Source organism: Pezoporus wallicus, unplaced genomic scaffold (assembly GCF_028554395.1).
Source record: "Pezoporus wallicus isolate ANWC-B61680 ecotype Strahan unplaced genomic scaffold, APGP_CSIRO_Pwel_v1 contig_2384, whole genome shotgun sequence".
Taxonomy (NCBI): Eukaryota; Metazoa; Chordata; class Aves; order Psittaciformes; family Psittacidae; genus Pezoporus; species Pezoporus wallicus.
In genome coordinates this window covers 3,778,808-4,067,165 of record NW_026640488.1, presented here as the reverse complement: position 1 = coordinate 4,067,165, position 288,358 = coordinate 3,778,808, and the positions used below count along the sequence as shown (strand labels likewise).

The 288,358-nt window shown below is 38.8% G+C and overlaps 1 protein-coding gene across 8 annotated transcripts; it reads right to left on the bottom strand.

Moving 5' to 3' along the window:
* Positions 1-64,916: 64,916 nt before the first annotated feature.
* On the bottom strand, positions 64,917-262,834 carry RAPGEF2 (Rap guanine nucleotide exchange factor 2). Of its 8 annotated transcripts, none has more exons than XM_057419200.1 (30): positions 262,413-262,834; positions 203,815-203,885; positions 196,832-196,888; positions 178,091-178,174; positions 159,472-159,547; positions 154,904-155,071; positions 152,185-152,202; positions 112,455-112,586; positions 104,145-104,322; positions 102,937-103,073; positions 102,252-102,410; positions 101,061-101,213; positions 100,529-100,693; positions 97,717-97,824; positions 97,423-97,626; positions 97,232-97,340; positions 94,292-94,538; positions 90,847-91,004; positions 86,120-86,360; positions 85,499-85,882; positions 83,712-83,923; positions 83,503-83,626; positions 82,868-82,891; positions 81,605-81,828; positions 80,617-80,802; positions 78,710-78,862; positions 73,064-73,289; positions 70,951-71,444; positions 68,151-68,456; positions 64,917-66,907 (listed from the first exon to the last, which is right to left on the bottom strand). In XM_057419200.1, the coding sequence occupies exons 1-30, from the start codon at positions 262,479-262,481 to the stop codon at positions 66,882-66,884; spliced, it is 4,893 nt and encodes a 1,630-aa protein (XP_057275183.1). In that variant the 5' UTR covers positions 262,482-262,834; the 3' UTR covers positions 64,917-66,881. The 8 variants fall into 8 exon arrangements, with proteins under 8 accessions (XP_057275183.1, XP_057275180.1, XP_057275182.1 ...); XM_057419197.1 differs by having other exon boundaries at positions 70,951-71,510; positions 262,413-262,833; XM_057419199.1 differs by lacking the exon at positions 82,868-82,891 and having other exon boundaries at positions 70,951-71,510; positions 262,413-262,833.
* Positions 262,835-288,358: the final 25,524 nt, after the last annotated feature.

The window sequence follows — 288,358 nt, the reverse complement described above, 5'->3', positions numbered from 1 at the left end:
GCTCAGCCCAAATATGAATAAATCCAACCTAGAACAAAAGCAGCACTTCAATAAATAATAAAAAAATAACAATGGCCCATGACCACTTCTCTGCTCAAATATAAGTGAAAATGTTTTAAAATGATTTACATCTTTCTGTCCTATGTTTCTTTTTAGTCTCTGTTCTATTTAAGTTCTTTTACAAAGTCACTAGAAGGATAGGTCTTTACAAGGATTCTGCACCATTTTTACAGACAAAGATGCGGAGACATTAGGATAGATTGAGTGGAATAAAAGTCCCAAGTTGTTAAGTGTTTATATTCTATGTGACTGATTCTGCTCAATATTTAATGAAAATGAAAAAGGGAATGATTAATAACTCTATCGACTGCTCACAGTGTATTAAGTATATACCTCGGTAACTGCTCTTTTAACTGTTCTGTTTCTGCCTCCTTTATTCAACTATGAGTATGACTATCTGACGGTGCATATCTTCCACAAAATAGACTCAATGCAGGCAAAGGAGCAAGACACCGAACATGCAGAAATCTTAGAATGAAAACTCTCCACTCCTACTTATCTGCTTGCATGCTCCAGAAATAGTTTCCCATCATTACAAGAGTAATTGATACTGTTATACTGCAAATCATTACTCATATTACTACCATTTTTATCACAATTCTCTGTTAACCTCTATGTATTTGCTATAGGGTTTTTTGTATGCATATATAGATATACATATGTATATATGGGGGTTTTTTTCAGAAAATCCATCTGGCAAATACCCTGTGACATATTTGAGATTTCCAACTGTTGTCTTTCACTGTAGTTACATGCATTGCAATTCATTAGAACCATACCATTAGTTACAGCATTTAAGGTTAGAAAACATTTTTTCATTTTACAAGCCACGTAACACTCAAACTAAGAATACCTGAAGTATGCCTGTCACATCCAGAATAAGCAAATTGAAACCAAAGTTCCTATCAGCTGCTTTATGGCTTTGGAATGTCTATATTTCATCTGTGAGTATAAAGCCATGAGGTACCACATCTTTTAAAGATTTTATATTAAGAAAACACCTCAATAATTTAAATTGCAAATGCCTTCCCTTATAATTCTTTCCCCATTTTTTAATCAAAGCAAAAAAGAAGGCAGCAAAAGACTCACTACAATTTACTTGGTTGACATAAATTATGTTGAAAAACTAGGAAGCATGAGAGTAAAGAAACCCCAGCAACCAAGGTGCATCCTTTTTACTTCAAAGATTTTAGTACCTGGGTCAAACAAGATATCTTCCTCAGGCCTTCTGGAAAAGATTTAAAAAAGGAAAAATTATCCCTGAATTTCAGGTAGTGATCTAAAATCACAGAGTGTATGGGTACAATGATTAGTCTAAAAGTACACAGCAGGTTAGTGAAGTCAGCTTTGTTAAAGGGTAGGTATTACAGACAACAGGTGTGTACAGAGTTGTGTTTGCAGTTCTGTCTTCCTTGCAGTTTCATTCCTTGCAGTTTCATCTTCCTTCCTTTGCAGGCCATCTGCCTTCACAGAAATAAGAACTAGGCAGCAAAACCATGGTAGTTACAGCTAATCATTTAAAAAAAATTAATAAATACAGTCCACAACTATTAATGAGTTGTTGAAGCAGAAAAATATTGTTTCCCAGCTCTCTCTCCTTGCTTTTTTGCTATGTGCTGTGTTAGAGGAATGCTGAGTACAAAAGGTTGATAATTCTGTAGTCAGCAATGACTGAGGTGAGAAGCTAGAGTGAAGAAGGGAAATTTATTTAGGCATCCTTTGTTAACCATCATAAAGTGTTAGTCTTGCTCCCTTTTTCATAGTCAGGCTGATATGTTTGCAAGAAAGAGGCCAACTTTCATGCACACAGTGGTTAGACAAGGGATTTTTTCACATTTTTAATGTCTGAGTATCAGTACTTTGCCACGTGGGAAACTGAAAAATGGCAGAGATCTGGTTCAGAAATGGGCATTTTGCAAAGGTAAAGCGCTGCAGCGGGGAAATAAAATTCACAGGAAGAAAAGAAAAGACCTGATGTCACTGAGGGGAACAAGTTTAAACAAACCGATGATTTAACGACATTAATAAAAGCTTGCTTTAATATTGTTGTGCCCTTGGCCTCAAGTATCAGTATGTTCAAATTGCAGGAACTCATCATGACTCCAGGTTTGAGACTTTAAATTGTTTAAATAAAATTTGGGTAAGACTGTAATCTGCTGTAGATACAATGTGTGATACAAATGCAATGCCAAAATCCATCTTTCCAGCTTCAACTTCTTAACATGATAGTCACCCTCCATCCAACTCCAAAGGAGCAGAGCTATATCAGATGATCACTGTTAACAAAGTAGCATGTTCTGTGTATTTTTCTTGAATTAAAAGGGAAAAGGACGCTGCACCATCAATGCGTGCTGGCAGCCCTGCCTGCCTTCTGGCCCAAGGTATCAAGCATTTCTTCTCCTCCATTGTGCTTAGGAGAGTTGCTTTTTCCCCATATTATGGTGTCTGTCTCTCTCGGTCCTCCTACATCGTCGTTTGACCCCAGACAAGACCCAAACCTGAATCTGCTTAACTCTTGAAATCAGTAGTGGGCAAAACACACTCTGTATGCGTGTTAGCATGGTGATTCCCATCACCATCAGCAAACAAGTCTCAACAGCATTAAAAGGCCATTCAAAAAATTCAAAACTCTCAAATGTAAATGGTCTGGGGGGACGACTAGGAGGGTAAAAGGATGTCTCCTTCACAGGTTGAGCACCTGAGAAGGAGAAAAAGATGTGTAATTGCTAAGCACCTCCATCATATACCTCCCAAAGTATAAAGGTGGTGACCACACTGGGAACATAAGCCAGATCAGTTTCATAATCAATGATTCTATTGTATTACAAGTCATTACCATAAAGTACAATGGGATAAAAACCTTAGGCCAAGCCCCACACTTGAAAAACACTAATACAGCCAATACCGGATGGACGTAAGATATGATATACTGAAACTGTGAGATCAAGAGGAAAAACCTTGAGAGCCAATAAATCAGCATTGTGACGAGTGACTATCAATCCAGTCAGATCTGTTCTTATCTCAACCCCTCGTGCCCCACGTTGGGCGCCAAAAAGAACTGTCTTGGTTTAAACCCAGTCAGGTAACTTGCTCACTCACTCCCAGTGAGTGGTGCCGAGCTGACAACAATCAAGGTCCGTGTCCGTCTCCCCCCACCCCTGCACCGGGGCTCTCCCCTTCCGCGCTCCCGGAGGAACGGGGAGGGTGAATCGAGTCAATTTGCCGAGGTGAAAGCCATCCAGCTGGCCCTGGACATTGCTGAACGAGAAAAGTGGCCAGTACTTTATCTCTATACTGACTCATGGATGGTGGCAAATGCCCTGTGGGGGTGGTTGAAGCAATGGAAGCAGAGCAACTGGCAACACAGAGGTAAACCCATCTGGGCTGCTGCACTGTGGAAAGATATTGCTGCCAGGGTGCAGAACCTGGTGGTGAAGGTACGTCATGTAGATGCCCATGTACCCAAGAGTCGGGCCACTGAGGAACACCAGAACAACCAACAAGTGGATAAAGCGGCTAAGATTGAAGTGCCTCAGATGGACTTAGATTGGCAACATAAAGGTGAATTATTTTTGGCCCGGTGGGCCCATGACACTTCAGGCCATCAGGGCAGAGATGCAACATATAGATGGGCCCGTGACCGAGGGGTGGACTTAACAATGGACACTATTGCCCAGGTTATTCATGAGTGTGAAACATGTGCTGCAATTAAACAAGCCAAGCGGTTAAAGCCTCTTTGGTATGGAGGACGATGGTTGAAGTATAAATATGGGGAGGCCTGGCAGATTGACTATATCACACTGCCACCAACCCGCCAAGGCAAGCGCCATGTGCTTACCATGGTGGAAGCAACCACCGGGTGGCTGGAAACATACGCTGTGCCCCATGCCACTGCCCGGAACACCATCCTGGGCCTTGAGAAACAGATTTTGTGGCGACACGGCACCCCAGAGAGAATTGAGTCAGACAATGGGACTCATTTCCGGAATAACCTTATAGATATTTGGGCCAAAGAGCATGGCATTGAGTGGGTATATCACATCCCCTACCATGCACCAGCCTCTGGGAAAATCGAACGGTACAATGGGCTGTTAAAAACTACACTGAGAGCGATGGGTGGGGGAACTTTCAAGCATTGGGATACACATTTACCAAAGGCCACCTGGTTGGTCAACACCAGAGGATCTGCCAACAGGGCTGGCCCAGCCCAGTCAGAACTTTTACATATTGTAGAGGGGGACAAAGTTCCCGTGGTGCATATGAAGAATTTGCTGGGGAAGACAGTCTGGGTTATTCCTGCTTCAGGTAAAGGCAAACCCACTCGTGGGATTGCTTTTGCTCAGGGACCTGGATATACTTGGTGGGTAATGCGGGAAGATGGGGAAGTCCGATGTATACCTCAAGGGGATTTGATTTTAGGGGAAAAAAGCCAGTGAACTCAATTGTATGCCATTGCCTGCTGTGTAATGCTTTTATAGCCCATCAACTAGATGTCTCCAGGTCACCAGCGACTGGCCCTGACTTCCCTCCAGCCATCATCCCAACAGAGAATGAACTTGGAACATCATGGACCGAATGGACTCAGCAGCATTATAGGGATTGGTCCATGCACTAAGAAAATGATTTTTTCCTCTTGGTCTGTATGTATATGGATGTATATATGTGGGAGAGCGATGGTGTATTGAAAATGTGGGATCTGAGCACGACGTGAATGGTATGGAATAAGGGGTGGATAATGTCCTGGGTTCAGCAGTAGCAGTCATGTTTTTTCCTTTGTGTTAACTGGTGCAGTGCTGTGTTTTGACTTCTAGTTTGAGAACAGTGTTGGTGAAGCCGATGTTTTCGGTTGTTGCTAAGTGATGTTTACCCTGACCAAGGACTCTGTGAGGCTCATGCTCTGCCAGGGAGGAGGGGAGGCTGTGAGGAAGCGGAGACGGGGCGCCTGACCCGGGCTAGCCGGGGAGGTATTCCATACCACAGCACGTCATGCCCAGGGTGGGGGGTAACTGGGAGTTACCCGGAAGGACAGGGGCTTCCGGGTGGAACTCGCTTTCTTGGCCAGTGGTATCGTATTCTCTTCTCTTGTTATTTTCCCTTATCATTGTTTTAGCTGATAGTAGCAGTGGTGATTTGTTGCTGGACTGTTCTTGTCTCAACCCGTAGGAGTTGCACTCTCTCGATCCTCCTCCCCGTTCCTCCGGGAGCGGGGGAGAGCCCCGGTGCAGGGGGGGGGGGAGATGGACATGGACCTTGATTGTTGTCAGCTCGGCACCACTCACTGGGAGTGAGTGAACAAGTTACCTGACTGGGTTTAAACCACGACACTGTCTTTGTTTTAAGTTCACTCAGTACCTATTTTACTATGTGCTGATCTCCCTCCTGCATCAGTCTTTAGTCACCAATGTTAAAATATATGTCCTGCAGCTGTAGTTCTTCTGTATCTGCAATCAGATGATATTAACAGCACTCAGCATTTTGAACCTCATTTGTCCGTTACCATCACCACATCTAAGGCCACAGTCACAACCAAGTTACCGAAGATCTACTATTCCAAACCCAGCTAATTTTAGTTGAAACAGGTACATGAGTACTCATACTAACTGTTCAACCAGCAGCACAGTTTAACCTCTGACAGACAGGCACATTCAAAGTAATTCCTTCTCCTACACAGCTGACGTGTTTACTCATTTGTCCTTGACCAGTCACATCGCAAACTCAGTAATTCAGCACTTCTAGAGCAGCCCTGAGAAAGAAATCCCACTATTTAGCCTCCACTCCGCCATTCTGACCCACTGCTATCATTTTTTCATTTTTGTGAGGGTCTGTTTACAGAGAGGGAAGCTATAAATGCTCACTGAGAGGCAGAAACCAGTGTTCAGCTAGTTTTACAGAATACTGTATTCAGTGTCAGATCAGCTGCAAAATGTTATTGAATAACCATCTGTTGATAATGTGTTTAAATACTATCCAGACAGACTTTATTGTCTGCATATGAAAAGAGAGGAGGCAGAAGAGCAGATGAACTAGAGATGGATTTGAGATAGAAAAACATTAAATCTGTTCCTTGTAAGTCTGTCTATACTGAAAAAGCCACCTGGAATTTCAGCAGAAGAACAAAAGTAGGTCTTCTGTTTGGAACTACTACATATCAGCATTGATTGGTTTCAGATTAAATCTCCAATAAAATCTCCAATTCCTAAGGGTGCCTTGAGACTCCAGTCACTGTTTCAGCATTTCCTGTGCAGAGCGGGAGGGAAGAGGTGTCATGATCGTGTGGCTGAGGTAAAGTTCTTCTACTGGCTGAGGACAGGACTATGGAGTAGCCAAGCCCAGGGCAGCTCCCTTATGCAACTGGAATGATGTCAGTTGTATGTGAAACCACAACCACAGCCTGACACAACTGAGCCTCCTAGAAGTCTTGGCATAGGTTCTCAGACCAACTGTTAAGAGTTGTGAAGTAATGTTTACTGCTGCTATCAACTCATGCAAATGAATATGATGCTTCCATGTATAGTTGCACTGATCAAAGGGTTTAAACATTCATATGCTGAACTTAACTGGCAATCAGTCCTCCTTAGTTTTCACGAACCAAGCATTCCATGCTGGTTCAAGCAGGAGTCTCCAGTTCTCTGACCACTGATTGCTCCATAAAAATTTTAACATACGAAATTTTGCACAAGATCCATTCAAAATCCTAAACACTGATAAAACTGCCTCTTCCTTACCTATCTAAGGCACTTAGAAGGTGTTATCACCAGCACAATTTCTGTGTAGCAGAGTTTCATGATATTTGTGTATTTGTTGAAATAGTTCTCCATCCTGCATGGTTCTTGCAGACTATGCTCTTTAAGATGTTAACATTAGCAAAAGACATTTTATATCAAAGCCTCATTTCCCTCAGGACAAGTTACAGATTGTTAACTCCTCTAACTTGTTTTTCACTATACTGATGCTGAAAGGACCCTGTCAGATTAATTTCTTTCTTCTTTCCCCTTTTTTTTTTTTTCTTTTTGGAGGGGGTAGGAATGTCTTTTATAAGTACAGTAAAATAATTTGCAGGGCTGAATGAGTGTCTCAACTAGATGCATTTCACTATTTATACTTCAGCTTTCTTATGGTCTGTTTTAAAGAACAACTATTTTAGTGTTGAGCTGAAGAGGAGACTGAGACAGTATGGTTTATACAGCATTTTTTTCAACGTAAATTCAGATCACTATTTTCTTCTGGAATTGAAAAAAATCAACATGCCATGCAGAACTCAGCTGGGTATCAGTTATTTCAATTCAGTTTCATTAAGCAAAAATTAAGTATCAATTCATTCTTCGATTGAATTTCTTATCCAAATTTTAAGGAAGCAAATAAATGAACATGAATTAACATTTTTTATTTTTTAAAACATAGTCTGCTAGCTTACCTCTTTCTAACAGCACACTCATTCACAACAAACTCACTCAAATGTTTAGAATGTTTTTTCTTTCATGCTTTTCCCAGAACATTTTTGTAGAAAACAAGCTATGTAAAATTCAAGTCCAGAGAGCATCCCAGAGGTCAATGGGACTTTTGTCATTAATACTTAATCTGATCCTTAAATTTAATTCTTATCTGTAGCAAATATATAAAAGCTATGACTAAGAACAACTCCAAGACATTGGTATTGTCTGAAAATTTAGGTTTCTTCATAGATTTCCTAATATAGTTCTTGGAGGACTAATTCTTTTGCCCTCCTGTACTTCAGCTAACCTGAACACTAGAATCATTCTTACTCTAAAATTGCTTTTTAAGCCATTCCCTCTGCTTTCACCATCAGGCTGCAAATAAGCAGTAGGAAGTGAAAGGATCTGGCCTTTGCTTAGCTTCACTATTTCCATCACTTTGATGAACATACATGTATACAAACTCTCTCTGCCTCCTTGATAACCATATATGCATACAAACTTTCTCTGCCTTCTTGATAACCATATATGCAATGAGATACTATGTTTGGAAAGCTAATTTAGGATAACACTTGAATTTCCTTAGATGTTAAGCTTGTTTCTCCCATAAAAAATAATATAAAATCCTCAATTATTTCTACAACATTAAATCTGGCAGTAACTTTGCTAAATCCTTGATGGAAACTTGCTGAACACCCAAATAAAAGCTAGCTACTACATAAAGCTCTGTCAGAGAGCCATAACAGAGTGAGATGCAAAGGGACACCAAAAGGAACAAATAATTTCCATTTCTGGTGAAAGCTATGGCTGCTGTCACCACAAAAAGGGATCATAATTCCACAATAAGAACCGAAATACATATCTAGCTAATAGAAAACGCCTGATGGGGTGTGTAAAGAAGAGAAAATATTCTGTGGTTGAAAGGAGAAAACAGTATGAGGGAAGATGTACAGTGGACAGAAAAAGGTATTGCTATTCTTCTATCACGCAATCATTTAAAGAATTCTTCCAATCCCCTACCTGTTCCCTTGAGTTAGCAGAGGTCCATTCCCAGTTCGAGCTCCAAGAAAACTCAAATTTTTTAAAGGAGCTTTCAGACTCACTTTTACATCCAAGATTTTTCTTCTTGCATGCATCTTCCACAGTAGAAATAACTGGTGTTTGTAAAATTGGAATGCTTATCAGAAGAGCACTCAAACAGACTTCACATCATTTTGGAATGGATTTATTTACTTGTATACCTCATAAATGCGTATTGGCTTGAAAATGCTCACTCAGGTTACACAGAAATGAAGCTTTATACTAGTCTTCCAATTTCTGGAATCAGATTTTACTTTTTTTTGCTCCCACTGGAAAGATTCCAAAGTAAATATCCATTCTTTCTGCAATGCTTATTCAAAATGTGATGATTGTTTCTTTGCAAACTATCCCACTGGAATCCTGTAGGACATCTGGCATTCAGGTGACTCTGCATGGATACTCATTATTGCAATCTAAATTTAAAATCATCCGACATTACCACTTTGCTACGAATTTCCCACTTCAGCTTTATCATATAATTATAGAATAATTTAAGATCTTTGAAGGTCATATAATCCAACCTACAAACACACACCATCAATGTAGGGCCAACTCCAAAGTCAAATCAGGTTGCTCAGGATCCTGTCCTGGTGAATTCAGAATATCTCCAAGGGCAGAGATTCCACCACCTCTCAGGACAACCTGTTTCATATATTTATTTCAGACCTGACTCAACCACTTTCTCAGGAAAAACCTTCCTTCTGAAGAAAATATAAGCTTTACAAAAGGGTTCAAATTCACAAAAAGCTGGGGAGAGGGTGTTGCAAAAAGCAGTATTATGTACTTTGAGATAGCTAATATATGCTTGGGAAGTCTTGTAATAAGCCCTTCTTATTTTAGTTTGGTTTTTTTAATTACCTGTGGAAATGGTTGTTTTTTTCATGTCAGACCCTACCTGTAATTCAACAGTAAAGAAAAAAAACCTATATAAGTAGTGCTGGTAAACTGATATCCTTAAAACAGAATACATGGAAATTCCACTCATACACATACATAGCTTGAATTAATCTTTTTAAAAGAGCTACTAAAAAGTAAATTGGGAGCTTAGGATAAATAGAATTAAATGTACAAGGGCTGAAGAAATATACATTTGGGGAAAAAGAAAATACAATATCCAATAAGAAAAGGCATTTTGCTTGTGTCCCTTTAAACAAGTGCTGTGCCTTAGTTTTCTTGTGGTTGTCACTTCTCTCTACGCAAGAAATGCAAGCCTAGTGAAATACTCTGTTACTTGGGTACGAAAAAATGTTTCTTTTCAATACATCACAGAAAAAACTACTGAAGGAGAAAAAAAACTGAAAGAAGGAAGAAAAGATAGCAGTTTGCTTACACGCTTTTCATCTGCCAGTAGTGTTTTCAGTAAAGTCACTTTGAATTTAATTAAAGTTAATTTGGTTCTTTTTATCAGCCTGAGTGGAAGTGCTTAATAATGATGTTTTGCTACACTGTGCTATAGAAAAGGTGTTTTATCATTCCCAGAGAAACATGATGACAACCGAGACTTATGGATGTGAACGTCTAATTCTGGCTCTGTATGCATCTTGCAAGCTTGTTTGCAAGACACGGTAGGAACCCAAACACTACATAAATAAGATTCTCCCTCTCAGCAAACTTCTACCTCTTCTACCATCAAACAGAGGACAAGTATTACCATCCAGGTTACAGCCTTTTGAAGACATACACAAAGAAAGTATAATAATTAAAAAAATACTATTTTACTGCTTTTAATAACAAAGTGATGCAAAAATGTCAATATGTATTTAACACACCTTTGACTAAGGGCTTCATAAAAGTTTCTCCTGACCCTGGGGTCTATCTACTATACATCTTTCTGCCTTCAAGATAAGACAGTGTTCTTGTTGGTTACACTAAGTGTTGGATGAAGTATTAGAGCTCTATGTTCTAAAAACTTTAATTAGGGAGTCTGAGCTCTCTACCATTTCCATAAATGGGCTTGAAATACAAATTCAGAAGCACTTGTATCAGCATAAGAGAAAATACAGTGTGAGAGCAGAATAATAGCAAGTGAGGTGCACATACTGTATTTTCTGTCAGGCTACGCAGTTCAGTTACATTTTAGGTTTATGCAAACCTTTGATCAGAAGGCTCATCGCATCAAAGGACAAAGGGATTTCTCTTGGGAATCACTATTTTCTAAACTACATAGGCACTACATAGTTCTGTTGCCAACCATGCTCAAACTGAGCATAGTTACATGTTACTAGAATCCTTTGGGCTACAATTCTTCCACAATTTTGACATTTAGTTTGATAGAGACTTAAAAAGAAAATAATAATTATAAATTAATAAAAGCTAACTTGCAAGCCCCAGAAACAAGAAAAGTATTGACTTTTAAGACTGTAGCGCCAGTTAGGCACAACATAATGGATCCATATGTGAAAATGAAAAATATAGGGAAACAGAAGTTCAGGTAATAGACTATAATGGACAAAGCTTGAAATTAGATGCTCTAGTTTAACTCCATAATTCAATAATCATCTCTTTCACTAGGGAAATAAAACTCTTGCAAACAGAAAGGAAACAATCCACCTTCAATAGTAAAGACTTTGCAACACAAATTTGTGCTACAGCATATAATTACTATTAGATGAAATGGAAAAAAGAATAGAGCAATCTAGAAAGAGAAAGTGTAGTTTTAAAGACTGAAAATAAAATCTCTTTGTGCATTGGCCAGCGAAACTGCTAAATTTTTTATGCTTTTCACCGAATAACAAAGAAAACTAGAAAACAAACTTTTTTGCTTTAATTTGGGGGGCAATTAAATAAGGGAAATGTAACCTGTGTGACTGCAGGCTGCTCATTAACATCTGGCATGTGGAAGAGAGCATATTTTAATATTTATATCAGATTACTTATAAGTTTAATTTTGGATTTTAGTGTACCAGTGGGAAATGCAAGTCAATGAATGGAAGAAACACCTTCTGTGTCCAGTCAGTTTCCATTTTTTAATATGCAAATAACAGCATTTTTTGGCTTTCATTGAGAAATAAAATTATTTAGCCATTAGAACTTAGACTATATCCCAAAACTTCTGATCAAAGAAATACATAATTTCATATCCCATGCCCTCAAACGTCATTAATGGTAGAGGCTTTGTGTAACAGTTCTTGTAGGTTTCACTGGAAGCCCCATCACTCAGTCTTTTACAAACCAGCCTGAACAAAGCTCCAGAGAGCACAAGAAAAGAGGAAATGGAGTTCCATTCAAAAAGGAATAGACAAGAGGATTAGCAAAAAATGAGAATCTCCTTCTGTCTAGTCCTGATCCAATAAACCAACTCAACCCGAACTGATCAAGACCTTTAAATAGATGTCAGAATTAAATTATGTTCATCAGGTTCACACGAAAGGTATATAAGTACTGCAAATCAACATCACTATGCACAGGTTCCAAAGACTTTGTAGAACTGCAGTACAATTTTCTCTTTGAAAATTACCTATATAAAATACAGGCTACTCTGAGAAACCTTGAATGTTACTGGGTTTTTTATGCCCCTAGGCAGAAATTATATCATTTTAGATATTACCAGGTGAGTTTGGGATGGGTTGTATGGGGAAGCTGGGAGAAGGCAGATGAAAAAGAGTACACAGAATAATAACAGTATTTTTAAACTTCAGTGAAAATAAAATTTACATTAAAGTTACAGCAATATGTTCTCCAGCTTACCTGGTTACTGGAGCCTTCTAATGATTTTGTATCAAATGAAAAGATCTTTGCAATCACTCAACCTAACACAGGAACACAACTGTTAAAATCTTCTGAGAAATGTCTTAGTTCTCAGGGTAATTCTAAACAGTTCACAAGTTACTGTGCACTTCATTCATTGTGACTAGACAGAAATGAACATCACCATTAGACCTGTTTCCTGAGTAGATGAATGTGCAAACACTGCTGGTAGGATTACTTATGCACATAAATTTAAAATCCATTTTCTTTTCATCATCATGCACATGACTTTGAAACTCACTTTTTGCAAACTGCCATGCCAATAAAACTCAATGACATAAATGTACACAGAAAGTGAACAAAAAGGAAACATGCACAAAAAAATATGTAATTAAAAAATATGAATGGTCATCCACCTCTGCGGCTTACCAAACAGAAAAAGAAAAACAAACAAAGGGATCCATGTTCTCTCCAAAATTATCCCCTTGCAGGAAAAACTGAGACATTTTCAATGGACTATTTCTTGTTCCTAGAAATGGTGCTGTATTATATATATTGTAAAACGTGTACATTAATGTAACTTGTTTAAACCTCCATCAGGTTTAATACTCTCAACACTGTTCTTCTAATGAATACAGATGCAGTTTACTTTTTCTTGCTTTGAGTTTTCATTGGTAGTTTATATTCGTCAAGTACCTTTTAAACTTGCTATCACAACACTCCTCAAAAGTCTGTAACATCCTTTAGCATGTCATTGAAATTGATTTGCACACATACTGTATATAGCCAGCAGTAAATTTTTGCATTTAAGGATTTTCTCAGGGAATCTGTATATTTGTCAACAAACACATTTAGGATTCAATTTTTTCATATCCAAGGCTATAAGCCCCAGAGCATAGTATATGCAATGTTATACCTGTTTTGTATGTAGAAGCATGAAATGCAGATTTAAGGATGTAAGCAGAGTGTTTCACTGTAGCTGTTCATGAATATAATGCACACACATCCAGAAATCAGTATCAAAATTCTGTCTCCCTTGATGCTGATGGAAGAATTCATATCAACTCACACAAGGCCTAGTCTACTGTTCAGTAATCACAGGTAAAAACTGTTTCTCTTAATTCAAATTATGAGAACACTGAGAAGACACCTAATTCTAAAAGAAATTACTATTTTTGAGAAGCCTGTGCCTTCTTTCTGACTGCAAATTTGAAAAGTTCTCTTTTTATATCCCCGTTAAAAGTCTCTGAAGACTAAGGGTACTTACAGCTCAGCATTCTTTTGGCTCCCAGTAAACTACCCATTTAGCTGCTTGTGGATTGGCTAAGGAACCGTGGACATTTCGTGACCAACCCAGACATCTTAGCCTTAGGCGATGGTGGCTATGAAGACTACAGTTGAACAATGGACATGTGAGCCATCCCAGCTGTTTGGTCTTAGCCAAACTCTGAGTTAAGCTGTAAGGCCTGAACTCAAGTTACCCATGCTGCAAGGCCTAACCTTAGGTTACTAAAGGACAGCTATGTGCAATAGAACAAAGAACTTGGCGTTTACTCGAGGTTAACAAGATGTAGAAGCGGGATGGGAAAACTGTAAGATGTGTGCAATAAGTAACAAATGAACAAATTTCCAACTAGCCTGTTATCTGCTTTGAAAATGTGGGGACAGCACTTTTGAGCCAACCAGAATCTGTATTGGTTACATCAGCTAGTCCTATAAACTATAAAAACTGTTGCTGTGTGTGAATAAATTTGGCAATCGCTTGATCACATTGATCATCTCTGCATTGTCCATGACTCCCGCGTCAACAGCTGCTCACCAATGCTCATGAAAACTTGGAAAGATAGCTAACTCCTATGATGTCCCAAAGAGCAATAGTTACTTGGACTGTCTTTTCTGAGTACTAATGTTACGTGCATTATTCCACTGGTAGCAGAGTAACTAATGATCAATGCATGCATAAACCACATTAGATTTGCACCAAGTTATTCCTGTAGAGATGTACTTGACTTCTTTGATCACCAAGTAAGCACCCACACCCATAAAACAAATTCTGATAACATTCACAGAAAAGTTTGAAGCCAGACTCAAATATGCGTTATAGTTCTCACTTTTTGTTCATTCGTTTCTGTACGGGAATTAGTGACACAGCTTAAGCCACTGATTTCAGCTCTATATTACATCCTTTCTACATTTTGGGGACATTCAAGAGGTATAGATGTCTTTCTAATACCGAATAACATTGTCTTTAGGGCAATATATGTTTTCCTGTATTTGACATATTAGTTCTTGTGTAGCCCCTTAGATGTAATACCTCTGGTTCTGTACTCTTTATAGTCCCAGACCTTGCTCCAAAGCGACAGTCAACTGAAGTCAAATTTAAATGTAACATACCTCATTCACAGTTAAAGCTTTTTTGGTGGATGTTCCCTTTGTGTTACACTGTTTCTTCAGTTCTTCAAATTCAATTTTTCTAGCTCTTCACTGATGCTTGATCCACAGTACTCTTACACAGACAAGTATTTGCTTCCACTTCAGCAAATATTCCTGAGAGAGGGTAAACATTTGAAGAGCATTACTGAACATTCACCTAATCTAATTGCTTTACCAGACCTGTGGGCATTAATCTGACTCAATTCTATATAGGGTTGGGGAGGGTGGGGAGTTTTTTGGTTTGGTTTGGGGGGCTGGAGGGGGTATTTTGTGGTTTTTGTTGTTGTTGTTGTTGTTGTTAAGAATTTGAAATTCATTCCAGAACAAATGCTGTACTACAAATATAAGCTAGATACAAGCTTGTATCAGAAAGAGTTACATCTTTTCTCAGTATTATTTACACCTGCAAATAATGTCCTGGATTTTAAAAATATCCAGGTAAATGTTATGCCTCCCTTTATGTCTCTCTAATATTAGAGTTAACACCAAATCAAATGATGACATTATGTATATTCATTCATGATTTTATGGGATGAGAAGTTGCTGCTTTGAAAAACATGAATGCAGAAAGAAAGAAGAAACATAAAGCTGAAAGATGGGTAAGAAAATAAAACTAAAAGATAATGCAGAAACTGTCCCAACAGTCTATTTTTCATTTTCATGTCACTGAATATGTCAATCAAATAACAACACTGTTCAGTCATCATGTAAAATTCACTTTCCTTATCTTCATCACCTCCACCCCTCCACCTCCCCACATCCCACTGGTATTAATGCAAAACCCAATGTCAAATCAAACTAAGCTTTGACTCTAATGGCTCACCAATCTTAAAAATATTAGCTTCAGCTAAAGTACCATTCCACATAGTTTGCCAATTTATTTCCTCCTTTGTTGTCCTAGATCTCCTTCCTTCTTCACCACCAGCCTTCATCAAGAGGTCAGCCTCTTCCCCAACACCCCTTTGGAATTCTTCTCTTCCCCTGTGTTAGCAAATCCAACAGATTCCCAAAGCCACAGGATCCTCTGTTCTTCTCTAGTACATAACCTATCATTCCTTCTTTATTTTCTTAGTCCCCCTGTATGAAAAGTCAGCAATTTTTGCATAACATTTCCTCAAAAGGCAATGTTTTTGAGTATTGTTCATTATATTTAATCATTGAAAAAAAAACTTTTTTTTAATCATCTTCATGCAGTTGTTCTAAATATTCAGAAAATCCTCTTCTAGAGCATGCATCAGGAAAAGACACCACTACTCCATCTTACCTTCACCTCCATCTACTTCTGCTAAATAAATTTTCAAATGCACTTTGAAATATTTCCGTTTTTCTTGCATCGTTAAAAAACAATTGCTCATATGATGACAGGCACAATCGCTTTAATTTAGACAGGAATGAGCTTTGATAGGAATTTCAAATTTGTCTATTGGTTGGATGCATACAAGTCCAAATTTTATTCAATTAGGCAGTATAGGACACTCATCTCACAAATGCAGGAGTGATCTGTCTTTGAAATCTGCTTTTGTTGAACCTACAGTAGTAGCATTTCATATCACTACTGCTAAAGACTAGAACAGAGGTTTTTCTGCTATTTCCTTTGTGCATTTAATATTAGCATTAAGAAACTGCAAAGCAGACAGGTATATTTGAGGTAAAGACAGCAGTCAACTTTATTCTTTTATCTTTTTTTTTCTTTATTTTACTTCTGTAATATATTTTTCCCAAGCAATCATAGAAGATGACTTAACCAGGAAAATAATGTAGTTGACAAAACTGATTTTCAGCATGTCTAAATTTAAGAAACTTCAAACAGAGGATTAGAATTCACATACCTAAAATGATAGTGGCCGTTTTCAAATGTTCAGTTCATTTTTCTGTGGGGTAAATGTCCAGTCCTATATGCACTCAGGAAAACTTTCCAAGTTCTGAGAAGTCTGGCCTCATCCACTTCAGTGAAGATGTACTGTCCCAAAAGGACACAGAGAACTTCATTACATTTTCAAATTCAGAGCTCAATCTAGTTATGAAACAACTCAAAAGTTTGAGAGTCTTGAATTACAAATTTTATTATTGGTCTGTGTTTAGCTCCTATTATGACTTTTCATCTTCTGAAGTTAACATTTATTAATAACCAAATAACAAATGTTCATTTCAGCAGAACTTAGAATGTTGTAATGGTGAACACGTAAGATTTTTACTTCACAACTGCTTGGGTTTTTTTTTTTATTTTGGTGAATAACTCTAAAATCTGATGCCTGAATTAAATACTCTGAGATCACCTCTGAACTCTAGTTTTTGCCAACATACTACTGCAGGCTCCAGGGAAGTTTTATTTTGTTTGCCTGGGCTGGACTGTTTGCAATTTTTTCCTTTTGAAAAGTAGCTTCTGTTTCTTAGATCTGACATGACCTACAGATGTCAACTGTTTTTTTCTTTTTCTCCATCTTCCCCTTCTTCTTCAGACTATTTCCTACGGTCTAAACACTCTTCCTCCCAGCTACACTCTCTGTTACTGCTCTACTACTTCTGGTAAACTGTAAACTGCAAGATCAATGTATTTTTAACTCAGCCTTCCGTTCTTGGGATCCCACACATCTGGATAGATAAGAGACAAACAAAGTAAAAGCATGCTAAAGTGAAAAGCAAATTTAAAATGTTTTAAGACTGCTAACATAAATGTAATTTCAGTAAATATCAATACCATGCTCAACATGGTCAGTATAAACATGGCAGATTCACAGTGCTGCTTACTTCAGACAATCCTTGATACATCTCCTGGGAAGAGACACAAGTAAATTCAATTATTTTGAAGTATCGATTGACTTAGTTTGAAAATCATCACACGCAGCAACTAAGCATTTGATATTTACCTATATGAGACTTAAGTGTGAGTCTTTTATTGAGACTTCATGGAAATCAGTTCTCCACTAATTTAGCTATTTTGGAAAAAAAAAAAAACAAAACAAAACCAAAATGCAACACAAAAAAACCTGTATAAACACAGGATTATTTTAAACTCCTTCATTCAGAAGGTTAAAATAAATACAGACTAAAAACTATTAGACCAATTTAGAAACATATTTATTCATCATTCTTCTGTCAATATCAGTTCCTCATTTAATCAGGTTGCATTTATTGCTGTATTCAGTATTTTCATAAACTAATTTCACTTCCTGAATGAGCAGTTTCTGCTAGCAATAAAAAAAAAGAATTATATCAATGAGAATACTGAAGGCTGTTAACAAGTTTTGGTCACAGTAAGGGGTTCTGGTCATATTCTGATGGGAATAGTCACTACTAAACAAACACATTTGATTTATGATTTTATTTAGACCTTGACAGTAGATGATTCACTTAGGAATATGCCTATTGTTTTGTAAATCTGACTGAACATACTATATTTATCAGTAAAATTCTTGGTCAGAAAGTCAGTTAAATTATCTTATTTCCTGTGTAACATACTTCACTGGGTCTAGGTATTTCCCTAGTGATCTGAATTTTTCAAGCATATTGTTTTGTATTTTAAACACATTCCCACTTCACCAGTAAGGAATATTATCACTAGCAGCAAGGAAAGAGCCATGTTCCAACAAAGAAGAACTAGAAGACAGAGCATGCTCTGAGACATCCATTATTTTAATCACCCCAAGTTATATTCTTACTTTTTTTTACCACAAAATGTTACCAACAGTGTTGGGGTGGGGGGCATCATTCCATCCCAACACACCCAGTCAGTTGACAGCACCTATAATAAATGCTTGGAGCAATGTAGAGATATTCCAGCTGCTCTAGCCAATGAGCTGGCTTCATTTGGAGCTCGGCTCAAATGCCTCTATGCAAACAGCCATAGCATGGGGAACAAACGAGGAGTTAGAGATGTGTGCACGTCTATGGGGGTATGATATAACAGGCATCACAGAAACATGGTGGGATGGCTCCTATGACTGGAGTGTTGGAATGGAAGGTTACAGGCTCTTTAGGAAGGACAGGCCTGGCAGACAGGGAGGAGGAGTTGCTATTTATGTTGGGGATAGGCTGGAGAGTATGGAACTCTGTCCGGGGACAGGGGATCAGTTAACAGAGAGTTTGTGGGTCAGGGTTAAAGGGAGAACAGCGATGGGAGACATTACTGAGGGGATCCGTTACAGACCGCCTGATCAAGAGGAATCTGTCCATGAAGCACTCTACAGATAGATAGGTACAGCCTCACGCTCGCAGGACCTTGTCCTCATGGGGGACTTCAACCACCCTGATATCTGTTGGAGGGATGGCATGGCAATCCAGGAGGTTCCTCAATTGTGTGGAAAACAACTTCCTTCTGCAAGTAATAGAGGAGCCGACAAGGAGAGGTGCCATTCTTGACCTCGTGCTCACCAGCAGGGAAGGGCTGGTTGGAAATGTGACCCTCCAGGGCAGCCTTGGTTGATATTCAAGGATCACCTGCTACAAGCTCAGGAGTGTTACATCCCAACTAGAAAGAAGTGCAGCAGGAGGGCCAGGAGACCTCCTTGGATGGATAAGGAGCTGCTGAGAAAACTTTGAGGGAAAAAAAGAGGCTTATAAAAAGTGGAAGCAAGGGCTTATAAAAGGTGGACGGAAGGACAGGCAGCCTGGGAAGAATACAGGGATGTTGTCTGGGAAGCTAGGGACCAGGTTAGGAAAGCTAAGGCCCAGTTAGAATTAAACTTGGCTAAGGGTGTGAAAGGTAACAGGAAGGGAATCTTTAGTTACATTGCAAATAAAAGACAGAATAGGGGCAATGCGAGCCCTCTCCGGAAGCTATCAGTAGAACTGGCTACCCTGGATTTGGAGAAGGCTGAAATTCTGAATGACTTCTTTGTCTCAGTCTTCACTGGCAAATGCTCTGACCACACTACCCAAGTCTTAGAAGGCAGACGCAGGGACTGTGAGAATGAAGACACTAGGCCCACTGTAGGAGAGGAACTGGTTCGAGACCATCTTAAGAACCTGAACGTGAACAAGTCCATGGGACTTGGTGTGATCCATCCATGGGTCCTGAAGGAGCTAGCAAACGAAGTTGCTAAGCCACTGTCCGTCATATTTCAAAAATCATGGCAGTCAGGTGAAGTTCCTGATGACTGGAAAAAGGGAAATATAACCCCCACTTTCAAGAAGGGGAAAATGGATGACCCAGGGAATTACAGAGCAGTCAGTCTCACCTCTGTGCCTGGCAAAATCTTGGAGCAGATTCTCCTGGAAGGCATGCTAAGGCACATGAGAATCAGCAAGGTGCTTGGTGACAGCCAGCATGGCTTCACTAAGGGGAAATCCTGCCTGACCAATTTGGTGGCCTTCTGTGATTCGGCTACAGAACTGATGGACAGGGGTAGAGCAGTTGATGTCATCTACCTGGACTTGTGCAAAGCGCTCGACACTGTCCCACACGACATCCTTGTCTCTAAATTGGAGAGATATCAATTTGATGGATGGACCACTCAGTGGATAAAGAACTGGCTGGATGGCCGCACACAGAGAGTTGTGGTCAATGGCTCAATGTCTAGCTGAAAACTAGTAATGAGTGGTGTCCCTCAGGGATCGCTGTTGGGACCAGTCTTGCTCAAGATCTTTGTTGATAACATAGACAGTGGGATGAGCGCGCCCTCAGCAAGTTTGCCAATGACACCTAGCTGTGTGGTTCAGTTGATACGCTGGAGGGAAGGAATGCCATCCAGAGGGACCTGGTGACACACTTGTGAGGTGGGCTGGTGCCAACCTCATGAAGTTTAACCATGCCAAGTGCAAGGTCCTACACCTGGGTCAGAGCAATCCCAGGCACAGCTACAGGTTGGGCAGAGAAGAGATTCAGAGCAGCCCTGTGGAGAAATACTTGGGGGTGTTGGTTGATGAGAAAATGAACATGAGCAGGCAGTGTGCGCTTGCAGCCCAGAAAGCCAACCATATCCTGGGCTGCATCAAGAGAAGCGTGACCAGCAGGTCGAAGGAGGTGATCCTGTGCCTCTACTGTGCTCTCCTGAGGCCTCACTTGTAGTATTGTGTGCAGTTCTGGTGTCCTCAACATAAAAAGGACATGGAACTGTTGGAACAAGTCCAGAGAAGGGCCATGAGGATAATCAGGGGACTGGGGCACCTCCCGTATGCCTGAGAGAATTGGGGCTGTTCAGGCTGGAGAAGAGAAGGCTACGTGGAGACCTCATAGCAGCCTTCCAGTATCTGAAGGGGGCCTATAGGGATGCTGGAGAGGGACTCTTCATTACAGACTGTAGTGATAGGACAAGGGGTAACGGGTTAAAACTTAAACAGGGGAAGTTTAGATAGGATATAAGGAGGAAATTCTTTCCTGTTAGGGTGGTGAGGCACTGGAATGGGTTGCCCAGGGAGGTTGCGAATGCTCCATCCCTTGCGGTGTTAATAAGGATGCTGGAGAGAGACCAATCATTACGGTCTGTAGTGATAGGACAAGGGGTAACGGGTTAAAACTTAAACAGGGGAAGTTTAGACTGGATATAAGGAAAAAGGTCTTTATTTTTAGGGTGGTGAGGCACTGGAATAGGTTGCCCAGGGAAGTTGTGAATGCTCCGTCCCTTTCAGTGTTCAAGGCTGGGCTGGACAGAGCCTTGGGTGACATGGTTTAGTGGGAGGTGTCCCTGCCCATGGCAGGGGAGTTGGAACTAGATGATCTTAAGGTCCTTTCCAACCCTACCTATTCTATGATTCTAGCTAAAAATTACAGTATTTAAAGATCCAGGAAACTCTTTTTTTATAGGAATTCAATTTAAGTATTCTATATCTCAAAAATAATTTTAATTCAATATTTGTGCTGCAGCTGTTCTCAGAACACAGTCTAAGATAAGTAATATCAGAAACACAGCCAAAGCCTTGTTATACATGAATGGACAATAATATTATGATATTATCAGTTTCTCATATCTGTATTAAATTTCTACATACTTTCATAGTGGAAATTCTGCTTTATTACTTCTCATCTACTTCAATAATAAGCTTATTTAAATGCATATTTATCTCTCAAATAATTTTGCTGTAGTATGCACTCACCCAGATCAAAATATATACACACCACCCACCACAGCTTTTACATAAATGTCTCCAATAACCATTGGATGTGGGGAGGGAAAGATTTGTCTGAGTCCAAAGATCAGTTTTCATATTGCTATGTGCATTGCAATAACGCCCTTTAAATGAGCCTAACATAAGGCAGAATAATGTTAAATAGAATAATTTAAAGTCTCTGAGAAAAGGGACATTAAAGTGCAACTGAAACAGCTTTTAAATATCTTTTGATTTTTTCTTTAAATTTTTGACTACCAAGCAATATTAGACCTGTGATAGGCTTTTATAAAGAATTTTAAAAGCAAATTAATCTAAAAATCTAGCAAGAAGTAAATATTTCTGAACAACTAGATCACATTTCTTTAAGACCATAATCAAGCTCAGTTTTTTTCTGTATATCCAAACTATTAGCAGGTGTTAGATGCCTCGGGGAAGTACTACCTGTTTCCTAGTGACTTCCTCCTTACCCTTACGATCTGTAGAGAAACATATTTGCTTACAGAGTAACAAAATTTGCACCTAGGGCAACAGAATTCATAGAGAAAATACTGACATCACCTTTGACTATAGAAAGAAAAGGACAATCTGCAACTTTTAACATCATTCATGTTCACAAACCCCAGGAAGGAGATAAATTTGAAGACACATAGCAAAGTATAATGGAAGAATTCCTCAGTTCAGATTTCTGTTTGTTTCATAAATACAGCCATTGCCAAAACCTTGATTGATTTGATTTTAATACTAAGTTTAAATAGTTTAAATCAAAACTACCTCAAGCAGTTGAGTCAAATCATGGCTGCAGTGCAACAAATTCAGGAAAGGTCCATGTAAATGTGACATTTCATATCTTTAAGTTCTCATTGCAGTGGTGACCATATCTGATTTGTTACAAAATTCTTACTGTTCTTCTCTCAGGCCCAGAGTAAAACACAAGTAAGCAAACTAACCTCCTTGATTGACTCAACTTTTTCAGCAGTGAAATACACAATAGGAATATGTCTACTTACTGAGGATGCATGCATGCTGGCATACATTCTATTCTTCATCCACACGAACCACAGTGCACAGGAAACACCATTTCTTCAAATGACAACTCTGCACACATTTTCATTTCCTGTTTTCTGCTGACAAGAAAACAGCTTTAAAAAGCCACTGTCAGGGATGGACCAAATGGCTGCATAGCACCATCTGCACCCTACAAAAGATAAAAACGTACGGATGAGTTTTCCCAAATGCCAAAAGCCATACTGTCAGCATCTCTGGATTCCTTTTTTGCCCGAGTACTTCTAATTCAGAAATTTAAGGCCAGATATTATTTGCTGTAACTATGTCCCCAGTACAGCAATACAAAAATTCCATTAGTAGGATACAGAGCAATCTGAATAGGCAACTTGCCTATGCTGCAAGGCTGCATACCATAATTCTTGACCAAGTAGAAGAGGACATAAGGCAGCTGCCAGCCAAGCTAGGCCAATATCGCACAGTGCATCAACCTCTGCATAACTGCAGCTATCCCAGAAATTAACCAGGTCAATCTCAATAGAAGGAACAGTTACTGTTTATCTTTCAGAACAGTTTACACATTACAATGTGCCATGTCCCTAACATTTCTCCTGGAGCACAAAACTACCCACAAATGCATAATAAGCTCTCTATTCCTTTAGTCCCTATACAAAAATCAAAGAGACTTCAAATTCAGCATATGACAATATTTTAGCCCACTTAAGAATTATGTAGAGAACTCCATGCAGTGTAATTCAAAACTGCTACCACCAAGCCTCATCCCCAAAATTCCTTAGCTTGTAGAATATTCTGATGTGTTGTTTGGCATACTGCACAGGCAGAAGCATATGCATGAAGGAAAAATATAGTAGCATATTGCATCATCAAAAACAGAGCATAATAAACTTTGTCAGCAGCAATCATCGATGATCTTAGCAGCTACAAAGTTTTATGGCTCCATTTACTTAAAATTATAACAGCTGAAGTTTTCTCTGGGAAAGCAGATTTGGAATCCACAAGAATCCATGTTATTTCTGCTATTTTCTTATTGTAAGTAGTTACAATAAGCAACAGTAGTAATACAACAACAACATGGGCTTTGACAAATCAGCAATTTTCCCAGACAAAAACTTACAAAGATACACAAAATGGCAAATTAGCAAAATTTGGATAAAAAGAATTGTAAGTGACACACTTGCTCAGACCCTTCAATGATGGCATCTGGTGACATGCATCTAATTTTATAGAATCATAGAATCATAGAATAATTAGGGTTGGAAAGGACCTTAAGATCATCTAGTTCCAACCCCCCTGCCATGGGCAGGGACACCTTACGCTAAATTGTATCACCCAAGGCCTCGTCCAACCTGGTCTTGAACACCGCAAGGGATGGAGCATTCACAACCTCCCTGGGCAATCAATTCCAGTGCCTCACCACCCTTACAGGAAAGAATTTCCTCCTTATATCCTATCTAAACTTCCCCTGTTTAAGTTTTAACCCGTTACACCTTGTCCTGTCACTACACTCTCTAATGAAGAGTCCCTCCCCAACATCTCTATAGGCCCCCTTCAGATACTGGAAGGCTGCTAGGAGGTCTCCATGCAGCCTTCTCTTCTCCAGGCTGAACAGCTCCAACTTTCTCAGCCTGTCTTCATACGGGAGGTGCTCCAGTCCCCTGATCATCCTCGTGGCCCTTCTCTGGACTTGTTCCAACAGTTCCATGTCCTTTTTATGTTGAGGACACCAGAACTGCACACAATACGACAGGTGAGGTCTCACAAGAGCAGAGTAGAGGCACAGGATCACCTCCTTCGACCTGCTGGTCACGCTTCTCTTGATGCAGCCCAGGATATGGTTGGCTTTCTGGGCTGCAAGCGCACACTGCCTGCTCATGTTCATTTTCTCATCAACCAACACCCCCAAGTCCTTCTCCACAGGGCTGCTCTGAATCTCTTCTCTGCCCAACCTGTAGCTGTGCCTGGGATTGCTCCGACCCAGGTATAGGACCTTGCACTTGGCATGGTTAAACCTCATGAGGTTGGCATCAGCCCACCTCACAAGTGTGTCAAGGTCCCTCTGGATGGCATTCCTTCCCTCCAGTGTATCAACCGAACCACACAGCTTGGTGTCATCGGCAAACTTGCTGAGGGCGCACTCAATCCCACTGTCCATGTCAGCGACAAAGATGTTAAACAAGACCGGTCCCAACACCGATCCCTGAGGGACATCACTCGTTACTGGTCTCCAGCCGGACATTGAGCCATTGACCACAACTCTGTGTGCGGCCATCCAGCCAGTTCTTTATCCACCGAGTGGTCCATCCATCAAATTGATGTCTCTTCAATTTAGAGACAAGGATGTTGTGTGGGACAGTGTCGAACACTTTACACAAGTCCAGGTAGATGACATCAACTGCCGTACCCTTGTGCTAAAACAAAAGTTCCACTCATAGATGAAGCCAGCATGTAGCCTTATGGGAGCCTTTACAGAGGAAGGCTTGGGCCCAAGTAATCTGCCGGTATGACCACTCCATGCTCAGTCTCCCCTTCACCTATCCTTCATACTCTACGTACACCACCGCATAACCTGTGTAGTAATCTGTTCAACCGGCAGCAGAACTGAAGATACCCAGTTCTGCACTGAGCTCCATGTGGCCCACCCTCTAACTGCTTCTCCTCCTCCACCAAATCCCCTTCATTCCCTCAGGCTCCTGCCTCTCTCAGAGGTGCCGGGTGACAGGGCCAGCTCAGAGCGAGGCCTGCCTTGGTTGCCCAGCATCACCACCATGTCATCGACGCCAATTTGGATCTCCCTTTTCTATCCAGCCAACAATTTACACAAGCTTGTGGAGACATGTCTCAAAGTTATGAAAGGTCTCTGCCAATAACCCTCTGTCAATATGGCTGAAGCCAGGCGACTTCAAAAACTGTTAGTGATAAACTTGACAGCTGCACAGCACAAACCTCATTTCTTAAGAAAGAAGGCTGACACCTATGCATTCAGTTTTTCATCAGTGAAACTGTAGGGAACAATGCAAAACTCTGAAGTGTAATACAACAAAGAAAACAAGACAAGTTGCAGAAGTTCCTGAATTTCTGAAGTAAAGCTAAGCATTGATCTTAAATTATCAGAAACACTGAATCTATATACAAGAAGTGCTGTGAAACTGGGCAAGATATGCTGCTTTAGCTGCACAAAACTAATAGAATTAAAGTGAAAAATGGAACTTAATGTTAACTAGTGGAGTAGCAACAGTAACTCCATAATAAAATGAAAGTACATAAAATGAAGATATTACCTCCTGTGTAATTGTGTCTGTGCTGTATGATCACGGATCCTAACAAATGTGATTATCAGCTGCCTGAATGATAGGCATTTCGTCAATTCTGCACCAGTCCAGTAAGCACAAGTGCTAGGAACAGCAAAATTAGGAAAGTGCAATAAAATGAAATGGACTTAGCAGAATAAATGGTTACCAGAATTACTGAACCCATTATTCAACATACACAGAGTACTCTGCATTGTGTTATCTTTCTGTAGCTACAATTCTCTCTCTGTACCGAAAGATATTCTGAACTAGGGACATAATATCTGACTTCATGTTAGAAATTCTTTCTCTAACCACTGTGACCTCCTGTAATTAAGATGGCCAAATGCAAATATTTACTGGACAAAACAAAATGTAATCTTTCCACCTTGAAACACGTAGCATGATGTGCAAAATAGAAAACAAACAAACAAACCAGAAGTGTGAATGCCCTCAGAATTATAAAGAATGCTGAGTATTGTTACACTCTTTTAGTCAGGATAATTTCAATGGGGATGCCTCCGCCAGTATTTCAGAATGTAAATGGGTCAGGAAGTAACAGCTCATTATTTAAGTCTCCCTTTTGTGTCTCTACACCAATGGTTTAGAGACTAAGAGCTTCATGAAGGCAGAAGATATTGTCCACATCACTATGGTTGCAAACGTCAATTTTTTTTTTCATTTTAACTCAAGGAAATAAACAAGGAAACATATTCATCAGTATCACCATCAAAACTTAAGACTCTTCCAGAAGCAGCATTCTAGTCCAGGCTCACCATCTTCTCATCAGATATCTCAATTTTAAATATATTTCAGATAAAGCTTTTGAGAATAACACAGCTTCCTCACTGCTGACACAATTACTGTTCAGAATTGCCACTAATAAATTCACAGAAAGGAATCATGTTAAGTTTGAAAAAAACCCTCATTTGCAGGTCTGCATTAAGCTTTAAATTGCTATTACAGCCCTGTGAAATCCCCTCTGTGCTAAAAAAAAAAAAAAAGCAGTCCTGTAGTTAAACTCTTTTTTTTTTTTCTTGGTTTTTTTTTTTAAAGTGTTCCACCTGCGAGCATGATTTGTTTTATTTAGAAGTTTCTGTATTCCCCACTGTTTAACAAGTACCCATACCTGAATAGCACTCTCACCTTCTCCTTTATTCCTGCTGTGCAAACTAAGCAAAATACTGCTGATTGTTTTATCTAAAGTATGACCTGGATTTGTTAACTCAGGTAGAACAAGAATCAGCTGATCCTAAGCATATACTAAAATTTTTGTTTATTTCTTCCCCCAAAAATAGTGAAACTAGTAGTGGGGCCTGTGAGAAAAATGAGCAAGAGCCAAGAAAGGTATTTGCTGCACTATATTAATGCTACTGTAACTAGGAATTTAAAACCCACTTTAACACCCAAAAGTCAGGAAATGTAAGGTCATGGTACCTATAGGCATCATAACTCATGCTCTTGCACAGGTGTTATTTTGTATCACACCCTGTTTAATTTGTAGGAACCATGTGGAGATGTTACAGCTGTTTCTTAAAATATTAATTTGAAATTCTTGACTAGAGAACAAGAGATCATGCAAAAAAACGTACAGCAGTGGGTTACATGGCCACTTGAGTCTGTCTGGTCTCTGCAAACAAACTAGTTATACGTGAAACCTGGTAGTCTTTGCTAAAGCTTGAGTATTCTACCAGACTTAAATAACATAACATTCAGCAAGGATCATCACTCCACACAGACAAAAAAAAAAAAACCCTGTGGTGTGAAGTGCCTATAAGCTGGACAGGAGTTACTCAGGAATCAAGATAGGGAAAGACAAATTCTTAAATTTCTACATGTTGATCTGTCATGAAACCTAAAGAATTGCACATCTCCACTGCAGGGAAAGGGAGTAGTGAAAAGCCATTCAACCTTCTTTGACACTAAGGACTGAAGAAGATACAGAAGGAAATAATCTGAAAAACTATAGCCATCATTACATTCATTCTTCCACATAGTTGCAACTTGCCTCAAAAGAGAGCAACTTTCAAGCCTACTAAGCTTACGAAGCTTCATGTAACTTCTTATGCAGAAAATGGTTTACTCAGTTTTACAACATTCAGTAAATGCTCACTTACTTGAAAATTAAAGGTGACTTTTCAGTAACCTCAGGATACAGCTTAGACTTCTAGTCATGGACAAATAGCATCTAATAAAGTTAAGTTTCACCAATTTTTATTTTCTCCATCTTCATCTACTTGTTGGTTTCCAGATGTCATTAACTTATGTTAACATCCTTCAAACACCATTGACTTGAGTAGTTTATAAATGTATTTGTTACCTCTCAAATGCCAGAACTTTCTATGCTTAAAGTAATTCACATGAAAGATAAATATTTACATGAATGACTTATATTGGTTTTAACATGCTTTTTAAGCACATCTTGTTAGAACAAGTAACAAGAGCATAACACTAATCTCATGTTAAAGCACGAATAGTCACAAGCATTTAAAATCACTGTTGTCACACTATCTCATAAAAAGAGGTATTGCAAATTACAGGACTTTGTCCTAGATAGAACATATTTCTGAAACTGTTCCTCTTAGATCTGCTATCATTCAAGGAATGTCTTAAGAGACAGGAGGCATTTTTTCCTATCAATTGTTCTGCAATAGCATTTAGAAATTGCCCAATGTTTAAGCTGAGGACTTAACATGGGAAGAGTGTCTTCAAACTTCAAGATACTGGCACAGTAATAAAAAAATATTTCCTTCAAACAGCTCTCTCCTGCAGCAAGATAAGGTATCTTCAGAGTAGCCAGGACATACTATATTTGGCATTTTTAATCACTCTGACTCCAGCTGAAGGGGATCAGTGATTTTCCTTTGGGATTTTCAGCAGTGGGTTTCTAGCCATTCTTGTCAAAACACAAAGAGGCCTAAGAACTCTCCTGTATAGGGCTTTGATCAAAGGATTTGTTCAAAATACCACCAGTTGTCAGCTCCAAAAAGAGACAAGCCAGCATTCAAAACCAAGACAGAGAATCTGAAAAGCCTCTAACAGACTATATGGATGTCACCTGCTATCAGCAAGCAGCTTACTCTCTAGCTCAGCCCTCAGAAATAACTTCAGTACCAAAACAGCCTTCCTCTTCCAGATCACAACCAACCTCTAGAATCAAAAGCAGGTGTTTGTCCTCAAAGGTGCTCATTTGCAATGACTGGAATACTTTGAGCAACTTTAGCTTTAGTGCTGTGTTTTCCAGCTTCCATTACCAGACAACACCTGGTAATACACCTAGGCCCTGGGCTTTAATGACCTGCAGATGACTTGACTTACCCCCAGACTCTTGAATTCGGCCTGGCAGCAAAGAGTACTTTCCCCTGATAATCACAGGAGGAGGAGAGGAGTACTTCAGCCTAACTCATCTAAAATGTCTTTTTTTCCTCTCCTTGTCAATATAGGATGCACCATTAATAATAATCTCAGCAGCCTGAAGCAAAATCATGAGCTCTGGGAAAAAGAAATGCAGGCAGAAAATGAAGCAGAGTGAGACAGTTTCTGTGCTGGATGACCTATGAAGTCAAATATATGCACAACATGAGGAGTCTATATCCATAGCTTGCCATAAGAAGAAACAGCCTGATTTTCTGGAGGTAGTGGATGCCTGCAATTATTTAAACTGTGAGGAAACTGTGCATTCAGCAACTGGCATATCAGCACTGGCATGTTATCCATACATTAGTAAAGAGAGTAATTTTTAGAGCCCAGGCTGCAAAACTTCAGTGAAGTATAACAGTGTATCAAAGAGGTCTCAGAACAAGCAAGCAACAGAGCTGGCAGGCTAGCATAAGTCTCCCTGTGAGCACTAGCCGTCATTTCTTCTTTTGCAATACCATAGGAGAACAAGACAGTTTAAACTGAAAGACAAATAAGAAACTCCAGGGTAATAGATGTCTTTTACAATTTATACCCATGCATGTAATGTAATCTAACTGGGTGAAAAAAAAATTAAAAAAAAAAAAGAGTAAAATATATTTTACAGGCTAAGAACTAGCAAATAAAGGGAGAGAAAAAAAAAGATAGCCACTGCTAAAAACATTTCTATTCAATGTGGAAAACTCACACAGTAATATACTGGTTATAAAATCAGCAAAGAACACTAGGAATGATGCAAAAAATATTTTCCAAGCTAAACTAATAGGAAAAAAAAGGGAAGAGGGGGAGCACAGTGCTCCCTAGCAAATCATTACTTTGAAAGATTTAACTAGAACCTTGAATGCCCAAAAGCCAGCTTGAATTTACAAAAAAAAAAATAAAAAAGGAAAAAAGGTTTTGATTACAGATGGATAATGCTTTGAAAAGTCAGAAAAAGTATAAAACTGGTAAAGTAGTAAAGAGCTGTGCTGAAGATTTTCCTGTTTCGTAGGAGACACTACACTTGGATTTATAACAACACAGAATGCAAGGAAAGATGATTCTTTTGATGTAAAGTGTGATGCAGGAGATGAGAACTGATTTTGCAAATCAGGCATCCATTTTCTGCCACTCCTTACCTTGAGTACAAGCCTTAGCCAGTCATTCCCATTCATTTTTATGAGAGGAAATTTCACCTATCATTAGTCTCCCTCCATAAAGTTAGAATAATACTGGTTTGACTGGGCCAGTCACAGAGCAAAGTACCCCACCATTGTTAAAAAGGCTGTGACATTCTTTTGCACCACGTTTTCACTGAATCACAGATTTTCCTTTGCCTCCATTATTAAACCATGTGCTTAATAACTTACCCATTTCCATAGCCACCTTAGCAAAATAGGACAGAGGGACCCTTATGAATGGTCCTCAAACACTGTTTAAATTTTAAATCAGTCATCTCAATTACCAGTCTTTTGTCAGCCTTGTCTATGAACTCGCAAGCATTCTCCATTTCTCTGTCCTCATAATGGTGCATGCCCTGCATTACAGTACTGCAGCTCCCTTGAGAGCAAAGCCTCTAAGCTTTGCTACAATGCATTCAGCAACAAACCCAGCAGGATATTAATAGGCTGTCTTCATTAACCTTTGCTGATTGAACTGTGCTCTATATATATGCACTCTGCACATTTGTGATGTCTCATAAAGATTCATAAGGGGGATTTTAATGGCAAAAGAGCCTATATAGAGTGCCTATCCACCAAAAAGGAGAAGTGTTTGGGGGTAACAGTAGACTTTTTTACTTTTCCTTCATCAAAGCTCTGGCAGCACTTGGAAGGGCAAACAGAACACAAGAATGGATCAATAGAAGAACTGCGCAGACTATAATTAATGTAGGGAAATAGCTATTTAAGCACAGCAACAGAAGCTGCATTCGCTAGGAAATCAAAATAAAAGAAGACAGGTTGTGAGAGAAAGACCCATCAGATGTCATTGGTGCTAGCTGGTGAGGCACAGGAAGCAATGTGACATATGCCTTTTTGCCTTTTCCAAAACACTGCTGTCATCCTTCACAACGCACCATGCAAACCAGTCAGAAAGTTTCATTGTTGAACGTCTCCAGCAGAGTTACCTTTTGAGAGTAAAAACCTTGCCTTTAAATTACTTGTGTAATTTAAACTCCATAACAGGTTTTGCAGCTTACCGCATTCATGAGGATTGAACAGCTGAAACTCAGAGTAATTTTTACGCCATGCAGAAGGATGATAAGGGCAACTTATATATTATATATATAAAATCATTAAAGAAAGGAGGACAACAGAACAAATCTTCATGTTGCTGCTTTATATTAGGCGATGGGTAGCTTTCTATAGCTGCCATTTCGAGGAAACGCAATAGCTACTCTTAGCTGGAAGAAGCGCTGTTCCCTCAGACCATAAGGAAAATTAAACCATAATTCTGTGTTTTTCAGTTTAATAAAACTTACAGAATCTGTATTGTAGAAGTGAGGAAGAAAAGGTGAAACCACATGAAGTCTTCAAAGTCTAGGAATGGAGACAGTATTCAAGCTTCAGTATTTCCAATTTGTTGAAGCAAAGCAATTCAAAACATCAGCCGTTCATGTTATGTTCCTGCAGGGACTGCCACACCTTGTGAAATTGTGACATATCTTCCTAATTACTCCTCAAAGCAAGGGGAAAAGCTTCATAGCTCATCAATAAACATGAGAGTGGTCTTACAGAAATTTAGACATGACATGTTCAATTATTTCAGTGGAATCAAGCAAGTTTTCACATTACCCTTTAAGAATGAACTGAAATGAGAGAAAAACCTCTGGGAAGGGTCAAATGTTCTAAAAGCTTTGCTCTACACCATGGTATGGAATACAAAATGATTCAAAAAAGGTACAGTCTTTGGGTGGCTCCTTCTATAATTTTTGTACATTATGTGAATAGTTAGAATTATTTTCATTAAAACTGTACTGGTGAGGAAGAAGGACCATACTTTCCATTAATTACAGTTCTTCATAGATGAAAGATATTACAGTCATTTGTAACCAGTCACCTGGAATGTCTTTCTTTTCAAAACTCACACGGGAATATTTAAGATCTGAATTACCACTTGGATGATACTTTGTGCTTATTACTCCCTTCCCTCCCCCCCCCCCCCATGCTGTTAAAATTGATTCATTAATTTTTAATCTAAAAACAATTAATGTAAGATGTGAAAGGTTAGGTTTGAAATAAGGTGTGATACAAAGGGGATGGCAGGCACCCTGATGAGCAGAAGATTGGCTCTGATCTTTTGAAAGCCAAGTGAGATGTTGTTGTTCTGCTATGGATGAAGGGGCTCATTATCCCTAAGGTAATTGCCCAGATGCCACACCAGTGAGGTCACTCGAAGCATGGCTGTGGTTGCTGAACCAGTATTAGAGCTAATTAACAGCTAAGGCTGCAAGCAGCCATTTTATACAGACCTCTACATAGACACATAGCTTTCCCATCCCATTAACGTTAACCATTTGTTCACCCTCTTTTTGCTGCTGAATAAAAATATTATCTCACTTGTCAGAAGAGCAAACACTTTGGTATGATTTTTATAACATTAAAATTCATCCTTTCAATCATCCTACTCATATAATCAATCATTGTCATACCAATATCAACTAAAGAATTGGCATCTTGTTTAATGCAGAAAGAGGTTGCATCAGAAATTAAGAGTAAACCTGAAGTTCTAAACAGAGCTAACTCATACTAATAGAAATGACACAACATTTCAGCTTTCCATCATCACTTTACTTTTTTCTGTTCACTCATTCTGGATTACATTCCTCAGTAAAGTGAAAGCACAAATTGAGACCTTTTGCATTTGCTCTCAAAGCCCGATCTATTTCTTAGCCATACCTGCCTTAGAGGGGTAGTTTAGTCAATAATACAGCAGTAAATTCCACACTCCTGAGCCTCTGCAGATTCCCTCATGATTTTAATGGGTATTTCAACATGAGTGCACACAGGCATCCAAGTGGAGCTCACTGAAGAAACAGAGGATTTGCCATGACAGCAGTAGGTAGGCCAAACAGGTACATTTTTAAATAGTCTTTTTCAGATGCTGTAATTTCTTCCAGCTTCTCTAACTAACACTTGGGTATCTTAATATTGCCTTGAAAAGCAGCAACTGAAATTTGGTGATTCTGCATTTCTACAACAAAATTGAAAGGAGTCTCAAATGTTTGCACTTGTGAATTCCAGTGAAGTTTAGTATATCTTTATAGCCAAGAAGTATTTAACGTAATTTAAAAAATCCGTCTTAACAGTGCAAAGAAAAAAAAAAAGTCAGTTTCCCCTTTCAAAGTTGGTTACATTTAATCAAAACAGTCAGAATAATTTTCTATGCCAAACTGAATCATTCTGGGGTTGGTGACTTTTTTCACCAAGGGGAAAAATGTTTGTCTTTAAGCTGTTGTGAAACAGTACCTGCTGTTGTGAACCAGTACCTTTTTTGGTCAAGTTAATCGCTGAACCAAAAAAATCAGCTGTCTCAATCCCAAACTGCTAGCTTTATTCTCTGGATCATTTAACAAGGGCTCTTTCCCAAGACTTATGCAGAAAGTGACACCATTCCTACACAAGGAACATGCAAAAGCCTGAATGACCTCCAGTGTTGAGAGTTCTGCTTTCACCAAACACCCAGCTGTGCCCTGCTTTACTCTTGCCCACCACTTGGAACATTTTGCCACCACCTGCAGCATCTGAAACCCCTGCATGTTTTCAGAGTGATGCTCCACACAAGCTCATGCAATACTTCTTTTCTCAGCCAACAATGTTAAATAAGGTCAGATTTTGTTGTGGAGACTTCCTTTCTGTTTGTTTCTGTTGTTCTCCTGTGTTTTTCCCGAGTACCTTCTTTCCAGAATTTTTGTCAGGTTTGATCATCAAAAATATTTATCACTGGGGCTAGAACTGCCTAGCTTTAAAATTTTGACATGTACTTAAATATGTATCCAATACATACATGCACACACACATCACACACACACACACACACACACATTTGAGGGAGTGTCATTTTGGATGCTCTTCACAGTGATCTGCCAGGTTCTTCTGACTATATGAAGATATCAACACTTTTCACTGCTTGGAAAAAAATCAAAGGCAGGCAGTATAAATGGTTAGTGATAGCAAAGCAAAAATGAAAAGAAATTTGAGAATGAATCCCTAGAAACCTATAAGAGCTGTCACAGAATGGCTGTAAATAGGTAAATCCTACACTGGAAAGAAGATAGAGTGATTTTTTTTTTTTTTTTTTTCATGGTGTTCAAGATGACTGCATACAATGTAAATTTAAGAATGCAAGATTCATTCAGACTCTTGTTTTAGTCCCAGTCTTGAGATCCCTATCTCTCTCAAATTATACTATGTGCCTGGGCTTTAGTGGTTCTGGAGGTTTTATCCTGGAATTGAGAAAAGATAGAAGAAGAAAACAAACACAAGGTCTGACACAGGAAAACCTATACTGACATTTAAGACTTCTAAAATGCTGTCTGATCAGAGCTTGCTGGTACAATTTATCAAATCACTTCTAGCAAGAGCCTAATCTCTTCATATACTGCTCCAGAGTACACAATGTCTGATTCATAAGAGTCTTTTGAAAAGTCTGCTTTTAAAATAGTGATTTGAATTTTCCTATGGAAGCATTCAAAATGTTTTAATCATTGAAGAGGCCATCTGAAGAAAAATCAAGGTTGGGTGTAAAGATATGAAGCTAAAATGAGCTAAATCAAACTCAGGTTTTGCATGTTTTTATGTGTGACATTACACCACTATAATCTAGTATTCTGTTATGGTGTCACAACAGTAAAAAACTCAGAGCAACCTGATTACAGATTAGCAGGAACACAGGAGCTAAAAAAGGCTTTAAAGCATATATATAACTAATATATGTTGGAAACTAAAAAATGTTGTGAGCCCTGAACTTGCTTGAAAATGGGAGAAAACATTACATAGATGTCTCAGTTCAACAGACAAATAAAAGAACTTTCCAAGCAGGCAAGCATACCAATAGGAAGGAAAATGAGAGGTTTTCAGTTTTAATGTTAATGCATTTTTAGTAGCAGCTAGTTAAACCAGACTTGCAGAGCCACAAGATGGAACTAAAGATAAAAAATTTTTATGGGAAATCTGGAACAATTCATTCTTTTAGCAATAACAGAAATGAAAGTCACTGTCCTTTGATGCCTGAAAACTAAACACTGGTATCCAACTTGATCAAGTATCTGCATAATTTGGTAGAACCACTGAAGAACAACTAAGACCTGAAACAAAAAAGCTATTTAAAGAAAGAAGACAGCAAAGCCCTGGAGGAACTAAGCAGAGCCTCAACATTCTCTGCTTCTAGTCACAGTTTTGCCTGCAGTGCAGATAGATTCTTATGTTCTCAACAAATTGCCTTTTAGCACTGTGATGACAAAGTCTGGTACATCTGCAGATGGTGAGATTGGCATTGCCTGTGAAATAACCTACAGTAACTAGGTTTCATATACCAAGCCCATCAGTATAAGCATCTGAATGTGAACAAGGCTATATAAACTAGAAAGACACCTTTCACCTTCTTCACACTACATTGAGATGCCTGTTTTGAAGACATGAAGTTGTCTTAGCAGTAAGTGAATAGAGAGGCGTTCTGTTCCTTCCCAACAGTATGGATATTCATGTGGTATTTCTGTCCATCATGTAAATTACATTTATTCTCTGGTGGCAAAATTTGATCCAATATGTGGTAACCCAGCTGAAGTACCTTAATGATACCCCAAGCAAATACTGAACACAGTACTGAAATGCAGTTTGGCATGTCTGGGGTGTAAGAGTCTGTCCTGATGCAATGTTTGGATTACAATTTTAGATTAGCATTGGTAAAGGTAATATTACAGAGCAGGACATTTTTTGCACAAAAAGAGTACTTAGAATATGCAGGAAATTATAGTGACTTATAGACTGGAAACAAATTCTAAGGGACTATCAGTAATGCACAGCCATGGGAATGAAAGTCAGTTTGTATTCCTGCTTGGCTAGTTTTGGAAGACTTGAACAGCTGTATGTCTTTATTTATAGGTAAAACATTATACCGTTTGACATCAGTGGTTCATGGTAGCACTTAGAATTTAGAAATATGGATGTACATTACTGCATTCATTTTACCATTTTATTGTGTGCTTCTTTCAATATTGTTTCTGTTCAGTAGAGATACACAAAACCATGAGATTTTATGAAACTATTTTGAACTTAGTAGAACAGGCTGTTTGGCTGGTAAAGAAAAGCACAAAGGAAAGGTAGCTGCTAAATAAAAAAAAAAAAGAAAGTAAAAAATTTAAATTGAAGTTCAACAATAGTGTAACAGTGAGCATAATAGTGAGCCATCTGAGCACTCGGGATCCAAGCCCTAATGAAGCAATCAATGATTACCACAAGCTCTCACTAAATTGCAGAATGAGGTCATGTGGATGCTCTGATGGAAAGTGTGCATATCTGGAATATGATCTAGATCCCTTTTGTTATTTGGTTGTTTTGGGGTTGTTTTTTCTGGGCTGAGAATACCAGTATTCTCTCAGAAATTCACTGCCCCTCTGTCATCTCCATTTCATGGAGCCAGCAACCATCTATCACCCTTCTCCCCCACCTCTGTCAAATCTGTTATGACCAGGCTCTCGCATCCCACTCACAGAGCCAGCAAGATCTGCTGACTGCTTTACTTGACAGATAGACTCAATTTACACTATTTATTCTTTTAATATTCACTATCATCTTTGGCTTAAGACAGCAGCGTCTCTGAACATAACCTCACAGCACTGCAGGGTTCTGAAATAGTACAGAGGAACAATAAAAAAAGACTGAGCAATTTTCTAGGTTTCCTTTACACTGTTAATGTCTGGGAAGGATGAGGCATGAGGGGAGATCAGAAATTGCACCTCTGACTCAAAACTCATTCCATGGCACCCTGAAACCACTGTGACTATTTGGTACCAGGATAACTGCTTCCCAGTGAGAAACTGATATATTTCCATCTGAACCTGTTTGACAGATATGCGCACATGAATAGGGTAGAGGTACAGGAGCAATGGAAACACAGAGGAATGGGAAACAGCAAGATGTACTAAGGAAATCAAACATAATTCCATCCTCTGTGTAACTGGATCCCTACCACTTAAAAGAAGAAAAAAAAACACAAACAAACAAAAAAACACAACACATGTAAGCCAAAACTAAGCCCTCCCAATTTTCCTAAACAGTGAAAATAGCAATGAGGTCGTCTTTCCCAATATCAACAACACTGGAGTTTCTGAAAAGCAACCTGGCAAGTAATCCCTCCCTTCATCCCCACAGGGTATTATTCTTCCTTGAAACAGCAGAAGATAGCAGAATACACCTTTATCAGGCTGGGAAACTTCATGGTCTTTACAAAACCCTTGCTTGTTTCATTTTTATGAAAAAATCATTGTGGTAATTGAAGCCAAACTAGTTTCTTTTACAATGGCTCAGGGAAGGGAAAGAGAACATAGCACCAATCACTGTATTATCATTGGTACAACTCCAATCAAGTTCCCTTCACTGGTGTTTGCTTCTCCCACCACCTGTAACTTTCATTTACAATCTTTGAACCACCCTGTGCAAATCCAGACTCCATGTTTAGGTCACAAGTGGTAATGCAGTCTGGTCAAAAGCTGGAGTCTCATGATGGTGTTGCCTGCCTCAGACTGCCCTCCTTTGCACTTCTACGAACTTTCCTCTTTCCCCTTTGCTCAATTCAGAACAGAGCAGCTCACAGCCAATCTCACTAACCAGCAGAGTGGGAGGTTTTGGAAGGCTGTGCGTGGCACTGTGCAAACACTGACTAGTATATCCACGGCCTGCCTGGAAAGAGAAAGCACTGCTGAAGGAAATTAACTCACAGTCTGCCCGGCTGCCTAAGTGCCGGCTGCCCAGGGTATGCTCCTCTGCATGAATTGTATTCTGTCCTTTCTTTTTTTCTACTAACACCGATTACAATTCCTTTCCAACTTTTCTTCACCCTTCCTCCAAATCAAAGTCATCTCATAATAACCTCAGCAAATGATACCACCACACTGAAGCTATTTTTTCTTCAGACAAAGCTATTTGCCCATTTCATTCCAAGTAGTTTCACAGTAATGGAAACGCCATTCAGAGATGAATAACTTAATCCTTTCTCTTAACAGCCTTCCCTATCTCTTTCATTTGATTTGCTGTCTTTGCTGGCTCAGTATCTGTTTAACTGATATTTCTTGGAGCAAAGACTTTATTTTCTAAAGTATCTCTACAGTGGTTAGGCAAACTTAAGAATACACTTTTATAACTCCTTTCATGTCAAGAGGAGTGCTGTGGACAAGATATTAATTTAAGTCATTACAGCTTGCCAACAAAGATCAGTTAATTTTGACTTTTCAGGTAATTACCACTTTTTAATATTTATAATGTAAAATATAAAGAGAAATAAGTGGAATTAACAGCACAGGGCAACTGATGCTTTTCCTAAGCTCTACAGCAATGATTATAGAGAACAAGGATGAGATTAGTTTATTTGAAGAAAGATTGTCCAATTTTATTGTTTAAAATATAATCAGTACATTGCAAATTACTGGACAGCTTCATCTTAACCACATTAAGCTTTTATAAAGAGACACTACTATGTTGGCAGATAGTTTCCCTGAAAGAGGACTGACTGGTGTGATACTTTTACCAGCTGCATGCATGTCTGTCTTTTGCACACTGCAGAATTTAGAAATCCAAGGCAAGGAGAGATCAGCTTCACTTGGTATTAGACTTCTAACATAACAGTTAATGCAAGTAGTCAAGTAACAATCAGCAGCTTGTTCCAGGAACTCCAAAGAGAACAGTTCATTTTGTCTTACCTTCCCATGCAAACAGAGCAACAATTAACCACCAGCCTATGTGTAATTTGGAATGTCAGAAATATACATATGCAATCTTGGAAACAACTTGCCAAACTTTAAAAGCTTCCTTATTGTCATTCTTTAGCTGAAGAAAGCATATAGCAACTATGATCCTTCTCTCATTTTTTCAATCTTAAGGGTCCTCGCTTCTTTTTCACCTATTATTCTAATCCCTCCTCAACATTACCAGATTTAGCAGTCATGAATACATTCTCACATCAACACTTTTTTTTTCTTTGCCTTTTTCCTCACTTCTTTTAAACATTTCTGTCATGTGTTTGTTTTTATTACAGAGAAGCAGATTAAACTAACACGTTTGTACAGCTATTACTGCCAGAGTACATTAAGTGCTCTAAAACCAGTCACATGTAAGACTAATGCCAGACAATCTTATCTTTTTGTTAAGAGTATAACACTTGCAGATATGACAGAAAGCAAAACACTACTTAAACACTGGCCTGATAATTTTCCAGAAAGCTTCAACTCTGAAAGGGGTTTTTCTTGCTCTCATTCTCCTTCTCAGATGATTTCCTTAGTTTGTTTTATCCCTTTACTGACTATGAGCCAATAACATTCAGCCAGAGACTGGCATAGGGTGTCTACTTCATTCAGTGTCTGTGTTTTAACCCTCAGCTTTTCACCACCAGGGCCTCTGCTTTCAAAAGTCTATCCATCTGGCTTATGGCAGGATGTCTATACTACAGCTCTCAGTTGCCTCAACCTGATACACGAGCACCTGTCCCCTGCTATTGCAGGTCTTTATGCGCTGCTGTACCCAGTAGAAATAGAGGATTAGCACTACTTCTGGTGACTTTTGGATCAGTTTAATCAGGCTAACCATCTGGGTCATTTCAGCTCTCTTTCCAAACCTGTAATAATTACCACTTTTGAATCAGTCATTGCCAGACAGCTACACTAAGCTAGAGTTCTATGACTGGCTCATAATTAATTCTCTTTAAAATAATTGTCATTTCTGAGTAAATAACAACCAAGATCAGATGGATGAAAATAATGTTCCCTTCCACCCCCAATTACCAGTATAAAAAAATACTGGATGTATCCTTGGCACATCTTGCTCAGAACAAATAAAGCTGGAACACATTATACCATCTATACCAAACAGCATTTGTTTATACAGAGTGAAGCTTTCTGAACTCAGAACTGTGTCTTTCTCTTGAGAAAAAGCTACTTCCAGCACATCAATTATCACAGGGTAATTTAATTTATGTTCAGCCAAGTTAACATACGGTCTTACAAAAAGGAGAAGAGCCAGAAGGAAAGGCATTCTCAAGGTGATGCAGGCTTGATCATGCAAAGGTTGCAGACAGATATTGAGACATCTTCAGTTCACGTCTTCCAGGATGTTCCTACTTCAAAAAAGAAAGAAATAAACCAAGAATACTCTACAGCCTCTAAAGCAGCAGCTCATCCCTGACAACAGTCACTTTAAGTCACATAAAGTTTTATATTGAAGTTTAGCAGCAAGCACTTTCCCCTTAGCTCCTAAAAACACCAGTGTGCATCACCTCTCGCAGGGATTGCTGGGCCTGGGGTAGCAGGAGAGTGGCTCTGCAGCACCCTGGCTGCAGGGGCACCTTGCTGCTGCCTGGCTCCCGACACCTGTATTATTCCCCTGGTGTTGAATTAACTTAAAGCAGAGCAAGGATTTGAGTCCCCATTCTCCTTCCCAAATCAAACAATCGTATAATAAAAAAAGCTTTTGATCAGTTAAAAAACTACACAGATCTATGTGGTTTGATGCAGACCCTCTCCTATTCACCCCGTCACGGGGAGGCAGTTCCCCCGTTCACCTCGAGGTCTGCCGAGCGGGAGCTGCTGGCGAGGCCCCAGCACAAGCTCCTCTGCCCGCTTTTCCTGAATCACACTGCCACCTAGCAGCGGCACAGCGTAATCTGCAGCACGACAGCAGAGCCTCCAAAAGATGGCCGGCGTTCTTTTAAACTCATCCAAACACGAGCACCCTGCCCCTCAGGGGTCAGGCCCAGGATGAGCCAGAGAAGGGCGGAAGGCGAGGATAAGATGGGGCTGGCTGCTGCCGGCTCTGCGCTTTTGGGGCCTAGCCACAGCCCTGCCTCTCACCCGCCGGCAAACCGGCCGCGGCTGAAGCACTGCTGCCAGTCAGGCGGTCGATACCAACCCTGTTTGCCTTCGGCGTTCGCCCCGCACAGCGCCCCTGCCAGCTCATCTCTGCCACTGCATCCGTCTCAGGACGCATGTTTCCTCGGGGCGGGGCGGGGCGGGGCGGGGGGGGGGGGGGGGGAATATTTTATTTCACCTCAGTGCCTGGGGCTGGCCACCGGGAAAGGAAAATAACGGATGGAAAAAAAAAAAAGGGTGAACAATTTTAATTCTTTTTCCACAAATATAAATGGTGGTGTCAGGCTTTTTTCATCGCAACCCAGTTAGCATGCCCTGCTGTAACAGCAAAGGTGTAGACGAGGCTTTTAGTGATATGGTTTAGCAGTGGTCTTGGCAGTCCTGGGGTAATGGTTGGACTTGATGATCTTAAAGACCTTTTCCAACCTAGCTGATTCTATGATTCTGTAATTTGGTAGCAAGTCCTATCCTGGACAAATCACACTAATCCAAAATTCCTCTGATTCCTTTCTTGGTGTCCTTGTACAGCTCACAATGTAACACCCTTTGCATCGGTATGCTTTTCACAACCTCTCCTATACACCAGACAGCCACTTGCAGCAAGACGGTGTCAGGGGTACACATCGGAGCAACACCCTTCTGCAGCGAGGGAGCGGGGTGTTCACATCCTGTCTGTTTGCAGTAGGTACAGCTGGGATGGTGCTAAGCCGTAAACCTGTTAGAAAAGGAGAATGAAGGAAAAAGCAGGAGCTCAGCCGATAGAGAGGAGACATGATTTAAATGGTATGTCAAGATGAAATTATTATTGGACACCTTTAACCATTCTTTGTGGTCATCTTTGTGTATGAGCACACAGGCAAAAGAGACAGATTCACAAGCATAATTTTTTAAAATTTCTTTGAGGTATGATTAGGAATATTGTATTCATGCAATTCTAAGGCAAAAAGTTTGTGGAGCTTTGCTATGCAAATTACTCATCTCTATCTAATATCTTGCAAGGGTTTTTCCCCCACATTTTGCACTATAAGTTTTTAATAGGAAGTAGGGACATTTGGGGAGATCAGTACCAAATTTGCTATTGTCAAGGCAACCTGAGTATATAATTTTATCCTGCTAAAAGTGCTATGAGCCTTTTGTACCAAACAGTGATTTTCATAAGTAATAGTGCCCTCTGTCATTACAACAAAATTATTAGCTAACTGAACAGGGTGTAATATGTTGAATCAACCATATTTCCTCACGATGCATACTGGAATTATTTGAAGGTTTTCAGTGGGAACGCCATCTCAGTAATTTACCTCTACAGCACTTGAAAAGAAGCAAAGAATAAAGAAAAAACATGTAGTTACTTTTATCAATAACAACCTCAGTCAGCAAGGCACTTATGGGTCCTAAAACAAAGAAATGAGAATGCATTCACCAGGAGGCTAACACATATCACAGCTGTCTGCTGAGACTGAAGTGAACAAATTCTTTTGTGAGCCTGTGCAAACCTGAAGTCAAAAGCCCCTCTCACTGATGTAGTGCACAGCACTGTACATTGACATTAGCTATTGTTTGCTCAATAAACTGCCTTGCAATAACATGTTTTTACAGAGGCCTTACATAAGCGAACATTTTGATGAGTGATACAGTGGTGCTTACAGTGGTGCAATCCAAGATGGATTGCAAATATTTATTTCAGTGTCTCCTAAGAAATGCATTGGAAAAAGAACCTCTCTTCAAAATTGCACAGTGGCTTCATTGACCTTTCTCTAATATATTTCTAGAAAGTGTGGCACTCAGCTAAAAATAAAATACCTTCAAATTACAGTTGTACTGTAGGTAAAGTCATCTCTTCCAACTGATGAGAAGGTTATTTCATATCACACACCTATTGCAGGTAATACTTTGGGGTTATCTCTTTATGATGCTACTTCAAATTTTGATACCACTTCAGAGTTCTTTAAATATATGGCCCAGAAAACCAGAGTAAAATATGTTAATAAGGTTGAGGCAATTGCAAGCCCATATGCAAATGGATGGATATATGCAGTTATGCCAAAGATGGTGTTAGAAGAAAGATAACTGTGAGGCTAAACACATCTACAAATCTAAAAAGTAGCAGCGCTGATAAACAAACCTCACTGGTCCAAAACTACATCAATAGCTATAGCATTGCTTGAGGTTAAATTAATGCATGCTGGATGTAACCATTCTGCAGCCCTTACACGGGAGTTTCTTTAATTATCTGAGAGAGATGAGCACGTTTTACATATCACCTTGAAACACAAACTTACAGCAGACTTGGCTGCCACAGCAAGGATGGCTTTCCCAGTTCAGTAACTGAACCAGCTGTAATCTTTTTCTGTCAATACTGCCTAGGCAAAGGTGATGCCCTTTCAAGCAAAATGCCAAAGTCTGATCCACTTACCTCACTCCCATCTCAAGTTCAATAAGCATTGCCTGCTTCTCCAAAGTATGTAACTATTTGGGATGCCAAAGTCATATGATTTTGAAGGTTATTTCTTGTGACAGCCCTTGCCTTTCTTCCCCAGCCGGAATACACAAGGCACATCTACACGATACAAAACAGTGTGATGCATGCATCCCTGAACCAGCCCCAGCTTCAGAAGAAATGCAGTAACGACCTCACAGCATGCTCCCAGACTAACTAGCTTTGTCGTGATGGCTAAACAGCACAGAAACAGCCACCATAATGTGGGTACAACACTTCCAGAAATCAGGTAGGCACCTTTGCATAGACAGGTAGACACCAGTTTACTTAGAACCTAGTTCAAGTCTTTCCAGATCCAGTCTGGCTGCAAAGAGGAGTCGTGCAGACAGGAGACATGCATCTGTGGTAAATGCTTCTCAGGTAAATAGAAGACTCATAACTTCCTATTCTTACCTCTTTTTGGAAGGGTTAGTAAAAGCATTGAATATTTTTAATCTTGGTATGCAAACTTTAATAATTACAGGAGGTTGTCTCTCTACAACCAGCTTGGCAATTGCACAGTTCTTTGTTGCACAGTGTGGATTCATTCACATTATTATTTTCACAAAATAGGGAGAATTCCCTTCATGTTAAATCATAACAAGCTTTGTTAGGGAGTTTGGGGGATTTTTTTCCTTATCTGGGTCTTCATATACCTGCAAATCCCAACAGATATCCTTCTAAGTAACATCCAGATTATTAGCATGTAACAATTTATGCTTCATAAACATTACTTTTCAATTTAACAATGTTAAATGTGAATCAGAGTGATTTTCTTGTCTTTTCTAGCATTACCTGAATTATTCTGATACCAGTTCCCAGTACCCTGTTATACTGGATACAATTGGCTGTAGCAACTTCATGTCTAAACCTCTATTCTTCCACCAATTTACTGCATTTGGTCTCAGCAAACTCTATGCCTGTTGTTAGAGATCACTGCATCTGAAGAATAGGTAACATATGGCAAGAAAAAAAACACCCAAACAATTACTAAGCATTATCACTTATTTAGATGCAACATTCTCTGATGAGTTTATCTCAATTAAATAAACACTATATAGAAATTATAGAAATCATTGAATAGTTTAGGGTGGAAGGGCTCTTCAAAGGTCATTGAGTCCGACTCCCTGCAATGAGCAATCTTCAACTCTCAGGTTGCTCAGAAGCTCATCCAGCCTGGCCTTCACAGCAAGTATGTCACCTGTGGTCTTTTTTCCCTTCTCTGCAAAGAGAAAAAAAAAAAATATATATATATATGTATGTATGTGTGTGTGTGTATACGTATATATCTGCCTACATTATTGCTGGCAACATTTTTTCACTGTAGCACCAAACGTGGTATATTTTATTTCATCTGTATTTTTGGCTTGTGTGAAAGTCTAAAGAATCTTTTCAATGCCACAATTAGCCTTAACCTGATATAATTCTGGCCTCTTGATTAAATTTTCCAATCCCCAAATAACCTTTCTATACCATTCACCATGCTGTCCTTGGCAGGGGCAGGCAACCTGTACAGATACATGGCTGCCCCCTGCTGAACATGCAAGGAGTGATACTTACATTCAGCATTGTTTATAGTAAAAAAACTAAGTTCCTTTACTCATACTTTTAAATACTCAACTTACGTTTCCCTAATAATTTCATGTGGTTCCTCAGCTATCACCTTAACAATCACAGGACACCTTTTGTGTCAGGATTTTTTGGTGTGGGGTTTGGAGTTTTTTTTGGTCAGATAGGTATCTAGCTTTGAAACTTATTCCAGTGGCCTTTTGTTAACTCCTTGTTAACCACTTTTTTTCTCTAAGGTTCACGTTCCCCTTACAAATCATGTCTGCAACTGGAAAAAATAATTTGCCTACCTTGGGGGAGGCAAAAGTCACTCATTCTTCAAAACATTTCTTATTTCTTTCTTTTTACATAGCAAATAGGACTTTGGAGCCTTTGTAATTCACTGCTGCTAAACCCACTGCTAAATTTGACTGTTAACAGTTGGGAAGACTAAATGGCTTAAAGCCAGCTGTTGTTACAATAAAGCCATCCAACAATCTTCTTATTTTGTAGATATAAGTACTTACAACTCCTCCTCCTGTTGTTCCCCACCAGATTCTGGTGAATCTCAACACAGCAGAAATTTTAGCTGCGCCATTTTCACGTCCTTGAACTTTCCTTGTTCTCTTCATGTTCCAGTGTCACGTAGTGCTCAGTCAGTGGAGATCAGCTTCTCTGGTGATAGTAGAGAAACAATCTTTCAGTGTAGGGGAGGGCGCTATTGGAAATAATGAGGAAAAAAAGTGTATGATCATATGAAAATATGAAATTAATTAGTAGGTATCTGAAATAATTAACTTGAAGGCAGCATTATCAGCACGGAAAGTAATTCATATTACCTAAAATAAGCACTTAGTTTAGCTGATCTAATGTCTTTCTGTAGTCAGAAAATCTGAAAGAAAGAAAGAAAGTCCTTCCTTGTGCAATTCAGAGCATTTAAGTGTGACACACTATAAATCACCCACCAAGTTAGCCTTTTTCTGCACAATGAAGGCAGAGAGAACAGTGTTAATTTAACTGTCAGCAGCTGGTAGCACTGAGACATCCTTTGCTTCCACTGCAAGGATACTGAAAAGGAGGTGGATTATGGAACTTAATGGTGGAACAGGATTCATAGATTAAAGATGCTTGAGGTGATACTACTGGTTGTTTAAAAGAATTGTTCATGGATATGCCCGTTAAAGTATAGACTGCTTTACATTACCAGTGGCAATGCGCCATTATTGGCACATATAGGGAGCAGTCCCTACTATGACTGTGTTTTCATATTATGTGGGAGAACCCAAATGCATTTGGATGGTCTCTACTGATTTTGCAAGCCCTGAAAGGTTCAGAATGACTAGGTGTATTCCAGGTAGGTCCAGGGACCACAGAGTAGCAGTGACATTTAGGTACAGTGAATAATTGTTGACTTGTTTAGCCACACACCAACTGGGTACTGCTGCTCCCTGTCATCTCTGTAAGGTCTGAGAGCTGGATTTCATAACAAATACAGATATTTAATATTTTATCTCACTGTCTGTGTTACTGCAGAATTTGTCAGCAGCCACTGTTCTAAGCTTTTGTTCTTATTCTTCTAGACTTGCAGCATGTTGGTCCTTTATTTAGATATGATTTACTTGTGTAAAGCGTTTGACACTGTCCCACACAACATCCTTGTCTCTAAGTTGAAGAGACATCAATTTGATGGATGGACCACTCAGTGGATAAAGAACTGGCTGGATGCTGCATGCAAAGAGTTGTCGTCAATGGCTCAATGTCCAGCTGGAGACCAGTAATGAGTTGTGTCCCTCAGGGACCGGTGTTGGGACTGGTCTTGTTTAACGTCTTCATCGCTGACATTGACAGTGGGATTGAGTGTGCCCTCAGCAAGTCTGCTGATGACACCAAGCTGTGTGGTTTGGTTGATACACTGGAGGGAAGGAATGCCATCCAGAGGGACCCTGACATGCTTGTGAGGTGGGCTGATGCCAACCTCATGAAGTTTAACCATACCAAGTGTAAGGTCCTGCACCTGGGTCAGAGCAATCCCAGGCAGAGCTACAGGTTTGGTAAAGAAGAGATTCAGAGCAGCCCTGTGGAGAAGGACTTGGGGGTGTTGGTTGATGAGAAAATGAACATGAGCCAGCAGTGTGCGCTTGCAGCCCAGAAAGCCAACCATATCCTGGGCTGCATCAAAAGGAGCGTGACCAGCAGGTCGAAGGAGGTGATCCTGCCCCTCTACTCTGTTCTTGTGAGACCTCACCTGTCGTATTGTGTGCAGTTCTGGTGTCCTCAACATAAAAAGGACATGGAACTGTTGGAACAAGTCCAGAGAAGGGCCACAAGGATTATCAGGGGACTGGAGTATGAAGATAGGCTGAGAAAGTTGGGGCTGTTTAGCCTGGAGAAGAGAAGGCTGCATGGAGACCTCATAGCAGCCTTCCAGTATCTGAAGGGAGCCTATAGGGATGCTGGGGAGGGACTCTTCATTAGAGACTGTAGTGATAGGACAAGGGGTAACGGGTTAAAACTTAAAACAGGGAAAGTTTAGACTGGGTATAAGGAGGACATTCTTTCCTGTTAGGGTGGTGAGGCACTGGAATAGCTTGCCCAAGGAGGTTGTGAATTCTCTATCACTGGCAATGTTCAAGACCAGGCTGGACAAAGCCTTGGGTGATATGGTTTAGTGTGAGGTGTCCCTGCCCATGGCAGGGGGGTTGGAACTTGATGATCTTAAGGTCCTTTCCAACCCTAACTATTCTATGATTCTATGATTCTAGGTATCTGTGGAAATAGGTATTATACTCTATACTGACACATTGCAGGAATCAATACATAGAATCATAAAATCAAAGAAGTGTAACATCTCTCAGATACTCATTTTTAATATAACTAAACTTATAGTAAATGTATGCCTTCAGTCATAACTACAATTTCCTATTATGCTATAATGACATTCTTGCTAGTAACACAGAAGATACTATTAATATATTGTAATTGTGTCACAGAATATCATTCATGTGCAAATCAGTTTGCTTGAATCCAGTGAAAAAGAAAGAAAACAAACATTAGGATTTGCTGATTGAACATTGAATGCATATGTAAAATCTTTCAAAAAAATATAAAAAAAAATAATGTCTAATTTTCTTGTAGAAAAGCAGGGACTACTGATTAACTACAAACAGTAGTTTATGCTACCATATACACTACTTTAAACCCTTTCATGAGTGCTTTCATTTGAGATGAGGAGGCACTGCTGAATTCAAAAAGAGTGTTTGACAAGGGTCCTGTTTCCCACTCCATATACCTCCCCTGCCTTCCACTCCAACTTCAAGCTTCATGCTAGTTACCTATACCAGTTTCAGGTGAGCTCACATTTTATCAAACGCTGTTGTAGCTGTCTACTATCTATGACAACACTTTGTAGAGTCACAACCTACCAATGGCACATGACAGCATGTGGCAGCATGATGCTGTAGACTACTAGGAAGCACTGTAGGCAAATAGGATATATTTGTAATGAAAAATACTTGATCCTGAGGACCTGACATCTACACCAGACATGGTTAGGGTTTGTCTCTTTATTCAAGTTGGACTAGCTTGTCTTCTTCCCCATTAACAAAACACCAATCTGTGGCTGATGAGCATTAAGTGACTCTGGAGCATTTCTGCTAATGTTTTGCCCCAGAAGAATCCAGTTCACTAACTTGGATACTGCTCCAGAATGCAAACCAAAGAATAGTGGATGGGGACAGTCAGCAGGTGAATTTAAAAAGCACACCCCGATATGCACTAACACACTAACATCAGCTTGACACTTTAATGCTGAACTTCCTCTTACTCAGATGCATTTATTCTTCTGCCAACTAACTTTTGTTTAAGTCCAGAACTCAATATTAAATTCCCTTTCAGTCAGGCATTTTTATAACAATACGAGCTACAAAGGAGCCCTTTTTGAATTGGGTCTTTGGGATGCTGGCATGTGATAAATACTAGATAATAAGCATTTAGCAATTTCACTCTAGAGATCCTTTTTCAAAAGGGAAATCTAAGTTAAATCACTGCCAGTCAATGATGATTCATGACAGCATAAGGATACTTATGCCATTTTTCAATGGAATGTTATGCTTGCATAACTCAGGAAAATGTATGTCTATATTAATAGCCTGCATGTGCAATCAACTCAGTCTCTGTCTACAGAAACACTATTTCCCTGCAGTCAATCATTCTTTCCAATGCAGCACACCTGGGCTGTTCAGATCAGTTATTTAGCTCAGTTATCAAAGGTTTCTAGGTCACCTTGGGCACATCATGCAGTAAAGCCTGTGGAAACAGTGGAACTTGTAGTGTTCTAATATTGTAGCAACAGAGCTCAGCCAGCGTAGCATTTGGTATTTTAGTATTTTAAAATCAAGACTTAGAATATCAGAACAGACATAACAAAAACTCAGTCAGGAAAGGTTTCTTGGCTGGAAGGAATAATTTCAGAAAGGACCAGAAAAAGAAAGAAAGAGGTTAATGTCACAGAACAGCTGGTATTTGAGGCAGCTATTTTGGATGGAAAAATTTTTAGAACTCAGTTTAATAGCCCCTACCTTGTGTCCAGAGATAGCCTACACATGCTCATTGCAGTGTCAGACACCTATCTTAGATCCATGCCATTTTGGAGGCCAGATAGACTATCCTATGGCACCTCCAACAAATACCGATGCATGCACAGCTGAGCTGAGAACCTGTCTTGCGGACAGGGGTCCTGAACATAGGTTAGCTGTCTAAGCTTACATCCTAGTTCTAAGCTTACATAGTTCCCTAAAGGTTAGCTTGCTAAGCTTCCATTATTGAAAACAGGGGCTTGAATCAACTGTCTGAATGAAGAGCAGACACAGGCAATTAATTACTCAGGAAACAATAATGTTAATAGTGAATAACCTAATCTCCATAGTTAACTATTTGGAGTTTAGGTATACCATTATTTTATAGTAAAACTCAAATAATGCATTGACACCATCTCTGTGAGGAATGTGAGCCTGTGATCCTGTAATATTATCGCCCCATTAGATAATATAGAGCAAAAATAACCTAAAACTAGATGAGATTTATTTTAAACTTAGCTCAAAAAGAGCTAGAGATGTATGCTCCATGTTAAGTGAAGGTAAAGTTTAGATTGCATAAGTAGTAATCTATAGAACAGCACACTCCTTGAATACGCATCCTTAAACTATATTTGGATTGTAGCAGTTTCTGCGCCTAAATTTGTCAGCAGTTGATCTGCAGTTCCTCCAAGTCACCACTCTGGGGAGACTGTTAACCACCAGCACTCTCACGACAAAGCGGCTGCTAACAGGCAGAGCAGCTAGAGAAGAATTTAACTGAAGCCTTAGAGAAACTGAAAGAAAAATAAACCAGCTTTCTCAATCATCATCACCACATTCCTATAACATGTCATTAAGCTTCAAATTCTGAAACCAAAAAGCAGCACTCCTCCTCTTGGGGTAGTCAAAACCGATAGAAAACAATGGGCCAGAACTGCTTCCAAATACAATTTTCAGACTTGAATTCTGGCTCTGTTTATACTACAAACATTACTAAGTTTCATATGCCAAGAAGAACTGTTAACACTATATTAGCTGGTTTTAAAAGCGAGCTTGTGTGTTGTGGTTCATTTGTGTTGCAGTAAAAAAATTCCTCATTCTGCCGAAAAGGATTTATTTTTATATAAAGATAACAAACCCAAGCATTTTAGGGCTGAATTACTTGCAACATTAGAGGAGACATGTTAGTTAAGCTCAGACTTGGAATTCATATACACATTTGTACATACATACATAGGTACACACACAGATAGAAAAAAAACATTGTAACTTCACCTTTTGAAAACTCAAAGGCTCTATTGAAGGATAATAAATTTCAACAGTACACATATCCAGCTCAGAAGCATTAAATTCTTCATCCTTCCTAGTTCAGGCAACCACAATGTTAAGTGTTAGAAAAGTAGCCTGTTCCTACCATAGCACTTCTGTAAAATACTAAATCTGGTTATTACCTGCCTCGCTCTAGCATAACTGCAACAATCCCTCAGCTGAATCTCCTTAGGTCCAGCAAAATAAAATGCAGATCCTCCACCTTGAACTTGGAGGCCTGGGCCTGGGAACAGGGCAGAAAACTGCACGAGGTGGCAGGACCAGTGAAGTGCTGCACTTTTCCATACGTAAGGAATGCAGCCAACACCTTACAAAGGTAACAGAAGCTGGGATGATAAGGAATTACAGAATGAGTAAAGGCTGCAGCTGCCAAAATGGGATCATTCTGTTCTGCACAGCTCCCCTTCCTGGCCACATGTTGCTTTTTCTTCTTTTATGCCACTACTTGCTCCGGGAAGCTGATCCAACTACATTTTTTTTCCCCTGAACTTGTTTCCAGTCATATCAGTTTCTGTATCTGGCATATCAAGCTCTGTGCTAACACAAAGTGGGAACAGCTTGCCAGAGGGGGCTGCCCATTTCAAAGGCAGCTGATGCTTGAATCGGCTTCAGTAACACTGTAAAGCTGTCCATTGGGGGTGGGAAGGGGAATGCAGACAGAAGGAAGCAGAGAAACATAATTTTGCTAATGAAAAAGAAACTCACATGTTTTCTATTTAAAATGTCTACAACTGCAGAAAGAGTGCGCTGCTTTAAGCCCTACTTTGGATGTGTGAAACTTGTCAGCTGAGAAGTCCTTTCTTCTTAACATAGACCAATTTCTCTTCAATTATTCAATACCCTCATATTTAAGGGTTGAAGATGTACTATTACACTATCCAAGATTAAGATGATGACTATAGGAAGGATATTGTTTGAAGACAGAAGCTTTCTCAGGTTTGTGAATGAATCTGCTAATACGCGTCACTTTGAAACAGAACTACAGCCCTTTTTTTAAACCTAGATGCGGCAGTTTTGCAGCTGCACACATTCTCAGTTTCCATGTATACATCCCAAGCTGTGCACATGATGGGACGTACAATGTGTGCTGAAGACACTTGAAATTTGGCTGACGTTATTCCACAAATCTATTCCTTGGATATATGCCCAAACAATTATCAGTTTGCAATTCTAAGAAAATGCATGATAATAAAATTCCTGACTAAATTGTAGGAATACAGATGAGGAGAAAAACCCAGACTTAGAGAGAGAGGACCAAAGAAAAACATCTCATCTTCTCAGAACATTCCTTATGGATAGCTATCTCACTAAGATAAATTATATTTTTCTATTCTTAAAGTAGGTTATAGTCAACTGATACAAGTACATGAAATTTCCTATTACACAATGAATCTGTTGAGATAATAAGTACCAGCTGGATTTATCCCCAACAGCAATAACAGCATGTAGAGAATGATTATAATGTAACAGATTGTGAAACAGAAGAGATGATTTCACTTGTAATAAGGCCCTTATGTTAATACAGTGACAGAAGTGAGAGTTTTGCTTGTACACAATGCTTGTAGCAAGGCCCTCATGTTAATAACTTATTTCAAAGGTAAATTCTCTGAAAACATTGCCTATGAACATTTTTAGGAGCTTGATTACACATGCAAATGTGGGAAAATGTGGGCCCAGTGCTGAATGAAGCGGGGCCCCTGGTGACACAGGACAGGCTGAGGTACCAAATGTCTTCTACACCTCAGCATTTTCTCTTAAGTCCATCCTTCAAAAACCATAAGGTCCAAGAAACCAAGGGGGGAAATCTGGAGTGAGGAAGATGTACCTTTGGTAGAAGAGAATCAGATCAGAGAATACTTAGGTAAACTGGACTTAAGTCCCTGAGCCCTGACGGGATGCACCCACAAGTGCTGAGGGAGCAGGCACATGTCATCATGAGGCCACTACGGGCAATCTCTGATTGATCATGGCAACTGGGAGAAATGCTGGAAGACTGAAGGAAAGCAAATACCCCTCCTGTCTTCAAGAAGGAGGACCCAAAGAGCTATAGGCTGGCCACCCTTACCTCAGTCCCTGGGAAAGAGATAGAGTAGCTAATCCTGGAAAGTGAACAGAAGCATACCCTCAGAAAGTTTGCTCATGTCACAGAACTGTGAGGACTAGGTGATACGTCAGTGGGTAATGCTGCCATTCAGAAGGACCTTGACAGGCTGGAGAAATGGGGTGACAGGAGCTTTATGAAATTTATTAAAGGTAAGTGTGAAGTCCTGCACTTGGGCGCGAACAACCACATGCACCAATATATGCTAAGGGCTACACAGGTGGGAAGCAGCTTTGCAGAAAAGAGCCTGGAGGACACCAAGTAGACCATGAGCAAGCAGTGTGTACTTGCAGTAGAGAAGGATAACAGATTCCTGGGATGCATTAAAGGTGTTGTGATTTTGCCCTCTGCTCAGCACTGGTGAGGCCACACATGGAGCATTGTGTCTACTTCTGGGCTTCCCAGCACAAGAGAGGCATGGACGTACTGGAGAAAGTCCAGTGAAGGGTCACTAAGATGATTAAGGGAATGGAGCATCTTTCCGGTGAAGAATGGATGAGAGAGCTTGGCCAGGTTTTTATGATTCTGCGATTCAACCTGGAGAAGAGAAGGCTTAGGGTGGATCTTATTCATGTGTACATGCCTGGAGGGAGGGTGCAAACATGAGATGAGAAGCCAGGCTCTTTCTGGTGTTGCCCAGTCACAGGACCAGAGGCAATGGGCACACATAGAAACACAGGAGGCTCCATCTGAGCACAGAGAAATGTTTTTTTACTGTGGGCATGACTAAGCACTGGCAGAGGTTGCCCTCCTTGTAGATATTCAGAAGCTGGCTGGACACAGTCCTGGGCACCTGGCTGTAGGTGACCCTGCTTGAGCAGGGAGTTCTACCAGAGGACCTCCAGAGGTCCCTTCCAACCTCAGCCATTTTGTGATTCTGTGAAAACTTAGACAAGCTGTGCCTTGAAAATGCTACATACTTTTAGCAGGCAAGAACATGCGCACAGACAAAGCTAAACATCATGCACAAGGAGTTGGCGAGCAGAGCTGCAGAAACCCACTCCAAATGTCAAGCAGCTTAGAGGCAGATCTGTGTTCAGCAATGAGCATAAATGCAAACAGTTTAAATTATTTGTCAAGGAAAGTTTTTGTTTAAATCCCTGAGCTGAATTTATTTCATCTCTAAGCTTTCCAAAAGCCATTCTGCTGAGCAGCATTTACACTCGATTTTGAGACCTTCAGAGCTATTTTAGGTTTTTGACAGATTTTGAAGTTGCCTGTTTAACCATAGCTGTTGGTCCCTTCTGGAGCAAAGTGGGTTTTGTCTTGCTATTGGCAATACTTAACAGGTCACTGTTCCTGTGTGTCTCCTACTAATGAAAAGTATTTGCAAATTGAATTTTTACTTCTAAAGTCAATGTCCAAGTAGTCAAGTGGAACACCAGCTTGGGAGCAAAACTGGTGGGAACATTGGCCTGTTTGCCAAAAGTCTGCATACCAGCTTTCATCCAAGATAGCCTGCTGACCACCAAGAAACTGCCAAGAATTCAGTGACACACTTGTTGCTGATAGATCAAGTTCAAAACAGTCACCTGCTGTCAGCTTGCATGATTTGTTTTCCTAAACAAGGCTTGCAGCATTTGGTGCGTGTTTTTTCCAAAAAGCTTCAGTACCCAGATTTTGCTTCCCTGTTCTGGATACTATAATAAAGCAGCTTGAAACAGGCTTCTTAACAACATGTTTTGCAGAAGGCAACCTCTCCCCCAAGCATTTAGTTAGTACTGAAGAAAATCCATAAATTTTGATAATCCTAAGAATGTGTTTAAGATACTACTCTACAGTCCTCAATAACCGGGATTTTCTGTGCTCCACTGTACTCACATACAGCTTCTGCCTCTTTGAAATGTGACAGCATCCCTCAGACGTGTAATTAGTGTTCTTCTGAGCTGTCCCGTTTTTAGGTTGTCTTTTGATACTAGCGCAGCAACAGCACTTGACATACTTCCCTGCCATGACCAAAAAAGGTCAAACTGCATATGGCTTGCAATGGCACACTAATGAATCCATAATGGAAAGTCAATATAACTGGTATATGATTAGAGAGACAAGTACTTTGTTCTAGAAAAAAGACCTCAATTGTAGAGATTACTTATAAGCTAGTGGCTATGTTTTCCTGTGATAGGAGTGCATTGTTGATGCAGTAAGGTTTGGACACACAGACACATGTTCCTTTAAACCCTTATAAAGAGCAATTTCACTAACTCATCTCAGGTCATGGGCTCTATCTTCAGAGTAACAATCTCCAAAAGTAAACAGGATACATATGCTTTCAAAACCTGGGCTTGAAGGCACACTACTCCAAATAGAATAATAAAGATGCTAACATTGGATTAATTATTTATAACAGCTTAAGTAGGAATACACAGTTTAGAGCATCTCATTCCTAACTCTTCCATTCTCCCTGGACATGTAAACCACTGCCAAGAGCTCAGAGCTGGCTCATGATCCCCACTTTAAGGAAAAAAACAACCCAACAGGAACAAAGAAAAAAGATACCAAAACATCCACTGCAATTCTAGCATCTCTGAAATTTACACTACAGTAAATGGTACCTCTTTAACACACAAGCGCTCACCATGTGTGGATAACATACCATTTTCAAAAATCCAGATGGATCCTAGCCTTTTTTCCTACCTTAGGAGAAGATTCAAATTTCTTTAAGAAAATATTAATTTAAAATCGTAGAATTTTGCAGCAGCACCTTTAGGGGAAAAAGAAACAAAAACAAAAACAAAACAAAAATGCCAAGAAGTCATCTCAGGATTCTTAGGCAGACGTATGAGACACTTACAAAGTAGAGAAACTAAAATAAAGCTTTTCAGTTATCCCCAGAAGTGCAGTACCGCACAGTCAGCACAGGAGGTCTCTAGCACACCCAGAAACTAATCGTTCGTCCTTGCCTTGTACATCGTTCGCTAAGAATAGCATTTCTGAGGTTAGCTTTGAAGTCTCGGACCTCTCCCCAAAACAGCTAGGCCCACATAAGCAAGATGTCTCGACCTGCTGACCACACTTCTTTTGATGCAGCCCAGGATGCGGTTGGCCTTCTTGACTGTGAGCGTGCATTGCTAGCTCATGTCCAGCTTTTCATCCATCAGTACCCCCAAGTCTTTCTCTGCAGGGCAGCTCTCAACACTGTAATACCCTTGCCTTTATTGATACCAGGCATAGCCCTAACCCAGGTGCAGGACCTTGTACTGGGCCTCGTTGAACCTCTTGATTTTCACATGGGCCCACTTCTCAGTTCATGCAGGTCCTTCTGCATGGCATCCCTTCCCTCAGGCATGTCAGCCATGCTGTTCAGCTTTGTACCTGCACACTTACTGAGTATGCGCTCAATCCCAGTCTTGCTCATCAGTGGGGATACACTTTCTTTGACCTTCCTTTTCCAGCTTACATACCTAATAGAGGCCCTTGTTATTATTCTTTGCATCCCTTGCCAAGTTCAGCTCCATCCATGCCTTGGCTCTTCAGACCCCATTCCTACCTCACTGGGCAGCTTCCCTGTAGTTTTCCCAGGATACCTGTTCCTGCTTCCAATGTCCGTGCGTCTCCTTCTTGCCCTTTAGTTTGACCAGCATGTCTCTACTCAGCCATGATGACCTCTTGCCTTCCTTTCCCAATTTTTTACATGTAGGGATTGAGAGCTCTTGTGTTCTATTGAAAGCATCCTTAAAGATCTGCCAGCTCTGTTCTGCTTCCTTGACCCTGAGGGCAGTTTCCCAGGGTCCTATTGACTAATTTCTTGAACAGCTGGAAGTTTGCTTTCCTAAAATTCAGGGTCCTGACTTTACTCTTTGCTTGACCCATATCCCTCAGGACCACAAACTCAATCAGTGCATGATCACTGCAGACCAGGCAGCCTCCAATTTTGACATCACCAGTTAGCTCATTTGCATTGGTGACCATCAGGTCCAAGATTTCATCCCTTCTGATAGGGCTATTGCCTGGCTTAAGAATTTATCCTTGGTGCATTCTACGAGACCCCTAGATAGCCTACAGCTCACTATGCTACTTTTCCAGCAGATGTCAAGGTGGTTGAAGTCTCCCCACAGGACAAAAACCTGTGAGCATGATGCCAGGACTAAGGCAGCTTTGTCAATAGGCTCTCCTTAATCAAGCAGCCTTTAGTAGACACTAACCACAAGGTTCCCTTTTGTTGCCTAGGTCTCTACTTCTTATCTGTAAACATTTAATCTGCTCAATGGCTATTCTTCAGAGGTGGGTCTTAATATTCTATTTCTTGCTGTAGAAGGCAACCCCTCCACCTCTCCTTCCTCACCTGCCCCTTCTGAACAGCTTGCAGTCACTGATAGCCTCACTCCAATCATGGAATTTGTCCTACCAAGTTTCAACAATGGCCTTTCTGAGCCTGGCAACACCTCTGGTGTAAATTACAGAGGAGGCAACAAACATGTCAAACATACTGAGCTTGGCTTGAGTCTTGTTTGTCCTGCACTCTAGTCACCTGTAAACATGTCGTAGACATAGATGGATTATTACTTACTGCCATTTTAGATGAAAGGGAGACCCAAAAAGAGCAATGATCGGAAGGCAGAATTAGTCTATCAAACTATACACATAAGTCAGCTTTATGAATGCAGGTAATTTGATTTTAAAGCACAATATTTCACAACTGTTTTCTTCAGGTATTAATTCCCATGGCACATTTTGAAGCAGTATTTTTCTCACAGTATTTTTTTACACCCTGTTCTCTGAATTGTATTTTGTTCATTGTTTGGATTCCTTTTATCACTGATTCATGACAAGAAATGAGATCTGTAAACTAAAGAGAACCAATCTCATCTGATGGATGTTTCTAATACTAATGGCCAGCAAAAGAACTGCTGCCACCCTGTCTTGCAAACCTAAGTGCACTCAAGGTTTTTTTTGCATGCATTACCCATGCTCTGCACGCTTGTGGTTTGGCCAGAATGTGAGTGTACCTAGAAAGGCTCCTGAGAGAAGGTCAGATCAGTGTGATGTCCGTTCTGTGGTTTGGACTAATTACCTTCCTTGTACACTTTTCTCCTTGGAATGAAACATGTTATTTTGCAATGAAAAGTTGGAAGCACTAAGGTCACTGTTTGTGACAGGTAAATAGTAAAGACTGAAATAAGTATTACATTTGTTCATATTCTCCAGGCCATTATAACAATACCAGTCTTAGTCATTCCATCACTGTTTTTCTTCCTGGATGAAGAGGTCAATAAATTTAACTGAACTCTCATCTTTGAAGAACACAGTTCATTGTAGCACAAATAAATGCTATGTCATCAACATGCAGCATTCTGTAAGCACATCTTTTTAGCAGATTTATGAAAGGTATTGATTTGGTGCATCTGGCCAATTCCATGTTTCTAAAATCCCAGCACATTTCATTTATAAAATAATATTTCAGGTGAAAGAAGGTGACCTTCACTGAACAAGCAGTGGTTTTAAAACTGTTTAAGTGTGCATGCATAATTTAAGAAATCTGCAGAGAAATGAGCTTTCGTTTTCTTTTTAACCTTGGCAATGCAGAGTAAGCTTTGACAAAGAAAAAAAAGTCGTTAGGAAACAAGAGTTACCCACTGGTATTATTTTATAAACACATGCTGGCTTTCTCAGAGGGTCTCCAGTCTAAATTAAGCATCCAAATTTGACGTAGTAAGCAAAGGTAAAAGCAAAGAGGGACTGGAAGGAAGGGCAGATTCTGCTGCTACAAAACAGTGAAAGCTCAAATGTGAAACAAATATTGCTATAGGTTAAATTTACAAAGATTGCAAAATACACAGCTGAAGGGAGGAGGAAAGCAGTAAAATAATGTATAAGCCATTAACCTACAAACCCCAAACTCCCAAACAGCAGCAACAGCAATTTATTTGACAATCGTAGGTGAATAATCAAAAGGACACCACTGACCAGACAGCTAAGTCAGCTTTATGCCCTTGTCTCCACAAGGACACAAGGCAGGGAGGGATACAACAAGGCTCTGAAAGTGGGCCAGCCCACAGCAGAGCCTTCAGCCCATCATGCCACAGGAACTTGAACTACAGCTCATTTGGATAAAAGGGGGACATGACCGCTTTCAGCAATTTGCATTCTTTCCCTTATATTTATGTGTGCCTTTCATTTGTGCACACTTTTAGAGAATCAGAAACCTGCAGAAGCTCGTGCTTCAACCACAGTGCTGTTTTGTAGTGGCTCATGCCAATAGGAAACCTTCATAAGTGCTTATAGGAACTGGGGGCACGGCCTTCTCAGCTACAGAGGGCAGGTTGTTCTGGAGTGAACTGGGAATTTCTGATGTGGAAAAAAAACTGTAGCAAATCATGTAGCCATTGGGATAGCTCACTAGAACGAAGTATGGTACAGGCCTACACCTTAATAAAACAGTGCTTCAGTTCTGAAGCTATCGCTTATATAGCTGCAATTTCAGGGAGCAGAAAGGGAGAATCAAAGGAAGATTAATTAACAGAAAAGAATTAAACTTCTGCTTGTAGAGATCTTGTTAAAAACATAGCATTATTGGTTTTCCACTGATTAGAAATAAGCATGTTTCTTCAAGGTTTGAAGCGCTGAGAATGCAAACTACATACTAGATAGTTATGCACTTCTCCGTTTGGCAAAGACTGGAAATCAGGACTAAGCATGCCCTGGTAGCAGAAACATCTGTAAATCTGCTACGCAGTTTCCAAACCACAAAAATTATTTGTTTATGAACATCTTGTCAGGACACCCAGTATCATTAGACAGTAAGGAAGATCGTTTTAAGAATATAATCAGCAAACAAGACATTACAGTACAAGCTACCATGAGAAATCATAAGTTCTTCAGGCGCCTGTGAATTGGTTGAAGAATTAAGAGTTCTATCAGTACAAGCTAGGACTTCTCAGGATACAGAAAAATCAACATTTTCATTCACAGCCATCTGTCTGCATGCTGAGATGCATCCTTAAGACAAAATGTCCTGCTTGCTGGCCAAAGACACTAACTTGTGCAAATGAAAGTCTGCCCAAGGAAAGCTCATCTTAAGGGTCAAGTGTGTCTTGTGCATACAGAATTAATGTGCTTCAAAACAAGAGAAAGAGATGGTGATGCCTGAACTAGCACCAGATGCAAAGAGGGACTTAATATTAGCCCATTAGCAGGAGCAAATGCATTGAACTGCAGTGATTTCTTTAGCAATATGTAGAGGAAGAAAGTGAAATTTCAGCCAAAGCTATTAAAATTATGAGGCCACAATCATCAGGACAAAACCACAACTAAGGACAAGTTTACAGCTTAGGAAGGAAGAAAGGCCAACACTGCAGGTAGTATAAAAGCACCTTATACTCCTGATTTCAGTTCAGAAACCACAATGACCCTAAATCTGAAACAAAAAAATCAAAACAGTAGTTAGGCAAGTAAAAAAACCCCAACCTGTGTCATGCCAGTTCCCATGAAAAGCATGGAAAAGATCAAACACAAAACTACACCAAAAAAGTGTGCTTATGCTCACCACTCTGAAAAGCCACCTGCTTGAAGAGCAAGCGCCAGAATGGAGATGTCCCAACTAACCAAATGTTGTAATACAGAAAGTAGATGCAGTTCAGTCCTGTACAGGTCATTAATGACATTATTTTGGAAAGAAACATGTTTTCATGAAGAACTGGTCAAATGTGATTAAAAGCAACAGAAATGCGAAGTCAGAAAAACTAGACCCTTTTAATTACACAACAGATGCCTCTACCTTGTAAGACAGTTTGGATTTGAGAAGACAAGCCAGAACCAGCATCCGTGGCAAGTCCCTTGCTTCCTGGCCCCCCCAACTCCCTGTGCTGGTGCCACACTCTGTTTGTGCCTAACAAAAGATTTCAGCAAATTAAAAAACCATTCTGTATTCATCAGATCACATCTATTGCAAGTACACCAAAGTAAGCGGTATGCTACAGATACACAGAGGGTACTACATAGAAACCTGAACAAACCAGCTTTCAGGAAACAATTGAGAAAAGGGCTATGCATATGCAGACAAAGAACTGAAGTCTGAATTTGCCCTGCCTGGGTACACTCCTTTCAAGCTTTTTGAGCACTGAAGTGCTGCCTCCTTCCATTGTTTCTGAAGACTGCATACAAAACACACTTCGGGAGGAAGGAAATGGGTGGTAATGTGTTCTACAAAGGAGCAAAGAGAAGCTGTGTGAGAAACCAGCTAATACAAGCAACAGGAAGAGGTTAACAGGGAGGGAGAATTGTGCATCTAAAGAACAGCAACTGAGGCATGAGAAGGAGGAAAAGCACATATATGCCGAGAAAAGAAGCAGCTAAGTACACTCTTTCTTAGTCAATAAAGCACTTGAAACATGAATTATTTCTTGAATCATGTTCAAGAGCAATAAGTACATAAGCCTTATTAACGTGAATTTGCTATGAGTTTTTCACCAATGACTGACTTGCCAAATGAACTTCCCATGGACTGAGACACACAGAGCATGCAAAATTTCAGTTTTGTGATTTTGCCAAACACAAAAAATATTTCAAAATTCTTCAGAAACTTTTATGTTCAGCCTTAACCACAGAGGAGCCTCCATCAGTTTTCAGGTCTGTTTGTTAGGTTTAGACAGTTGCACTGTGCTAATATCTCCACTTACAGCATACAGATTCAGAGGCATTATGCAGAGCCATGGGACAGCCAAGCTTTTTATCTCAGGGAGTCATAGGAAACAGGACTCCAGTTTTCCTTGGAAGTTTTGTTTCACAGACCTTTGAGCTTTCTTATTCTCCTGTAACCTTTTCTAAAAGGCACAGACTTTCTCAAAGCACAAAGCCCTGAATAAAATTCTTCAGCCAAGGTCCCAGCTAACATTACATAGGGTGAAAGATTCACTTATATCGTAAGTTACCCAAGATACAAAAAGTGTCCAGAATGTGCGTTATCAACAAGGGGAAGAAACATGGAGGACAAAGTTACAGGATAACAGAATAACAGAACAAAACAATTTTTTAGACTAACTAGAAAAACCTAATCCTCTAACCCAAAACAAAATTAGGAAAGTAAACAAAGATTAACACAGCAGTATTTTCAAGGATGGAGATGAAAATCAAAATTGACAGAAGTCAGGCTGAATTAGACATTATCACTGACACAAAAAGCAAAAGATTCTTCAACCAAATAAATACCTCAAAACCAAAATGAGTCATCAAGGCTGCTGTGTGGCCAGGAAAGAACAGAGCTCAGGAATAATTCATCTATAGCTACCTAACAAAGTGAAACATTCTCCTTCAATATGGAAAATGTCATTAAATACAGAGACTAACAAAAACGGTCAGAGTATGCTGGCCAAAAGTTTTGAAAGAATAAGCACTATCACAGATTGAATAATAAGATCTGGTGAAGCTACCATGCGAGGAGCTATAGCAGGTGACTGAAGACTGACAAACATAAGAGAAGTGGGGTGAACAACCTGTCAGCCTGACCTCATAAAACCTTGAGAACAAGTCTCAGAACAGAAAACTCTTTACAGATCCTGGACTAAACACACAAAGGAATAAAATGAAGGTAGAGATGGTATCAAGTAAAAGAAACTACATACCTGCATGGGAGGTGGGAAAAACCTGTGCTTAAACTGTGCTGTAAGAAGAGGAAGTAGCAGTTTGGAAAGGGGCTACTGCTGGAGTTCTTGATGACCAAGTTGGGACTAAATTTACTAATTAATAATGATCATCATAGCGCACAGAGTCTTGACACAAACAGAACGCTTTCAGGGTTTTTTGTTTTGTTTTGAAATAGCACCACAGTCCCCCACTTTAGGTGCACCAAATATTTTAAGCTTAGATATACAGATGTAAAACATACATGCTTCTCCAGATGACCACAGTTAAACCATTAAAGCAGTACCTTCAGTACCTCAGTTTTTATGTTGATTCCAGTGTGTAATATACTTCATAAAGAAGCAGCCTTTGCCTCAACAAGATTTATTAAAAAAATACTTCATAAAAGAGTATAGATAGTTGAATGATGTTTATTCAAACAAAAAAAGAAACTTCCTTAGGTTTCAGTTTTCCATGTGATTTTGTCAAATGCAACACTAAATCCCAGGAACTAGTAGTTTGTCTGCATCTTGCTGCAGCCACACAGTAAGTACAAAATTCATATTACATGTGCTAGAACAACTATCAAATCTATTTCACAAGAAGACATACCTTAGCAGGCCTTTATTTCAACTGAATCTGTTGCTGCATGAAGTGTTCTTTATCTCCCAATCCACAATGAGCTACACGTATTAGATCATTAGTGTTGTGGATGTCTGTCCATAATGTGTTCAGAAGGGAGGCATGAACGGGAGGATAGGGAATCAAGTACTGTATCAAGTATATTGAAAAAATATTTACAAATTTGCAAACAGTTCATAAGGGGAATTACCTTTATTATTACCAAAGGACAAACTTGCAGGTAAGACAAGTAAAAATGTACTTTCACTCTACTAATGTCAGCCACTAGTAACGCTGGTTCTCTAGCCTGTTAAAACATACTCAACAAGTACAACCACAGATTCGCAGAAAGTAGTTCCACTCACAAGAACACCATGAAAATCTGCATCTCCATAACTTATTTCTGTACCCTCCTAGAGATTCCAGTGACAGAGAATCTTGACAAGTCCTGTATTTTCAATGCTTTTTAACTTTCTTCTGATTGTATTCAGTGTGGAATGTTTCTAGGGTTATGTTAGGAAGACTTAAATCTAAACAGAGCATTTTGTTGCTTCTTTGCAATGAACCAATTTTAGATTTGGAAACACCTGTCAAGCACTTGAAAGTTAAATGGGATACAGCTGATAATAGCTTTAGCAGTGACATTTTGACCCTGTCTTCTGCATTCTACTGAAAATAAGGACTTTAACCCCTGGAAAAAAAAAAATAAATCTACAGATTTGACACTGAATTAATGTCAACTTTTATTACTGGGGATGGTACTGGGTGATCTTCATTGCTTGAAATACCTTGTTAGGTAAAAAAATCAAATGGATCATTTTGAAATGTTGAAACATGTATTCCTTACTTTCACACCATTCAGAACATAAAATCACCACAATCATTCCTTTAATACTGTTTACATTCAATATATACCTAAGACCATAACTACAGTCCTCTCTTGGCACCTCAAATGTTCCTGCTGGGGACACATAACACGTAAGTCATTCTCATTCAGCAGTACACACACCAAACTTTCCAGGAGTTATCAGCAGCACAAGTATATATCAAGAAAAACTCCACACCAATGGTTTGCCCACATCACTTGGCAATTTCCCTTTAATATTAATACACAGAGAAGTAAATTTTTTTCATAAATTTGTTCAAGTATGTGGAACATGTAAAATGCATAAGAATCAATATGGACTTCATTAATGTTATATTTATTTATTTTCCAGCTTCATACAAACTGGATGTAGAAGCATAAACATAGTACATTTCTACCATTTTCAACAAAAATATAACCAATATGTACAATTATTGTATTAAAAATACAAAAGGGATACAGACTCCACCAATGTCTTTCTAAAAGACATACAGGTACAAGTAGTATCAAAAGTATGAGGAAATCACCAGTTAATTGTACATTCTGCACTTGACATCACAGAGCGAACTGAGATTAGCAGTCCTATGGTCTACAATTACTTAATGCTTATATAACATTTGTGCAACTTGTGATAGAGCTAGGATTTTGTATTTCTATATGCACATGAGGTCCATAGCCTTGAGAATAAAACTGGCAAATAATGCATATTACATGTAAAATTACAAATGCATAATTGACAATGGGATATATAAGCAAATAGACAAAAGCTATGATTACAGGAGAGAGAATTAAATAAAGCACTGACATTTGTTTGATACAGTGAAAAAACACTGCAATTTGATCTTTAAAAGTTGAAGCTATTTACGTTTATCTACTGATCAATATGATCAGCTGAGTTCAATGGAAAAAAAAAAATATCCAAGACCAGCAGTTCCTCACATTTGAGTACTACTCGGATTGGCAGCCTTCACTTCTCCGGAGTCTGTGCAAAAACAACACAAAAATAGAGGGGAGGGTCATTTCAGTCATTATAGGGTTAATAGCAGCTGTGAGCAGGTGGTTGCTACACATTGGCCTTCTCTACACATGCAGTGTTCCATGAAGCCATTAACAGTTGTGACTATTTCTGCATTGCAAAGGCTGGGAAATCTAACCATGTTATTTTTCATTACTTAAAGGCTCGTTTATCCCCTAATGCCAAAGTCAATAGATGGAGGTTATTAGATCAGTGTTAACAGCTGACATGAGCTGTGACATCCCAACTTCCTTCACTGCAATGTTATCCAGTTAATTTTTCTTTCAATATACTACTACCTCGTAAAAATAAAAATAATATATAACTTAAAGGTGGGGTTGCCATCTGTCTCATTAGAATGGGACACTTTCTTTTCTAGTCTGCCATCCTGTATTCCACAAGGCACAGGTATGAGACACACAGTGTCCTCTTTCCATCACCAGCCAGTTGCAAGAACCTGTTTCTACATTTAGACCTAGCTGAGGGTGCCATTCCCGCTAGCATGTCCAAACTTCTGAAGATTCCAGGGTGGGGCACACTAAGAGTGAAGTGAGATGGTCAAGGAACGGTAGCATCCTATAACCTTTGCCTTCCCTTCTGCCCTGCTCAGCCATGTGACAGCAACATTTTTTCCAGGAGCTCAGGCTGGCAACCCTACTTACAGGTATAAAATAATACTGTAATCACTATGCAGATGCAGTAGCTGATTTCCAAAATGCAAACATACAAAACCGTAACAAAGGCATTGTAAACAAGCAAATAAGCACTGCTCCTTGAAGGATTTCAATGCATCTCTCTCTTTGTAGGTTAAAGGCCAATTGTAATTTGACAACTAGCTTATCTCATTATCCCAATGAGGCTAAGTGCTAGGATTGTAATTGAAATCTACATGGAAGATTTAAAAAAGAAACCCTTCCAGGCATTGGGAAGTGCAGCCAGAGTTAATCATCCTGATGTGATGATCTTGGAATTTGGAATGATACTGTGTGATGTGGCAGACAGCGACAGTGGTAGCTTGGAGATTGCCGCACTGTGCATTTCAAGCAACACAGTTTGAAAAGTGCCAGGGCGATTTCTTCACAGTATTTCACATGCAAGGGGAGAGGGGACAGAAGGGGGAGGGGCAGAGGAAGAAGCCCCATGCTGCTTTAAGGCAGGGAAGGAGGCAAATAGGTCCACCATCCTTTAACTATAGTTCCAAGGCTCCTATTCTAGGGACGTCTTCTTGTGCTCTCCTTTAAGGTGGCTCACTCTGGATCCAGAAAAGCCCAAGTCTTAGACAGCAGAAACTTGTTCATCTTCTGCAAACACAACAGGATAGGGGAAAATAGAATTTAGTTCATACAGAACAAGACTGCTACCGAATGAAAAAAACCCTGTATGGTGCTTATGTTTTTTCCATTTTGTTGTATTAGGTATATAATTCAAACCAATCTAAATATCTGTACATTTCAGGTCTCATGAGAAGTATTCCTTCATAATTTTGTCCTCAAAGGAAATAAGACAATTGTTATAACTGAGCTAGGTGCAGTTCCTCAGCCTGAGGAACATAAGAGCTATGCCTAGATATCCAATAGCTTCATAAAGCTATCTTACATTTTTCCCTGAATATATATCTGTGATTTCTTTAAATTAAGATTGCATCAAACCTGAGAACAGCTTTAGTCAGCACTTGTAGGAACAATTAAATGCCTCTGACATGGTAATTTTCAAAGTTTGTGGCAATTCGATTAAGGTAGACTTTACTTTTTCCATCAGGTTCAACTGCAGAGTTCATTCTACATATAAAGCCTTACTAACTAAGCATTAAGGAGGGAAGGGGAATGTTAGCCTTTCTTTCATTAGCAAAACAAAGCATTCAAATGTGTAATTTGGGCACTGCCTGCCTAAATTTTGAGCACTTAGCCCTAAAGATGTAATCTACCTATGCTTGCACTCTGTAGAAAAACAGAAAGACTATGTCTATATAGTCTTTCTATCATTATAGCTGAGCTGAAGCATAAAGAAGCAGACAAACTTGGGCAAGCGAGGGAGCAAACGAGTAGTGGGCTCATTATATGAAGCAGTTGGTATAGAAGAGCCAGTGTCCACAGCGTAAGAGTTTCAGATAGAATGTGAGTGATTATCCAAATAAGCCTGACCAGCAATGCTCTATGGGACAGACAGGCAGATATTCTACAGACCAGGATAATTTTTGACCATTAAATATATGGCTAGTGTCAAACACTAGGTATGCTGGAAGCCTGAAGGGCAGGCAGGCCTGTACCTGGTGAACAGAGGCACTGCCAGAGAAGTTGCCTAAGCCAACTGCTTGGTTGACCAAAATGCAGGTGGACCTACATTCCAAATATGAAATTGTATTAAGAATTAACTGAATTCCTCCCCTTTCAAAAAGTTAATAGCAAGTTTTGAAAGATGAAAGAGAGCCAGATTATGGCAAGAATTTCAATGTATGAACGCATTTGTGTAATTTGCTTTGTGTTTGTGAAAGCATTGACCGGTTTTGCATGCAGGTCACTCAAAATCTAACAATTAGAAATTTACCATCTTCCTCTGCAGAAAACCCTTGAGATGGATAGTGAGCAAGACGTGGATCTGACTCATTTGGTTTATGCCACTGAGGTTTGTTCACAGGCCTGTTAGTTGAATGGCCATGTGACTGCTGCTGCGGAGTTGATGTCCCATGAGTCTCACATGTCCGTGCCACCATTCTAGACCTCTGAAGTGCTATGTTGTAATCTGGAGGCTTTCTGGTTGGATGGGAACCACCTTCTGCAAACTCAGCAATAGGTATTCCAACATATCCAGGAGGAGTTGGAGGTGGTTCCCGGTATCGACCCTCTTTTCGTGCTGCAGGAAAAGTGACAGATTATTATGAGTGATAGTAAGAGGAAAACTGCTCAAAGGAAAACAAACAGCGAAAGTTAAATAAACATCAATGAACTCAACACCCCAGGAGGTGAAAATCTGAAGAACAAAAGTTAACTAATACACAGTAGACAATAAGGTCTTGAAAAATAAACCATGCAAGAAAGTATCGAATAAACAACACAGACAGGGTTTAGCTATTCTTCCAGTAGTGAAGCACTAGTCTAATAAAATTCACCAAATTACACAGGGAATTTGCTCAAACTTAGAAACTGAAGCTGTTCCATGAACCATATAGAGTAAAACATACACTGATCTAAGTAATGTGCAAGACTCAGGAGTCCACATAAGTGGCAAACATCAGGAATACTGACATGTCCCCAGACACAAGACTATCTTAATCCTGAAGCTGGGCTTTGTACCTAACATCTCTTTTGTTTTTAGCATCTTGCAGGGGGAGGGAAGGCACCTGGTAAATTATTTTTTTCTACAAATCTTACTACTTAATGAGACATAAGCTACGGTTCCAAAATGTAAGGAAGTGCATACTTCCCCTATACACTACTGCCCACTGCTCTTATGTTAGTATTATCTCCAAAATTAAAACTTGAAAGTATGCCTTTAAGAACAATGATTAAATATGATTTTATATAAGTGATGGAAAGATCACCATGTAGTTTCTGGATCTCATACAGGCATAACTGTTTACCTGAATAAGGCTTAACTCTGGGCATACTTAGAAGTTCTACCTTGCAGAGAACTTCTAGGGAGGAAACAGTGATTAAGAAAGTTAAGCATCTGCAGGGATGAACAGCAAATAGGTGTGACTATTTTGGAGTTACGTTTGGTTAAAGAAGTCAGCTGGGACTTTGATACTGAACACTGTGTGGGTCTGGCCCTTCAGTACATGACCACTTAACTCAAAGTGCAAAGGCAAACATGGCATGAAAAAACACTGACATAGACAATTTACACTCCACAGCTTGTCATACACTGTATATTCTTGCACAAGTGGTGATGACAACATCACCCTGCATTAGGCAGCATGGAACTGACTGAAAGTACGAGTTTCAAATGGACCAGTGCTACTTGGATGCAAGTTTTAATAGACTAAAAATAAAGCCTTGGTATTGTAACAAAGCCAAGTAATTTCGAATTGGATATAAATATTTTTCTTGGACAACCTGTTTTAATGGAACAAAGCAGTATGAAGACGTTTCTGAGAAACTGTATTCAAATATTTCTGAAATGCAACTGATGCAGAAGAAATTCTGTAGAAAAATTTTATTGAAATACTCAAGAGATAAATGTCTATTCAATGCAAAAGAATCGTGAAAACAGTGGCTTATGTTGGGACAGTGACAAGCAGTTATATTTGCAGTATAATTAATTAATAGTACTGAAGTGCATGGAATGAGTGGCTTAAATTTTCAGATCTTCCATTCTTTCAAGTCTCTAAAAATGTGGCAAGCACTGCCTTGAGAGGCAAAGTTTGGAAGCATGCTTGTTCCACATTCTGGTGGGAACCAGGGGTATCAGTGAGTAAAATTAGTGAGTAAAATTAGTGAGTGGTGTGAATCTGAACCTAAAGTCTTGAACTGAATAGCTTTCTTCTCTTCATAGTTCAAGGATTCAGATCTGTACCCAAGCTCTGAGGCAATGGGCTTTTGCTAAGCAATATACTGTGACAGAAAATGGAAAAGCAGTTTATCACAGTGGTCTCAGCATGCCTTCAATTTGGCAGACTTTTTCAGCTGTGTCAGTGCAAAATGGATTTAAATAGTTCTTCATATTAACCTGAAGAAAGGCAAGCTGAAGCGGAATGAAAGGAAGGCAAGAGACAAAAATGTAGAGCGCTTGCATGGCCTAAGGACTGGGATGTGCAGAAGGAACAGTATGAGAAAAATGTTAACCACTGCCAAAGACACCTTCATATATTAATTTATATATTATTTGATCTTTCTTTTGCTAAATGAAAAGAAACACTTCTGTTGGTATTTAAACACAAAGTGATCCCATTTTCAGAAATAAGGATATTCACAATTATTAGGCAAGTCATACAGATGTATAAAGTAAAACACTTCTAAAAAAAAAAAAAAGAGGCCACATTTATTAAGATTTCCAAATATAGAATGTGGAGTCTTACTGTGAAGAAAAATTCACATTGCAGAACAGACATCTAAATACATCAGCTATCAGCCTCTCAAGACACTGTACAGCAGTTGAGCTGGCTTTTTGATGTATGGCAGGCTCTCTAGAAACACAAAGGTGCTGAGACTTAACAGTAAGTGATATTTTCCCTAGCAATAAATGCACACTTAGAGGTGAAAATCTGAGAGAGACTGAAAAATGTTCAGTTTTGCTTTGAAAATTAAATAAAAAAAAATCCAGGCAAAACAAATGCAGTTTTAGAACAATATGAAGAACCGTAAGCAAATTAATTAAAATACTTCATGATAAACAAAACTTAACTTACCAATAAGCCCCTTTGTACTACTTGACGATACTGCTATATGAGTGGGCATTGGAGCTGGCTTTGACTCCTCTGCTGGTACAGATGTTAGGCTACTGGTTTCAGCTTCACTTGAAACATCCTTCCCACCCCTCCGCTTTATGGTACCTGTATCACCTTCCGAGTCCTCTCCCCAGTATCCTGTTGAGGATGCCCAGCTTGCTCTGGACTGTGCTTGATCAAGGCCCTCCCTGCCTTGGCTCTGCCTGCCATACTTTGTGGCATGATCAGGGAACATCAGCTGGTCCATATGACTGCCTGAGGCCCACAGTCCTGCCCCATCGCCTGAACTATCGAAATGAGCATGTCCAAAAGGCAGAGTCTCCCAGCTTCTCTGGTGCTGTATTGTTTGTATGTTGTCATGAGAACCACTCGAACAAGAAGTCCAACTACCACGGCCACTGTCAGCTGCATCAAGTGAAGCTCTGTCCCCCTGATCCTGTGACAGCTCTTCTGTACTAGGAGAAGAAAGCACAGTTGCTCCAGCATACAGGCCTCTAGTCTCTGACAGTGGTGCATATGAGCTAGACGCACATTGACAAGGGGGAAAAATAATAAAAATAAATAAATCCAGCATTGGAATTGGAGATCATTTACAACACATGAAGAATTCAACAATCAAGAGAAAAGCAAACATACTCGGGGGAAGGCGAGGGTTGGAATAGATGACCTTTAAAAGGTCCCTTCAACCCAAACTATTCTACAATTCTATGATTGAAGATTATGATGCAATTCATAGTATTATTTACATACATTAATGACTAATTCCATTTTGAGAACAGAACACTTCCCTCTCAATTTTGTCCTCAACAAAACAGTTACTGGACAGATAACCTGACTTCACTGGAGTAATTTCAAAAGGTAAAAACCCAACTTTGCAGCAGCCCTTTGGGGGACAGACTGATAGATAGGTTCCTTCTGTTTTCCCAGCCATGGGAAGCAAAGGGTCATAACTTAAAGAGTTTTAGCAGGAGGCAGCTGATACTCAGGTTTAAGTTTCAGCTTTTCAGAATTTATTTTCTGCTTAGGAAACTATGAAAACCAACTTTTAAACAGTTCTTGCAAATGGAAACTTATTTTAACCTTCATTTGGAAACATATGCTACTTCATGGAGCAAGTATGTTCTTTATAGCCTTTCAGGAAGTAAAAAAGCCTGACACTATCACTTTACATAGTAAGAGAGAAAACCAATAGTGTCACTTTTGTTCAGCAGCTATCCAGGCTCCTGGGATTTGTCCTTCCAGGGCAGCTTGCTATGCAGATTAGAAGCCTGCTCTTCCACATATTTAAGACAGCTGATTAAAGAGGTTGTATAGCCTGGTATTCCCAAAACTGAACTATACCATTCTTAGAACAGCCTTACCATGCACAAGACCCCACAGGGTTAAAAACTCTGAAATCATTTAGAGGATTGAAGCATCCAAATAACAGGTCAGAAAAGTAAATGGAGACTAAATAGGATCCAGACCTCCAGTTATTTTCAGACCAAGGCTCACTGCTAGACAGATTCAGAGAACTCCTCACAGCACTAGCCTCCCCACCATTACAGAAGCTAATTACCTAGAAAATTACCTAAAAATCCAGCAGCCTAATGTAAATTTTAGCTTCCAATTATTGTTGACTAGAAGAGATATTCAGGGTAAAACATTTTTGAGTTAGATAAATACATACTTTTGTATGAAATAAACTGCAAAATTACTAGCTTGATCACTGAATAACTGTATGAATAATTTCTCACCTAATTCAGTTGATTCCCCATCTAGAAAACAGGCTATGATATTAGTCTGCCATAAAGAGGATAATCTACAGCGCTACTAAATACTCAGATGATAAGGTCTACTGAGATAAACTCTTACTTCTATAGACCTCATCACATACTCAAGAGTGCAAAACTTTCTCTTCTCAGAAAAAGGAACATTACCACAAAACATGGCATTGAAATATTAATTTTTTAAATCAGTGGAGAAAAAAATAGTATTTGAGAGAGATACAGGGAAAGGTACATGAAAAAATATAGACATACATGCCACATAAGTATGAAAGTATAAAGTAAGTAAGCACAAATAAAATTCCTACCCTAAGCTGTATTGATCTGGTTCAATCATGATTCTTCTATCAATCCTTCCCACACCAAGATTTGTCTCCACAATGCTGACAGAATGCCTCTGTCTCCTCTCATCATGCAGAGAGACTGGCATAGAGTCAAAAGAGGAATTGCTGACAATACTAGATCTGGAAGAAATTTCGCTGTGACCAGAATCTGAGAAGTTATCCACCGTGCTGCTAGGAGCCAAAGTATAGCCTGCAAAGGGAATGTCACGTTAGTCATACTCTCCGAGAAGACTACTCAGTCCTTGCCAGGCAGCTGGCAGTACTGCTACCATAGTAAATCAAAATTACAATTACATTTACACAGAAGCAGAAGATATAGATAGATAGCAGAACTATGTAACACTGTGTATTCTGTCTCTTATAAAGAGATTTAAGATTGTGGGAACAAGCACTACTTACTGAGAAACCAACAGCTCACCTTCCTCCTTCTCTGCCCTCCTCTCCCAAATAATTTTCAAATGAATCATTATACTGTATGCCCACATTATGAGATCTCACTTCTCAAACAACTGCCTGTATGTAAACATTGCCTCCAAGACTGGAATGAAAGAGGTGCCCTGGACAATATTACTGCTTAAAGTACTGCAAGGGATCTTCTTACACAGTTTTTTCTGTTCTGCAAAGCTACACTTCAGAGATGAAGAGCAGGTACAACATAAAGCCCAGATGTCAGGGCTGATTGCTTGTTATGTTTCTTGGCTAAGATGTGCCAGATTTTCAAGCTTTCTTTGTGGCTCTTTGCTAACTAATTGCATTCCAAATAGCATATATTACCAGAATTATACTATAATTTGGAGGTAGCACTGACACTGCCAGACTGAGATACAATCTGCAAACCATGTCAGAGACAAATTCAGCAAATTCAGCTTTTGTTTTAGTATTAAACAAAGTTGTGCTGAATGCTCTTGCCAGTTAAGTTAATGATCATTAACCAACATACTTCCAACAAGTAACTGCAGTTTTCATTTTCCGCTTTGTCTACAAGTGTCAAGATGACTTCAACTGAGCCATCCCAATTCATTTGCTAAGAATATGGAATTAATACTGGCATTTTTGTCTGAAAGAACACACCAATAGCTTCACATCACCACCAAACCAAGGTTGTTTTGTTTTTTTTTCCATAATCATGTTTAAGATTTGTGTTTTGCAAAAAATAACTACTTTTCCCACTATGAGCAAAGTACAGAATCCCAAATCCTTTTTCAAGGAATGCACAGGCATTACCATATTTATAGATATTCACTATTTGTTCATGTAGTATCTGAGAGAAATCATGATACTAGCTTACAAGGACTGGAGGTGATAATCTATGTCTTCTCTACATAACATCCACCTCCGTTTGATCTTACTAAAAATCACTTCAGTAGAGATTTTGGATAGGTATTCATACTTTCTTGCGATATTCATCTCTCCTATTTTCAGATCTCTGCTAATCCAGTTGGACTTATTTTTTCCCTTTTGTTTCCGTAAGTCCTTATATTTTCCCCCTTTTGTTTCCGTAAGTCCCACCTATCCCAGAGGCCATTGATGAATTGTTATCCTTGTTACTGTTCTCACTTCCAAGAAATGAGGGGAACTAGTTAGGTCCATCAGTCTGGAGCCGTAAGGCCTCAACTGCCATCTACCATCTTAAAAACAGGGCTTAGCTATCCATTTGATATGAAAGTAGGAAAAGCAGTATATATGAGTTCCAAATCCTTAAGATCCCTGTGCAGTTTAGGGACAGTTACTGCTACACGAAAGTCTCCAACACATCTCTAGCATTCTGAACTTCTATTATGAGAACTCAACCTCAATATATGTCTTTTACCATAACTTTATATCATTCAACTATTAAACTGGACTTTTATTATAATCTTAAACAATAATTTAAAGTTATGTGCAATACAACTACGTTATCATACTTTCATGGAGACTTGTTTGAACTACAGGAAAATATCTCTGTTCTCTGTTTTGTCTATTCATAACCAGAACATGTACAATGAAAAAACAGGCTTAAAAAACAAGAAGAAAAAAATAACAAAACCTTTTAAAGTCCTAAATTCAATTTAAAAAAAATACCTGATGAAGCCACTTAAAAAAACCATAATCAAGAAACCTGCAATGTGTAATAACATTCCTCAAATACTCAAATTTAGAACCTGGGACTTGATTTTAGAACATGGGACTCAATCTGGGAGGCCAGGTCTACTGGGTGCTGGTGAAGCTGGTCTAGGGGAAGGGTAGTTTTGGTAGAAGGCTTTCCAGGCTGGTCAAGAAAGCTTTAAACTAGATGTGTTGAGGGAGGGGGGCATCATTCCATCCCAACACACCCAGTCAGTTGCCAGCACCTATAATAAATGCTTGGAGCAATGTAGAGATATTCCAGCCGCTCCAGTCAATGAGCCGGCTTCATTTGGAGCTCGCCTCAGACGCCTCTATACAAATGTCTGTAGAATGGGGAACAAACAAGAGGAAAAGAGGAATTAGAGATGTGTGCACGTCTACAGGGGTATGATATAATAGGCATCACAGAAACATGGTGGGATGGCTCCTACGACTGGAATGTTGGAATGGAAAAGACAGGCCTGGCAGACAGGGAGGAGGAGTTGCTATTTATGTTGGGGGCAGGCTGGAGAGTATGGAACTCTGTCTGGGGACAGGTGAGCAGTCCACAGAGAGTTTGTGGGTCAGGGTTAAAGGGAAAACAGCAATGGGAGACATTACTGTGGTGATCTGTTACAGACCATCTGATCAAGAGGAATCTGTCCATGAAGCACTCTACAGACAGACAGGAACAGCCTCACGCTCGCAGGCCCTTGTCCTCATGGGGGACTTCAACCACCCTGATATCTGTTGGAGGGATGGTATGGCCTGGCACAAGCAATGCAGGAGGCTCCTCGATTGTGTAGAAGACAACTTCCTTCTGCAAGTAATAGAGGAGCCGACAAGGAGAGGTGCCATACTTGACCTCGTGCTCACCAATAGGGAAGGGCTCGTTGGAAATGTGATGCTCCAGGGCAGCCTTGGTTGTAGCAATCATGAGATGCTCGAATTCGAGATCCTCAGGACAGTGAGAAGAGCGTGCAGCAAGCTCACTGCTCTGGACTTCAAGAGAGCAGACTTTGGCCTCTTCAGGAACCTGCTTAGTAAGGTTCCATGGGATACAGCCCTAGAGGGCAGGGGGGCCCAAGACTGTTGGTTGATATTCAAGGATCACCTGCTGCAAGCTCAGGAGTGTTGCATCCCAACTAGAAGGAAGTGCAGCAGAAGGGACCTCCTTGGATGGATAAGGAGCTGCTGAGGCAAATTTGAAGGACAAGAGAGGCATATAAAAGGTGGAAGCATGGACAGCAGGCCTGGGAAGAGTACAGAGATGTTGTCCAGGAAGCTAGGGACCAGGTTAGGAAAGCTAAGGCCCAGTTAGAATTAAACTTAGCTAGGGGTGTGAAAGGTAACAGGAAGGGAATCTTTAGTTACATTGCAAATAAAAGACAGACTAGGGGCAACATGGGCCCTCTCCGCAAGCTATCAGTAGAACTGGCTACCCTGGATTTGGAGAAGGCTGAGGTTCTTAATGACTTCTTTGCCTCGGACTTCACTGGCAAACGCTTTGACCACACCACCCAAGTCTTAGAAGGCAGATGCAGCGACTGTGAGAATGAAGACCTTTGGCCCACTGTAGGAGAGGAGCTGGTTCAAGACCATCTTAAGAAGCTGAACATGCACAAGTCCATGGGACCTGGTGAAATCCAACCACCTGAAGGAGCTGGTGAATGAAGTTCCTAAGCCACTGGCCATCATATTTCAAAACTCATGGCAGTCAGGTGAAGTTCCCGATGACTGGAAAAAGGGAAATATAACCCCCATTTTCAAGAAGGGGAAAATGGATGACCCAGGGAATTACAGACCAGTCAGTCTCACCTCTGTGCCTGGCAAAATCTTGGAACAGGTTCTCCTGGAAGGCATGCTAAGGCACATGAAAATCAACAAGGTGCTTGGTGACAGCCAGCATGGCTTCACTAAGGGGAAATCCTGCCTGATCAATTTGGTGGCCTTCTGTGATGGGGCTACAGAACTGATGGACAGGGGTAGAGCAGTTGATGTCATCTACCTGGACTTGTGTAAAGCGTTCGACACTGTCCCACACGACATCCTTGTCTCTAAATTGGAGAGACATCAATTTGATGGATGGACCACTCAGTGGATAAAGAACTGGCTGGATGGCCACACACAGAGTTGTGGTCAATGGCTCAATGTCCAGCTGGAGACCAGTAACAAGTGGTGTCCCTCATGGATTGGTGCTGGGACCGGTCTTGTTTAACATCTTTGTCGGTGACATGGACAGTGGGATTGAGTGCGCCCTCAGCAAGTTTGCTGATAACACCAAGCTGTGTGGTTCGGTTGATACCCTGGAGGGAAGGAATGCCATCCAGAGGGACCTTGACACACTTGTGAGGTGGGCTGATGCCAATCTCATGAAGTTTAACCATGACAAGTGCAAGGTCCTACACCTGGGTCGGAGCAATCCCAGGCACAGCTACAGGTTGGGCAGAGAAGAGATTCAGAGCAGTCCTGCGGAGAAGGACTTGGGGATGTTGGTTGACAATAAAATGAACATGAGACAGCAGTGTGGGCTTGCAGCTCAGAAAGCCAACCATATCCTGGGCTGCATCAAAAGGGGCGTGACCAGCAGGTTGAAGGAGGTGATCCTGCCCCTCTACTCTGCTCTCGTGAGACCTCACCTGGAGTATTGTGTGCAGTTCTGGTGTCCTCAACATAAAAAGGACATGGAACTGTTGGAACAAGTGCAGAGGAGGGCCACGAGGATGATCAGTGGACTGGAGCACCTCCTGTATGAAGATAGGCTGAGAAGGTTGGGGCTGTTCAGGCTGGAGAAGAGAAGGCTGTGTGGAGACCTCATAGAAGCCTTCCAGTATCTGAAGGGGGCTTATAAGGATGCTGGGGAGGGACTCTCCATTAGGGACTGTAGTGACAGGACAGGGCCATGGGTGACATGGTTTAGTGTGAGGTGTCCCTGCCCATGGCAGGGGGCTTAGAACTAGATGATCTTAAGGTCCTTTCCAACCCTAACTATTCTATGATTCTATGATTCTAAATATCCAGTGTTTGAATAATGAGGCTGCTAGTACAATGTTGTGTATTAGTTATTTGAATCCTGAATATCTGAAACCCGCCTTTTATATACAGGTCACATCCCATCCAGATGCATGACACAGCAAATAATTCCTCTAATAGGCTAGTATGCTGTACAAAGATCTTTCAGTCCACTCATCCTTCCACTGGCAGGAAATATTGATGATGAGGATATTTTTGTCAGAAGCAGCTGCAGTGGGAGTGAACTTCTGCATCAAATCCTGTATCACATCAGGATATCTTTCATGGCTTTTGTTAACCATGGGCTTTCAGGTATCCCTGAAATCAGGTTCCCAGGTATCCTTTCACATATCTCACTCTGCACTGAACTTCCTGCACTGTCGCTGACTATATGTGACAAAAATAGGAGCGTCAGCAATAATTTATCCTGAGCGTCCAAATGCTTTCTCAGAAGTTTCCAAAGTCTATGAGCTTCAAAAGGAAACAGAATGAAAAATATTGAATGCCTAATACCTTTCCTTGGAGAGCTCTGTGGTGAAGTAGGAGGTGAAGACAGCTGTGAAGATGCACTTGAGACTGTGTCTTCTGATTGTTTCTTGTTACGTTCCAAACTTCCTTCTTCAGATAATGAAAGAATTTTCTTTAAAGCTTGTGGGGAGTTAATGCCTTTAAATAGAATTAATGTAGGTAGATATGAAGCCCAGTAGAAATACATCTTTCTGTTTCACAATACATTTATAGAGCAGACAGCACACACGAAAAAAAACTTTTTTTTTTTTCCTGGATATTTGTGAGTTTCTGACACCAGATTAAATGAAGCAAAATGTTTAAACCTATTCCTGGTTTAATATAGTAATTTATAGTGCTGCATATTAGTGCAGCTGGTCTTTCATTCTGGCCACCTGAAAGAAATACTTTGTCAGAGAAAACACAATGCAGATTTGGTGTTTCAGGATGCTGCCTATATAATTATACAAAACAAGGATATGTATAGTAATGGTTACTGAGGAACTTGAACTAAATTATGTTGAATACAGACACACATACAAATCTCACTGTTTAGTGAAGGTTTATATAGTAAGAATTGAAACTGTTCTCTTGTTTCTTTTCTATTCAGAGTAGCCTACAAGGTCAAAAAAAGATGGAAAGACGATTAATAAGACCAGGTTTACAAAACAAGGCCATCCTACAGCTGCCCTTCTGCCTTTCATTTTTGAGAACTATCTCTGCAGCAGCTTATTTTGGGAAACTAAAGAGTAAAAACATCCTAAAGATGAATTATGATGTAGAGATCTAGGGCATCAAGAATTGTTTTCCCTCAGGCAACATGTATCCTTTTTTCTTTTTCCTTCCCCTCGAAAATTCACCCTGGGACAGTCTTTAGAGTGAAGATGGAGCTTCCCTGACAGTTTTTGAGGTAGAGGTTATTTTCAGGAATTCTACAGAATTTATCTTTGATCTGCTGGATCAGAATCCTGCTAGCAATAATTTACAGCTGCTTCATCAACATAACCTAGCAGTTTTCCAAAACAGTCCCACCATGAGTAATAACAAAGTCTATGGAGGTTCAAAGTCCTTTTAAGATTAAAGTTTAATGTTAAAATCAACAAGAGCTAGATGAATAATGAATTGTTTCTTACTTATTTTGCTGCTTCCAATGTTTCACTAGCAGCCTAAGCAGAGCACAAGTAAAACTAATAAAAAGGGAAATCAGAATTAAGCTTTTCTGAAATCACCACCATCCTGAAATTACCTTGCCAATAGGAGGGGCCACTTATGCTACATATACTTATTAGGAATATTATTGTACTACAAGTGATATGTAAGAAGTTCTTTAATAATGTATGTATCCTCTGTACACATGCTGGGACAGATTTGGAAATCAGATTAGAAAAAATTCCTATAGTCCAGTACCTACGATCAACATACAGGTAGCAATGACTGAATAACAACAATTTAAAAAGCACTAGGAAGCAGAAGCCAAAGGGACAATTCTCAACGTGAATCTTCAGGCCTACCAGTTTCAGCAAGCCTGAATTTCACATTAAATGTTCAGGTTCTGAAAGAAACACCAAAACTTCTGACGCATCTCAGATGGACCACTCAAAAGCTCCAATTCACTAATCCCTTTGGAAAGGTTAAGCAAAATGCCAGGGTGGGCAGTCAGAAACATTCATTCCTTCCAGCTGCTAGTAATGGGTAAATACTTACACTGATTAGACTGACAGGGTGCTTTCCTCAATTTCTTTCTTTCCATTTTTAAAGAAAAGAATTATGCATACACACTGCATGAAGTGGCATAACCTGCTTATAAACCTACCAGAAATAAATGTCTGAACCTTATTTGATTCAAAAGGCCTCCCTGACATAAACAAACAAACTTCAGAGTATTAAACCGAATGCTTCATTGTTCCACTTACCAAATGGTGGGAGGTCTTTGACTGGCACTTTCTTGCGGGAAGGATAGAGAGATACAGCAGGGACCTGCAATGCTTGGTTTACTTTATGTTGCTGCTGTTGCTGCACTTTCTGCTGGATGCCTGCCCGGGGAGCCACTGGTGATGTTTCAGATTTTCCAGATCGCTTGTCTCCTGTATTCTTTGGCACTTGGCAAGAAAAGGGAGAAAGCGCAGAATGAACAGCAGTTAAAATATTGTGGGAGTTTCAATCTGAGCAGTGTAAAGCACTCAACTAATAATTAAAAGGTGCTTAAATTGTACAATTAATGCAGCAGGACAGCTTTACAGAGAAAAGATGAAGAGGGAAAGAGGTGGAGATTTAAATCCTTTCCCTCTTAATGTTCATATTTTAAATATGTACATTATCAAATGTATTCAACTCTCTTTCTCAGAATAAAACTCTCATAAATGACTACTGTTATAGTTACCAAAAGCGGAAGTTATACTGGGCTATCATAAGGACTCCAATTACTACTTTTTGCTACCCTGAAGGAAGAGAAGGGCATAAGATACAGCATTCCCTCAATCAAAATGAAACCAATATCCAGGATAAGGTCCCTCTCTGCTGCAGCCAGGTGCAGCCCTTCAAGTGTTTCTGAAACATTTGGACATAAAGAAATCCCCTGTTCCCTCCCAAGACCAAGATATCCTGGATGACCAACTCTATTCACACCAATAGCCTGGGTACATCAGAACTGTGTGGGTCCTCCATACCCTCTGTATGGAAAAATCTAAAGAATCCTTTTGCACCTCATCATGACATCATCTGAAAGCCTCATCTCCTATATAAATGCTATGCTTCTGTATTATTAATCTCCAAGATGATTTCCTTAAGATTTAGAGATGTTTAGTACTTCAAAATAACTAGACACATCATTTCCCACCTCATTGTCTACTTACTGTTCCCAATTACTTCCTTAGAGAATACGTAACAAATGACAATGCTCACATGTGTTGGTGGCTGGCTCACACTGCAGAGACAGTGTCTGGAGGCTCTCTTCATCCATTTCCAGATCCAAGTTTGAGAGATACTGCTTTACTTTCCGGGCCATCTGAGCATCCTCATACAGTTTTTTAGCATTAAGGAAGGAGCTGCGACGGACCCGCTTTTTATGACCCCCTGTTTGTGCGACATCCAGCACAGCTGCATTCGTACTGCCCTGGCTGAGAGATCTGGAGTGAAGGGGTGCAGGAGAGAAGACAAAAGAGGGGAAAAGTATGACTTAGTCCAACACAGTATCACTTGGTAAGCATGAAACGTGCAAAAGATTGCATGAATGTCAGTCTACGGTCAAAGCTTACATGCCTCATTCCAGTAAGTCAAACAGCTATAACAGACAGAAAGATGAGGGTCAAGAAATTGTTTTACTTGGTTACAGGCACTATTTTAATTACACAAATATTTTAACCTATTCTGCTCCAACTAGGCAATATCACTTCACACATCTAGAAAAGCATTCAAGCTAGCTCTCACGTAAGCCAGCTACTGAGAAGACTGGAGCATTAGAAAAAGCTCATGCAGAGAGGCAATGCTGACAGAAGACTATAGCCGAGGTTTGAATTTCAATACGTATACAGAAGGCATTTTGAAAACTCTCTAAATACTTTTAAAATCAGACTGTATACAAAATATGCAGCCCAGTTTTACAGAACCAAACTTCCTTGTGACTTGCAAGACTGAAGACAGCTTTTTGTTAAATAAAATGATCAGCTAGTTTATGATGAAACAAATGTCATGCACATTTCAATGTATGTATGCCTATATGAAAGCTATACATTGTTCCTGAATTGTTAAAAGTGATGGCTGAATTGTAACATGAAAATAATTTAATTTAGCAGATACTGTAAGTTTTAACTTTTGTATTTGTGACAGTTGCTTATTAGGGATAAGAAAGTTTAAAAGCAATTTTCAGCTGTTGCAACCTTGCCATTTTACAACTTCTCTTTTACCAAAAGTCACTTCCTTTGGGAATTTACACTGGAGGTGTGAAAGGAGAGCACCCCACTCCTACCTACAATCACTTATAATTTACAATGTTTGTTTTTTAATGTCAAAAGCAAAAGCACTCCTGGATGAAAATGTATTGTCAGTAAAAAAGGGTTAACAAAAGAAAAAAATATCAAAGCACCAGAAAATTAGGTAGCAAGTAGGAACCAATGCAAATGGTAAGGGAAGAATGAATGTCTGTGCACGTTGTCTCCAACCACTTACCCCAAACTCCTCCATTTCTTCTTCCTGCAAGTGAGAGCCAGGAAGAGTAAAGCATGGGTTTAAGAAGAGACAGAGAAAGATCACAAGCTCAGAAAGAAAAAGACCAGATCTCAGGACAAGCAGTTCTGGAAGCCCACAAACATTAAAAAGAGCCTTGATTTGGGCATACAGTCAGATATTACAAACTCTTCCAGCTCAAATTAAGAAAAAGAGTATGCAATAAGCTGGTCTAACATGAAGCCAAAGAGCATTCACTCCCACATTTTCTAACACTGTTTCAGATACATTCCCACTTCTACTAAAGCCTTATAGCTGGCACACATCAATGTTAACATTTCAAACAGATTAATATGTGGCATTCAAGACAGTATCTCCCCCTCCTTCCCACTAATAGAATCTCATTTTCATGAAGTAACTGGCAGCTAAGGAATAATATAAAACATCTTAATATACACTGATAAACACAAAATGTAATTGTTTCTCCAGTTTCAGAACACCACATAATTTCAGTAAATTGTTTACAAGAAGCAAAACAACTCATACCGCTCCAGTATAACAAGGGACACTTGAAAAGCACCTCTTGTTGATACCTAGCCTTCTGTCAGTTGGGAAAAGCTCTAAGGAATCCCACTTACCTCGTTCTGAACATTAAAGCAGGATCCATGTTCACAGACGCCATACGACCGACATGGCGTATCTCCTTCGCAATCATTCTCAGCTTCTCAAAATTGACCAAGCCCTCCACTTTTGAATCATTTCCTACAATTAGCAATTAACAACATCAGTTATCACGTAGCAAAGCCAGTTAGTCAGCTGGTAAAAGATGACATACTTGTGCATTTACCTTCATGAAGGAATGTAAGGTCTTTTTTGATAACAGGAAACAGGGGGATAATGGGGGGCTGTAGATTTTGGCTGTTAAGGACATTACGATATTTTGCCATATTCCTAGATGGATCAAACAAGTCCTGTAGATCTTGAAACAGTTTTTCATACTTGCTTGGAAGCTTTTCCCAAGTAGTTCGGAGCCTCGCAACTGGTGCCAAATTCAGGCCACTTGAAACAAACAAACAATGCAAAAAAGTTCAACAATTGAAAGAAAAAATACATAGAAAACAACATGTTAAATTTTGTATGGGATAAATATCATATAGCCAGAATAGCGTAGCACAACAATGTCAGTAAAGGAACAGAAAGTGAAAACTTCCTTTTGCCAGCATACATCATAGAACAGTGAAGATTATTTTTATAAAAGCTAACAATACTGGAGATATCTGCATGGATGAGTAACTATAGAGAGCATGTATTCACTCTTACTACTTCGGAACAATGTTTTAAATTGATAATGATATTATAACCTAGGAGCACCTCAGGATCACCACTTATTTCCAAATTACCAGACTGGAAGAAAAAACATCTTCCACCTACATGACATTTAGGTGGTGACAGCACAGTGATCCACCTTCTTGCTTCAATAATCCACCTGACTTTGCTGTGTCTAGATCAAATTGTTACAACAGATTCTATATATTTGAGGTTATTTTGAAGCTGTAGCTGGTACAAACTTCCCCATCACCACCTTTCATGGCATTGCCTGTATTGCTATGCATTTCTACCTATGGGAAAGTTTGGTTTGTAGAATCTTTCCCTCGCGTTTTTCCTAGCAGGCAGGCTGCTTTTATTTATGAAAAAACAGAGCTAAATCTTGAGATTTTCATGTCTCAGAGAGACTGACTGATTATCAGCATATTTCCTTGACTTTGGAACCTGCCACATTTGATTGAATGGGTCAAAATTTGAGGTCTTCAGAAAAAAAATAATCACATTCAATCTGCTGACTAAATGTGACACAGGCTTGTACCAGAGACAGTGATACAATTGTCATTTTAATGCAACTTACTCAAGCTTTTTCAGAAGAGGCAATATTTAGTGGTGTGTTTTGGGGTGATGTTTGGCTGGTTTTGGTTTTTTGGTAGGTTCTTTCTGCCTAATTTAGAAGGCTGTTAAAGGGAATGTGAATGTTTTAAAAAATGCGCATAAACACACATTATCCTCCTTTTCGTTCCACAACTAAGAAAGGTTTTCTGCCTGAAATTGGCAGTGTTTTTTATATTCTTATCAAAAGAGCTTTATTTACAGCTTATTATAGGGCATCATAGTCTGCTGCTATCAGAGTTCCATCCAAGAAACTACTGATACAAAGAAAACCAAGGCCAACATATCATGGCTCAATGAATTCAAGATACTGGGAACTATGCATACAATGATGAGCTCTGTTTAGGAAATTAACCCACTCATTTATGACAATGTTAGAATTTTTCTTCATATAACTGCTGTTTCTTTATCTTATCTTTAAATAAGTGCAGTAGTTTCTCTAATGCCATGTTCACCAATGACTCTTGCTTCAACACCTTCAGTGATAAGTACATAATAGTAGCATTCCAAATAATATTTCAGCAAACATTTTGATGTCACGTTCAGATTACTGATAACTGCCATCTTTACTGGATTGCCAAGTGTTGACGTTAGCAGTATTAATTGGTTTACTCTGTTAAATACACATTTTGGTTTAGACTAACATAAGTAAGACTTTGCTTTTCACTCAGAAGTAAAGTTATTAAGGGGCAGTACCTAATGATGGCAAACATCGAGTTGAAGTTCTTGCATTCTCTGCAGTGTAGTGCTATCTTAATGAAATGCTTTATGATCTTCATCCTTTTCAGCTGGTTAGTTTCTCTTAGAATCTCAGAAGCTACCCAGAATGTTTCTTGATTTATCACCTCTTCAAACTTTTTTAGATTAGTGCAACCTGTTTTTGATTTCAGTTTAAACAAGTCATCTATGTATTCCGTGGGTTCAATATTACGGAATAGCTCAAAGTTTCTCATGGACAGTTGGGTAGCCACCTCAACAGTACTGAGCTGTAGTAGGGAAATTTGACTTTCCCTTAGTAACTCTTGAGCATCTTCATCTGAACAAAGAGTTTCTGTTTCCATGTTGTTCTTCAGGTAATACCTGTAAAAACAAAAATCAAAAAGATGCTAGATATAATATATTCAAATACTAGTGAAAGTCATAGTAATGATCAAGTTGGAATCATAGAATAAATGGAATTTCACCATGCCTAGATATTAATAAGAAGTTGCATAAAGAGCAATTTCTTTTAAAGTAACAGAATGTTAATAATTAAATAACATTTCTATTAACAGAATTTTGACTTAATAAACTGGAGCTCACAGTCTCCAGTCTCACCTGCCACTCAGTTGTATCCTGTCAGCAAGCTTGGATAACTGATCCGGAAGCCTCCTTTGCTTGATTACACCCTCAGGTGTGACAGAAACTTCGCATAGTGAATATGCATCAGGAGTTGCAGTGAGAGCAAATTCCCTGATAGCCTGGATGACCACTTCTTTTGCTGTTGTGTCTTTACTGATCATGATGTAGCGACTTTGCTGATCTGCCTTGAAAACCCTCAGAACTTGATCTGGCAAGTCTGGGAAAAAAAATTACATTCAAGGTATGCAATTTAGTAAAGCACAAAGGAAAAAACAGTTGTAACAAGAAGAAGCAACACTATCAGTTACGTTGAGTCTAGTTAAGTCTAATTACTAGTGCTATCAGTTTTTACTTCGGTATCATTGTTTCACATCTCTCCTCATAAAACATCTTTTTCGATTAATTGTTTTTTTTTTAATTAAAGACTAGTTCTATTAACAAACAGGAAAATAAATTAGGCTATTCATGGGGCAAAACAAAAATATGTTAATGTTTACAAAGTTTGGACAGAAACACTCACGAGTACTCTGATTTTCACACGTATTGAGTCCTGGTAAATTCCATTTTAGTCTGAGGAAAATCAAGGACTCTACCCTATAGACTGACACGTAAGAACCTTAAGGAAATCAGGTGATAGGAGTGTCAATCTTCCTAAGGGTGTTCTTAAGACAATAGACTCATTTGCCTAAATATGACACTCAACCCTGGTGCCACATACAAAGGGAAGGTGTGTACATGTAAGTAGCTAGAAAGGTGCATGTATAATGGCCAGCATGCATGTATACACAGATAAACTGCAACAGTATTACTGCATGCAAGTATTTAATCATCAAAAATATTCTATCCTTGATACACCTTTATTATTATGATTTCAATGTAAGTAACAGACTGAAAACTTGCTCTTTATTTCTCAAAGTGTCTGATGACAAGAAACTTTCAATGAATACCCACAAGGCAGCTGCTTTTAGGAAGTCTGGGAAATTAACAGCCTAACTCCACCTGTTGGATTTGGCATTTCGATAACCTATAAGGAAATATCAAATCCACATATATTTTGATATTTCCGTTAGTGTATGGAAATCAAGACCCATTAGCCAACTGAAGTTGATATAATTGTATTATTTAATAAATAAATAAATACAGCTAAAATTGTACAGCTACCCACCACTGGATTTTTTACAATAAAGTATTTTTAACTGACAAATACTTTCAATTAATTCAATTTCTTCCCTCTGGTACAAATAACCTTTTCTAGTTTTGTGTGGCATGACATCTATTCTTTCTTTAATAAATATATTTTGAAAAAAAAATTCCTTTTTTTTGAGATCATAAAGGTCACACAAACAAGAAAATAGGGAAGAATAGAAAGTCTTCTGAATCTACAGCCAAAGAATTATCATTATGAAAAAAAAAACACTGAAAAAAACAACTGCCAGATGAAAACATGCTCTCTGATACAACCACAGTCTTTTCTTACAAGACCTGACTGTGCATAACATGTATTCAAGTTACTACAGAAAATCTATTCAGAAACAGAAATCTTGTGACAAAAGAACAAAAATTAGCATCTTCCCACTGCTGCTGCATGTCTCCAAAATAATCATTTGGAAACCATTAAAATTAATTTCTCAGATAGGAATTGATTTACATGCCACAACGGCTGCTTAAGTTTAAATATATCAGTTTACACATTTCACACAACTAAGCCTGTAACTTTTAAGCTTACAGTCGTATTTTTGCAGCTTGAGAAGCAGTAATACTGAAACACATTAGAATTACATTGATGACTTAATCATCAGCTACAGATAACAGGTATCAATACAGGCGAGTTTTTAGTCTTTTTGTAAGTTTTTGAGTCAATTGTGCAAATAGCTTATAACCAGCAAGCTAATTTTGCCTTTTATCACCAACTCTACATTGACCCATCTTCCTTCAGTAATTGGTCGAAGAGAGATACAAAGCAGCACCTGAAATAATTTCTACATTCTTTGACATCTTGAAGAAGGCAGACTCCAAAGACACAGCCTTTCAGAGATGTTAATAAAAGCCAGAGAAACCACTCTCCAGTGGTCTCTTATTGCCTCTTGCTGTTACCAAAATACTTGCCACTCAAAGAAATGCTATGAAGGTGGGAAGCTACTGTAAACAATACCAAGGTGAGAACTTGCTTAACACTCCCAAGAAACAAATGCTTTCTATAAGGAGAAAATAACCTGCTCTGCTGGATCACTGAAGTTAGCATGAAGAAACGCAGAGAACAGCAAATAGAAAAGTATTATCTTTGCACTGTATTTTACCATCCAATTTCTCAGGCTGCGTACCTATCAGAGCTGGTAGCAAAAGCATTACAGAGAACACAGAGAAGTCTGCTAGCAGTTGAAATGATTACAGCTATAGCAATGGTAGCAAGAAATTCAGCACAATAATTCTAAAATAAAACAGCACTTTAGAATTGTAATCACCTCCCTTCACTACTTTTCAAAGAAGGAAACTGGAGTGGCAGGCTGAATAATGCAATGCTGTATCAAAAGCATCTAGTCCCTCAGAAAGCTTGGGGGGGGGGGAACCCAAAAAAGTAACAGTGACAGGCTGCTCATCATTACTCTATTATTTTGACTTCCAATCGAACAGCAAAGACAGCACAAGAGAAATCAAAGTGCTATTGACTTTATGAGCATTTAAAAATAAACCCTAAAAAGTATATTTGAAAAAGCCTGAGCAAATCAGAAGAGAAACTAAAATGACTTTTTGCATATTTCAAGCTGTTTTTATTTTCTCCTCATAAAATACCCCTTCAAACTGCCAAGTTGTATTTTGTCCTGAGGGATATCCCCTAAAGCCTCGAAGGACAGCTGTTATACCACTTCTCCCTTTCTTCTCCAGTGCATTCAATTTCTTACAAGCTGCCTCCACCTTTCATTTAGAGCAAAGTAATAAAAGAAATTAAAATTGAAGGCTTTAATTTTTTTCCAAGTTGTGAAGTATACAAAGTTGAATATATAATTCAACTCTGCTATCTACAATGCAACCATCCCTAAGGCATGTTAAGGTATATGTCTTTTATTTTAGTCCCGCTTTCCCCTCCTTAAGGAAAAATTATACTTGTGAATTGCTTTAAAAATATTCAGTGTGTGGAAATTTGCCAAATTTTTAGCAAAATTAAAAAAAAATAAAACTTTTTTTTATAAATGATAAAGCTCAAATTACTTAATATGTTTTCTATAAAGACAATGTGAAAGCAGTTATTAACACTGGAGCAACAGCATTACACCATTATTTATCTCCTTTCCTCAAAGCAAACAGTAGAACATCATTCATTTGTTAAATTTATCCAAACTCCATCTGTGACTGAAGGACCTTCAGACCTGTAATGGCTTTCCTTCTCAATTAACGGAGTTTGTTCAAGCTGTGGGAGACAGTGATGCCCACAGCTCTGGAAATTAGCTGTAGTGTTGTACTCAGTATTAGGGGTACATTAATTACCTAGAACTGTCTGGTCTAGGTAAATGGCAAGCTGGAGAAAAGAATCTTCACTCATTAATAGCTAAAGTGACGAAAAGAAGTTAGACTTATTGATAAAGAATATGGACACAAGGTTAGATAAAATAGGAAAAAAAAAAACAATCTTTCCACTCTCTCAGGATCAATCTTAGGCACTAGCACAAAAATCATACATCACCTTCTTGTAGTGTTCTCTAGCCCTATATAAAAACGGAGGTGATAGTGTCAAAGTTTTGAGAATGATGATTGCACCAACTTGGCAAGCATGTAGGATGATGTTTAAGTACTGTCACTTTAGGTAAGGTTTGAAAACCCTCAGGCTCAGGAGGGCACTAAATTTTCAGCTCTACTTTTGAGTAATACTTTAAAGATTAGACTAAAATAACCAAGTATCGGTACAGCTACCACCACCATATCCTCGTCCAGCAGCTACATTTTAACAGCAAAGATTTGGATACTTAACTCAGAGGTTTCCCACTAAGAACCTTCCTGCAGTCAGATAAGAGCCCAAATCCTAACCCCACCAGGATCTCCAGCTAAATCCTTCTCACATGATAAGGCTCTCAAGTTTCTTGAATTCTCCCCCCTTTTTCTCCATCACTCTCCCCCATGCTTTGTTCCTGTCTGCTAAATGTGTTCATTTTTAATCCATTTCTGAATGGGATTTTAAATCACTTTATATAGAAAAAAAATGAGCATAAAGATGTAAGGCAGGGTGACTAACAGGGAACTTTGAAATTCTGCCCCTTATAGATGTGGTACAAGACCATGTAAGTCTGTTCAGAAAAAGACTGAAATGCAGGTCCTGTGTCCCAGTCCAGTGCCCTCTTCTTTACTGTAAGCTAATGATCTACTGCGCTTTTTGAGAATACTGCACTCTTGCAAAGACTGATCTACCAGGGAAATAATACCAAGCAAAGCAAGTTTTATGGCCAAGAGTATTCAATCAGTAAGAGGCACTCTGTATGCAACATACTTAAGTAACAGATGTCTAATATATTTGGGTAAAGTATATTGGAACAAATGCAATAAACCCTAATGCATTATTATCTATCTGGCTAATCAGGGGGGGTTACAGCATACAGTTCATAAAAACTCACATGCATCTTTAGACTCTGGAAGTCCATAAAAAAAAACCCAAACAATGAGATCAATGAAAGGAAATTATAAGGTCAAGGGCAACAACAGAAACAGATCTTTACCTGGAGTAGTATTGAAGTCTAAGATACGATGATGAGACTGCAGTAGATCAGGATTACTGGATGACAGGGTTCCGCTGACAGGTAAAGCAGGAGGAATGTGCTTTGTTTGCCTCAGTCCCACAATGCTGTCATCTTGAGACTGGCCAATTCCAATGTCACTGTGTCCAGAAAGAAATACAGTCAAGATTTACAGACGTCCAGAGCTTGGGCTATACTAGAGATGTAGGGACTCTATATCACTACATTTTCACACTTCCAATTATCAGTACAGTAATCACTATTTAGAAGTTAAAATACTTCAGACAACAGTGCTTGCTGTCTCACTTTGCCAGTAGCACCTGAATGTCCAAAGTGATGAGATGTGCCTGCTCACACTGCCAGAAGATCCTCATGTTCACCACTAAGCTCTGAGGAGCTGTTAGGCTTATTATTTTTTGACAATTACAAAATGTACACTCCAAGCCCCGAGAGTGATAAACACTCAAGTCCACTGAAAAAAGGTTCCTGGATTCATTCTCAATCAGAGGTTAAGTTGAATCTGAACATCTGTATTTTTGTACTTCCACATAAAGCACAAAATAATGTGACAAGCAGTGATTATCAGCTCAGCACACAGCACTTTTATTTTAAGCCACAAGCAGATAAGTCTTCTCTACAACTATAAGCATTCCCAGAAACTGAAATACTGTCTTTCAAGTAGGAACTCCACATGCGAAAAAAAAAACCAAGTAAACAAAACCTCCCAAAGCCCCTGAACCTCAAAGTGCTTTCTGGTGGCTCTAGACAGCTTTATTGCATATTTCATAAATGTGCCAACACCAGAATTTTCTCTAAATTAAAATTAAATTAAGACAATGTGACCCTCCCCCCTTATAGTAATAGTTTCATTTGCATTATGTATTCCTCTCACTGTTTGTCAGTTTGATATGACCTTATCTCTATCCTGTGCATCATTACCAAGGCAGCCTCAGTAAAGTGGATCAACTGACAAATGCTAGTTTAAAAAAGAAAGCAATTTTCCTAAAGTTCTTCTTGATTCTGAACATTCTTATACTAAATTGGAACGTATTTACAGTACACTCACTTTACACTATTTAAAAAACTTAAATCAGAATCTGAGCAAGTTCTAACTTATGCAAACAAGAAATGAACCCCAAAACTTTCAGACACAAATAGCAACAATAGAAAACCTCAAGTCCCATAACGATCAACTGCCCCTGCTGTTAGGTAAAATATTTTATTATGCTGGTGACAGGAGATTGTGGTTTAAAAGGAAAGGCATTTCTATTCCTTCCTGCATGCATTTCCTATGCAGGGAGATAGCATTAACTAAGAACTAACTTTCCTGCAAAAGGACAGAAGAGATAACAGAGAGGCAGAGGTCACTGAATGCTTATTCCTTCAAAATGCAGTATACTGTGCATCCCACTGCAGGGCTGCAAACAGGGGAGAGGGAGGCTGCTGCTTTGTCTGGGATGCGGCACTATAGACCAGGGACTCTGCTGGAGATGGAGGTGGGGGTTGTGTTTAATCCTTATTTGGAGCAACTGAGCCTACAGCCCACAAAACCACTCTGGATTAAAAGAATAAAGAATGAAGAGAGCTCAAGTGGAGTCTGTAACCAGAATAACACTTCAAGAGCTGCCTCATAGCTGGTGGAGTGAAGATTTCCCAGTAGATGCAGAGTAAATGGTGCTCTTTGCTCAGGTCAGGAAGTTACTTGACATTATTTGACTAAAAAGCAAGACTGAAGGAATGGATTACATCCTGCTCAAACTGATTCACCCGATACTGATTTAGTGTCTCACAAAGAGACAAGCTCCATCTAAGAGTGACCTAATTCCATTTTAAAGATTGGTTTTATCTGGATACATTCTGAAGGCACTGGAGACCCACAGTATTCACATTCAAGAAAAGGTGGACAGTTTCATGAGTCAGCTAGCTTATGAGATGAAGTCTTTAAATTCCTACTTTAATTAATGAGTAAATCAGCTTTTTTATCCCTCTTGATTTTTGGTATTTAAATGCATGTGAGAATAGGTGATATCCCTTAATATATGCAATACCATTAAATATTAGGGAAAATGAGATAGAATTTTCTACACAATAGGGGAAAAAAAAGCATAAACACGACAGTCTACATACAGCTACACATCTCTATGCAGAAACCATAGACACAAACAACTGAATGTCAACAGGCTTTGCAGACAAATTGCTATATGTAACGCATGCAGTAAAGCTAGCAAAAGGAGAAGAAAATAGGTCAAGTGTACTGCTTTTCTAAGTCTTACCCAAAGAGGTCCCTGCACAGAAAAAGTGCAGAAATGAGGGGAATCAGAGAAAAAAAAAAAAACAAACCAAAAAAAAACAACAAGAGAATTTTATGCCAAAGTTGTGCACAATGGTGAACAAAGAAAAAAAAAAAAAAATCACACCTAACAGTATGCATGGCTCATCAGAGGAACAAACATATAAGACCACTGAAATAAAACGTTCTAAAAACAAACAATATAAAGAGAAGATTCACATGTTCTCCTCTACTGAAAGGTATCTCTGTCAATTTAAGAAATATCCATTACTTGGATATAATAATGCATATTCAATTTAACCTTTTTATTACTAGTATTCTATTCATAATGTTTCAGAACAGTATTGCTTTAGTTGAGAATACCTAACATTACCTTAGTTAAGCAAACTTTTATTTAAAGTAATACCAGGAAAAAGTCCTAGATTTTCAGCACAAGTGTCTTTCAGTGAATTTACATAGAATAGATTTCTTCCTCAATGGGACATGAAAAAGAAAACATAAATTTACACATCAACTACCCTCTACAATTAACTTTTCCAATTGATGCCATCTGCCTTGGCCAAGAATCAGATTCCCATAAAATCATAAAACTCTTTCTTCTATGATTTTCAACAATCCTTATCAGAATACAATTTCTAAAATGTGTTCATAGAATAAAAGATACCAGATACCGTATTTAGCTTTCATTAAAAAAATACTCAAATCTATCAACGAATCCAAGTTAAACTTCAGTCTCCCTTATGGCAGTACTCAAAATTCTGACAAATCATTGGAATGTGGATAAATTGAAGTAATTTCTCCTATCAACCACTTGCAAGTAAACCTGTTTGCAGAGTTACTTTGAAATTAATTGCCTGGTAAGCTTCCAGTCCCCTTAAAAGAAAACAGTAAATTACATTAAAAGGTATTTGTCTTATCGCTTTATAAGAAGCAAAATATGTCCATACTGATGTCAGGAGCTGCATTATTAGTTGTCTATGATCATTTAAATATTCAGACTAGTATCTTCTAGTGTATTTTTTTAGGTGTAAGCATGGTTTACATTAATAAATTAAAAAGCATCATGACAAATTACAAGTATCATGAAATTATTAAAATTTAACACAAAACACATTTAAGAGGAAATATAAAACTCACTTGTATGGTTTCTGAGGCAGAATACTGATTCGAGTCTTGTCAAGTATCTTCTTTAATTTATTTCTTCCCCCAACAGTGTTGGCTTTACTTTTCTTATTTACTTTTTCTAATCCTATGACCTGCTCCACATCAACAGCAAGGTCTGGGATGGAATAACGACTCGCTTTTTTAATATCACCAATTTTAGGCAAGTGGGGAGCTCCATTTCTTTTTTCCTCTGACAACCGTGTTAAGAGTTCTTTAAAAACTACACAATACAGAAAAAGGGCAGAAAGAAAAAGAACAAAAATGTAAAAGAAAGCTCTGCACAACAGACCAGTTCAATATTAAACATTACAAAAAAAAAATCAATTAGGATATTCTGTCAATTCAAGCATTAAATTAATTTTGATGCAAGACTTTAAAAAACATTTAGATTTTTAAAAGGACATTCATTTTCTGTAGTATGAATCAGTATATCAATAAATCAGCCCAGCCCAGAATAGAAATATACGAGATGACCACATGGTTGCATGGATGGTGCCAACAGAAGGACTGACTTTTCAAGCTAAGGATGTTGTCTTCTACAGAATAGTAGCACATGTAAAAAGAGCACACTAGATCAAAATGAGATAGGGAATTATCTGTTTAAGGCAGCCTTAAACAGCTAACTAGCAACAAAGTAAGTTATTAAGGACCAAAAGAAAAAAAAATATCAGAAATCAGAGGGGAAACTTCAATAGTCATAAGGAAAATATGAGAAAGTATGAGACTACTGAGACACTCTGCACATTTGATAGGGCTGTTGTGTCCATTTGCCAGATAGGCAAAAATCCCTCTCAGGCTCCCCTCAGCTTCCTACCAAAAAGGCATCTCTGAAGCAGAATACCTGAGGAATTTGTGAAGTATTTTTTCTACTGAAACTTTTAGCTTCAGAGAAGCGCTGATATATTTAAATAAATCACACAACACTCAGCTGGAGATCGAGTCTCCATATATCAATGGAAAAATCATCTGATGATTTGTAATAATAAATGAAAACTGATAATTAAACCCATGGAATTGCAGAAGTGAGGAACAAGTGCAATCAGCTAAGGATGAGTATTATGGGCTAGGTTTTACTATGATGTGTTTATTAATTTTGTTCTTAATATTCCCTTATCTCTAAAGGTGAACAACAAATAACCATGAGAATTCAAAAGCTTCAAATATGACACACAAATAAAAGTGGAGGAGAGTAATCTGAGCCAATAACTACTGTCAAATAGGCTGGAGAGACAAATCAGACACAGACTCCTGTTAAAAGAAAACGAAACTCTGTTTAGGATTAAGGAATACTTTAAACACTGAAAGTTATCTGTTTTAATACTCTATTGTGTTGTGATTTCAGTATTTGCAGTAGAACAAGGTTAAAAACTTAGAAAAAAAAAACAACTTTTGAAGAAATTGTCATTTGTCTTAATATCTTTGTCCTGGGTTCATCAGTAGCAGTCATTTTTCTCCTCCTTGGTAGCTGGTGCAGTGCAGTGTTTTGACTTTCAGCCGGGGAACAGAGCTGATAACAATGATGTTTTGGTTTGGCCAGGGACTTTGTGAGCCTCATGCTCTGCCAGGGAGGAAGGGAAGCCAGGAGGAAGCAGAGACAGGACACCTGACCCAAGCTAGCCAAAGAGGTATTCCATACCACAGCACGTCATGCCCAGGATGTAACTGGGAGTTAGCCGGAAGGGGTGGGAGTATGCAGGGTTGGAGGAGGTATGGGTTGGTGCTTGGTCAGGCTGGGGGTGCAAGTTATCGGTTGGCTGGTGCTGAGGTGTTGTATTCTCTTCCGTTGTTATTTCCTTTATCATTGTTATTACTGGTGGTAGCAGTAGTGATTTGTGCGATACCTTAGTTACTAAAACTGTTCTTATCTCAACCCATGGGAGCTGCATTCTTTCGATTCTCCTCTCCGTCCCTCCGGGAGTAGGGGGAGGGCAAGATGTGGGGGGAGTGAACAAGTTACCTGACTGGGTTTAAACCACGACAATCTTAAATATACTAAAGCAACAAAAGCAGCATAAGATTCAAAAATCTAGTGTGTGAAGGATGCTAACACAGAACTTACACATAGAGAAACAAGCATGGCTAAACAAGTGTATACAGATATATGAAGATATGCCTTAATCATTGAAGACAATTGAAATATTAGAATCTTTAATGCAAAGAAAAAAAAAAAAATCCCAGGAAAAAACTTTGACAAATGACTTTCAGAAATAGCCTAAGCATATTTAATCATCAGTTAGTGAAGTGACATCCTGTGGTAATGTTCTGCCCTACTTACTTGCAATGAAGAACCTTATCCTGAAAAAGATATTTGGAGAACAAATCACTAAATTATACAAATAAACTCAAGTATTCTGTGGTAAAAAGCGAAGAAAACCCACAAACTATTACTTATTTATGATGCTGAGGTCCTGACCTCCTTAAAGGTTCCTTCATGACTGCTTTAGTACTTGTTAGAGGGAGAAGTGAAGCGAATAAAGTCAGAGGGTAGCAAGATTGTTTTCACCTAGCTAACAAGAAAGTTTTTATTAATCTTGTGGCATAGACTGAAAAACTATGAGCAAATTCAGCAGACAGATTGAGATCACTGATAAGCTGAAATTCCAAGAGGCTTCTTTCTTGGGAAAGGACTGTTCCATCCATAAGCATGTTTTATAAATTTGAGCTAAATGGTCACAATAGTTTCTCTTAATCCAGAAACATGCACTTGTGAGAGTTAGGTCACTTCTTCTCAGACCCTATTTATAATTTTTTTCCTCTTCAATTATGAATTAAGGACCTGCAAGCTGCTTTTTTTCTGTTCTCCCCAGTACAGATGTGTCTCAAACAAAACTATTTTAAACTGTTAAAAATAATAATTTAAGACTCCATCTAAATTAGAACAGAAATTAGAATAAAAAGTGCTCACAAACTTACCAAATAAATTGGTTTTCACAGTGATAGACAGATGAGTGTTATTTCTAAGGATTTCCATGGCTTTCGACAGCTGAATGTTTTCAAAGTTTTGACCATTCACTTCCAGTATCTAAAAATACAGAGGTAATGTTACTTTTATTGAGTGAAGAGAAGGGGGGGTGGGACGGAAGACATTTGAAAATACTACATACCTGGTCTCCACGTTTCAAGCCTGCTTCTGTAGCTTTGCTGCCAAAATCTACACTGTCAACAAAGATTCCAAATCCCTTTTCCGACCCTCCCAGCAAGATAAAAGGCAAAGGGGCTTCTCGAGATGGCTTTGTTAAGGTTATCAATCTTCTCTTAGCTTTAGCAGCACAAGCAATGTTTAACAGCCTCAAATGTCCACCCATTTTCTACAAGAGAAAAGCAAATTGAGTTATATATAACAACAGCGTGTCCACTCTTGCCATTCCACACTGTCAGGAAAAAAAACCCTCACTTACCTCCCTCTCCAAATTGTTCTCAAATTCTTCCAGAAATCGAGTCATAGCAGGATCTCCTTCAAAATCATTGAAGTGATTGTTCACCCACAACAATACTACCCGTGTAACCTGGAAATTAATCAAGAATATAAATATTCTCTAGGAATAACCAGAACAGCACTAGTGTCAAGATTTTTTTATACTGCTCCTTAAAGTCCCTGTAAATTTCCATTGGAATCCTAAATATTTTTTATGTATACACACACCCTCCTCCCACCCCAACTTAACTTTACTAATATGCAATGGAGGGCAGAATGAATTAAAGTTGCTTTCACTTCTATAAGCAATTGAATATTGTACTTCATAAAGAATACTGTGAGTTAGAAAATTAACACTAGCTGTATCAAATCTGATTACGGAACAGGACACACAGGTACAAGGCCACAAGTTTGATCAATTTCTGACTTATTACAACAATTTCCTGTTCATGTATATTTCCAAATCTGCTTAATTCTTCAAGCACGTGATCATAAAGCTTCTGATGCTGCTTTATATTGGCTTCTGAATCTCACAAATCTTTAGATAAGCCACTGTTAACCTTATTAAGCAGTTATCTTTGTAAAAGAGCTATTGTATGTTTAGAAACAGGAAAAAGAAGCTATGGTGAGAAGCAGAAAAGAAGTTTTAACAACGAATAAATGCAATTATTTTCCTTACAGTCAATCTTTCAGTTCACTACTCTTCCCTTCTCTCCACCCTTACTACCTCCCAAGCAACTATGATTACCAAGTTCAGAAGGATCTTAGCTGGTATTTTACAGTTTGTTAGGAAAACACCCTAAAAGAATACTATCAATTGAAGGTAAAGCCACAAAATGAGAGGTGTATTTTTAAAAACTACATGCTTGCACCATTAAATTATAGCTTTATATGAAATTTGACCTGGAATATCAGCAGCACTTGTCCTGACAAAATACAGATTTTTATATCTTGAATTAATACTGATTCACACTATTCTTAAAATGAATCCAAAGCAGTTGTGCCACTCAAAGTTATCTCTAAAAATACAGCTGCATTTCTTCTGTTATGCTGGGAAAGCAAATTAGCAGGGGAAAACCTCTAAACATTTTAAAAAAGAGCTTAAGAACAAGATCTCATGCAAATTTTAATCAGCTAAAGCTAACCCCTCTCTGTTCTTTTCATCTGCACAAAATCTAAACCTCTGCAGCCTCTTATTCTAAAGGTCTGACAATAGGCATCCAAAACCAAACCCTGCCACCCTCATATACGCCCTCATATACAGTTTCCAAGTAGTTTGCCTTTTACCCCAGAAAAGCAAGTGAATTCAGATGAAATATCAAATTTATTGACCAAATTAATCAAGCACTCCCAGAGTTCAGATCTCTAACAGGAGCAGCTGCACAGCACTACACGCTGCAGTTCCCAGCCACAAGGATGTAGGCTAGGGGTAGCATTTCTGACATATTTGAGATTTTTCCACCTCTGAAATTGAAGATGAACTTCCTTTCTGTTAAACATCTGTGGCGTTTTTCATTCATGTGGATGACCCTGGAAAATCCAGGCACTGACTGGCTAAATTTAGGCTCATATCTAAAATTGGCTGGGAAGTTATAAGCTGTACTATGTAATATATTTTAAATCACTACAGAGATGGCTTCAGTATCAATGCTGCTTTCAAAGTTGGAATTCACTGAGGTACACACAAACAACACTGCACTGGAAAGGCTTGAATGGTGATTTACAGAAGAATGCTACTATGTCACAACCAGGAACAGCATTAGAAGAGGATTAAAGCTGTAAAATACCCTGCTGCTGGGCAAAACAATCAGTAAGGGTGGGTCTCAAATGTCCCAGTCTGATTACTGATCATTCTCAGTAGTTTTACCCTTTCCCTCTCCTCACTGCCTATCAGCCCCTAACATAAAGGAGCAAAAATTTTCCAGATTCTTTGCTCCCCACTTGCTTATCTGCACTTGTCCCAAGCTGTTCTCCAACTCTTGCCTTTCTGTCAGTGCTAGTGGATGACAGAAAGGGTTGGTTATTGAGATGGGAGAACAAAGAGTCGCTCTTTGTTGCAGGTTTTCAGACCTGATGCCAGCAACTGTGATGGCACATGGTTTTACAGAGGCTGGGGAGATTATCCATTGGAGGGCAAGAAAAATAAGTTAAAGATGAACTACAATATTACAGCTCTGAGTACCGTGCTAAACAATATTAGCTGCAAAGCCCATCCTCTCTGCCAAATGTAAAAGCCTTCCTCCAAGGCGCAGCAGATATACCAGCATTTCTAGAATAAATACTCAGATTTAAATAAAAGTTGATTTTTTTTAAACTTATTGACATATTTCCATTTGTTTCAAATTTTAAAAAAGTATCTGGAAATTGAAATTTTTACTAGGGTTTTTTTTTACATGTGAGAAAGTTGCATATGAGTGAAAATAAAAAATTTGCAGTGCAAAACTGAAGCCCAGCACAGCCTCAACAGACAGTGTGCCAAAACTGGGTATACAAGGCCTTATTCTTCCATCATGGCAGTTCTGCTTAGGGAAGATTGCTTTGTTGTATCTGGGTTGTGTTTGGGTTTTTTTAATGCTCTATAAAGCTCAACACATTCTTAACAATACATTAACTATATTTTCTTGTCTCTTTTTATAAAAGGTCACAAAGTATTTGCCAAATTGCATCATGTGGTATTATATACGGAAAACACAGAACTTAAGTTAGATGCTCAAATTTGAAGACACAAAAAGGGATACAAATAGCCTATATTTCAATGCAAATGGTAACAAGTATGTAATTCAGGGGATTTCAACCTTATCCCTGAGGCTGGGGTCATTGAACCACTCCAACAACTTTTTGCCCACTTCCATTGGGCTGGAAAGAAAGGTCCGATATGTCAACAGGAAGTCTTCTATAAATGTTGGGTCTACCACAGAGTGCTCTTCCACCAAATGCATTGTTAACCTTTCAGCTGTTCCCTAGTTAAAAAAAAAAAAAAAAAAAAAAAAAAATCTTAGTTATTAAAGCAGATTTTCAACAAATGCAAATTTGGTTTCTTATACTGAAGAGGTATTACACTAGAAAGAATACTGGCATACGCTGACCTATGAGATAAGCAAATGTAACAGCCTAACCATTCTGATAAGAAATGTAAAAAATTTATGTAATTAATTTCTATAGAAATCATGTAGTTATCAGTGTGCATAATTCTAAAGAGAAAACTAGAAATATTAACTATTTTTAAATATATATCTTACAATATATATGACCAAATCCTGAACCTAACTTGCCAAGTTAAGCTTCTAGAACACAGACTTTGCAAGACACTCTCTCCTTTGCTTTTACCTTGATGACAATGTGACCTTTTCTTGTTCCAGTGCGATCAAGCTCCCTGTGCTCCTTCACCATCACAATCTCCCCTTCCTCTTCTACCTTCTGCATATTCTTCTCCACTTGATTGAGGATGCGACAATAATCTTGCTGGGCTATACAAACAAACTGGAAAGAATCATCGCGCACCAGTATTAAAATGTAAAATCTTCCAAAAAGCATTTAGACTTAAGATGCAAGTACTCTATTAATAGACAAGATAAAGTACTTTCAGTGAGCCAAATTTGTTGTTACAGCAGTTCAGCTGTAGTAAGCAGATAAATACACAATCACAGTACTTCCACTACAATCTTCCAGTTAGAAGAGACCAAGATTCATCAGAGCAGAATGATTTAGCATTATCAGCCATTTTTGTTTGGCAGCTTTGACCTCCCCTCTGCTGGAGATGAAGCTCAGTATCCTAGCTGGTATTTTTTTTCTCCATGCAAGCTTTCATGTGGTATTTAGAAGGGTTAAAGAGATTGAAGGGAAAACCTATATTTTATTTATTGCATTTATTGCTATTGTAAATTATTTCCATTTTTCATGTAAAGTCAGTCATTAAGAAAACTAACACTTAACTACATAAGTGCAGGCACACAGAAACAAATTATTTCTGGATTAAAGCATATAGCAGGAAAAATATTTTCTATGATCATCTGTTCAGCCAAGAAAAAGTGCAAAAATAAATGAATATTCTTGGCACCTGCACTGTGCAGATATAATTAAAAGCACCCACTAGAATGTAGAAAAAGAAAATACTGTACAAACTATGCATTGACTTCTATAACTTATTAAAATTTTAAACCTTTGTCTCCTTTTTTGGGCAACAGTGAACTGTCTTTTTATATGAACTTAGATATTTAACTGAAAGGAAATAACAGTGTTTCTTCTGACTGAATATGTATGTATGCACCAGGCTTCTGGGCCTCAAGTTCTGGAGAAAGCATGTTGACAAACCTCTTCAACCAAAATGATCCTTGTCCAGATAAAGAGAATTCAATTTCCCAGACTGGGTATTCAGGTGCCATACTTCCAGCTATTGTTCAGGGTTACATACCAGAGATTTTACATATATGCAGTTTAAAATAAAACTGCATCTGGATATCAAATTGCATTATGCCTATATATTTGTGATTTTGCACATATTACAGCACGACACTCTACCTGGCAGTCATCCACTTTGGTTCTCATCACTCCTTTCATATATTCCTTTTCCATGGTAGGGGAAACACCAAAACTGTTCCCCATGCAGAGTATCTCTGTTCTTCCATCAGGGTATGTCACCTCCACAGAGCCATTCAAAATGACTGACCAGGAATCCAGCTACAAATTAAATGTCACAGGATACATGAAAACTGAACCATTTAACATTGTAGTACTGCAGTATATAGATACTACCCTCACGATTTTTCCAAAGGAAAAGTTACTTTTTAGTACCTATTAAAAACATTTATAAGCTAGTTTGCCTAAAATGTGCAGCTATTTCCAGTTTACGAAAATTGGGATCTTAAGTTTACCTTTAAGAGTTTATGTAAGACTGTAAAACAAGAAAAGTTTTAAAACACCACTTGAACAATGAAATAATAAACTCCCAAAATCAGCTCCATTAGGCAGGAAGCATTTTTTACATTATAAGGAATATTTTCTCATGCTCTTACTGTATAAGAAATGTTGTGTGAGTGCTTAAACAAAAGCTTTCAAAATAATCCAGAATAAAACCAGATTTAATTTACCTGCTCAATGTTACTTTTTTTTTTTTTTTTTTTTTTTGGCAACGAAAGGGGACCTTAACCTTGTGGAATCTGGGATGTCTGGTATAATAGGAGAGTCAAAAGCCACTTCTACTGACCTCTTCCCCATCGTTTAGTACAATAGTTCCTGCTCTCTCCACGACTGCAAACACCATTACAGCACAGAGCTCTCTCCTCACTGACATTGTCATGTTGGCAAAAGCAGGCAATTGATGCATGAATTCCAGTAGTTGTTCTGAAGGAGAAAAAGCCCACTGAGTCATGCATGTCAAAACAACAAAGAGCAGTAAAGACAGTTCTTCAGCAAGATGCCTGAGGCTACTTAAGCTAAAATGCTGCACAATCGTTTCTGTATACTAATAAATCATATACAGTGGCCTGTTGTAATTACTGGGTATTCTGTAGACACAGACTGGCTGGTCATATCATCAATAGAAGCTCTGAAAAGTAAAAGTCAGCATAATGGAAGAACTGTAATGCAACTGAGAGCTCTGAATACAACCAATGATATTTGTAATACTCCAGCCACAGCAATAACTCCCTTAAGACTACGACAGGCCTAAATAAAACACAGACATTAAGAAGGAAAATTTCACAAAACAGCAAGTTCCTTGGTAAAGCCATCCCCTCCTTCCTAGGCTTGACTTAACAGTAAATTGCACCCATCATCCAGCAGATTCACAAAATTCCCTTTCGATGAACCAGACAGTATTACTGTCTTAAAGGTGACTACTGCTGCCCTGTCTTCTGTGTGCACTGGGGTTGCACTTGTACTCAGCAGTGAACTTCTCCCTTATTTTCATTTTTTAATGTGGTCCAAAACTACAGAACTCAATTTTTCTTGGTAGTCCTGCTGATGGATTATATGCCCTAAATGGCAGGCAGTTTTGCATTCAGTTTGATCTGAAAGTATTTTTTTCCTAAGTCTTTGTTTATGCAAAATCACGGAATGGTTGAGGTTGGAAGGAACCTCTGGAGGTCATCTGGTCAAACCCACCTGCTCAGGCAGGGCCACCTACAGCCAATCGTATGCCCAGGACTGTGTCCAGACAGCTTCTGAATATCTCGAAGAAAGAAGACCTTTCTACCACCTAATTCTGTGCGTTTTCCTCCTCTTTGGCTGTATTCAGTCCACTGGCTGAATTTATCGCATTTATGAATCACCTTACAGAATAAACACTAAACTTACTGACTACAAAAGCCAATGATTAAAATAAAACCTCAAGCTCAGAAAGTTTTCAGGTTTTGATTTTTTTTTTTGCTGGAGAACAAGTTTGACAGTATTTTACTACATTGCAATACTTACCAATGTCATCATCTGTCCTGTCAATTGGGTCTTTCTCCAAGCAGTCTCTAACAATATCTCTACTCATCAAAGGATCCGATGCCCTTTCAATGTCTTCTTCATCATCATCATCCTCAGAATCCACTGCTGTCTCTGGCAACCCACTGAGATCCATATCACCAGCCTCACTTTCTGTAGCCTAAATTAACGTATAAACAATAAAAAAACAATGAAAACATTCCAATGTGTTCTCCACTGCTACAGTTTTCTAGTTAAGTTTATAAAAATGAATTCTATCACCTAACACATCACTCAAATTCATGCTTTTTTTATATTGCTTTCTTTTTTGCATATGTTTTAAAAAACACCTAATAATTAATCAACTCAAAACCATTGTTTAAACAGTACTTCTAACATTTGTTTCAATCAATCAGCCACACATAAATAGGATTCAACAGACATTGTTTAATCAGTAGGTCTTGGGAGAACTGAAGGCAGTTACATTTCAAGGAACAATTTCTTGGAATATTAGCTAAATGTAATTTTTTTTTAAATCAACTGTTCATTTAAAACAGTTTCTGTTCCTGCCCCAACTTTTTATTTTCAGACACTTAGAAATGCAATGTAGTTTTAAGCAAACAGTTTTGGGAAATAAGTACAGCATCAAAATACTACAGGAATTTTGTTATCTCCCAGTAACCTGTGACTGTATTTTTCTTTTGTATGCATGTTAAATATGGCTTTCATTTCCTGATAAATTGTATAAAAATTTACAGATACAGAAAAAATATGAAGTAACTGCTTAAGCACCACAAATGGACTACAGAGAATATCTGCCAAACTTAACCTCCTTTAAACTGTATTAAAAGAAAGGAAAACCTGGTCCATATATAGCCTGAGATCATTAACATTGCACCTATAGGTAAATACATTTTAGTAATTCAGTTTTAAGGCCAAACACTTAATAAATCCCACAAACATGTGTCTGTCACGGCTGATAATTTTTCTTGGAACCTGATTTAATACCACAGCAGCTGCCAAGACTCAGCTACAACCATTTTTAAGGAAATGTAGGTTTCTAATGAGCAAGATTTAAGCCATGGCTTGAGAAATCAAGTTTCACGTGCCTTATAGGGATGGTTTGTTTCTGAGACTCTGGAAACACACAATGTATTCTACTTTTAAAATGCTACATGGGGCAAACACAGCTACTAAAGCCTGTTTTATTGGTCTGTCTCTCACACTGGCAGAAAAAAAAAAAACAAACATTCGCACAAAACTAAGTCAACCTCCAAACACAGAGAAGATAAGACAAATTACTTTGGTATTTTCATAGAATCATCTTCCCTATGCCGCCTCACTAGATGTGGCTGACATCTGTTACTTTAATGCCATCATATACAGCCACCTTATGAATAGTACCATATGGCTGGAGATGGATCAGGGCAGCTAGTGTCATCCTTAGATCCTTCCGTCCTACAGCACAACACAAGCTTTGTAACAGGGTCTTGTCAATACAGAAAGCACCTTCACAGTATTCAAATCATTCTCACTTTGTGTTGCTTGGTCTTTTATTGGTGTTGCTTGGGATTTTTTGTTTTGTCTTTTTAAGAAAAAAATGCTAGGTGCTTCCTAAGCAGGATAAAGAAAGATGTTAGTGACATACAAACAAATCACAAAAGTGATAGCACTGACAGCAGTATTTTCATTACCAGTCTTATTGTGTTTAACATGCATGCTCCCTATGATGCATTTGAAAGAGCTGCTGTAACTACTCTTTCAAAATAGCCTTCATCAAAAGTGACTGGTGGAAAATTTGGTGACTATAAGACAGTAGACACACAGCTTATGACACCAATCTGTCAGAATCAGAAGTCTCCAACAGCGACAATTCCAATGAAGTGGGACTGACTAATTCACAGTCAATATTGCAAACCTTCCCAGATCAAGCTCTCTCAAAAGCACATTAGTAAAATGAATGCAGAACTAAATTTAGTCATAAAATGCTATTATGCATAAGAAAATTCCACATACTGTACAAAATCTGCTTATTAGAAGTTATTTGGCTTTCTTTAAATCATAAAATGGGACAGAAGTTGAAGCTCTATTATCCAGAAAAGTTGATGCTATTTTAAAAACAATTCTTAAACTTGAATTAAATTCAACTTTGTATTCAGAAAATAAAAATACTACTAAAGGCTACAATCATTTCCTGAAGATGAACACTTTTTATAGAGCTAATTAGATCTTTTCAACAACTGAAGTTATTAGTAGAAACCTGAATGATAAAGCAACTACTTCTAACTTACATATCAAAAAATACAAACCGCTGCAACATAGGAACTCAGACTTCAATGCAACAATCCACAGAGTGATAAGAAAAGTTATAATGTAGGACACCTTTAAAAATACACCTTATCTTTTTGGGGGAAAAAGTAAATTCAAGGAGCTTTCTCAAAATGTTATGATTATGCAAAAGTTAGCAAAGAAACACAAATATAGCTTTTCCACTTAGTATGCATTTATAGCAGTGAAGAATCCAACAGTTCATCCCACAAGGACTCCTTTTGATAACACATGCAAAAGGTTTTGCATCAGCTTTGTTACATTATTAAGAATAATTGGATCTGTCTTTATGGTAAAAGCACACACCAATTTATCTACATAACCATTGCAAAAAGCTTCTTTAGGATTAGTAGCATCAAGTATGACAGTAAGTATTCAAGGTCATCTTGCTGACATGTTAAACTTCATAACCCATCCAGTTTGAGTACTTTTGTACTTCTTCATGTTGGAAAAATCAAGCATGTCCACAAAGGAACCCTTAGTTATAAAGCAATAGCCATGCATTTGTGTAACACTAAAAGGAAAACCTCAATTAGCTCCTTTGAGCATAGGGGATTCCTTCTAAACCTCAGAGTGGAAAATCCAGAACACAAGATGAATACCCAACAGAATTTGTACAACAATCAATCATGAGGCTCAGAGCTTCTCAGGGCATGTAATTAAGGATTAAATAAACCTCAGAAATCAGTGCTTTCATAGGTGCGTGTTGTCTTTGTTTCTTGAGTAATAAGAGAAATTAGCTTCACTTAAATAAACCTAAAGAGACTGCATGTAAGAAAAACGCTGGATGCAGCTTGAAGTACAAAACAACGTCTCTCCAGAGTCTGAATACCAGCTGCGATAAAAATTTTCTTCACAGTTGGAGAGATGGCAAGAGAAATTTGCTGAAGCTTCAAAGGAACCACGTAATAGTGGCAGCCTAATTTTTTATTTGTCACATCACTAACAAGAAAGTCAGGAGACTAAGACAGACATTTCCAAGCCTGAGGTGAAGAGTTATTTCACATTTGGTACCTAAGGAGAACCTGCCCAATTTTAAGCAGTGTCTATAAAGGCTAATATTGTACTAATATAAAAATGGATGCTCCAACTGCTAAGGATCTCTAAGTCCAAAATCACTTCTAGATTTGAGTGAAGACAGCTAATCAAGAAAATACAGTGAAATAACTAGGCAAGGATGTAAAGGAGCCTTCTGTAAGTTCTTAGTTAGCCTTTGGCTCCATGACTGATTTATTAGCTTGAAATATTTCCTCCTGTCATACAGAAACATCAGACCCAGTGTCTTCACAGGCTGAAATAATGTCTGGGGGTTTGTTTTATATTAGCTTTCAACCCACTGGATAAAATTTACAGTATCAGTAAATTACCATGAAATTCAATCCATGTAATTATGTATTTATTTATTAAATATTTATACTACAATCCATTATAGTTATTATATATACAAATAATAAATCTAAGGTAGTAAAATAATTTTTCATACTCTGCTGATATGAGTGCAAATGGCCATGAAATATCTTAAAACAACTCCTTTAGTCTAAGATCTTTACTGCACTCTCTCCTCATATTTGTTCTTTCCTAATCTACAACAAAATTTACAACACGGCAACCCACATCTCACAGGAGTCAGCCTGAGCAGTTTTCCTCCCTAGAGATGGAAAGATGTAACAAATCCAGACAATGCACACCAGGAACAGCATCCTCCCCTATCACCAACTAACTGCTGCTTTCACTAAGCAGAGCGATGTTTGCTGACACCACAAACATACAGAACAAGGACTCTGGAAGTTACTCATAGGCTACATAAACTACAGAACAGATTAGAGGACCTGAACTCACCAGCAGTATTAAGGTACAGCACAGGACTTGGCCAAAACTGTGGAAGGAGTTCAGTAGGACACAGTTTACCTGAGACATTTCAGATGGTCCTGTGTTACCAAGAGCCCTGCACTGCAGAGGCTGCTACAGTCAAAAAGGATGACTTAATCCTAAGGTAATAAAAAATAATCTCTTTATTTTGCATACAGTGACTTAGGGGCAGGCTGCATAGACGCCCTGGTTTGAGAGATAAAAGTCTGGGCTCCCTCAGGAAGGCTTTCTGGATGGTGGACCCTATCAGACCCGTGAGAAAACAAAGCTGACATACTGAAAATTTCCAAGCAATACACACATCCTGGGAGGGGCTCAGAAAGGATGTTCCCAGTTTCCTGCACCACCAGGAGTATCTGGGCAGACACCAGAGGGCAAGTAGGGCTGGCAGGAAGCCATCAGGCTGAGGACAGGATAAAGCAAAGAAAGGCTGGCAAAGGAAAGAGCTGAGCCAACACAACACCACCTTCCCAAAACAAGGAAGGGGAATAACACACATTCACAGGCTTAAATCTCCTTGCTCTCAAACTGGGATCATCATCTGGTAATATATAGGACAGGTATAGGAAGCATTTAGGAGCATATAGGAACAGGTATATGCTTCCATATAGGAAGCATTAATTAAGCGTGAGAAGCAAGAGCAAGCAGTCATACATGAGGAATGATTTGCTCTGCCAAGTCAACACAAGACAAAAGCAAAGTATTGTTCTTGGCAAAACAAGCCAGCACACAATCTATTAACATTCAGCATCCCCTTCCTCTACAGTTACATTACAGAGTTAGTCACTTTGTCAACTTATTTCCTAAAATAAAAGTAACAACACTTAAGGACCTTACTAATTGGCACCTGAAATATTTTTGAAACTTGGGTGGGGTAAACATCAAGGCTTATTTTGCTAAATTGTTCCTATCCTAAAAGGAGTTCTTTCATGTGCAACATTTGATAAACAAATATAGTTACAGCATTAATATTTAAAGGAAATATTCTCAGCTCAATGCTGAAAGCATCTGAAGATTCAGCTTCATGATTTATTCAAAAAAATCTTAAAAGGCCATGAACACAGTTTCACTGCAAACAGCTGTTTTTAAGGCTACAGAATTAAAACTTACTAGGCTGCAAAACGTGACATTACCTCAGATTTCACCAGTAAAGATCTAATTAATAGTATAACTTAAAAAAAATATATTTTATTTATCAACTGCAAGATAAGATGGCAATCTTTCTAAATCCTTGTTGCCTACTTAGCCATAATGAACAGAAGTCCACTGTACTGAACAGAAAAATACTATTATATACAGATCATAAGAATCAGAGGAAAAACTGACAATGAGCTTTGCCTAAGTTTTACTAAATTTGAAGTAAAAAAAAATGACTTGTAGATGACTGGGTTATAGCTTACTGTTTCTCAATGAACATGTGCGAGAGAATTAAAAGGCAAACAACTGAGAGAGAATGACTGAATCAATCTCTTGGTTTCAAAAAGTCTTTCTGTTTATTTAATCCTTGACTTGAATTCAAACTGCAGCCACTGTATTTTGTTGCTGGCTTTTTTGGCACTACTTTAACCTAACTTAATGTTGTTACATTACATCCCCCAATGACTGAAACTGAAGTCAGAAATTAATGATTTACCACAGTAACAGAAATCATTACGTCAAACAACACTTGGTACTATTTGGTTAAATTCAATAATTTAAGAACCTTATCAGTTTCCACACATGCACTTGTCAATTAATTTTCTTTAAATATGTGTACTAACACAAAAACATGGGGCTACATTCCACAATACATTCTCATATTTCCTGATGTTGATATGGGCATTGGCTATTTAACAATTATTTTGACATTGTACAATTACACAGCTGTCAATACATCTTCAAGAGGTCTTTAAATGAGGTATTAATTGTAGATAAATTGCAGAACCCAGATAATACTTAAGATTGACAGGAATGGAATATTTTTAAATTAAATTCATATACCAGGTTGAACGTATTTCTCTGAAGTTTCGGTACAAATGTACAGAACTGTACAACTGTTTAGTTTTACTTTCCCAGAAATTTAGTGATCTTTTTCCACAGTTATGAAAGTTTTGCTGAAAATCTTTGCAAAAAAACTATTTTCAACTTATCTAGCGAGTAGCTGTATAACTATAACTATATGCCACCTACAACTGTGTCTCTAGAGATACCTGTTATTTTTATGTTAAGGTCTTTGGAATGAAAGGTATGAAAATCTGTAACACTTGAAGAACAAAGCTGATTTTACATCTTCTTCACCCTCACAGTATAAACCTGACTCCAGCTTCAAAGTAATCGTCCCCTCTTTAGAACAAATTCTGACAAACATACTTGACTGGCATACGCTATGTCTAAAGTATTCAATTACTTTGACATTTTTCACAAAAATAAACCTTTGCATTACTGCAATTACTGTCTAAATTGAACTGGGGCTTTTTTATAGCCTCTTTTCTTCCACAGAAAAGCCTACAAGCTTATTCCCTGAAGCAAGCTGCATGCTACAAATATGCTTACAACTGAACTTGTACGTATTCATATAAATGCTTTCCCCATTGTTAAAATGGCTATTTGCCATTAAATTTGCATTTTTTTAAGTACCCCAAACAAACATTACTCCTCTTTTAGTAAACAGTACTTCATGTAGGAGCGGTCTTGTTAATTTTTTATTAGCATTTTGATAGAACAACATTTTAATTAGATTTGATTCCTTTTTTTTCAGAATAACAGATTGCTTTATTTCCTATCAGGGCAAATGCTCCTCTGACATGGCAAAAACTGTGTACATTAAGTGCAAGATGGAGACTTCCTCATTTTATTTCATTTTGATTTTTTTTCCAGTTTATATTTAGAGGAAGCACACATACCTCCAAGTGCTCCAGGGACACCCTCTGGATCAGTTTCACGGTAAACCTCCAAACTCAAGCTGCTCCAAATGAAGAGCACAGAACTTTAACAACAAGAAGCCCCCTCAGAAAAACCATTTAACCTAAGTGTCACCAGTTCAATGTCCCCATCTTTCCCAGAACAGCCAGGGGAGAAATCACTACTGAGGGCTGGCACCAGACCTCTATGTGGTGGGGAAACTGGAATATGCCCCTCAAAAGTCAGATCAGCACAAGCTGCTCACTGTGTATTGCTTTCTCCTTGGCTCTGAAGAGGTTCTCTATTTTGAAGCCAACACATCTAAGAACTGTAAAATACAGGATCAGGAAGAAAAGTCCCTGACATGACAAGGTCCCAAACCTATAGTTTTGAAATTCTGACCTGTAAACACCACAGCTGCTGTTATATGTATGGCAAATCAGACAGAGAAAGACAAATTGAAGTGCTAGAGTCAGGAACTGAACCACTTCGCCTCCTAGGTCCCACCACAGACATCTGCTGGAGAGGCCACACTGGCTGTTTATGCTAATATTCAGGAAGATTTCCTCATCCAAATATCACAAATTACAAAAAAAAAAATAAAAATCATCAAGCACAGTCTTGATAGGTTGCAAAATGCTATCTCTCTACACTGTCAACTCATATCCTGACAAACTATGGCAACACAAACCATGTCATTGTGCTGCAGATTACTTGTCAAGTTTTCAAACCTAGAATCATAGAGTGGTTTGGGTTGAAAAGGACCTTAAAGGTCATGTAGTTGCAACCCCCCTGCCATGGTCAGGGACACCTTCCACTAGACCAGGTTGCTCAAAACCCCATCCAACCTGGCCTTGAACACTCCCAGAGATGGGGCAGACACAACTTCTCTGGGCAACCTGTTCTACTGTCTCACCACCCTCATAATAAAGGATTTCTTCCTAATATCTAATCTAAATCTTCCCTCTTTCAGTTTAAAGCCAGGACCTGACCAGACTGCCAAGACTTCTCAAATATGATGGATAGTGACTTAGGAACTTTATCCACCAGTTCCCTCAGGACCCATGGATAATAAAATCCTGAAATTATTACGATTCAGATAAAAATTAGATCTTTTTAAGTCTCTTGAGTGGTTCTTCAGACAAAAACTGAGAATAGACAATAGCACAGGGTTTGGCTATAAACGTCAAAACTGTTGGCATTTGCACTTCACATCAATATCCATTCCAGTCTTACCTGGTAGATATCAGAAAGGCTGCTGCTTCCTGAATCACTAGTGATGCTACATCCTGAGTGACTAGATGAAACGTGGGTCACCTGTGGGTGGAGACTGTCAGTAAGGTGCAGCTTTGTGAAATCTGCAGGAAGCTATAGGTGGAGCAGAAAAAGCATCATTACAATTTGAGGTAAATAACACAACAAAAGGAATTAATATAAATTTATATCACACTTTATTCTGTGCCAATACCAAATGAATTAAGAAAACTAATGGGGCTTGAGAATGCTGCGTAAAATTTTGAGTTTTGCAGGTTTTTTAATTCATGCAGAGGTCAGCAAAATACCACCAAATTGCTGCAAATACAAGATTTTTAAAAAACATGTCTCTGAGGACAAACAACAGTGAAGCAACCACCCTTATACCAAAACTCTTCAGTATCTTGCTATGGGGTTTCACAGAATTAAAGCGCAGATTAATATTATACTAGTTTCAATATCAATGGCTTCCAGTAAGGGGGTTAACAGCAAGTAAACAAGCACTGTTCTGGGCTTGGCTAACTCCTTTGCCTCTGATGTTAAAGTAGAGTCAAGTAAAATCCAAGCCACTGACCTATCTGTTATACTTCAAGTGAAATAATAGGATGCCAAATGGGAAATGTGGGAAGACTGACACAATTGCAAAGAGCTACAATCCTGAAATGCGTTTGCTTACACACAGTGCTGCAGGATAAATTGAGACAATCTATTTGATGCACCAAGATTTGTGATGTGTATTTTTACTACTGCTTTATGCACACAGCTGCCAGGAAAGTGTTTTAAGTAAACACTGTCAGACTGCAAAGTGAATTTTGATAAAGTAAGGTATTTTCTGTCTGAATAAATATTTAAATGCTATTTAAGGGGCAAATTGCTCCTCTTCCTAAGAGCTTCCCTAAGAAGCTTGCATCTCACCACTAGTTAATAAAAGTATATTAATGTATCAAGTTTGGAATGCAATAAAGGCTTCAATAATTAAAAAAAACTTTTCTCATTAATTTCTTTTTTATTTCTTTCAGTTCAGGAAAGATAGATACTCTCTACAGAGTGTGTTTGTACCAGGAATGTCACACAAAGTGTATTCACCCATGTCAGTTACAAATGCTACCTTAGCACTATTACCATTCTCCCTGGATGGAAATGAAAATAACACCTCATTCAGCATTAAGATGTAAGTTGTCGATTGGTATAAAAGGTTATGAGAAAAGAAATCTGCAACTCACAAGACAGTGTGCTTGAGGAAATTATTAGCTCTATACAAATAAAGATACTGAATGATTTTACTGCTGTTTGCCTGGTTTACATTTGTTTGGTTATGGAACATGCCCTAAAAGAACCTTGGCTTTAGGATTTGTGGTGAAAGCAGACAATTGGAAACCTTAGTCTTATTTAAACTGACTGGCATTTCCTACATTCTAACACACCTTCCTTATTACACTGCACCGGTGTAGTAATGACTGCAACAGTGACAGCAAAACTGGCTACATTTTAAACAATTCTTTCTTAGGATTTCACAAAAGAGGAGCTAAAACCAGGAACCAGACATTAATAACTCTAAAAAAGCTTCAGTAGGCAAAGAGCTAGAGTTGACCTTCATATACTAATCAACAAAGGGTGGGCAATTAACAAAAGCAATAGTCTAACACATGCAGCCATGGATGCTGCCTCCAGAAAAATCTGGTTATGCTCACCACTGATGATGATATACCAAAAGGAGAAAATACAGCATTAAGGAGTGTATTATTCACAGTACCTGTTTAGAATAGTATCTGCATTAGGATAGTAGCAGACTACTAATGCTACTTCCTTTTCCAACCCGTAAATTTGAATTATCCCCAAAATGAAAAGTACATACTGATATTCAAGCCACTACATCAATTTTTTATCATTATTTGAGCCATTTTACAAATAAGTGTACATTTTGTAGGCAGAATGCATAGTAAGTGAACCACCACAGCTTTTGCAATGTGTCAATGACTAATCCCAGAAGTACAATCTCTTAAAGCACTCCAGGCTAATTTCCAAGTAGAAATCCTACACATTATTTTAAGATACATATACAAATCAATTAAGATTCACACATTTAATGGTAGCTTGCACAGTATTTCAAGGGGTTTACATTTTATAAAGTAATTACTTTATAATCACAAATAAATATTAACTCCATAGGGAGGTGCATGTCAAGACAGTCTTGCACCAAGCCAATTTTTTCATAGTGCCCTGCAAATATCTCCATGTCATTAACAATTACATTTATTTTTTGTCAATGCAATAACAATTCTTAAGAACCTCACATCAAAGCAAATCCAAAAACTCAAGTCAAATGACATTTAAAATAATGACTGCAATTAGTGTTTTAAATGAACAGCAAAGATTTAGGCTTCGTTATTACACAGGCAATAGCAAGGGGCAGGAGATTCCGCAAAAGCAAGACTTCTATTTTTCTTTTTTTGGCTGTAGACAATCAGCTGAATGTTTGGTTATTATTGGTTTTAGAATAACTCCTCAAGTCAAAGCCATGCTGCATGAGCTGGACTTGCCAAGTGGTGACAGCACAAAATCAGAAGCAGGCATTTTACTTAAGGCAACTTAACTAGCCACTTTGATCCTAATCAAATAGGACTATGTACAAGCAGAAAGCACATGCTCACATCTTTGCAGAATACTACGTCTCTGTGCTACATGCCCGAAAGCAGCATCCACTTCGACTGCCCCACCCCCAGTAAGTTAAGGTGAGAATTTGCGTGAGGAAAAGAAAAAGTACAAAAATTAAGTAAGCTGAAACAGTTAAACGATGAGCTTAGTGAAAAGTGTGTGTGAGAAATACACACATTTCTATCTTAGTCACAAACTGCTATTTAAAACATTTCACATACAGAGCTGTACACAACAGGGAAAAAATGTAAAGCATGGATGACGCGACAAACCACATGTGCTTAAGTCTTCTGTGTAAGTGTGGTGGATTGACCCTGGCTGGATGCTGCATGCCCACTAAAGCTGCACTCTCTCTCCTCTACTCAGCTGGACAGGGGAGAGAATACATAACAAAAGGCTCATAGGTCAAGATAAGGACAGGGAAAGATCACTCACCAATTACCCTCAGGCAAAAAGGACTTGGGAAATTAGTTTAATTTGTTACTAATCAAATCAGAGTAAGATAATGAGAAATAAAACCAAACCTTATGAAAACCCTTTCATCAACCCTTCTCTTCTACCTGGGCTTATCTTCACTTCCAATTTTTTCTACCTCCTTTCCCCGAGCAGTGCAGTGGAACAGGGAATGGGGGTTTGTTCAGTTCATTACAGATTGCCTACGCTGCCCCTTCCTCCTAAGGGGGAGGACTCCTCATGCTCTCCCCTGCTTTAACATGGGGTCCCTCCCACAAGCAACAGTTCTTCATGAACTTCTCCAGTGTGGATCCTTCCCACAGGATGTAGCTCTTCATGAACTGCTCCAGCATTCCAACAAACTGTCTGTCTTGGAGCCGGCTGGCATTAGCTCTATCAGACACAGGGGAAACTTCTGGCAGCTTCCCACAGAAGCTACCCCTTGTATCCTCTGTTATCAAAACCTTGCCAGGCAAACCCAATATAGGCTACACTGGTCACTCAAGGAACACAATGTTTGGTAAATGGTTTTAGGTATGCAGAGCAAGAATAAAATGCAACATTCAACAACCTCAGTAGTGCCAGCAACCACCACAAAGGTGTCTACCCCAAACCATGATATTTACATCCTATTCCTTACTTGCAGTGGAACACAATTAAAAAAAAATACCATAATGAAATCACATGACTGTACCCACTGAAAAAATGGCTAGGAACAATAAGCTCTACTTTCAAGAAACATATTACAGTTAATTTCACCACAACAGGTATATCGGCATTGCTACTGAATTTCACTTTGTTACAAAATTTTCTGTGCCTATATTCAGCTATCATGCCATTTAACAGTTCAGCACTAACTTTAGTATTTATAAAAACAAAACCAAGGGTTTTCTTGCATATAGGCTAAATCTGCACATCCTTTATCCTCTACACCATGCAGCAATATGAGAAAGTCTAAGGACATACCCGTTGCCTCAGCAACATCCCCTATCACCAACTGAAGACAACACAAATGGCATCAGAACTGAAGAGCCATGTTAAACTCTTTTACCATTTTCATTAAATGATGACTGGTTTTAAGGAGTCATTCAAAGTACTAAGGATCAAAGGCAGCTTGTACTTTTCACATAACAAGCATTTAGTTTTCTGCAACAATAAACTACAGCTTTGCGGAAGCCAGAAGCAACTACAGTATTTCTTAACTTTATGACTGAACACTTGGGAGTCACAGCATCAGAAAGGACTGAGACACAGTAAAAACACAGAAAGGTAATTCAGACAAATTAATGCATGATTTGTTCTTAAGAAAACAGTTTCAAAATACATTATATGTACATTGCATTAAATAATTAGTCATTATAAAGGTCAGATAGCTGTCCTGATAACCTGTTTTCAGGATAACCTTCATAAGTGAGAAACATTACAGCTGCATATGCATAGATCTAATGAAGTATAACATGGGAACAGAAGTTTTTAATACAAAACACAAGCTGATAAAATGGATAACACCAAAGACCTAACTTTAATTTGACAGAGGTCAAAACAGCATTTTTATAGAAATACATGTAGCTCTTATTAAGTAAGCAGCACATGTATATACACACATTCAAACAGTTTACACACATGGATAGAAACAAAGGGAAAAAGAGTACATCTCAGAACTCCAAGTTTTTACTTCTTGAAAACCCTGAAACAAATGAAAACTTAAACAATTATGTGAAACTAAAGGACAAAGATTTATCTCCATTTTGAACTGTACAATACCTTAAGTCTTATCACATCTTCCTATCTTAAAAGCAGCATTTTATTACTTCCACCCTCAAAGTGAGTCACCACTTTATGCATGCAAAGTTAACAATTACTTTGCTCTGAATATGTTCCTCCTATTTTAAGAACATCATCATTTTCTCCTGCCCTACAGTGTGTCTTTCTGTACAACAAAAGACAGTCTCTACTGCAACTCAAGAAATTCTTCGGCTTCTCCTCCTCTAACAGCATTTTAAAAACAGAATATATTTTCTGCATATTTACTGGACAAGAAATTAAATATAATAAAAGCATTAAAAGCTATGAAAACTGAAAAAAAAAAATCAGCAAAATGATGCCAAAACTTTTCTTCATTTAAATAGTATTCCTCTGTAGTTAGGCTTTATTTTTGTTTGTTGTGAAGGGGTTTGTTTTTTAAATGCAGTTAAAATGTGAAAACAAGTATAAGAGCAACGATGGGAAAGATGGACACAATAATTGAATTCTAAAATACAAGAGGAACTCTGGTTGGAGAGCTCCAATATACCACTAATTTTAGAGCAAACAATAAGCATTTTACAAACAACGTTTTCTTCCGAAGGCCAGTCAGCACTTTATGAAATATTAATCAAGCCTGCAAAGCGACTGAAGTATATCTGCAGAAAGATGTAATTAAAGAGAACAAAGGTGTAACATTTCCCAACGAATGATCATGTAAGTAACCAAGTGCCACTGAAACAGGCCAAGGAAGTACAGTAGACTTAGGGCAACACAAAATATCACCTTTATAGCCTCTATTTCCACATTCTGAAATTAAAGAAATGCAAGCAAACACTGATTCTTCAGCCTCTAACTACATGCATCCAAGTGCATAACCTATAGTACCTCTCCACTAATATGACAGAAGCTACCATAAACCAAAAGTTATTTCTTTTATAGATGACAGTCCAACAAATCTAAATAAGTAAGTTAGAACAGTTATTTTGCCATTTTGTATGTTTTCGTAGGAAGAGTAACAGCAGCCAAATAAAATAAATACTATGCCTTAGTCTTTTTCCCCACCAAGACAGTAATTGTAATTTTTTTTAATTTGCACTATAAGAGGGTTGATAACCAACCTAGTATTCTTCAGTATCCTATAAATTCAGTAACATCTTATTTCACTATTTTATATACATGTTCATTTTTATATTAAATGTCTGCAAGTCTGTTGTATGTGCTTTAAGAATACACCCAGATTTATGTTATTTAATGACTGAAGGAAGAAATACTTCTAATAATGGTGGGTATTTATCAACATGTTATTTCAACATAATTCTTTTGCTAACCAAGAGAGACATCAAGGAAAGCATTTTCATGGTTCACTGATTTAAAACACAACAGTCAATGTAAGTAATTAAGAATAATAAAGTAATTTCTATCGATTCTGTCTACAGACATGATGCAGTCTGACATGTTCAATGAAGAGTTAAATTTCAAATAAAAGTTTGAACTATATACAGTTCAACTTAGAATGCAATTCCCATGGAAGTAGGATTTCCTTGTACTTAGGGGTGGGATGGAAAACATCAGGAGTATCTATGTATTTTCTCTGAAAACTCAAGCAAGAGTGAAATAAAAACCTTCCAACTTGAATTATGTCTTCTCTATATCACTCACTTTATACAATAGTATCTTATTTTGAATCTCCAAATTTTCCTCAAATAGACATGCTTATGAGAAACCATGGCTCAAATTTCATGAAGACATACTCTTAAAAACATTCTTCATCTTGCGTACAAAACAAAGCACAACCCATATTCTGAAAATAGTGCATTCGGGTACTATTGCTGTTACAACAGTTGTTTATATACAAAGCCCACAGCAGAATACCTTTAGCAAAAATACAAATGATAAGGATCTTTTCTGCAAGCTCTTCATATTTTCTTCCGCCTATACTTTGCTATAGGTAGCCCCTCAAAAAACTATTTAGAGGTTTAAGCTAACACAATGTGCGCTGCTGGTCTCAGGGAAAGACTGAGATAGAGCGAGCACACAGTTAACTTCATTTTGTTTCTCAAAACACACAACAACTGCCACTTACTGGACATCTCATAGCTCTCAGCAGTTAATCCTATGAGCATTTCATGCATCGAACATAATTATCCTTTGCTTGAAGGATTATTGACTTCTGCAGAGGGACAGAGGTGGGGAAATTTAAATGGGTGTCTGGGGAATTAACAAAAGCTCTCAGGGGCAACCCTTTTCAATGGAAAAGTATAAAATGCACTCCTGACACAAACCCATCGTTATTTAACTTCTCTATTGTAAGACCAGATCTGTTAGCTGCTCTTTCTTTGACAACGTTTATGTCACAGGTTCAATGCAGCATTTTATATTCAAAATTGTCTTCTTCAGGAAATCTGCCATAAACATTATTCCTTGAGCAAACACAGATGCCAATGTATTGGCAACAACTCAAATTATGTATAAAAATTAAAAAAGGGAGTTGGGAATTGCATCATACAGGTATTTACCGTGCCTATGAACCAAGAATAGAAATGAAAAAAATGCAGAATAGATTTGAACTAAATCACACTAAACTGAACTAAATCCTCCTAAACAATTTTCCAAAGCTCTTCTCAGTTGTTCGAAATTCTGAACTCAAACCATTATAACATTTACAATGAACAGAACAAACACACAAGATCAGAATATTTTTATTTAGAACTTTACTCAGAAATCTACCTCAGTCAGAAAACACCTGGTGGAAGTATAACTTCTTCGCTGGGCAACAAAGGACAATTTAGTAATTTTAAAACATGGGATCTGTGATGGCTTTAAAGTTAGAGCAGTTCTGCTCCAGGGATCAAACTAAAGAGACTGTTCTACAACTGGTTTGTCGGTAGGTAAGCATCTAAGTACTGACAAATCTCTGATGACATTCACCACATGGAGAACCACAGTCTGCTAAAAAAATTCCCAAACAGTGCAGCAGAAGTGAAACCTTGCAGAAGGGAGCATGCAGGATTTTCAGGTCTTCCTCCTCTTTTTTCATTAAGTATCTGGTATTTTACATTAATCAGTTTGGTTTGTTTCAAAAGTGATCAGATTTAGATCAGACCCCATTCTTCCTCACTTTCAACTACTATGAAAAGCAGAATCTCTATTCCAGTGTATTACATCTGCACATTTACAAGAGCCTAACATATCACTCTTGGTAGATTGCCGCTGGCCCACCAAGCACTTGCATTTAGAGCTTTAACAGAGCCTGCACAGCCTACACCAGCATACAAATTAACAACTTCCCAAAGATACTGAATAAAATTGGGAAGGGAATTAGTATTGTGGAAATATACATGATGAAAACTGACAACTAGGGACAGGCACACAATGACCACTGCCATGCAGGCTGAAGGAAATACCATTCTGAGGCATTTCAATTGACTTCTGGAATATCTCTAGGGTAGGAGTGCAGAAAATTGAGCTCAACCACTGAACTTCAGTAAAAGCTCCCCATTATTTAATACCAACAGACTTGGAGGACAAAAAAAATAAAAAAATAAAGCCTGATTTTGCAGAGATTTCTCTTGGGAATAACTGATTTTCATATTAACATAATGCATGTTCTAGTTGATGTTTTTCCCACAGTTAGATATTTCTAAATACTTCCTCTTGTGGCTATTCGGGTGTTTAGTATGCTGAGAACTACTGCTGGGTTGGAAACTGACTGTTCTAATTTCAGGACTTCTGGAGGCTTATAAGGTTAAATTTTGAACTCTTTGGCCTGTTACAAGAAACTGTGAAAGAGGAAGGAACAGAGAACCTGGTCAGAAGCTTTGCTTCCACAGGAAACCAGACAAAAGATTTATGTCTAAGGATGTAAAAGCAAAAAAAGTTCAAGAACACTTTATGCGCACACGTATGTTTACAGGAAACGTGAATTGAGACATTTTAAGTGAGATGTTTTAAATCCTGCATAACATTTAAACAAAGAGGTATGCTCACGCATACCTCATGTACAGACTCATTTTGGGTTTACACAAATCTGCCAGGGGGACATAAGAGATGCTGAAGAGCAATTACACCAGCAGGGATAAAACTGATAGCACCTGCATCCCCATTTTATTTTCAGCTTTAAAGCAGCACTCAGGATTGAAAACCACTACAGACAAGTAAAGAGTCTAGCCCAAACATGAAAACATCTATCCCGGGCACATTTTAAATGGTTACACCAAATACCTATGATATGTATACAATTCGAAGTGTTGAAGCCTCCAACAGTAGGGTGCTTTTACACCATGTGTTGCCTTTTTGTTTTATACCCAATCATGGAATATTTCATTTCATGAGTACAGCACTCTAGCCAATCTAACTGAGCTTACTTAAGTTTTTCAGACACTCATGAGGGGATGGATATTCTCAGTTTTGAACTGCAGCTGTTTAAACTGAATTACTGCAGTGTACTACTAAACTGGGGCACTGAATTTTACTGCACTAACTTATAATAGTAAAAGGAATTAAAAAAAAAATAAGTGCTACCAAGTGATGTTTATTTTTTAAAGATGGTATATGAAAAATGATAGGTACAGGAAAGATCTTAAAATTCCCCTCTTGCAAAGTGGAGGGAAAAAAAAAAACAAAAGAAAACCACAATGTGATGGTAAATCCTGCTTGTATCACTGTTAGTACAAGGGATGAGCAGGACACTCTTCTGTTAGCATACATTCACTGCTACTTGCAGTTAAAGAAATACGGTACAGTATGTGAAGATGTGAGATCATGCATTTTGAAACAAAAACCAAGAACCTGGGAACTTATCTGTCAGAAATTACTGCTATAAGACTTTCAGTGTATCAGCTTATTAGAAAGTGACTGAACTGTTCAGGTGATGCAGCAGAAGGATAACCCAATGAGATCACAGCACTCATCATACAGAAATTCTGTGCTCTTCTCCATGGCCGCAGCAGAGACCTTATTTGGAAATGTTAAACACATTCCCAGCTTCATGTTTTCAATAAAGATGGACTTAAAGCCATGAGGACAGAGTCAGAGAACTATCAGGATTAACAGAAGAAAAACTAGTATTTGATAAAGTGCAAGAGAAGCACAGCTTATTTAGCCTGAGCTGAGAGAGGGTATGATCAGTATCAAGAAATAGGAAGGAGGAAAAAAGTATTTCTAATAAAAGGCAATGAATGTCAAATCAGTGTCAAACTGAAAGAACCCTGCTACCTAATAAACCACAGAGAGTCTCAAAAGCAGACTCCACAATAGCTGTGTTGGAGAAGGCTTTCAAACCAAAGCTAAATGAAGCTATGAATGTGCTGTACAACAGTGTTTAATGGCACTGACCCAGAAAATCACTTCCAGATCCACGTCACTCCTTCAAACAGATAAATCTGGTATCATTCAGAAGCAGACTAACCAAAGGAGTTAAAAAAAAAGACAAAAATCAACATGATTAACATAGTAACATTTTAGAGTTTCTTATTGTTAGCTTCTTAGTAAAGACCTAAGTATTCTGTATACTTCCCAGGAAAATGCTTTTAAAAGATATCAATACACAGGGAGTTTCCGTGGACAGATGCAAAACCTAGCGATTTCTTTTTTTATACTCAGTCTTACCACTACAAAGCACCAGGCTAACTGAAAGAAATGTGATGAAAATTTATAAAAACATGACTATTCAGAAGCAATTGATCAAAAATTTTGTTTGAAGTCTGATGGTTGCAGCCAAGTCAATGCCACCCTTGGAGCTTTAACTAAAGGATTATCTTTGCGTTATAGTTTCAAGGAATAGTTAATGAGAAAAGTGGTTGGTTTGTTCCCAATACGATGACTTTGGTTTTCAGTAACTTAAGCAGTAGGAGAGAAATGCATAATTCTCAGCTAATAACTAGCTCCAAATATGAAATTGTGTACTTGATCTATTTGCTTGCTCTACAATGGAAATTCCCTCCTTTTTCCTTGTCTGACAATGAAAGATGCACACTCTGCTTCATCCCAAACAAAAAAAAAATAAATTGAAGAACTTCAATATTATAAGATGTGTATCTCGACACACAAGGAGATATCAGGGCACTTGCTAAACCTTGTTTTAAAGAATGTTCTGATTGTAGCATTCTTTAATACAAGTCCAAAATTGTATTACCATAATCATTGGTTTCCGATTGCTAATTGCATAATAGTGAGCAATTAAAAACAATGAAAATTTTAAAGTGCTGGTCCAAAGAAGAGGCAAATAATTTTGCTTAAACATTGGGACGTTATTTTTGAAATAAGGCAAACTTTAAAAGAAGTGCTACTTAAGAACATCTTAAAGTTTAGAAATAGTACTTCTGAGACAAATGCTAGAAGGCTTTGTGTTTGCAGTATAGCATAATGAAGGTAATATCTCACTGTTTTTCTAGATAATGTAAAAATAGCACGGCAAGGCAACTCAAAATATTTTAAAATGACAGGTATTTCCCTTTATAAGTAACCAATGTTGCAAAATCTTAAAATAGTATGATTTTACCTTATCTATTTTTAACGTTGTACTAACATGCTAGCAGCCAAACAGCTCTATTACTTATTTTATGAGTTTTGAAAGTGCAACTGTACTCATGTCATGGCACTATAACAGCAGCGGATGTTGCTGTAAAACTCCTCAGCTTTGCTTGCTCAGTATTTCACATTTTCCCTCATATGGTAGCCAAAGAAAATTAATGATGATTTTTCACACTGACACAAGCTTTTAAAACTCTATGTGGTATCATGCATTCCTAATACCTCCAGAGTTTCTATTCTGTCACACAGAACAAGATTCCAACTTCTTTGAACTACTACATATTTACTAGTTTAGGCAAATGACCTACTTGTGTGTGCTCACTGTGATCATAGCAAGGGAAGATGTAAAGGACCATTTTTTGCCATTTCATCGGAGCCTCTAGGAAGCACAAAGATGTCCCCTAAATTCTGGAGCACAGTGCAGCAACACCTGTGCAAAGCCACTTAAAATTACTGACACTGATCAACACAGAACCATCTTTTATATTAATAAAATTTCTATTTAATTCTAAAATAACCTGCACAACTTTTCTCTGTAGTCTATGTGGCAGTTATTCAAAACTGTAATATCAAATGTTAAGCTCAATGAGCCCTCCCTTCCTCACCCCCTTTTCTAAATCACCTAATTGCTACAAATGTCCACAACAATATATTCAAAAGATAAGTAAAACAGGACCTGATATGGAGCCAGCTAAAACCAAGGCTGCTTTAGAGCAAGGAGACATCGTCAACTGAACCACATTATTCTGCTTAAAATGCTGACATTCAGATGTGATTTCCCACAACGTATCTGTGTCTTTGCAGGTGTGCACATAAGAGTTTAAATCATCCCTCATTTTCCTGCCTTTGGTCAACAGCATACTACTAAAAAACACAATCCATGTAGCACCTTCTACATTCTACTGACACCATGAAACATATTTAGGAAGAGATTTTACATCACAGATTGCAAAACTGCAGAAAAACAAATAGCACAGAAATCTAGGACCAACACTGGAAGCCTGTTCTACAGATACAATTAGTGAACTTCATCTTTTTTTCTCCCACCTACCAGAATATAAGCTATGGAGACCCAGGATGTGTGCACGTGCATCACCTACTGCACAAGGTCACCTTGCAATAACCAGAAAATTTGAGAGTCAAAACTTAACTGCTGATTTATGACAGCACTAGAACAGTCTTTGCTATAACACTCCATGCTGCCAGAGATTAAGAAGGTTAACTTCTTTTATATAAGGGGTAGACGGTTTAGTTATTTACTGCATTAAACATGCTATCTCTGTGTGCTTAATGAATAAAACCCCAGCTGGAACACTGAACCTCCACTTAAAAACAAAACAATCATATTACTCTAACTCAGGAATTCCTAAATTTAGTTTTCCCTGGGTACCATCATCAGAGAAAGAATAGGAACGTACAACACTAGTGGAAGTGGCAGGTGTAGGAGTGACATTTAGCTGTCTAAACAACCTCTTCCTTCAACAGGAAAGAGGCAGATAACTAGATTTTCTGTATACTACTGCTGACATGCATGCCACTGTTTGTGAAAGTGTGCTTTAGTATCCATTTATTTAGGAATAGCAGCTGTAGTTGGGGACCTTGGACCTCTGCTGAACAGAAATATCTGAAATCCTTTTCACTGAATTGCAAGAAATCACTCGTGTTCCCATGAAGCTTAATAAAAACCATTATCAACTAAAAGAACTGACTGTTTTGAGAACAAGCAAGACTGAACAGGACAGAAACTGGAATCAGACCACATAAGTCACACGCCAACAGGTAAGGAGGGGAACACTTAGGGTACTGACTTCTACAGTTATTAACAGAAAGTAACAATGCTTTAATTTTGTTTGCTTTTCATTCTGCTCCTACAGCTGTGAACAGCTTCACTTCTAAAAGAATCAGTACGAGTCTTCCCTGTTGCCTTAAAAAAATCCAGTGGACCACCACTTCCAGATGCAAATTTAATTATTTAAGTAGGACACTTTATAAAGGCTCTGAAATCCATAAATTCATGCATTTCCTTTTCCTCATAGCTCCTTAAAAGCAAGGACAATGGAAAAAAAAGATCTTCTATATTATTTATGGATCTTTCAAACAAAATCCCTCTACAGTCAGCTGCTAATTCAAAGGCCAAAAAACCTAACTAAAAAATCCACTGGTGATGTGGGTCAAAACTGAAAAGGCAAGCACACCAGGGAGATACATCCAAATCTGACATCTGGCTCTTTCCTGAGCAATCTAGAAGAGTAAAGAGCTACTGCCTGCCAAGTATTTCGAATATTTTATTTTCCTAGCTTGTTATCATGAATACATTAAGATTTAGAGGTCAAGCTGTACCTTGAATGGGGAAGCAGCAGAGGCAGACAATGTACAATGAAAGCTTTGAAGAACTTTTAACTACTTACATACAAGAAAAAAAAAGTTAAGAGCAGAGAAAATGTAGTTGTGTTAAAATGAGAACAGCAATGATGGTTCAGCAAAGCCAGGATACAGCTAACTAAGAAATAATTCCCACAATTCAGTTTAAATTTCCCAAAAATCTGTAATGGATTCTCCCTCCCTCTCTCTCCTCCCCCCCCCCCAACCCCCACGAAGGTATAACGTCCTTCATCACCCCATTTTCAAGCCATCAATCCCACTACCAATATTAAATTTATGGTCTAATTCTGCAGCCACGTTCTCTCTCTCATGCATTTCCATGCCCTTTCAAATCATCCCACATTAGATGTTCTGATCCACCTTCCTGACACTAATGTAACTCCAAGGTATTCGTTAGGTTGGCTGGCATGCAACAGCAGATAGGCATTTAAGAAACAATGCTGTGGATGGAGTCCTAAGTGCACAACCCAGCTCCCATTCTCCTGGCTCTGCAGGGATAACAGCAGCACAGAACAGTAAAAGCCTATTTTTAACTATAAAGCAAGCCAACATGACTAAATACACAAAGGGAGCAGACCTACAAAATAGCACAACGTCATTTTTATGAAATCATTCTTCAGAGGAGAAAAAAGAAGCAGCTTTAATCCATTTTTCTTACTTGCAAAGTCACAGTTTGGAGTCAAGCTTTACACTAATAAATCCTACCCAGCTGGTGTGTCCAAATGACCCAGCGCACAGCGCCTGTGCTTGTCAGCAAGCAAGCTGACAGGCTGCACTCAGATAAAATGAGGCAATATTTATAGACTGAGTGAAAGAAATCACAGGTTGAGGAATTTGACCACTGGGCTATTGTCTGGGTTTACAATGTGGCTCCTGGTTGTCCATACAGCTCTGAAGATCAGGTAACTGTAGTTACCATGAGATGCATTACCACTACCGAACATCAGCATGTTGGTCTCCAGCCAACTCTGGGTCAGTTGAAACAAGTTATCTGCAGGTAGAAAGTTACAAGTGCCACATGGAGCTCCATTTTATGATTGCCGTAGCACTTGTTAGCTTATTAATAGACACTAAAGGCAGCTCTAACATAATACTTAGCATTTCTTTGCATCCTAACTCACATGCTTTTGTTCTATTTTTTTAATGCAATTGGCTCTTGATTCAAGCTAAAAAGCTGGGACTGAAAGAGAAGGCTGAAGTTTTCATATTCCTGGTCCAAAGGAGAAGTGTCATCTCCCTTACAAGCTGCAAATGCTATGGAGGTATGCATATATTTGACTGTACAGAGTCACAACCATCTTCATATTCAAGGCAAAAAAACTTCACTCTATGTCAAATTGTTGTTTACAGTTGTCACTAACTGGAACTTGGGCAACATGTAAGGAAAAATCAGAAAGCCCTTCTGATTTGAAGGAGGGGCACTCACACCCCCATCCACCAACCAGCACAGGGACTGCAAAGCACAGGAACTATGGAACTTGCAGTAGGTCAAACTACTGTATGCCTCTTTAAGGCACTCCAGACAGGCTTTTGTAGAAATGGCGTATTATATGAGACACCAATCTGCCTGCCTAAACACAGGATTCAGGAAAGGCCAGAAAACTAGCCAGTCCAACCTGTATGATCAGACTACTCCCCCAGTAAGGAAAATCTTTCACTTTTCATGGAAAGTGAACTAAACATGCTTGCATTTTGTGCTCCAACATTTGCAATGGAGACCATGGATCACAAGAAGACTGCTGCCCTTATTTTTATCTTTTTGACCAGCTTAAGGTTAGGCTAAATAGAGAATGCCAGGTTAGCTAAACACGTCACATCTGCAGTGATACCAACTGTGAGTTTAAACCACGACACCAACCCAAAAAAGACAGGTAAGGGCATTCTGCCAAAGGCTGGACCCACATTCTTGCACACTTCCATACTGCACCAGCCTAAGAAGCAAGTCCCAGCATCACAAGTGTAAATTACAAGCAACAGTTACACAAAATTTCATCCTATCTTCCAGTTACTTCACCAAATGCAATTGACTGTAATCCTTCATCTTTTCCAAGAAAAAAAAAGAAAAAAAAAAGTGAATAGCTCATCTCCACCGCTGTATCTCAGCTGTATTAGGGACTAAGTAGCAGCACTATTTGGGTCAGGTGCTATATTAACATAAGGCTATTTACCTTCAGCATCACCCACAGAAAAGCACTGCAATCTGTTGTCCTTTATCTGCCCTTCTAGCATCACCATACAAATACAGGTTTGGGAAGGAATGACAAACACTCACAAATTCCAGCTCCTGGGCATACGATCAACTTTCACAAGCAACCCACTGAGCAGGGACCCCTTCAGTAGAGTTTATTTTCCCTGTGGTTCTCAGCTGAATCATCACCACCTCAAAACGAACAGCAAAAAAGACTACTGGCAAGCCGACAAAACTGGAAGAACTACCAACCAGCCAGCACTGGGATACCGTAACGAGTGTAGTTAAATTTCAGTAGCAGATTGACAGATTAAGCATGCAGAGGTTAGAATCCTAAACTCCTGCAGGGAGTCATCCCACCCTTCTCTAGCACCACAGCTACCAAGCTTTCTTAATTACAATATGAAAATAAAGTGTGGCAGGTGTATGGTTCTTTCATCAAGGGTAAATCTTGAGAGATTAATGTGTCATTTTTCTCAAATCTTTAACATTAACTATACTTATCATGTAGGGTCTTCACAGTCAGTAGTACTTTTCATCCACTGGCAATAAGAACACTGGAAATGCTGCTTCAGTATTACCCTCACCTGCATGAATTCCTGAAATACCCTACAATCAAGGGATTTTTTTTTTTCTTTCTACTAGTATCACTCCTATTTATTTTTAAATGCATAGAATGCTAACAAGAATACATTCGTAATAGTAAGTGAGAAGAATTAATAGTCTGGTTATGCATCTGCTGTTGCAACTAAGGTATCAAAAATCTAAATTGGACTTTAATAAAATAATCCTGAGATCCTGAAAAGTATGTATTTATTTAATTCAGACGAAAATCACACCACTGTGTATTCATGAAAGGGTTAATAAAATTAGTTCAGCTTTTCAAACATCAAGGATGCTGTTAAGAACCAATTTGTAGCAATTTAAAGCCTAGAATACACTAAGGAATAAAAAAATACCTAAGATAGCTGAAGAAAAACAAATAATCTCTAAATAAGCTTAAATGAATTATACTTAAGAGTTTCCAGTGCCAACATCATTCATTATCACAGAGAGCTGATGGTCTGAACATAGTTTGTTTATCAAGTTCTAGTTTAGAAATTAGAAATCATGGTTCCTAATGCTCATATTGTTAAATCATGGGCAGTTATCTTTTGATATTTCACTGATTTTACAGACAACCTGTAAACCTATCAAGTATAGAAGTATTTCACAGATGAGCTTCAGGTCATTTCAGCAGAAGATACAGAACATGAGACACTTCCCCTTGCCTTTGCATACTGGAGTAGTACCAGCAGCAACAACCACAACTGCAAAACCAAGCAAGACTACCGACAGTGGTTTCTAATTCGCTGATAAGCCACAGATATTTCTTTGCATATCACTGAGAATTCCTGCCTTAAATAACTAAAAATGAAGTTTCCAAAAACCTAATTTACTTCATCTTACTGGGATATTTTTAGAGGTCCATTTGCTAAACTGACGGGTTTATGTCACTTGGAAATTGCTTAAAGCTCAAGCATATGTACCACTGTTAAAATTCCTGAGCTAGTATTCTACAAGGGAGCGCAAATATTTTGCAGGAGAAAGAATCAGCTTTAGATACTGAGGCACAGGATTTCCTTACGTGACTCTGCTTGCTTCCAGTTACAATGGACTTCATGTTACTCTATGCACACATTGCTAATTCCCTGATTTTTTTAACCTATGCTACTTAGCACAACACAATCCATTATCTTCTGCTTTTTTATAGCTTCTATTCTTCCTGTGTTTTTATTAATTTGTATGATCAGGAGCAAATCAACAGCACCTTAAAGCACTTATGATTTTTTTGTTTGTTTGTTTCTTTTGATGTTTGGCTTTTTGATTGCATGTATTTTATTTTTATATTTTGGGGGTCTTCATTTGTTTTTTTTTACTTGTTGGGTATCAGCAGCTCTCAATTTCAGCTGAAGATGAGGAAGGAGTGCCAAGAACTCAGTAATGATAAACAGCGTTTGTCTGCTGGTCTCAAAATAGCATTTTGGAAAAAGCTGACTCTCCTTTTCAGGTTCACACCTGTATTGTGACTGCAAATGACACGTTTCCAGGTGCTCCATCATAAATACCACTCCAATACCACCACTAGATTTGGGCACTTTATTATGTAAACCAGAACCAACAATACTGATTATGTTAGTCAAAATTCTCATTATGGGGCCTGAATTTTTCCTACTTCATAAACTTGCTGAACAAATGCCCTACTGTGAGATCATCTACACCAACTACCTATGTTGACCTGAAAAAAATTCAGGTACTTCTTAGGAAGGTAGAGGAAGCACTTTTGCGCACACGCACACAATATACATAGAGGTGGTAGCTTTTTTTGATATGGTTTCTTTTTTTTCATTCTTTTCCTCCTTTCTCTTAAATATGCTGAGCAATCCCCAGGCCTTGAAACAGTAACAGAAAGATGGCAGGACATGTCCTATGAGCCAAGGATGCTTTCATTGCCATCTCTGCAGGCAGCTAATGCTTTCACTGTCATTCCTATGAAATGACCCAAATTTTGCCATTTATAAGCTTTTGAGAAAAATCTGCAGTTAAATGTTGTCTTGGAGAACAGGAATTTAGCCAGGCTCCACCACAGATCTCTGGTAGGATGCCAGGCAAGCCACTTAAAATCAGCCTTTCAAATAATCATTAGGCCATGGGTGCCTGAACTGGGCCAATACACAGAAATTAAACTAATATAATCCATACTTTTAACACTTACTTAGGCCTAGCTATGCTGAGGAATAAGCATCTTAAGTTCTCAGAATTCTGTCCTTAATTTTTGCCAAATATTTGCTTCAGCAGAGCTATCTGAAAAATTAAGACAATGCCACCCCTGCACTACTTTAATGAATCACATTAACACTGTGGTGACAAACACTTTAAAAAGGCACAAAAGTAAAGAGAAAAGATAATACTTTCATCTTCCGAGTAGAACTTGACTAGTATGCCAAAACCACAACCTGGCCTGTTGAGCAATGAAGCTAGCCGGAAGTATCAAACAGCTGCTCATTAAACCAGAGCTATCCATCTTGAAAAGAATCTTATGGAAGATACATGGTTATGTAATTAAAGACTGTATCATAATGCACCTATGAAGAGGTGAAACACTACTCCTAATCATATGAAAAATCCACAACTCCTTTATTGGCCTTCAGAGAGGATACTTCTTTTGAAATATATAAATTAAAAGGAAAGGAATAATCAGAAGGGGCCAAACCAGAAATCTGGTTTCAATAAATGATAAAATAAAGGTGCCTAACAAAATCAGAAAAAAACCTGTATCAAGTCCCAGGGCAATGTAATTCATTAAAATGAACAAAATCACCATCATCAGCAGCTGCAGTAGCTAACAGGTTACTACCTAGTTGAAATTCTTTTTTTTATATCTATTCTTTTCCGGATATATATATATAAACACATAAAAGACTACCAAGTACAGCCACCTGATCACAAAATCACACCTCTTTCCCATGTGTTATTCGTGCTGTGCAAAGCTCATTCAAAGGACAAGTAACTATCCCTAGCTACACTTATTGTCTGAGCTATAAAATAACACTGATGATCTCTTCCAGTAACATAAAATTATGCTTATTCTGTATAGTCCTAGATTTCTTAGGAAAGCAAGCTAGCCAGTACCTTACTACACATCAAACTAGAACAAGTTTATTTGAACAATTCCCACTCAAGACTGTTCCTCAAAATACCACTCCCTTCTCATTCCTGGGAGTGAGGGAGCACCTAGCACTGTGCCACAAATCTTCATGAACTAAAATAGAATAACAAGCCAAGGATTTGACTTGCCACTTTTAATATTTTTCAGCAATTCAAAACAGGTCAACTACACCAAAAGACTGTAGCACCTACATGATCGCTAAAGGACAGTCACTGGGCTGGCAGTGAAAAATATCCTTTATTAGCAAACTTCATTTCAATAACACTCAGAGTAAAAATGTAACTTAAACTTTCTTAAAGGCTGTGCGTAAGTCACTCCAAAGTACTCTGCAATTCATGAGTTGTTAATCATTACACAGTCATGAAAGAACTACACATCTCAAGTCACATTTTAAAAAACCATTATACCTGTCAATTTTATTTCTTTGAAGACCTTGACTAAAGTTCCTATGAACACCATATGCAAGGAAGGGCACAGGAGAAATGAGATAGAAAGATAACATTTTAGAAGGCCCAAACCTACAGTGGGAACCTTCTTGCGCTAGACTTTCATGTGATTTTTTTTTTCACATAATAAAGCAGGTATAAGAGGCAATGTGTGAAACTTTTCAAGGGATAGTTGTTTCAACGTCTACAAAGCAACTTTTTTTTTTTTTTTTTGAAACATCACTCAGCCTCCTAACATCTAAGGTAATGAAAATTATAATGAAAGCACTACAAAGCTTGCTGAGAAGACTCTAAAAACCAGCAAGGACACAGGCAAACAGAACGAACCTAGTGAAATACACAAAATCTAGTTAAGTACACTAAATACAAGAACTAAGCAGAAAAACTTTTGCAACAATCCAGCTTACAATACTTTGCCATCTTTCACCGAAAGCATAATCCCTGTCTAGATGACAACAGTTGTGTATGAAGGAACACCACCTATAGATCAACATAACCTTCAAATAGGTGTCTGTAACACTGCTTCAGACTCTTCCCATTTATAAAACATGAGGCATGTAGGACCAGCACACTTGACTGATGCTGTTGATTTTATTTCTTATATTAAATAATGTAGGAAACACAACACAATTTCTTACTTTTCCTCTCTTCATTTTCACCACGATGAACATAATGGCCAGCTTGCATTCCATTTTCACAGAACAGTAGATTTAAGCTACAACCCTCATTCCCTAACTAAACTAATGTGAAATTAAGATTTAACAGCATTAACTAAAATTAATTCACAGAATTTTGTGAAGCCTTGCACAAGAGATTTTTGCATCCAATTCCAGATTGTCCCAGCAAATCAAGCCGTGCGACTCTAGGTGGGGATGTCACAGAAGTAATTAAGGCTTTCTCCTTGAAATAAATCAGATACCAAGAAAAGATTTAGGATTCTGGGAACATACTAAAATGAAAATAACATCACCAAAAAGTACTAATTCAGTAAGTTTACCTTTTAGACAAAGCTAGATAAAGTCTGTATACACTGAAACTCCAAGGTTGCCTTTCCTCTCTATCAAAAATTCACATCTTTTGGTCCCATTTTCCAAGCAAAATAACTTCTACCTGGAGAACAAGCATGGAAAGTTTCATTGCCAAAATGGTGTTTTTCACTGAGCTATGTTGTGTTCTAACAGTTTCATCTTAAACTTCTATATAAACTCTAAACTATGCCTTTTGTTCATGCAAATTCTGCAATTGCATGCCAGCCCTGTGTCAACTCTTTCTCTTACATATATGTGGACATTTCTAAGGTAAACTAATTTTCTTGTAAAGCAATACTTTGATCTTTTCCCTTTTATTAATCCTGCATCTCTACAATTTAATTAACTCAAAGTAATACAACTAAAATATGACAGAGCATGCAACATAGTGTCTCTAAAATGCCAGGTTAATATTTTTCCTCTATCTATAAGCAATTCTTTTACATCAGTTAGACTTGCTGGCTTATCAGAATCAATCTAGAACTTTTCATCAACATTCTTTGGAGAGTACAAAGAGAAGGAAAACCCAACAATTATGCAGCTTTCTCATTTTATTCCTATTTGCAAATTCAAGGTATCCTATCCTATTTCAGGTTCTTCAATAAGTTCAGGAGGAAATTAATTTTATTTATTTATTTTTTAGATTCAGTTCTAAATATTTCATGAGCAGCAAATGATTTGGTAACATGAACTCCTTTTATACTCAGAATGTAATTAAGAAAGGGGAGGAAGGAACAGTCTACAAGAAAATGTGATATGTCTGTTGCATGCATAAGAAAAATCCACTAGACACATTCTGAAATGTTTCTAGGTTAGTTTCCATATTTCTACACAATCTAACTGAATTCTTGGAGAAAATGTTCCTCCTTTAAAAAGTTCCTGCTATCACATCTTCCCAATATTTACAATTCTTAGCTGTATACGCTGAACATACTGTACACACTCCCTGCACATTCTAAACACACGCAGTATGCACATAACATATATAAAAATATCTTTCCAAGAAACAAATTGTAAGATTGAAAATTATATTGAACCATGTAAAATCTGGCATGAAGATTTAAGTGTGCTAACTGAGCAGTAAGAATCTACACTTCTACAATCTTTTTATCGTGTAAAACCTAAATATCTAATTCCTGACACCTGAGGCCTTTTTAAATAATGTTTGCTCTTCTGCTTATGAATGCATTTTTCCCAAACAATAAACACAGGCAGCCTATGGGATTAAAGCATGACAAAGGTGTAGCTGACTCATGGGATCAATTAGAAAGCAGCAGTACTTACGCCTTTTGTTCATTCCATGTTTTACTAACAGTTTCTGCATTTTCAGCATAAGTGTATCACAGATGTTAAACGCCATGCTACAAGGCAACAGCACACAAGTACCATACACTAGGCAGGATAAATCTATTCTTATCACCACCTACAATTATATCACTTGTTATACAGTTTGCATATTTCTTTAAAGTTTTAACAAATGCATACTGATTTTAACAGAATGCTCATAGCTTCTTGCCCCATTAAGGTATGCCAGCATTTTTTCAATCAATTTTTAACATTCAAAATGAACCTACAGACTTCCCTTTTCTAAGCTAAAAATAATCTTAAATACAACCACCGACTCTAATGCCACAGCAGGTACAGCTTTCCCTCAAAACCCACTGTTAAACTCACAAGCAGAAAAGCCCGCAAGCAGGACGACAAGCAGTTTCAACCTCCATGCAGTTTGCCAATGACAGGTTATTGATAGAACAAGCAGAATTTGCAATACTTACTGAGTGTTTCTCCTGCTGGCCCATAACTCCATGGTTAGCTGGGATTGCAAGTGGTTTCATAATGAAGAAACATAAACTGAACTGAATTTACACATCATGTACCAATTTCTTATGGATGGCAAGTCACCCTCTACAGCATTAAATTAAAAAGAGGAGGAGGGGGTGAAACCAAGCTGGAGCTAAAAGTGTCACTACTGGTAAGCTCAAAACCCCCCTCACACTTGTAGTGCAGAGCAGCAATCCAAACGACAGCGTTAGTCTCCATTTTTGTAACACAAAGTCTAAGCGTGTCAGGACATACAGAGCCTGATGAAACCCTACATTATCCAGCATTCATCCAGGGGAACAAAACCATTCCCTAAGCCTGAGGAATGGAAAGAAAAGAAAAAGGAGGAAAAAAGCTAAAATGGCTGACTGCACAGAGACTCCCTCAAAAAGGCTTAATACAGTATTATATTAGTCAGGGTGCAGGAACCAGCCTCCAGCATTCAGCCAAGCATTGTTAATACTCCTGTTTCATTTGCAATCACACACACTCACACACGCTGCCTCCCCCCGCTCCACCACTACCCTCCGCTCCACCACTATCCTCCACTCCCCCAAAATCTGGGCAGAGCACGCAAATAGGGACCTCCTCCCCTGGCTGCTAATGATGCTGACAGAGTAGTGACCAGTGATCTCTGTTCCACTCAGCTAACCAAGTTTGCACAATTAATCTCAGCAGCATGACATTGATGGACATTTAATTTTATGATGCCTGTTCCCCGCAATCAAGACAAGCATGTCTACTGCCCAAAGAGTCGGCAACAAAAATACAACACAGTTACACACACACAAAAACCCAGAGAATCATGAGTCTGAATGCAATACGCCAATATAATTACGTTATTGTGCTTACTTTGGAAGACCATGGCTGCAGGCAGTTGGCATAGCAACGCACAAGGAAAGCCATTTCCTGGGTAGAAAGAATGCTTCCTTTTCTAAATAAAAAATTCCTCTTAGGATACAAACGGCATTGCTGCTTCCTGCAGAAAGCAAAGACACTGTAGTCTGTCTCTTAACCTGCACACAGGCACACACTCAATGCAGTTCGAGTGATGTAAATGGATTTCTCTCTCTCTCTCTCTCCTCTCCCTCCCTCACCCTTTATCCACCGAAATATTCAAGTCAAATGGAAGACACATTCCTTGAGGCTCACCCACTCGTATACTTAACCATTTCACTCATTAAGGTAGGGATGGAAAATGCAGATAAAACAGCAAGCTCTTGCCTGTATCTGGTATCAGCCTCTGAAGATCAAGGCAGCCCCATAGGGGAGGGATCCGTTCCCTGCTGGCTCCTAAGAATATTACTGAAGTCAGGGTGGGAATAAAGACCCACCTTTACCTCGCCAAATCCTGAGCTGAACACGACTTTTCATGAAGATGAGGATAAAGCAGAGGGTTTGACATCACCTCCTTTTTCCCCACACCCAAAAGAGTGTTGCTGCAGAGCTGTAAACATTGTTATCAAGTATTTATAAACAGTGCACTTGAGCTCTCAGATTTTCAGCAGCTTTGCCACTATGCAGGCCAGAGATACCCATGGGCTGTGGCAGATAAAAGTCCAAAACCCTTTAACACATCATTTGAAGTCTTTCTGAATATAGCTCCTGCTTCTCTCTGCACACTGAATACACAAATTCCACTAAAAACAAACGGGGAAGCAAGAGCTGGAAGAGATAGACATACATAGGGCTTTTATAATTTCCTTTACTGATTGTACTTGAACTCAGAAATTTTCCCAGTCACTCCCATTTACACTATACCACTTTCCATGTTATACCAGCAACCACATACTGCAGAGGAGCTGAACCATGCTCAAGCAATAAACTAACTTTCAGCCCTATAGAATGTACATCTTAAATGCCATGAATTCCAGTCACTTGACACAGGGGAAACCACACCAGGGTATACAGGGACATGTCAATCTTCCATTAGGCTGCCACTTCAGGACAGCTGTTTGTAACACATTCTTTAAAATCAGAGATCATCTGTGCTTTAAGTAACTTCAAAGTCGGGGTTGGTTTGTTTGTTGTTTTTTTTCTTTTAAGAACGCACAGAAAAAAAAAAAAGACTTAGCAGTTGTTACACAGGCATAAACACGCAGGAAAAAAAATGAATACTACAGAATACTATGCCATACAATCTGCACCTGCCTTCCACCAGAATAGCCTGTCCACTGATACTGAGTTTAGTTTGTTGCACAGTGATTTCTTTTGGTACTAGCAATGACTGCTAGTAAATGAGGCCATAAAAATTAATGGAAATGATCTAGTAAGGCAAGAAAAGATCATGAAATATCTGGTCTATTTTTTGCACAGCTATTCTAAGGACATCATTTCGTACACACCACATTTGAAATGTAATATATTTAAACTTATGAGAGTTTAATGACACTTGTGCCCTTGGTCTTCTAGTATATGCTAAATGATAAGTTACTCTTCAAACAATTGAATTACAAAAATTACTTTAGAATTGCTGCAATTGTATTGTGCCAGGGCAACCAACAGCTGATTTAAAAATGTTAAATTATGCTTAAGCCTTGTAAAACAGTCTAATACTGAGCACAATCAATTTTCTGATGAAGCGCTGACCAGAAGCAGCGGAAGTTATTCATTCTAGGAAGTTCAGACAAACCCTCTCCAGTACAAAATTAAAAAATAATACTTGTTGACAAAGCAATTAAAACCCTCTTGAGTCTGATTTGGTGGCCTTGCGGTTAACACCATAAGCAGAGTTTGAGCGTGGTGTTTTACGCTCATGTCAGGAAAAATTAAGTTCTGCCAAGACAGAAACTCCCCACAGCACACCACTTTCTGAACTTCATTACTATCAACATGCATCTTACTCTGCATCAGCTTGTGTTGTTCTGCATCATTTAACCAAAATCTAGCCCTGGTTTCTGTGGGATAAGTCTTGAAGAGTAACACAAAACCATAAATAAAACCACTAAAACAATACTAAAAGTCAAAACTTCTAGATGACAATGCCATGAAATACTTCCTTACTATTTATGCTGGTCACTACTATACACCCCTACTTGGTGTCAGGAAATTAAGTCAGAATGTCATACATTAATACAAAATTTAAATTAAGCTCAAAGCCTTGGTGGCTTCCAAAATAGAAAAAAGCCTCTTTATGCCAAAAAAGTAAAAAGTGCTATTTATATAATTAGGTGATGAAAACACAACTCACAGGCAATCTGTGAATCAAAATAATTGCAAGAAATAATGGTTGATTCCATTTCCCTATTCCTTCCTCCTCAAATGCCACCACCTTCCAGGTTCAGTGGCGCATTGTGATACTACATACTGTCCATTCTCAGTACAGAAAATAATTCCATATAAATTATATTTCATAGAAAGATAATTAAAACAAAAGTTCAGTGAACTGTTAGATGTTTCAGTGAAGAACGAATGGAATTTAAATCAGTGTAAGATACCAGAACAACGTATCCTGGAAAATTTCTATCATAAACAAGTATGAATAGTTTCTACGCAACTTAACTACAACTTTGCGTTCATGTGTATTTCAAAACCCATGTAAGGACTCCGTGCTTAGACTTAAATTTTGAGAAAAAAGCAAGAAATTTTTGGAAATGTTTTTAGGCCATTAATGTGAGATGTTAATAAACCTGATGTGCAACAATTGGACATGATGGACTATACCCAACTGCTTTCAAAATAATGTACTTAGAAGAAAGCTGGCAGCTCTTGGTAAGTCACACTTAAGAAGGTTAAAAATTACCTTTCAAAAGTAACTATGAATGTTAGGACATCCTTGGACTACCCACAGGATTCAGGATTCATAAACTGTAATTCTGAATTCCAGGTAAGAAATGGCAGAGATCTCAGCACCATGTATCATCTCACTGCAATGCCTCTCAACTATTTCATGCGCTAGAACATAATCTCCCCCGATACTATTTTCCTAAATAGTGTCAACACCGACTGGAGCATTAAACCTTTTTAGGTTAACGACAAATACTGCAACAACAGATTACCTCAAATCTTCAACTTTAAGCAGTCACCTTAACTCATAACTATTTACAGGAGTACTTTAAATTTTATAAAGATTACATACACAAAACCCATTCTTTTCCAAAAGTACTTCAAAACCAGAAGTTATCAGCACATTTTCCCCTTCCCTTTAAGCACATTCTAAAGTATCATTTCCTTCATGTTCAAAAACTTAGACAAAAAGCAACAGAACACTGTAGGGTCACCAAATTTACTGCCACTTCATGACTCCAGTAGCTAGAAAACTGGGGGGTGGCAGGAAGTCAAAGAAATAGAAAAAAAGATGGAAGAATAAGGCAAAAACCCCACAACCACTACATGTCCCAAAACCATTCACAGCAAAGGAACTATTACATGAATATTACACAGTTGCGCAGGTGGAATACGCTTCTAAATTTTATCATTTTATCTGTCTCCCACTGGCCTTGTGAGAGAGATTGCTAAATAGGATCTGATGCTCACATCAGCTTTAAAAACACCAACTGAAACCACGAAAAATCTGGAACAATAATTCACTCCAAACGCTACAATACATTTATATGTCCCATACAATCCAAAAGTTTTATTCTCATGAATTTAGGCAAATTTACTGCCAGTAATTAAAATCTCTGTCCATATGACCCAATCACATGCAAGCAATTTCCTATTTATCAGGGTAACACAGAAAGGGGATGGTCCACACACACCTGTCATATTTTCATTTTCTCAAGAACTTTGAGAAACTATGTTGAATAAAGGGAAATTACCACATCTGCTCTCCAAGGTGAATTTCAATGACTAAAATACCACTTTGGCCAAAACGCGTGGATAAAGCAATAGTATTTGCCAGTTTAATTTTATTCATAATTCTGTGGCATTATCATTATAGTGCAACACCAAAGCAACAGTTACAATGGAGTGGTGTGTGCTGTTTTGATAACACATTCACTAATGTTACAGACCATTTGAACAAATGCCCTTCTGTTGATCTGATGCTGCAAATGAATCTATAATACAGATCTTTAAAATAATGACAAGCCCAGAGCAGTCATGCTGTTGCCTCAGCTGGGTGGATGTGCCATAGGCTGCCAATCTTTCCTTTGACGGCAGACTCATTTGTCACCTTCTGTGCACAGCTCTGTTTTCAGTACAGCTAACTTTCTGTTTGCCTGCCATCCAACTTAAAATAGGAGCAAATTATAGTATTCATTTAAAATACTTGCCATTGAATTATCTTTAAATTATGTTAGAACAGACATGAAGAAAACCTATAACTGATGGATACTCATCCCAAATGTGACAAGATGTCCCATTCCTAGTGGATCTAATTTAGCTTGAGCAACTTCAGCAAAGGCTCACTACTATAGCAGAGCACACAAACTTCTCTCTGGACAATGTATTTATTTATGCTTTAAACATAACATTGCTTTTAATATAAACAAAGACAATATATTTATTTATGCTTTAAATATAACATTGCTTTTAATATAAACAAACTATTAAAGATCAACACAACTTTTGTGTTCCTGCAACACTTATAAGGTGTTACTTATTAAATTTTACTTGCAAGATCAAAATCATGTTTAATGTGTATGGTTGTGAAGTCATTTCATGTGATGTTTAGCTGATTTACCTGAGATTTTAGAAAAAGCGAAGGGTTATTACTTACATAAGCCTAAACCTTAACACATATAACATGGCTTTAAAAATGTAATTTCATTATTAAATGTATTTTCATTATTAAATATTAAAAATTAGACATTAAAATTTGAGATCTTAATGACTTCAATTGGCAGAACAGTCAGAGATTAATTTCTTTAACTGTTTCAGTACTGCAGGAGTGGAAAAACTACAGACTGTCAAGACAGATGAAGTTTTCCCCAATCTTCGTAACATTTTCTCATTCTGGTGTAAGGACAAGAGATAAAGATAACATCCTAATTAATCAGAGATCATGAGAATGTGGTTTCTGCTTTTAAAATGTGAAGGAAAGCCTGAAAGCAAAAAACTGAACACTCCTTCAAGGTCAAGAACGAAGATACTGGGCATAAAGGACAAGCAAGGCTGCTTTACCAGATGTAGATGATACCTTGACATCCATACCTGCTGGGATGAGGTTCACTACTGAGATACAAATCACCTCACTATCTTGGAGGAAAAGCAAAACAAAAAAATACTCACAAAATACCCCACTTATCATTGTGTCCATGATAATTTCACAACAGGAATCCAGAGACACGAGTTCTTCACTTATGCGAGGCATCCCAAAATAATGCATAATAATGCAGGAAAACTTCATGGAAGCTGGATAAATGAATACCTCTTTCATGTGTATTCTACTGCTGCACTGTTAAAGGCAAGAATTTACCTCAGAAAACTCCCTGACTTTTATCAACTGTCCACGTTCTAGACTGTTACATTCTTTACCAGCCCCACGGAATCGTGTTACCTGAAATAATCAAACATGTTTGAATTGCAAGGATGATTGTTCTGGTAAGGAACTGAATGAATCTGAGACCCAAAGCAGGGGAACAAATATTTAATGTTTCATTTTTAAACATTAATGGATTAAAACCAAACAAAAAAAACCAGATTTTTCCAAGCTTCTCTAAATGCTAGCTGTTTTTCTGTTGCTTTGTATTGCTTATTTGTTCACTGGGAGATTTTGGCAGCAGTGGAGGGGGAGTATTTATTTGAAGAGAATACAATATACTTTCTAACAGCTTTTCTTGAACTTATTTAGAAACTTCAAGGAGTATCTGAAACTCATCACTATGTTCAAGGTGCAGACATAGACAGGACTGACAGGAAGCCTCCAGTCTGCCAGTTAGGTTTCCAGATTCCCCAAACAATGGTGGAAATTGTATGTTATTTTTACTACCATATTTGATGTTGAGACCTTTCTGTCTATCTTTTTGAATGTTTATTTGGACATGTCCTGGGGTAACTAGCTACTTATCTCCAGTATTTTGGGGAAGTTTAACTTAGAAAAGGCCAGTTGCTGTTACAGAGGATTTTCATTCAATTCAATCATATGTTGTAAGGAAGTAACTTTTGTTTTTGTCTCCAGCCACAGTCTTATCCAAGGAGACTCTCCAAAGAGCATACTCTAGGGGCTGCAAATTAAACTCAACACTAAAACAGTTTACCAGTATAAGATCATTTTCTTTTTGGAGAACTCTTACCTCATGCACTGCATATCCTCCCTTGTGTAATGCACCATTCACTAATACACCTTGAGAGCTTTGTGCTCTGGCTCTAGCAACTGTATAGAAATCATTTATCCAGACTTTCTGCTTTTATCAGTAACAAACCCCATGCAACTTCACTTGTCTTTTGTTTTTAGAAATAATTAGGAAGCAAAATGAGCCAATTTTTTTTAGATAGGAAAAAAAGTCAGAACACAACATCACATCATTCAGGTAGAGAGACCTTAATACAAAATTCTAAGAAACACTTTTTCCCTCTCCTCTTCCCCAGTCAAATAAATTAGGGAGCCAAGTACCAGCAATTAATGGATGTCCCGTTCTGTAAATTTAACACTACATTTTCCCCTTGCATTTACAAGATCAGTTACCTAGGTATAGACGTGCTAAATAAAAGTCTGTGGAAATGCACCTCCTAGATTGAGTTTCCCTAATACTTTGATTTTACACTGTTTTGTATTCCAAGTTTACTACTCAAAAAGCTGTCAGTGTGCTTACTTTGAAGATGATCTTTAGCATACCATGGATCATTTGCAGACTTTAAAACCAGTTAGCTACAGGCCTTTATACTCTCCAAATTGCAACATTCAAGAGTGACACAGAGAATGTAGTTTAGTGATATGAAAAGGAAAAATATTTTACATTTTAGCACTGCGTGCATAAATACACAGAAGCAGATACAAACAATGCAAAACAGAGCAAACAAGAGTTTTTATGCCAGCCACATGAACAACACCCATAACATCTGTCGGCTGTTCCAGGTGCCTGTAGAAACTTTTCTATCTGAAAAATCAAAGATAATTAAGGCTAATAGTTCAAAACTGAAGCCCAGTTCCCCATACCCATTACTCATACAACAGAATGCTAACACTTTGACTACATCTTACATAAAACAACAAAAGCCTTTTTTATGAAAAAAGGAAACAAAATCTTCCTATCAGAGATGTGCAAATACCACGAATTTTAAAAGTGCTCCAGAATTCTTAACCTCACATCCAAGAACAACTTTGCTTCACAGCAACCTGAGTATGGCTAAATAAGCATCTTAACAGGGCAGTGAAAGAGAGGGAAAGAATTTACATACAAACGTTGTGGTAAATCCAAGGTAACTACCTTCCTTTACTCGGGACTTGATAGCTTCCCTGAACCTAACTGTCACCTACTGCAAGACACAAGCATGGACAATGGCACTCACACTTAACAGGACTAGCCAGGGCACTGTAATATATACATCTACCCAATAAAGTAAAAAGGGTCTACACATTTGAAGGGTTTATCTCAGATTACTTAGTGTTTACATAAAACAAATCATTCCACCGTTTTTCCTAACCAGCACCTTTAGCCAAGACAAATCTCTGTTTAAATTTTAAGACTAAAACTACCTGAACAGTGTGATGGATATTGCCGCATCTTCATCGACAGCTCTGAAAGCACTTTGAGAGAAGCCTGGTATATGCAACTTGGGCTACCGAGTCTCAACTAAAAGCTTAAAAGCAGAACCATGTCAAATGTGCAATTACCATTGTAACAAATGCATTTCCTTCACTTTAAACAAACACAGCTATGAAAGAAACCAAAGAACCTCATTCGCTTTCACCTCAAGAAACCCACCACCACTAAATTAGCATTCCAGACACAACCTCAAAGATTTATCTCTGAGACCCTGGTCAACACCCTTACTCCTTAAGCATGTTTTCAATATCTAAAATGTTTAGTCTTAAGGAATTGGGGCACCTTTAAAAAAAAATTATAAAAAAAGAATTCACAAATAGGAATTATGCCATTATTTCCACATAGAAAAAGTTACAAGTGGCACAAAGCTTCTAACAAATGAAAATCCAAGCTATGTTAAACTAAGTTTATACAATTTACTTTTAATTTACTATTACCATTCTAATTACTTCCACAATTTACTGTTTAAGATCATGACATCAGACTAGAAGCCAGGAGTTTCAGGTTACAATTCTTGTGTTATTACTAAACACTTGCATTGCCTCTAATCATCTCCTTCCTTATATCAAACTAATTTGATACTCATGCATTAAAACTCATCATGGAAGGGTCATGTTTAAACGTGTTGGAACAGGTTCCAGTTTTTACTAGAACCATCATGCATAACATCAACATATCAAAATACATAGGAAACAGTCTTGTCTTTCTCCCTTCCACTTCACCCCTTCATAAGTGATAACTACAACAGTAAGGAACAAACATATGTCGGCTGTCCAAGGGAAAAAAAAAAGTATTTGCAAATACAAAATCAAAAATGCAAGAATAGCCTTCTGGACCTAGAATCATAGAATCATTTAGGTTGGAAAAGACCTTTAAGATCTTGAAGTCCAACTATTAACCTAGCAGTGACAAGTCCACGAAGAAACTGTGTCCTAAGCACTACATATACAACACATCCTTTAAATACCTCCAGGGATGGTAACTCCATCTCTTCCTTGGGCAGCCCATTCCAATGCTTGACAACCCTTTATGTGAAGAAATGTTTCCCAATATCCAGTCTCAGCCTCCCCTGGCACAACTTGAAGCCATTTCCTCTTGTCCTATGCTTGTTACTCAGGAGAACAGACAAACACCCACCTCACCACAACGTCCTTTCAGGTAGTTGTTGAGTGGTAAGGTCCCCCCTTGAGCCTTCTCTTCTTCAGGCTAAACAATCCCAGGTTCTTCAGCTGTTCCTCATCAAACTTGTGCTCTAGACCCTTCATCAGCTTCTTTGCTCTTCATTGGACATGCCCCAGAATCTCAGTGTCTTTCTTGTGGTGAGGGGCCCAAAACTGAACACAGTATTCCAAGGTGTGGCCTCACCAGTGCTGAGTACAGGGAGGGGACAATCACCTCCCTAGTCCTGCTCGTCATATTATTTCTGATGCAAGCCAGGATGCTGTTTGTCTTCTCCAGACATTCCACCTTTCCACGTTTTAATTCTATACATACTTCCCTAGTTGCTCAGGATATTTAAAGTACTACTTAATTAATTTTTTAGAGCTTTGCAATTCGCTCAGCAAAATAATCATTTAAATGATTCAAATGAAATACAAAAGCACTATTAAAATTAATGAAAACCTTTTGTGGAAAGATTGACACCTAATGCTAATGATTTTATCTTTAAGTCAGTATATCAAGCACAGCTTACAAAAGAGTGGCTCAGATGCTTGGGAAAAACGAACTGACAGCTTCTTTATATGCTTTAGCGGGCAAATGTCTACATCAGGACTATCTCTCATGATGCTTATCTGTATAGAAATGCCAATGTTGAAAGGACCTTTATTGGTATTTCACAAACATACTGCATAGGCAGATCCCTTTTTCCATATGCACTTTATAGGCAAACATTGTGTCTAAATGAACAACCTTACACTAATGAGCATATCCTTTTTTTAAAAAAAATTTAAGAACACGAGTGTGTGACTTTTAATCTTCCTCAAGAAGTTCAAGTGGTAGAAATCCAATATTTGTATTTAGTTACATTATACAACAATCAGTTTAGAAAAGAGTTATGAAAAATTCATTTTTCTTCTGCATGAATAACTCTGCTTTGATGACAAGCCTCACATTTAGTTTTATGCCCTACATCTCTGAAAAGCAATCTTTTATATAATATTAAAAAAGTACATCACAAGTCAGTAACAGCAAAAAAATTATGCTACTCTGGAAAATCTATGCTATCATTAACCAAAGTTTCACATATGTGTGGTCATAAAGTACTAGCAACCCTACAAGCTGTAAACAGGACCTAGTGCTAGTAGTATATCTAAAATCAAGAAACTTGGTAGTATTACTGACACTTCAGTTGCAGAAAATACTGCATAGATTCAATGTTTCTCTTTGAATTTTCAAATCTAATCACAATTACAAATACAGTTATGACATCAATGTGAGCACTTCCAAAGGGAATGGAAGAACAGTAAATCCCAATGGATATATAAGTTCTGCAGCAGGGATGATGTAATAGATAAAAATAGACATCCTCTGACAGAAGCTGCAAGTTGAGTAAATAACACACTGCATGTCATTAATTTTGCATTAGCTTGCCAGAAGACATTACTGAAAGGATTATGAACTAACAATTTTGTTTTGCTTCGGGTGCTACACAAAATAAAATGATAGCATTGCTCATATATTAACTATAATACATAACATAATGCATAACTTTAAACAGTACAACACAGCTGAAAGAAGAAGGCTGAAAGGTTGTTTTTGCCACAGAACACAGGGGTGGGAATTGTGTACTGACATTATTACATTAACAGTGGATGTTCCCACACAGAAACACCCAACTTCTATGCAAAAAAAAAAAGGTTAATGGGAACCGTCCAAGTCATCTCAGGAATTTCATATTTCAGACAAAATTACCCCACAATTCTTGCAGTGCCTCACTTCAAAATATACCAGTTTTATGTAATATAACATAGTTACACACTTCAGGAATTAGCATTACTGCGTCTGTTCAAATATTATATACACAGCCTACGTATATTTAGTATTTTGTACCACTCCCTAGTATGATGCATGCACCAATCTCATTCCACATCATGAATATATTATCACCATCACGCAACAATAAAAACAGTCGCTTTTGAAACTGCAGACTGAATTTTGTAAATTAAGAAAAGCAACTAAACAAATATTCCTGGTAAAAGGACACTATTTTTTATTAATGATACAATCAGTACAGTATATTTTATTTCAAATATAAACACTAGAAATAAATAATAGATAAATTATTTTATACTGAATTTGTTATCACTAAAGAAATCTGTTTGAGCAAAGAGACATACATTATTTGTGTAAAAGTGTGATTAAAACACCCTGGCATACCATGCTACTTCCCATACAATACAATGTAAATTTAGGTGTGTGTACAATTATGTTTTGAATTACCATTTCTTTTGCTTACATTAATTTGTTTCAGAAACAAGAACAGAATGCAAGCAAGATGACCTTTTTGCTTTCATTCTGCATATGCCACTTAACAGATACTTTTTGGCTTTCTTTCTCTTTGTTATTCATACTTTTCCCCTCTCCTGAGGGGGACTAAAGGGACTATCTGAGGGAACGCTAAATTAGCATTGCATTTAAAAATTAGATATATTTGAATAGGTTCAGCTGCTACAACTCATGTGAGCCTCTAAAGCAAAACCCCTTAAACATCCTGCTTCCCCAAACGTTTTTGATGACCAAGTGTACCTGACTGGGATACCCGATAGTTTTTCTGTTTGTAGTTTTCCTTTGTAACTTAATACTTTCAAGATCAAGGATTTTTAAAAAATTGGTCTTTTTCCCCATGATCTCTTCATATTCTTTACATCCTTGTATAAAGTCAGGCTTTCAGTGTGTCCGCACTTCCTTTTTCATTGCCCTATCAAATAATTTTCCTGGAGTTGGCAAATTAACTCAGATTTGATTCTTTCTTCCCAAAAGAAAGCTTGCTTTTTTTTTTTTGCTTTTTTTTTTTTTTTAATGTGAATATTCATGATTGATTCTGTGGGTTGCTTTTGTTTTATCAAGTGAAGTTATATTGGAATGAAAGTTCTAGATAATCCTAATAATCATCAGGAACATTAAAAGCTGCAGCTATTTACAGGTTTGAAAGATTGACGGTATTCTTTTAAACTGATTTCTTGTAGATTGAGTATCTGACAACTGTTCCTACTGATCCAAACTAAAATAACTGAAATTCTATATGTAATAAAGATGACTAAGTACACTACTCTCTTGGCAGCAGTTTACTGTGTAGAATACAATGCACTAACAAGAACACATTTTATCCTAGAATTATAGAATAGTCAGGGTTGGAAAGGCCTTTAAGATCACCTAATTCCAAACCCCTGCTATGGGCAGGGATGCCTCACCCTAGACCGTGTCGCTCAAGGCTCTGTCCAACCTGGCCTTGAACACTGCAAAGGGATGGAGCATTCACCAGTTCTTCGGACAACCTGTTCCATTGCCTCGCCACCCTCACAGTAAAGAGCTTCTTCCTTATATCTAACCTGAACTTCCCCTCTTTAAGTTTGACCCATCACCCCTTTTCCTGTCGCTACAGTCCCCAGTGAAGAATCCCTCTTAAGCATTCTTGTAGGCCCCCCTCAGATATTAGAAGGCTGCTACCAAGATATAACAAAAAACTGTGAAGTCTACATGGTCGAGAAGCAAGCACATATAAGGTATTTCATGATCATTTGTAGTGGTCCATGGGAATACATCCAGTAATACATATTTTACAACAAACATAAATATACATGCAGAGAAGCAATTGTATTGAGCTTAATGTTTTCAACATTAAGTGTCATTGGAAATTACATATATAAAAGTATAAAATAGAATCAGCTTTTTTGAATTCTCATCAACTATATTAGCCACAAGAAACCACTTCTTTTCCTCTTGTAAACTTCCACATCGCTTCAGTAGCCTCACCCACTGAATAAAGGAAAACAACTAAGTTTTGGCATGAAATTCAGGCAGAAAAAATTAAAATTCAGATTTTTTTTAAATCCTTCTTAAATGTTATATGATATATAACAGCTTTGTTGATTGTTGAAATGTAATTTTGCAGACAAAGGAAAAGGCAAATTTGTTTCATAAAAGAGAACATTCTGAACACAAATTTTCGATCCTGGAATTTTAGACTCTCAGCAGACAATGTGAATGCAAATTTTACTAGGAAAAAAAGGATACTTTGCCAATGCTTTGCTCTAACTATTAGCTATAAGAGAAGATTGAGTCAGCAAGCAAGGTTTCTACAGTTTAGTACTACATGAGCAGGGTCAAATACTTTTTAAAACATAATATAAAAAAAAAGCTAGAAAAAAATCTTTTTTTTTTCAGGAAGTCATGGCTGCAGATGAGACTTGACTCAGCAACATTAGACATGGTTTCATTTCCACCCTCTTCTTATGCAAGTTTTCAGTCACGCCCCTCAAATAAAGTCCAGGACAATACTTGTCTGCCCTTTACACATCAGCGTGATGACTGGCTCTATAGCACAGTGTGCGAGGATAAAATAATTACATGCTTGTAACTTGGGGAAGAAGCTGGAGTTATTGACGGCTCCATACCCACTGCTCTTTTCCTTCCAACACCAGATAAACGGATTGTCACCTCATGTGAATCTCAAGCTAAATAGGATAAAAAAAAGGCTACTAAAAGGCAGAAAGACCTTCTGCAAGGATTTCAGCAGCTGGCTTTAAAAAGACCGGCTGAGGATGCACTAGCAGCAATTTTCATAAGCCTGTTAACTAATTCAAATCTGGAAAGATTCTCAATAATTCAGATCTGGATAGAGTAAAGCACCACACACTATACTTCTTGTTCAGGGCTGTTCACTGGTGCTTCAGTGTTTTATTTACAGACCTACCTGCATCTCTATAAATATTCCCCAGTAAGCTTTGATATTTTGCCTTTAGCAAAGAAAAGGCTATGGTACAGACTAGTAAAAGCTCGCATATCAGTTTACATACCAAGTCTAAGGCACAGGAGATACAGACTATAACAAAACAGGGAATTACAAATTACTACTCACAACCTCTATGCTACTAAAGAACAGCATCTTATTTTCGACAAACTTATTTTTCCTTTATGAACTTTTGCAATTTACACTAAATATGTCATGCATTATATACACAACAACCAGCTCACCAGCACTCAGGCTGGGTATGACCATTCCGCGCAGAGGCACTGAAACAGCCACAAAGTTTATTAGCACAAAGATACTACAAGGAAGTCTATCCTTATTTAAATTCACTCCATTGATGAATATGCTACTTTACGGTTTAAAAAACAAAACAAAACAAAACAAAAAAAGCACAAGCAGCCTAAAGTAGAAGAAAAGCCATGTAGGTACTCAGAAAAAAAGTGTGGACCCAGAAAAATGGGTCCGCACTCTTTCAGTCAAGTCACTCAAAACAAGGGCTTTTCATTGAAAACTTTTAAGTAGCCTCAAGTATAGACACACACTGAAAGAAAATCCACATTCAGAAGTTAAATCCTATTTCTATTATTAAGTAAGGTGTTAACATTAATATTGTTAAAGGCAGTTTCTGACACAGCAGAAGCAGAGGTAAAAATTTGCTATCACAAAAACCTAAACAAGGTTTTCCAGATTCAAGTAACAGCTCAACCTAAACTTAACAGGATTTTTTTTTTCTTCCCTGAAAAATAACAGATCCATTTTACCAAAATACGAATGGTGGCAAAAAGGATGCAATTTTATCAGCACACTAATTTTATTCCCATACATTAACTTCCTATTTTCCTCACCCTAGAAATCAGCAACACTTGTTCCAAAAGTAATATGCCTAAGTACAATACATATCTAAATGCTACAAAGTATTTCAAATTCCTATCAGAATTTGAGAAGCACATTATTACTCTTAGACATAATGTTTTAGTAACCATAGGTTACTTGGGATCATTCCATTGAAAAACTGGTGAGCACTGATCTGAAGATAATGAACTGGATTCCTGGAACAACTAACTGTACCATACACATTGAAGAAAGGGAGAACTTCAGCACAGAAGTCACTTGCCTGTGATAGTGGAACCATGCTGAAATTTCAACCCTCTAAGTCTTTTATATAAAGAAGTGAACAGCACAATGTGATACAGAAGGAACTTTTAAAATAAACACATTTCCTAATAAAATATCAGAATTGACCAAAATAATGTTTGAGAAAAGGAAGAATTTTGAAGCTAAACAATAGTTTTGTTTTCAGTTCTATCACAAGAGATTTCTCAGACATAAGAGTGTGGGCACTTAACAGCTTGACAAGACACATTCTTACCAAACATTGTATTTGGTGGATGTTCAGTAGTGGCAGTGACAAATGCAACTACAAATACAAGTTAACTTTAAAAGATGCCACTCAGATCTTCAGATTACTTTGCATTTGAGATCAGATGTCAGGGAAAACTTCTCTATTTTGTTTGGTTTGATACCATTCAAAAGACACTCAGGCACACTTTCCTCCCTAGCTTGACAAGCAGGCTTCAAATAATGGCCAATTACACATACTTTGTTAGGGTCTACAAAATCCAGCTACTTTATGCACATAATCATAATGGAAGACAAACTAGAAGCACTCTTACAAGTTTTCAGCTAACAGAATCTTTCTGTTGCTACTTTGGTGCTCATCTTGTCACACTATAATTTGCCTGTTCTACTGACATCAAGGTAACTAAACAACAACAGGGGGACTACTTTTAAAATCAAAATCAAAAATTAAGTCCTTTGTGTCATGGAAGAGATGCTTGAGTAAAGTGTCTGACAAACACTAAGTATTTTAAATATACCCTTTGCTTATTGTTCGGCATTTTCTCTAAATCACAGACATCAAAGCAAGGATCAATCAAGCTGGGCAAGGGATACTGAGCTGTCACCAAATTCCACATTTGCATTAGTATTTTTATATCACAGTGAGACTGCTGAAGTATCAATGCAAAGGCTAGGAGGCAATTTTAGTCATAACATTGCATCAGAATTATGATATCACACCGCAAACCCACAAGTAAATTGTTAGTGGACCATACACAGTAAGTTACAATACCTGAGGTTTAGTGCATTCCTGTGAGCCAAAATGAAATGAATGCCATATAGGAGGAAAGGAAAAGATGAACATTATCAGACATGCCATAGTACATTCCACCACTATGAAGATAATGTTAAAATTATGTTAATGAAGGTCCATCATCCTCCCTACAAGTTGACTCTGTTGCAGAAAGCCATGCCACAACTGAGAGCACTGCATTTAACTCTTGAAAAGCACAGCCATGCATCTTCATGTAAGTTCTATGTTATGCTCTACGTTTTCATAAAAATATAGAAAACTTTCTTCAGAAAAGACTGTCTGAACTTTCTGAAGGAAAGCATTCAGAGACCACTGCAAAAAAAGCATGAACAATTTATCAAATTAAAAAAAAATCATTCTACCCAGTAGCTATGGATTTAGAGAAAATAAAAGAAAATATGTGAAGATTTTGAGAATGCTATCAAAGCAGCTTTACTACTTTGAATCTCATGTACCTAACACTAAACCAAAACACATCCACACGGAAGAGCAAACTTGAAAACAAATGCATCATATTAATTCTTTTTCCATTTTACTTTAGCACATTATTCACTGCAATATCTGAACATCTGCATGGTTTTAGAAGCTTCTTTCCTTATCCAAAATTAAGAAGTAGAACCAAAAGTGAGACCTTTACAGATACTGACCAAAGAATGGATGGGCAAAAAGTCCACAAGATCTGCGCTATATAATATGTTTGGAATAGCTATTTGTTTCAAAAAACCTGCTTTCTTCAGTGAATTTTTAAGAAAACAAGATTAAAAAAAATGAGGTCAAGGGACATAAACTAGGAAAGGCAAACAGACAATGCAGCCTTTAACATGTATGGTTAAAACAGTAGAAATATTACTACTTGTGTATGAAAGAACAATGTAAAAAAGATCACCAAATACTGTAAAAAATATGAGGGAATGGACCAGAGACTCTTGACTACATTGTAAAACTCATTTGAGAATATTTGACTCAATTTCCTTTGGGACGGGGGAAATTTAGTCATATGCATTATATTACATTTTTTTAAGCAGCATTTGTCTGTAATTATTGCAAATTTTACAGTTTATTTGGCAATCTCTTCAAACTCAATATGAAATCTTGCTTGCAATGAACTTCCCAACACATACATAAAATCATTATGAACTCACACAACAGAATGGCACACAATGGACTTTTGCTCTTAGTACCAGTTAAGCTTACAAAAACTCATTAAGCATACCTAAAGTGAAATTTATACAACAGGCAAGGACCTACAAATGCAAATGGCACTGTCTGTAATCTAAATATTGCCCTTCTAGAGCTAGATCAAAATCACACTAGAGCTGTTTGCTAAGCACAACATACACATATAAATAATATGAATTAAAGTAATTCTTCCTGTAATTCCTACAAAGTACAGTACAGCATATTTACTTTTTCAAAAAAACAGACAAGTGTTTCATCTTCAAACCAAGTGAACTGGCTCAATCCGTTTTAAATTTAGAGGCAATTAAAACCGCACTGAAAATTAAATTATTAAAATCTGTTGTATAAACAAAAACAAATTGTTGGCATAAAATGTAATTATTCAGCTCATGAGGAAAAGCCTGTATAATTAACAGATGTAATCAAACATCTACACACTTAGAGACACACATTGAATATACAGGGAACTGGCAAACAAGTCAAGGAATACCGATAAAGAAGGAAAAATGGAGAAAACCTACAACTGCATTGGATCAAAGACAGTATTTTAAGAACACTAAAGTTCTAATACTGCAAATTTACATGCATGTGGCTTACACTGTGCAAAATTTCAGCCCAACAAACTCAATTAGATTAAATATGCACAAAGTTATTTATGCGCATGCCTTTATGGTTCTAGGTTTGTGGCCCTAAACGAATAAACTAGAGCCAGAGACAAACAGCCTTTCTAGTCTTTGGCTTACGGTTGAAATCAATACCAAACAAACATGTTAATCTAATAGAGCTTTTCTCAATTTAAAAGCTATATAAAATGTTTCATAGAATAAATTTTAATTAGCAATTTATTTTAATCTCAAGAGAAAGCCTGAAAACTTTCAACACTGAAGATTACGCCAAAAGAAGATATCAAGTGAAATGACCAAATGATCTCCCTGATGATGGGCAACCTATGCAGCTCACGGAAACCAAGTGAAAAAGGCTCTTGAGGCAGACACCAGTAAAAGTAATTTGACATTTAAATTCTGAATTCCAGAAAGAAAAGACATATTTAATCCAAACTTTTGGCCTGCTGCAATGCAGCACAGTCGTTTTCAGGCAACAACTGTTATATGCCAAAGAATGCTTCACTGACATTTTAACACTGTACACTAAACTATTTGTACTGTAACTTCATAGCAAAAGGAAATGAGAACATAGTTTCTTTCACAATTTCAAATAATGACTGGAACATTAAGAAATCATACATGACATTCACACTCTAAGAAACTGTAGTTCAACTCTGTAGTTGAACTGTAGTTCAACTCTGAACTAAGATTTAAGGTGCACACATGTTCATGTGTGTTCATCTATTCTATGATTCTATGTACTGATGAAGTCAAACTTGCACCATTTTAAGGGGAAACCTCCCTACAGAAGCACACTTACTTAAAGATACCAGCAAGTTTAGCCATTCTGCTTGTTTCATTCTAGGTAATTTTCCTATTTATATTCTGGGAAACCATAAATACAGACAGCTTACCGTATGGTAGCCTCTAGGTAGAGGTGGCTTCCCCACGGGATAAGGGTCAACAGTATCAATAATGGTTTGTCGCTCTCCTTTTTGGTTGATTTTCCTAAATCTTCTTCGAGACTGCCTATGAGAAGCTTGACGTTGAAAATACTCCTCATTTTCATCCATGTAATCAACCTACAATAGATGCAAGAGAGTGTCATTTCCCCAAAGAAATGTTTCTTCTTGTAAAAAACACAAGAGGAGAGGGACTATACATCAGGGACTGTAAGGGGTAATGTGTTTAAACTTAAACAGGGGAGATTAAGGTTGAATATAAGGAAGAAGTTCTTTACTGTGAGGGTGGTGAGTCACTGCCCAAGGAAGCTCCAAGTTCTCCATCCCAGAGAGTGTTCAAGGCCAGGCTGGACAAGGCCTTCAGCAGCCTGATATAGTGGGGGGGTGTTCCTGCCCATTGCCTGGGGGTTGGAACTAGTGATCTTAAGGTCCTTCCTAACCCAAACCATTCTATGAGGCTGAGTCCTATTTTTCAAAACACAACAGTTAGCTTTGAATTTCCTGCATTTTTAGCACTAAGAGTGAAGCCACAACTATAAATAAATAAATAAATAAATAAATAGATAAATAAATAAACATTAGTATGAACTGCACCACTGAATCATTTAATACAACCACTTTTCAAAATTATCCCGTCCTTCCATTCTTACTCTTTAAAAATACAAACATTTCACCACTCATTGCAAAAAGAAAACTGGTATGAGAAAGTATTTGGTAGCTTTCATACTAATCCCTATTTGTCACTTGGTCTCTTCCCTAACCAACCTATAGAAAAGGCTTCACTCTTCAATAAGCAGCATTGGTATTGTTATTCACTTCAAATATTCTGAAAGCATAAAAGAAAGATTTCTAATAATAATAATTTCTAATGGATTTGCCTGAAAACAAATCACTTTAAAGCAACTTTGTCTACATGGGATTTGGAGAAGGCTGAGGTTCTGAATGACTTCTTTGCCTCAGTCTTCACTGGCAAAGGCTCTGACCAAACCACCCAAGTCTTGGAAGGCAGATGCAGGGACTGTGAGAATGAAGACCTTGGGCCCAGAGTAGGAGAGGATCTGGTTCGAGACCATATTAAAAATCTGAACGTGCACAAGTCCATGGGTCCTGATGAGATCCCTCCGCGGAACCTGAAGGAGCTGGCAAATGAAGTTGCAAAGCTGCTGGCCATCATATTTGAGAAATCGTGGCAGTCAGGTGAAGTTCCCGACAACTGGAAAAAGGGAAATATAACCCCCATTTTCAAGAAGGGGAAAATGGATGACCCAGGGAATTACAGACCAGTCAGTCTCACCTCTGTGCCTGGCAAAATCTTGGAACAGGTTCTCCTGGAAGGCATGCTAAGGAACATGAAAATCAACAAGGTGCTTGGTGACAGCCAGCATGGCTTCACTAAGGGGAAATCCTGCCTGACCAATTTGGTGGCCTTCTATGATGGGGCTACAGAACTGATGGACAGGGGTAGGGCAGTTGATGTCATCTACCTGGACTTGTGTAAAGCGTTTGACACTGTCCCACATGACATCCTTGTCTCTAAATTAGGGAGACATCAATTTGATGGATGGACCACTCGGTGGATAAAGAACTGACTGGATGGCCGCACACAAAGAGTTGTGGTGAATGGCTCAATGTCCGGCTGGAGACCAGGAACGAGTGGTGTCCCTCAGGGATCGGTGTTGGGACCGGTCTTGTTCAACATCTTCATCGCTGACATGGACAGTGGGATTGAGTGCGCCCTCAGCAAGTTTGCCGATGACACCAAGCTGTGTGGTTCGGTTGATACACTGGAGGGAAGGAATGCCATCCAGAGGGACCTTGACACGCTTGTGAGGTGGGCTGATGCCAACCTCATGAAGTTTAACCATGACAAGTGCAAGGTCCTACACCTGGGTCGGAGCAATCCCAGGCACAGCCACAGGTTGGGCAGAAAAGAGATTCAAAGCAGCCCTGTGGAGAAGGACTTGGGGGTGTTGGTTGATGAGAAAATGAACATGATCTGGCAGAGTGCACTTGCAGCCCAGAAAGCCAACCATATCCTGGGCTGCATCAAAAGGAGCGTGACCAGCAGGTCGAAGGAGGTGATCCTGCCCCTCTACTCTGCTCTTGTGAGACCTCACTTGGAGTATTGTGTGCAGTTCTGGTGTCCTCAACATAAAAAGGACATGGAACTGTTGGAACAAGTCCAGAGAAGGGCCACGAGGATGATCAGGGGACTGGAGCACCTCCTGTATGAAGACAGGCTGAGAAAGTTGGGGCTGTTCAGGCTGGAGAAGAGAAGGCTGTGTGGAGACCTCATAGCAGCCTTCCAGTATCTGAAGGGGGCCTACAAGGATGCTGGGGAGCGACTCTTCATCAGGGACTGTAGTGATAAGACAAAGGGTAAAGGGTTAAAACTTAAACAGGGGAAGTTTAGATAGGATATAAGGAGGAAATTCTTTCCTGTTAGGGTGGTGAGGCACTGGAATGGATTGCCCAGGGAGGTTGTGAATGCTCCATCCCTGGCAGTGTTCAAGGCCAGGTTGGACAAGGCCTTGGGTGAGATGGTTTAGCGTAAGGTGTCCCTGCCCACGGCAGGGGGTTGGAACTTGATGATCTTAAGGTCCTTTCCAACCCTAACGATTCTATGATTCTATGAATCTAACAACAAGAAGAATAAAAAGTACCTATTAGGCACATCCCAATATAAAAATAGTTTCCTCAGTTTCAGAGTCTTCAAAGTAATAGTCCTAAACTACTACACAACAGTATACTGCAATGAAAATATCTGAAGTAGAAATTCTGGTTTTCCTGAAAAAGAACAATCTTTTTAAACTAATTTGGCTGAAAAGCAACATCTCTTCTATATTGACACTAGTAATAGAAACCTTACTCCAGACTGAAAGCGGGGAGAAGAAAACAAAAAACCAACTTTCAGCATTTGCTCTATATTGGAATTCAGTTAACTTCAATTCCACCCCCCAGGGATAAACAGTATTTCTGAAGACATACAGAAGACCTTATAAGGCACCCTGCAAGGTTCCTCCATATTTTTCAACAAGGAAAAGAAATATTAGACAAAAGACTCCTAAGAGTTTGCAGCATATCTGTGTCAGAAGTGTCACATCCTCATCAGCTCATGTCACTAAATACAACTTCCAGTGTACTAATACAAGGGGATGAGCACAGTTCCTGGTTCACCAGGCAATCTGGTAACATTTACTCCATCACCACTGAGTATCTATTTCACAGTCACATGCACACCCTACATCTTTCCCGCTTCCCCTCCCCACAGAGGGACCCATGCAGCCCCGAGACGGAAAGTTACTGTGCCTGACAAACACCGGGCATGGGATTCTTTCTATTCAAGGTACATTTATTCCTTTGACAGGCTGAAGTTTTTCATTTCAGCTTTCCCAAAACTCCAGAGGTAGTTTTTGCAGTTTTTTTTAAGACTGAGGCAGCACATGTGGGTGTACCTGGCCCTGACCCAACATTATCCATCAGTCCAGATGTAAACGAAGTAAAGTTACAGAAAGCTTTAGTTAGTGATAGTAAAAAAGGCAACTGGCATTTCTCACATATACCTTCTCTGTCTCCTACTGTGTAGTATTAGCTCTGTAAAATGACTTTTTTACTTAGAATTGGAAGGGGGAGATATATCATCAAACATCCCACAGAAAAAGCTACCATTACACAACCATCTTTTTTGTTTACAGTGAAATCACAAAGAGCTTAAAACCCGCAAAAGCAAGCTTTGTATTTGCATGAAGGTAAGTTAAACAGCTACTATTTTTTTACCAATCAACTTTAAACAAGCAACCTGATCTCTTCCACAAGCCTAAAGCTGTGCCACAATTTCCTGCGCTTCTGCAAGTTTTACAGAAACAGTCACTTTTTAGGAAAAAAAGTGTTTAGTGTCACAGCCTATATCTGAACTATAACCTATAATACAGACATGACAATTATCTAAGCTGTATATGAGCTGATTGCTATCTCAATGACAGAGGAAAAACCAAACCGAAGTTTTAGTTTTGTAGTTAGAGATCAAGATCAGAGACGATGATGTTCTGCCACTGGACTACAGCAGATACTGCTAACAAAATAACCTTCACCCAGAAGACAGGTAGAATTTTAAAATGTTCAAAGCGCTTCCTAAACCTCAGGCAGCTGAGAATAATTCAATTCAATCAAACATTTATTACTTAAGGTAACCTGAGGTTAATACTTTAAAGCACCTATGCCTACCTTTAACAATAAAGCAGCTTTAAGAAAACAAAAACAAAACAACCCCACAAACTGTTCTGCTATTCTCCTAGCATAAGAAAGCTTCAGTTTTACAAGAAATACTGTAAATATTACAAAACACCTTTATCACTCAAATAATGCAAGTATGTGTGCAAAGAATGCAAGAAAGGTACGTATGACATCTTGGATTTATAAAAAGATAATGTGCAAAACTGAAGACTCCAAGTTTTTTTGGAAGTTGAAATGTTACCAAAGCTGGTCTGTAAAATTTGAAAGCAACTGAAGGAAATTCTTACCACAATCATTTCAGATGGCTCCAAAACAATGCATTCACAGCCACGCCTGAAGCTTCCTGCAGAACGCTTGCCAAAGCTGAAGAAGAAAAATACTTGAATCAGAACAAAACCCAGACTATAACACAACCCGTGAGCATATTTACATCTTCTCCTGATACTGTAAAGCATAGAAAAAATGTACATACCTCTGAACAATATAAGTTTCATATGTCCTTCAACAAGCAAATGATACCTGAGGACACCAAGAGCTGTGCAATTTGTATTTACATACTTTTCTAAGAATATTTGCTAAATAATTCTATTAATACTAAAATAAGTGTCAATCAAGTGCTGTCTACTGACGATGCACGGTTGATTCTGAACTACATTACAGAGTTTGATCAAGTATCTTCTGACATTACAGTATTAAGTTTCCTAAGCTATCTGCATTTCTATAACGAAAGCTAACTAGCATACGAAGGAAAGAATGAAAAGGCTGATCAACTATAATTACTCCAATAAATTAATAAAATAAGGATGCTTAACATTACAGTATTCCCAAATTGAACTGATGAGGACAAAAGTTTGTTCTGCCTTTCATGACACATTCCCACCTCGGTGCTGTAATTAAGCTTGATACTAATTTGCTTCATGTGCTATAAAATAGAAAGCTATTTTAGTTTCAGTTTCTGAAGTGCTCTGCCTGTATTAAATGAATGTGTCTCCATAAGTTAACTGCAAAGAATCCTCAAAATGCCAGCAGTAAGGGTGGAATGCAGAGAACCAGTACATAATTCAGTGAAATACAAGACCTTATGGTTATTAGATCCTTAATTGTACACTGTCTGAGTGAAAGAAAAGACAACCAGCTGAAGTTTGTTTCTGGTTATGTGTGTCCACCTCCAGGTAGCTCATATTTAAGCCAGTCTGGTCAATGCCATACTTCTCCCATTACAGAGAGGAAGGCAGGACAGATTAAATAGCTGGAACCCCAGGACCCCTCTTGTAGCCTGCCTGAAAATTTGCCAAAGGCCAATGTAACTATCTAGCCTTTCCCTGTCTTCAACCTAGCACTCTGAAATAGGCATGTGAAACCTTCATATCTGAAGGTCACAGGGCAACAGCTATTAAATCAGTTTATGAAAAACAAACCAGACCCCTTAAAATTGTAAAATCTGAATTGAATCCTGTAATGCATAGTAACAGTGACATGCTTAAGCTTTGATGCCTGTGGAAGTAACTTTTTTAAGCTGTATTTCATAACAAGCAAACTGAAGAAGTTCATACACCATTTCGAACAGTCTGTCTAACCAGTTTATCTCTATTCTCCCATCCTGTCTGGCGATTAGTAGAAATGAGCAATTTAACTTGCTACCCAAACGGCTAATCTCTTAACAACAGCACGTTTACAGCTCAAAAAGGCAGCAATCAGATATTGAAAAGAAATGCCAGCTGTGCTTATTCATCAAAATAATAATCGCATTTAATGGTACATGGGAGTTCCACAATAGAAAAAAATCTCCAGAATACTAGGCCTCTTGAAAAGAAACATTCAATGAAGAAGTCTCTTGGCAAAATGCTTATTTTCCTAGAGGCAAACACATGCTTCTTCCTATAGTCCAGCAACAAAACACAGAGTGCTTTACTCTACAATGCCATCTTGAATTTTATACAATTTCAACTACTCTTAAAGATACTATAAAATGAAACCATTATCTTGATTCCCTAGACTGTTACAAAAGTGACTTTTATTAGCCTGATCCATGCACACAGTTTTTCCGTAAGGAAAGGTGGGAGAGACAAGAGAAAGTAAATCAATTCATTGATTGAAAAATAACAATGTAAAAAATGTTTAGGAAGTCAACTTATTTGATATTCTAATTGAAAACAAAACCAGAAATCCTTATCCCCTCTTTGTAACCACTGGTTTTGGTCTAGAACATATTATTGCTGTATTTTTTTGCCAGCCCATTTTCTAGCCTCACAGCAAGCGCTAATTTCAACAGAAATTGCATATACACTTTACACTCCACCATTCTTTTCTTCCTCTATTACTGTCTGCAAGTATCAACTTTGAACTTCTGCCCATTTCAAATTGCTGCTGACATCCAAAAGTTTCAAGTTTAGCAAGCACAGTAAAATCTAAAAACTGTGTTTTGGATGTGCCTTTCTATTCTTGCATAACTCATTTGGATTCAGCACAAAGGAAAAGGTAGTCAACATAATAAGACAAAAGGCATGTACTAAATTACTATAAAAACAACTCTTTATTTCTGATCCTACTAACACACTGGTTCTCACAGCAAATAACCATGTCATTGCTGCACTGCTCGGATTCCTACAACAGCAAGGAATTTATTGGGGCAGACAGCACATCACACGTATATATTATCTTTGACCAAAGATTGCAAGGCACTTCAGGCTGCAAAGAAACTCTCTTATCTTTGTGAAGCATTGTAGACAACAAGACAAGTAAATCAAGACAGAAGAAAGTTAAATGACCTTTCAGATGTTGCAGTTCTTTTCTGAAATATGCCATATCAGCTAAACTTCCTAACTTCCAATCTGCTGCTGAAAATTCATCATCAGTAAGGAATTCATGCAACCAGAGAAAATTAGAAAACTCTTGTGACTGTCCACTCTGTTTCGACACTTCAGAAGTGTCCAGCTGTGACTATGGTAGAACAACCACCATGTTATTGCATACTATCTGTTGCAGAACCACACTTTGATACCTAGACAGTCATACATGCAACTTTGAGAAAGTACTGTGAGCTTAGGGCACTGTCAATCCTATGGTTTCAGTTCAGAAGACTGATATCAAAGTCAGTAAGCTTTATCAAAATTAATTTCTCAGAGCTTTGCCCAAGAGCAAAAACCATCAAAAAAAAAAGAAAAATAAGGACTTCAATGACACTCTTGTCTACCCGAAATCCCTAGCTGCAGTAATCAGACATTGGGTAGAAGAAGCCACCAAACACACTTGATTTAAATGAAAGCAAGTTATTTAAAACACCAGTAAGCAGTAAAAAGAAGCAAATACCCAACACATAATACAGTTTGTTTGCAGAGCTGATCAAAAGCCCAAGCTGTAAAGCCTTTTATAAAATAGCAGGAGAGGAACTTCATACAAGGGACCACAAGCTGGCATGCAAGCTGGCTTGAGGGATGCTAAGTATCACACACAAACAGTAGCAGCAAATAAAGTTTCAGTAGAAGGGCTGACATATCTTCATAATACCAGCTCTATTTCAGTAACTTTTGTTAAGACACTGTTCTTTCCGAATTTTGATGACAGCTTTCCTATAGAAAATTGGTTTGCCTACCCAGATTTGTCACAAAATACAGTCTACATGAGCACTGGTTAGCTAAAGTAAAATGTATGAGCGTGTTTCAATGTATGAAGGATTTGATAAACTTATTTCCTCCCTTACTATAGCGTGAAGTAAGCCTGTGGATATATGATTTCAGTATGGAGCTTAAGGTTAAACCACATTTTTTATTTTAAAACGCAGTAGAGAATTTTACATAATAGACACTTCATGCTTGGTTGTACCATATCATTCCTTAATAATTTTAATTAAAATTATCTTAGCACATTAAGATACAAATCTTCTTTTCCTACATAAGCCTTATTAATTTCAACTCCTAAAAATAGCTCATTTGCAACTATTAAGTCAGTGACACACCTGAGGATCCCAGCTTTGCAACTATTTTCTCTAAAACAATGATGTGCAGGAAATTCCACCAAAGGAAACTAAGGTAGTTTAAAGTTATCTTTGCAACAGTGGCTGTCAATATGAGATGTAGAGGTTATAGCAGTAATTTAGATAGCCAGAAGGCTGCCAGGTTAGGATATTGCTGCCTCACCTAAAATCCCCAAAGAACCTTGTTTTGCAGCAGCTTTTCCAACACTTGTTTTTTCTGGCTACCACATAAGCTCTGACTTGAGGTTCCCTGAGTATTAAACTTCACAGATGCTCTCCTCAGCACCTGTCCTAAAGGCATTTCACTTCTGGAGTTATTTTCTATCACAGTAACATTTATTCCCCATAAACTTACTGAACCTATGATGTGCATATAAAATGACTTGAAAAACCCACAACCTTAAAGATACACAAAGCAATTTGATTTGCAGGAATCCACTTTACAGTAGCAATTTTGAAAGCCAATGATAAATAAAAATCCACTCTTGGAAGGTTATGTGTTCTCCCCAAGCAACTGTTCCATAACTGTACCATTCCCTAAAGCAACTGACAAAAGTCTAATTTCCCACTTCACTATTCAAAAGCATTATTTCCAAATAAATTCATTAGTAGTAGGAAAACCTTTTGCTCACAATGTGTTTTCAATATAGGTATTTTAACCTATATAAGTAATTTACAACTTCATTTTCATTCTAATACATTCTAAAATTCAGTTTACACTGACTAGTTAATAGAAGACAAGTTTTAAGTGAAAGCTAAGGGTTTCCATGTTTCCCCAAGTTTACACTTTCAGTTTTCATCAGAAAACCCTTTGCAATTATAAAACTACAATCAGTAGTATGTCAGTAGCTCACAGACATCATAATGAGAATACTTTTACGACTCTTCAAATTTAATAGATGCACTAATAAAACAAAACAACAAAGTACCTCAATTAAATGAAACACCTAAAGCTACAAGCAACACATTAATTTTTATGAGCACTTACGCACAGAGACAGCCAAAAACTTTCAGGTATTGAAGGTGACTTGTTCTACCCTTTCTATTATCATCATGACACTGGAGGACAACTCAGTTTTCTCCAGACATGACCCATCCATTTCCCCAGGTCCCCAGACATACTCATACATGCGCACACAGATGCTCTTTCCAAAGCTCTCAGGAAAGGTGGCAGCTACTGAGGACAGAATATTTCCCTGTCAGCATTCAGCCCTGTCCCCTTCCCTTGGGCCTGCACATTCCTGTTTTCACGTCAGCCCACCTCCCAGATGGAAAGCTATTTCTCAGCACTGGAATGTGAATGAATTCATCAAAAGTGATGCAGAATCTGAAGTCAGCTCCACTGACAATGAAAACTGAGAAAAGGTTTCTCAGTAAGAAGCCCTTTTATTCCTTCCTCAAAGATCTCTCACAGAAAGCCCAATTTCACTTGTGACAGCTATTTTTCAAAAAGGACATACAAAATTTAGGGGTTTCCTCTATAATGTGATTTTAGCCTTTATTTCTTTTGTTATTCACTACCTTGATTAGCTTAAAGTGATAATTAATTCACCATTGAATTACAAGTCTACATAATAAAGTCTATAATTAAATTACAAGTCTATAATAAAACTACATCTAAGTCTCACAAAAAAACTTCCACAAATTATGGTCATCTATAGGATGCACATTCTTCAGCCCGTTTTAAAATGCAAGATACTGTTACAGTTTTATGTATTTTTTAATGCCATAATTGCAACAAAGTTTAGTTTAGAATAAACTCTATTTAACTGGCACTTCCTCTAAGTCAAAAAGCATGTTGCATTTTCACATGCTGTAACACAAGAAACAATAAAAGTAACACAGTTTCTTGTTTCGCAAGTTCTTAGAGTTTTCTGTGGTACATTTCTACAGGAAAATAAATTCCATGTAAATTTTGCTTAAAAAAAATAAATCAAACTACAATATATTAAAAGTAGAAATATTATGGATGAGAATTGCAATGATTTATGTCAAAACACTAGAAAATCGGATACTCAAAAACATTTTGTTCTGAAATTTTCATATGGGACATGCAATGGGCTTAACGTCACCACTGGAATATTTGCCAATGCATAAACCAAATATTCCAAACTCTTTTTGTAAAAATTACACTGCTTCAGTTGACATCTACATTTAGGAGAATCACAGAAACTACCAAAATGAAATACAGAGGTACTGCATTAAGCATATTTAGAATGCAGTTATGTAAGCCAGTGAGTCTTCATTTGCTTTTAGATAGCCCTCACCTTGCAAATACTATTACTACCATCACTACTTATATTCAAGTGCTCTCTAATGCGTTTCCCCATCTTCTCTCTATCCTCCACTTTCAAATCGTGCTTCCCAAACTTGGAGCACAGTGAAGCCACCATTCCTCTGGACAGTGCTGCATGGCACTACTTCCTCCTTACAGTTCCATGACCTCAGCCATGACTAGCAGCTGCTCTCCATCACTGCATCAATTATTCTCCAATGATACAGAAACAAATATGAGCAGAATGTCTGGTCTCTCACAAATCCCAAAGTCAAATCTTAATGCAGTATTCAACATTTAACTTGCAACAACGCTAAAAAATGTTAGCTTTAGTTCTAAAGCAAGCCAGTCATGCTGAATTCCCAAATGAAATACTATAGAGCAGTAGTTAGTAGATGTCTAGATGGACAAAAAATGGGGACTATCTTCTATCTGCCACTTCCAGAGATAGTAAGGGATTCAGTCAAGTTCTTCCTCCTCTATCTTTCTCACTAAAACCTATCACATTTCATTGGTACCTCCACATCAGAATGAAAAACATCAATCCCTCTTAATGGCTTATTCTAACCAAGCTAGGTTTAGCAGGGTTTCACAGGAATAGGCTGTGAGAGCCAGACTCTTCATCCACCCAACTTGCCCTTGCCGGGTATTTTTAAAAGAAAGTTACCATTCAGTAGTGTGTATACATGCACAAGCCATCCCTAGGGGGAGGCTTAAGCGTTCTGATGAAAACTAAGTTTGGCATGGCCATTTTCTGACCCCTCAATAAAAAACAGACAGAGGCCTTCATGTATGCAGAGCAGCTCTGACGCAAACAGCCCTCCGCTGGGGATGATGCAAGGAGGTAGCAGCAGACCTCCCCACACTTAGAGCTGCACACTGGGAACTATGAAAGCAAGGGTTTGTCAGCTAAAAGACAGAGGATCATTATGATTTATCTTCTGCAAAATATAGGCTGGCTTCTTCAATTCTCACTGAATTAGTGCCTGTCTTTTAGGAAAAGTAGGCAAATATTCAAGTGAAGCCCAAGATGCTTCTGACATGTATTAAATATTACTTTTAATTAAAATTGGAGGTCATCTGCAAATCAAAATAATCAGTAAATTCACCTTTTTTTCCTTTTAATATATTGAATTTTCACAATGTTATTACAGATACCTTTTTCCCTTTTTTTTTTTTTTTTTCAGCAAGAGCAAATAGCTACTTTATAGAAACGCTCTTCAGCTGAAAGGAAAACTGAAATGCTGGCAACTGGAATCTGAGTTGAAGAGGCATTTGCAGACCTGTCACTGTTTGCAAATCCTGGAGACATGAGCTGACTACATACCATGGATAAGGATGATTAGATTTATCCAGTGTCGTATGATAGCTTAGATGTTTACAGTCTCAGATACGACAGCTCATGTGTCAGGGAAGGGACTCACTTGCAATATCACAGCTAAGTACATGCCACTTAATAATACTTCGGGAGGCATGTTTCTCAAGATTGAAAAAAAAAAACCCTCAATGGTCACTGCAGCTCCTTGCTTGACCTGGGACGCAACTACCCCCTGCCAGAACAGGGATCACAGTGTCAAGGACAATAACCTCACTGCTCCAGCAGGAAGAACCCAGCACACTAAGACAGAATACCTGACAACTAACCAGTCCATGTGAAGGACACAAAAATTACATGATAAGCACATTTACAGTATATTAATGCTTTAAATAATTCCTGCTAAAAATGTATGAAACTTAATTTACACTCCATCTGAAAGCTTTAGTAAACTTCTTCAGTATTTTGAACATGTTTAGTTAGCATCCTTAGAGAGGACAGACTGGAGTACTTTATCTACACAATACTTGTAGGGATTTCTTTATTTCTTATGTAAATGCAACCCAGATCAGATGTTGCATTAATCTGGTAATCTACAGCTGACTACTGAAAGCACTTCAAAAGAAGTTCCTGAAAACCCCCAGCGAATAATTTGAAATTGGGTAGATTCTGGAGGTTTGCTTCCAGAGAAGGTCCCATCAGTCAGCCCCTGAAGCATATGCCTTGTGATCTTCGTTTTCTCTTAGTAGAGACTACTGTTTTGAAAAGTGTCATTAACTTTAACATCCTAGTGAGTTGCAAGACTGAGTATGGCAGAACTTATGACCCTTTCATAAACAAGAGAAATGCGTTTATGAAAATCAAGATCTGCGTCTGTAAACTATACACACATACATAAACAAAGCTGGATGTAGCAGTTAACTTTGCAGCCTCCCTAGTACAGAAAGCTAGAAAACAGGTACCTCATTGGAACAACTGACAGAAAAGATCCTTACTTGGAAAAAACAAAAAACACAAAAATCTCCTTATTTTTAAATTCAAAGTTCTCATTTTACTTTGGAAAATACTCAAAGGTGAAAGCTTTTTCCCTAACTTTTTTTTAATATTCCTTCTTTTAAAAAAAAGAAATCTGTTTTCATAAATGGTTTCAATAAAGACAGCTTTGCTTATGCTTCATCTTAATGATGTCTGTGTTGCCATGGAAATTACTCTGACATCACAAGATCTACATAATGGTCTCAAAGAACGAGAAGTAGTAGGAAAACATTACTTAAGAGGCAAGACCTTGTCTGAACACAGTGTGGCTTATTAACATTCATGAAATTCATTAAAACAGAGGAGTATTTTTCCAACCTCATATAAAGCCTTTAGATGTTAAATCTTAAATGAAGACTTTTTTCCTCTCCTGAAAAATATATAGTAAGCTTTTTAAAATCCTCCTATAGATTTTCATAATTAGAAATTGACACCTTTTTTTACAAATATTAAAAATTAATGACATATCAACCAGGGTTGTAGTAGTAAAATAAGACCATATATATTGACATTTTCCACCCTACTTACACTCCTAACTCATTCAATACAAGCAGTTCATTCACCTGGAGGGTTAAACACGCCCTCAATAACTACTTTCCATAAATCTTATTAGTACATGTATTCAAGATATCTTTGTAACAATTTCCCTATAACTGTAAAGGAATTAAAAAAAAAAAACAACAGTGAAGTAATAGTTATAATTTTTAGCTATTTAGATTATGATGTTAAAATAAGTTATCCCTCATTTAACGTGCTGTTTTTTATCTAGTGTCCCTGGATTTATCTTTCAGAAACATTTAAAAATTGTAGTGTCACCCAAAAAAAAAAAAAAAACCTCTCAGGCATTTTAGTATTATACAGTATGGAAAAATATTTTGTTAAAAACACCATTTGTTGAAGAATTATACTAGCAGAATCATGCTAACAATCAAAACAATAATTTTGATTTTTGCACATAGTTCATTTTGTTGTTATTTTGGGGTAAGCAATGACCAGAATTTCTCAGTTCATTAGACTCATAAAACTTGGCCCAGAGACCCTGACACTATGTAAAACAAACACGATCTTTCTTTTGCCCTCAGCAGGAATCTCATAATGTAGTTTTCTAAGGTAACCGAGGAGTTTTTTGACATTCTGCAGAGTTGTACAAAAGCTGTAAACCTTCAATACTAATAATCAGAAGGAACCTTAAATCAGAACAGATTGCAGAACAGATTATCTCACCAACTGCAGTATCAACTGTGAAAGAGCAAGCTTTCTTCTGACAGATATTTTAAATTAAACATGTAAGTAGTAGTGAATATCCACGTATAACAGGTCTCACATTTAACTTGGAAACAGCCATGAAATTCATTACAGAGAATTTTCCCCTCAACTTCTCAGAAACAGCTCTCATTTTTTTTCCACACCCTCATAATATTCAAGTAATTTATTATCATTTCAGATAACAGGTTTGCAATACTAAACTCAAGCCTGAAATTTTAGAAGAAAGATACCAGTATAAGTGAGAACTGTTGAAATTAAATAAATATCACAATTATAATGTACAGAGGAACAATAACAGCAAAAAGCAAAGATTAACAGTGCTTACAAGACTGATTACTTGCTGTTCTCAATTACTTGAAATTGTGACATGCTCCATTTGAAACTCTAATGTTGGGATTAGAAAGGTGTCTCTAATCAATGAAAAACAAAATACGTTAAAGAGTGGAGTCAGCAATAAAAGAAACATACGTTTTTAAGGACAGCTTTTGTTTGAGCACATTTTAAAAACGTATCAGCTAAGCAGCACAAAAATTTTCATTACGAATATCTTTAGGAAAAACACGTTTCAGTGGAATGAACGTGTTTCCCATCCTGTCGATCCTAGAGAGCATTCTAAAACATTCCTAGGAAAAAAGAAACCAACAGAACTCACCCCTCCAGAAAAAAGCAACCTTCCCCTCCATCTCAATTTCAGCACTTTTTTCAACACTAATTAGCTACAATTTTAACCCTCGCTTTTTAACATTTAAAAAGCTGGGATGCAAGAGTTGGTATTATTCATAGATGTCACAGATTCCTCTATCAGCTACCTTAATGGATTCTTTCCTTTCTCTTGTTTCTTTCTCCTAAAAGATTAATCCCCATGAACCTAGTCTGTTAAACCATTCTGCTTAATTTCAATTTTTCCTTAAGGTCTTTTTCAGTTACTCTGAGCTATTAAGATATATTCATGCTTACATATAAAAATTCTACTATCCATGTTTACACAGCTTTTGTTTTCCTTTAGCATTGGCTCTATCCCATACTTACACCATATTGAAAATTTTTGAGTATACTTAATCTGTACAGCAAATACAAAAAATTACTTAAGTTGGTTCACAGGCAAGACTTGTCATAAAAGCAGTGATTTGGATTTATAGTTAGATTGGTTTTATATTTCTAAACATAATTTTGTCATTAAAATACATGCATTCAGCTTTTTAGTATTTTTAGACAACTGCAGTTTCAATAGGGAAGATACTGACTTGAATAAAGCACAATATAAGAACAGCCAATGTATGAAGTTTTTCTGAACATTCTACCAACACACCTGAGCATCAGAAGATGATCCAGACCATATCAAGTCCATCATCAGGTCTTCCATATGGAAAGAGAAATCTGTAACTCTGGGATATACACCTACAAACTAGCACAATGCTTGCATTTGTGAGGGCTTCTTAAGTTGACTTTTCTTCTACCATGAGTATTTCCATCCCTGAAAACCTCCCCCACCTTCAGAGGGATAGAAATATTCAGGCTCACTCAGAAGTTATTCAGGTCATTTGACACTTTCTGCTTTGTTGTTACCCTCTATCTCCCATTACAAACTTGGAAGAAAGCCTGGTAGCACTAGACCCACTACACTAAATTTCTATTTTTATTTTCAAAAGATGCCAGCGTAATAGATTAAGCCCCTTAACATTTTATCAGCTGGGTAAGAGGAAAATTCCAATAGTGTTGAAATAATTGTTTTGACAGGAACAATGCCAGACACAACCCAATCTCATCATTCAGGAGCTGTGTCCTCTTCTATTTCCCAATACCCCAGATACTGGCAGCACACATGGAAGATGATTAAATTCAAACCCCAATGAACTTTTATATTATTCAGCAGAAGACAAACTGGGTGGGATAAAGCAAAATGTATGTAATGCCAAATTCATTTAGCTGTAAAAGTAACTATTCATATTTTTAAAAACCTGTATACCAACTTCTTAGCAAACAGTTAAAAAAGTTTCAGATGACATTACTGGTACAAGTAGCATGTGCTCTGCATCATGAACTTTACTGTAACAGCAGGTGATGTGACAAGACAACGACCTGTTAATTTATGGCTCACCTAATTCAGCTACAGCCAGAGCTGTCTAACTGTCTAAGTGAGGAAGCCAGACTCGGAGATCTTGAAACCCTCCCTGCTAGCCAGCCCTCAGGGAGCTGAGGACAGGGATAGACCCATGGCAGCTCCAGTTCCTCCAGTACCTCGCAAAGAAGGTGGCAATGCCACCTATCAGTGAGCTCCAGGCCTCACTAGTAACACTGGCCACAATACCATCAGGAGATGAACAAGTTCAAAGCAGATGGCCAGATCAGGCACTCCCAATAGAACGGTCAATCTTGCAAACAAGATTTCTCCAGGAGTTTAAGTCTAAAAAATTAATCACAGTTGCATGCACTGTGATAGTATGATTTTGTGCTTGCAGGTAAAAGGAAACATTTCTACCCAAGAGGACATACACAGTCTTTAGGCAGATTCAGATGGTACAAAGCAATTAGTGTTACTTTCTCAATGTCTATTTAAAATCCATTAGAAGTTCATGGTAGACATACACTCAGTCATAAATGGACTGACATCTCCACTACTTCTCCCAACTCCCCTCTTCAGTTTATGACCTCAGTCTTTCCCAGATTAGACTGTGACATCACATTCCATGCTTCAGCTTCAACTGACTGACTGAAATGCTTAACTGAGGCATTCAAAGCAGACAGAAGAAAAGACAGCACCAGGGGTCAGCCCACAACAGTACCATCATACCGTGGCAACAGTGGTGAGCATGGCTTCAGAACAGCACTAGCTGGATATAGAAATAAAAAGCAACATATAGGTCATGGTAAACTCCAGCAGCAGCAGCTAGCTAAATAAATAAATAAATAAATAAATAAATAAATAAATAAATAAATGAAGTTCTATATTAAAGAGCAAGAGTTGAAACCATAGCCTGGGAAGTTATTGTTCTTCACAAAGATCCCACGTATGGTCTTCATGTTTCCATAATGATGATGTTAATCCTTATCCAGAAGCAAAATTAGGAAACAGGGGAAAGTTGAATAAGCTTAGCACAGCTCTTGATCAACTCCCTCTGCAACTTAAATAACTCAGCTAGCAACTCCCAAAAATACAATCCTAAGTCTCTTTCAGATCATTGTTCTAAAACTCTCAGTTTCCTGCTTGGGGGGAAAAAACAAAACCAAAAAACTTTCTATGGTATTTTGCTTTAAATGCTTGTATACGTTGGTTACACTAGGTTTGCTCTAAGTTTCAGCCAAGAATAGCCATTATTAATAAACACTAACTTGCAAATATATTAGGGTCATACACTGAGAAATGTTTTTTCTCATTGTAATTAAAGCTATCAATATAACCTTACTTACTGAAAGATCAAGCAAAGACAGTTCTCTATTAAAAATATAAACATATCATTAGTTACATATATGTAAACTACACCAAACAGCATGTCCCAGGCATCAGAAAAAAATAGGATGTCTGTTTCAGGATATAAAACTGTACAAATGCATGTACATAGCCAAAAGCTCTGCTCCTGCACCATTATACTCACATGCATTACCTGTCAAAATGTAAAACAAACAAAAAAAAAAACAACAAAAGCATAAAAACAAACCAAACACCACCACCAAAAAAGAAACATACCCAAGCCAAAATCGTTAAGCTTTCTTCTGAGAGAAGTTACTTTAAGTTAATTGGACACACTTGGACAAGGACAAATAATTTCTGCACAAATTGAATTCTGTTATTGCTTTATATGCATTCAAAACAAGTTCATAATTTCTTCAATGGCTCTCCAAGAGAATTTGATATTCCATTCCATTTTTCAAGTTGTTTCAGTATAGGAAAGACCAGAGGGCTAAATCATCAATATTTAAAGAGACACATCCCTTTTAATTTTGAAGACAGAAAAAACAGATGCTCTCTTAACTTCAAAGCTCAATCTTTAATTAGAGGAAAAAGCTTAAATAATTGCTCCTGTATGTAATATTTGTGAACTTGCTAAAGGGAGCACAGCTCTCCATCACCACATGAAGTGGTGAGGGGAGAACTGGTTGGGTGTGGCAGTAAGGAAGGAAAAGAAGAGCCTACAGGAAGGAAAGAGTATAGATGAGTGAGTAAAGACAAGAGCAAAACCAGGTTTGCACATGGCAAGTTGGTACCGCAGTATGCCTGAGCAGCACAGTACACACCACCCAGACAGCCTGGGAAGAATTCTATGAGAAAAGCAAAAAAAATGGGTACTTTTCAGAGCCCACCAGTCTCACAAAAACTGCCCAGCAATTCTGTATTTTATTGCTGTTAAGAGTTAGTTACATCCTCCAGTCGTGGAGGCCACAGACAAGCAGAAAGTTTGCTGTGGGAGATCTAGGAGATGTTTTTGTAGTGCAGCTCCAAGTCAAAGAAGATGAAAGACCATGGTAAAATTTACACTGGAAGCAAAGTCCTGGAACTAAAACCACACAGAAAGTCCGAGCAGCTGAGCAAGTGTGATGAGAGTATGGAGCAGACCAAGAGATGCTGGAGGCAATTCCAGAAGATATTTTGAGGAACTGTCACATTACTGCTGTTAGTGACCACATGAAAACACAGGAGAGCCAGGACAACCTTCTGGGAGTTGCATTTTCTACTAATTTATTTTCTAGACTTCATAAATAAACCTCATTTTACCATGTGAACTGCTTCAGGGTACAGATACTCAAGGGAAACAGCAGTGGGAGCAAGAGTTAATTTGTGCTAGCTTGTTGGTTGTGGTGGGAGTGGGGAAGTAAGGAATGTTTAGTTTCATCTTAATATGTGCCTGATACGTTAAAGAAAAGGAATAAGTATGGAAATTGTTAATAGTAAGATAATGGGGGTAGAAGAAAATCTTCCTCACATTAAACTGTCAGAACAAATTTCACTGTTGCAATCCACAAAAATTAAATAGAACAAGATTAAGCTTTACTCGATGTCTCAAAAAAAGTTAGCTTTAATTGTTCAGGTCAAAATTCTTTAAAACTCTGAATTCCAAGTTTTCCAAAAACAATAAGTTAACTGAATAAAATCAAGCCTTACCTTTGGAACACTATTTGCTAGCTGATGGCTTGGCATTTAAACAAATTCTATCTAGACTAAACTATATTTCAGAAGGGAAATAAAACAACACTCATGCTATTTTCACAAAACAGACATGGTTTAGATGTTAAAGTTTCCAAAGCAAGATACTCAATTTAGGACTTCATTTATTCCAATATTTCATCTTGAACACTTTTAAATTTTTTTTAGTTTTGACTTAAAGACTTGTCAAGTAACTAGTTAAAAGCAGTTCTACAAGTCACTCAGTAGATTATGTAACGTTGGCAAAATTGACAGCTATGGCACTCATTTCAAACTATTGCAACTACCAACTATTTGACTCTACATAGTACATTACAAAGCTGATTAGTTTTTGACAGCTATACTATTATTTATTTCTGTCTGAGTGGGAAGGCAGGAGAGTGGTCATTTCTTATGCTTTCAGACAGCTTGGTTGTTTGGGGCTGCTTTGTTATTTTAAGACATTCTTCTTCCCCAACTATATATTATCTGTCTGCCAAACCTAGTCATCACTGCCTCTCTGCAAAGAATTTTAAATGGTATCTAACACTTGGAATCAAAGATGTGGAGACAGTGGATTTGGGAAAAAGAATAAAAGTTTACCTGACATAATACATAACAAAGGAGCATTTACAGTGTTATCCACCAACTAGAGGATGCTGTATCTGAAACTAATGCAACTAAATTAGCCAACAGAGGCTAATACAATACCCAGATACAAGTAATATGTTGAACATTCGCAGTCAAATGCACTAAAGTACTTCTACATTTCAGCTATAAATCTGGTAATAGCACTCCATCCTTTTCCTTATAGGCTCACATGCCAACAGTCATGAAGTTTCGAGTAGGACAGAAATCGGCACAGGACTCTGAAAACACCTCCGAGGTTGCAGGCAGATTTATTCACTAAGGCTATCTGAATTGCCCTAACTAGGTACTACTTTTACCCTGCCTTGTACAGACATAGATTTTAAAAGAGTGAAATCCAACAAAGAACAGCAAATGCTCTTGAAATTCAGAGGGGCGAGGGGAGAAAAGAACATATGTTTTAAATTTCGCCAGCTACTGCCCAGCCATCATTCAATGAAGCTGAGCTGGACAAAGCCATAAGGACAGGCAAAGGGAAGACTGCAGTCTGAGCAGCACCAGCAGCTCCCTAAGTCCCACTGGGAGGGCTGGATGCAGCTCAGAGAGCCTGTGCAAAAGCATTTACTGCGGGTACATGGGGTAGGCTGCCAGAAAAGCAAGAATAATTTTAAGGTAGGGAAAAAAAATTCGGAGTTTTGGATGGTAAGATGTTTGGGAATAGGAAGGTTGAATTACTTAAAAGCTCTGGGAAAAGAAAAGTGAGGGAAACAAGAATTTTCTGAGTCACGCAGACTTGGAGAAAGCAACATACTTCTTGCTTTCTGCTCCTACACAGACTTTGCAGCTCCATCCTGCTCTCTTACTCACAAGCTTTACAAGTGGCAAAATTATTTTCTAGTGGTGCTCTAGATGGGCAAAATAAAATGGATTAAAGTGGAAAAAAACCCAAAACAAACTACCACTAAAATAGTGTAAATATAAATTTACAATAAGCTTCCTCAAATGACAATGTTTTGGCCAAACAAGATCAAAATTAGATGATCTCTACCTGGCAATGTTTAGGTATCTTCCAATTACCTGAAGTTAATGATGCATCAGGATATTGCTCCATTTGCTGAAGCACAGTAAATTCATTTTAACAGCAATAAGCCATCAAGACTCCCAAATTATGCAATGCTCAAAAAGGCTCTTAAAATTATTACTCCCTGTAATGTAAATACTCAGTTTAAGCAAACAGTTATCTAGTAACTGCCTTTTGCCCACTTCTGACTCTACTCTCTAGATTTCAAAATACCACTATCAGTTCTTTCCAGACCGCAGCTTTTCACAAGATCTTACTGCCTTTTTAATAGGGCACTGTAAAATTTTACATTAGTATTGCTGCTAATCGGTCTCAGCAACAAAAAAAAACCCACAGTAAAAAAGGTCACTGAATCATACAATGGATTGCACTGGAAGGGGCCTTAAAGATCATCTAGTTCCAATCCCCTTGGCTATCATTTATTACCCACCAGAGTTCCAAATCAGAAATTCAGCCTGGGTGCCCTCTCACTTTTCCCAAGTTTCCTATTTGTAGATGAGCCCAAGGCCCAGATATTGCAGCTTTCTCATTTACAAAGTAAAACTCCTTATTAGCCTTGCCTTAAATTTAAATAAGATCCTCAACTACCTTTCAATAACTATAGATTTTGAGCATAAAGCCTCTCATTAGAATGACTCTGGGTTTGATCTCCAGAAAAACTTGCATCTTTAAATTAAACTTTCTTCATTTTGCTTTCACGGACTTATGTTATCTTTGTTAATTAACAGATTGCCTCTCTTGCGTTCGGTTGCCAAGCTACCAGATTTGACAGCTGTTTGTCTCCATCCACAACTATGAAACTTTTTCTAATTCGACACTTGCAGTTCATCAAGATCTCAGACACTGTCGCAGATATTATTTCTGAATATCTCCAGGTGAACAGCCCTGAAATGCTCTGCTTAAAGTCACAGAAAATGCAATTTTCTGTTCATTCTTCCAGGAAGAATCTCAAGCTCATCATTTATCTTATTAAATCTCACTTCTCATCAAGTGTCAAAAGATGTCTGAAGCACAACCACTGTTGCAATTCAAAGGAACAGAATATTCCTGCCACAGACTATATACAATCACCCTACATTAATTCAGATATCATACATTCCCTCCCCTGGCATCTCAAGATAGAACTTTCTGCCAGCTTTTTTTCCTGACATGTTGCCTGTTTATGGATGACATACGGGACAATTTTCTTCCATCTGCCAGCAGCAGGGATCCTATAATCTGTTGTTGTTCTACTTTTTACAATAACCAGTTTTGCACCTTTAGCATATACTGTTTGAAGGTGCATCAAACATACCATTTTATCAGCAGTTCCTGCCCTCTTACAGACACAAGACACACCAAGAACATGCCACCATCAAACAGAAGTCACAGGACCAGCATTGCCCTCCCACTGAAAGGCATATCTGAACATCTAATTTTTCATATGCCCATCAACACTAGCTCTGAAGTGGTTTCCCACTGTTTAAAACTGTAAGGAAGTTTCTACTACTTTCATTCCCATCATACCATACAGAGACAGGTCATTCTTTCATTCCGCCTTTCACAAATTGTATTACATGCCATTTACTTCAAAGGAGCCTTTTATAGCAGTCTGAATGAATATGCATGTAACCAACATTTTAAAGTGATTCTGCTCTGCTTCCACTAAAATGAGCAAGCTCAGCCACCTTAGTCTGAAATCCTTGCAGTCATTTGTATTTACTCCATAGCACAAAATATAATTTTTTTTTACTGTAGCAATATAAATTTTGAGCATCTCGTACTCAAACTTATCATGTAAAATATCACTCTTTGTTGCAAATCCATTCACGTGAAGCACAACCTTAAGCAGAAGTAGCAAAATTTACGCATACGCTAAAAAAAAGTATTGAAGACTTTTACACAGTAAGTAAAGCCTCATGAAAGCATCACAAGCTCTATTACATCCTACGATTCAAAGTTTGATTACTTACAGGAGCAGATTACTTGGTACTTCACTCCATTTGTTAGGTATTTGGTGGTTTTATTTTTAAACTGACAGTTTCTGCATGACACTTTGGATGTTTGTACACTGTCCACAATGATGTGCTTCCAGTTCTAGCTATGGGCATAAAACTATTACCACAACCAGCTAGTAAAGGTAAGCAAAGCATGTTTATGTGTGTCCTTTTCTGTTTCATTAAGCACAAGATATTGCCTTTCAATTCTAAAAATTCTCTACATTTCATGATTTATGTTTAAAATACAGAATACAGTATATTCATAACTGACATACCTGCTTCGTGGAAGAAACATAGATTCTTTAATGAAGACTGAACCAGAGAGCAGGATATACCAACAGGTACCAATATCATCAGGGCTGGAATAAAAAAAAAAAAAAAAAAAGAGCACACAATTTAAGATATTTGATTTAAGTTACCCACAACACTCTCAAATTTGCTGTATTAGGAACAAAGAAGCAAAAACGCTCAACATTATGGAAGAAAGTCACAGTTCAATCATTTGCAAAGCAATTCTGTCAAACTATCCTGATTTCCACCTAAAAATATATACAGTATTAGAATGCCTCATTCATTTCCTTCACTTTTGTAAAAGCATATATCTATCCATTTGGTAACAGCACAAATCCAATTAAATATGATTGAAAGTGATTAAAATGAAGTCAAGCTACAGTAAATATACTATATTATATTCTGTTGAATACATTACTTTCCTCTTGCTGAAGAGACTGCAGCATCTTCCCCACTACAATTGAGGCTTCCTTTCCCAATTCTAGCCATCTCATTCACCCTTTCTTCAAGACAGAAACTTGCCTTTCAGCATCAGTTTGCCTTCTCATAAGTTAAGACAGCACTGGCTGCACCTGCAGATGGTAAACCTAGACTAAACCTAGACTTGTTAGTTAAGTTTATCTTCTGCTGCTATGCACTGCCCCTTTCATGGCTTTTCCTGGCACAAGAATAAATTCCCAATAAAAGAGAGAAAGAGTTTCTTTCCCCTCTTTTTATCTTATAGAGGAACTAGATGAGGACTTCATCAACTAGACCCAGTTAATTCCACTGTAGATTCAGATCTTGCTCCTTGAGTAACACAAAGTCATTTTCATAGACTTAGACTGTTCTTGGATAAGTTCAAGCAATGTTTAGACAGGAAAATAAAATGGTTTAAGGTTACTAGAAATAGCTGCAATAGAAGTCTTGTGCCATTTCGACAGTCAACACTATGAAATCTGTACTTTATTTCAATTTTTACTACTCCTACTTCTTCCAAAGAAACTCACTAATTGGATTCAAGTACGCTGTTATGAACTGCACAAGCATTCTTATCTGAAAACCACATCCCTAGCAACGCTAAGAGTTGCAGATTACTTAATTAATCTGTAGCACCTTCATTTTTAAAATTACATGTCTCAAGTCTTTAACAACAATTAGTTTAACTTCAAGCAAGAACAGCCCACACCTTTTAATGACAATGACAGCATAGTATTAAAACCCAATCTTAAATCTAAGTACGCTATGTACATGCTAGCAGTGTGGTTTTCATTTGAAGAACTTCAATTTAAGAAGTACCTACACAGCGGGGCCCTCAAAACAAAGAGTGCGATTTCCTCAGCACTCAGTGCATTATGCTTTCTAAAAGAAAAGCTGAAGTTAGGAAGAAAGGGAGGGAGCTGGCCTAAAAGAGCTGAGAGCAAAGCAGCAAACCAGTTAAGTCTAAAAACATGCTCCATTTCCATTTTACACTATGTAATATAACCATGAGAGAAAGGACAAGCATCAGAAACATGAAGAATTAACAGAGGAAATTGAGGACACTACCTAAGACCAAGAACACAAGAACTGATTAAGATGATACACCCCATATTTCTTTTCTACCAGCCTGTGACCTGACCAGCGAAGCCACACTGGTCAGCCAGAGCCACCAGTATAGAATTAGCATCTTCAAAAGGAAGTCATCAGGAAATACTCCTTTATACTGATATACACTGTCACAGCTAAAACAACAAACCATTTTGATGTACATACTTGTGCACTAAGCTGCCGTTTCTGAAGTGCACTTCACATGCTTGCTTCTCACATGGACCTATATACTCTTAAATCTGTTAGTCTAGAAAAATCAACACTGTACGTTAGTACAGAGGACCCAGTTAAAGCAGATGAACTCAAGAAAACCATCACTTCAAAAGCATAAACATGCACCTAAGTTACACATCTACAATTCTATAATCTATTAAACACTCCTCCCCCCCCCAAAGTGAGTACTAAATTGATAGGCATACCACCAGCATTGCTACTGAGCTGAAGTCTACTGGATTTTTTACCGTTACTGGTTTTTAATAGGTGCCATTCTAAATACAAATAAATATGCATTAATTAGCAGAGTTGAAAGGTTTTAAAATAGATGTTTTCAGCAATGGCTATACACTTCGTGGTTTCCCATATTGCTGGAAAGTAACTCTATTAGGATGTCAATGGTATTTTTCCCATGTGGATTACACCATATTGTATTATTACATAAGTTTTGTGGGTGTGGGGTTTTTTGCGGCTTTGGTGTTTTCTGCTGGTTCTTGAGGGGTTTTCCCAAAAAAAAAACCTGGTAATTTGATTAAGTATGTAAGCGTAGGTTGACAGAAAAGAACCTCATCTGGGGTCAAAGGGTTTATAACTTTAAAGCAAAAATAATCTAGAAGAGATGTTTATACTTTTACAAAAAGCCATTTCCATGCATAACTGAAGCAAATATTAAAAAAAAATATTTAATCAATAGAAAATATTTTAAAAACTTGCACATTACTAGATTTGCAAAATTTGCTTCCTTTCTTTAAGAGCTAATCAACACTGTCAAATCGCCTATTTGTAAAGGCATTGAGGTTGCTTTTCCCGTTGGAGATCTTTTATCTCCAAAGAGAAAGGCAGCCACTGGCTTTCACAGGCACCAGTCAATATGCTTAATATTCAAATTCTTAATGCTACCTTTGAATGTACCTTTGAATCATTTAACAAACAACTATAATGATTATACATTTAATTGCAATAGTTTAGTTTTGTTCTTATTTGATCACACACAGCATGACTTTTCACTCAGTTTAATCTTTTTTTTTTTGCCAGTTCACAAGTTTATCCACTTTCTCTGCAAGTTAGCTCTTTAACAGTTGCTCCTTCTCACTTATCTGTCATGAACATCATATTTTACCCACTTTGTATATAATCAAGAGGCATCTGTTCATTTCACAGCTGAAAGTGCTGATTAAAAAAAATAAATCAGACTTTAGGAATACTATCTTATTTTCTTATAACAAAATAATAATATTATACTTATCCTTATTTTCCTTTTGCTTATGTGTACTTTGATAATTGTTTTTGGTTTTACAGTCATATTAGAGAATTTCTAAGGTACTTGCATCATGCATCTGAACACTGAACTCAATTCCTTAATTATCCAAAACCCCACTTCAATATTGCTGTGTCACAATAGCATAATGTTACTACAAAATATGTCTGTATTCAAGGTATCTTCCCCAAAACACACTGTGTGTTCTTTTAAGCTTTCATTGGCAACCAAAACATCGTATTTCCAAAACAGTCTTCAAGAATAAATAATGTGCATAGATTTTCATTCTCTTTGTTTCTTACAACTACCAGTATTTAAATATGGTCTTGAACAAAACATCTGAAAAAAAAAAAAACCCACACCACAAATATAGCAAGCACATTCCTTCCTCAAGAACACACGTGATTCCCTCAAAAAAACCCCACAAACAAATGAAAGACTGATCTATTCCTTTCATATGAAAATATATTTAACTCCTGCACTTCTCAACACTTGCTACACTTTCAGTTGTTTAGAACTAAGGCTCAACAAAACCATTTGGCAGCCAGCTTTTGCTAGACAGTGCTGTTACAAAAAACACGTGCAATTCTTTCATTTTAAGGATCCTGGCTTTCCACAATCCTATTTAAACATCAGGTGGCTTTCAATCAAATTCCCATGTTTTCTGTACTACGCTTGACATTTGTTCATCAACAACGCATTTGCATTCTTCAGTACTTTTGTGCCTGTAATGAACAACAGAAGAAACTACAGAAGTCTATACTGAACTACAAAGCATTTCTTTAAGCCACGTGAGCATTAACTAATGCAAATACTATTTTACCCAATGTAGAATACTCGCATTTGAAAGGTTTTCTTTGCAATCCCATTTTACACTTTGTTTTTAAACATCAAAATTGAGTTCTAGAGAATAAACTGGAGCCTAATTATGGAGTTTTCTTTCACTGCTAGAATACTGCCGATCTCTGGCAGCCCACAGAGCTATCTAGAAACAATATTTGTCCTCCTAAAGATACTTCTGTCAAAGAGACAACAGCAAATTGTGCTTAAAAGGGTTCTTTTGTGGACAGGACACAGCCCTGACTGGGTCCGCAGAAGGGTATTAAGTCCATGCAAGCACTTCATCCAGAATTAGCTGCAGTAGGACAGATATTATGACTTTCCCCCAGAGGCATCCTTAGAGGTAGATTGGGGTTTTTTTGGCCTAGCAACAGTTGAGGTGAGGGGCCAGTAGCACCTGTCAGTCAATTTGATGTAGAAAGTAAATAAATTTGGTTTTGGCTTGGTTTATCCATGTTCTGGATATTCATCTGGATAAAACTCAGGACTGTTAAAGTTATATTGCATACCGAATGCAGCACAGCTATCCACTTCCCCAAGTTACAGAAAGCAAGATTTATTACGAAGAAAGTAAGATGACACAGGGAATTTATCCTGCAAGGAATCAGAACTAAGTCAACCCTGAAGTCACACATTAAGAGGCAGTCAGAAGACCAAAAAAAAAATTAATACATGTAGTCATTGTGTCCTAGATATATGAAAGCCAGTGAAATCTTGGTGACGCAAACTTCCACCCATCCTTTACAGGGCCTACAGGACCATGACCAGATTCAAGACACTGGCTGCACTACAGTGTAACTTGTGTTAGTGCACTAGGTCTAGATTAATGCCTGTGTGTCTATGTGCACTCAAAGCATTTGACTGCAGTGCAAAGGAAAGAGCCCAAATCTTAAGAAAAGCAAGAGATTGTAAATAGAAGATAGGATTTGTATTCTGTGAAGACAACAACAAAAGGACTTGGGTATCAAGATTTAACATTTAAGATTTCTTACTGCTACTATGGTAGAGCTACCCAGGTTCTAGCAGCAGCCTTAATGTGGTACAAAACTGAAAGCCAATTCCAAAACAGCAACCAATGTGCTGACCTTATTCATAACTGCACTGAAATTAGTTGCGTAAGATTTTAAGAAAGCTACTATAAATCTTGACTCTTGTGTTATCACACCTTTGAGAGCAGGGGATTTCCTGGGGAATCTATATTTAATTTCCCAGAATGCAAGAGATCTTGATTTACGGGAATTCAGGAGCTAGAAACGGAAGTCCAGAGACTGGATTGCAATGCCTTCCCATCATGTTTCCCTCCCCAGCTTCCTTGATGTAGTCCTTTTACGCAACTACAACTTGCATCCAGACAGCACACCTCTCCACTTAGAAAATGACACAAACAGCTGAAGGCAGAACTTAGCAAAGTAACTTCATTCACTGATTGTTTTGTTTGGAAAATTCAGTTACATAATTATGGAGTGGCCTCTGATGACATCACTAGGCTGTCACTGCTGATAAGGGTAGACAGTATTTTCAGACTTAAGGCTTCATATTTTCTAGCATATTTCTGACTGTTCTTTGATACTTCAGAGGTATTCAAAGTTCAAACATCAGGAAGCATTTATAAGTCTCCGGACTGCCAAGATCCAGTGAGTTTGCGGGTTTTCTCAGAGTCTTCAGCAGTTGTATTAAAATCTTCATGCTATTTATTCCACTAGAAGGGGCAGCTTCCTATTCCTAGATCCCCAAGTAACTACACACATGCTACTTAAAACTGAAGTTTTATTTTCTGAAAATAACTATTTTATTTTGATTTAAAGCAATCTGCAGGCCTTGTACACAATGTTTGTAACTATAAAACTGAATCAATATTAACAGCATATCAAAGAAAACATGCATGAAAAATAACTTGTTTCTATACATGTCTCTCACACATACTGGTTCTTCACAGCATTTGTCTACAGTAGCCCAGGTGTTCCAATTTTACATTTCAAATTTCCTGATCACGTAAGATGCTCAAAAACCTTCCAAAATATTCAGCTACAAGACAGATTTAAGTTCATCTGCTAAAAGACCCAATAAATATCAAATATCTACACCATCTCTGGTGTTTCCCTCTATTCTATTCTCTACCAAAAGGAGCATGACCAGCAGGTCAAAGGAGGTGATCCTGCCCCTCTACTCTGCTCTCATGAGACCTCACCTGGAGTATTGTGTGCAGTTCTGGTGTCCTCAGCAGAAAGAGGACATGGAGCTGTTGAAACAAGTCCAGAGGAGGGCCATGAGTATGTTCAGAGGACTGGAGCACCTCCCATAGGCTGAGAAAGTTGGGGCTGTTCAGCCTGGAGAAGAGAAGGCTGTGTGGAGACCTCATAGCAGCCTTCCAGTATCTGAAGAGGGCTTATAAGGATGCTGGGGAGGGACTATTCGCTAGGGATTGTAGTGATAGGACAAGGGGTAACGGGTTGAAACTTAAACAGGGGAAGTTTAGACTGGATATGGAAGTTCTTTACTGTGAGGGTGGTGAGGCACTGGAATGGGTTGCCCAAGGAAAATGTGAATGCTCCATCCCTGGCAGTGTTCAAGACCAGGTTGGACAAAGCCTTGTGTGACATGATTTAGTGTGAGGTGTCCCTGCTCATAGCAAGCGGGCTAGAACTAGATGATCTTAAGGTCCTTTCCAACCCTAACTATTTTACGATTCTATTCTAACAAGCCATAATGTATCATTTTTCTTTAAAACATCTTCAGAAATAGCCTCATTTTAATGAAAGCAATCTGTTTAATTCTCAATCTCCATCAAAATGAGATGTAGCACTACTAAAACCTCTGGAATAATGAATCACATCCAGCACATGCATACTTGTGTGCATTTGGTTCAACTGAGATAAGAAATGTAAGCATGTACAGTGGCAGGAATTTGCAGGTCTTTGTGATGACTGCTGTCCAACATGTTTTAATTGTGTCAAATAACTCAGTGCAAAATGCAGCACCTGGACTTGAAAGCACATACTCAACTGAAGTCTCTGCTGCCCTGACCACCTTCTTGTCATTGGTTTCTCGGCTGTCTCCGTTAGATAGCACTTGAAAGGAAATAAGCTATAAAGCACTATGCAAGTCTCAATAGAAGCAAACATGGAAATGGCTTCCATATAATTACTGATTAATATTTCTTTTAAAGGAAATATTTACCTTAAGACCTAAACAACAGAGGTGGTGTTCTCCCTCCAGCTCTGGACTCAGTAGCCTAGCAACACCAGGTGCTGAAAGGACTCCTAACAAGTCAAACATCAGAGCGCAAAAATACTTTCCAACTCAGAGATATTTTCCAAGCTACTTCATAAAAAGGTCATGAAACTGGCAAGAACAGATTCTTCATTGTGAAAGAGCTAGTTTGAATTATTCTCTCCATAAATCATTAAAATTCTGACTACTACAGTATTCATTCAAGTACCATTCCTACAAGCTCTAACATTTGTAACAGTTGTGATAAAAACTTACATTACAATCCAAGATGCACCTAGCAAATTACATTTTCATGAAATCATACTCAATGTTATTGAAATCTGTATAAATTTCAGAAAGTAAACACAGAGTAACTCAGAACAGAGAGGAACACAATGAAAATTTGACAGGTTAGAACTGGGATCTCATTCAGGCACTTAAGCACTACACAAGAAGAAATTGGAAAGAACAGTGCTCTCCAAGTTTATGCTCCACAGGATGTTATTTCAGCAGATTAATCTGTCCCCCTTTGCTTATTTTGATTATCACCTGTATGCAAAAAGCTATAGGCAGTTTATTGTTTTAATTGTCGCAATTACACATTAGCCCTGAAGTACCTTGGGATGTCAAACATGTCTAAGTTTAATGATTCTCTCAGGTAGACATCTCATTGCCTGAAGATCCTGCCCACTAGTACTGTTCTGTTGTAACACTCAGAATAATCAGGAGCTTGCTTACTTACATTGTCAGCACTGTCTATAACCCTGCTTAATAACCTAGTTAAGCAGTCACCAGACATCTGCCAGAGCATTTTAGATGCTCGTAACAAGCTTTAGATGCTCTCAATTAAGAGGTATATCCCAAACACAGAAGTAAAACAGACTGGGTACTTACTGAACCAGCCACACACAATTTTCAATACCTGAACATTTATTCTTACTCCAATATTATCTTTTATGAATGGACACAAGATGAAAATTGGTGTCTTATCTTCTGGTACTGAGAGTGGGAAATAAAGAATGAACCACAAGAAACAAATCTTCAGTATTCATGAAAACAAATAATCAGAAGTATATTTTTCTTTAGAGCACTTGATTTATTTGAATTTTTTCACTTCTGAAATAAAATCAGTAAAATAAAAACAGAAAAATCAGTCAAACCAGATATCAGAAATTACAGCAGTGTTGGTAATGTGTGCCAGTCTAAGACAGCTGGTTAAAAAGACAATCAGTAAATACATCATGCAAATATTCACAGGCAAGCTAATTGACCTAATGTCACTGAAGTCTCGGTATTAAACTTGCACAGTGAATTAGCCCTTAATATAAGAAGAGAAATTTGGAACACAAGAAAAATCATAGTCTCCTAAATCATCAGGAAAACAAAGTATTAGTAAAGTAAAATTATCTCACATGCAAACCACTCTGAGGACAATCAAGACAGAAAATTCTGCTATTATATCTTATACCTTTCTAACATTTCTCCAACATCAAAGCCTTTATTCTCAAAATTACAACAAAGACATGATAGGTTTTTAATGAAACATTTACAGTAAAAAAGGTGCAAATTAAAACCTCCTCAAGTAAACCTTACTTCAGTCTTCATTCCAAAAAGCCTCAAAACCAGGTAAAGTACAACACAGAAATTTAGAATTGGCTATGCAAAGCCAACAAACTATAACACGGATCACTGACACAAGAGGAATTAAAGATGTCTGCACGTCTACAGGGATTATGATATAATAGGCATCACAGACACATGGTGGGATGGCTCCTGTGACTGGGGTGTTGGAACGGAAGGTTACAGGCGCTTTAGAAAAGACAGGCCTGGCAGACAGGGAGGAGGAGCTGCTATTTATGTTAGGGATAGGCTGGAGACAGGTGAGCAGTCCACAGAGAGTTTGTGGGTCAGGGTTAAAGGGAATATAGCTATGGGAGACATTACTGTGGGGATCTGTTACAGACCGCCTGATCAAGAGGAATCTGTCCATGAAGCACTCTACAGACAGACAGGAAAAGCCTCACGCTCACAGGCCCTTGTTCTCATGGGGGACTTCAACCACCCTGACATCTGTTGGAAGGATGGTACGGCCCGGCACAAGCAATCCAGGAGGTTCCTCGATTGCGTAGAAGACAACTTCCTTCTGCAAGTAATAGAGGAGCCGACAAGGAGAGGTGCCATGCTTGACCTCGTGCTCACCAACAGGGATGGGCTTGTTGGAAATGTGATGCTCCAGGGCAGCCTTGGATGAAGTGATCATGAGATGGTTGGATTTGAGATCCTCAGGACAGTGAGAAGAGCGTGCAGCAAGCTCACTGCCCTGGTCTTCAAGAGAGCAGACTTTGGCCTCTTCAGGAACCTGGTTACTAAGGTTCCATGGGATACAGCGCCAGAGGGCAGGGGGGCCCAAGACTGTTGGTTGATATTCAAGGATCACCTGCTGCAAGCTCAGGAGTGTTGAATCCCAACCAGAAGGAAGTGCAGCAGGAGGGCCAGGAGACCTCCTTGGATGGATAAGGAGCTCCTGAGGAAAATTCAGTTGAAAAACGAGGCTTATAAAAGGTGGAAGCAAGGACAGGCGGCCTGGGAAGAGTACAGGGATGTTGTCCGGGAAGCTAGGGACCAGGTTAGGAAAGCTAAGGCCCAGTTAGAATTAAACTTGGTTAAGGATATTAAGGGTAACAGGAAGGGATTCTACAGGTACACAGCAAATAAAAGACTAGGGAGAACATAGGCCGCCTCTGGAAGCTCTTGGGAGAACTGGCTACCCTGGATTTGGAGAAGGCTGAGGTTCTGAATGACTTCTTTGCCTCAGTCTTTACTGGCAAAGGCTCTGACCAAACCACCCAAGTCTTAGAAGGCAGATGCAGCGACTGTGAGAATGAAGACCTTGGGCCCAGAGTAGGAGAGCATCTGGTTTGAGACCATCTTAAAAATCTGAATGTGCACAAGTCCATGGGTCCTGATGAAATCCATCCGCGGATCCTGAAGGAGCTGGTGAATGAAGTTGCAAAGCTGCTGGCCATCATATTTTAAAAATCATGGCAGTCAGGTGAAGTTCCCGACAACTGGAAAAAGGGAAATATAACCCCCATTTTCAAGAAGGGGAAATGGATGACCCAGGGAATTACAGAGCAGTCAGTCTCACCTCTGTGCCTGGCAAAATCTTGGAGCAGATTCTCCTGGAAAGCATGCTAAAGCACATGAAAATCAACAAGGTGCTTGGTGACAGCCAGCATGGCTTCACTAAGGGGAAATCCTGCCTGACCGATTTGGTGGCCTTCTATGATGGGGCTACAGACCTGATGGACAGGGGTAGAGCAGCTGATGTCATCTACCTGGACTTGTGCAAAGCTTTCAACACTGTCCCACATGACATCCTTGTCTCTAAATTGGAGAGACATCAATTTGATGGATGGACCACTCAGTGGATAAAGAACTGGCTGAACGGCCGCACACAAGAGTTGTGGTCAATGGCTCAATGTCCGGCTGGAGACCAGTAACGAGTGGTGTCCCTCAGGGATCGGTGTTGGGACCGGTCTTGTTTAACTCGGTGTTGGGACCGGTCTTGTTCAACATCTTCATCGCTGACATGGACAGTGGGATTGAGTGCGCCCTAAGCAAGTTTGCTGATGACACCAAGCTGTGTGGTTCGGTTGATATCCTGGAGGGAAGGAATGCCATCCAGAGGGACCTTGACACACTTGTGAGGTGGGCTGATGCCAACCTCATGAAGCTTAACCATGACAAGTGCAAGGTCCTACACCTGGGTCGGAGCAATCCCAGGCACAGCTACAGGTTTGGTAAAGAAGAGATTCAGAGCAGTCCTGCGAGAAGGACTTGGGGGTGTTGGTTGATGAGAAAATGAACATGAGACGGCAGTGTGCTCTTGCAGCCCAGAAAGCCAACCGTATCCTGGGCTGCATCAAAAGGAGCATGACCAGCAGGTCGAAGGAGGTGATCCTGCCCCTTTGCTCTTGTGAGACCTCACCTGGAGTATTGTGTGCAGTTCTGGTGTCCTCAACATAAAAAGGACATGGAACTGTTGGAACAAGTCCAGAGAAGGGCCACGAGGATGATCAGGGGACTGGACCACCTCCTGTATGAAGACAGGCTGAGGAAGTTGGGGCTGTTTAGCCTGGAGAAGAGAAGGCTGCATGGAGACCTCATAGCAGCCTTCCAGTATCTGAAGGGAGCCTATAGGGACGCTGGGGAAGGATTGTTCATTAGGGACTGTAGTGACAGGACAAGGGGTAACAGGTTAAACAGGGGAAGTTTAGATTGGATATAAGGAGGAAATTCTTTCCTGTTAGGGTGGTGAGGCACTGGAATAGGTTGCTCAGGGAGGCTGTGAATGCTCCATCCATGGCAGTGTTCAAGACCAGGCTGGACAAGGCCTTGGGTGAGATGGTTTAGTGTGAAGTTTCCCTGCCCATGGCAGGGGGGTTGGAACTAGATGACCTTAAGGTCCTTTCCAACCCTAACTATTCTATGATTCTATGACACTATTAAGAATCTCTGATTCAGTGTCTGCTTATATAGAGCTGTCTGCCAAATCCTTCAATGTATTTGTTTTAATGATACACATTGCTTAAGAAACTCCCCATGGAACATGTACCCACAACACAACATAGGAATTCAGATTTCTGATCTACTGCAGCGCAGAACTGGCAGTACCCCAACACTAGAGTGGCAACTGTCCAACTATCAGAAGGTGGAATACACCCTTAGGAATACTTTAAGACAAAAAAAAAACAAAACAAAACAAAACAAACAAAAAACCAGCCCTAATGCAGCAGGTCTTTGCATTATTAAATATACTGCTGCATGACTTCCACAAAAACCTATGGATGCACAAGCAGAATGAATATATATTGCCTGAAGAGGTCTACCTGACAATCTGGATTCTGACCCAGAGAGAAAATAGAATCATTTAGGTTGGAAGAGACCTTTAAGATCATCAAGTCCTACCAGGTGTCTGTAAGAAAGATGGGGAAAGACTTCCACAGGGCCTATTACAACAGAATAAGGGCTGATGGTTTTAGACTAAGAGGGGAGATTCAGGCTGCATGTGAGGAAAAAATTCTTTACAATGAGGGTGCTAAAACACTGGCACAGTTTGCCCAGGGAGGTGATGGATGCTCCATCCCTGGAGACACTCAGGGCCAGGCTGGATGTTGTTCTGGGCAACCTTATCTAGATGAAGATGTCCCTGCTCATTGCAGGGGGTTAGACTAAATGACCTTTGAAGGTCCCTTCCGACCCAAACTTTTCTAAGATGATCTGCTTCATAATCCTGCCCAGCAGTGAGGTCAGCCTCGCTGATAGCTCTTATGGGCTCTGGCTCTTCTAATTTTTCTCCCTGCATAATTCCATGACACCCCTGTAGTCCTCTTAAGTGGCCTGCCCCTTCTTCTAAAGGTCATAAACTCTTTTCTTTCCTGAGTTCCAGCCAAAGCTCTCTGTTCAGCCAGGCCAGTTACCTCACCCCTGGCTCATCTTTTGGCATATGGGGATGATGTGCTCCCTGTGCCTTTAAAATTCTCTTCTTCAAGAATGTTCAGCCTTCCTGGACTCCTTTGCCCTTCAGGACTGCCTCCCAAGGGACTCTGTCAAACAGGCTCCTAAACAGGCTAAAGTCTGCCCTACACAAGTCCAAGGTAGCAGTGCTGTTGACCTCCCTCCTTACTTTTCTGAGAATCAGAAATTCTACCATTTCATGATCACTGTTCCAAGACAGCCTCCAACCATCAGATCACCCTCAAGTTCTTCTCTGTTCACAAACAGCAGGCCCAGCACATACCTTCCCTAGTCAACTCACTCACCAGCTGTGTTGGGAAGTATCTTACACACACACCACAAACCTCCTGGACTGTTTTCTCTCTGTTGTATTGTATTTCCAGATGCTTCCAGCAGACATGTTCAGAATTTACTGTGTATTCAGAGCATTTCCATTAATTTTCAGTGTCTCAGATTTCTATAAGACCAAGGAAGCAATCTTTTATAAGGGCTCTCTGAAATCAAAAGCATCCAGTAAACAAGGACAGTAAATATAAAAATGTGACCCAAATCTCCACAAACAGATGTATCCTGTCTAAAACACAGAAATTCTGATTGAAAGTATTAAAGCATACAAGAGAATAATTTTACTGATAACTCCGAATATCACTAGTGGAAACATCAGCTTGATCTTCAGACACTCTTCTATCAATTCCTTTCTGTAGTGTTTTAGGTTTTAAGTTTTACTTCTATAAGATACAAACATATATACCTATAGATCGCATATATTGTATCCATATCGAATAACTTGTTTTTATGATACCACCATCATAGAACTTCTTGAGCACATACAGAACATAAAAGCACTTCTTCACAACACAAATGTATGCATCATAAGACAAATTTCAGCGAAGTGGTCTCAGCAGAGCCGAAGAAGAATCTTTTAGCTCATTTTTGCCACATTTCATTGCACAGTTAAACCAGGCGATGCAGAAATGTGCAGCAACTTTGGCATCACTATTTGTTGTTTTGTATGAAATGCTCCTATCTTCCTACGGGTGTTCAGGGCAATATTCTACTGTGAAAGAACACTGAATTCACTAAATGTCATATTTATTATAGGACTTAAAAGTTTGACCCTTAGATACCCATTCTTAAAGACTACTCATAGATAGATCTACTTCTCACCTGTCCTTGTGCAGAACTACTGTACATTAATTGCATAGACCTGAAGCTGCAAATAAAACTACAGCTTAGTCATAGACACACCCAGATGCTTTACAGCTACATCCAAAATGCCTACTTGACTTTGTATAATGCACAATATCTGCACTTATGAGAGTACATCTCCTTCCTGGAAAGAGCATCCTCCTGAGGAAGCTCTGCAAGGACCCTGCCAGTCGCTGTCCCAGGCCCACTTCCCCAGTGCCTTTAGGTAATCCTTTAATGCAAAATGTCCCAAAGCTATGCAAAGCTGATGCCCTCCAGCATTTTTCAGACATTCTACTCTAGCTCACAAAAGGCACTAACATTTTCATCTAGGAGAACTGTAAGCATCTGAGTAGCACCCAAAAAGTCATATTCCCTTATTTCCTTTCCAGATTTCGCTTCAGGCTTTGACAGCTGGGACAAGCCAGCTCTGGAGCAGGCCACATGGATAGCCCAAACCAAATGGGTTTGGGTCTTGTGATTTGCCATGGCGATGTAATTCAGAAACCTTGGCTAAGACTGAATAGTGATATTACAGCTACGAGGCCCAAGAATTTAGTTCTAAACTTGGACACATAAAAGAAGACCAGCTGAAATTATCTATCTTTATCCTTTTTACAGCCTTCTCCACTTCTCATCACCTATTCTCTCCTCACCACCCATCCCCATACAAGCACTACAGTCTTAACACGGGTGGATGTTTTTCATCAGATTGTATGACAAGCAGGGAATGGGGAAAAAAGGCAAAACAAAACATAATTGTACAAATACATCTATTTGTTACACATCCTGCCTATCATAGACAGTAATTTGGAAACTAAAGGTATTACGATTTCTCAATTCAGCTGTGGACATTCTCTGTAGGAATAAATCTTATTTTACACTGAACTTTTTCCTCTCCAATCTCCAGTTTATATGTACAACTTTTTTTTTTTTTAAATACAGTCCTCTGAAAGCACTGAATTTCATTAAAGCACTGAACACTGTGCAACTGAATGAAATAAAAGCACACAAACATGTTGATGTTAGACAAGAGCTTTTTCCAGCCATAGACACTAACACTACGATTCACTTCAAGATGTCCAAGAGATAACTAATTATTCTTTAAACACTTATCCTTTTCTAAGAATCAATGCAATCAAAACGAGTTACAGTGCTACAGATTGAGAAATTTATTACTGGTAAGAGCTTAAATCCAAAATACACATCTTGCAATCCTCTCATTAAGAACATGTGGGAGGTAGAACTATATATCCTATAAGGCTTTTATTAGAAGGAACTCCAAAATCTAAACCACACTTTACTTCACAATAACCTGAGTTGGAGTTTGCTTTGTCTTAAAAAAACAAAACAAAACAAAAAACACAAAAAAAAAGAAAACCACCAAAAAAAAAAAAAACACACAAAAAACTATGTTATAAACAACAACGAAGTTGGTTCCAGGTTCAGCTGCTCAGAAACTAAAAGGAATGCAGTCACAAAAACATGTTGTGCTACATCATGGCATTCAGAAACACATGAAACTTTATTACCGAATTACTCTGGACAGCAGGTCATCAAAACCTAAAATTTTTAATGCCAAATCCAGTATCTTTAGAAAAGAAAGTACGAGAAGCTTAAGGACATACAAGACTTTCTTACAGAAATAGTAAGACAAACACCACTGATGCACAGAGACAGGAATCACATACAGCCCCTGCATGACAGTGTAAGAGAAAAAAGGGGGTGCTTCTTTTAAAAGAGGCATATTCATTTTATTAGATGCAAAATGTTTAGTGCTAAAGATTCCTCTCTGCCATCATAGCAAACATTTCAATTTTGATCTGAAAAATTTTGTCCAACTCTCAAGAGGTATACGCACTCTCTACAAATCTGCTAAAACTTTGGTTTCCAAAGAAAATGCTAATTAGAAACTTACTGTTGGAAATGTCAACAATTACTATTATGCAGATAAGAAAAAATTACCGTATTTCTTCTTTGGACGACTGATTATACATATATATGTATGCACATATTGATTGATTAATGGCTTGGCTTCACGAGCAAAGATTTGGCAAGGGCTTTAACCACGCTTACTGCAAGCACGATGACCAAGGGCAAGTGGGATAAGCAAATCTGGTTGGAAAAAAGGGTGCTTCAGCAATCAGGAAGTGTCCGACCAGGACCTTCATCTCCTGCACAATCTCGAGCTACCCATGTGCTGGTCTGCCCGCATGCAAGGTTGGATCTGCAGCTTCTCATGCACCTTGTCACCTACCGTTTAGATCCTTACCCATCCATACAGACAGGTGAGAGTGAGCCCTTCTAGCCAGCCCAGTGGATTTTTTAGGTGAGGCGCAGCTTGCGCAGAACTGGCCCCACCCTTTACACCTGAGGCTTAACTGAACATATATATATCTCAAGCGACTGAACTAAGTATTTTTTTAAATGGTATCTTTAAATAGATTTGAATAAAAGGTAGCAGGTAAAAAAAAATAAAATCAAATAAAATATCAGGTATGTGTGTCAAGTAAAACTCAATTCAGAAATTTTTCCAGGCAGATTTTAATCCCTGTTATCATTAACTTCACATCAAATTAAAGTAGTATGACGACTGGCAAATGAAGAATAACTCAAGCTGAACTGCCACTTTTAATAACCCAGTTTCCATTTAAACAGTGAGATGGCCGTAGGGTTTGAGAATTTGTCACTACCATGTACACCCGCTGATAGTAAAGTAAAGGCAGATGAGATGAGCTCATTTTAAACAACGTGCTCTATTTATTTTATCCCTTTGGTCATAAAAAAAAATCCATAGAGATATTATGAAAATTAAAAACTCCTTTTAAAAAATAGAAGAAAAAAAAAACACTGTGTCTGTACAGAGCACAGATAATTCTTTTCAGCATTTCATACATGCATTAGAAAATCAGCTTTTTATAAGTACAGCTGACAGGGCAGATATGCACAAAATTTTCACAATGAAAAAGTTTTGATCAAATAAACAGCATCTATGTTAGTTTTCATGTTAGTACATAGGGATGAAGTTTTAGCTTATCCACATTGAGACATTAAGTTCTGCCACAGGGATGACAGGACAGGTCAATTAACAGCTTCAACAGTTGCAGCTATTTTAATAGATTTTTCTATTGAACACAAGATTAGCACCCAATTTCAGATTTCAAGGAAAGTCATGGTGGGGGGAGAAAAGGAAAAGTTGTAACTTAAGAGACCAAATTTAATGCTTTTTAACACCTTAGCGTTCATGATTAAAATAAGAGATTCAAGTGATAAATGCTGCATGTTCAATAAAAAAAACCACTAAGTTGTATGCTATAAGTTTATTTCCTATAGCTCATAACAGAGTGGATTGATTCTAAACTATCATACTGCTTATCTCCTGTAGCGCTCAAAGAATTTTTCCAGTGTGTGTACTATAAAACTGGAATTCTAGGGTTTTTTTAGGGAAATACATCTTCACACATGTTGAATTTGTGAGACAAAACAAAGGATTCCTCCAAGTTCATTATCCTAAGAAAATAGAACAATGAAATTAGGCTCCAGGTTCCATGGGATTTTCTTACCAAGTAGATCTCAAATTTTTTATTAGAATAAAATGTAAAGCTGTAACTCAAGAGTAACAGAACATATATTTCTGGCTTCAACATACTGTTTGTTTTTTTTAACTCAATGTCAACTTTCAGGTTTAGTCCATTAAACATTAAATCAGAAATGTGAAATGCTAGAACAAGCACATTTTGCATTAGCATCAATATCCAGAAACTGCTAAACTGCCCATTAAATATACTGAATAAATCATGGGGAAAAAAATGTCAAGAAGTGAGTAAATAGGAATGACAGGCAAACAACCAAAGTGAAGATGAAGTCACATGAAAGGAGTGACAAAGGAAATCAGTGCAAAAGAATTGCAAAAAGCACTTCAAGTTAACCCAGATTTCACAATTTTCTATTAGTGCATTTTATTTCCTGGCAACTTTTGCCTGCCTTGAGTATATGCACAACTAGCAGCCTTGATCCTTTCAGCATGTAATTTAAATTAAGTCAAGAGTTAGAATAAGCCAAGATACCAGGTTTAAACAAAAATTCTAGTACACATAATGGACACAAATCACCTGCTTAGAAAAGGACAAACCAGCACAATTGTCACTAGCAAATTAGTCTGCAAAATGAGCGAATATTACATTGGTCTAAATGAATTTATCTATAGATTTTGACCCTGTACAATTTCCATACATGAATGATTACTGGGTTTCATTAGAGATTAGTTTCACTTTGCTGAATGGTCAAGGTTTAGCATTAAAATTTGTTCAATCACATCTTCCTTCTGACGTCAGTGTAGGAAAAAATACACATGTATAAAAGAAGGCACACAGGTGCATTCTTTGTACAATTAAATGTTCAAATAATGCCAGATAACACAAACAAATCTGCATGTCTAGGGGCAGTAAGTGAAAGTCTGATTAACCTTTTGTTTCAGTAAGTGGCTTTCATAAATGCAGCAATTGCAGTCCTCAGATCTCTACTGTAAATCTGGGCTGACATTAGATCCCATCCCTGTTAATTATAAGCCATGTTAGATATGTCAATTTGGCACTTCTGGCACGAAAAGCTGGTCGCTACTAGTTTGACAAAATTGAAGCGAGACTAAATGACAACATATTCTAATGAGAAGACATCCCATGTACTATAATTCTATATAGGCTCACTGGTTAAAAAAATTAACACAACACACATCACCAAGAAAGAGTCACTCCTAGCTCCCTTCTCTGGCACCAGCAAATTTCTGCACTGACAGTGAAAACAAAGTGGTTCGTTTATGTTTACAACTGTGAGCTGGGTGAGAGAGTTGGCATTAAACACTGTCCTTAGCACAGCTGAAATGAATTAATCCTTTGAACATTACACAAAAGGAAGCAAAAATACTTACTAGTATAGAACTTCATTTGCTTCATGCCTTTCATATCTAACAGTTTCACACATCAGTCTGAAAGAGAAGAAAAGAAGTCATTTTTAATTATGATTCCTGTAAGTGTCACAAAGACTTCACTTTCTGAAGTTAGTCAGCATTTCCATCATGCCTCCAGCTCTTGAAGAAACTAACCACCAATTTAAAGCTAAGCTGACTTTTAACTTAAGAGAACAAATCATTAAATCTAAGCATTTAATTTATTAGGTCATCCAAGATCAGTGTGTAGTCTGCCTGGAGCCCGGATCAGGGATATCACCAGGGCGCTCCCCAACCTGGTGCACCCAACAGACTATTACCCGCTGCTGGTCTTCCAGACAGGTGGGGAGGAAGCTGCTTCCCGCAGTCTGAGGGGGATGAAGAAAGACTACAGGACCTTGGGGCGGATGGTGAAAGAGTCTGGGGCTCAAGTGATCTTCTCCTCTCTTCTTCCATCTTCCACTGATGTGGGAAGGAATGGGAAGATTCAGTTCATGAACAATTGGCTTCGAGACTGGTGCTACAGGCAGGGCTTTGGATTCTTTGATAACGGCTGGTTTTATAGGGCACCAGTCTGGACAATGACAAGTGAGAAAGGTTTGTCTCACAGAGGGAAAAGGATGCTGGGGCATGAATTAGCAGGGCTCATTTGGAGAGCTTTAAACTAGATTCGAAGGGGGATGGGCTTGTAGCTGGGCTTGCCCCAGTGGGGCAGCGCTCCAGAATTAATGAAGACTGGGAGGCCTCCTACAATCCTAGGGTGAAATCGGTGTGCTCAGCTCGCTCCCTGAAATGCCTGTACACCAATGCGCGCAGCATGGGAAATAAGCAGGAGGAGTTGGAAACCTGTGTTAAGTCAGGAGATTATGATCTGGTGGCAATTACAGAGACGTGGTGGGACAGCTCACATGACTGGAATATAGTCATGGAAGGCTATGTCCTTTTCAGGAAAGACAGGCCAGCCAGGCGGGGTGGTGGGGTTGCTCTTTATGTGCGGGAGGAACTACAGTGCACCGAGTTCTGACCAGGGACAGATGATGAGCGAGTTGAGAGTCTGTGGGTGAGAATTAAGGGGCAGGCTGGCAGGGGGGATACTGTTGTAGGTGTCTGTTACAGACCACCGGATCAGGGTGAGGAAGTTGACGAGGCCTTCTACAGGCAGCTGAGAGCGGCCTCACAGTCACAGGCCGTGGTCGTCGTGGGGGATTTTAACTTCCCTGATGTTTGCTGGAAGGACCACTCGGCAACCCAGCCGCAGTCCAGGAGGTTCCTCCAGTGTATGGATGATAACTTCCTCCTGCAAATGGTGGATGAGCCGACCAGGAGAGCAGCGCTGCTGGATCTCATCCTCACTAACAAGGAGGATCTGGTCGAAGCAGTAAGGGTTGAGGGCTGCCTTGGTTGCAGCGACCACGAGATGGTGGAGTTCAGGATCTTGTGTGGCAGGACTAGTAGAATACCAAGTAGAATTGCAACCCTGGACTTTAGCAGGGCAAACTTTGGCCTTTTCAAGCAATTGCTAGGGGAAATCCCATGGGCAGGGCTGCTTGAAGGTAAAGGGGCCCAAGATAGTTGGTTGACATTCAAGGACTGCTTTTTCCGTGCTCAAGATTGGAGCATCCCGACACGTAGGAAGTCAAGGAAGAGGGCCAAGAGACCTGCGTGGCTAAATAGGGAATTGCTGGGTATGCTCAAGTGGAAGAGGAGAGTTTACAGGTCATGGAAGGAGGGGCTGGCCACTTGGGAGGAATATAAGGCTGCTGCTAGAGGATGTAGGAAGGCAGCTAGGAGGACTAAGGCATCCTTAGAATTAAACCTGGCAAGAAGGGTCAAGGACAGCAAAAAGAGCTTTTTTAAATACATGGCAGACAAAACTAACACCAGAGGCAATGTAGGCCCACTGATGAACGAGATGGGTGCCCTGGTGACAGAAGATAAAGAGATGGCAGAGTTACTGAATGCCTTCTTTGTCTCTGTCTACTCTGCTGCGGGCAGTCCTGAAGAGCCCTGTACCCCTGAGACCTTAGATGAAGTCAGGTCGACGGAGCAGTTTGCCTTAGTCGATGAGGAATGGGTTAGAGACCAGTTGAGCAATCTGGACATCCATAAATCCATGGGTCCAGATGGGATGCACCCGCGGGTGCTGAGGGAACTGGCGGAAGTCATTGCTAGACCACTCTCCATCATCTTTACCAAGTCTTGGGAAACGGGAGAGGTGCCTGAGGACTGGAGGAAAGCAAATGTCACTCCAGTCTTCAAAAAGGGCAAGAAGGAGGACCCGGGTAACTATAGACCGGTCAGCCTCACCTCCATCCCTGGGAAAGTGATGGAACACCTTATCCTTGGTACCATCTTAAGGCATATCAAGGATAAGAAGGTTATGAGGGGCAGTCAACATGGCTTCACCAGGGGAAATCATGTTTGACCAATCTCTTAGCCTTTTATGAGGAAATAACACGGTGGATGGATGATGGCAGAGCGGTGGATGTGGTCTACCTTGACTTCAGCAAAGCATTTGACACAGTCTCCCCCAGCATCCTCACAGCTAAATTGAGGAAGTGTGGACTGGATGATCAGGTAGTGAGGTGGACTGCGAACTGGCTGAAGGAGAGAAGCCAGAGAGTTGTAGTCTATGGGGCTGAGTCTAGTTGGAGGCCTGTAACTAGTGGAGTGCCTCAAGGGTCAGTACTGGGACCGGTATTATTTAATATATTCATCAATGATTTAGATGAGGGAATTGAGTGTACTATCAGCAAGTTTGCTGATGACACTAAGCTGGGAGGAGTGGCTGATACGCCAGAAGGCTGTGCTGCCATCCAGTGAGACCTGGACAGGCTGGAGAGTTGGGCAGGGAGTAACTTGATGAAATATAACAAGGGAAAGTGTAGAGTCCTGCATCTGGGCAGGAACAACCCCAGGTTCCAGTATAGGTTGGGGAACGACCTGTTAGAGAGCAGTGTAGGGGAGAGGGACCTGGGGGTCCTAGTGGACAACAGGATGACCATGAGCCAACACTGTGCCCTTGTGGCTAAGAAGGCCAATGGCATCCTGGGGTGTATTAGAAGGGCGGTGGTTAGTAGGTCGAGAGAGGTCCTCCTTCCCCTCTACTCTGCCCTGGTGAGACCGCATCTGGAGTATTGTGTCCAGTTCTGGGCCCCTCAGTTCAAGAAGGACAGGGAGCTGCTGGAGAGAGTCCAGCGCAGGGCAACGAAGATGATTAAGGGAGTGGAACATCTCCCTTATGAGGAACGACTGAGGAAGCTGGGTCTCTATAGTTTGGAGAAGAGGAGACTGAGGGGTGACCTTATCAGTGTCTATAAATATATAAAGGGGGAGTGTCACGAGGACGGAGCCAGGCTCTACTCAGTGGCAAACAACGATAGGACAAGGGGTAATGGGTACAAACTGGAACACAAGAGGTTCCACTTAAACTTGAGAAGAAACTTCTTCTCAGTGAGGGTGACGGAACACTGGAACAGGCTGCCCAGGGAGGTTGTGGAGTCTCCTTCCCTGGAGACATTCAAAACCCGCCTGGACGCATTCCTGTGTAACATTATCTAGGTGTTCCTGCTCCGGCAGGGGGATTGGACTAGATGATCTTTCGAGGTCCCTTCCAATCTCTAACATACTGTGATACTGTGTGATACTGTGATTTGTTTTAAGACTCTAGATGTAATTGCTCCCATAAAAAAAAAAAAAAGTCTGGAAAATGGGTAAAGTGATACTGGTCTCATTTTATAAAGCGATCTGACAAAATTCAGTTGCTGTATAAGGAAACTATTCAGAATTTTAGAAAATGGATGGAAATCTATGATATGTGACACTAATCAGATATAATAGGATATAAAAACTGCTCCCTTTTTCAAGTCAGATAAATCTGACTATTTATCAATAAGATGAAACAAGGAATTATGTTGCAAGGTAAACTGATGCTTCTCATTTTGCAAAAATTCAGCAACTTAAAAAGTTTCCATGAGATTTTAATGCTGAAATCCCAGAGGGTTCAAAGCGGAGAGAATTTCCTGCAGGAAAATCCTCTGTCTACAGGGGAGGATTAAAGAACTTTTGCATTCATGGTCTGCCTGAAAAATGTGCCATAACAGACAGCAACTATAACAGAACTTACCAATATTAGGAAATACATGTTACTTTGGGACAAAAAAAAAAAAAAAAAAATCAACATGCCATTTCTGTCTATTAAGGAAATGGAGCCTGTAAATTGCTGGGGAAGACGGGTGGGAAGCAAACAACACCCCCCCACCACCCCCCCCCCCCCGCTTCCCTTGGACTTTCTCTGGCTCTAAAACAGGCTGCAAACATCAAGGCTATTTGACAGTCAGACAGAGATTTGCCTCAGAGGCTCATGTGAACATTCAAATGAGGAATTGTATTTAAATTTGGGAAAGAAGTTCTCATTCCTCACAGGATCAATCATCAGAACCTCAGCACACCAATGAATAGTTGCCTGCAATGATATTCTAAGCAGACAAATGTGCTCAAGAATTCCTGCTCAGGCAAAAATCCCAAAAACGTTTATCTGAGGCCTGGAAGAGTTGGTCTGGGTTTGATGCGACTTTTAAAAGGCTTCTTACTGCTATCTCTCATCATTTCCTAGATCATGCATTTCAATAGCCAAGAGGCTCCAATAAAAGTTACCTTAGCACTCATTTCTTTCACGATTTTGCTTATTAATTCAGCCCAAGTAATAATGTTTTTTCTGTCTAGAAGTGGCAGGCTTATTTGATTTAAAAACACCTACCATGGCCTTTCCTCTGTCTCCGTATTTTAGATCTACTCTTTAGACTATCTGTGAGATCCTTTCTTATAGGCAATGTCTATACTGTATGTAATTATGTATTATGATTTGTAGATCAATTTCACTTAATGAAACAACATCTTGCATCCTGGCACAGCAAAAAAAACTTTCTGAACCACAGAATCTTTTCTTATTCAGACACTGGTCCCCGCCATAAAATCAGGTCTTGACAAAATTCTTTACAGACACCAAAAGCTACTGCCTACTTCCACCTCTTGGATTCTCATCATCTCTCTCTGGTCCTGCATTTTGAGACAGAACGGGGGATGGTCATGACGTTACTGGTGAGACAATAGCAGAAGAAAAGTCACTGCTAGAAGTAAGATTTAAAAATCAAAATGCTGCTGAAGGCCAGTTTGTGCTCTGCTGGTCTGAAACGATACTGGGCAATAGGCCATGTAAGAGTAGGAGTTACAGGAAACAGAGTCACTTCAACAAGCAAGTTTTGTCCCCCTCGAATCCAGAATGAAGGAAGTACATTCTTGATAAAGTCATGCAAGTTGACCACTGACACTGCCCCAGTTTGGTCCCATTATGAGGGCAGTAATAGGGGAGAAAATTCCTCTTACAGAATGTAGCCAAGTGTTTCAATTCTTGTGTTAAAAGTTACATATAACAGTGACCAAGTAGCACAAACTAAATTGCTTCCTCAAATACTTGAAAAATTTAATTAGTTCTGGTTAATACTGGTGTCTGATTTTTGCTCAAACATGATCTTTGTCTGCTTCCTAAACAAACCTAATAAATTCAAGATGAGATCATCAGCAAGCTTTAAGTTATTCACTACTAGAGGCTATATTTAATACATTAGTTTTTAATGCATCTCGGAGGGTTTTGTGGCATCCCACCCCCAAAGGAAATGTTGTATCCTAAAGGGTACTATAAAAGCTGTCTGTCCCACATCTGCTGAGAGCCCAGCCTTTTCCATGTATGGTACTGTAAACAGAAGCTCTCTTCTAGGAATTCACTGTGCTGCGAGAATAAGTTCCACACATTCCTCAGCAAGAACCTCATTCTGCACAGGAAGCCAAGAAGCAAATACCATGCAACCATATGTGCGCACTTTGATCTTTGTAAACAAGCTAACATCAGTTCAACTCCAGCTACGCAAAACTTGATGTGCTAAAAGACTTGCATACAATTGCATGGCACAAAATACTTTAACTGAATGGGATTGTGGCCTCCTTCCAAAGCAAAAGTAATTACAGAAACTCCTTTGAAGTCAACAATTCACATTTCACGTTGCAATGTCTTGAGCACTTTGAGGAAAAATAAAACCTCGTCTTATATTTTCTCCAAATTACAGAATACTGGCTGGGGAATGTGCACTCTGACAGAATGACGAAGCAAGAGATCAGAAATTGGAACCTAAACCAGCATTAGTCAAAGTTCCTTCAGCATCTTCAGATGTGGCAAATGTTGGCAAATTCTAGGATGCAAAATAACAGTAATTCATCCTCTCTCCCTGTAGAGCATATAGGAGATGCACTGGCCTTCTCCTCTACCTGCCAGCCTCACACCAATGTCCCAGTACCCTTAGAAACCTCTGCTGTAGATGTCTACGTGACAACAACTGAAACAGTAACTTAAAAATCAAGCAAACACAAGTCTTTACAAAAAAAACAGGAAGTCCATCTGGAAGTTCTTACTTCAATTTATGAAGCATTTCAATTAAACAAAATGGTGACATTTATTAGTAATCTTTTACTAAGTATCATTTGCATACATAATTTGTCAAAACATCCACATGAAAGCAAATATAAACTGCACAGAAGCTGAATAACAGACCCTGTTCTTGCGATTATTATGTTACATAAACAATTTGGACTATGTATGGACTTTCATTCAGGATTGGAACTTGTACCCTTTATGTAAAGCATTTACTTCTAGCCCAGAAGTTTGGAAAAAAAAAAACACATCCATAATAGAAATCAAAAGAAACAAATAAGCATACACATATGCACACATACAAGGACAAAGTCTTAGGACAATAAAGAACGGAAGAATTTGATGCAGTGATAGCCAGCTTTTCAGTTTGAGGTAGCATACACAAGAGTAGTGCATAGTTACCAAAGCTACTGTTCCTTTGATTTGTTAGTGCATTAATATACATATATGTGCGCGTGCATTCAGTGATAAAGTACCATACCTTAGCTGATGCTCCCTCAGATTAGACAAAGCTTCCATTCCATGTAAATAGGAATATACGATCTCCAAATCCTACAAACATAAAGAAAACATTATTAGGATTCTCAATTTGGTACAGGCTGTTAAAATAGTTTCTGCAGAGCATTCAGAGCTCTCCTAATAGGGGCAGCAGAAATATTTGAAATAACACATTTACAAGAGATTAAAGACAAGTTGCAGGAATACCTTTGATTCTACTTTGGAACCTGACATTGAGAAGAATGATGGTATGTCCACATCAGAAAATACAAACACAGAAACCTTTCTGCTTTTGCTGTCATTACATCCAGGAAACAAGCCTGGTCCATAATTCCAGTGAGCTACTTTGCAACTACCACTGTCCTGCTTCTCAATGCCAACATACCCAAAAACCTTATTTTATAAAGCAAACTCATAGAAATTTGTCTTTTCATGTTCAGAAGAAAAGAAGTACAAAATAGTCTAACAAAATACCACATTTACATAAACATTTATAAAATTGTATCCTCTTCAAATAGAAGGTAAACCACAAGCTTCACCAAGAAGAAAAGTTGGCATGAACAGAAAATTCTTGGCATGAGATAATAAGAAAATCATAAAGACAATCATGGTTCCATGAAGTGTTACATTCAACCATTGCAAGCTTCCAATATCCACCTCACAAAACAACATTAATAAAGACATGAAAACAACACCCAAGACTAAAACTTCCTAAGATGCGGCTATGGAAACACTAATGTCAGTCTAGAGGCTTTGTTAATGTTATACAGCACTTAAGAGAAAACTTCAGTATAGCCCACAACTTCTAGAGTGATTCCACTTTTGCTTATGGATTTCATGCTGTTTCATCATCAGTTTTTTAAAACTTGCTAGTTAAGAGACAATGTATTATCCCTAATTCACTGAAAATCAGAGCAGTAGCTTGCAACCAGTAGTCGATGCTGACAAAGTTGAGAATAAGCTAACAGCACTCTCAGTAACAATACCACTCTCATAACCTACAGTAAGATGATGTTTTCAAGTAATTGAATATATCAAAGCTATAAATTTAAAAAGATTTGGTCATTGGGAAATATTTGCATATATAAAATTGATCATGAAGTACAGAAATACTGTTTTCAGACACAATGAAACGATGCTAGATGTGGTATTTGGGCAAAAATGTTAGGAATGGAGTTGCACAGAGAACTTGAATTTAAGTAAGAAAAATAAAAATAAAATCTAGTTAAATACTGTGCTTGTTTAAATCATGATACAGCTCAGAAAAGATACCAGGAGTTACACTCAATGGTTAAGACTAAATAGGTGTCTTTCATTCAGTATTGAAAAGAACATCTTTCACTTGCACTGAAAAAAAACACAAATACTCAGTTTGAAAAGTAGAAGAAAAGCACAAGCCAAAACACTGATTGCACTTCTATTCTTGTCCTTCTGTGCCCTTGCTCTCTGGAGGCTTTGGTCCTCCTGTGAGGAGCAGAGGACACATCGAGGATAAAAGTAACTATGCATGGTTTGGGATGGAGGGAACTTGCACACAGAAGGCTTAGAAGAGAAAATACAGTAGTTGCTTGCCTTCTGCCCATGCACTCTACATGCACACATCCCCTTTTTTGTTAAATACTAATGAAAACATGCGAAAGGACTCATCTGCCACAGTCCGTGACCTGCTCATTTGTCACACAGGCTGGGGGTGAGCAGAGGCTCCCAGGAGCAGCATCAGGGAAGATGCACCCCAACAGACCCCATGCACCGCTGCTGCTCACCAGACGTGCCAGACTGTGAGGCACAAGCCATCAGCTGCCATGGGAAGCTGGGTGTGGATCACTGAGGATCAGATCCCTATAGCAGTGGATTACGTGGAAAAGGTCTGGCCACAAGGTACTACTGTAATTCATTTCCAACAAGCAGACAGAAGACTAGGAGAGTAACCTTCTGCCACTAGCTTGCACGGCAGCTTTAGCTGCAGCGAAGGTTTCACAGACGGATGAAGAACCATTAAGGATGCTGGGTTACAGGGATTCACAGACCTAAAAGTGGAAGTGCGTCGTAAAAGGCGCCCATGAACATCTGGTTTCCAAAACCTAGTGACCAACCTTGCAGATGTACAAAGCCATCAAGAACACAGGTTATGAGTGCTCTAGAGAAATGCAGCTGAACTGACACAGAACAGGCGGGACGCATGAAATCACTGAAGGGAGTCATTCTGACCAGTTTCACAAGCAATTGGCAAGGTAACATTAGTGACCACTTCTTAAAAAATAATCTTTATTCAGAATACAAGCATACTTATCAAATACTGGCAAACACAACATTCCACAGGTGTCCACAACAGGAACTGCAGGTAGTGGAGATACTTGAATTAAAAAAAAAAGCAAAAAATCTTTTAAAGAAAGAAATCCAGAGAGATCTGAAAAAACAGAAGGTAAGAGAAAAAAAAAAATTTAAAAACCCAAACCAAAGTACAGCTCTGCCACTGCTTCCATCAGGGTTACTGGCTGCACCCACACTGGGATGATAAATTTGAAGACATCTTATCACAGAGAAAATTAAAGTGGGGACTTTGGTTTGCAAAAAAAAAGCAGCAAGAAAACAAGAGCCCAGACAATGGGGTCCTACCAAAACAAAATCATTGCAGCTGATGTGCACTGGCTGTTCCTGAAAAGCGCTGCAGGCCGTTCTTTAAGCCGTATCTTTCGAGAAGGTGTCTAGCAGGGAACAGCACCCCCTAGCATCAAAAGCATGGCACTGAAATGTAAGTAACAACCAGCATTATTCCTTTCAGTTAAATTCTCTGTAACACTGCAATGTACAGAAAACTAGAGTAACAGTCAAAAGAGCTGAATATGTTTTCATACATTGTCAGTAGACAATGCATGCTTCTCGTCAGTCTGTAGCACTGAAGAGCAGGAAAGCGATTTGATGAAAAGTAATCATAGTATCAAGTCATCGTCATTAGGTCACCACTGTGTTCCGTTTATCTCAGGAAAACCTATGCTTTGCTTACTTAACAAGCACTCAATATCAAACATAAGTAGCTTTTTCAATTTCTTAATTACAAGTGAATTAATGGAATGTGAGAGTCCTTCCAAAATATTTGCCCCAAATGTTGTAAAATCCTGAAGAGATTCCAAATGCTTGAAATGATGGTTTAATGAAAGCTATTTCGCAAAAATAACACACACACATAAAACTAAGGCATGTAAGCTATGACAGTTTGTTAATTTTGATATTCTATCCACTTGACAAAAAGCTACACTTTTGAAATTCTCAGGAAAAGAAGTTTGCCTTTTGAGAAGGATATGGTCTGTCTGTGGGATTTATGCCAGCTAGCTGAGCAAATTCAACCGCATTATGACTTACACAAACATTTCTGCTAGCACGCAGTGTTCCTGAAAGCTGCCTCTAACTAATCCAAGGAGTACATAAAAGCATGCAAGTGATAGCAGCGGTTTGATGGGGTTTTGTACTCAACACGTGGACTCAAATTGCCACAAGGTGGCAGACTGAGACATCAGAACTTCAGAGAGCTACTCTTTAGTTTTTCCCTTTATCCTTTAAAATACAACTTTATAACAGTTTATGAATGTCAAGAGGAACAAAGCTAAACCTCATGCTACAGCTGGTTAAATGTTCTGCTCCGGGAAGGACTATTTATACAAAAGCACAGAGGAACCACCAGCTTCTTGCTTTCTTGTTCTATCCAACTAGCAGAACTTAAAAACCCAATAAATTTACCAAAAGCAATGCAAAGTAGCTGGTCTTGCTACAAGAATCAAGTTCTACCCATAGGCTGTGGCAATAGATTGAAAAAACATCTCAATGGAAACTCCAGAACCAAAAATTAAATGCAAAGCACAAATAATTAGTGCAGGTTTCAAAGCATGTTTTCATTTAAATTAAGGCTAGAAGACTGAAATCTAATCTACGCTTAAATTTGTCCTGCAGCCAGAGTCGTATGCTTGGGTTGCTGTGTATGAAGCAGCCTGAAATTTGTTTAATTCACTGTTATTTCTTAATTTGTTTGTTTCTGTGGTGTCAGCTGCCCCAGTTTAAAGTTTCAACTGTACTTTGAAACAAGATGGAGAGACTCAAGTTTTAACACAGCTCAACTTCAATTAGAGCTGCAGAAACACATAGGTCTGCAACCTTACCTCTGCTCTCCAGTCTAATAAAAGTCTGAGTATTTATGCCCAGACATTGCTATCCATTTCATTTGTGCTTCAAACGTATTTGGCAATGCCAGTTGCACAAACCAGACAAACACAAACCAGAATGTTGGCCTCAAATTCATACTAGCTTAATGAAGAATTTTTTTACTTTAATAAAGTGATAGAAATGTGAAAATTTACTTCTTTGGACTGAAAAAGTTAAGCCTCTAAAAATCGCAGACTTACACTGGTTTCAGTCCTGGTTTGCATTAAGGTGTGAAACTACAGGCCCAATTCAACTATTCATCCTTGCCACAGTTAAAAAGCAAAATGCTGAGCTGAGAAATTCACTGCTCTCTCAGAAATTCACTCATTTCTGTGAAGCAGCAAACAAGTGAAGAGAAGCTTTCATCTTATAATAGTTTGGTGTATTATAAATCAAAGGGTAAAAATAAAATACAAGCTAATTCTTTAATTCACTGCCTTGGAGGATGAAAAAAAGGACCTTTTCAAAGCAGCTAATATTCACCTTAGGCTCAAAAAGATCTGCCTGCTGAGTCTAAGCAGGTTTTGAAAGGCTGATCTTTGGTAACTAACTCATTCTTTACGTCCCCTGCAGCCACCCATCAGTGGCACAAGGCTGGGTGAAGAGGTGGTCCACAGCCACTCCTCACCACGCCTGGCAGCTCCAGACACCAGCCCAAGCCCAGGTTTCACTGCTGTGAAAACAGGAGGTCCCACCCTGTCCCTCCCCGCTGCGCCCCTGCCACCTTCCCTAGCCCCAGGACAAATACCTGCTCACAGGGACCAAACTTCAAGCCTCTCTGTTGGCAGCATCTGACCCATGAGGTCCAGCATCAGGGTCATGGAGGTAACAGCTCATGCAATGGGGAGAAGGTGGGACCTTAAAGTCCTTGATGGGTTTAAACAGACCGCGAAACCGCTGGCAGAAAGGGAGGCATTTGTCATTTCTATATGGCTGACTAAACAGTTAGCTCCAAGTGAAACCTCCCTTTTCTCATCAAGTATTTTAATGTTTTTTGCCCCAAATCATAATATACTAAGAACAACAATGGCATTTTTTTCTTCCTAGTGAGCAATGAAGCCACAATCCAAACCCAGGCTGCTGAAGTCCTGCCTCTCTTTCCTTGTGGCCACAGTATCCTTTTTAAATCCTTTTCTTCTCATATACAGCAACTGAAATAATTTGACTCTCAGCCACTTAGGAAGCTGTACCAAGCATTTATATTTTCTTTTTTTACCCTCTAGCATTGATTTAGCACCTGTCCATCTGGCTGCCTGCACTAAGGCCAAAGCAATGCCCGCATCGCCAAAAGAAAGAGACTGGACTACAGCAACATCAATCTCATCTGGCTTAAACAGAAATTTGTGTGTCCTCAGAAGAGCTGTGCCTGCTCCCGTGTGGGTTTGTTCACATCTGATTCACACTAATATGCCAGGCTGTCGTCAACAGCAACTCGGGAGACATGCAAGTTACTGCTTTCAGAGACGGCAACCTCCAAAGGAAAGGCAGGGCAGCAAGGGGGGGGGGCGGGAGGGAAGCTATGTCAGTTATACCAGTCAGACCTATCTCCCAAGGCAATACTTTGCCCCAGGGGTGTGCTCTCAACTTGCAAATATTAACCTGCCAAAGGACAGCAGCAAAACCACAAAAACTGACTTAGACTATGACAAAAAAATCCAGTATTGCAGATACCAAAATCCCTGCCACGCACACATGAAGTATTCATCTTCACCTCCAGTTTCCCAGCACTGAGAAAACAACAACAAAGCAAACTCTCAACTGCTGTGCAGGAGCATGCCCAGGTATGTGCAGACTTATCAGTGAGCCATACTAAGGCTAATTTGTTGAAGAGATTAAAATGAAGTATTTGTCATGTACTACAAATTTTTGACATTCTTTTTCTCACATCAGCACCTTCATGTTCAGGTGGAGGGTGCTGCCACACAGGAATCCTGCCAGAATCCAACCTATTAACATTATAATTTAAGATAAATTATTCTTTCTAACTTCACTGTAAGCTACCACAACATTTTCCTGCAAGCCATTCTTACCAGTTTACATACAGATCTGTGGCTTAACAACACTAAGGCAAAGTATATAGGAAACTATTTATTGACTCAATGCTGAACTGGCAGCTACACAGATATATATGAAATATTTAAGCATGTGAAATTACATGTCAAATGACCCAAATTGGTACTTCTATGAATGAAATCCCATGGGCCATATTTTAAGGATGAATACAGATTATGTAATATACTTTTGTAAATTTACCTGAAACAACTATTTCCTTTAAATCAGCCTATTTTGTAGCACATAAAAAACTGTAAGCTATCAAAGACTAGAAGCTCATTCCAGAACACAGAAAAAAACTCCCAAATCTTAATACATTCAGTTTCTAAGCATAGTCTAAGGTGTAAAGCTAGGTCTGTCAGTTTTGCATACTATCAACTGGTATTTCCTTTAGCCAAGCTTGGCATTTTTTAGAAATGACAGAAAACTTTCAGAATCAACCCTTTCTAATGATCTCACGGAAGGGTTGAAGAAGTTCCTATCCTGTTCATCAACAACACTTAGCAATTTCAGATGTGATTTGCTCTTCTCTACTGCTGTGGAACTCCTGTTTTCCTGCCAAGGGCAAGCCAGACCTATCCAGTCACCACCCATCCCAACACAGCCCTCCCTTTCCCAAGGAGAAACACCATCAGCTCCTAGACAAGCTGCAAGCCTGGAAACTCAAAATTCATGACACAGATTCAAGAGGACTCAGCTCAGCAGAGTTGTTCTGATAGGCACCATCTATCACACCACGTTGCCATTATCATTGCTTCCTTTTGCCTGGCACATGAAAAATGTAAGAAGTGAAAGGGTGGGAAGCAATAACGAGTAATGTTCAAGACAGGTGGGGAGCAAGGCCAGGTACATGGGTAGGAAGACAACTATTGTAGTAGAGTAGCTTTGCTATCGCCAGTTTGCCATCCACTAGCCTAGTCTACCTTTCCATCAACTTCCTGTTCCAGGCTTGGCTTACCTCAAAACCGCAGCTTTCCATGAAAATGTTGAGACAATTTGGAACTGAGGAGTTTCTAAAAACAAATACCTTCTTACTCATACTCCAAATAGATAACTAGGATTTAAAGGCAATTTTTGAACCTGAAGGCCTGTTCAAGTCCTCAAACGCCAAACTGGTTACCTGAACTTCAGCCAAATGTATTAGTGGCCACTAAGGTTCTGAAAAAAAATACCATCTTAAACCTATATGAATTCATCTTGACTAACATGCATTGTATTTCAGGAAATTCATGACAAAACATTACTCCACAGTAACCAAGCATTTAGTTGCTTCGGAATCAGCCTTCATCAGAAGGGGAATTTACAGGTTACCAAACCAATCCAAGTCTTCCATCCTCTGCTTCAGCTTGTATCGATCTTGTTAAGACTTGCTGACACACACAAATCATTATTTTTAGCTCCACTGTGGGAAGGGGATAGGGACATTTGTGCTGGGTTATGGGTGGAATTTTAAAACTTCATTAGAAACAGGAGGAACAAGCAATTTTAGTCTGGAACTGAAGTATCTGCACATGAAGCTAATCAGGATCAACTCCAAAACCTTGTAAAGAAAAAGGAGAAAACCCATTTTCCTGGTTTGTCTCAGTACAGACAAAAATCTGCTTCTCCAAAGACTTCAACTGCATTACTGCCTTAAAGTCAGAGCCTGGAGAAACAACACAGGATCACAGTAAAATAGCTGTAGAGAAACAAGATGTTTCAATGTGATCCTTAAATCAGCCTTCCTGTCTTTCAAACAGACTTTGTTTTGTGAATTTAAAAGAAAAAAAAAAAACTCCCTCAAAAGAAAATTATATTTTACACTCATATTACATGTTTATTTTTGCATTTTAGATTCTTTTTCTAATTGGAAGAGGGTTTAAAACCTCTACTTCCCTGTAATGCCTCACAGATTCACCTGTAATAATAAACCAGGCTTTGGTTTTCAATCTTGCCAGGAGAACCTGCTCAAAGGTATAAAAATGAGTGGGAAGGTTCAATGACCCACCCACACTAACAGACTGTTAACACTGGCTCAAGATTAGTACAACTGATCCAACATATCCTGCTAGTCATAAAGCTTTTAGCCGAATAAAGAAATTAAGACATTCATGAATCATCCCATAAGATGGGGATAAACGTGGAAACGGTAGATGGGAAATTAAAGCCTGCCATCTTGTAGGAGTCAGTGAACAAACTAATGAGCATAGGAAATTACAGGGTAGTGCCATGCATTTCTTTTCTGCTTTCCAGACTCTCAGAAGTCAGACAATTAAATGCTTAACACAAAAGCCCAAGTTCTGTAGTCAAAAATCCAAAAGATGGTCGCATATCCAAATGCAAACAAAATGGTTTCACTACAAAAGATCTCTCCTACTGACTGCAGAGTCCATAATTATGAAAGGCACTTAAGTTACCCACCATTAAAAATATGTAATTGCCTTTTCAATATTTATAGCCAACAGTTGGAAGCTTGTATTAAATCTGTTCTACCCATTTTCACATTCATTTCGCAAACATTCACATCTTTTGTTGCAGAGCATGCCAGTTCCTAGGGCTTTTCCTTGTCTTTTTATTGGTAATGCTGAGGAGAATCTCGAATTGTTCTGAGGCAGCATGTTATTTTTCCCATGTTGTCCACTAGCTATATAAAATAAGACTCAATATCCCACTATATGAAAATCAATCTTGTGCTAACAAATATATCAGTTACTGAATACAGTGGGACTTATTTTTAAACAACTACATGTAGCAGAGATGAGTTTTATGTAAATTTATCCAAATACAGAGGACCATAACGATTGGCAGCTTTAAATAACAAAATTCGTTTAAAATAAATAAATAAATTGGAAAAAATAAAGTGACACACAAAGCACTTTAAAGGACCTCAGGAGAACATCAGCAAGAGCAATCAGGTTGGCAAGGAGAAGGAGACCACAGTATATCAGGTAGGGCTGCCTACTAAAAATAGGGTTAGCAGTTAGCTGTGCTTGGGGGATTCCCCAAGAGCTGTCAGAGCAAGATTAAGATATGACAACTCTCAGATACTTTTGCTGGGGGTGAGGTTTTTAAAGTGCTTATTAGTCTACAGGTTTTAAAGCAGCCAGGGTTAATACCCATAATACCAGTCTAAGCACAAGGACTGTAGCCTAGACAATCTAGGCATAACTGAGCCAGCCAAACTGCCATGAAGGAAGTACATCACTCCAGACTTGGCCTAAATGAAATCTTCATACAATTTTCCTTATAGTGGGCAAGAGCAATCTATTGTCTGAAAAAAAAAAAACATTCATTTCTGGAAAGCCTGGGTCCTGGTACTTCAAAATCATAGCCAAGTAGTAACCACAGCTTCAAGTATTCCTTCTTCAAATGCATGATTTGGACCAGACTGGTCAAGGGCTATTGGACTGGAAATGGGCTATTTGGACTACAGGGTTGGATTAGACCTGAGAGGTCCCTTCCAACCCTAACAATTCTGTGATTCTGTGATCATTAAAATATTCCCAATGATATATGTTTTGCAGTATACTGACTGGTATTCACAGCATACCAGATTTGTTAAATGTGGCAGGTATTCCAAATCACAAGCAAATAAGTCACAGTGAGATTAAAGCGCTGTCTTTTGTCAACTAATCTGCAGTAACTGCTCATATGAACAATTTAAGTTTCCACTGCAAAGAAACTTTGTGAATTTCACAATGGGCTAAGCCAGCAGTGTTGTTCAGTTGATGGAGGGGTATCCCAGTAAGCCACCACTGCACAATCACCTGCGTCCATCTGTCTGCACCTGAACTTGTAACAGGCCCCACTGCTCACATTTCATCTGACTTTTCAGGCATACTGGCATTTTACCTTGCTGTTAAAACAAGACCTTGGAATGGACCTCCTTGTGCCACTGGGACCAAGTAGCTGAGCAATGAACAGGGGGTTTCAGCACTGTCCCAAGTGCTGAATATCATCACACTCCACCCTCTGCTCATTGCATTTTTCCCTTGTCAAGAAAAAAAAAAAAAAAAACAAGAAAAAGAACACACAAAACAACAAAAAAAAAAACAAACAGACCCAGACGCACAAACCTCACGCTCTGTTTGAGAAAAAACCCAGCCAGCCACATGCTCATTTCCAGAATCACCCAGAGCATTACAGGTACCTCCAGTTTGCAAACTGAAGTCTTCCAGAAGCCCCCAGTGCAGGGGAGACCCTGACCACCCCTCCCGAGAGATTACTTGTTGCAAATGACCACCACCAACCCAGGGTTGAGCGGGTCAGGAGCTCCTGCAGCTCACTGGCTTATTACCATGACAGCTTGTAACCAGAAACAAAAGGAACCAGCACGCGCCTGCCAGGATTTGAAACAGAAATATCTCGGTAGTACTATAATCAACAGAAAATACAGTGAGTTATTTTCTGTGGCTGGCCTACAACCATTTTCTATTGCTGGCTTACAGCCAACCAAAGCAAAAACACAAAACAAAACAAAAATAAGTTTGCCTTTCCAACCACTGAGGCAACAGCGGTATTTGCTGAAGTAAAACTGCACTGCTCCTTTTTGCTTTGGACAGTTTTGGTTTTGATTAAGAAAAACCATGTTGCTCAACTTCTTTATCAATTAAAAAAAAAAAAACAACTGATACAATAAAAGCATGGGGGGGGGATATTATACTACAACTAATTACAAAGGTTTATACCCTGACATACATCTTTTATATTCATGTGTTTGAATAAAGCATTAAGATTCACTTAGACAGACCCAACTTTCCTAACATTCAAACATGCGACTCTTCTTAGTTCAGCTCACACTTTAAACAAAAGCTTTGTCATTTGGTTTCATGTTTTAAAAGTTATTAGCAAAATATCACATTAATTTATTTTTTTGGAGCAGCTGAACTTACAGCAGCATAACTCAGAGCATTTCTTGCAACAGACACTAATCTTAATTGAAGTATCAGCAGTAGGTCACGTGAAAATTATTCCCAGGCTATCAGGCAACTGATCACACTGAAGTATGTATTTGCATGGCAAATCAATCCTCACCCAAAAAATTCATCTCAAAAGCTGCTGGTGGTCACATCCTCCCAGAGCTGGGATGCCTCTTCTGTGCAAAGGAGGCAAACATTAGAAAAAAGCTAAAATACTTTCCACAGAATAATCTCCAAGCCTGAATTTATTTCTTAGCCTAGGTATCTCCCAAAATAGAGGTTGCATTTAAGTATCTCCAAATGTTTATATTCTGGGTTTGGTTTGGTGGGGTTTTTCCTCCTCTTCCTATGAGCAGTGTTGTTTTGTGGGGTTTTTCAAACACCTGGGGATGAATCAACTTCCACCTCTCAGATGGGCCTACCAGGGAACCCTGCTCTGATCCAATTTGAGCAAATTTTTGCACTCTTAGGAGCAGAATCAGCTAAGAAGTTTTCATATCAAATGGGTAAAACACCCATACATGTCAAGCATCTGTAGTGTTATGGTGATTGTGAAGTATGGCCTCTCTCAGGTGACCCCCTCTGCAACCTAAATGCAGCTCTGAGTATCATAAAACAAGACAGAAAAAACAAGCTAACAGATTTCCATTGCCAAATGGGATGGACCTTATCTCAGGCCCAGGGAGAGCATCTGATGCCTCAGTGAGCCAGCCCCACTTGCCAAAGCCACCTTTCTCTCTGACTCAGGCTAATGCACCAACCCTTTAATGGTCCAAATCCAACAAGCAGAGGCTATGCATGCCCCCGCAGCCAGCCCATGTGAGGCTGCCCTGGCACGAAGGGCACGTGGGACCACCCTGGCTTGGTGGCAGAGCAGGCAGATGAGCTGGGTTAAGCCCATCTGTTCCGCCTTTAAGATGAAGTGACACAGCAGCTTCAGCTGATGTAACGGATCACTGCCCTTACAGGGAAGGACTTGACTCTCTTGATTCAGTCCTTACCCAGCACTGCACCCGCAAGACACAGCACAGAAAGCTTAAAGTAAGACAGAAGTCACATGGTGAAACTTGACTGGAACACTCTGCCAGCCCCTAAAACCCTTCTGGAGCAAACAAGCCATTGAAACTGGGTTGGCTGAACTGTTAAACAGTACTTGAGGCAATCTAGAAACACCCTTCTCTTTAACATCCTCCATTAGCAGCTCTAGATAGCTCTCTCTCAGCACTTTGAAATCCCTTTCATCTCATCACACCTGTTGAAGGGATCTATTAGACTTAAATCCACTTCCAGATATCAGACAGCTCAACACAAAGACCTAACACCTATATTGTTCGTGAAATCTCCACCTCAGTGGCTTAAAACACTGAATTTGTACCACGGGTTACAGAAGTGGTCATAGGAACATGATTTCCACTCTATCGCAGTTATACAAGACCCTGAAAAGGCTAGAAATTGTGAATTTAAAGCATCTATTGCTTGCTCTGTTCTCTCACTTGGCTGGCTCTGTATTTTTTGTTCAATTACCCCACCAACAACTGTGAAGAGACAGATACTGCCAACTATTTCTTTTCAACCAGGGGCTTCATAGTTAAGAACACTAGGCAACCCAAATAGCAGTGACTGCTTGCAGCTGGTCCACAAACTGTCTGCTGAACTACAGTTTAATTTCCATTAACTGCTAACAAGGTATCTGTCACATCACAGCTGATTTTTTATTTATTAATTTACTTACTGACGTTCAAGAATGTCCTTCCATTTGTCAGACTAGTTTCTCCCCCTCACTGGCCCCAACAAAGACATTTACAAGTCGGTTTGTGGTGCAGCTGCCAAATGACCAACAGCAAGTGTTGTGGTATGGAGAAACCAAACACAGGGACACATGAAAAGCCTGTCCGAAGGACAACAGCAGGCAGTCTCAGAATCTTAATCCAACCCATATTAAAGGGAAACGGGTTTTTCAACCTCCACAGGCTTTCCAGAGTGGTACCATGTCACATGCGTTGCTCAGTGTAACTTAAGAGATGTAACACTGAATTCTGTGTGCATAATAAAGTACATACCTTTGGTTTCCTAACAAGAGTATTTTGGCCCAGATGTTAAGAATCATTATTTACAAACTTTTAAACTCAATCTTAATATGGAAAAGTTTACAGGTTGTTTTGCAAACTAATTTAGACTGAGCATATGAGAGCCACCAATCTACCAAATCTTAACAAGATACCGCTTATCAGCTGATGAGCAATCAACACTTGCTCTTAAACACTGAATGCATACCTTCACAGCAATTTAAAATCATGTGTTTGAACTCTAAACTTGGACATTAAAAGCATGCACATTCCTCCTTAGAAATTACTGCTTATCTCCTGAGTTAGTAATTTACTGCTGAGTCTGGTGATTCACTTTTAACACTAAAAGCAACTCCAGAGCTCAGTAAAAGCACAGCAGTGAAACATCACACCCTTCCCCAAAGCACTCTGACTGACAATAGGTGTGATCTGTCCCATCAGTGTCCCACAAAAGCCCTTGCAATGCTATTAGAAACCCAACTGTAAACAGGATTGAGCACCACATCAGTATCTAAGCATTCCTAATATCATACTAAGAAATATGACCAACATTAATTACCTGCTTGCACAGACCTAAAACATCCTAAAACATGGAAAAGGCACAAGCACGTTTCCACTCCTTTTCCTGAGCCTGGCACGAGAACATAGGAATGACAAACATGATTTCAAACAGCAGCAAACATTTCCTAAAGATACAATGGCCTTGGATGATACTGGATGACAAGAAATGAGAGACCTGTGCAGAAGCACTGTAGATGCACTCCTGGAAGGTCTCCAGGAGCGAAGTGGTAGCCTGGGGCCTTATTCCAGAAGCGGCTGCACAGACTTGTGGCTGTAGCATGCTCACCATGAGCTCTGGGCACAGAGGAAGACGGATTATTAGTGACAGTGTGACTAAAAACAGAGGACTCCGACAAAGACTGGGCATGGTGACTGAGATAAATCGGCTCCCAGGCTGCAAAGGGCTAGGAAGGAAAGGCACAAGGACACCACGCCCGTGGCACAAGGAACCTAGATCCAGACAACCTTGTTATTAGCTTTGGCCTCCACTGGCCTTCTGCTGGTACCGGTAGAGCTAATTACTGTTTCTGCTCTCTGCTCTCCAACCCCGATGGGAAGGGCTCATTAAGTCAGGGAGCTTGACAATAGCCACCACAGTCACAGTACATACAGACATTCTCTGCTGCCGAAATAAGCAACAGAAACCCTGGAGAGTGAGGTGCAGAAGGCAGATACACAGGGAATCAGCTCAGAAAAAATACGGCTGGATGGAAACTAGCACTGTGGAAGCCCAAGGTGTCTCTGCATCCTGTTCACTGCCCCCAGGTCTAGAAACATAGTTCAGGAGTTACTCACATGGTTCCTGCATCATGACAAACTTTCCCCAAAGCACGCCTGCTGCCTCCAGACAGTGCTGCGTCTCGACTAAAGCATCTAGTGGGACCTGGCTTCTCTTTGAAAGACCATCACAGCATGCGTAATCCAGATAACAACAATCCAGAGAAGCCTGTAAACTTTGAGACCTTCTCAACCAAACAACATCCTGAGTTACATTTGACACAGATTATGATTATTATTTCTAGTGTCCAGCATATCAAAGGATGGTTTTGTCTGTCAGATTTTATCTATTTAATCTGCAGGTGGTCAGTAGTCTCAGGTAAATTGTCCAGTTCAAGAAAAAAGTACTCAGACTGTAAACTTTTCATCCACAATGAGAGATACAACTACAGTGCTTTCAGGTTACGAAGTCATTGCTTCTACATGCAGGACCCATGCATTACAACCAAGGGCTTCTGACAAAAAAAGCAAGCAAAAAAAAAAAGGCTTCTACCTTATCACATTAGCTCCTTCACCTTCCTTCCTTCACCAGCATTTTTAACCCATTTCACCAGTTCTACTTTTTCAGAAAGATCTGAGGCTTTTTGCTCCTTCACGAGCCTAGCAATTGCTGTGGACTGGCAAATGCATCTACCATTTGGCTTTTTCCTCATCTGTAATTCAAAGAAATTGATTAAATTTCTATTACATTCCCTTCTGTAGTTTCATTAATACTAACATTTAGCCACCATGGGAAGATACATGCTTGATGGCCGGCACAAAAATGAATTAGAGGTATCAAAGCAGCTGCTACAGGGCCAACAGCCCTAAAAAACTACCAGGGGAAGAAAGAACTTGTCACCTCTCTTGGCAGTCTCAGATGCTAGAAAAAGACTGAATGAATGCAGCAGCAGCTCCAAGACCCCACACATTTTATGGCCAGCCAAATCCTGCAAAATCTGGTAAAAGTTCTATGCAGGTTCCAACTGTACTTTCAACTAAAGCTTTTTGGCAATCATGAATGTATGGGAAGCAGCCAGAAGCTCTAGAACAAGCACATCAGCTGAATATATCTATGAAAATAATCAGAAATGCAAGCATTTTCTTCAAAGTTTTGTATATGATTTATGGCTGTTCTCAAATAGGGGATACCACAGCCTCCTTCCCTTCCTCACTCTGAGTGCAGCACACCAAGACTTCACTGCATACCCTTGTTATTTATTCTCTCACAACTGAACAGACTAGAATTAAAGCCAGATTTGGCTGTGGATCACTGTCACAAGCAACAGATTCCAGCAATCCGCAGTTCATGTAACACCTTGACTCCACTTTGGCCAAATCCTAATTGCTCACTTCCATTTAGTACACAGAGTGGCCCAAAACTTGCCTTGAAAAAGCATACCCTTTGGGGGAACCTGCATTCTAGTGCCCTGCTAAAATGGAATTCTGCCCTGGAGGACTGGGAATGCCTTTTTGCAACTTCCCAGAGACTGCTTTACGATCACAAGCTATGTACTGATACAGCACATGTACTATGTGCTCCCTCCTGCCAGCTCTGCTCGCGTGGGTACTGCAGAGATGAAAGACCACACTGACAGACAGAGACAGTTGCTCCTCAAGTTTCCACAGCAAGTCTTGCCAGAGGAGATTCTCCAACGTTACAGTCATGATTTAGCTGGCTCTGCAGTTGTCTCACCCAGGGGTCAGTTCTGCACTTGCACTCCCTCTTAGTTTGGTGTTTGGTTTTTTTTTTGGAACGCTTATGAATGAATTTAAAAGTCAAGAACAGCAAATGCTCTGTTTTGTCAGAGGGTTTCTTGGTGTTTTATTGTTTTGAGTGGTCTTTTGTTTGTCTTTCTTTGTTGCTGTTGTTTGGTTGTTTGTTAAGCATTGAAATACTACATTTTCACTTTACAGTATCAAGAAATCATGGATTTCTACCCAAATTACTTGAAATGACAGAGCAGATATCTTTATTTTCTTTCCAATGGCACATGAAAAAGTCTAAGCTCAGGATTGAATGCAAGAACACATACTCTCTGAAATTATTAACTTGCACTGTGAACTTACAGAAGGTACAAGCTGAGTAAGAAGTAAGGGGTTGGCTATTAGAGGTTAGCTATTTACTAGATTAAGGTTACAGTCACACACAGTGCACATATGGGCCACAGCTGGCCACAAGAGTATATGCAAAGACTATTTGCCCTTCAGTGAACTAGCTGATAACTCCAGGTAGTTTAGGGTCAACAACATGTCCTTAACTCTACCACGGGGATGGTGGAGGTGTCAGGCATTTGCAGGAATGGTCACAACAGTGAGGGTGCAAGGACACAACACTATGCTCAGGCTACTGCAAGGAACTCTACAGTTAACTTTCTACTGTGCTATGTAATAGAGCTTTCTGGAATTACTTTAAAAAATATTAAGTGCTTTGAGAATTAATGATACCATTTTCATATTTTAAACAGTGGACTAAAGGTTTTTTTTTTTCAGCAGCAATGTTGTATCCTTAAACATTTCTTCTTTTTAGGCTTTGGCTCTAGCTGAGCATCTTGTGGCATTGGTATGGTCTCACTTGGTAACTACTGGATTTTATGAAAGGCCAACCAGTCTTACTTGTGCTGCAAACGAACTAGAATTTCCAAGCGACAGGGGAAGGGGAACAAATACCATATTCAGCACTGATTCCAGGGACATACCTGAAAAAGAAAGCTCAAGTTCCAGCAATAAACTAATCGAATTGCAGCAGGCCTGATTTCACAGACAAGTTTTCAAAAGTTACTTAACATTTTCTTTCTCATTCAATTAAACCTAAGAAGTCTTAAAAAAATCATTTTAGAGAAGTAATTTTATGGAATTATAAACATTTATCAGAACAAAACCTGGTTTTAAGCTTGATTCTATGTCGTGGCAGAAAAAAATCAGCAGTATGCTAACAGCTTTACAGAAACTGATTAAACTTGCAAGCATGATCAAAAAAACATGAAAGATAATTAAAAGAAAAGAGATAGCAACAGCTAAGATGGACACAAAGGCCTTGTTTTTCAAAGGTACACACCAAACAAGTGAGTCAAGGGCACCATCTTTTATTTCAATACATTTATTCTTTTATTTGAAGAGGCTTTTGCACACAACCTGTATGTGCCTTAATTTTTGCCACTTTTGAGCCTGCTAGCTAGTTTTAAACATATTCTATGATACGAAAGATTTGTAACAGGAAGGGAAGAAATCAAGAAACGCAAAGAAATTGGAAGCAACGAGCTAAAGTACTTGGAAGCACACAGAAGGCACAACTAGGGAACATCAACCACTTGAAAACACAAATATTTACACACATTCTTATGCTCACAGAATATCTTCTTTTTAAAAATTAAAAAACCTGTCAAGTACTTCATACCAACACAAGTGACCTGAAACAAAAGTTCAGCTTTTCCAGGCTTTCTACATTAAAGTTAATATTTAATACCGAGTTTTCCTTAGTTCTGTTCTTAAAAGTGAGCTCTATGCTAGCAAATCAGAGCACTCTACTCACTTTCAAGTTATAAAATATGCTTTTATAATCAGTTACAAATAAAAGGTGACATCAAGAAAAAAGGAGCTTTATTAATTTTTAAGTAAACACAGCTTATCCAGATTTTCAGATCTTGTAAAAAAGCGACACTTAGATCTCTGATAGGTAACATTTTGCCTAAAAGACAAGGAAAGAAGTAGCCCAGGCTTTTACTCTTGGCTCTCATGGCAAGAGCTGGCAGAGGGCTCAGGGGGTGAGCTGGAGAAGCTCAAGCATTTGGAAATGGAAGACCAAGAAGTCAATATCTGGCTGTGTGACAAGACAATTTTCTGGCTGTAATCTCATTCTCTTAAGCAAATTAAAACAAAGGAAAAAAAAAAGCTCTTATTGCCCTTCTGGCTAAAGGCATTTCATTCACTTGAAGAGCCTGCTGTTTGAGTACTTAATATGACTATTACCAAGAATAAGTTTTATTTCTGACTTCAAGCCAGCAGAGGAAAGTTTAAGAATGCACTCACAATGCTGAGATACCTCACATATGTCCAGGTTGACTCCTGGAGTGTGCTTTGTTGGCAAGTTCAAGCTTTACTAAAAACAACAACATACACTGCATACAGAAAAAAAAGTTATGGGTAGACTGTTTACCCAAAGAATGCAGAAATCCTGACCAAGCAGCATGATGTGAAACAAAAGAACCCTGTATTCACTATTCACTTGATACTAAAAAGCAACCTAAAACAGTTGGAAGCAACAGAAAAATGCTGAAAATTAAATAATTGGAAGCAATATACTGAAACAGACTTGCACAAAACATGCAAAGATTTCCTCACCAGAGATATTCCACTGCCTGTTAGTACCTGGCATTTTTCTCCAGAATGTTCTATCAATAAAAGGCACGAGGAGGCAAATCAAACAAGATCTTTTGATAAGTACAAATTTTTCAGCAAGAAGTGATATCATGTGCTTGTCCAAAGACCTATGTGCCATTCAAGAAGAACCACACTACTGTAGAATACATTTTGCTCTTGATTTAGCCTGGCAATAGTTCACAGCTTACAAGCACACATAGAGAAGTATCAGAAGATGCAATAAAGTACCTGCACTGTTTAAAAGTCTGCCTTTTTCTTTTAACATCTTCTACATGAACACATCAACACCAAATCCCACAGTTTATATGGCTTTAGAAGGTACTGTTTCAGGACAGTATCTTGCTAAAACTACTTATAAATATGTATAAGCTTTTTATGCAACATGAAAAGCAAAAGTAACCAAATAACTTCTTACTGCTAATACAGTGGTTATCTCCACTGTTTCCTATTTCACCATTAGAAACCTTGGGAAAACAATAACTGTTTTGAGACTAAGCACAAAGATGTCCTAATTATCAGAAATCCCTCAACAAACCTAAACACCAGAGCAAGATTAATACGGTCACAAGACCCAGAGATTAATCTATTTACCAAAGACCCCATGCAACAAAGCAGTCTAATACTAAAAGACTACTGAAGCTAGATTTTCAACAAGATAAGAAGGGTCAAGAGACCTAAACAATGCAAAACACCTCCTAATAATGGCTTATTCTAAAAATAAAAATATGTTGCAGAGGAAAAAGATATTACCTTGCTCACTTTTAATAACAATAATTAAAAAAAAATTCTCATTTAAAAAAAATCCCAAACTCTCTCAATGGGCTAAATCAAGAGCCAAACTTACTATAAACACATTACAACATGAGGCAAGTAACAAGCCAACCAGAAAAATAAGTTCTTTGTTTTCCATTACCTTTAAAGTTCAAGAATGGATTAAAAAAAAAAAAAAAAATGCCATACCCAACTTCCCCACCACTCCACTCCCCTCCAGATCCCCTATTTTGGAGCAGCATTGTTTCAAATCAGTAAATGAAAGCGGAGGGACGGGAGGGAGAAAAAAAAACCAAACCTCTAATTGTAAAAACATTATCTATTTAGTATATTCTACTATTCAGATATGGAATTCTCTCCAAAAACTATTATAACCACTTCATAAGGAAAGAAAAACTACCAGTGTTAGAACATAAACTTTTTACTAAGCTCAAGGAAAAAAAAAACTGATCAGCTCAAGCTAGCTGAAGAAAAGGCGGCTCTGAGGTACCCTGACTTGATAACCACCTGCAAGTAAACATCACATGTCAGACTTCCAAATCCCAGTTCAACAGAAGGCGGTACAGTGAAATTTCATAACCCAGAACCTGGAACAAGACCATAGAAATTTCAAGGGCTATTGGAGCCTTCCTTGTTTTTCTTGTCGATCAGTAAAAAACAAACATTCAGCCAGCTTACCCATAGGATTCAGGAAATTGGATCACTGACACCAAGACCAGATAGCTTTCAAAAGATGCATTTCATTGTAAGTCACAGGTATGATACAGAAGACACCCAGAGGAGCTCCTGTATGTTGACTGATCTTAACACGCACTTCATTATTTAGTCAAAGGCTTCTACTTGCACAAATTTTAAATGTATGGTCTTAAGAAAAAGAGTACTTCACATGAAAGACTTTAAACCAACCTAGTGCTGTTATCACTTGAGGTTGCACTGAAAAACAAATGCTCACTCTTAATACTCCTGTCCTCTCATATTTTCCATTTAGCAATTATTATTTCTTTTTTATTTACACAGCATGAGCTAGATGAGAAACACCACACAGCTCCTAAGAGCACACGCTACACAAGGCACAAGGGGGGCGTACGCTGCACTGAGCTGTATTCTGTGCTTCACAGGCTGTGGTCTTTAAACTGACACCACTGAACGCCTGACTGAAACAGGATGGGGAAAGAGATCCTGGATGCTCATCCACAGACTTTCAGGGACCTGTAACGAAGCTCAAGATGCTCTCCTAAGCCTGGGAGAGCACTCCCATGAAGGCAGAAATCTTCCTTCCTTCTAGGGCATCCAACAGAGAGGAAAAATGAGGATGACAACAGAGGGATTAGCAACCTATTACAGCTCCCAAATTCCATGCTCCAGTTTCAGAGGCCAGCCAGCTGGTCACAGATCCCAGAGGAGCATTTCCTAAAGAGAACTGTACCACCAGACAGTGCCGCCCACTCCCTGCTGCGTCCTCAGCAATCCCCTGCCCCAGTGACCCGGTGAAGACAGTGCAAAGTACCTGCTGATAGACCACACTGCACATCAGGGCACCCCCAGGCAGATAATGCGCCTGAGGGGAGTGTGCAAGTATAAAGGTTTCAGTGGTGGAAGAGGAGTATAACAGGGCAGGGACATTTCCCTACATACCGAACTAATGTTCAGTCCTCAGTCGTCAGAAATTAGAGGCATGTGGAAACAGATCTTTGTAATGAAGCAAAACACTAAACGCAATACAAGAATCCACGAGTAAACTCAAGGCTATACTATAGCTTAAATTGTCAGCACTGGTAACTTCTACATGTACACCACATCTAACACAAGTTTAAGAGCAGGTTGTACCAGCCACATACTCCCTTCCTTTTAGTGTTAAATAATTATCTTTAATAATGCTTTTGTAGTTGGCCTTTGTTTTCCCACAGTCTCATTAACCTGGTGATTTGAAAACAATAGAACTTCTTGCATGGGAAGACAGAGGATGCAGCTGCTTCCATCTATAAATAAGATGTTGTTGTATCAGATGTGACTGCTATTGTTTCAGCAGTCCGTTGGTTACATGAGAAGATTAGAAGTAAGGGTCAAGGTGTAATTTTTCTTCCCCTCCTCTCTCTGAATTGAGAGGACCACTATCTTTAAAAAGTACCAAAAAGGTGAAGAGAAATACAATAGTGTGAGTCACCTACATGCACTCGAGCTTCTTGACACATGACAAACCCAAACAGTAATGACAGAAACCACTAAATAGTGGAACTGGTTCTGTATTTTAATATTCATTTATCAGATTATGGAGCTGTCATACTCTGCACAACCAACAGTACTTTAAAACACCTCTGGGGAAAAAAAAAAAAGTAAATCTGAGCTTTCATTAAGATTTTATATCCAGAAGGTCTATCAGTACATATTTACTTGTGTTTTAAACATACCTCTGATTTTCAAGGAGGACATACAAACAAAATAGTACAAAAGCCTGTATTACCAGCCGACAGAAGATACGAGTACACTTTATTAGGAACATGAGTTTAGGAAGCATTTAACATATATAACACTCCAAAGGAATCCGTAGGTACCCAGTACTTTGAACTCACCCCTCAGTGACCAAAAGAACACAGGAGACTTGAGTAAGAAAAGATGAGGAAATCCAAGTGCCTTCAGCACTGGTTTGTGAACCTGCACCTCAAGGAGGCAAAGACGGATCCCAGTATCATGAGCAGTAGGGCATCCACAAAAAAGGAAAGCCACTACACTAACCTTCATCAGATACTAAAACTTCACTGAACCACATTAAAATTTCCTCTCTGATGTACTTTTTCTCCTGATGACACCAATTACATTAAGTTATACCATTTACTAATCCAAATTAGCACTATTATCAGTTAAATTACATTAAAAATACTTAGATACTTCATCAGGACCTTTAGTTCATTGAAGTTAAATTTAAGTTTTCCTTGAGAAAGTGTATTAAGACAACACTATTGCAATGGCTATATAGTAAGTCCACTACTGGGACCCAGATACTCAACAGCTCCTGGTGGCAGAGGACTGTTCTGCTGTTGGAGAAGAGCATGTTTTCCTTCTCCAAAGACTCTCAGACTCTGTGCACCAAGGTGTCTTGTAGTCCTTTTTCCCCAGCAGCTCCTATCAGCCAGGCTGCTACAAGAAGGGGTGTACCCCGAGCCTATGGAGAAACTGCACCCTGCAGAAGAAGCATTTCTGTCTCTCAAGGTTGCACATCTAGACAACACACGGTCTGCCAGACTGGCAAAGTCATTCCAACAGGCTCCAAATTCAGAGATACCCAAGCTGAAAAAAAAACTGTGTCCTACACAGCCTAAAAGATATATATTATATGTATTTTTATATATGTATATAAGGAAGATACATACACAGATACTACTGACAATCTTTGGTGGTTTGTCTGTACTGAGCTTCATACCACTATGACAAAAAAAGACAAAAAAAAATGGGAGGGGGGGTTAGGGAGAAGAATTGCCAGAAGCACTTCAAAAGGAAACAAGTTGCAGTCAGAATGGAAACCACAAACATTTCTGACAAAAGCACAGTAAAAGCACAACCCAACAGAAACTAGAATGTGCTTAAAATTTAGTGGAGTTGTTATAAATAAATGAAGAACAGTTAAGTACACAACTCTGTTTCACTTTTTAATCTCAGAAGTTTACATGCGTTACGTTGGAGGAAACTTTCTCCCTAGCTGGAAACCCCTATTTTTATACTCAATACTGCCACAAGCTTCCAGCATCAATTAGTGTCTCTTTCTTTGTGTCTAGCAGAAGAATGTGACTTCCATCAAGGGTAACAAAGTGAAACTCAGTATTCACCAAGTGCCTCTCACTGTTCTTCAGATAACTAACTTGCATGTTTTTATTAAAGAAAACCATTAGAGACCATTTACAGCAACCTGTGCTGCCTCAATGCACATTCATCCCTCTGACAGATGCTCAAATTAAGAAACAAGCCTAGATTCAAAGTTAAATAAACTCTGCACCAATTCACATGGCCCCAGACTACTGATAATCTAGTTCCCTTTTACTCACAGCCAGAATCACTTGAAACTCATTTCTGTGTCAAAACACATAAGTCTACAAACATCTGGAACTATAATAAAAAAATCCCATTTGAAAACTGGCTAAGTCACTTACTAGCTTGTAAAAGGACATGCTATATACATTTATATGATGCAACAAGGAATTAAGTTCTCAAACCACGTTACAGAAATAACTATTTTTCTCCAATTCTTCTTAAAAAAAAAATAAAAATACAGAGCACCAATCAATCAAAGGATTTCAATTACCTGGAATAGGTTCCAGACATATTAAAAACTAGCATACAGTAGCTGTACAAGCTCGTTAGAGAGACAACTGTATAGTCAAACATATTAACTTTTACAGCAATGTGTCAAGAGTCTTGACATTAAAAAGTTACCTTAATGTGATACTTATCTCCCACTTTTTTTTTCCTGGAGAAAAAAAAAAAATCTTATTTGTAGAAAAAAAACCTTGGACAAAAAGTTTCAAAATGGCATTCTTTTAGTCTAATAACATTGGTTTTTCTCTAGCTGCCCTTTGCACACATTTCACCAACTAAAAAAACAATGCTATGAAGTTTATGAAGCATCATACACCATACAACAAAAAAAGAGGTATTTTTCTAGTTTATGATCGAGTTGACAGAAGTTGTATTAGAACAAAGGAAAAAAAAACCCAACAACATTATTTCTTTAGCATATGCTTAAAGCACAGTAACAGTATACTAGGTCTACTTAAACTGAATACCAGATAAGCCATAGCAGCACACAATTTATTATCTGTATTAGGTACCATATATGACTGAGCTGAATATCTAGATGTCTTTTTGTATGACTGTTCCCTGCAATGAGGCAATGCACCACATTCTCATTAGAAAGAAATATTATCTGCTGTCCAAAACTAAAGCTGCCAGGTGACTCCTGAAAAGATTTAATGTAGGTATTTCGCATGCCCCAGCACAAAGCAGCTCCTTCTCCAGTTTTGATTTTTTTCTAATACAACCAATATTTGAGTAAAATAGGCAAAACTATACATCACATGCATTGAAGAAGCATTGTTAAGTATGAGCTACTGACAACAGAAAGCATTGCCATATTAGTAAAAAAAAGAGCTACTGAAAATAGGAGAGGAATTTAAGCAAATCAGCTGCAGCACAAAGACACAGGAGTAAAAGGAAGCACCTTCCTTTCTGCATAAGGAAATATCCCCTTCTTCCTAGCAAAACAAACTCTCTGTAAGAACACCTATAGCAGTACAACCCGTCTGAGCATTTCCGGCACGGCAAAGATCTGATCAGGAAAGGTCATGACCTATACTGTTCTCTCTGCTTTTTATTTCCCAAAGGTATAACAGTGCCAGCAAATTATGGGAGCCACAGCTTTCCTTCCTTCTCTCTTCTGCATGGCTTCCAGCCCCCAGGCACTTGCTATCCAAATGTTTACGTGCAATCAGCCTTCTGCATGTATATATTGTTACTGCTTCAACTTTTTTGTCGTTGTTGTTTTTGTTTTGTTTTAAGAAGTCACCACTTCATAGACTTTCAGATAGCACCAGCATTTAAGATGAAGTTTACTTTGTACATGCATCTGAGATTTGGATGCCAAAACAATGCACAGAACATACAGATGGTTACTAGTCCCACAACCTTTCACTGTATTTGTGGTGAATAAATAAGCATTTGTAATTTCTATATTTTTTTGTACACTTAACATTTAACAGCAGCTGCACAGTGAATAGCCACAGCCTCCTAAGATGAAAAAGAAAACCTGTTATTCCAGAATGAGAATAAAACCCACTACTTGCATTCCTTGTCTATAAAACTAATTCATTTTCTTTATTTATTTTTGAGCAGAAAAGATTATCTCCTGAGCAGACTTGCACATCTTCATATTTTGCTCCTTCAACTCAACTGCAATACAGATTTGCAAGTACAGACTATTAGGATTTAATATTTGCTATTATTTTGCAGGACCGCACTCTGAGGAAAGGGGGTTGGACAAAAGTGATCGACGTGCTCAATGGTGATCAACTCAGTGCTCAAAGGTGATCAATATGATCAATATAAAGGAAATCAGCCTGCTCAACTAATTCAAGGTTTTGCAATGAGCCTGGAACCCTAAAAATTACAGATGCATTACATTCACATGAAATGTGGTTAATCATAATTTTTCAGCATGAAAGGTTTAAATGTTTTTCAATTTCTCCAAGAATAATCACAATTTTAACAATTCTCATACTGTTGTTTTTACCTACCCAGCCAGAAACTGGACATTTAACAGATTAATTAATCAGAAATCATTTTACACTAAACCCAGTACTTGTGTGAACAAGTCTACACTTTTCTCCTTATCTGGCACCACCTATGCTTAGCCTACAGCATTTGTTATGTGACGCTGGCATCACTTTGCCTATATGTTCTAGATAACAATAGTTTGGGGAAAAAGAATTCTGATATAATCAGTGGAGCCCATTGAAAAATTTGGTCTGCAATCACCCAAAGAGCATCCAGATGCAGACTGATCATTTATTTATCCCTCAGGCAAAAGGAGAGAGTTTGCTGGATACCAAGAATAAAATGAGACACCACACTTTTGCTCCCGTCTTTTGGCAGAATTTTTTTAGACTTTACTTACAGACTGCATGTGTTTATATCCATTTACAGATGTTTTGCTGCTCAGATGTTACCAATACAGTTTAAGAACTCATTCTGCTATAGCAATGTCTTAAAAACAGCAACAACAAACCTTCACAGATATTTTTGAAAACTGTGTATCTTTACTACCCCACCATATTTATCTCCTCTCTCTTTGCTGAGCAGCAGCCTGCATGTATTCTCCATACTGCGTTACTTGCTCTGTAACAGCAGTCTGTTATATGTGCTGTGACAGAAAGTAGAATCATCACAAATCAAACAGAGCTGAAGCTCACAAGGCAAATTAAACATCCAAAGCTTCTTCAAGCACCTTAGATGAGAGCGAACAAAGAAACTGAGCTATTCTCCAATGTGCAATGGGAGATTCTTCAGAATCAACTGTATTTTTTACAAATATCTGAGGAAAAAAACAACAGCACAAGGGGCAAAACACAAAGAGTCATTACAGGGAGGCGGGGGAGGGAGGAATATGGAAGTGTAAACTACCATACACAAAATGCAAGGGGAAGGCAAAAAGGTTAATCCACTAAATCTAAGGGCTGGATCACTTTCAGCCTGTAACATGAGCTTGCCCATGCTACGCTTCCCTGTGTATCTGTCAGGTGATGGGCACGTACACACAAGGCAACAGAGTACACGCAGTAACTTCATTTAAACAGGACATGTAATTCTCTCAATTGTTATTATCATATCCAAGCATACACGGATTTTGACCAAATTTAGATGTCACAGACAGAAAAATATAAGCCATTACAACACTCTGGCAACAACATAACCAAAACCATTTTTGTTACTTTTTGGTTACATTTGGTTAGATATATTTTTATTTTTTCTTAGACAGGATCCAAAAAGATTAGATAGTTTTAATGAACACCACATTGAATACAGTGCCATAGAGAAAACTTTTAAAGCTGAAGAACCTGGTATTTATAGAGGAACACAAAACCAAAGGATTTAGTTAAAATGGAATATGGCAAAGTAATGTAGAAAGGTATTACTAGAATACCTTTGTGAGCTGATTTTAAAGCCAATCTTTTAACTATTAATGTCCTTTTCCAAATTTATGCCTATGACAAAAAACATATAGAAAGGTACAAAACTGGGAGGATACAGTCAGGGGACAAACAAAGCATACATAAACAGCTCTTTATCACTTAAAAAATTAGTCATATATGATGCAAAACCACTTATGAACTAATAGAAAACATTTGCATGCTACTTAATAACATGACAATTTTAAGATGCCATAATATAACCATAAGAGAGGTAAGTTATATGATAGCAGAACTATTTAAGGCTTTCTGCAAAGTGCTCTCAAGACCCCATGTAGCCATTTCCTTCAAATTCATTCAAAACCAGGAGAGCTGCAGAAAAGAGACTGTTCTACAAGACAGTACTCCCAAAAATCTGGCCATTAAGACACAGAATGGGTCACATGCAACTGCAGCTCTAGAAATAAAGTTAACTAGAACATACAGAAGATGATTAAAAGACAAACCCAACCTAGTAACATAAGCACCACCACAATGGGAATTTGGGAAGGAATACAAACAGTTTATGCAATACTCTGATATATTACAGCCTGTAACTGCAAATGAGAGATTCAGTCACCCAGGAGATTCTTCAGTTTCAGTCCTAAAACAAGGCTGAAGTGTATCAAGTTAGAAAAACAAAGCAAACTCTCTTCTCATTTAATTAATAAGCCAGTTTCATAGTTGAGGCCCACTATGTAATTTCTGATTGCTTAGATTTAGTAATACTTACACTAAAAATTATGTATATAAACTATAATAATTTACACATGCTTACCCACATAAACAATTCCTAAAGACCTGTAACTTAAACAGCAAGATCAAAATTCTGTATTTTTCTTAATTTTCCTTTTAATAAAAACTACATAAACTATTAAAAGTTTCTAGCAAGGACAGAAACATGGAAAAACCTTTAAAAGAATAAAATTACATACATCCAACCTATTTTCTAGAAGCAGTAAGCAATATCTGCCTTCCCCTAATTTGCTGTCCCTAAGGAGTCAGTAACATATGAGCCATCTGCCCTTTATAAGAAAACACCTGTAGGAGACAGTACAAAGACTCTGCATCACTGAGTTATGGCTCCTTCAACCATTTATTACCTCAATAATTAGGATGCTTAGCTTTTAAGATGATGATTATTCTCACCGTGAAATAAAAAGGAAGGTAGGTAGCATGTGTGCATTTTACCAAGTCAAAGAGTAGCAAGCACAGTGAATTCAACTCCTATGGTCACCAAGAAATGTTATTCAACTCTCTGTAGTACTGAGGAGCATTACTTCAATCTTACAAAACACATAAAAAAGCCACAACTGAAATACTAGCAAGGCTTTTTTCCTTCAAGTTTAATGTTCCAGCCCACTTTAGAAATGCAATTTATGGGGGGGGGGAGGGAGGAGGAATCTAGTCAGTTCCTATTAGCAGGCAGATTAGTGCCCTGCTTTACATGGGGCAGTTTAACAGGTAAGGTTTATGGTTGCATACTTTACTGTTTGGAACCGTAATCAGAATTTTACAGACAGGAAGTCTGTATAACTCACCCAGGGTAATACCACCTACCAGTGAGTGATACCACTCACTCTTCACAAGTCCCTGCCCACCGTCTGTCCCAAGCTAAGCTATTTGTATCAGCTTAAGAAATAGGACAGGCAGATGAATGAGTGACAGACACTTAGGATTACATTCAAGTGTGTCAGTTTGACACGTATGAAGTCAATATTATTAAGGGTGGTATTCCCAGTTCCTCATTCTTTAGTACCAGCCCAGACACGGTAATTGGTTTCAGGACTCTCAAACCAGTAAGTTGAGTTACCTTGAATCTGCCTTTGATATTCATCTCGGCTCTGGCACACATCCTTCCCTATTATCTTTCCCACCTTTTGGCACCTAAATTAGGAGAATGAAGGTGACAAGATTAACCATAAATCATTTCCTTCCACAAGTTGAGTCAGGGAAATTGTAGGTCTTGCATACCTCTGAGTCTTTTTTCAGCCTTCTTTATACCCTGATACCCACAAATTACAAATAGGTGAATGATCTCTTCTTGCCATTAATTAAAATGCCCCATTTTAAATAAATTGTGCCTACCCAATGCTGTCAACATAAACAGAGTTACAAAGACTACACTGAATTAAAACAGTTGAAAGAAGCAAAAACTTGACTGCATGAAGCAGAGCTGTCAACACTAAAGCTGATAAGTGGGGTGGTTTTTTTTTTTTTCCACTTTACAACGCTGATTAGAAGATTCTTCTAATGAGTGTAATTTCAAGCTTAAAATGCCCTTCCCCACTCCCCCTCCCAGTACTCATCAACTGCCAGCGTCAAGATTCACTCTGTCTGGGTGGCAAGCATTATTCTCCTTTTCCTACAACTCTGAACTACCACCGATTCTATAAGATATTTAATATAAAAATTCACTCACATTAGTGAAAGAAGAGCATGCTCTTTTGGTTCAAATTGGAATAATGCCGGACAGAAAACCCTGACCAGAATTTTTAAAAAATAAGTAAGGCCAAGCATTATCTGAGGGTATAATTAAAGCTCTATGTTCTGGAGACCAACACAATTTTTATTTCTCAGAAACCACACGCAGCGATAACTTATTGCTCAATTTGGGTGGTACAAACTATTGTTTCTCCTGGTTTCTCTCCCTCTCACCAGCACTGGGCTTCTTTAAGGTGACTCAGAAGAGTTTAGAAAAGTGACAGTTGTACTTAACTCATGTTTGCTAGCTTAATGCACACTGAAAACAGCTTCGTCAAGAAAACTGAAAGTTAGAGGACTGGAACAGGAAAAAACTAAGTATCTGGGCAGGCCTCCAATCCTGAGAAAAAAATTAAGCTGCCCCAGTAGCAATTACCTTTCTCAGACACAGAAGAATAACACTTGGTATCAACCTGTTCATAAACATTACTTAGCAACATTAGTTCAAAACTAAATCAAACCCAACTTATATCCTTAGTTGCATCCTTTTTGATCAGCACCCAAGGTAACGGGGAAGCACGGTTGTCTCACACAACTACAGCACAGTTTAACATTCAATGAACCACCCACAATCAACAAGACAGGAAAAGCCTCAATTCTTCTTTTAAAGATGAAAACTTACATCCCCAGTTTATCCTTTAATTTTTTTGCTATTGAATATACTTACTGTAAATTAAGCTTTCAGTTTAGTCCTCTCATTCATAAGAGGTGAATGAGAAGGGAAAAAACAATTAAACTTATGAGAATAGCCACTTTAAGCATTTTTTTCAGCTCCTCAGAATCATAGAATAGTCACCCAAGGCTCTGTCCAACCTGGCCTTGAACACTGCCAGGGATGGAGCATTCACAACTTCTTTGGGCAACCCATTCTAGTGCCTCACCACCCTTACAGTAAAGAACTTCCTCCTTATATCCAATCTAAACTTAAGTTTTAACCCGTTACCCCTTGTCCTATTGCTACAGTCCCTAATGATGAGTCCCTCCCCAGCATCCTTATAAGCCCCCTTCAGATACTGAAAGGCTGCTATGAGGTCTCCACGTAGCCTTCTCTTCTCCAGCCTGAACAGCTCCAGCTTTCTCAGCCTGTCTTCATACAGGAGGTGCTCCAGTCCCCTGATCATCCTCGTGGCCCTCCTCTGCACTTGTTCCAACAGTTCCATGTCCTTTTTATGTTGAGGACACCAGAACTGCACACAATACTGCAGGTGAGGTCTCATGAGAGCAGAGTAGAGGGGCAGGATCACCTCCTTCAACCTGCTGGTCACGCTCCTTATGATGCAGCCCAAGGTATGGTTGGCTTTCTGAGCTGCGAGTGCACACTGCCAACTCATGTTAAGTTCTCATGCTTCACAGCAGCATTCAATTCAAAAGAAATCAACATGGCAAGTTGTTTGCTTTGTTGAAAGAATAGAGATGGGGAGATGGAGCTACAAACTCATAGCTCTGTGCCTAGAAATGAGTATAGGCACACAATGATAAACTTAGGAAAGCTAACGTAAAGTTATATTTAAATACTAAGCTGCTAATAAAAGCTCTGATTTGTTATAAGCACTCAGTCTATTGATCCAAAGTTAATAATTTAGAAGCAATATAATTCAGCCATATAAGTCAGCCACTACATCCAGATGCCAGCTGATGCAGACAAGTTTAGAGATCCTACTAATTTATGAAATTCTTTAAACTAGAGAACATCAAAATATTCTACACCAAGTACAAATTGCCCATCTTCATTACACATTTTAATGACAAAAAGCTGGACTGCAATTAAATCATGCCAACTACCTCAAAGCATTCCAGAAAAGAGTAATAGCTGGAATTTGCAGTGTACTTGCCGTTCATCAGAACCACCAGTCCAATCTCCCATAGGCAGCAGATCACATACCACCACATGCAGCATACTTACTTCTACGCCTACTAATCCAGAAGAGTACTCAACCTAGGATTTCAAGCCAGAGAATCTACTCGGACCTCAAGAGTCCCTGCCTCGAGCACTCACGACAATTAACATTTTCATGGTTATTCAGATTATGAATTTCTTCCATTTCACTTGTGGTCTCCTTGTACTCAATGTACTAGAACACAGGCTTCTGTTAATCAGGGATCTCACCTGAAAGTAAATGTTTAGGGGAAAAAACAAAATCCCAGTCTCTTAACGGAGTTCAAATCATTCAGGTGGCTCCCTTGAATGCCTTTTGGGTAGTCTTTTTCAGGCCTGTATGTCAGACATGCAGTATACTCCAGCATAATTTCAACAGAACTTCAGCTTCCTCCATATGTTTTCTTCATATGCCCCAATTAATGTACGAAATCACTCCCTGGCCTGAGTACAGAGAGGAAAATGCCAGCTCAAAATTGTCCAATGACATTACTCTAATTTCATAAGAGTCTACGATCTGGAATGTAAAGGGGCAATTCCATAAATGTGCTGTGACGCTCCAATTAAAGACGGTATTCAAAAAGAAGAAAGCCAATACAAGACAGGTAACAGGAAAACAGCAGCCACAACATTAAGAAAAAAAAAAAAAACAAACAACCCAGACAGCCAAAGCTATCAATGTCTGCCAATAGGGCTCAAAACCAGCTCTTGGTTCTGACAAATAAGTTTGTTTCTGAAATACATTCCTTTGTCATCCTCCCAGTGGCACCCAAACAGGATTTCCTGTATTAAACTCATTTTTCAGCAGTCGAGAAGTCTGCACAGTGAAACCAGCTTTAAAAATACTGACATAAAGAGCAATAGTGTTTATCCTTCGCATAGCTATTGAGTGGCAAATACAGCACTACCCAGAATTAGTGCTTCTAAAAGAAATGTATTATCCAATTTTTTCCCAAGCTTCACTAAAATCTGAAAAAATCCCGTGTTTTTGTTTGATTCATTTAAAAATAACAAGACCTACTAGAAGCACAAACTTCACTAGCCTCACTAGCTGGGAGGCCAGTATTCTCTGCTATCACACTTCCCACCTTCCCAGCTCCAGCTTTAGGTAAGGACAAAATCCATTTAGAGAACTGAATGAGATCATACTTGAACAGATTTATTCAGTGTTAGGATAATTTCTGTGCATTCTTTTTTTCTTGTACATAAAAGTTCTCATTTGCTATAGGAAACAAAAGACTACAACTGCTTAAAAGAAAAGCATAGCTTGAGCTCATTTGAGAAGTGACACCTCTCTCATTACCAAACAATTACCATTTATTATCTCTAACCTGCCTTGCCACAAACAAAGACAAATCCTATTCATTTGCACTTCATAAATACTGCAACAGTCACATGTAGGAGCTGGTACCACACAGCAGCTGTGCTGCAAAACTGAATCAGAGAAATTAAGAGCCAAAAAGATTACCACCCTATCAACTGGCACATCCTCTGCCAGCACATGGACAGCAGTTTCCTCTAATAGCACATCCTTGGCTACTTTGTGCAACCAAGCAGCACCTGACTCAGTGTGGTTTCTGATGTCCTTCTGGAGGAAATTTTCTCTGTGCAGTATCTCGCTGGAAACATGCTTTCTGAATATTCTGATTCCATTTTGTCTCCCCCCTTTTTTTATTACTTCTATAAACACCTTTCTCCCCACCACTGCCCTGTCTAGGGCTTTCTGAATTCCAGGCCAAAACACTTGCAAGTCATCACAACCATTTTTTCTTTCCCTCCCAGCACTAACTTATGCAAATGTAACAGTTTAAGCACCCTCCTTTAATTTCAACCTCAATAGGAGGGGTTTATGGACGTGTTATAAGAACTATCAGCTAGATTATAGCACATGTTAAGTTATGGAGTCAAAGCAAGTGAGGGATCATCATAAGAAGGTGAGAAGCAGAAAAACTGTTAGAGAAGCTAGGTGAAAAAGAGCTAGACAAACCCCTGAAGGATAACTCCAAGAAGGGTTACACATCAGCAGAACTATCTTCGATAGCAACTTATTCAAGTGAGACAAAAACGAGTGGTCATTTTTGGTTTACTCCATAGAAATTCATTTCTTTCCACCCATGCTGATCCCACATACTGTAAGAGATATGGTTTGATATACCAAAATATACTGTTGGAAGTGCTCATTTCACATTCTTTACTACTCTACCACACATACTGATGGTTTTCTAATACTTGGATATTTCAGTGCAAATCTAACATCTCATTACAACCCTGTGCCCATCCTGATGCTACAGTCGAGTTTTCCATAAAATTTCAGGCTTACATCTTTTGCCAACGCTCATGCCTCAATCTTAATATATATTTGATAGTCAATTCTTGACAGTACCATTATTTGGATTATTTATTCCTTGGGAAAAAATCAATCCATCCGTCTATATTTTCTGTAAGACTCATTGTTGTCAAGTACAAGTTAACCCCTTTTATTCCTAAAAAAGTCAAGTCATACAAGAAATCAGCCTTTATAAAATAAAATTAACACCACCCCCCCCAAAAAAAAAACCAAGTATCCCTGGTATAATAAACTTGTAGCTTTGGGTTTAGTTTTGGATCAAAAATAATATGATTTCAGCAAAGATGAAGCCCTAAGTATAAGATTGAGCATAAACGTACCCTAAAGCAAGTTACAGCGTCTTGAATAGCCACATTTCTGTAATAAGCTGCAATTTGTCTAAGCACATTAGATTCCTGGACTGTTGGGTTTCTCCTGAGAAAGGGCAAGCGTGCAACATTTCTGTTTGTTTTGAGATAGAAAGCACCATGAGAAAATGTCTTCCATCATATTATTCTCCATTTGGATTGTGTAGCATCCTAAGGCTCATATAAACTTTAAGAACAGAATAAAAGAATTCACCCTTCTTGAAAGATAGGTCTTTGTTCCCAAAAAACTTGAGTTTCCATTTGCAAACATCTCTTCCTGCTCAGTGACCCCACCCTTAGTCTTCAAGAAAAAACACAGCTCTTCTTTTAAAGTAGATATCCACTGGATATTTTTTACATGACCAACAGGATGTATTTTTGTTTGAAACTGCACAAAAATATGGGGATATGGTCACTATTTTTAGACACATCACAGCAACATGGAAATATTTTCATGACAGCAAAAGCCAAGGAGTTAGACATTTGACTAATGACCTTTAATGAACTCTAAGTTCCCTTGGACAGCGCAAATTACTTACATATTTTCTTTGGGGTAAAATACCTCACTTTCTCTTTCAGTGCAAATCAAATCTATGTTTTTATAACATCTAGTATAAAGCAAGGCCATGAAATCAAGCTACAGGCTTTAACCAACTCGTTATAACTTCTCATGGCCCACAGTATCCACAACGGACTACTAAAGCAGAGGGAAAACATACTCCACACAAAAAGGTTTTGGGAAAAGAGCAGCTCAGAGGTTAAGGTGATTGATGGTAAATGCCAACCACTACACATACAACATATACATACAACAAAATATTTCAGTACTACAGAAATTTCAACTAAGCCTCCTAAAACTATAAAATAAGGAAGTTGCCATAAGAAGGGCTTTTCTCATCAGGTCAGTGTCAGCAAGGACAGCGCCAAATCTTTAAACTTTGCAGGCAAGTAGTACTTTGTCTTCCACTGAGACATGTGTTAACTTGATATTTAATTACAGTATGATATTAAACTTTTACTAATTTTTCTCCCACAATATCATTACCCTCTAGATTCTTTATGAGTTGAGACAATGGAAGAATTGCCAAAAAACTCTGTCTCAATGAAATCACTAGGATTGATAACTTTGTTATTACTAGGCAGTACCATAAAGACATCATAGAAAGTTAATAAGCCTAGAACACAAGAATATATCTGCATATTTATTTTACAGTGTTTACTTCCCTCCTATTTGTCTCACAAGTGAGCTGGCATTAGTTCTTTCAATTAAATCCCGCATTTTAAATAACGACATAAAATTGCATATATTCCTCTCAACACAAATCAGGCCCCTTTCAAAGCCACAAAGACCATTTTTTTCCTTTCACTCACTGTCCAAAATGCAAAGCATAGCTGTCAATCAGTTAGCATCCCTGACAGTATAATTGCTGAACAGAACATGAAAAACGTGAGGAGAGTCAGGACTAAAGATATACCAGCCACACTGCTCCTTGCTCATCTTAGTACTAATTTAGGATTCTCCTTGATTAAGATTCCCCTCCAGCCACTGTTGCAGCAAAACAAGCAAACTGTAGAATGTTGAGGAGGCCTTGAAAGCCAGTGCTGTCATATAAGTTAGTTTTGTACCATTCCTACTCATTTAAAAAACAAGCAGTAGCATCATTCACTAATAGGGTCCTCTTCTTTCAAGAACAGGTTTATCTTTTCCACTAGCTCCAAGATCCATTTTCTAACTTCTTATCTGATCCACACTCCCCTCCCTCAACCTAAACACATGTGCAGGTTTTCCTCTGTGGATGCTTAACAAAACTACATCTCACCGAAGGAATGTTATCTTCTCATTTTGCTGCTGCCAAGTCATTTTTCTCTTATGCTGTGAGAGTTTATGCAGCAGCAGAAATGCTGAGGCTGTGACAACACAGAATAATAATAAAAACCCCTTATCTTGTCAAGCATTACTAGTTACCTTCAAAAACACAAGCCTGAAATTTCCTTTTTGTAGACCACTTTTAAGATACCGTAGTAATAACTGGAAAACTCTGACTTAGAATCACAGAATCATAGAATAGTTAGGGTTGGAAAGGACCTTAAGACCATCTCATTCCAAACCCCCTGCCATAAGCAGGGATGCCTCACGCTAGACCATGCTGCCCAAGACTTCTTCCAAATTAGCAGCAGTATGCAATACCTGTAATCAGGTTTATTTTCACATTGAGGGCACACTTTAGAAAAAGTTTAGGTAGAAAACCAGAAGCATCAGTATTCTAGCTACAAAATTTGAGAAATTTTAAGGTGTATGTCTCATTTGAAATAATACCACCCGTTGTAGCACTCAAGCAAATATGTAAGCACATGTAAGTGATTCAACAGCTGCACACCACAGCATAATAGGTATTTTTCTGAAGCTGTGATCTGTATCGCAGATCCAGAGAATTCTTTAAATCATGATGCAACAGAAGTGACATTTTGACTACTGAGCGGCAGCCAGCCATTCCTTACAGCACCCAAGAGTAGCTTTAATCTTCTATCTACACGGAATGGTTTTATGAGAAAAAAAAAAAATAAAATCAAGCTTTACCAACAAAAATATGACTAAGAAATACTGTGCCTATTAGGCCATTTGCCATGTTTTTTTTTTAATAGCTTTATTCCCTGCTCCAAATCCCCAATTCAGGATTTTAAAAAAGGAAACCAAAACAGAGACTTGGTATAGTTACATCCATCTCCAATCTCAGCAACTATTTTTGCATTAGGGAACTAGAAAAACATTAGACAGTAGAAAAGTTATTTTGAAAGCTACACAAATACTAGTGACTTTCATTTGATTAATTCTGGACCTTGAAAATATCAGTGATCTAACATCTACTATTTCAATTTTATATTAACTAAAGACTTTTTGATCTTCTTACAAACAGATATTTATATTCCACTTCCTGAAATGGAAATTCAGTTTCCTGAGAGAAAAAAAGTTTGTGACTCACTGTGGGGGTTTTGCCAGATACATCCCTTTAAATCTCAGCAAGTCAGGCGGTATGGGTAGCTTATATAAATCTGAAAGAAAACATTTGCTTCGGGTTCCACCAACGTACCTGTTTCGAGAGCTCTACTTTCAATCCAGCACAACTCATGCTCTGTTAGTGACAGCACACAAGTAGAGGATGTTGTCTCAGTAATTTTCCATGTTGCACAATTTAGAAATACTACAGCATTATCCTCTAGATATAAGGAAGAAACTTTTTTTATGATGAGGGTAGTGAAACACTGGAAGAGGTTGACTTAAGAGGTTGTTAGATGCCTGCTTTGCCTGAAAGCAGCAGCAGAAGCAGTTTAGGTTCGTGTCAGCCCTTCTCTGTTCTGCTCAACACAGAAAGAGACTTTAACAGATGAAATCTTTGCAGCTTTGTTTGAAAGATAATCAATTAATCCTGACTGTGTCAGCTGAATTTTCAGAAAAACCTTTTATTAGCACATTTGCAACAAAAGAACTCACAAAAGTGAAACATGGTTTAAAGGCAACTCTGCTAGTTCAGACAACTTAAGAAGCTGCTGTATGACTAAATAAAGTATAATTCTCTGTTTAGCAGAGTGAAGGAATTTCCCCTCCCAACGCCCTGAAGGCTTTTGATGCAGTTTTTTTCCTGTTCATAGCAGAACTGATTAATAGTTATGGCTTAAATCCAGTGTACAGTTTTGGCAGCTGCTGAAGGACCACTCCATCTACTTGCTGCTCCCTCTTTGCTACCCACAACATGTGCTGTTAAATGTACTCTGTCAAAAATGCTAAAATGATTCACTTTTGAGTTTGGTAAATCTAGATTATGACTACTTAAAGAAGTTCTTTCTTAACTTCAGACATGGAAAACAAGCAAACATACAAAGCACACTGTCAATTTTCCTGTCAGATTTGGAGCGCCAGTTTTCAAAGGACATAAAAAGAATCATCAGGGAAAAAAAAAGTGATACCTTTTTCCACTGTTTGCAGAGGAAACTTTAAACAAACAAATTGAAAACCTTCCTATGAGCAACAATGCATCTATGAAAAACAATCAAGTCTTACAACTACTGGAAGTCTATTTTTTACCACTATAGTTTACACAAGCAGCATTGTCTCTAAAATTACTGTTTAGCTATGATGGAAACAGATCTGTTTTCAGATTACCAAAATACAACCTCTCTCTCCAGTACAGTTTGGAACCAAGAATTAAGAAAACTTCATTTAAGGTATTTATGAACTTCGTGCCATGACTTTTATTCAACCCCTTGTATACAATACAGTCTTTGAGAAAACAAGAGCACCCCAAACACAAATACAGATCCTACTCTTAACATTTCAAGATCATATAAAGGCAGAGAAATCCTTGGCTGTCCCAAATGTATGAAGTTGTTTCATTTCTAATGGTAACAAGAGGTCGAGTCTTTGTCCGGTTTTAGACTATGTTTCTATACAGAAATAAGAAACTATAAGCGTTACTGTAAAAGAATAAATTGGGAGTTGAGATCTTGAAGTGTTATTTACTGTCTTCACACTTTCAAGTTTTCTTTCATGTATTAATTTTGGATGTTGCTTCTGTTTTGAAGCAGTGCTAGCAGTGTATCCACCAATGCCAGCGTGGATAACTTCCATCCTTTTTCTTTGCTTGTTTTTAAGCAAAGAAAGAACAAACATAGGTCTTCATATAAGGATGCTGCATTAAAATTTTAAGCTGTTGCTTGTTTTAATTGACATTAGCAGTGTTGCTTTCAATTCCAAATTGTCCCAGCCAATTTTTTAAGCAACAAAAAACTGAAGTATCAGACTTGTATTTACAGAGACTGTATCACCAATGAAAAGTGACAAAAAGGTTAACTAGTTCCTGATTTTTCCCATGTAAGCACTGCTTTGTAGCCAAGCATAAAAGTACAGAAAGTTTGCTCATCTCATTCATTTAGTAAAAGTATATCTGGTCTCCCCACAGGAAAATTTTATCTTCCCCCTCAAACCACACAACCACAAACATATGGGTTCCTCCCCACCTTTACAATAATAGCACTTTATTTTTGGAAGATATGCTAGACTAGTGAAATCAGAAATGCTACAAAAGACTCAGCCATCCCATGCCCCTGCTCACCGTCCTGAAATAGGAAATAGTCAGTAGTCCAACCTTTAGTTTTAAGTCAATCTGCCCAATGGCTTCATACAGCAGTGTTTATTATCTTAGCATTTTTCTCTCACCATTTTTGCTCTGCAAATAGGTTAGTAATGAGTTGCACCCTATTTTTTCAATCTATTGGAAAAAGGTCTGTCTCAATTTGTTATGAATAGCAGCACAGTGAAACGACACACACCTATCTACATCAGACATCCAAAAATTTAGGAACACCTGCAGATCAGTTAGCTCAGCTGTCATTTAATTCATTGGTGAAGTAATTCTTGCACAGGAAGGTATCAGGGAGACTGCAAACACTTCACTAAATTTCATGAAAATGAAAGCTGTTATTATCACTCCTACACTCCCTCTCTCCCCAGACAGGTCTATAAAAAGAACAGCCGGCAAAGGCAGTCAATCGTAGCTGACACGAGCAGAGACAACTGCAAAAGCTGCTTTGCTAGTACAGTTTATGCCACTGCTCAGAACAAAATGAGTATTTGACAGGATCAAAAGCATTTTTGGTAGTGCAAAAACTGATCATAGGTTAGGCTGGTAGCGCTGTAAAGGAAAGCATCGCTGACATTAAACTTCCTTCTGAGTATCCCAGTCCAGACATGGGAAACTCCTGCACACACAGAACTGCATGGAATTTATGTATGACATTAGAGTCATAAGTCAGTGGATGAACAGCTTGGCCAAAGCAGTTCATTTAAATCAAGAAGGTGCTAAAATCTGATTCCAGTTAAAGCATATTTTTACCCAAATCTGAATGAAAGCAACAAAGAGTGGAGGGGAAGATTTTTAAAAAAAACAACAAAAAAGTGGAAGTTAAAAACCTGGTCACACTGAAAAAGCACTTCATGCTATTTAGCAATAAAAGACAGTCACATACTTGCTTCTGTAAATTATAATTAATGAGCTTACCTTAAAACTTATCTCAGTTGTATTCAAGCCAAAAAAAAAACAACAATGGTTTGAGTTTCTAAAAGCTCAAGTCCACCAGTTTCTCCTTATATAACCTTCCTCTGAAAGTTACTTTCTCCAGCCACTATGGTAAATGAAACAATATGTTTTCTAAAGAACCACAAATCAAGTGCCAAGTGGCTGGAGGGGACAGTTAACAGTGGGGAAAAAAGTAGCTACCTGGAAACATGCACCACATACTCTGACCTCCTATCCTCTTCTATTTCATTCCTTTTCCTGTATTACCCATCTGGGGCTTAGCCTTTTAAAAAAAACTACCAAGCTCTTAGAAAGGCATTATTCTGGTAAAGTGGTTAATGCTCATCTACTACATGTTAAAATGTCACACAAAGTAGTACCTACTCTGTTGGCTATTAGGCTGCTTCTGGTGAACATCACTGCACTTCATTATTTAACAGCTCCCTCAGCCTTCAGGAACCGTCTGGACTAGTGGGCAGAAGGTTATTAACATTTCAAAATGCCTGCAGCTAATACTTCCAAGTTGTCCAAGACAGTAATTATTGCCCATATTATTCTTAACTATTAGCACCTGTTCATAAGATATGATCTAAAGTACACTTTCAAGCAGGCCATTACATTTCGTTTGCATATGAACACTTCTTGCCCCCCAGTAAAGCAACATTAAGTTTCTTTTAAGAGAAACAGGACAAAATACTGATACCAAATTGTCCTTCTTGGGTTTGGATATTGGAGGATATTCCATTAGAAAGAAAAAGTTATATTAACAAGGAAAAACATTAATTGTACACAAAATGTATTCTACAGAGTTTGGGGATGCTGTCTTCATTTTGAAGGAAAACAAATAAAACACAGATGTTTCTTTCAATAAAAGCCTTACACAGCAGCAGTGTTCACTTGGCACAAAGCATCTCATCTGGGAAAGACAAAAAACATCCACTTCTATTAGCAATATCCAAGTCTACAAGCACACCTTGACTCAACCAGCCTAACCATGACAACGACTCTCCTAACCACAGGAGGAAAAAGTTAAATGACTAGAAACTGTAGCAGGATCCCTAACAAAAGTCTGCTTAAGTCTTCCAGATTGCAAAGATAGTTTCAGTAATAACCATTTTTGTCACTATTCAGTTTGAATGGTGAAAGCTTTTATCACATCTTTGTAATTTTGAATATTTTCATAAGCTAATTATGGAGACCTAAGAACCAACATAAGGATGCATTCTAACTGAATTAGCTACTGAAGATTGCATGATGCTTACACATTCATGTACCAAGTCAACTGCAGGGTATCAGAAAAAGCTTTTGTCATCCATAAATAACTGGAAGATACACAAAAAACATTCTTTCCTGAGAGATAAAGCTATTGTGGTAAAATTAACTTTTTAATGACCCAGCTAATTTAAATGCTTCTCAGGTCCCTCCAAACAGCAGCCTACCACCAATCCTATCAACAGAAAGGCCTTAAAAACCTGCCGTGTGAAAAAGGCAATGTCTTTCAGCTGTCCACAGGGTAGCAATTACAGATGTGCAGTACAGTCATAAAACACCGTAAAGGTTTTTGCTGTACATTACTATCATTGGAAGGACTGTAACCTCCAGTGCTGCTCAAAGAAACTGGACACAAAAATCCATGCCAGAAAGTTTATTTATAAGAAGTTAAATTGGCTGGGAAAAAAGGCACTCGTGTCTTCTGCTTGTTGTCCCAGCTCTAATGACAATAGAGAGCAAATAGTCTTGCATTAAAATAGTCACTTACACATGTGAAAATATACCTCTGACTCTTACTCTAAGTTTATATTGACTGTAAAAGTATTCTTTGTATCCAGACCCACAATTTTTCCCACCACTACTTTGTCAAGTGCTAAACAAGCAGCAGCTAATGAAAAATGCATGAGAAAGTTTATTTCTCAAAACTATTTAAAAATTCAACCAAACACCTTCAGGGTTCCACTAAAAGTTATTAATTAGTACTTAATTCTGGATGACATCAGTATTTTTAAAGGTGGCTTAACATTTGAATAATGTACTTGCCAGCTGATTTTCCAGATTACATTTTAACAGACCAGAGGAAAAACTGACAACTGGCTACCCACAACCCTAAATATGAAATATACTGATTTGGAAAGTACATCTCCATTCGTACACTCATTTACAGTATTTTACAGTCCTCCTACACACAAAGTTGAGAAGTTTTGTCTCCTTTTTCCTTATTTGTTGAAACTGAGGATAACTATGAAATGTTAATCTAAATTAAATCACTGCAACTCACGTTAACTGGAGAACGACATCAAAATGAGAACAAAATAACAAAAAAAACCACTCCACAACTGAACATTTGGAGCATATTCCTTTTGTTTCAAACATTTCATGCTACCAATCAATACAATTTCTGTGTAGCTAGGCTGGTTTCAGTTGCCATAAATCATTTATCCTTAACGTAAAGTAAAACAAAACCAAAGAAACCGCATACACCCCACAGGAGAGCAAGGACATTTTCTTGATTTTATCCAACTGTAAACAGATGTTTGAATAGAATTTTTTCAACATAAACACAGTCAGAAACCATTTCTAATGCATGCCATTTTGGTATCAGGTTGTTGTTATTGGGAACTCAATTTTTTAATAAAAAGCAAATGTAAATCATAGACTATTGATTAAAATAGAAATTTTGTAACTAAAAAGGAAAAAAATAATCCTAGTGCTTTGCGTTTTTTTTTTAAATTTCAGCATACTAAGAGATGTCAGGGCAACTGCTGAACAAAATCCTTCGGATTTTGACACTATATGGGATTTATAACAGGGCTTTTTTTTGAGGTTGCGGAAGGAATCTGTCCATAAACAGCAAGGACACTTTAGTGCTTATGACAAAGTGAATTCCCTTTTACCCCTAAAGCATTTTTCTCCTATTATGCATTACCAAAGTGAATAGTTTTGGAATTTCAGAAAGCTGAATCCTAGCAGCACAAACCAATCAAAATAAAGATCCACACACAGAAAAGCCCTCAATTGCAAAGAGAATGAGAAGAACAAGGAGAATAAACAGCAGAATAAGAAGAGCAGCCAAAACAAAAACACACATACCGCCCCTCCCCCCCCCCAAAAAAAATAAAAAGGGGCGGGGGGAGAAACACAAATAAAATCACAGTTGACACTAATCAGGATATTCTCAAATGGAGAAAGGGAAAAAGCCTCCTGCTCATCCAGGAAACAGAATTAGATGATGGCAGTATAATATGGAAGTCCAATGTATTTTCTGTATTTGGCTTTTTATCAGGTCACTATCTTGCCCCTACCTAGAAGCATCTCACTTAATCTTCTGTATTTATCTCAGATCAAAAGACAATATTCTGGTTAGCAGGTGCTCTCACACTTGACTTATTTACTCACCCTCACCTTCTCCTTTCTTTTCCTCCCCTGTATTACAGGAAAAGCCTTTAACAAGTTCTTCACAGATCTCAGGAGATTAACTAAAATGGTGAATTAAATCTCCGGGAATAATTTCCTTTAAATATTCTCAAATTAAACAATCATAAGTGAATTAAGTTGGAATCTGTTTGAAAAGCTACTGTATGTGAATGTACGCTCCTGAACTAAAATTTTCTAAATGACTCATGACTGCAGCATCTGCAAGTTTTGCAAGCATACTCTGAGCAGGTTATCCTTCCAGAGCAGCTGCAATGCAGGTAGCACAAGGGCCATGCTATCCCTAAAGTTGGAATTGGCTGAAATGCCTCAACATCAAGAAGCAGCTGCTGCACACCATTATGCTGCCTGCAGAACACCATGTTTGATGGCCTGTCACTGAAAGCAGTCACGGCTCACCTACACAACAACTAGATCTTGCTTTTATAACTTCTTACAGCCTCTACTTTGTCATTTTCTCCTGAAAAAAAAAAAATATTAAAAAAAATCCAAGACAAAACAAAAAACCACATCCATCTTGAAAGGTACATGTCCGTTGTGACATTTAGAGGGCATTCATATACTAAACTAAGAAACTGAGTTAGTGGATGCAAAAAAGGATCATCTTCACACTCAACACATGTCCTCTTTCCTTACCTTACAGCTACCAATTCCACTCATTCAGCTAAGCACAAAACTACTCATTTTAACATGCAACACGATTCCAAAGGTTTCACAGCTAGCTTTCAGCAGACAGCAAAGCACCCAAAAAGATGCTTAGCACCCCTTTACATTTCACCACTGGAAGACACAGAAGTCAGTAGATGTTAAAGGCTTTTTCTGTCTTAACTGTAGGTCCCTGTTACTTTACAGAGTAAGCAGTCAGGAAGAAAAGCAAAACATAAAAGAAAACTAATTATTATGGTGACTGTTTGAAAGCAAATGAAAAGTCCTGCAAACATACAAGCTACTCTCCATCTGCAGAGTTTATGGAAGATTTTGGCCAAGGAAAAATGAGCAAGGCCCCAACACTTCACAAGCCTTCTAAGCACTGGGACTCACCTCAAAATGACACTTGGGTTTTTGTCCCATCTCTCAGTTAAATACAGAATTAAAAGTTGATAACCAATTATCAGGGCACCAAGAAGGTTAGAAAGAAGGTGAACATAGAAAAAGATTTTGTTTGTAATTGTTTCTTAACAAATGCCACGCTACTTTTTGGAAGAAATTTAAAACAGTCTGGTCAGTACTTTGAATTTCAACAGCTAAGAAAATATCAGACATACAGAGCTGGTTTCATAAGCCTCTTTCAACTGACACTGCACACTGAGGATGAGATCGTTAAACAGTGACAATTAAACTCACAATCTGTTTTCTTGAAACACGTTCAAGACAACAGATTGCAAAGTCTCTCAAACTAAATGCGAAGTACTAAACACAAATCAGACCCATTATAAAAAGTTATACAACAGCCAGATACACGAATCTGAAGTTAAACAAAATGTTCAACTACTGTTGATAGTCCTAATTCTAAATGCAATTTAGTTTACTGCATATAGCTATTCCTCAAAAGTACTTGCTCTAAGTGGTCATAGCACAAGCATACAAGTTCAGTTGCTCTGCTGTATAAACAATACTGTGAACTTTAATAACTAAACAAGGCTATTTATGAGAGATCAATCCTGAATTTAAAACCTTGCACTGAACCCCGACTACTAGAAAACCACTTATTTAGCCAAAAGCACCCACTGACTCCCACATTTTTGCTGCCCTCAAAATTGCCATGCTTTCTCAGAGGACTGATTTAAGTAATTGCCTTTTGTTTGCCAGCTGGGGAGAACCTCTTCCACACACCAGAACTCTCAAAAAATATGATGCATTTCATGACCATGTGCATGTTATTCTTAGCACCTCCAAGGTCTGAGAGACCTTTCACATTTAAGGTCCTCCATGACCTTAAACGGTTGGTGGAAGCACAGGGAATGGATGAATATCTCCTCAACATGCGTTAGTACTCCTGTCTGAAACAGTCACTAAGGTCATCTAAAAATCCACATGGGAAGTAAGTCAAACCAAATCGGATGCAGCCTACGTTCCTCTGCCTCCATATTCCAACCCACACAGACTCTATTCAAAGTAGTAATAATTCAAACTAAAGTGGTTACTGGCTTTTGCATATTAAACAGTTGTATACCTGATATAAACATCGAGAGATGATTTAAAGGTTCCATTTTGTAGAGGTGAAGCAGCCAGAGTATGAAATCTGCAGAGCTGAGGATCTGTGTTTCATTGTGGAAAAATACTTTCTGTACAGTGCCTTTTGGGAAGGAGAGGGGAGACAACATGCCAGAAAACCACAACAAGTAGCATTTTTGGAGGACAGCACTTCCTGACCTTAGCTTTCAGATAAATCCCAAACTCAAGGCATCTATAAATAGAAGAAACAGGAAAAGAAATCAAGTAAGGTATCAGATGTCACTTGTCTAAAGCAGAACTTTCCTTCTTCTTTAAAAGAAATCCTGATATTGTTTTCCCAAAGCAACGCGGAGTGTGTAAGTAGCCATGTCTTACCAGCCCAGATGGTGGTCCTGCTATTTCTTCGTTATGTCCTGGCTCATTTTACAACTTATTTAGAAATATTCTTCACTAATATTCATAAATAGCACTCAAACCTTTTGATACAACTTACCACAGAGTCTCAAAACCATTTTAGCACATTCATTGAGTTTAAAACATTATTCTATGATTGCAATGCTTAATAAGAGAGTCTAATTTTTTTCCAACACTTTCCTTATGAGTTTTGCAAAGTTGGCAAGTTCTAGATGCCTTATTTACTACTGAAACTAAGACTACCCTGGAACAAAGAGGATATGTACTAATCCATTACATGTAGTTTAAAAGAGTCATCTAGGGAACAGCACTTCATCAGCTAACAGCAGAGATGACAGGCCAGTTTTTGGCTGACAAATTGTGACAACCACACTCTAAAAATAAACAGCAACATAAGAGGCAGTAAACATCATGAAGCTATAGCCAAGACGGCACTTTTTTTAACAGAAACCTCACATAATAAACTAAGATGCTAACACAAGTAATACTTCACCTAAAAGCTATGCATGAAGGCTGGAGTAACCATTAGAGCACCTGCTTCAAACAAACCTCCTTTGTTCAAAAGAAATGTAAGGTAACTAGTACGCTGGAATGTGGGCCAATGTCAACAGCAAATCCAACTGGGTTTATGTAGGTTGTGTCACTATAAGCCACATTACTCTCGTCATGGCTAAATGTTCGTTAACTATCAAGCCAAAATGGACTGTAAGAAAGCGCCATTATTTTCTTTTTACATTTGAATTCACATAGCATATTCATCCACATAAGAACATTAGACCTTAAACAGCAATGCTAATTCATTGACCTAAAAGTTAGAAATTTGACGTGCATCAACTCCAGTGAGGATATACTGAGAGTATTTGTACTTTTTGTTTTGTAAGTGGACAATAACTTGTATAACATAAACCGCACTGCAATTTATAAATTAAGAGTTTACTTCTTCATTTGTATGAAGAAATCAATATATGTGAATGAAAGTATTAGCCAAAACCACCCTGCTATTTTTTTCCAAGTGCTTTCCTAGTAAGAAAAATACCTGAAGATATTACTTTAAGGCACAAAATTCAAAAAGCACTACCAATGGAAGTTTAGAAAGGAGAAATTACAAGACATCAAATTAGTAAAACAAAGGTTAAACAACAACACAAGGCTAGGTACAAAAATAAACAAGAAAGGAGGAATGCTAAGAGGATTAATAATTCACCTGGGCATTCAGAAAAGCACCATCTTCCCACATGGATCAAAAAGAAGCATCCTACCTCAAACCTCAGATTTCCTTACTCCAGGTACTTGGAACTGCTTTACAAAGCTAACAAAGCATTTACACACCACCATGTCACATACACAATCATATTTTCTAGCAATATCCAATAGTCTAGAAGTTTTCTGACTACTAAAGCAATATTCAGAAAGTCATCTTAAATAAGAGAGCCTTATAAGCTTCTTAAAAGAGTATTTAGGAACAGTGGAGACCAGCTATCCATCAATACTCAGTTAATACAATCTAATAGCACTAAAAAAGACAGCTACCTGAAATATGGCTGAAATGGATTACACTCCTCTCCTCCACCTTGGCAAATATCTGCAACAACAATAACAACTATTATCTTTCCCTTGATGTTGTTACCTCAGATCATTTTTAATAGCTGAGCTGGAGTTGTGTTGCCATCTGACAGTTGTTCAGTGGCCTATGACTAAGGAGTTGGCATTTTTTAACTAAATCATCGTGAATTAAAACAAGGCATCAGCACCAATTAGCAGCTTTCAACAGTAACAGGGAAGCCGTGACAAAGATGGAAACTCAATTACCCTTGTTCCTGGTCAGCATGTATGTAGCTTGCAAAGCCACTTGTATTTCCATACCTATGGTGCATGTGAAATACTTCAGTCTTCAGATCAGACCACTGTGTGCTATTCACCCAGAGGTCCAGTTTTTTGTGCTTTATGCAATAAATACATTGTAGACCCCCAATTAATTTGATGTACTATCTAGTAATGCGTACCACAGATTGACAGAGAACATGAAATGCAACTCAGACTGAGACCTTCACAAGTACCTTTCCATAATTCAGAGTGAAAACTGCCTCACTGTGTTTACTTTCTGCTCATTAATACCTCCTTAGCAGGGAATATATTCAAACTACTTAGCTACTGCACTAAGAAGGGTTTAGAGAGAGTCCACCTGACCAGGATTCATCATTAACCAGTGCAAAAATCTCACTTCTTGCTTCATACTCAGACAGAGAATCCTCCATGAACTATACCATTTGTTTTCCCAAGATACCACTTGTTCCTTTGAGGCTACAGCAAAAAAGGAACCTATACAATCAAACCGTATTTCATCCACAAGCTAAATTAGTGCTTTACAAGCAACAGTACTAATGTAATTTAAATTGATGGGCCACTTACTACCTTCACTAGAGAAGCTTCCAGTCCTTAACCACCCTCAACAGCACATCACAGCATGCATCAAGAATGACTATACCATTTCAGCTTTCAGCATCTTATGAGTTTAGCAAGTGGGATAAAAAGCCCAAAGACACAGAACATCTTTGTCACATGTTCTGCTTCAGCAGCACCTGCATCTGCATTTTTCTTCTAGTTTTTTAATCTTTTTGGACCCTGGCTCCTCCTGAGTCAAGGAACGATTCCACAGGCAGAGCTCTCCATCAGGACTGTCAGTAGGGGCACAGTCAGCCCCTTTCCTCTTATTTTTTAATAGCAAGAGTTTGTAATCTGCTGTCACAGAATCCAAAGATATTTTAATAGCATCATCTCCTCTGCTGCGGGGCCTGCTCATCCTCAATACAACTTAATACATTTTAACAACACTCTGATTTTGCAGATGTTAACTTAGAAAGTTCAAAGCTATTTCAACACTATCACATGTACCATCCTACATAAAGGTAGTAAAATATCATGACTTCAACATATTGATGCAGCTATCAAAATAAAAGTGCACTTTTTTTATTATTATAGCTATGCCACCTTCAAAAACTGAAGGAGCTACAGCACACAAATGGGTAAGTGATTGGGTACTGTATCTGCCTCAGCATCACTGTTCTGCCCACTGCACAGTTGAGGGAGGACAGTTTAAACACCCATAGTAACACTGACAATAAGACACAAAGGAATCTGTAACATTGAACTCTCCCTTCAAAACGTATCTAAATATTTACTACTGCGTGTGTTGTGTATTCTGATATATCTTTTGACAAACAGTGGAAAGCCACACAGCCATTGAAGTGAGTGCTGCCTACTCACACAACTGCAGCATGCTACTGATTTCAGCAAGATTACGTGTTTTGAGAAAATGTTCTGTGCGGGTGAGGGAATGGTTTCCTGACAATATTAAGCACTTATCTCAGTCAAAACAAAAACATTTTAGGGTACATATTTTAGGTATGTCCCAATAGATTTCAGATACCTCAACAAGATTTGCATACCTCAGCAACATTAAATTTCACTTCCCATCCTTGCTTCCCCCAACCCCAAGGAAGACAGCCACCAGCATCCATTTTTCAGCTACCGTACAACAAAGCAACATAAATACAGTCAAGATTTTGTATTAGCAACACAAAAATACATCAGGCCTTATCATCTCTGATCCACCCACTTCAGTGCATGCAAAGGTAGTGTTACTACCCAGGTTTCTTACCATTACTATATTATAATGGAGAAAAAAAGTTTAGAGCTAGATACTTATTACAAGGTTTTCCTCTGATGCTAATCCTCAAAACAAACAAAAATGGAAGACTCCTCTCTCAAGAATCCTCATTTTAGGAAGTGCATTGGGGAAAAAAAAACCATCTAGAGTTTTGGGTTTTTTTTATACTTCAAGATAGTGTTTGAAAATGGAGCACCATATACTCTCTGGGGGAGGTTAAGCTGTTTCAAAAGTTCCTACACACAATCATAAGCATTTATTCTCTACAGTCTTGTAGCACAAGTCTTCACACCTTCAGCTGTACCGAGGCTGACATTTGGAGTCATAATCTAAACCAGATTGACTCACTTTGATTTTTAGAAAGAAAAAACTCTCACACACCACCTCTTGAAAATAAATCACTTTACTTTTGTTCAGCTAACAAGATTGTATCACTTATCCTGTTTACATTGTAGCCTCACAAACAGATAAGCCCGATGAGGCAGCAGAGAACATCAGCATAGGAAACAAAGCTGTCAAACGAGCTTTGCTGCTGGAAAAATACAATGTACCACGAAAGATTTAGCCTTCAGTTGCAGCAGGTCAAATCTCAAGAGAAGCTTCAACCAACTATATCGGTGGTACAGCTTTGTTTTCCCATCCCAGCTTACAAATCACATTTGCATAACATCCTATCTCACGCCTGTTTTGGTTAACAGGACAAGCAGTCCGAATGACTAACTTCAAATGGAAAAGACTTTACCAATATTTCCCCCCCCAGTTACAGAAAAAGTAAAATAAAGATGGGGGACAAGAGTACCCTTCAAAATACAGAACTGCAAATACAAACTAAAAAACACAAAACAACAAACCCAAAACCAAAACTAACAGAACGGAAAATTTTAAAGCACCATCCCGCAGGGAACATGATCCATCTTTCCCTTTGGAAACCTTGAATAACTGAAATAAATGTTTTTATTTATTAAGCCAAGTTTATTTTCATTTTAAGACATACAAAAAGCTAGCAAACAGAAACAAACAGCCTGATAAAGACAGCCAAAACAGGCATGCTTGACCAATGTGTCTTCCATGAAACTTAACACCCTTTCCCAGGCAATTTACACTGATATCGGATACAATTTCATAGTGTGGCTTGTGCTTATCAGAGTACATACAAATAAGAGAAAAACGGAGAAACCTTGCTATCCGTAGAAATAGTAATACAGGAAAATTCCTTCAATTTTTATCAGTGCTGAAAAGTAAGCCCATGCCTTTTTTTTTGTTTCCCTAAGAACTTCTACATGTTTTAACCTTATCTTATTCCTTCAGTGTTTTGATCAGGTAACAATATATATGCTGCTCATTATTGCTGGCCAGAATTCCTTAGAACTGCTCAAAATCAAATATCAATTCACTTTTACTCAGGTCAGACAAGACAGAGGTACACAAAGAAATACATCTACAGATATATGGGCATACCAGAGATACGCAGAGAGAACAAATAGCTAATTTTAACTCCAAACCAAAGCTGCAAGAAAAGCACTGCAGTGGGGCTCCTCTCTCTCCCTTTTCAAGAAAAGTGGTCAACTTCACCAACTTCGGAAAAAGGGAAGCAGAGACCACTTCCATTTCCAGACTTATTCAAATGTACCCCTTCAAGAAAAATATATCCAGCAAATTAAATCTGCAACACTGGCTGCAGTGAACAAGGCGCACAGGCTCAGCTGCCCTTCACAAAGAATCTTTGTAGAGCTATCTTTCTGCCAGCGCTCCTTTTCAATTCCCAAACAATACCTCGCAAAAATTAGATCTCCTACTGTGGGAAAGTTCCCAAAACACAAGCCAAAATATATTTTCTCATGAGGATACAAAAAAACCCTCAATGAGGAAGTCAAAGTTCTTACAATGACTGTTCAGTATACATATGGTTATTCTTGAAACATGCCAACAGATTAAGTAGCACATTCTGATTTAGGGGAAAAAAAAGTTACCAAACTCAGATCAGCAATTCATCAGAGTGAATTGGTAGCTACAACTCAATAAAATGCATAAGCATGAAGGCTTTTAAAGACTTTTAAGCATACATAAAAAATAATAGAATTTAAGAAACAATAACTGTTTTCACAAAACCTTTGCTAACCTGTATGGTAACAAGCATGACATAAATGAAACATCTTCAGATATTATATTTAAATATTTATTTATTTTTTTTTTTAGATACAAAATGTTTTCCGTGAATAACCTGAAAACATATGGAACACTGCATCCTCCTACTAAAGAAAAACATGACTTTGGGAAAACGCTTGTGTGTCATTTACATTTGCTGGTCTACACTTTCATATACAAGACAAGAACAAACTATCCATCTTTTTTGTATCAGAAGTTAAACAAATTATTTTGCTTATTACTGATATTAGTGTAAGCAAAAGCCTAGCCATGGCAATCAGTTTTGCCTTGCAATAACCCTCCTCTACTTTTGACTCCTCAGCAGCATCACTGGGTACCCCCTGGCTCAGAGGAGTGCATGAGGACAGGTGGGATGGTAATGTCCCCTCTGCACCACTGAGGGTAACAGGCACACACATCAGAACAGCACATTAAGAGGCAAGTAGACAAAAAACAAAAGCTTGGGCTGAGCAGAAGATCCCTGGACTTCAGGCTCAGCATTGCTCCCTTCAGCAACTTTCCTAGGCAAGACTGCCATGGCAAAGCAAGGTTCATTATGCTCCCAACTTTTAGGTGCAAGAGCATATGTCTACAAGGCTGTCAAAAGCACGCTCACAGCTCACAGGAACTTACCCACCCTGAACCTAGTGCAAACACTTCTGCAGCCACAGTAGAGCAGAAATCAAAAGCAAACTCTACCAAACAGATAATTAATCAAGTAGGAAATTACACAGAGCTTATCAGCGCTAAACCCTCACTTTCCAAGTTACCTAGTTTCAAATTGTCTCAGATACGTACAGCTAACCAAGTTGCAATGTTCTGACATCATGAGAAAGCAGGCAAGTGTTAAAGGCAAGGTTTCAAATCAGCTATTTCTACTCTATAGGTGAAGGCTTTCTGATCACACCAAGGTCTTTGCAAGTGTTGGTGAAACTCATATTACTAACAGTGGAGGAAGTACTAGCTCTATCACAGGGGAGAGCTACTGCAGAAAAAAAATTCAACGTTCTTTCCATTCTCATAGCTCTTGCTGACAAAGATATGAACAGCTATGGGAAAATGCACCCTCCAACAGAAAGACTGGGAAATAAACGTAGTTTCTTTCAAGAGAAACAGAATCCTGAGCAGCCCATTGTAGTAAATGCCCTTAGTTTCGGGAAGACAATGAAAATTGATGGTGGAAGTTCAGAATCTGACATTCCAGGGCTATTTCGACAGAGTAAGATTAGAGACGTTGCAAGAAAATCTGACCTACTCAAGGGGTTTTGGTTTTACTTATCAGCCACAAAAAGATATATTCATGCAATTAAGTTTGCTGGGCATGGAATTATGCTGCATAGTAATACCAGCTTGAGGAAAAACAATAAGAGCAAAAAAAAAAAGCATACTTACTTCAAAAATATATTCTCTAATATTTTTGTTCTAAACAAATACGTTACTTGCTTTGTCAGATAAAGGTCTCACCTTTTCCAAAGAGTTACTCTCATTTTTTATGCTCCCAGTTAAGGACAAACGGACTAACGTTTACATATACATGTCTATTAGAACTAGTTCTGTTGCATCTCCCCATTTACAGCCCAAGAGACCTCAAAAGACACCACAGTTCATCAGACACATCCTGGGGATGTTAACTATTCTGAACAAGTTTCCAAAGCCCCAAAGCATCGGGATGGCTACTTTTGCTCAGACCAGCTATCCTTACAGCTAACTTAATGGCAGCACTTTACTTCAAGCCAACTGCCAAGCAAGAGAAAACTGTCTGAACCAAGAACTTGCAACAGCCTTTCTTCATTAAGCTGTGTTACTAACCATGCTCACAATGCTAACACAAAACCTTAACAGGCTCATGCACCCACTCAGAATTACTTACAGCAGAAAGCCTGAACACCACCATGGGAAGTGCAGTTTGCAATCTCATTTCATTGGCCAAATAGGCTTTCCCCCAACAAAGAGAAAAATCAAACCTCGCAAACTAAAGCTACTCCTGAATAACCACATTACAAAGCCCTGAGATGCAGGATGGAAAGACCATTATAACCATGTAACACAGCCAAATACCAGGCATCAGCTGTCACAGTCCTTCACTTTTCAGGGCCATGGAGAACCAGCAGGAGAATTTAGCAACAGAAACACTTCTCAGCATTATACTGCTGTTAGAAGCACCATAGCAGGTGCTAGCTTCCCCTTTAAATACTAGTATCAAAAAGATGGTAACATGGTAGCATGCCAACAGTGAAGAAAATCTGAAAGCAAAACCCAAGCTCCAATATGTATTTGTTTTCTAAATGAAAGAAATCACAAATAAGCTCTTTTGAAAGATAATTGTAGTCTTCTGGTTTATTTGATACACAAACACACAGTAAGCCTGAATTTAAAGACTAAGTATAAATCTTTACACACGAAAATGCTGATTTTCTATGATCCCATGAAAATAGACAGCCTGGTATTTATTTGCTAAGAGATCACTATAGCAAGAAGGAAATGTTAATTTCTGGCTTATCTGAAGACTGCACACAATCATGCCATCATTACAAGTATAAAAATAACACAACTGGGGAACAAGCTGAAAGTTTATTTGGAAAAAGCATAGGTACATCCTATAATTAAACCATTGTTCCTCTCAAGTGCTTGAGAAGGGAATATCTGCTCAACAGCAGCATCCTGTTTAGATGTGTTCTGACATTAAATGACGCATTAGTATCAAACTAAGGGCTACTGTACATTTCTCCCCTTAAGATGTGGTCCAACGCTGCTGCCTCTCCGCTACTCATTACTAACGAACTGAACTGCCTTGACGCACCACACCAGCAGTTTCCAGAAGAAAACCTTAGGCACATAACACATATAAAGCATACATTAAAAAAATTTCTTCCTGCAGACGTCACTACATGGCAGGAAAACAGTGAGCCAGTATGCGGAGTTTCTGAGGTAACTAGTTATTCGCATACCATGCCATGCAAATGAGTTGTTAGGATAAAGAAAGAGATTAAGGCTCAGTTTCTCCTGTTTGAAAACAAAAACAGCCCTACTTTCTTTTTCCTCCCAGATTAAGCTACACCAGTATAAAACTGCACGCTTTCTAAAATGGTCTATGACACCAATAAGAACTTGTTTTGAAAAGACTTAAAGCTGTAACAGTTCATATAAAATGATGTTTGGAGGAAAAAAAAAAATACAATGCTATTAGTCACAGCTTAAGGGCATAAAACCATTTGTAATTTATGAACATACAGAAGTTAGATTCCCCAAAGTAGTTAAATTAACTTCCTAGTTCATGTCTTCAAAGAGAAAATGAATAGTTTAATAAAGCAATTAAAGAGCAGAGCTCTCTTACACAACAGGCATGTTAAAGTACAGGCCATATTCTTTTTTATTTTTGAGCTTCTTTAGTCGGTGGAATGTTGAGCTGTAATTCACAGAACTCAGAAAAACTCTGTAAGCCAGCACACACGAAAGAGATATGGAGCTGAAGATTTTCCAAGGCAACTGCAGAACACACTGTTTACCTACCACCACCCCCCCAAGACATAAAAATCAGTCCAGCCCAAAATCACTGAGAGACTCTTGCACTGCAGAAATTCATGCAAAGCTAAGTTTGCTTTCTTTGACAATGAGCATCAGATCTGGCACTCCTCAAAGCTGTACATACAAATATGGGCTTGCTGTCCTACTGTCACTCCTCTTCTAGAGCCTGCAGTGAAGTCATTTTGCCAAATTTGCACCATGACAATCCAGGGTGAATAGTAATGTTAAATGCATATTCGCCTGCTTGTGATTTGGGAGAAGCTGAGCCACAATGACTCTGTTAACACAAGTAAACCAGCAAATACACTACTAACACACTTGTCTTGTTATCTCTTGTACTGACATGAATATGATAAATATATTTTCTCTTCCCAACTTTAAGTTGACTCTCTCAACTTTAAAGATATCTCATGACTTCACAAAAGCCAGAATTAAGAACTATTTTTATGAGATAGCATAGCAAAGAAAGGAAAATACAAGTAAAAAGACAATAAAAAGTTACTTTAAGGGAGGAAGGATAAACAAAGCCTTTGCGTCTTTCCACATAAACATCATTTTTAATTTTACTTAATGACTGAAAGCAGATATGCACAAGCATATTTCTTTCAAATTCCATTACTGTTGTAAAATGAAACTGAATTTCCAGAACAGAGAACCAGCATGTCAGAAAACTCCTGAATGCACATAATCTACCATGAGCAGTCCACAAAAACGCCAACCAAGTTCTCTGCTGCAAGCTCTGCTCTCCTAGCAGCAACAGGAAGGCAAGCCTGACCACTGGTTTCAAGTATTTCCAGTGCTAACAACATGCTATGTTTCCCACAGATCTGGTCTTATTTGCAAATTATTTTGGCCACTCTCTGTTTCGTGGATTTAAGGGTGGGTTTCTTTTCCTGTGGCGACTGCCACAGCAGGCTTCCAGTCTGCTGATTCTGAAAGTTTTAACAGCATTAAACTCAGCTCCCAGTGTTCCTGATTTAGCTCTCTGCTCCATGCCCTTCACACCGGCTTTATCCCTGCATTCGGGCCAGTTTCTTCACTGCGTCATTTCTTACTTTCTGCCCCCTTTCTCATTTTGTTATCCCTGCTAAAGAGCAGGGCCGACAGGCAAAGACAGGAGAAACTTTAACAGTTCACATGGCACAGTTCACGTCAGGGGGAAATCGTCATCCCCCTAAGCCCAGTCCGGTGGCCCCACTACCTGACCAACTGGTTCCTGAGCATCTGCCAGTGTCACTCCTCCCAAACCCCCAGCCATCCTTTGATAACCATCTCCGGAGGCCGGACACTGCTGGCAGGCTCCCCTGGTTGGAATTTACTTCTCTATCAAAGCAAGGCACCTAGCTACAAGTTTGCAGAGACTGTGCTTCCCAGGGGAGAACACTTGGCCTCCTTCAGCTTTCACAACACACAAAAGGGCTGGGTCCAGCACTGAAGGCAAACAGACACTTGGAAAGGGTCAAACAAGGACAGAGAAACAACTTTAGCACCACGAAAACACATTCCAGAAAGCAGCTTTTCTTTTTGTTTGTTTTTTTTTTTTACATTTAAAAAATAAAAATAGAAAAAAGGCAAGAAATGCAAAAGACACACTAAATACAATGCCTATGCAGTCAGTATATTTTTCCATGGGAGTTTTTATTGTCTCACATATATTCCATGAGCATGAGGATAAAAATAACATTACCACAATGACGTATCCCTAGTAGAAAGAATGACTTATGGGTGCCGACCGAAAGTCAAGGTTTCCTCTTTGCCCCCAATTTGAAAACGCCACCAGCCAATCAGCCGCCTGCCAAAATAATCAGTAATGCCATCTCTTCCCCAAAACCAGAACAGAGCCACTGCTCAGAGAGCAGGACAAGCCTTTAGAAAATAGGACAGATGGCATTACAACTCCAAGCAAAGTAACTCCTTGTATCATTAGCTATTGAACCGCGGCTTGATGCGGGGATCAGTGTAAAGCTTATTAGTCTTTAGACAGTTGGCAGCAGCAGCCACTGCAGCAACCATCCGGTAGCAGAAGGAACTCATTCAGTTTAGTTGTTTTTCAGGTCATGTTAAGTCAAAACGTTTCTGTACACACTCCAGTCCCCAGTTTAACCTTTCTTAGTCCCTCAAAGCGCGATTACACTTACAAACTGCTTCGACTCATGCACTCCTCCGACAAAGAGGGCTCCAGGAGCCCAATGCAGGTATCTAAAAAATCCCTGCCTGGTGCCATTGTGTAAGGATTTCACCCTACTTTGAAGAGCAAGGACTTGCCAAGAATACCACTGACCTCAGCCCCAACATTATGAAACGGCGCTGCCAGCTCCAGCCAGCTATGTAAAAGTAAGGAGTGAATTCAAACCCAGAGCCGCAGCGTTCTGCGGGGTAATAACAAAACAACAACTAAAAAACCACCCCAAAAATCATACTCTGGGCACATTTTCCCTTTTACCGGAAGCAACCTTAAAAATCAACTCAGCTGGCGTTTCCCTCTCTCCCTTCCCCCCCAAAAAAAATTGGGAGCTAAAGGAAAGTTGTTGGCGTTACTGTCTTCCTCCCCTAAGCGGGAGCTTGCCACCCGGGAATTCAGCGCTAGGGGCTCTGCGGTGAAACCCGCGACGGGGCCGTTCTGCCCCCCAGGGCCACGGGGCTCCTGGGCTTAAACGCACACGCACCCCCCTGTCCGGAGGGCGCCGCGGGGTCCGGGGGAAGGGTCCGCCTACCTGGGGGCTCCTCTCCGCCGGGTTCTTCATCACCGCCTGGCGGAAGCTGTTATCCACGTAGGACGCCATCGCGCTCCTCCTGCCTCCCGCCGCCGCCTGCCCGGGCTTCGCAGCCGCCGCCCGGGGAGGTGATGGGGGAGGGCCGGCCGCGGCCTGGCGCTGCGGGCTGCGCGGCCGGAGCGCTGGGCGAAGGGGCGGCGAGGAGGCTCCGCGGGCTCAGCAGCGCCGCCGCCTGGACTAAGAGGCGGCGGCCGAGCCCCGCCGGTAGCAGCGGCGGAGGCGACAACAGCTCGGCGCTCCCTCTGTAACCGGCTCTACGCGCCCCGCCGGCCCACTCCGCCGCATCCCCCCGGGCACCGTCGCCGCCTCTCGCCGCTTCCTCCTCCCATCCGGGCTGATGGGGGGCTCCGCGCCCACCTCGGCAACGGGGAAGTTGCTAGCTCGGGGGGGAGGAGCGGCGACGGGGCGGGGCGGGACGGGGGGGGCGGGTCGCTGGGGGACGCGGCCGGCGGGGCGACCCCCGCCGGCCGCGTCCCCCAGCGACCCGCCCCCCCCCAGACAGCGATGCCTCAGCATCCTTCCCCACAAACCGAAGCCATCCCTGTCGTTGTTAAGCCCAAAATAAAGCAGACTGACCGGCTGTGGCCATCGCCCCGAGGGTCGCGCATCAGCACGGCTCCGGTGATGCACCCTGTGGGTATTGGTGAGGACGTGGAAAAAAAAACAAACCCAAACAATAAAGACTTGATCGGCTGGATCTAGTGCTTTGGGGAGGCCACCTGTTGTCCTCAAAAGTGATCGCCAGCAGCCGGCTGTCCCCTCGCTCGTTGCTATATGGGATGAAAATGAGGAAAGGAAGAGTGTGAAATCCTTAATTCAACACTATTCTGGGAGTGTAGAATGGACTAAACTAGACTAGAATAGAACAGAATCTAGTAAACTAGGTTGGAAAAAACCTTTAAGATCATCAGATCCAGCCATTACCACAGCACTGCCAAGTCCACCACTAAACCACGTCAGTAAGGGCAGCGTCTACATGGTTTGTGAACGCTTCCAGGGACAGTGATTCCACCACTTCCCTGGGCAGCCTGTTCCAATGCCTGATCACCCTTTTGGTGAAGAAATGTTTCCTAATATCCAATCTAAACCTCCCCTGGCGCAGCTTGAGGCCATTTCCTCTTGTCCCATCTCTTGTCACCTGGGAGAAGAGACTGATACCTCACTATACCTCCTTTCAGGTAGCTGTAGAGAGCAATAAGGTCCCCTCTAAGCATTCTTCTCACATGAACTGAAGTTTGTAAAGGATAAAGGTCTTGCAACATGGCTGATTTTCTTTGTTTACGACCACAATGAGCATGTCTCAACAGCAGCTTGACAAATACGCATTATGGAAGTATTTTTAAATATGTCATTAACAGCCATGTAACACTACTAATGTATTTGCTTTTGCAAGCGATATGTACCCTTTGCTGATACAGATCACACAATGTAAATACTGTCAACAGTAAGAAATCTGTTTGATTTCCAGTCACTAGCAGGGGGTTACGCATTTTAATCACAATTAAGGTAGTGGAATTTTTGATTTGTATTTTTTATTTGTGAAAAGTCACGGGCATAACCATTTTTTCCCTCACAAAGCACACGCTGCTGGTCTCAGGAGACAAAATCTCATGCTTTTAGAGGCACATGGCTCTCAGGCTGTGCTGTCAGACAGTAATCTACTAAACCTACTGAATTTCTAGATATGGCTCATTAACAAAGATAACTCATTGGGCTAATCCCACTCATATGTGTCAGCAAAATATTTTTGCAGCTAATACCTATAATTCTGGGCAGACCATGGGAAAAGACTAGGGAGGGCTCCGCATCCTGGCTACATCTTGCTTGTTGGTGCTTATTAGTAGTCCTTATGAGGGAGGTTTTTTTTTAACTAACAGATTGAAAATGTACCCTCCTTTGCCCTAAAAAATAACAGTTTTAAATACGCCTCACATTCATCATCCAGAGAGTATAATTTCTTCAAATTAATCAGGCCTGCAGCTATAGGGAAGTGCCAGCTTTTCTAAAGCTCAGCTTACCAACACAGAGTGCTAAAATTCCCTGATTTTTGTGGGGCATATGTATAGGGCAGTGCCGCAGGAATGCAAGGAATGCTTTCCTGGGCTCCACTCCTCGATCACTTCAGGGCACCCATTCCCTCCTCCTGCAGACTAGCTTGCCTGACATCTTTATATCTCTACATCAAAACAGAGCTACCCACTCTATTTTAATATGCAATTATCTTTCATTTCAGAGCTATTAGCTATAACAGCATCAAGTGAAGTGTTTCTTTCCAATTAATTTTTTATTGTGCTAGCTGGTAACACAATACCTGTGATTCACAGCTATGTTTCACTTCAGCCAATGGAATTTTGGGGGGCTCCAGTTGTATGCTGAGCACTGTAACAAATCTTGATGGTTACAGACATATGTCAAAGGCCTACCACACGCTATGTTAATTGTTAGAAATGGGAGTGAATGAAAGCTAGAGAACTCTGTACAAATACACTCATCAATTTCTTAGTAATATTTAAGGATATGTCACATCAAAACCTTTTTAGTGTCATAACTGTATAATGTAGATGCTTCTGATTGTTTATATTCTCCATGGTGGATACAAGTCTGTCCTTTATGCAATTTTTTTCTAGCTGAAATTACAATAGTTCTTACATCTGAATAGAAACAAAAAAAAACCAGCAAATAATCATCAACATACTGAGTAAGGACAATAATTATTACAGAACACATGAAATTAGCTCTGGAAACCTCTATTTTTCATGAAAATATTCAACAAAATAAAATTTACATTTTTGAAACTTTCACATTCTCTCAGTCTAGCTGAGTTTCCCATTTCCCAGCTTCAATAGTAAATCAGTATGGTTTAGAATACACACACACACCAGGACCTGCCATTCATTTTACATTTGCTTTTCAGTTATTCCTCAGTCTACATTATCCAGACTGATTTACAACGCAGTTTTGGAGGGGGTTATTTGCACTGGTCATCATATTGTTACATTAATGGGTTTCCTACCCCATATTACACTAGGAAACAAAGAGTTACGCGTATACATTACATGAAGTACATAGAATATTGATATTTTGGCAATATGAAAAGGCTGCAACTCCAAATATGACAGCTCAGCATAATATCTTTTCAGATAGCTGTAGCTAAACACCATGTTAAAGTATTTTAGAAAAGTATTTTGCCTTAGAAATGCAGTTTCTGGCTTCCTGAATATCTCCACTTCTTTTAAGAGATAAATTGAAGTGGTCAGGTCAAACAGCTGCTAAAATGCCAAGGAAACAAATTCAGCATTTCTGGAAGCAGTTTGTTCAATTGCTAACCCTCATTTTTAGAAGGATACTCACACTTTGAAAGTCTTGCACTTGACTTAGCCACATGGCTTTTAGTTCATGACAACAGCTATCAGTCACCCACAATTAAACACTTGGTTTGCTCAGGAGAGGCCAGTCTGCCATGGTGGGGAAACAGGACATTGCCTCTTTGGGGAGTTTAGTAAATGAGATAAAGTCAGTATGGATATAAACCCATGGATGTCCTTTTATCCCTTCTTTGGATAAATACTTTTTCTCATCTATCTTCTGGAGACAGCATGGCAGATGAAGCAGATCCAAGCGGCTGAGCTCCAGCCCTCAAAACTGCCGATCTGCTTCCCAGCTCCTTCTCAGCAAGAAAGTTACTTACATAACCACTTGCGGTGGTGGACAGTAAAAGGGAGCAGAGATTCTGGCCTGGCAAACCACTCCAGAGCTGACCTTGAGAGCAGTAGCTATTCCCACTGGGCTGGGCAAAAGCCAATCTTGTTGGATTTTAAGTCAAAGATGAATGATTTCAGGTACAAGTAAGGCCACTACCAAGTGGAGACTATCTCCTTCAAACAAGCTTAGCCTCTATGCTCGTCTTTTGCAATGGCAACGTTCCCAAGAATGCTGCGTCTCACCTTCTGGGATTTATACACGGATGGGATTATTACCATTTGTAGCTCCAGCTTTTATCACCTTTTACAACACGATGAAGGGCATGTGGGGTTGTTTGTTTGCTTTGTTAGATTTTTTTACACAATATCCTCTAGTTATGTGGCAATTGTCAATTAGCTATCACTAATGTACAGACACAGCATATAACCATCATTCTGTGTCCCTGAACCAGAGGGTAGGATAGGAAGATGTCAGTGCCTTAACAAAGTCCATGCTAAAATAGTCCTTGAATATAGGAACCTTTACGTTTATGGTTTATGGTCCTTTTGTACTTGTAAGGCAATACAACATTCTGAAGGTTATAAAAGAGAACTTGGCCTGTGCCATAAAGCAAATTTGTGGGGCTTTTTGTCTTTTTTTGTCCTTTTTTTTTTTTCTTACAGAAAACCAGGAAGAATTTGTGACTATATAATGCATTTCATACATTTGTTCAGAATTTGCTACTATTTGCATAGCCACATTTGGGAATATTTATCATTCGACTCCTGCTGTAGTTGCAAATGTATGCAAACCGGCTTTAGCTAGTTGGTTTAATACTAACAGTGGCAGCCTAGGGAGCAGAATAAGCTAACTGTCCAAGTATTTACACGGTCTTTGAAGAGAAAGTCACAGCCCACACAGTATTGCATCCAGCTACACTGATAAAGGTGCCCAGACAAAAGGAAAGGTGGCCAAAATTTGTATTGCTTCAGCAATCATCTGCTCCAGATTCTACTTCTGTGGAAAGAGGCACAAAGATATCGACGGAACTTCTTAGGTATTCTGAGATATAAGAAAAGCAATGTAAAGTGCACTTACATATAACACTAACAAACAGCATTTTGAGTTTTTTAAAAAGAAAATTAATCACAGACATAGAAACAGTCAAATAGCATCTTCTGTCATTATCAGGAGGTTTAGTGAAAGAGGTTGTTACAGTGAAATGGTGCAAAGCTCACAGCAATAAGTCTGTGCTTCCATGCTGGTGCACTCTGAGATAGGCTGCCAACAAGGAGAGGTGCCCACTACACAGTGCAAAAGTATCAGACAAACTAAAAACAAGGTCTTTGTAGATAGACAACACTTTCTGAATGATAAATAGGTTAAAACATGCACGCCACTCCTTTCCAAATAATCATGCATAATGTAATACAGGTAAAATATACATAGGAAAGAGTTCAACTGCCCAAAGTATATCATGACACAGTTTTGTGAACTATATATGCACTGTCACATATATTTCTAATATTCTATTTCAGAAAATATCATCCTAAATAAGGAAAAAATATTTCATCCTTATTATCTGCCTTTGAAGTTTTCATTATGGAACAGATTAAAGCCCAAATTTATATTTTGATGGTTTGGTTTTAAACCAATATATTTCCTAAAAGAAAATGCAAACCTCTACTAAAATAACTATAATTGACTTGTTTAAAATAATCTTTTGATTATTTTAACATAAAGTGATTTTGCCGAAGTATGAAAAAGGGAAATTGCCAAAAAGTCAGTCCAGACAGGATTATTATTTATTCAAAGCTGACCAAATCTTTAAAAGAATTTAACTCATATGTATTAATGATAAATAGCCAGATAATTATTAACATCCAGCAACAGGGCTTTTCATAAAACACTAGAAGATGATGAAGTTATCTAATAGACCATGCAGAATGATAAATAAAACATGTAAAGCTCTGCAAGGAAAATAAAACACATAGAAGGTAGGAATTTTATTCAAGCACAAAGATATGAAATATTTATAAGAGAAAAGATTGTTGTTAACATTGGTATTAAGACTTTTCATTCCAAATGTGCTATTTTCAGTATTAGGATTCTATACTGATTGACTAATTTTCACTGCCTACTATCAGAAACGCTTTTTTTTTTTTTTAAAGTGAGCTTTATTATATATGATTGAAGTGTTTGGCTTCAGTCTGTCCTAACTCTTTCAAAAAATATGACTATATTTATAACTTTTGGCATTACCGCAGGACATTATTCTACAAATTAAGTTTACAGCTGGTAGCATTTTTCTGTAATGAATTATTGATTAATTATTCCAGATATTGCCTGTTCTGGCTCAGCCACCACGCACTGCTTGCTGCACTGCTAAGTCAGCTCATGCTAGAACTATTCCTTGGACTGAGTTCCCGAATGCCACATTCCCGTCAGCTTCCACCTCTTTAGTCTTGTCACCATCTTCTGCAGAAATCACCCATGCTCTTTCCCACTTGCTTTAACACGCTATGTACTGCATCACAAATATGTTCCAACATGATACTACTGGTGCTTATTAGAAGAGCATTTGCATTTACATTGCTTCCTAACAACCTTTATAAATTATTCCCTTGCTTTGAAATTAATAGTCATTGTGTATAATGTTTATGCGGTTCAGTCTTCTTTATCCTTCAGTCACCGTTTAGATCTGTTCAAAGCATATGGGGATGTGTGGGTGTGAACTGAAGTGAATGTTTCTGTGCTGTGCATACATATCCTGGCAAAGCATATTCACACCTATATCATAATGTGACAACTACTAGGTACCAATTTAAATGGCTAGAATCAACCTTAAGCTCAGAAAATGCTAGAAAAGTTAGTATTTTTATTACTTACAAATCAGTGATACCACACTCCATCAGTTTATGTTCCATTCATTTTCCAAGAAAAAAACATCCAGCATTAAAATCTAATTTTACCTTATCCCAAGAAAGCATATTCCAGACAGATCAACACTGAGGTAAGCTACCAGTAAGTTTATCATAGAATCAGCCATGTTTGTTCTGGACAATTTAACGACAATATGCCTAAAGTTGTGTATGCAGAACTGGTCACTGCATCCCTAGTCCAAGAATACTCCTATTAGAAAGATCACAGAAAACATATATATAGTTTGTGTTCAAAACATTATTATGACCAAGCTTGTTTCACACAGACATCATGACACCCTACAATCACCATTAATGTCAGCAGTGAAAATTAAGACTTCTATTCCTTTTTATTTGCAAAGAACAAACTACAAAGAGATCTCTATTTTCACTAGGACCTTCAGCTTCTGTACAAATACACGATGATAAATTCAAGCATTAAATTAAGTTGAAGCAAGAAATCCTTGACTAATACAAAAACAGATGCATGAAGGAACAGACAAAAATAAGCAGTACTGCATAGCTAGGAAGTCACTAACTGTGTGGTAGAAATTTCCACAAAGTATTCCTTGTGTTACCTCCATTTAAGACAGACAGTAATAAATTATCCTTTTCCCTCATTATTTTTGTGTTAATTTTGCTATTCATTTCATTTATGAAGCAGATACTTACAGTACTTTTAAAAAATTCAGCAGCTAGCTGTGATAAACACTATTTTCCTAGCTTGTAACAACTGATTTCTGCTGAGAGCATCAACCATTGCCTTGTTGTACCACTGCTGGAAAAACATGGAAACCTGCTGTCTGGCTCACTTTTCCAGAACAAATTAAGCAAAAGAATATTAAAAATGAACTCTCTTATTGTTGCTGTGCTTAGCAGAGCAACTACCACAGGGAAGTTGCCAGTGAAGATCTGTAGCCAGCCAAGTGTATTTGCAAATGTGTTTTCTAAGTCAGGAAGAGAAACTGAAAGGTAAGAAGCAATTATACAGATTGTACAGAATTGTACAGAATGAGATTAGTGTTTTGTGGGAAAACAAGTGACTCTTTGGAAAATTTACATTTTTGAAACATAGGAACTCTTAAGCATTTTGTCAGGGGGAAGCTCTTGGTAGAAATTTTCCCTTTTTTGTACTATTAGCAACTTAAAAGACTGCAAACATATGCTGGCATCTGACTGGCATGATGAGATCCCTGAATACCGCCACAATAAGCACACTCTTGTTATCCATATTTAATTTTCATTTCTCTTCTTTCGGCTCAAGCTAGCTGGAATGGAGACAGCTCAGTGTATTTAGTCCTTGGAATAAGGAAGTCTTGAAATACTTCAGAAGCACCCTCCTGCAAATAAACTGGAGGGTGGGGATTGGCACCCACATACACTTGTTCATGTGCAAATAGGATCCACGTGAGGAAGCAGATTCTTCAGCAGGAGAAGAGCTAAGTTGGATCATTTCTCCTGCTTCAGTATATCCTCATGCTACAGCCCAGGTCCTCAGCTGATTAAAAACCATGTATTTCATTGAGATCAACAAAATTCTTCCAGTTTAAAACAGCTAAGGACCTGCTTCTGTCTCTGATCCCTGTCAGGGTTGCAGGGAGCTCTTGCAGTGCTGAGGCAGAGGATGGATATGCCCCTTTTGGTCTCTAGCTGAAAACCTGATGCGCTGTTCTAAACCCCCAGAAAAAGAGACCTCTCTAACATGCGCTCAGCTGTGACCCTGGGAAAGAGGTGCATGACAATTAGCAAAATTATCTTGTCCCTGTTTGCCCAATGGCAACATCTGTGTCTTGTTAGGAACACACCAACTTTTAAAATGGATCTCCTCTCAGGTGGAAGTGAGCTGTATAACTTCATTCCATTGATGTGAACAGCTAACAATTTTGCCTCGAGCCTTCCCATTACCATTGCGTTCAGGCATGAAGTTAGATTCCTCTTCTGTGGAAGGGAGTAGTTGGAAGTAGGAGAGAAAATTTCATCTTTAATTAATTTATCTTGGTCCCTTGTGTGCCAAAAATAATGCCAATGCTCCAGAAGTTAAGTTTTTGCATGGACGTTTTGATATATTCAAGTAGACTTTCTGAAGTTATATTTGAAGTATCTGTAATTCTTATACCACACTCATCACTAACACTCTTTCAGTAAGGGTCCCGCTCACCATATATGTAAATCTCTGAGCCAGATAGTGAGTTGATAATCCTGGGCAATGTAAATACAATCATTTAAAACCACACATCAACACATCTTCAAAGTGCAAAGACGGGCCTTTCAGGTAAAAAACATCACTTTTTTTCTTTGAAGCCAGCAATACCAGCGCAGATATTCAGTTGATTTGAACTTGGAGATGAGCACTGAAGTGAGGGAAAGTATTTTCCTACTGTGGCTAGGTCTTAAAAGATCTGTACATGTGGGAGTCAAGTTGTACTTGACAGGAGCTTCAAACCCAACAGTTCCAAGGGTAGTTTTGTGGGAAATAAAAACAGGATTTGTAGGTGGATGGAGATGTGATGGCATTTGAAAAAATCTGGTAAACAGGTGGCATGAACCCATTCTACAGTGCTTGAAAATCTTTGGTTTCTAAATTCTTAAACCAGAAAAGAACTCACATTTCCCTTTTCTCAGGAGTAATCTGTGGTGCCAGATACCTTTTCTAGAGCAGGAAGAGGTAGCTTAGATTTATTAATGTAGAATTAATACGGAAAAAAGATAGGATCTGTTTCTGGGGGTTAAAGAAGCATGATTAGTTTATACCAGTCCACTGGTTCACCCTCCTCTGTGCAGCATGAGCATGCAGTCCTCTCTGCCACACCTGGAAGTTCAGTAACTAATTGTCAACATTTTTCCTGAGAAGCTGCAGAGTCCTTTTTTTGCCTGGACATAACTATGTGATTACTTACTCCCTGGAGGAGGAAAAAAAAAAAAAGAAAGAAAATAGGGAAGATGGAGCAGAACTAAAATAAACACTTGCTTTAGCCTATCTAGCTTTTACCCTTCTTGTGACTTGAGCAAGACAGGCTATTCTCAACTTATTTACACAGAAAGCATAAAGAAGGTGTATGTCTGTCAAGCAAATCCTTGTGCTTATAGTCTCCTTCCAGCCAGCCCCTGCTCATTTATTCAGGACAAGTGTCTCACTGTCTTGCATCCTTAGTAACTATCCCTTATGGGGCTAAATTGAATATTGTCTTCCAAACCAATTTCCTCCAGCTACCTACACAGGCCCTGAGGTTCACCAAGGCTACAAAGACCCTTAATGCCGATTATTAGACACCCTTCAAGGGTTTGCCAACCTGGTAGAGAAACCACATCTCACAGAGTGATCTTGGCCCTAACCAGATTATGCATGCTGGTCAACACTTGAAACTTTTCGTTGGCTCATCTCTGCGAGGCAAAACATGCCAGAATAGTCATGCCAGTAAATGCTCAGTGAGAACACGCAATTATAAAGATGCCTTTCACAGCTACAGCTTATTTCAGCCCTCCTCACTAAGATGAGATGATACAATATTACAAGAACTTTCAATAGAAGAGATTTCATCCTGGGACTCTTGCTGTTACTGTAGCTGTTTTAATCATAACCGTGCAGTTAAGGCAGAGGGTTAAAAATCTTGCACTGTCCTTTCAAATAAGATGGGCATTTTTCATCACTCCACCTGAAATAATTTCACCATGTTTTAAGTATGGTTTGAGGCAAGCTCTCCAAACCTTCCATCAAACTTAGGTCTCTTTTGATAATCCCCATAGGCTCCTGTTCCACTGTATTAATTTTAGCTTAGTGCAGGAGGAAGTTTGACCTCAAATAAATTTTAGAAATGCTGCATATTCATCTAGTAGCACTTTAACCTGAGATGCATTTTAATTTTTGAAGTCACTAATCACTTCTTTTGTATGGAAAAACGTGTTGCCATGGTGAAATCTTACGATTTTTCTTTCTTTCTTTTTTTTTTTTTTGTAGACAGGAAAACATCACAAAAGAACATTAGGAAAGTGTAAAGATTTCCTTCCCTTATAATGCTTGCTGTGTGACACATCTTTGAACAAGTCACTAACATGTGTCCCTTCTTGTTGCAAAGCACATAACAAAGCGCACATACCTACCTCTCAGGGACTGGTGCTTTTAAACCCTCTTTGAGGATGAAAAGCATTATATGAGTATTGAGCACTAATCTCGGGCATGTGGACAAGCCGTGCACATTTGAAATAAAAACCTTTCTAATAACATCCATCTGCATCTTGAATACAAGAAAGAAATTGTAAGACAGCCTGTCAATGATCAAGGCTTTTTCATGCAGCTCACCCTACTGTTTGGCAGCTGGCCAGTTCAGAAAGCCTACAGAGGAAAATGGCTCTGAAGGAAAAAAATGTGCATGTTAAGCAGAGGACAGCCTTTGTGAAGGGTGAGAAAAAACAAGACAAATACCCTCAACTGCCAAAGTGCTCTCTGGTACACGGAGGAATGAAGTGAGACGAAAGGGAAGGAAGAAACTGCAGTAGCCAGGAGTCTCTTCATTAAAGATAACTTTAGCCTGTATGCTCTATAGTGCTGAAACAAAACATGTTTCTACTTCAGGACCAGGCCTGCTTTACATTAAGGATGTTCCTCTGTGGAGAGGCTGGGAGGATTTATGTGGAACTGTGGCACCTAAGCCATTCAAGAATGCGTGCCAACCTTCAAAACCGTATTAATGAGACCACAAAATCCTTCAAAAAACTTTGTGGGGCAATGCAGTATAACCCGAGCATGCTGAGCAGATCTGAGTGGCTCTTCTTCAGATGGAGTGATGCTGACCTTTTTATTCAATGGGACTTATCTTGCTGTCAAAGGCACTTCAACTAGTACTGCTGACACGCACATCATGGGCTCCTTGAGTCCTCTCCTACTACTACAAGCCCCTGTGCAGAATCATCAGCAAAGTCTTTGCCTGATATATATACACATATATATATCTCCAGTGTCAGAACTAGCCCCCTTACTTCCTCTCACCAGTCATCTACAGATTCATTTCAGTCAAGCTGTGCTCCAGCTGTACAGCATTGCAATGCTGCAGCATACTTACAGAGTTTCAGCCAATAGTCCTCCTTCGCTTCCTACAGGCTTTCAGTCTCTCTCTCTCTCCCTACAGTGTCTCATGCACTACCTCGGATACAGAAGGTTTAATTACAGTGAAGTATGCAGGAATTGAACCAATAACAAGAAAATCCTCATCTATCATCTTATATTTAGAGAATTTCATCTGGAAAACTTTCCAGTCCTCCATTACAATGTTTACATGCAAGAAAATTCTCCTGTAATAAATCATGATTTACATTTAGATAGTACATTTTATTCTGGGAGCTTGTCTTTACTGAAAAGTTGATTCCAGTCATGACTCATGTGTAGCCTTTCATTCAAATTCCTGCCATATAGAAAGAGCCTGGAATTAAATATTTAAGCAGCTTTTAATTCACGATACCTTACTGCAGATCAATTTAGCACAGCTCATCAACTGCTAACATGATCAATAATTAATATGGCTTCAGGTTATCTACTCCAGAGTTCCGTTAGTCCTCTTAACATCTTTCTGCAGTTCATTTCACAAGCCCAAGGGAGAGCACGCAAGCTCTGCCCTGGCTCAGTGGAGGAAAACTCACAAAGGAGCTCAGTCAACTGAAATAATACTAGTACTACTAATACTAATAATAGAAGTAAAAGCAAAGCAAAACACAAACAATCTTGAGGACTCAAAACCCCACACCAAAGCAAAAGACTTTGAATATGCTCTCAGGAGTGTTCAGGATCCAGTAGATGAGCCCTGGTGAATTTTCCTACCATGGTGTATCATGTTACTAATCCCAGCATTTGATTTTCTTACCTCTCCCACTCCACAGCAGGGATGGCAGAAGAGCATTTGTCTGTGCCTCAGTTATTCCAGTCCACAGCCTGGCATCCTAAGCCAAAGCCTTTGCAGCTGAAACTGAGATGCCACACTGTGGACTGAAGCAAATGCTATTCACCTAAGTGGGGATATGTGGCATCCAGTCACTATAGGGATGGCAACCTGCAGCAGAGAGGCCGGCAACTGGAAACAGTGGTTTTGGAGGTCTGTATAATGCAAAAGAGAACTTAGTACTAACGTTCAAATGGCTGTTATTTTGGATGTGTTTTGTAGTGTAGTTGCCCTAATTTGACCTAGAGAGAAGTGATTCAAATGTAGACAAAGCTAATAAATGCTCCAGTGAAACAATAACTTGGCTGAGATCTCCAGGGCATTTTTTAACCAAATTCAGACCTGCCATAAGCACCAACAAACATATTCTTTGTTGTAGCAAAAAATCCAAAACCAACAAAACAAAACAAAAACAGAGTGACGGACAAAGCACAAGCCTTAGACTCAAACCTTGGGAAGCATGAAAATCACGTGCTAAGAGTGAAGTCTTTACCACATCTTATATCTTCACACCACCTACAATGCCATTGCTACCAAATAAATAACATAATTAATACTGCTACAAATAAATCCCAAGCAAAACATAAGTTTTTGGTTGTTTTTTTTCCTCAGCCTTTCAGAAAAACTTGGCAGTATGTTCCTATGTTCTTGCATTCATAATTTGGTGCACCGAGCTATCGAAGCTGTTCATTTAGAAACCGTGTTTTAAAATAAAATAAGCTACCAGGCCTAAGCAGGTAGATAAAAAACAGAGCATGTATTGCAGCTGCAGTGTTGCTTCTTATCTCCATCCATCTCAAAAAGAGCCTCCCCTGGCAAGACAGCTTGTTTGCAAGGCCCGAAGAGCTCCTGATGTCCACCATGTGGCTGCTTCAAAACTGGATGTGCTTTTGCGAACTTTTTTAACAACATTACTGTTCTTGTCGCTGCTGAAAATGTCAAAACCACACCATTTGATCTGTAACCCAATGACACTGCAGTCATATCTTCCCATCTTTAATCTTTCTGTAACTTACTAGGCTTTTTCTGCACAAAACATAACCATGCCAGTTAGAAGAGTGTTTCATAATTAGACAATGTACCATTAATTGTGGAAGAACTTTGTGTAATGTAAGAATAGGCAAGAAAAATAAAGCTCATTCTCTTTCCTGTATGAAAATCAATACATAAGCACATCTAACAAGCACTACCTACGTAACACCTTTTCAGATACACTGGCAATTCCAAACAGCCACACTTTTCCATGAAGTCAATGCGTAAGGATGAAGCCAGTCTCTGAGCCTGCCTGTGTGAGCTGCCTCCTAGTTGCAAGGTAGCATGTCACACCATTGCAGATGACAACAGCAAGAGACTGTGCCCAGGCCATGGAGATGCCTGGCAGAGGCTGGGTGTGCTCCCACACCGGCATGACAGGGCACAAAACAATCTAGCTGAAAGTCTGTTGGGAAAGACAAGGGAGGAGGAGTGAGAAACGGGATTCCAGACTGGGAAAGGGAAGAGAGATGGTGACAAGTCACACTGGGAGGAGCAGCTGGCAGGTCAAGAGGAGGAGCCAGGAGCAAAATGTTGTTGAACAAGTAACCCTTGGTGATTCAGAGCCAGTGTCCACCGGCTCAGTTCTTACTCAGAAGATCAGCATGCACCAGCGAGCATGCACAGGCAAGCATCTTCAATCAGACACTCAGATACTCGCTTTAGGGGATGGTTGGGAAAAAGAATACTATTAAAGTGACAATAGAAAGAGCCTCAGTACACAAATCAGAGCTGCCACATGTGTTTAACCAGAGTGTTAATGAACACTGCGCCACCCTTGATTCTTCATTAATTAGAAGTTTCTTTCAGATGTGGTTGGAAATGTACAGAAACCTCTTGCTGAGCATTTTTAATATTGTATGTTTTGCTGAAGCACTGAGGATTTGCATTGCGCCATACTGGTCCCCCAGGATTCGCACACGTAGAAATGGCTTGTGCCCTAAGGTGTTTACAAGTGACAGAAAAAGCAGGAGACAGCAGATGGAACCAGCAGCTGGAGGATCCGCAGAAATCAAGACAGCTCCAACAGGCACACCAGTCAGACTTTTGTCTGGGGCTCCCTTATTCTGTATCTTTTGCCAGCACCAAAAATACCCACAAAATCTCAACAAAATTACTGGGTGAACAGCAGAAAAAGTAACTCTCCAAAAAGACCTGCATGTCCTCAGATGACTTCCATGGACTGAAAGACCCTGAAGGCCTACAAGTGTTTGCCAGAAGCTGCCTTTTTGGATAAAGACCCCTTGAAGCAGCAAACAGCATCTGAAACCCAAAAAGTGAGGGTGTCTACAACTCTAGTTTCCTAAAGACAAATCATCTACTTGTCAATGGGCAGTCTCCCGCAGACCTACTGCACCCATGGAAACAGATGTGGGCCTCACTTGGAGTCAGGTCTCCAGGGACTGCTTCCTAGGGCTACCTCCCTGCTGGTGAGGGATCAGGCCAGAGCCAGGGGGACAACAGGTCACAGTGCATCAATCCTCAGCACCTGGGGAGGGCAGAACAGCCCGCAGCCACCATGGTGACGGGCACAGGAGCCCAGGTACAGCAGGGGCTGGACCCTTCCCCAGGCAAGGAGAGCCTGCACCATGCCCTCCTCACACCACAGATGCACTCATGAAGGCAAGGGTAATACTCTTGAGTAGGTGATGGCGCTGGAGTCTCAGGGTCCCTTGCACAACAAGGATGATGCTTCAGCCTGGAGCAGGACTGCAGTTCCTAAAGGGACAGGGAAAGGGCAGCCATTGTGTATCTGCACTGCTGGTGTCTGTCCAGTGAACCCTTGTTTAACATGATAGATTGGTGACTGGAGTACAAGCAGCTTGGATAAGAAAGATTAAGTAGCAGCAAAGAAGAAAAAAGCACGCCAAATGGTACCACAGTTTTTGTTTCATTGCACAGTTTGATGCCTGTATAGGAAAAAAAACAACTACTTCCATTGTTTACATGTTTCATACCAAGTATCTAGGTATTTTTCAATCACAAAGGATTATTTATTGTGTGCTAGGTGCCCAATAAATACTCCCAGAGACAGTAACATGAGCTAGGTACTTTTCAATTTGGAAGCTTTTGTGCCCTGCTCAGCAATTCTCATTCATTCCTTAAGAAGTGTGTCCTACACCTGCATATTGAAGAAAAAACCCTGGCACTATTCAAGGGGAGAATAAGGTTCTGGTCCAGGGGATGAATGAAAACCTCCTGCTGAGTGACAGCAAGGATTTCTCGGTGTTTCTAGTTAACAGCAGTTACAGAGATGTAATTCTACTACAGCTCCATTTGAATTTCAAATGCACCAGTATAAAAAAGCAGACTCAAAAATAAAATTGATGGACTAAAATCTATGTACCTGCATTAAATGAATCGGAATTTGTCTTGAAGCCTGCTTTTAAATTATAGTGATGGTCTGTATATAGATTTACACTAATAATGATTTTTTTTAATAGTACTGATTTAGAGGCGGATATATTTCAGTGCACTTGTATCTTGCAATAATTAAACAAGATTTGTACAAAATGCATTTCAATATTCTATTTTTTACTTAAATGCCAAGATACCAGTAACAATATCTGGATGTTATAAATCATGTTACAGTACAATATATGCACTCCAGTAGCACTGAATATATGAGGATGTGCTCTGCAAGTTACATGCAGCAGTACTTTCTGCTGTTGGGGTACAAGTCACAGGAACATGAAAATTGCCTTTTGGGATCAGATTGAGGATTCATGTCTTCTAATATCCTTGCCAGAATTGCTCTTAAATCTCATTCACAGTTTTGCCATGCAACTTCTTTGCAGCAAAAAAGTGATTAAATTTATCTATGAATTGCATGAAAAAGAATTTCCTTTGATGTTTTATATCTTCTTCTAGCAATTTAATTCCAGGTTTTGACTTACAAAGTGTTGCGACTGCTCCTTATTCATCTTCTTCAGAAAAGTAATTGTTTCACAGCTCTCTCCTACAGCCTCTTCAGTAATTTCAGAAAGACAGTACACAAAATTATTTAGAATTCCTAAAAAAAATAAGTCAAATATATTGACTTTAATTCCAGATTACTGCTAGCTTTCAGCTGCTAAGATTAACAGAATGGCATAGGTAGATAAGTACATTCACATGAACGACTTTCAGTATCTTTTCTCATTTTAACAGATCATTTTATGAAATTGGTAAGAATAACAGAAGAGCACACAGTATTCAAGATACAGGTGCAGCACCAACGTATTCAGTGGCATAATATCTGGAGGCCTGTTTAGTTGCCTGTTCTCTATGAGCCAGCATGTTACCATCCCCAGTCCTTGTCAGGAGGAGCACACAATGGTAAAACTGCATGGTGTAAGTTGTATAAGTAGCAGTCAGTGGGAATACCAGCCTGTCAGTTTACCTACTCAACTCTTCTGCAGCGCTGTTAATACCATTAAAAAATAGAGCAAGTCTCAGAAAAATGTCAAGTTGGATAAACCCATTTTGATCCAACTACTGTGCTGCATGCTGTCCTAAGAGGTTTTTCTACCAAAAAGCTTTTCAACCCTGTCTTTTAACTAATATCACAGTAAGATTGCTGTTACTCTCAGTAGATGGTGTATTACATTCTCTTAGGAGAGTAGGTTTTCTGGTGAAAGCACTTTTCCTGAGAAACTAATCTTGGAAAGTGCTTTGGATTCCTCCTCCTGACTGTCCTTAATCCAGCAACGTTGTAATGGTATTGTGTGACACAGGCATTGCTCCTGTGAATGATATCTGCATGACAATTCTGAGACAAGAGGAATAGCCAAGGTTATTTTTAAAGCACCAGAAGTAACTTAATCGCAGCAACATAATCGCTAATCAAGAATGAACAGCTTGCTATTAGTGACACTGATATCTTGTAAAGGGAAAAGTAAAATTCACCTGATTATTTATAGAGTTCTGTTGCATGTAATGGAGCAAGTGTGCTATTGCAGATTTAAGTTAGCAGATTGGTTCACAATTAGCATATTATTCATATGCATTCCAGGATTCTTAAGATAAAGAGCTAAGCATTTTTGTTTCAATTTCATAATATCTTAGATAGGCCTATGATTACAGCTCCATTTCCAGTGGTTTAAAGATTAGATTATTCTTCTTTTAAATCTCTTAGGTTCCTTAAAAATAAAATAGGATTTATTTATTTATGTAATAGTATCTGTAAGCTTCTTGGTTCCGATTTCAAGAATATATATTACTCTATTTTCATGATCCAATTTTCTTAAAGATAGTGCACTCACATACTTCTACAGCTGCATCCTAGAATTTCTGCCTATCTCCTGATCCAACTGGCAAAAGGTCAAAAGGGGGGTTGACCTTCTTATGTAGACTCAGAAACCACCTTCTCAAGGAAGCAAAGATGATAAACTGAATTATAACCCTGACCTAGCAGGACTTCTTTACTATACCATTTCAGTTATTCTCACAGACGATCCTGATTAGCTGCTTGAATGACTGTTAGCAGATGACAGCAAGGTAGAGCTTGCTTTTATTTCTTCTGCTTTCTTCCAGCCTCAGGCTCTTCATCAAACGTAGGAGAAAAAGCTAAGCAAATAAAAACAGAGTTAAATACTATTGTGTAGGTGATACGTGTTACCTTTTGAAGATAGCTAAGGTACTCAAATGAAACTTCTTGTGTCTATGGACCCTGTTATCTCCGTCTTCATAACATATACGTAAAGAAGGAAAATGACAAAGGAGAACCATGACTATACAAGAGTCTGAACTTCCATGGCTTATGCAAGTTCCTCAACTCATGGGCTTTTTGTGATTTCAGAGCCTCTAGGAGGCTCTGATTGAAAGACTTAGACCATCTTTCTGCACCAGCCTTCATCTGCTGGTTGCTGCACCCCTAGTTTGCATGCAATCCCCTTAGGTACCCAAAGGCATTTACATTGGTATGTGTGCCAGTGTGGAAACACCACTCCAGGGGTAGTTCTCAGGATGATGCCAGTTCAGCGGTTCTGACCTTCAGCCCCTTGTTTCCATCTAACACTGCTTGTTTTAGCATGACTATTTCTCATCAAGGGTGGCTTGGCAAACGAGATCAGTGAACTGATCCAGGTCAAAAATAACCAGGAACAAAACTAAAACTTTTTACCATGGGGTTAAGAAGCAGCTATTTTAGTGTCATGGGCAGCCCTGGGCAGGTAGGCACAGGTGCTGGAGCTCACGGGGCTGAAAGGAAATGGCGTGAGGCATCCCACCCAGTGCTGGTGGTTCCTATTAGATGGTGATCTCAGGGTGATTCTCAGAAGGTGGATTCCTGCACCAAGCAGGTAAAGGTCACGATTGCCATTTGCGTGGGTATACACAGGAGGTTGAGATATCCAAGACCACCTTTTCTCTAAAAGTAGGCAGGAAAAGAGAGCAAAAAACTAGCAGTGAGATGCAGGAACTGCTGACAAGTGGTTCCCTTTGTTTACTGACTGCCATTTGGTGTTTTTCAAGAGCAGATATAGTTAATGGATGAAAAGTGGAAAGCAGTTTCTGGTGCTGAAACTCTGCCTCCATCTTTCGAAGGAAATAGCAGAAGTAAAATAAGCCAGAGAGAAATACTTGCATTTGGAGTGATGTTTGAAATCATAGACTGTAGCAGAGCTTAAGCCTATCATTATTTCTCCATTTCTCATTCCCGAATTAATATTTAGCGCTTGGTCTGGCTTGATTTATCAGTTATAAAACAGAATAGAAAACCTTCTTATGGCTGATTTAGAATCATGTGGCCTGGGGCTCTGTTTTCTGAGCAGCTCACTCCTGCAAATCACAAAATACCTCAAGCTCATGTGAAAATTAATAGGTTCTGTGGTAAATACACATCTTGCTTCTGCTTATGCTTTTCATTAAGCCATCATGAAATAGCTATTCCTAGATAACGCCAGCTGTGGCCATTTTATACCGGAAAGCAATTGGGATGTTCCAGTTAAACTGGAACCAGGAACTCCAGGAAAAAAAAAACAAAAACAAACAAACAAAAAAAAAAAAACAAAAAAAAACACCGAAGTCCACACATGGAATTCATTTGAAAAGAATTAATCTGAGCAACACCAAGCACAACTCATAGCATTTGCTATGGGTTTATACAGTTTATACAGTTTATACAGTTTAAGTTAAAGATGTTCATCACGCAGACAACAAGGCCAATTTTGGTCTTGATTCTCTGAAACCTTACATAAAATATACATTACCATACCCACCACGAGTAGTGATCGCAACCAACAGCCTCAGCTGGTCAAATTATTGTCATCTGGAAGTTACTGTTTGGCCAGTAGGATGAGCTATTTCTGCTGTTGTTGAGGGAGTGGGAGGACACTGATTCCCTAAATGGTGCTGTAAATTCGAGCAATGTTTCTGTATTTAGCAGTGATTTGGTTCTGTGCTTTTAAATATACCTTACTAGCTCATGTGCTTTCTGGGGAATAAGACTGATAGGATTTATGTAATTATTTATTTACACTAGTATAAATAAAATTTAATGCTCTGGCTTATAATTAATATTTTAGCAGTAACAGTGAAACAAAAGGAAAACCAGTCTCAGTGTTATTTAAATAATTGTCATTCTTACCGTAATCTCTTCCCCAATTCATCATTCTGGGAATATACCCACAGCTTTCTCCAAAACCTTGATCAAATAAATGTCTTTTACTGTGCTAGAGAATCAGTGCATCTGAACCAAACCAGGAAGCATACTGCAGAGATTTCAAGTCTCCACAGAGTGTGCACTGCCAGCAGTGCCTCTCTTTATCTGACCAAGAATAGCCTGCTCAAACGCCTTTGCTAAGCCAAAACTGTTGAGAGGCAGCCCTTTGGGAACCAAGCCAGGGTTTTTCCCAGTGACAGATATATTCCATCTTCATCCGTATTAATGGAACATTTATAATTGATTTTCTTTGTTTACCCTTTCCTTTATTCTTCAAGGAATAAAGAAAGTCTAAACTTTGCTTTCTGTATGACATACCTGAAGGCATTCCTTACAGAATATCAATCACACAGTGGGAAGCACTGAGAGACCGCTTGACTTTCTGTTAAATTACAATTCAATTTTTACTGATTATTCAAATACATTGTTTCTTCTGGAGCCCAGACAGAACAATAATACATGTAATTAGTGAAGATTCTTTTCTGGAAAAGGGAATGAACAGTGACATGAAAGTCCGTAATATGGAGCTGAAAAATAATAAACCCGACGGAAAAATCAGGACATAGTTCCAAGCCATATTTTCTCTGGCAGCAAAGTTGATTTAAGAGTCTTTTTACATTTTTGCACCTATGGTGCAGTCCCCTGCTTCTGCAGCTGTGCTGATGAGACTTTCTTGAGTCTGTGTGGTAAACTGGATTAGTGAAATAATCTTAGGAAAATTTCCCTCATCACTTGTAATTAACAATCAAAAATGTTATAAACTAGTAGGACCCCATCATGCAGAGGTCTTTGAGCCATACTGTGCAAGAGGTATTAACTCAGAGAAGCAGGCTCAGTTACTACCTGCTCCTCAGAGCTCAGATGCTGATTACAGGATACTGGAAATACAGATATGATGTTAAAGAAAGCATTGCATGGGCTACCCACATTTAAAATGTAGCCCCATGCTGAATAGGACTGAACCCAGTTTTAAAGGGTTAATGGAATACAGTAAAAAAATAATCACTAGCCTTTACTGAGAGGTTAACCTCACTTTGAACTGAACTGGAATCAACTTTGTTTTAATTGTATTTTTACATAATGATCCATTTTCTGTTAATATAGATAATGAGAAGACAAATGGATTGGAAATAAAACCTTTGCCTAGGAACAGGAATAGTCAAGTATCATCTACACTTAAAAGTTCAGTTAGATTAACATTTAATCCAAGTGTTTCACAGAGTTCCTTTCTGTTCCTGTTTTGCTTAACCATTTTCCAAGAGCTGCTGTATGTGAAAACACCCTCCTGTTTGGAACTTTAGTTTTTATTTTCTGATAACTATGATAATTTTGAAGGATGATTTATTTTTCATCAGTCTGGATCAATATAGCTGTACTGGCTAAAGTAATAGCATAAATATTAGTAGACCAGCAGAGAATTGATTTAAATCCATACCAGCAATGAAGTTGTCTGGCATCATCAGCTGCTGCTCCAGTAGGAGACTTTGTCAGCACACTTCTAATGGTTTGTCCTTTTAACTAAAAATACGGCTTGTGGATTTTCCAGAGGCCTGAACACACCCTATGCTTTATAATGTTCCTGCATGACAAAGCTCTAGGGCTGAGCCTGGTGCAGAAGGAACTCTGGTTGATGCCCAAAGACTTGTCTTCCACTATAATGATGAAATATTTCTAGAGTTTTACTTTTTTAATTTCCTTCCCACAAATGTGGACCACAGATATTACCTGGTCCACTGGAAACCTGTGTGGGGTTTGTTGGGCTAAATGATATTCAATGGCTGAATACATACAACTTAACTCCCAGTTACAGGGGTGATGACAGAAATGGTAACAAGACTGTCCATCTCAGGCAACTGTGATCTTAACAATTTAGTCATACTAAATTTGGGATATCATTTTTGAAGCTATTATCCAAGTGCTTTGGAATAACCATTAAGGCAAAATCTGACTTCATATGCTGTCAAGCTCTAACAACTCTCAGTTTTGGCAGTAAAAATATCAATACTAATCTCAAGCTGTAAATTGATGCTACAGAGACTTTGGTGATTCATGAGTTCTCATAACACTCTTGCCCTGTCTGCACAGATGAGAGACACAGCTTGCAATTACGAGCCCTCAGGTTTAAGCTTCCAGCTGTCTGTGTTGCTAAGGCAGTTTTCTGAAGACTTGATTTACTTATTTACATATGGTCCATACAGACCACAGCAGCACAGGGCTCCTTGCAGAGAACACCATTGCCTGTGGTTTACTGACTGTGAAACAGCAGTGTGGAGCCTACTGGTGAACCTCAGCGTGAGTGAAACTGAGATTAGCTCTGTGCCTTAGCTTCCACCTTCCACCATCTTGCACTTCAACCAACGAAAACTCAGGTGCCTAGGCTGGATGGGAGCTGCAAGGCTTTCCAGCCAGATGTCCTACCTGAAGGCTCAGTAGACCAGCAATAGGGAGTATGGCTTCACTTTGCTGTTCTTGCACTGTGCCTTCGGGGTGTGTACCTGATCAGCTGGAACAGTGTCTTATCCCGTAAACCCAGACCCTTGTGTAATTCTGTACTAAAATTTCTTCTAGACACATTCAGGTCTGAATGACCTGAAAAGTCTCTCAAAATCACTAGACTGTTATTTCAAGTGACTCTGCATTCAACAATATTTTAATTTGACATTGAAATCAAGTAAAATGTATGAGAGAAATTTTAATTCTGGATTAGAATACCTATATTGACTTAAATTAGTAAATCAAAGCCACTTTAAATTCATGTCTTTGGTTAATATGTGTTCATTTCTTGAACACGTTTATATAAACAAAACTGAAAGCACCATTTTAACAGGTAGGCACCCAATCAAAAATAAAGAGATTGCTTTCTACCAGAAGAAGGTGGCTAATTTTGATTCATGTCATGCTGCTTATTCAATAGCCAGATTTTCAGAGCAGGAAAAAGGAACATTTCCATGAAAAAATCCAACTCCGGGAGACACACTCCAACAAAAGGCAGAACAAGTACAATGTTCTTGCAAAGTGGAACAGCTATATAAAATTGTTGCATTATAAGTAAGGTAAAAGGAAATAAAGAGCACTAAAATAGGTCAGTAGCAAAAATAATTTAAATAATGAGTTTCTGTCTTTTCTGTCTATAAGGCCCAGATGCTATACATGGTTATAGAACAAGGAAGCCTGAACGTACTCCCTACACAGGAGCGGCAGAGGTAGGGGTTACCTATGATGATCACTACTTGTGGCACCCAGACCCCCGTCCTTCATACGTATCACCTCGCAGACCTCACTTCCCTGGTGAAATAAGGTGGAGTGTGAGAGAGCTCAGCCATTTCACCAGGAAACATCTCCCGAGTGGAGTGCAGATTAAGGTGAGGAAGATTTCATATATGAAATTACCTGAGTTGCAGAAGGCAGAAGACAGTTGTGCTCTGCTTTGCACTTTCATTCTCAGTTATCATTAGGCTCCAGATTAATCATGGACTAAGGAAGGAACAAGAGAATACAGATGTTAGATTAAAGACTATGATAAAAAACATCAGCCCAGGTTAGAGAAGTTTCAAGAAATATTTGTTTAGTATTTTGCCAGAAGTCAGGCTCTCAGGTGGATGAAGCTGCCTGAAAAATAACGTGACTAAAGGAGCTTACCTTAACATAGAATCATGGAATAGTTAGGGGTGGAAAGGACCTTAAGATCATTTAGTTCCAACCCCCCTGACATGGGCAGGGAAACCTGACCATGATACATAATACAACAGCTGCCTTTTAAGAACTGAGTGGCTGTGGGCTGGATTTTCCCACATGATTAGGAGTAGACAGAGATGCTGGAGGAGCTGTTTGAGGGAGTGAGGCCTAACGTGACATGAGCCATCAAGTGATCAAAGCCATCAAGCGATCAAAGCCATCAAGCCTCCTGCCCAATTCCCACATGCTGCAGAAAGACCCAAAGCATCAGGTTGGCAGCCTCTGTGTGACCAGAACCCAGCAAGGTTTATGCACTCACAAATGCTTTAAGACTCACTGAAATTCTGTAAACCTTCATGTTTCTTAGTCTCATGCAATGCATGGGTGCAGAAGTAGGTAACAAGCTTCAGACATTTGAATTTGCCCCTCTTTCCACTTGTTCTAAGGCCTCATTTTGAACCTCTTACTTACACATCACTTACTGCTGAATTTGTATTTGCATTACATTATAATAAAAAGTCATAGGGCTGGATTCATGATACAGTTTATATTTATATATGTAGATTTGATATACGTCACATTTTTCTTATACATACAAATGCAAATTCACATGTGATGATATAGGTATATTTAACATTGCTATGTTTATTGCATAGTAGTTTTAGGAAGCCCCAAATAGACAAGGGTGTTGATTTTTTTAGGGTTCTATGAAAAAATACTACAATCTGTTTTTTTCCTAAAATAAGATTTTTCAATAGTGAAGGTGCTCTTGTGGTGTGCTGCAGTGTGTCTACATTGAATGCTGTATATCTGTCCAAGTACACCCTTCTTAAACCACCAAAAATAGAGAAAGTATGTAAATTACTCCTGGGTTTTGTCTGTTATACACCATGTTGAAAATAGATGTAACTCATCAAGTGGACACACTAAGGGGAAGGGAGATTGGTCCCTCCTGGGAGCAAATGAGCCTGTTTGGCTGGGAGGAAGCTTCCCAAGGACAGAGCAAGACAGCTAGAAAAAACGAGAACTCTTGGGAACTGGAAAGCTGTGGCATAATTGGGATTAGAAAAATGCTGGGAATAGCAGATGCACAGGCTCCTGAAGGGAAGAAAATTAACTTGAGGGAGCTAAAAGACAGTGCACAACATTTGCTGTAACCTAGGAAGCTGGTGAAAGGTTATTGGAGCGGGAGTGAACTTAGAAGAGAGGAGCCATGCCTCATGGCCCAAGTGAGCAGGGTTAGGTGTGTGTGTGCAGACCTTCGAGGGTCTGGATTCAGGCCCAATTTTCTGCAGTTATAAAATTTGACTTAATATCTGCTCATGTGAAGCCAGCTTTTGAGCTTAAGGGGCCTTTTGTGCTTTTTGAGGAAAAGTTGTAGGGCTACCTCTAATCTGCAGCTAACTGGGAGTCCCCTCAAGAAGAAAAGACCAGCCCCTGGGTTATCAGCTCCGAGCAGTTGCCCTTTTTGGTCCTGGGGATCTGGTGTTCTCTTCCCAAATACACAATATGCTATTTCCCTCTTCTCCAGGGGTGAGAAAAGCAAGACAGAGGGATAAACCTTCCTATTTGATCCTCCCTCCTGGATGCGGAGAAGAGGAAAAGAAAGAACTGTTTGTTTTCCCCTACTGATCACTATTCACAAGCAAAGGAATATATTCAGTTTCACAGTAAGAAAGTAGTTGCAGGTGGAAGTGTAATTAGTGGATGGAGCTCCTTGTCTGAGTTAACTAGCCCTTGGAAAATAAGAAGCCTAACTGTATCAGATCTATCTGAAAGGAACTGATATCTGGTACAAAACTTATAAATCTTTAGTTTCTGGCAGCTGATCCTTTGTGACAATGTGATGCAGGAAGATAAAAGTCAGTAACATTCAGACACTCTGCAAGCCTCATTTGACCCCTGAGGACATGCTTTCTCTTTCCCAATATACACCACCTTTCTAGGTCAAACTCTGAATCTTCATAGATCATTTCTCTGCAAAATCTGAATAGAATGTGGTCCTGG

Bases quoted from the DNA above. Each gene is read 5' to 3' on its own strand.
- RAPGEF2 (XM_057419197.1), bottom strand. From the start codon at position 262,481: ATGGCGTCCTACGTGGATAACAGCTTCCGCCAGGCGGTGATGAAGAAC. The intron at 100,694-101,060 runs GTAAAAGCAAAG...TTTTTTAACTAG, and splicing joins AAGGTCACATTGTCATCAAG to GGAACAGCTGAAAGGTTAAC. The intron at 97,627-97,716 runs GTAAGTGAGGGT...TTTCTCTTGTAG, and splicing joins AGAACAATTTGGAGAGGGAG to AAAATGGGTGGACATTTGAG.